The sequence below is a fragment of the Ceratotherium simum genome, chromosome 23 (assembly GCF_057802395.1).
Source record: "Ceratotherium simum simum isolate JZ-2026a chromosome 23, ASM5780239v1, whole genome shotgun sequence".
NCBI classification, from domain to species: Eukaryota; Metazoa; Chordata; class Mammalia; order Perissodactyla; family Rhinocerotidae; genus Ceratotherium; species Ceratotherium simum.
This window is the reverse complement of record NC_141922.1, coordinates 44,927,234-45,215,591: the sequence shown is the minus strand read 5'-3', so window position 1 is coordinate 45,215,591 and position 288,358 is coordinate 44,927,234. Positions and strand designations below refer to the sequence as shown.

The 288,358-nt window shown below is 35.9% G+C and overlaps 1 protein-coding gene, 1 long non-coding RNA gene and 1 pseudogene across 9 annotated transcripts; 2 read left to right on the top strand and 1 right to left on the bottom strand.

Moving 5' to 3' along the window:
* Positions 1–109,988: 109,988 nt before the first annotated feature.
* TRIQK (triple QxxK/R motif containing) lies at positions 109,989–189,215 on the bottom strand. Of its 8 annotated transcripts, none has more exons than XM_087447668.1 (6): positions 189,098–189,215; positions 179,478–179,583; positions 150,104–150,145; positions 142,061–142,142; positions 116,524–116,609; positions 109,989–111,098 (listed from the first exon to the last, which is right to left on the bottom strand). In XM_087447668.1, exons 4-6 carry the CDS (start codon positions 142,119–142,121, stop codon positions 110,985–110,987), a joined length of 261 nt encoding a protein of 86 aa, XP_087303794.1. In that variant the 5' UTR covers positions 142,122–142,142; positions 150,104–150,145; positions 179,478–179,583; positions 189,098–189,215; the 3' UTR covers positions 109,989–110,984. The 8 variants fall into 8 exon arrangements, with proteins under 8 accessions (XP_087303794.1, XP_087303795.1, XP_087303789.1 ...); XM_087447669.1 differs by having other exon boundaries at positions 142,061–142,139; XM_087447663.1 differs by lacking the exon at positions 189,098–189,215 and adding an exon at positions 188,876–189,040.
* Positions 189,216–201,892: 12,677 nt separating this feature from the next.
* LOC147914021 (uncharacterized) lies at positions 201,893–228,895 on the top strand. Its single transcript, XR_015555985.1, has 5 exons — positions 201,893–202,050; positions 205,142–205,314; positions 221,372–221,561; positions 223,514–223,605; positions 227,004–228,895. It is a non-coding gene; the product is annotated as an uncharacterized LOC147914021 (long non-coding RNA).
* LOC147914022 (interferon regulatory factor 5 pseudogene) lies at positions 206,261–207,508 on the top strand (annotated as a pseudogene).
* Positions 228,896–288,358: the final 59,463 nt, after the last annotated feature.

Below are 288,358 nucleotides of genomic sequence, written 5' to 3'. Positions count from 1 at the left end.
CAGTCTCCAATGTGCATTTCTTCTCAATAATTATTTTTACTAATGTTAGAGAGACATTAGAACAAGATGGAAAGGGTCAGAGGATAGGAAGATTTAAAAAAAGGCAAATGGACTATAAAAAAGTAAAATTTAAATAGCAGAGCATATACAAGGCAAACAGAAAGAGGTCATTGCATAGACCAGCATAGAAGCACACACTCTAAATGAATGCTGGCGACCACGAGTCCTTTAAGAATATGCCTAATCTCAGGCTGCGGTAATTTTTCTAGTTCACTGAATTGCTTCAAGGATCAAATATGATAATGGATATGACACTGCGTTGTGCAATGTGGCATGCAACACAAATGTAAGGTGACTTTTTACAAGCATTATTATCATTCCTTATTGCCAGCCATGGCCCAAACACTTTCGTCAACAGAAAAAGGACGAGCAAGATCTCATCATCGGGAAAGTCTGACTCTAAATGGCAGATGCCTGGAAAATGACCACTTTGCACATTTAAGTTCCACCTCATCTCACACCAGAGCTGCCAGGTCAACTGACTTGAGCTTCATAAACCTAAATCAGCACATTTTGGTCCTCAGTTACCACCATCCTCATTTGCATTCAGGTAGGTCTTGCAACTTGGAATCTGTTCAGAGTTTAAACCTCAATGGAAAATCCCCTTGACTGAGATTCACTGGAAGAGGTTAAATATCACCCCACAGCAGCTTCCTGAAATGGTAGGACCAAAGACATAATCAAGATTAGAAGCACTGCCCTCCCTTCTCACTCCAGCACTCTCACTCAGCTCTGTCCCCCAACTACAAAGACCACCCATGAGAGTATGAAGGAAGAAATTAGCAGGATTCTGCTCTGCTCTTTCCTCCATCTTGGTTGTACTCCTTTTGCCTTCCTTGACTTTCCTATGCCTACTCTTTCCAACTCTCTCAGACTCTTCATAAAACAAGGCATGTAATGGCACCAGCTCTGCCAAATTCCGGCAGCAACACAGAATAAAAGCACATGCTCATTAATCAAAACATTATAACATGAACATAGCTCAAGACTTATTTACCAGACCCGTTATCTAAGCATTTCATTGTGTTTAATCCTCAAAACAACCCCATTTGATAGATGAGAAAACTAAGGCTTGGGGAGGTGAAGAGGCTTGTTTAAGATACACAAATATAGCAGTGGCAGAGATGGAATCCAAACCTGGGTATATCTGATATCCATGCTTGAGCTCTTGAACCCAGTGCTAGTGCTGTGCAAACTGGGGAAGACGTGGTACGCTAGGAGGGCAAGAAACCATAGAATTGTCATGGTGCATTATACAAGACTCTTTTACTTGAAGATTGTTTTTGTGAAAAACAATTTATACTAAAACAAACAGGATGTATTATGGAGTAGAAAGCTATGAGGACATGAATTAATTGAGCTGTCTCATTACTTTTCATTGCCTCAATTCTGCCCTCGGATACATGGTCTTCAATAGTAGTTTGAAAAGACTCTTTTTATAGTCCTTATCTCTACCTGGTGACATATAAAGTGGTGGAAGGAAGAAAGAGATAATTCAATCTTGATGTCGCCAAGAGACAAAGTTATTATAGGACCAGTGGTGGATGAAGGCAGAGTAGAGGCAGAAATAACAGGGAAAAGGAAAAAGAATGAAAACGTGATAGAAAGGAGGATGGGTCACCTGCTGAGAATGTTCCCCACTGAATTCTGAATTCCTCTAATTCAAGCGTCAAATGATCACCAAGCCATGTTGAAATGAAGATGCTGGTTTTAAGCACATAAGATGTTTGTGCCAAGCCATTCATTGCAATGGTGACACCCAAGAGTGAGCACAAAAGCAAACACAAGGGGGAGAGAGAGCGAGAGAGCGAGAGAGAGCGAGAGAGCGAGCGTACAGAAGACACCAACAAAGGAATTCTGGAGGTTTTTGTCATTTTAGGCAATTGTGCTTTGAGGTAATGCTGAAAGGAGATAATAAATGGCTATTGGGATGGAGGAGTTTCTGCTTCCAGTTTCCAGCATTCGTAAACAGATATTTTACAGGATTTTTGACTCATGAGTTCAGGACCCACTTCACCTTCCAGGCGTCTGTTTGCAACTGGGGATTTGAGGCTGCCCAGTTAAGTTGAATAACATATGTAATCCAGCCATTTAAATACATCCTTGTGTTTCCTTATAGGTGATAATAACCGCTATACTCTTCTGAGCATCTTTATGTGTGGAGCACTGTTCTAAATGCATTTCATGGATTAAACCATTTTGCCCTTGCCATAGATCTGCTGCACAGTGACTATGCACACACTGCACATACAGGCATGCACTGCTCCAGAGAGAACCTGCTGTGCGGAGCCATGGTTAGCTCACATCCTCCAGCTGCCAGACATCCGGGAATCTACGGCAGCACTCACTCCAAAACCACTTTGTCCCTGGGCTGCTCTTGGCCAGTGACTGAGCACAGTGGGGGTCTAGAGCCAAGACATGTGTGTCCAACATGGGATCTTGTAATGGATAATATTTGCTTAGGGATTCCACATCAACCTGACCAAGTCTTTCTCAGAACTGCACTACAGTGTGAGGCTCTTCCTACACGACTCTTTCTCACATTCTCCTTTCATGGGTGTTAGACCTACACTGTGATCCAGAGGTTCCCTGCTTATTCTTGCTCTCTCTTCTCTTTTTGTTTCATACATGCTTCTCTCACTGTCTCGCATCTGCTTCTCAGAGTACTGGAACTGGCACACTTTGATTAACCATACTCGATGGAAAGCTTCATTAAACACATCTAAGATCACATCAACAGGAAATAATGGGGCTGATATTTCAATCAGGCAGAGTGACTTCAGAGTTGTCTCTCTTAACGATTATCTTGTTCCAGCTTCCAAATTGAAAACTCCTGGAGGAAAGGGTTCTGGCATCCAGGCCACATTCCCTCTCTACTGACATGGAATTATGATGGATTTGGAAGGTACAAAAAGGAGAAATGAAGTTGCTGACAAGATACTGATCCTAGTCACTGTGAGATTAGTGGAGTGGTATTCTCTCTGATGAGCTGCACTCAGCTCTCAGGCCCAGGGAGTCAGAGAGGATGGATTTGTCATTGAGATTTAAGGTGCTAAAGTAAATGTGCCCTGTCTCATGGCTGGTGAAAACTGGAACTTGCTGATCACGCATTTTAGTCAATGCAGGGAATGGCAGAGCTAGAGGAATCTCCGTTGGTTCTTTGCCAAGTTGCTTTCAGGCCCTGAGACATGTTATGGAGAGCAGTAATGTAGAGAGGACACACGGGCTCTGGCAGGAGGCAAACCTGAATTCAGATCTCTGCTCCTTAGTATCCGGGTGACACTATACCATTTAATCTCATGGAGCTTAAATTTTTCCATCTGAACTCTAGAGATAATATAATTATATTTTTAAATTTTTAAAGAGTTGCATGTGATAATGTAAATTTTTGTGATGCATGGTTGTACCTCTACAAATATTAATTTTTCCCAAACATGCTTTTAATTTATCTGTGCGGTTCAGTTTCCCCATGAACTGAGATGATATTCAAGGACTGGGAAAGCCTTGGACTCCTACGGGTCAGAGTTTACCCCTAATTCTCATTATTCGAACTGTGATAGATTAGTTGGTATTCATTTTGTTTTCCATGTCAGTATTTCTGGTGGACGCAGTGACTCCTTATATTATTCACGGAGGAAAATCAATCACTTTTCAACCTTCTGAACGAGCTCAGAGTTAAGCACACGTTTTCTCCACTCGTGCTTCTTCTCTCTTTGGGGCTTCTTTATGGATAGTAGAGTTTCAAAGCCTTCCTTTCCTTGTCTTCAAAAACATAATTTGACTACAAACCTCTCCACACAGTCTTGCGGGTCCGTAGAAGTGCCGTGGGTGCAAGAGAGGGGACAAGCAGATGGTCCTGAGACCACCATCTCATTGGAATTAGAACTTCTCCCCTTTAAAAGATTCTCTTTGAAGAAAGAGCTGATAGAGTGACTTCTGTTATATCACTGCATAATAAACCTTTCCAAAACTTAGTGGTTTAAATCAACAACAATAATTTTATCTTCTCTCACAGTTTCTCTGGGTCAGAAATTTGGGAAGAACCTGCTTGTCTGGTCATTCCTAGCTCAAGGACTCACGCAAGTGTGCTCAGATGGTGGCTGGATCGGAAACAGCTAGGGGCTGGCAGAGCTGCTCTCTTCATTTAGCCACAGAGATTTCCATGTGGTCTCTCCACATGGACCAGTTTGGATCTTCACAGCATGGCAGCCTCAGGGCAGTGGCACTGCTTACATGGAGACTTGTGCACCAGCATTGGGGTTCAGGCTCCCAAGCATCAGAAGTCATGCAGCATCATTTCTACCACATTCTATTGGCTACAAGCAAGTCACAATCCCACTCAGAATCATGGAGAGAGGAATTAGGCTCTACCTCTTTCTAAGAAAGTGTCAAGGTTCTAAAACAGCGTGTGGCATTGTTACGGCTTCTTTGGAAAATATAATCAGTCACAGATAGATAGATACAGATACGGATATGTAGACATACATGTTTGAGTCTATTGAGTGTGTCAATCTATTGAATGTATTACACACATACACACACATTCTCAAAAGTATGGTCTGTGGACCCCTTCCAGTAACAGAATCATCTGAGTGCTGGCTGAAATTGTGTGATGGACGTGCTATTCACCCTCAATGGTAGTTTGCACTTCATTTTCCTTAAGTTGCAATAGATTCTAGTCCCAACCCATCTGCAACAAAGTGTATGACTGTGGTGCAATGGAAATTATTCCCAAGTGACCCAGGACGCTCAAGTTGAGCTGCTTGAATAATGGGATCAAACCCCCTCTTCCAGGGGAATCTAAATGGGATTGTTACTCCTCCTTCTCTCCACGGCAGGGGTTGTACCCGAACTAAGCTTTCCATAGAATTAATGGCTTCTTTGTCTCTACAAAAGGAGCTGTAATTTCCCAAAAGCCTCAGGTTCCCAAGTACTGGTCATCCTTCGTTACCAGATAACCTATAAATAACCAGCACCCACCAACTTGGACTTAACTCCTGTCCGAATAGTATGTGCATCCCTGTCACACTTACTCTCAATCTTAGAAATCCCTGGGGGAAAACGCCCCTGTTCTGGAACATAGACTCACACTACACATAGCTTCATGTCTAGTAATCCTAATTCAGGCCATCCTTTACTTTGATTACTGTGATGTATCCTTTCCCAGGGTCCTTTAGAATGCCCATTTATTTTGGAAGTAGAAAATTATACACATTGAGGTTTATAAATTTTGGCAGTGCTCCTATACAAAAGACATACATAAGAAAACTAAAAATATTCACTTAATGATCCTGGGTATAAAACTGAAAAATATTGGCTTACTTGTTTGTTATCTCATTCACCTCAACAGCTTGAAGTCACATTATGTCTAGATATCTATTTAATAGTGAATTGATTATTCACTGCAAAATTATTGGTCTTTATATTAGAATTCCTGACTCATAGGTGCCTCAAATTTGACATGTTGACGTGTCCAAATGTCAGAAATCACAAACTGGCTGCTCGCAGGAAAAACACAACTCGCAGTCGTGTTTCTGTGGCCTGTAAACTTCTAAAATATTTGAATTAATAGCCAGGATATAAAACTTGAGATAGCTATAAAAATTGGATTTCTAGCTTCTCGTGTAAAACCATCAGAGCTGGCACCACAAGGCCCATGTTGCTTTTTGCCAATAATCAGCTGATGGTGAGGAGCTGTTCCCTTCGCATCTGGCCCTTGGCTAATCTGCTTTACTTATTTTGCATAACCTCCTTGGCCCCTGAGGGCATTAAGTTTGAGACACTTAATAAACTTCATATCTGATATATTCAGCTTATCAAATGATGAATAGTAATGAAGCTTGTATTATAACTGGTACATCTGTTGAAATACAGAGGAGCAATGGAAAACGTCAAGAGAACTACTCAAAGTACAATCACCCAAGAGTAATCATAGAGCTATTTGGTAGTAATTTATCTGTCAACCTCAATACATGCCTAGGATCAGGAAGGGAGATAAAGAGGCATCTGAGCAGCCTAAAGGTATGACATAAAATCCATGCAATAGAACTCATGCCCTCTACTCTTAGATGAGTACCCTAAACCCTCATTCAACACCCATTTACTCTTATTTTAGGACATGCAAGTAGAAACCTTAGACAGAGCAATGAAGAACCTACAAACAGCCCATACTCCTGTCACGCAGAATCTTGTTAACAGTATACTATAGAGTCTCCTGGTCTTTTTAGGCAACTGCATGCAAACTTAAGAAAATAATATTGGTACCATGCTGTATATGTACATGTGTATAAACTACATATCATCTTTTATAACATTTCTTTTTAATTACTGCATCCTTAATTTCCCCGTTTTATTAAATTTTCTTCTACATGTTTTTTAATAACTGTTAAATTCCACTATATAAATGCACCATGATTTATTTGCCCTAGCTTTTTCTAATTTTTATTATTTATTAGAATTATTTAATAAACATCCTTGAATATTAATCTTTCCCTCTATATTCATGATTTCATTTTCATTATTTTCCTCTATATTCATGATTATTATAATGCACAAATATAAACACAGTATAAAGCATTAGAAGTGGAAATTGCTGTGCAAATGATAAGCATATTTTTAAGACTTTGGATACTTATTTTGGAAAGACCTCTTAGTCTGTTTGGGCTGCTTTAACAAACTACCATATACTTAGACGGCTTATAGAAAACAGAAATTTATTTCTCACTGTTCTGGAGGCTGGGAAGTCCAAGATCATGGTACCGGTAGGTTTAGTGTCTGGTGAGAGCCTGCTTCCTTGTTCCTAGATTGCCATCTTCTCACTGTGACCTCACATAGTGGAAAGGGAAAGGGACCTCTCTGGATGTCTTTTATAAAGGCACTAATCCGGGCCGGCCCGGTGGCTTAGTGGTTAAGTGCACGCGCTCCGCTGCTGGCGGCCGGAGTTCGGATCCCGGGTGCGCACCGATGCACTGCTTCTCCGGCCATGCTGAGGCCGCGTCCCACATACAGCAACTAGAAGGATGTGCAGCTATGACATACAACTATCTACTGGGGCTTTGGGGGGAAAAAAAAAAAGGTACTAATCTCATTCGTGAAGGCTTACCATCATGGCCTAATCACCTCTCAATTATCCTACCTCAAAATACGATTACATTGGATTAAGTTTCAACATGTGAATTTTGGATCCCAGCTATTACATAAAAGATTTGTTTCTCAATAGTTAAGCTAATAAATACGTTTCTCTGTTTTAAATCATAAGTTTCAATTGTAAGTTTCAACTGGGGCTAACTTTCAATTGTAAACTTCTATTGGAGAAATCCTCACCATTGTTCAATATGTTATTCACCAGTGATAAAAAATAAATTAGATATTACTACTTATGAAATTTTTCCAACTTCTATCTGCATTATTATGTAGAACAGAAGGTATTTTAGTGATAACGTTAATAAGTATGACTGATCATTTTTTGAGAACCCATATTATGTATCAATTACCCATCGCCACAATAACGCTACATTTTAAATGACCAACTACTTAATAGCAAACAATAATAAATATTTATGAAACTCATGAGCCTGTGGGGCAGAAATTTGGGCTGGGCTTGGCTGTGAACTTTGGTATTGAATGAGCTTGCTCACATGTCTAGCGGTGAGCTGTTCTGTGCAGTCTTAGTTGGACGGGTTGTGGCAACTCGGCTTTTTCCCACGTGTCTCATGCAGTCATGTTCTCAAGGTAGTGGCAGAGGGAAGAGTGTCAGCAGAAGTGCTCAAGTGCTTTTTCTAGATTCTTATTGGACCACATCCCATTGGCCAAACCAAGTCACAAGGCCAAGCCTGAGCCAGAGTAAGGAGACAAAAGAGTTACAGAGCCACTGGTGTGGCTCCAGAGAGGTGTGATAGATTTGGCCATTGATGCAACCAGTCTTCCTCTCTATAGAAAACATTTGTAGATTTTTCTCTTTTTAGAGTGTTATTCCAGGTTCCTGAGCTGGTGTTGCCGTCAACACACTGATTGTTCCAGTACACTTGAGAACCCGTTAAACCCAAGAAAGATGGCAAATCTGATTCCTCTTCATAACTCCACACAGTGGGGACAAACCAAAAAAACTATTGTATTCAAATGGAAAAAACGTTATGGAAGAAGTCTCTATTGGAATGCAGTTGGACAAATCTGATATAGCTGGAGAAAATTTCTCTTGGCCTCGACTGACATGTATTCATTTCAGAACCAAAAATTGAAAAGAGCATCTGGTATTTTATAACGAGTCTTTGTTACAGTTTATTTTTAAGCTTGCATTTTATCATCCAACACAAAGTTAATTTCACACAAACCTAATTCCATGAGAGCATCAGGCTGCATAAATGCTCATTGAGTAACTGAATGCTGGATTTAATCAATTGATATTTGAATTATGTGCTACAACAAATTAATAGTAGAAATTTCTCTGCCATCTAATTCATCCTGACAAAAATAGACTATGTATGCTTTTCCATTTCTCCCAACAACCAGACTAATAATTTTTGTTATGGACAGAAAGAATAGGAAAAAAAAGGATATCAGCTATTCTACTCACAAAAATATGTCTTATCTGGGAAGTCTTACTAATGTAATAAGTTTGAGGAGATTGATAGATGAGGAAACTCAGCAGATGAAAAGTAGAAGGCTTTAGTGGTGGGAGGGGACACATCAAGTCTCCTTCTACAGTTGCCCATTGACGTAGTGAGATAATAATATTTTAGAATTAGGAAACACATGTTAATATACTTTGCTTCATAATTAAAGATATTACTTAAATGATTTTAACATTTATTATGTGACTGAAACAGAATTGATGTATAACAGCAAAGATATTACTTAAATGATTTTAACATTTATTATGTGACTGAAACAGAATTGATGTATAACAGAAAAGAGAAGCTATATGTACACTTTTAAAGTTTAAAATAATAATTGTTATTATTATTATAAAAAGATTTGAAGCATTCATATGTGCTACATCATGGATGAAACTTGAAAACATTATGTTAAATGAAAGAAGCCAGTCACAAAACACCACATGTTGCATGATTCCATTCATAAGAAATGTCCAAAATAGGCAAATCTGCAGAGACAGAAAGATTAGGAGTTGCCTGGGGCTGGGATGAGGGTGGGGAGACAAGGAGCAGGAGTGAGGAATGACTGCTAATGGATACTATGTTTCTTTGGGGAGTTTTTGAAATGTTATAAATTAGATCGTAGTGATGTTTGCACAACACTGAATATACTAAAAGCCATTGAACTGTACACTTTAAGTAGGTGAATTCTAGGGTATGTGAAATACACCTTAACACAGTTATAAAAAAATGCAAAATTGAAAATCTGGCAGTGATGCTTAGAGAAGAGGCAAACATTATGAGGAATATTAGATGCAAAGAGAATATCTATTAATCATTAATGGTTTTAAATCAATTGGAATTATTTTACTAACATGATATGAATAATTTAAAATGAATTATAATATCACTTAGATTTAAGTAAACTGAACTAAGAATCATTTTTATCATTAGTGCAATGAAAATAAGATACATGGAGACATGTGAGAGTTCCCTATTGAGTTTCAAGCAAGCAGTGAGAAAACAGAAAGTAGATCATAGTAATATAATGAAAAGACAGAGGTAAATTCCAGGGAAGGAAATGAAGGAATTTGAAAAGAAGAAAAAGATCAAATAAAATTGAAAAGAGGTCTAAGAGGAAAATAATGAGTTCTCCCTTAGGACTCAAGTTTCTATGAATGATAGCAGTTGATGAGGGCCAAGTGAGATGTTCCCTTCCCAGCTGAATTATCACAGCATAGCTTCTCATTCTCTTTAAATCTTTCTTTCTGAAAGAGCCATCCATGCACACCCATATTTACAAAATATTTGAGAGACACGTATAAATAATATACCTAATCTCCTGATCATATTACCTGTCTATAGATTCACAGAACCCACCTAGCCCAGGAATATTTGAGGAGGGGTAGCTAATTTATCTGTATTTTCAAAGTTATTCATATTTTATTAGTAGATTCAGTTATTCGGATTTTATTTTTTAACTTTTCTTCAAGGTTCTTCTGTGTGTCTTTGAGATTCTCTACAACAAATGAGATGCTTTAAGAGTCAAAGCAGGTGCGCACACACCGATTACAGCAAGCCACACTGCAGGCAGACACACTGATGTCTAACACCAAAAAGCAGTGTTACAGACAGTCGGCTCTCACGGTCGGCTTCAGTTATCCTTAGAACGCCCAAAGATTCTGGAATAAGAATCGATCTATACCACGTATTGCCAGTCACTTTTGTGGAAATCACATGCCCATGTCACACACAACATTCATATCGAATTACTTATTTCTTCTCCGTCAAGCAACAGATTAACCTTGGATTGACTTTTTCGCTTACAAGCTACGCAAAGTTATTATGTGACAGAAAAAACCGAAGTGCATTTGAGAAAAGCAGATAGAGAAGGCCACCCAGTTCAACCAGAGCCAAAGAAACCAAATGACAGTTCATAGTTCGTGTTGTCCCAGGTGAAACTTCACAATTATAGTCATGCTTCAATGTTTTCTGAGCTTCAGGAGGCACTTTAGGCAAGAAAATAAAGTAAGTTACGATTAAGTACTTAAAGTATACTAAACGGGCATTTGGTAACAGTGACAAATCAAACCAATAAGAGTCTGTCCCATCTGAAACATTTTGAGTGCTCTACACCCTAAGGAACTGCTAAGGTTGGTGTGGCTAGTGGTACACCACCCAAGAACCTCATTCTGGAAAGTTCTTGGACACAAAGTGAATCCAATCCTTTGACACCTGCACTGTTACTCCTGTTAGTGCTTCTTCCCATTTCTTCTACTCTTAGGGTCCACTGTGCCCAGAGACGGCTTGATCAGCTTTGGGAAAATTCTTATGTTGCTTCTTTATTTATTACTAGAAGATGGTTTTTTTGTTCACCACCTTACTTCATGTCTCAAATAATAATAAATATGTGTTTATGTTTAATAGTAAGAAAAAATGGCAAACATTTAGATGATGACATACAATAAACAGCAAGAAAAGGCAGACTCAGTAGTGAAGTTATGTAACCATTCAAATTAATCCTTTCTTACTTTATAGACTGTAAGATTCCAACTTGTTGCAATTAGCATATCTTTAATGCATCCAACCACATATATTTATGTTATTGAGATCCTCTTGAGTTAGGCTTTCTGAAATACAAAACTACAGAAATATGCTAGGAATACACCATTTAGGCTCTGGGAAGCATCTATGAAATTTACATTTGCATGGCTTTATTCATATGAAGCATAGAGCTAAACATTCGTTAGAAAATTAAGCATGGTTTTAGAGAGTGGTATTACTGAACTCTGAGAGGGACTGGGAAATAGAAAAATATAGTCATAGGAAATGACAGAGGGAAAAATAAAATCAAAATTTAGATATAGATGAAATATAAAGGAAACATTGGTAGAGTTATTGTAAAAAGAGTGACTAAAAATGTCAAGGCATTTTAGAGATAAATGGAGTTAATGAAGAGCCTTTCAAATAGCATTGGTGTAGAATTTTAGAAATGGATGGGAAAACCTAGAAAAGATAAACAAAAACTGTTCTCACATTGGGTGAGAGATATACACAAAAAGAGAATTTATAAATTGTATCATCTTATCTCAAATTATTTCTAGAAGACATAGGATATAAGCAATAGCTAATTAATTAAGATACATTCTGAAACAAGTGGTCTCCTACTAAGATGCTTTATTGATTAAATGTCTTTTTAGAAGCAAAGGGAAAGTATGAGAGAAACGTGGATATTTTAGATTATTTTAAGGTGGAAAAAGATTTATTGGAAATATAATCCTGGAATTATTTTTTATAGTTATGATACAAGTCACCTACAGAAATAAAATTATATTAAAAATCAAATAACATTTTTGTTATTAAGCATTATAAAATAACATAACATATACTTTTACATATAACATATAATTTTACTTGGATAAAATTTCACCACAATTCCAATTTTTTAAAATGACAATATGACAAGAATCTAGATTTTTTAAATTTAGAAGTAAATCTTGGATCTTAAACCAACTTTAAAAAATTCAGATGGAAAAGCGGCTAACAGCCCAGCCACCTGAGTTATCTGCCAAGAAGCCAGGTGCTTCGTGGGAACTTCTTCCACAGCTTAGCATCTGAGGTTTCTAAGTTGTTGCCAAGGGAGGAAAAGGGAAAAAAATCTACCACAGTGTGTAGCGCTGAGGTTACTGGCCTCTTCAGAACAATAATATGAAAATGTTTTCTTTTCAGCCATGAAACTTACAAAATGGGAATAGAAATCCAAAGGTAACAAAATATTGTATGCTCTGAAATGTCTTTTCTGCATTATTTTTAATTTATGTTAAGACCGTATTAGCTTCAGAGTGTTTATCAATGTCCCCAAGAGAGGATTAGCCGGGAACATTCTTTGAGATAAACTAAAAGAATTGTTTGGTGCTGGCACGGTTAAATTTTTCCGATGTGCAGGTGTTTATAGTATTTGTACAGTTGCCTGATTGGTTTCCAACCAGGTAAATCCACAGAGAATAAGGTTTATCGCTTCAGGATAGAGAGGTGCAGAGGCTATTACAGGGTGTAGTGAAAATCTGCCACTAGCCACTTGCATGCTGTTTTCTAAAGAGTTTCATGTTCTGACTCAGAATATAAGCAAGCCTTCACTTCCTCATTAGATGTTTCTTGCTGATCTTTGCTGAATCCCATTCATCTTACTTTGTTCCAACATCTTTCATAATCAACTCTGCATTCATAACTCTTCATCAATATCACAAAGTAAGAATATATATTGTTACTGAAAAAAGATAAAATATACAAGAAGCTTGTTATTTTTACATATGATTTAGAACAATACTGATAAAAGAGTTCACTCATTCTATTCTATTGACAAAATTTTGTGGAGCATCTGAAGTAACCCAGGCACCATGCTGGGTGCAGAGGTTGTAAGAGTGACTAAAATGGGGGCGGGCCCAGTGGTTAAGTTTGCACACTCTGCTTCAGCAGCCTGGGGTTTGCAGGTTCAGATCCCATGCATGGACCTACACACCACTCATCAAGCCATGCTGTGGCAGCGTCCCATGTACAAAATAGAGGAAGAGTGGCATAGATGTTAGCTCAGGGACAATCTTCCTTACAGAAAAAAAGAAAAAGAGTGATGAAAACAGACATGGTCCCTGCTTTCATGGAGGTTACGGTTCACTGGGGAGACAGAGAATAATTGAGTAGTAGATTGGAAGTTTCAACCATGATACCAATGTAAACTAAATGCTACATTCCACGGGATGTATTAGACCACAAACTGAACTAATAAATGATTTAGCTAAGTCTCCCTCACCGTTAAGCCCTTTAATCCACAGTGGAAGCCACGGAGTTGGAGACTGGGAAAAGATTTGTTGGAAAGGTTCCTTTGAATCAGATTGTGCTATGAGTATCCCAGACAAAAAAACAGGGAGGAGGGTGGTTTGAGTGTTCCTGTCCCTTACCTCAACCCGGCAGACAATGGACTGATGTCTTAACGCAACCCAGGAAACCAAATTGCAGAAACAGTCTGGCCAGCTGCTTGTGTAACAGAGCAAAGAATTGCTACTATATTGGGATGGGCTTGCTCACCCAGAGTTTGTGCTGTAATGAAAACATAAGACTGTTCTGTGCATCAGATGGGCCAGAGGAGAGAAATCTGGCCCGGAGTTGTTCTAAATCCTACCTTAGAGAGCAACAGCAGAGGGTGATAGGACCTCAAAGATGAATTTTAATTTTACGTGGTGTAGACTTACAAAAAAAAGAGAGAGGTGCCAAGGGGTGTGTGGCTAGCAAGAGAAAAATGCACTTCCTATGTCCTAGAAGTACAGAGAATCAGAGTTGGGACAAGGTGATGTGAGTACAGCACTCATTTCAGGCACAAAACTTAAAGGGCTGCCAAAAAATAAAAACTCAGTAATCAAGATAAATATTTGATGCAATATTTCAAAAACATGAGAATTGATGCAAAAGAATCTATGATGAACAAAATGTCAAAAAATTTTTAACAGGACAGGATCCTGCCTCATTTGCCTCAACCTAATCCTGGCCTTGCAGGGAGTGTTCCCAGAGAGGGCTTCTGAAGAATCACAGAAGTGCCCAAGAAAGAGTCAGCTTTAGACATCTGCCAGGCCCAGAAGGAAGGACACTCTTATCGCAGTACTAGCAGGTGAGACTAGACTGCCCCCCTTGTCTTTTACCCTTCCTCCTTTCCCGATACAGCCATCAGCTCCCATTCCTGTTGGGGTCAGAAACTGTAACTAGTAAGTGGAGGAGATGAGCGAGGGTTGTGTGTAAGGAGTGCTAACAATGATACCAAGTTGAGTCTGTGTTTTGTGTCTCAGCATGAACACAGGTCCTTTTATTATTTAACAGAGTTAGGGATGCTGTCAAATTTTTTATCCAGGCAAGGAAAGAACTAGCCAAATGAGCAACTCAAGGGGACAGTGGGAGACAAAGATGCTTTCTGTTTGTTCAGTTTAACAGTTACATGAGAAAGTGAATAAATTTATGACTACAAATCGAGACGTCCTACAGAAAGCAAGTGTAGCTAGGCTAGGTAAGTAACAGCGAGGACTACTTGAGACAGGCTGGCCAGGCGATGTATATCTGAGCATGTGTGAGGAGGTGAGAGAGTACTGGGCATCTCAAGAGTTAGAGACAGAGGAATAGCCTGAGGGAAAGCCCTGCAGCAGCAAAAGGCATGGCTCCTTCCAGATCCCAAAAGCCAGATGACTGGGCTGTACCCATTGGTGGGATCAGAGAGGTGAGAGAGGTAGCAGGGCCAGACCATATGAAGTATGGCAAGGACTTTGGATTTTTTTCCAAGTTCTATGAAGGTCCGTTTAAGGGCTTTGAGGATGGGACTGACATGGTCTGCTCTTAACACTGCTGTCCTAGACAGTGCAATAAGGCAAGAAAAGAAATATAAGACATGAAGAATGGAAAGAAAGAAGTAAACTGACTCTATTCACAGATAATACAGAACATCCTAAGGATTCCTCAACACAACTACTAAGGAGAACTAATAAACGAATTTAGCAATGCCAATAAACAATAAAAAATTATTGTTTTAAAAAATCATCTTTATTTCTACACATTGGCAGAAAGGGCAATTGGAAAACAAAATTTACAAAGCAATTTTACTTACAATAGCAACTAAAACCATAAGATATTTAGAAGTAAAATTAACAAAAGATGTGGAAGACCTCTGCAATAAAAAACATGAGTCTTGGCTGAGAGAAATTAAAAGAGACCTAAATAAATGCAGTTATGCTATGTTCAATGATTGGAAGATTCAATAACACTAACTTATCAATTCTCCCTAAATTGATCCATAGATTCAATGCAATCTCAGTCAAAATCCCAATAGACTTTTTGGGAAGAAATTGACTAACTAAGTATAAAATTTCTATGATAAAGAAAAAACCCTAGAATAGTCACAACCATTTTATAAAAGAACAAACTTGGGGCCGGCCTGGTGGCTTAGCAGTTGGGTGCTAGCACTCCACTACTGGCAGCCGGGGTTCGGATCCCGGGCGCGCACCGATGCACTGCATCTCAGGCCATGCTGAGGCTGCGTCCCACATACAGCAACTGGAAGGATGTGCAGCTATGACATACAACTATCTACTGGGGCTTTGGGGAAAAAAAAAAGGAGGAGGATTGGCAGTGGATGTTAGCTCAGAGACGGTCTTCCTCAGCAAAAAGAGGAGGATTAGCACAGATGTTAGCTCAGGGCTGATCTTCCTCACAAAAAATAAAAATAAAAATAAATAAATAAATAAAAGAACAAACTTGGCAGTGTCACAGTACCTGATTTTCCAGTTAATTTTATAGCTATAGTAATCAAGACAATGTGGTATTGATATAAATATAGACAAATAAATGGAATAGGCCCAAATATATATGGTCAATTAACTTTTGACAAAGGTGCAAGTTAAATTCAATGAGGAAAAGAAAACCATTTCAATAAATGTTACTGGAATAACTGGATAGCCATACCACACACACACAAATGAACGTCAGCCTTTTTATGACACCGTAAACAAAGATTAACTTGAAATGGACCATAGGCTTAAATATAAGAGCTAAAATTGTAAAACTTCTAGAAGAAAACATGAGAATAATTTAGTAATCTTGGATTTACTTGGACGAATGTTTCTTAAAGAAAACACAAAAACTGTTAATATAAAAGAAAAAAAAGGACAAATTGGAGTGCATCAAAATTAAAAATTCAGCTAAAAAAACACCCTGTTAAGAAAATAAATGTCAAGCCATAGACTGAGAGAAAATATTTTCAAATCATAAATCTATAATCTTTACATGTAAGTAAAGAACTTATAAATCAATAACAAAAATACAAATGACCAATAAAAATGGACAAAAAACATTAGCATTAAAACAAGATGTATTCACGGTCAATAAACACATGAAAATGTGCTCAGCATAATTAGTAATGATGGAAATGCAAACCAAAACCAAAATGAGATTCCATTCCCCATTCACTAGAACGGCTAAAATGAAAAATATTGGCAACATCAAATGCTGAGAGGGACGTGGTGGGCCTGCTATTCTTATAGGTCACTGGTAGGGGTACAAATGGAACAGCAACTTTAGAAAAGAGTTTGGCAGTTTCTCGTTAAGTTACATTAAAACCTACTCTATTGACCTAGCAATTATACTTCTATAAGTAAATAAATTTCCCAAGGGAAATAAGAATTTCTACAAATTCTGCAATATATATGCTATATATACTATATAAGTTCTATATAATATACTTCCTATAAAAAAATTAATTTCCCAAGGGAAATGAAAACGTACTTTCACACAAAGAACTGTATACGAATGTTAGTAGCATGAATACTCTTTGTTCCAAAGGAGTGAAAACAATCCAATGTCTACCAACTAACGAAAGAATAAATAAGATGTGTTATATTCACACAATGAAATATTACTCAGGAATTAAAAGAATAAACTTCCTATACACACACTTACACCCGCACACACATATAATAAAGGCTTAATCTGTTGTGGTTTTTGTTCTATTGCTTCTAAACATCTACACAGCTCTCAAAGTTCCAAAATAGCTTACCCATCCACATACTAGAAAAACATTTAAAAATCTTCACCCCCTGGTGGTCTCAGTAGTGAGAACATAAAGCTAGTGTAATAAACTGAATTCTACATTTTCTCTTCTTACATGCTTAAAACAGTAGTTCGAACAAGTTTAATTTTTTAAACACGAGATTAAAGCAAGGAAGAAAGTTATTAAAGCATAATATAACAAATTCTTCTATTTTTGTTATTCTAAGAGAACCTTAATAAGATAAATTTCTTACCTTTAGTGTTATAATAAATGAAAGTTGCATTCATTTGCAACTTTTGTTTAAAGAATCTAAATTAGTGGGAAACATTTGCTTACTTCTGTGAATTAAAAAAACGAAACTAGGATTAATAGAAATTAAAATAAGAGAGAATCAAAGAAAAATTATTTACCAAAACTTATTATTTATTTACAATAGGTTTAAGCCTTTATATTATGTAAATTATATATATCAGTAAAGGGCCTTTGACTTCTCTCCAGGAACCTTGGAACACCTATAAATTCGAACAAATCTTTCAATGTTCTTTTTTTCTGATGAATTCTTTCACTACAAATTAAATAGGTATGGTAAGCAAGAAATATTTTATAACGTTATTATATTTCTTCATTTCAAGAGTGCATGTATGCCTTAATTCATTCTAGACAGCCCCCATAAGTGGGGTGTTACAGCTTTTGTTAACATGTAATTATGTACTATTAAAATAATAATAGCTGTCACTCATTCAGTACCTCCTATACCGGATGCTGTGCTAAATATACTGCCTACATTATCTCAATTAATCCTCACAACAGGACTATGAAATAGGGATAATAATTAATCCCCATTTTACAGATGAGGATTCAGTGGCTCAGAGAGATTAAAAAACATAACCAAAGTCTCACTGTTAGTAAATGCTTGAGCAGGGTCTAAACTAAGTTCTTCACGACTTTAAAGCCTGTGTTTTCAAAGCCCAGAGCACACTGGTGTTTGCTCCTCTTAACTGATGCGCGTTGTTTGTACATAACTAGTGTCATCCAGAGGATGTGAGACCAGATATCCTGGATAACACAAAAAGAAATTGTCCACAGCTTTACCACAGCTCTGCCCAGAGCCCGGAGCTGTCTGGCTGAATGGCACTAAGCAATATAAATACTGAAATTACCTAGACGTAAACATAACCTGTCACTAGGCTTCAGCCACAAATAATTTCTAGTTGCATTTTACCTTAAACTTTGCTCATAAAGACCCCATTACCCAAAATGTCAGAATGATTATGCATTTATTTCTTTCCTCTATAAGAATACTGCTAAAAGAACAGTAAATGTGTTTAAAATGGTATTAACCTACAAGGATAATAAGACGAGAGGAGATGCAACAGAAGGATGCTTTGAAATAGGAATAAAGAAAAATAATGACTTTTTATAAATTACAAAATATGAAAATTGATATGTAAAATTATATTTGAATAAAAATCAAAGAAATATCACAGAACATAGAACAAAAGGACAAAAATATAAAAAATATAAAAGAAAAGGTAATAAAAATTTTCCAACATCTTTCTAATAATACTTCTAGAAAGAGAACAGAGAAAATAAAGGGGAGAGAATTATCACATCTAAAACACAAGAAACAATTTTAAAGATGGGGGACACGAACCCCCAGACTGAAAATGCTCACTGAGTGCCCAATGAAGTGAGTAAAAAAAGATAGACCCCAAAGCACACTCTCTTGAAATTTCAGGATGTGGGGACTAAAAAGAAAAGCTCCCAGAGAAAAGAAAGAAGTTTCCTAAGAGGAACAGGAAACAAAATGGCATCAGATTCTCAACAGCAACAGAGATCCTAGAAGACAATGCAGTCATGTCTTTATTCTACTGGAAAAATTATTTTTAACCTAAAATTCTATATACAATATCACTGAAGTGTGAAAGTAAAATGAAGATATTTGCAAGCATACGAAGTGTATTCTATTAGGTAATCTATTAGTTAGGATAACATCATTTGCTAAAATAAGACATAATACTTATACATATATATATATATATTTTTTATGTATACATATGTATATACTCAAATATAATTGAATATTATTTTTTGTTCTCCTGAAAGACAATAATAGGTATCAGTGTTACCAGGTATGACTCTTCTCTATGCAATCATTCAGAGAACTCACGATAGGGAGGCCCTGCCACCTTCAACAAGTAGCTTCCTAGGTCACCATGGCTGTCTCCCTCCCAGTTACACAGGATGGGGAAGATCTTGGAGCGCCATACATGGAAGACATTCACAAGCAAGTGTGGAAGCGGCACGTGCCACTTCTCATATTCCAATGGTCACAATTTAGTTTCATGCTCAATGTAGTCTAACCACATGCCTAGAAAAGAAGAAGAAGTGGATTTTGGTGAACAGCTAGCAGTCTTTGCCCTACAAAGACTCCAAAATATACTTCCAATGCTCACTCTTTTAGAAAACTACTGGAGGACATGCAAAATGAGTAAACTAAGAAAGAGGAAGCTATGAGATCTAAGACCCAGGAGAGGTAGGATAGCATAGTGAAGACAAATTCCAGAACTAGAGAGCAAACAGGACAGATTGGAGCATGAGAAATAAGTTCTTTAGTCAACCCAATCACTGCAAATTCTGTCTACAAACATAATAAAGGTTAGTTTGTGGTTACCAATTCTCAGGGAATATTTTTTCTCTACTAGGAGAAATTTCAAAACAGGCAACTTTCCTTCTTCACTCTTCAGGTACAGAGAGAAGGGCAGTTTTATTCTGGTTCACCCTTGCTTTGAAAGTGTAACTTCTGTGGTGCTCTCTACGCTGCGCTCTCCTATCATACTGCACACTCTAAGGGGGGCTTGACTCTGTCTCCTGCCCATCCCCCACACTCCCCCCTGAAAAGCTGTGAAAATTAGATTTGGTTTGGCAGCACCTTCAGGATATGGGCTCTGCTTACTACATCAGGCTGCCACTTTAACTGACCTTTTAGTTTGACCTCTGAAAATTCTTTACTTTCTAACCAGATCATTGATGCACTTCCAGAAGCAGAAGAGCCCTTTTCAGCAGAAGAGTCATCTGGGGTCTCTAATACGCCCTTCTTATGAAAATGTAATGTACTGCTCTTTTTTATTTCATCTTTTCAGCATTATTTGGTTATTTGATTATGTGTACATGTATTAATAATTGAAGACTTCATTACTGATTATTTGTTTCCTGCTTCTAATTGTTACTGCCCAAAAAGGGGGTTCATCTGCCTGCGGCAAGACATGCCAATAGTCAAGCAGCAAGGTGGTAGGAGAGAAAGGACATTTTGTTCCAGCTTGCTAGCAAGAGGGAAGATGGCTGACTAATGTCTGAAAAAATCATCTTAAGGGGGCACAAAATCTTACAGCTGTTATATAGGCCCGTGGGTCTATCTCAGGTGTTACACACTGGGAGTTGCCACACCAGATCTTTCAGTTTTCACTGATGTTGGCTATCAGCATAGACTCTCTGTTTGGGAGTCATCACATTCCTAAGGAACCCAAAAGAACAAAGTTATCATCTTATCGCAGCTGGGAGGTACATGCACAAGCAGGGGTTGTAAAATCTACAGAGCAGTTAGATCTCCTGGAGGGTGCAGATCCAGCTGGGTTAGTTAGTCAGAGGTCATTCAAAGTTATAATAGGGTTTCTTTTTTTTTTTTTTTTAATTTTATTTATTTTTTTCCCCCCAAAGCCCCAGTAGATAGTTGTATGTCATAGCTGCACATCCTTCTAGTTGCTGTATGTGGGATGTGGCCTCAGCATGGCCAGAGAAGCGGTGCGTCAGTGCACACCTGGGATCCGAACCCAGGCTGCCAGCAGTGGTGCACGCGCACTTAACCGCTAAGCCACGGGGCCGGCCCTACAATAGGGTTTCTTTTCTACAATATGGCTTCCCTTATGTCAACCTTGTCTTGAGCAGATATCATTATTTCATAAATCTAACTGGAAACTGAGTTTCCCATCCTTGCCAAAAGAAAAAATATTAACATGACTATAATTCATATAATTCAGTCCATAATTCATATTCCCAAGTAAAGCAGGTGAGATTCTTTTAAAATATAATTCATTATAAAGCAAAGACTAATTAACTTTTTCCAAAATAATTTCCTCCCAACTGCAAACCCGCTTCTCACGCAGCCTGCCTCACGGTTCTGTTTGGAGTGGGCAATCGGCCACATAAACTGGATCTCTGGCTGAAACTCATTGGACCTACCTCCATAGCTAAGCCACTGACATCATTTTTTCCTAGAAATTTAAAACTTGGAAAGAGGGACCCTGATAAGGTTAAAGTTGAGTGCTGAGATTGTGAATTCATGAAGGGCAAGGACAGACCTTTATGAATTTATTTTCCTTTTTGTCCACAGAAGAAGTAAGAACACTTCAGTAATGACATAAGAATGCTTCAGCAATGAGAAACCATTTGGTCACAGAGAGATGTACAGCTCCTGATGACTTGTCAAGTCCCTTCCGAGGCCCTGCTGTACTTATTTCACTATTGTGTTTAAGATGGTTAGCTCTCAAGCCTAACAAAATTCTGGCCCCACCAGCAATGTGATCTTGCCAAGCTATTTAAGCTGACTTTGCTCCAGTTTTCTCATGTGTAAAAGAAGGATAATAATAACACCTACCTCATAGGGTTATTGTGAGTGTGGTAGATTGTCCTTTGTTTGTTTGTTTGTTTTCAACTATTTGTTGCCTTCCCAGTAAGAAGATTATATATTCCTGCCCATTGACAAGTTGTTACAGAACCAAGTGGGTTCACCTTCTGGCGAGTTAAATAACACCAGTGGAAGTTGTCTCACGGAGTAAAGTGTATTTGCAGCAAACAGGAGGGCATGAGGAATCATTTCCAAAGTCATGGTGTCCCCGAAGAAAGAGAAGCAGGGTCCCTTTATTTCAGATAGGGAATGAATATTCAAAAGGGAGAGATGGGTACTTGCTTGCGCAGGCTCAGTTGGAAAACATGCTTCCACACATACTGCAGGTTACGATAATGAGGCCTAAGCTCCTGCTAGAGAGATCTCAGCACTAAAAATAAGGCAAAAGTCATGGGCGTAACTCTTGTGGTGAGGCTTGGTCTGGTTCAGGGTGGTTGGTGGTTGCATCTCCTTTACATAACAAAAGGGAAAAAACAATTTGGAAAAACAGTTAAATGCTTCCAAACCTACCCTTGAGTTCCTCCAGACACCTAGTCAGTGACAAAGTGACTGATAGTGCATCACTGCATTGTCACAGTCAGACTTGGTCCCGTGAGTGACTTGCTTTGACCAGTAGAATATGAGCAAGAGGGACAAATGGCACATCTGGGCAGAAGCTTTAAGAAATATTGCATGGTTTAGTCATTGCTTCTTATCCCTCTGCCCCAAACCTGGGTCCTCAAATAAAGAAGACATTTTGGACAACATCATAGAGTGGAACCAATGCTGACCCTCAGTTGACACATGACATAAACAAGAAAAAAATTTTAGTTGTGATAAATCATTAGAATTTAGGAATTGTTTTATAGCACAGAATAATCTAACAAAAGCTAAACTGCACAGAAATTGGTACCTAGAATTAGGAATATGCTATAAACAAACCCTAAACAATGTGACATTACCTTCAGGGCTAGCTAGCAAGGTGAAGGAAATTGTTATTGAAGGCTGGAAAAATGGTGACTCATGTTATGCAGTGTAAACATTTAAAACATTTGTTAAAAATATTGCCTGCTATAATCTGAAAGACAAATAATGTAACAAGAACTTTGACTTTAGACAAAAATGTGGGATATCAGGATGTTGACAGTGTCAATTATATGCTTTTGACAAAATAAAACTAGAAATATGTAAGCTCAAAAAGCATTGACCAGTTTGCAAGTCGAGTTGAAAGAGGATATAGAAAGCTCAGAAATTCCAGAATTTGTGGGGTTACAAAATGGAAATATGTCTCATCAAAGTAGGTAAAAGATAAAATTGAGTAATGTTCTCAAGGACAGAATTTGTTTAAGACAACTCTTAGCAAGAAACAAAATAGTGGGGTAGTGAAGAAACCTTTTGTTAGAGCTTCTGAATCAAGGTGACACCCAGTAAATCCTTTTAAATAAAATAGCTCAAGATAAAGAGTTTAACCAACGTGTGGCTTACTGAAGAAGCCTGTTAAACTCAAGATGTCTGTGACTAAGAAAAGAGAGAGACAAAGAGACAGAGGGAGAGATATCTGGAAAAAATTGTTGTGGCTATTAGCGCATGGAGGTGACTGGAATCAGATAAAAGGCAGACAATATTTTTGAGACAGTTGTACTGCCAAAGAACTGCTTGCTTGAACCCCTCTTTGAATGGGAATATTTATTGTGGTCCATGCCTCACCACTGTATCTTGGGCTTGTGCATTGAATATAACTTTTCTTTTTAGTTCATAGGTTTCTGAATCAAGAGGAGAACTTCTGGATGCAGAGATGGGAGAAAAACATCAGAAAGCAGAAAAGTAAATATTATGAGAAGAGGAAGGACTGAGGATAACTGTATTATTGTTTTCAAATAGTTTCCACTCTCCTCCTAGAAGAATGATACATCCTTATTTGTTGACATTTGATTTACAGCACCACATATGGCGAGAACTCATTTCCCCACTCCATTGACTGCTAGGCTTGGCTGTGGGACTTGCTTTGTTCAATGTCTGTGACCTAGTGGAGGCTTTAGGAGCCATTTCATGGTTTGGATATTTCTCTTTTTCTCTCTGCTTTGAGATTAAAATAAAGGTTACTACGGCAGTTGGGTCCCAAATAAAAAACATTCAGCCAACACGTAATAGGAGTGAAAAGTAAATCTTTGATGTTGTAAGCTACTGAGATTTGGATTTATTTGTTACCATAGCAGAACCTAGCAAAGACTGACTATTATAGAAATTATTTAAGTAGAAGAGTGCTTAGAATAGTTCCTGGCACATAGCAAACACTGTGTTTACTATAGTAATATCTCCCTAGAACTTCTGTACTGTTCCAATAAATTTCTCTTTTTCCTTAGACTACTTTTGTTCTTTGAAAATCAACACTCACTATATATGATCAAAATATTCTGTTAAAAAATACAACTAATTAGCTGGTAACTTTTTATGAGTTACTCTGAGATCCAAATATCATAAACAATTGACTCAATGTAATTACTAGCATATCATCCTACCAGACAACGCAATGTGTGACCTTTCAAACTAGGGCTATTGTTTCTATTGGACAATTTCCAATAAGCAGATAGTTGCCTGAAATGCAATTTCCTAATTTGGTAAGTGGTAACATAAAATCCTCACAAACTGTAGAGCCGTATCTTTGCGTTTTAGTTCTTTTTAATTTTAATAGGGATGGAATGAAACATAAATGAAGAAAATAATATGTGGGCAAGCTGACAAAAAAAGTTCAATTTGAAGTCATAGAAACTCCATTAAAACTACTTATTTGACCATCATGGTACATAAAAATGATTCCATTTATTTATAAAGTTCTGTCAAATTTTCCAAATGAAAACAATACCTTATAAATAAATTGTTCAGATCTTTGAATTTCAAGATTAAATTTAGGCATTTGTTATGAGTTGGATTCTTTTTACCATTGAAATTTCTCAAGTCACACATACACTATGTTATATTGCTTAAAATTCACCATTGTTGAATCCTCAAAATACAAAGTCTTGCATATGAGTTAAATTCCCTTTCCTTGGAAAATGTTAGGAAATTAAACATCCTGTTTTATTGAATATGCCAATTAAATGAATTACATGTTATCTACAAATTATCATTAAAAAAAAAGAATGCAATATAATTCTTAATCTCAATAGTGCTTATATTTTATTCTTTATGAAGTCTCTGTTCCTTTTCTTGACAGCGGGATATCATCAATATTAATCACTATAATCCTGTTATACACACATAGAGTGTACAGAAAATTGGTATGAATCTGTAGTACAAAAACTCTATCACATGTGACAGATATTGCTTTTTAATAAAACAAATCACTGCTGTCACCAATCCATCTTTGAGTCTCTTACGCATCTAATATATGCAAGTTACTGTCTGGGTGTTGTCGGTGAAAGAAATAGAAGACATGATTTTTGCTTTTAAAAAGTTTATAATGTATTTTAAGTGATAGACCAATGAAGCATGAAGAGGTCAGAGGACCACACAATTTCATTCCCGTTTACTCAATTCACAGGAGTAATCAAACGTCTTGAGAAAGCTGTCTCTACTCATAGTCTCCACTCCCCATTCCCCATTCACTTCCAACCCATTGTAGAGTGGCTTCCACCTCCACTACTCCTTCGAAGCTGTTCTAACCCAGTTAGACCACCTTGTTGCTAAATCCAATAGATTCTTCCCAATCCTTATCCTTGCAGTTTTGGCTAATATTGACCATTCGCCCTTCCTTGCAATGCTCCAGAATCCTAGGTCTCAATAACATGTTCTTCGTCTTCTCTTCCTTTCTCTCAATGGCTTCTTTGTGTCCTCATCTTCTGAGTTTCCCATCCCCTGACATGCCTTAATTCTTGGTGCTACTTAGGCTGATTTATGTCTTCTTATCTTCTCATACATTCTCAGCCACCCACGGTTTACATTTCCACTTCTCTACTAATGACTCCCAAATAAACATTTCCAGGCCAAATCTCTTTCTGAATTATAGGCACATCTCTAGCTGGATGTCCCACAGACACCTCAAACTAAACATGTCAGAATAAAGTCCCAACTCTTTAAAATGGCTCATGAGACTGTAGTCTTCTTGCTTCTGACTTTAATTCCCTGAATACGGCACGCTTTCTTTCATCCCAGGGCTTTTGTTAATGCTATTTATCACCTATATAACTTTAGACAAGCTACTTAAAATCTTGATACCCAGATTGTGTGTATAATTGTTCCTGTTTCATGGAATTAATGTGAAAATTAAATGAGTTACTCTTTACAAAGTGTACAAAATAAGTGCCTGAGAGATAAGAAGTACTAGACAAATATCAGCTATTATTTTCATTTGAAAATTATTTGTATTGTGTTCTTGCTGTCCCCATCCACCAACAAATTCACGACAACTTTAATCTAACGCTGAGCATAGAGTTGTATGGCTTGGGAAGACAGCACAATCTAACTGGAAGGTATTGTTAGCTACAGCAGCCCCCTCACAGTGCATGCAGAGCAGGGAGGAGTCAATTTTACAGCCTCTCTCTGTGCCTTCCCTGCCTAGACTCTCCTATTTCCTGAAAGGAGAGACCTGATTGGTCAGAGTCCACAGATGACTGGGCCACATTTACTCTAACAGAGCTCTCAACCATTCCAAGACTAGTCGGGGAGATGTGTTCTGGATGTTCAGCATTCGCTCTCTTAAACTGCCTTCCTCCAACTAAATAGTCAGCGAGGAAGAAGGAGTTTTCACTTAGACCTTAACTATAAGCCATGCATTCCCATGTAGCAGTGGACCAGAATTCTCCTTTTGGGAATCAGGTGCTTGCACAGCAATTCAAGGTCTCTGATTCGTATTCTGCACCTGTTCCTGCATTACACTGAATGACTTGGGAAGCTGACAGGACAGGATTCTAACATTCCCCAGGGCCTTGACCAAAACACTATCATAAAATAGAAAATTGATAATTATATTCCTAACACATGCCAATGTCCACCAGGGACAGATTAGGGATGGCAGACGACCTGGGGCTGGTCCTGTTCTAGATGTAGAGAATACAAAGGTGAGTAGGACAGCTCTGCTTCCAGAGAGTGATCAGTCTAGTAAGGAGATGGATATGTGCAATACACTATAGTAAGTGCCTTAATAGGGATATGTGCATAGATAGAGAGGTAAGAGGGCTCTCCCTGAAGAAGTCAGAAAAAGCTTCAAAAGGGGAAACACTCAGGAGTTCTCCAGTTTCAGAGAAGGGAGCAAACATTCTCAGAAGTATGTGCAAAGTCACAGAAAGGTTAAACAGCAGGTTGGATTTGGGGAAATAGAAGTAATTCCACTTGTCTTTAGGGTAGAAGGAAGTGAGGGGACCGGCCATCCGTGACACTGGAGAAGCAAGTAAGGGCCACATGGATCACAGAGGACCGCATCTGGTTGGACTTGATCCTCTAGTGGATGGGGAAGCCAGCAGAGAGTTTGATGCAGCTCTGTTGATGTTCTAGTACAATCCTTTAGAGGGAATGTGGTCTGAGAAAGAAGTGTACTCTTCCCAGCATGAAATTTGCTTTCAGAGTATGAATTGAACACTGCAAGTGTAAGGCTGAAATTTCCTTAGAGGACAGATAAAGTATTAATTCATGTTGCCATAACCACGAGCAATAACTTAAACACAGAGTACTCCAAACACAATTCTCATTTGATTGCCCCCTAAAAATGAAACAAACCTAACTAGCAAAACAGAGACAATTTCAAACCATTAAAATTAGAAATGAGCTCATGTTTAAGTTCAATTTTATAGTCTTTTTTATGTGGGTTTCAGAAAATCTAGTAGATTCAATAAAATAAAATATCCCAGACACCTGGTATAATTAAAGCAAGTGAACCAAGTGGTAAAAATATCTCTGATCGAGGCTACGTTTGATGTCTAGCCAGAATGACTACAGATTCTGTGACTCTAGAGTCTGAAATAAATATATTGGCTGGAGTGTGGACACAGCAGAAATACAACGACTATTTCTTGTGGGTCAGAAAGTCACCATTCTGTTTTACAAGGTCTAAGAAGGCAGGCAGGTTTTTCACTGGCACCTTAGATAGTTCAAACCTATGTATCTTCCTACACTTATCCTGTGAAATATCCAGAGGAAAACTAGTTCTTAAACATGTGCTGAACATAATCAAACCCAGTGTTGGAGATAACAGGAAAGCTCATGGAAGCCCTCAAATGCTTTCCCATTTCCTTCTCACTCACTAGGGTAAATTGATCTACCATATAAATTGTCTTTTACTTCTTGGCCATGTCTAAAAGAGTTTGCCTGCAGTTTCCCACACTAGTTCCTTTTAAATGATTCTTGATTGCAAAATCTTCATTCCCTGTCACTTAAAATGTCGCCTTTCACTCATGAACCACAGGGGTGTTAAGTTCTAGTAAGGGATACAGTTAGCAGATAAGAATGTTTTGAAAAAGTATTTTTAAAAGATTCTTAAGTTCATTAAGAAACGGTTTTTCCTTCCCAAAGCAGGAGGATGGGTGACAGGAGCTGCGGGGCGGCAGTCACTGTAAGGTGTTTATAACTTACAACGTTTACACGCTGTGATTCTGCCTCAAACGCGCAGCTTCCATAGCAACTACTGTATCGTCTGATCCTACAGCTATTTTTAAGATGCAGATAAATTTCCTAAGGAAATGTATCAGGATCTCAAGGCAAATTTATTCCCTAGATCCAGTCTATTCCCAGTGACACCAGCAAGAGTCCATTTTTGACAGAAAATGTGCTAGAGCAAGGATATTTGTGTGTAAGATAAATTTCCTAAGGAAATGTATCAGGATCTCAAGGCAAATTTATTCCCTAGATCCAGTCTATTCCCAGTGACACCAGCAAGAGTCCATTTTTGACAGAAAATGTGCTAGAGCAAGGATATTTGTGTGTAAGATAAATTTCCTAAGGAAATGTATCAGGATCTCAAGGCAAATTTATTCCCTAGATCCAGTCTATTCCCAGTGACACCAGCAAGAGTCCATTTTTTGACAGAAAATGTGCTAGAGCAAGGATATTTGTGTGTATTCTAAGTTTTATAGGTTATTGAAATTGAAGTTCAAACTTATTTCAAGTAAGCATTTTTACTTTTTCATATTTATTTAACAGCTTAATTGAGATATAATTAACATATAACAAAATGCATATATTTACAGTGTAAAATTTGGTCAGTTTGACGTATGAATACATTGTGAAATCGTCACATCCAGGTAGCGAACATATCCAGCACCCCAAAAGTGTCCTCATGTCCTTTACAATCCCTCACTCTCGCCCCTCTTCAGTCATCCCCCACCATGCCAAGGCAACCACTGGTCTGCTGTCTCTTACCGTCAATTAGTTTACATTTTATAGAAATTTCAGTAAGTGAAATCATACAGTAGGTACTATTTGCTGTCTGAATTCTGTTGCTCACCATAGTTATTTTGAGATTCATCCATGTTTTAGTTTGTTTCCATAGTTCATTCCCTTTTATTGCTGAGTAGTATTCCATGGTGTGCATAGACCACAACTTCTTTATCCATTCACTTGTTGATGGGCATTTGTGCTATTTCTAGTTTGGAAGTATTACAAAATGGTTGTGAACATTCATATACAGCATTTATATGAACATAGGCTTTCATTTCTCTTGGTAATTACCCAGGAATGAAATGTCTGGATGATATGGTAGGCATATGTTACTTTTTAAGAAATTGTTGATTCTTTTTTTAAAGAATTTGTTTTATTTTACATTCTCACTAGTAGTGTATGAGGATTCCAATTGCCATTCTTGTCAACACTTAGTATGATCAGTCTTTTTCATTTTAGCCATTCTAATAGGTATGTACTAGGATGTTAGTTTTGTCTTAATTTACATTTTCCTAGTGACTGATGAGGTTGAGCACATTTTCATGTTTATTTGCCATAAATATGTCTTCTTTGATGAATTATCTGTTTGAATATTGTGCCTATTTTTTAAAAAATGAGTTATTTTCTAATTATTGAATTTTGAGGGTTCTTTATATATTACATACAAGTCCTTTGTCAGGTATATAATTTATAAATATTTTGTGCCAGTTAGTTGCTTGTCCTTTCATTCTTTTAACAGTTTCTTTAAAACAGCAGAAATTTTAATTTCAATGAAATTCAAATTATTGCCTTTTCTTTTATGGATCATGCTTTTGGTGTTGTGTCTAAGAAATCTTTTTCAAACTCAAGGACAAAAACTTTTCTGCTACATTTCTTCTAGAAGTTTTATAGTGTTAGGTCTTACATTTAGATCTGTAATAAATTTTGAGTTAATTTTTGTGTTTAGTGCTATAAATTATTCTCCAAATCCTGTTTTAGTGGAATTTCACAAATTTTATATGCTGTATTTTCATTCATTTTAAAACACTTTAAATTTCTCTTTTGATTTCTTCTTTGTGTTTTGAAGCTCTGATATTAGGTGCATAAATGTTTAGAATTGTTATATTTTTCTGGATGAATCGACTTCTTTTTCATTATGAAATGACCTTTTTTATCTCTTATAATGTTCTTTAGCCTGAAATCTACTTTGTCTAATATTAACACAGCCACTACAGCTTTCTTTTTATTAGTGTTAGTGTGGTATATCTTTTTCAACCTTTAATTTTAATATATTTTTGTCTTTATATTTAAAGTGAGCTTCTTGTAGGCATTATATAGGTAGGTCTTGCTTTCTCATCCTATCTAACGTTCTCCATCTTTTAATTGGGGTGTTTGTACCATTACATTTGTCTTGGTTTTCTATTGCTGCATAATAAATTACCAGAAATTTAGCAGATTTAAACAGCACTCATTCATTATCTCACAGATCTGTAGGTCAGAAGTCCAGGTGAACACAGATAGTTTCTCTGTTTAATCTCACAAGGCCAAAATCAAAGTGTTGGCCATGCTGTGCTTTTATCTGAAGGTTCTATGAAATAATTTGCTTCCAGCTCATTCAGGTTGTTGGCAGAATTCAGTTGCTCATGTTTGTAGGACTGAGGTCCATTTCCTTGCTGGTTGCCAGCCAAGGACTCCTTTCAGCTTCCAGAGGCTGCCCAGAGTCCCCATCATATGACTCCCTCAATCTTCAAGCCATCAACAGCACAATGAATTTTTATTGTGCTTCAAATCTCTCTGACTCCTCTTTCTCCTCCCGACAGAGAAATCTCTCTGCTTTGACAGGACTCAGTGATTACATTAGGCCCACCCAGATAATCTTCCTTTGCCCTATAATTTAACATAATCACTGGCTTGATATGTCTTCATAGTCACAGTCCTGGGGATTAGGAAGGAAAATCTTATGGGGCCAATTTAGGATTTTGCTTTCTGCAACCATTAACTTGATTATTGATACAGTCAGGTTTAAATCTATGATTTTGTCATTTGTTTTCTGCTTGTTCCACTTTTTTTTAATTCTCTTTTTCCTTTTTGAGGCTTCTTCTGGATTCAGTATATTTTTATTATTCTATTTTATCAAATTTTTGGCTTTAATTTTTGTTTTATTATTTTAATGGTTGCTTTAGGGTTTATAATATACATTTTTAATTTATCAGAGTCTGCCTTCAAGTGATATAATTCCACTTCATGTATAGTATAATGATGCTATGATAGCGTACTCTCATTTCTTCTCTCCCAACCACATGTTATTGTTGTCATACATTCTGCTTCTACATATGATATGAGATTGTACTATATGATTACTATTTTTGTTTAAATAGTCAATTATTTTTAATGAGTTGTAAATAATAATAAAATAATATACATATTTACCCACATAGTTAACATTGCCACGACTTTTCATTCCATTGTATAGATCCATATTTTGATCTGGTATCATCTTCCTTCTACCTTTAACATTTCTTATAGTGTGGGTCTGTTGCTAACAAATTCTTCCAGATTTCATAGGTCTAAAAAAGTCTTCATATCACTTCCATTTTTGAAATATATTTTCAGTGGACATAGAATTCTAGTTTTTCTTCTCCCTCAACACTTTAAAGATGTTGCTCCATTGTCTTTCGTTTACATAGTCTCCAACAAAAAAATCTGTTGTTATGCTTCTCTTTCCCCTCTGCATGAAACATGTCTTTTTTCTCTGGCCAATTTTAAGATTTCTTTTCATCACAGGTTTTGAGCAACATGACCATAATGTGCTTTCTTGTGGTTTTCTTCAGGTTTTTTGTGCTTGAGATTCACTGAGCTTCTTAAAACTGTGTGTTCATAGTTTTCATCAAATTTGAAAAATTTTTGGAGATTATTTCTTTGAATGTATCTTCCCCTACACACTTTTGCAGAGACTCTAATCACATGTGTTTTAGCCTGTGTGAAGTTGTCCCAGAGCTCGCATTTTTTCCCTCTATGTGTATAATTTGCATAGTGTCAATTGTTATGTCTTCAAGTTTACTAATCTTTTCTTCTACAATGCCTAATCTGTAATTAATCTTATCCAGTTACTTTTCTATCTCAGAGATTGTAGTTTGATTTGGAAATTTTGTATATATTTATATATTTTTCAGCTATGTCTCTACTTAACCTGTTATATCTTTCCTTTCACTTCCTGAATGTTTGGAATACAAATGTAATAACTTTTCAATAACTTTTCTTATTTGCTAATTCTAACATCTGGGTTAATTCTGGGTTGGTTTTAATTGATTGATTTTTCTCCTCATTATGGGTTGTATTTTCCTGTTTCTTTGCATGCCTGTAATTTTTGATTAGATGCCAGACATCATGAATTTTGCCTTGCTGAGTGCTGATTATGTTTGTATTTCTATCAATATCTTAAGCTTTGTTTCTGGTATGCAGTTAAGCAGCTTGGAAACATTTTTATTTTTGCTTTTAAGATTTGTTAGGTGGGATCAGAGCAGTGTTTAGTTTAGGGCTAATTATTTCCCATTGCTGAAGCATGATCCTTCTGAGTACTCAATGTCCTGTGAATTATTAGTTTTTCCAGTCTGGCTAGTGGAAACAGGCATTATTCCCGGCCCTATTTGAGCTTCCCAGAATTTTCCCTCTAGCCATTTCATTTGGCTCTTCTCCTAGTCTTCGTTAGTTTCTTCACATACATGTGCTGATCAGTACTCTGCTGAATACTCAAGGGGAACCCTACGCAGATTTCAAGAGTTCTCTCTCCTCACTTACATTCTGTCCTAAATATGGTAGCCACTTTGGTCTCACTAAAATCTCAGTTTTATCTCCTCAACTAAGACAGTCTATCAGGTTCACCTAGGCCCCCTCTCCTTGCACCACAGCTGGGAAACTCTCTTAAAACCATATACTGGACAAGCATAGGTCACTTTGTTTGTTTCCTGTCTCTCAGGGTTCACTATGCTTAGAAACCTAATATCCAATACGGTGAAAAATTTTTTTTGTTTGTTTTGTTTTTTTAATTGTTTCAGAAAGGAGGATAATCCCAGTCCCTTACTCTATCTTGTTTCAAAGTGGTCATCCAAATATACCTTTTAAAAGTCTAATAACATTAACTCTTCAAAGTACTAAAAGCATACGTGATCCTAGAGAAATGAATCAACTGAAATAACTAAAGAATATTAATATCATAGAAACTACCTGAGCTATGATGATTATAGTTTGTGCTTGTTCAACTCAAGTTCTAACAACCTTTATAAGTTGTCTTATCTAGAGAGATGAATATCACTCAGCGTTGAGATTGTCCTGGATTTGATATTTACCACAGATGTAAAAACAGTGAATTATAAAATTCTGCTATTCAAGTTTTCAAGGGAAGCCATATCTTGCCAGATTATCCAAAAACTGAATCCATCCAGATAGAAGAGGATTTCTGTAGTTACCACATAGCTCCAAGCTCATAAGCCCATTATACACAGCCTCTGGCGTTCATCAGAATAGTGATAAAATTCTATAGATTTATCCAGTATATAAATGAAGAATTATAAAAACAAAACCTGTCACTTTGCATATACTTGGAGTTATAACACAATTTGTGCACTCTTTCTATTATTTATGAATATTTGGATTTTTTCCAGGTTTTGGCTATTATAAAAGGTGGTGCAGGGGCCGGCCCCTTGGTGTAGCAGTTAAGTTTGCATGCTCTGCTTCAGCAGCCTGGGGTTGACAGGTTCGGATCCTGGGCACAGACCAGTGCACCACTTGTGAAGCCATGCTGTGACAGCATCCAATACAAAGTAAAGGAAAATGGCCACAGGTGCTAGCCAGGGCCAATCTTCCTCAGCAAAAAGAGGAGGATTGATGACAGATGTTAGCTCAGGGCTAATCTTCCTCACAAAAAAAAAAATGGTGCGGTGAACATTTCTGTATATGTTTCCTGGTGTATATGGACACATATTCCTTTAGGGTACATATTTAGGAGTAGAATTCCTGAATCATGTAGTACGTGTATCTTAGATTTATTAGATTATGCCAAAAGCGCTCATACCACTTTATCCTCCATCAGCAGTGAATGAGGATCACTTCTGGTTTATATCTTTACCTACACTTAGTATTTTTCCATTTTCAGATTTGTTTTTAGGAGCCAGAGAAAATGATAAAGGTTATATTCATCCTTTCTTCCATACATTTTCTCATTACATCTACTCTATTCTTACCTTTAGGGTGTTCTGGATACAAAGATGAAGATAATATGACCCTACTTACCCTAGAGGAATCATAGACTAAGGGATACAGAATTAGTGTAAAATATAAAAGATAAGATTCAATTTTGTGCCTAAATAGAGGGTCAAAATGGGATCAATTTATTTGTAGCCATACTATATAACAATAAATAAGATTATTATCAAGAACATTCAATTGGCTAAGGATAACTCTTTAGTTAGCCCAAGGTTTATGGTTTACGATTAGGTAGAATAAATTTACCTGGAATTTTGTGTGTTTGCCTGTGTGTGTGTGTGTGTGTGTGTGTGTCTATAAGTATAAGGAGATAGAGAGACAGAAATTTTTTTAAGTACAGATAGGAAAGTCAATGTCCAACTTGCTGAAAGTTCCCTTCAGAGGATCAATTCTAGAATTTATGATGGGGATTAGAAAACTTTTTTAGTAAAAGTCCACATAGTACATAGTTTAAGCTTTGTGCGCCATAAGGTTTCTGTCTCAACTACTCGACTCTGCCTTTGTAGAGTAAAAGCAGCCACGGACAATATTAAAACAAGTGAAGGTTTTCAGTCAAACTTTATTCACAAGAACAGGCTGTAGACCTGATTTGATCCGAGGGCTGTAGTTTGTGGATGCCTGATCTAAGGTATGAAAACTTAGAGAGTCAAATGATCCGTGGAGAATCTATTAGTATAAATTAGTATTGGTTATTTATACTTAGTGTAAACGAGGCCTTCAAAAGTAGGTTATGATAAAGAAGGTAGAAAGGGCAGAGAACACACAACGAAGACACCTGAGGGCAGAGGAAAATATCATCTCCATCATGACTTTACCTGGGACCAGTACTAGAACATATGATTCAGTGGAATTTCGCATTTCCAAAGGCACAATAAATGACATGTGACAGCAACATGCATTTTAGTAAACAAAAGGACTTTCTGGAAGCAAGAGAAATGTGCTTTCATTTTACTAGTGAAAGAAGATGGTGATAGTTTAATTAGCCCCAAAAGTCAAAAGTGTTCAGTAAAACTTTATCTCTAAAGAAATTACTATGTAGCATTCTTTACATTTACCAGCTGAGAATTTCTTAGCCCTTTCACCTTAGAAAAGGTAAAATACTGTGCCAGATTATTAAATACGAATGCTGCTTAAAGTTAATACTTCAGAAAGCAAATTCTCTCTTTTAGTTTACTGAAACCTACTAGATCTAATAAGTCTTAGTATCCCAGTGAAAGAGACTGTAGAATCTTCTCTCATCTATAATATTACCAGTGAATAATTAGCAAAATAGAAAATCTATTTTATAATATTTAAAATAATAAGAGCTAAAGCTAATTAAAAACCTATTATGTATCTGCCAAGCATTAGTCATAACAACTCTATCAGGCAGAAACTGTAATTACCACCATATTTTATAGATTTAAAAAAAAAAAAGACAGAGAAGTTAAGTAACTTCTCCAAGGGCACACAGCTAGTAAGTATTAGGGCTGAGATTCAAACTAAGGCAGTCTTCTTTCAGTCACCGTCTTTAAACAGTATGCATTCTGCTTCTTATCCTAAGGAGACTATACTATATTTATTACCCCTTTTCCCCCTCTTTGTCAAATAGTATATATTCAGGACCAGTCTGTATGCGGTATTTAAAATTAGTCATTCAATACGTGTACCTTTTCAAAGACCAACACGTAATAGAGGTTTGATGCTTTAAAGGAATACAAAGGGAATTTCTTTCTATGTTTATTTAATTGTTACTAAACATAACATGTTACCAAAGAAAAGACACTTTCTCCTTGTCTAGAACAACTTGGTGATGAACTGAATGTTTGTGTGCCTCCAAAATTCATATGTTGCAATCCTAACCCCCAACGTGATGGTATTAGGAGGTGGAGCTTTAGGGGGTGATTAGGTCATGAGGATGGAGCTCTCAGAAATGAGATTAGCACCCTTGTAAAATAAAGCTCTCTACTCCTTCTGCCATGTGAGGTCACAAGGAAAATATGGCCATCTATGAACAAGGAAGAGAGTTCTCACCAGACATCAAATCTGTTGGCCCTGTGATTTTCGACTTCTAGCCTCCAGAACTGTGAGAAATAAATGTTTGTTTTTTAAGACACCCAGTGTATGGTATTTTTGTTATAGTAACCTGAAAAGACCAAGACAAACTTACTTGTAGATTTTTCCAAACTTTCTCCTCAACCTCTTGACCAATTGGTCATTCCCTCCTCAATGTTTATTAAGCACCTTGTTCCTATTGCTATTATGGCACTGATCACATTGGGTGGCAATGATTTGCCTTTCTATTTGTCTTTTTCTCTGGGCTGTGGACTCCTCAGGGAGAGGAAGCACGTCACACTTACCTTCATGTCTCCAGAATCTTCAAAGGATCTACTTTGGAAGGTACTCTAATCTTTGATGAGTGATTGAATGAACTCATGAATCAATGTTTCCTCCAACCAATGGTTCAAAGATTATTACCCCAAAAGAAGAGATAAGACAATATGCAGCATTTCTAAAAACAAAACAGAATTGTTTTAAAAGATGCTTTCTTAATCAAACGTGTTTCATTTACTGCAGAAATGTGTGAGCACTACAGGAGAGGGTTGCTGTCCAATGAACTACAGGCTCTGCAACTTGGAAGAAGCCATGCTAATCCAGGCTAGCTGACCCCGAGCTGCATATCCTGTTGCTTTGTCTTTTCAGAGAATCTTCCACAGGGACACAGCTATAGCCCACTTACCTCTTCTCAAGTTTTAGTAATATTGTTAAGAAATCTGTTATAAGAAATGGCTGAGAACACTTAGGGGAATCGCTAAATAATTCCACAGTAGTTCTGCTTAAACATCTTAAGTGCTGGGCTGCATAAGACCACTGTTTTTTCATCTTGTTTTGCATGAAACAATGTGAATATCACCACTGTTGTCCTTCCAAATAAAACGTTGAAGAAATTGGGTGTTCAAAGCTTTCATCTTGCTGGATTAAATTATAATAAGTTTAAAATTTAAAAAGTGCTGTTTCAACTTAACACATGGGATAGGCTTTTCAAAACACTACAGTGGAGGGGGAAATTGCAAAGTAATTATTTATTCTTTTGTTTTGTCTTTCATGACATGAAATCCTGTGCTGAATTATTCTACTTAGAGGGTTTACGGGTTTTTTTTGTGATGGCGTATATATTTTTTTTGTTTGTTTTTGTTACAATGCAGGATTATTGCTTTTCAAAGGGTAGTGTCACAAGAGGCATGCTGTAAAAATCCGGAGATGCTGCCAGTAATTAGGCAGCTGGGTGGCCTAGACATCGTCTCCATTACACTGTTGTTTCTCTGCCAGCTCTCCCTGCTCTCTCATGGAAAAAAAATCTTTGTTTTTCTTTACATAGTTCTTATAGGCAGAATGAATAAACCTTTTTTCACTTGCCAAAGTCTTCTGATACAACACCAGCTTCCATATTTATGATTCATGGTTCTTGCTTTGATTCACAATCAGTTGTCAAAAACATGTTGAATGAATGATCACAGCTACAATATTTAATGTGTTAAGGGGGTTCTATTCACAAATCCATGAGCTTCCCACATGTACATATGCTGTCCACATGAATTAATAGTGTGTCCATTTTTAAACCAAAACAGTTCTCAAGTATGCATCACTCTGATAACCAAGATAATACACATCAGTGCTTATAATAAATGAGTGTCAGCCTAAGGGATACAGAAGAGGTTTTGCTTCTCTCCCTCTCTGTGTGTCTGTCTCTCTCTGTCTCTCTCTCATGCACTCCTTTAAGTCCAACATGTGATTATGAGAAACGAGTATAAGCATGCGTGTGTGTGTTGAATTCTCTTATTTGGGTACGTGAAGGAATTTGTAGGACGTGCGATGTGTGATGGTGCTTAGTAGGTATTCCATAACTGTCTATTGAACTGAGTTATAGGTGTTTGGATTTCTTTTTTCAAAATTCTTTGAAGTTGGCTATAGTGGGCTAAATGGTGGCCCCCCAAAAAGATATATCAGCATCCTAATCCTGAGAACCTGTGAATATTACCCAATATGGAAAGAGTGAATATTGCCTTTATGGTAAAGTGTGTAATTAAGTTAAAGATCTTGAGAGGAGGAGCTTATCCTGGATTATCCTCTAGGTCCTAAATGCAATCATGTGTATCCTTGTAAGAGAGAGGCAGAGGGGGTTTTGAGACAAACACACAAAGAGGAAGGAGGCAATGTGACCAGGGAGGCAGTTTGAAGTGACGCAGCCACAAACCAATGAACACCAGGCAACCACCAGAAACTAGAAGAGGCCAGAAGCCAATTCTCCCCTAGAGTCTCTGGGGAGAGTGCAACCCTGCTGACACTTTGATTTCAGACTTCTGGCCTCCAGAACCGTGAAAGAATACATTTTGGCTGTGTTAAGCCACCAAAATTGTGGTAATTAGTTATGGCAGTCACAGGAAACTAAAATGCTGGCTAACCTCATGAATCAGGCAGGAAAAGCCCTGGGAATGCAGAACCTAGAAGTCCAGACCTGTGGGGAAGGCCAGGAAGGCTCCAAGAGTAAGGCAGCCACTGAGGGAAAGCATCTTGGCCCAAGAGGTTGTTCCATACATAGGAATACAGCAATCTGAGTTTGATCCAGGCAAGCATTGATATTTGAGGTAGCCCAAAATAGTAAGGACCCAGCCCCAGTGGCCTGATGATTAAGATTCAGTGCTCTCACAGCCATGCCTTGGGTTTTTTTCTGGTCAGGGAACCACACCACCCATCTGTCGGTTATCATAGTATGGCCGCTGCATGTTGCTGTGATGCTGAAAGCTATGCCACCGGTATTTCAAATACCAGCAGGGTCACTCACGGTGGACAGGTTTCAGTGGGGCTTCTAGACTAGGAACAAGGACTTGGCCACCCACTTCCGAAAAAATTGGTCATGAAAACCCTATGAACAGCAGCAGATCATCGTCTGATATAGTGCTGATAAGAGAGAGGATGGAGTAAAAAAGACCAAGCAGGGTTCCGCTTTGCCGTACACAGGGTCACTAGGAGTGGGAATCAACTCGACAGCACTAACAACAACAAAATAGTGAGGATACTGTAGCAGTAATTCAGATGGAAGTCAGGTGAACAACTACTTTAGTTGTGATTAGTCCATTATAAATATTAATAGGAGAAAACATTGAGAACTCACATTGTGTCAGGTTTTCAACTACCACTGGCCTATCAGTAAGGTTTCATTTTTTCCATTTTACAACATGAGAAAACTGAAACTCAACAGAGATTAAATAAGTTATCCAAGATCACACAGATAATAAGTGGCAAAACTAGGATTCAAACTCAAGTTTGTCCCACTCCAAGTCTAGGTTTTGGACTACTGTGCTATATGCCCCCACTCTGCTTTACCACCCCTGGTCAGGACTGTTGCTATAGGCAGCAGGATCCAGGCCTAATGGAAAGCACGTTGATAGGAACTGGACCGTGCCAAGTCTTCACCTTGTTCTGGACAAACCTCCAGACCAAACAAGGAGGGAGTGCAATGTAATGGAAGAGAAATGAGTGTGGGGCTCAGGGTAAGTCACATTCAGGTTCAGGTTTGACCAGTGGTTGACTGATCTCTGTGCCACTTCCTCATCTTGATAATGTGAGTAATAATATCTACCCCACAGAATCAATCCATGAGACGATATATGTAAGTAAAATGCCTGGTTCAATATCTAGCAAGAAAAATGGCTTCCTGCTACATGGTAGGGCTTGAAGAAAATTGAACAAAACATTAACAGGCATACTATATGGCTAGTATAAATTACAGTAAACGCAGTCCCATGCTCTATTTTTGAAGTTAACATTGAGTTAAATTTAAACCATAGAAAATGATAAGTGGTCTGTGTCTTAGTCCATTTGGGCTGCTGTTAGCAAAAATACCATAAACTGGGCGGCTTATAAACAACAGAGACTTATGTCTCTGTTCTGGAGGCTGGGAAGTCCAAAATTGTGGTGCTGGCAGATTCGGTGTCTGGTGAGAGCTTCCTAGTTCATAGCCATCTTTTTCACTGTGTCCTCACATAGCAGAAGAGGGAAAGGTGATTTCTCCGGTCCCTTTTATAAGGACACTAATCTGATTCATGAGGGCTCTGTCCTCATGACCTAATCACATCCCAAAGGTCCCAGCTCCTAATACCATCACCTTGGGGGTTAGGTTTCAACATGTGAATTTTCTCGGGACACAAACAGTTTAGTTTGATGAAACAGTCACTTGATTAGAAATCCAATTCCCTAAAATCCGTAGATTTCCTGTCTGCACAACTGACTACAATAGATTTGAGAAGCACGTAGGTTTCATCCAAAGAAAGTCATGTTATTTATTACAAATATAGATAATTATCCTAAAGGGCTGATCTGCAGCATCTATCAGGCTACATTTGATGTAATTCTGATTGGCCTTCCTTGTGGAACTTTTGAGACGCAAATTTGGAATCAACCACTTGGGATGCATCAGTCTTTTCGGCAGAGCTTCTTACAAGCACACAGTACTCACATTTCAATGAAATTATTGGATAAATTTTAAAAACATATTAAATATAAAGCATTTTGTGTTTCTTGAATTTATTTCAACTGAAAATTGCATAGTTGATTTGAAATATAGGTTCTTTGAGATTAAAGAAGGAACAGGTTAGTTTTTTTCCTTATTTTTCAAAAAAGGGAGTAAATGGGAGCAATAATGGAACATGTATATATATTGAGATAAAAATAAATAAATAGATCCTTCAAATAGAATTATTTAATGGATCACTCAAAAATTAAAAAAAAAACTTTATAAAATTCTCCATTTGGCTTTACTGCACTGCATTCTCATAAGTTTTAAATGATCACTTAACTTTTTTTAAAAATGTTCTCTTTGGAAGTTCATGAGCTGTGCATGCTTCAGAAGTGAAGATGATACCATCGACCCACCACGAGTAAGACATGTTCTTTGAGTGATTTTTGTTTCAGTATTGACGGTGTTTTCTGATAAATGTGAATTCTCTGTCATGCTTCCTTTACAACCAGCAGCACACATTTACAAATGGCTGCCTTTGGTTCCTGAGGCCATCAGAAGCACAGAGCTAGAACAAAGCAAACTTGCACTCACTCATGTGAGATCAAATCAATGACCTTAACCTCATTAGCACATTTTCCAACCAATAGATAAAGCTACAGTGAACTCCTTCCTCTGGGAGGACTTGTCAAAGCTGACTCTTATATGAAGGCCTCAAAATCCTTTCTAAAGAACAAAATGAGAACAAATAATGATCTAGTTCTTATAATCTGACTTTTAGATCTACACTTCAGTCACTGGCTGATCCAGGTTGGAGAAGGATGGTGATAACCTCATTTTTATATTTGGATGTATCATGGATATCAGATTTTTAGGAGCATGAATGGCTCAACTTTGTAGTGTTTTGTTGGGAAAAGGTAAAATATGTGGCTAGAAGAGAGAGTGTAATAAAAGGGACTCGTATTGTTCATTTGTATACCAGAAGATACATCTATGATTATTTTAAGTGATTACAGGCTCTATCTCATAGCATATAATGAAAATCATAGTTAGCCCATGTAAAGAGTTTTGAAAATAATCCATAAACAAAACCACACCTTGGTAACAAATGAGTTCCATCCCAAGGAACATCATAGACTTGACTGAATTACGACGACTTAGTAGGACCTGCACTGACAGCCTGAAAATATCCCCATTTGTTCTGAAAACATGAGATTCTCAAATGTAACAACAGCTTTTTCAAATTTGTTGTCTATCCCTTTGTCTTTGTACCAGAAGCAAATAATGTTTCTAAGTCCTAATTGGCAGTTCTGCAAAGATTCCGCAGTGCCCCCACACTAATTGCATTACCTGCAGAATTCTCAGTCAGACTCCACTTCCAACCTGTACAGTCAGGAAGTCTGACAGGAAAATGTATTCTCAAAGTTCTCAACAAAAGGGAAATTACTTTACAGTCTGCTATAAACATGTGGAGATAGCTGAAAGTTATTTCATTTTATTCATTAGAGATGGTCTAACTTGGCTAATCTACACTGTTTAAATTATATAGCTGCTTTTCTTAATTTTTGGATAAGTGCTATATTTATGGAACACATGCTAAATATTTGAAATAGTTTGAACCAATATATGTGGCACTACCGCTTGTTTATAATTGAGTTGATTAAATTGCCCCATCCACGTTTTACATGGTTCTTTCTCAAGTAAGTTATTTCAATCAATGTAAAAGTTGCTGAGGCTGAAGGAATTATGCGTTTGACAGCTGATTGTTGGCTCTAAGCAGTTGATCAAAAAGTAGTTTCAAATTGGGAGGGGTCCTTCATAAGACTGGGAAGCTGATGTGCTATAAAACCATAGAGCAGATGGGAAAGAAAGGGTTGAAGCCATTATACACTTCATTTTGTGGTTCTGACAGTTACAACTGTGGCCTACAGAAAGTTAATTTCCTCATGCCTCAGATTTCTTATCTGTCAAATGGGGCTAACACTTGCATCAACCATATGAAAATTTACAATTTTGTCAATCAAAAATGGTCAAATATCAGCAATTTCATATGGTTCACTCTAATAATAACATCCATATCATAGGATTATTAGAAAGATTAAATAAATTAATGTAGATAAAGAACTCAACACACTTACTGGAACATAATAAGTACATGCACAATAAATGTTAATAATTTCTAAAATTTAATTATTACATTTTTAAGGCTGGGTTAATGTGAAGAGAGATGTACAGTATGTATATTGGTAATTTCTTTTTCAAATGCTGCCACTATACCATCTCACTTTTTCCTGGTAGGACCAGGTAAGAAATTACTAAGCAGTAGCCCAGGTTGACGCAGGGCCACCTGTTCCATCAAGCTGGAGTGGGTATCTGATTCAGGAGAGAATAGTCCAGAAACAAAGCCAAGTGCAAGCAGGCAACAAGTGTAGGTGCCAAAGGTGGTGTCTGGGAGCTATTATTTCATTCCAGAATCTGTCACTGAAGCCAAGGTTGGAAAATTCGAATAACACAGCCAAGTGTGGCTAAAATGCCATGTTGTAGTCATGGGTCGTAAAGGGGAGAGTGAGTCAGGAAAGACTCCAAAGCCCCAGGTATAGGACAGAATGGACAGCCTCCAACTGGCGACATCACCGATAAAGTTCCAGCCCTAGGACTAGGGGGTTTTGAGTCACCACACAGCACCCCAAGTCATAAAGGGCTGGCCACTTGGCAAATCTCTTTTGCCTTTTGATCCCCCATCTCCTGGGAGCTGCCTGGATAATTGTTAGCCCTAATGCTGTAATTATGCTTACTCTGTGGAGATGAGAGCACTCTCTCTGTTACCGTATCTATAAGATGTCATCTCCCTAGAGAAAGACAGATGAGGTCAGGATATGACTTTGATAAATTTTCTTGCTGTTCAATTGAAAGACTACAGCACCTTCTACGAAAATTGTTATGAGCTTCACAATATCCTCAAATCTCCAGTTCCTCCACAAATCGTTCATCTAGGATGTTTCAAATCAAATAAGATTATTCACTCTTCATATATATTATCCGGCTTCATCATGAGGTCATTTCAAGCTTTAAGAGATAACTAAAGAAATGTTAAATATCTCTTGACTTAAATTTAATATACTTCAATTGTAATAAACTATGTTAACATGTATCAGTAGCACATACAAATAATAAACAATTTTTCATACTATACTAAATGGATTGACTATTTTAGTTTTATGTATAGTCATATAACTGGGGCAAAATATCCTATTTAATGCTATAAAATAGCTGATACATAAGCTAGCCAATAATATGTAATATTATATTTTAGAACAGGCAAGGATCTGGTGCATCTCTTGGTGGGTATGTTGCTATCACAATGAAGACTTTCCATGTGCCTGTTCTACTTAAGCCCACGTTAGTTCATGTTACTTTATACCAACTATTTGAATGGCTATTATCCAGAATGGTACAATGAAGACAGGTTGAGATAGGCCCAAACCTGACTCTGCCAATTACTATATCAATGACTAGGAAAGCAACTGAATACTACAGGTCTTGGTTTCTTCCCCTATCAATAAAAGTGAAAAAGGTCTATGTTAGGGGGATGTTGTGAGACATGCAAGGGAACTAAAGCAGCTACCACAGTTCAGTATAACAAGGATATACCCAGTAAACCTTAATCTCTTCTCCATATTCCTGGTATCATAAGTCCCATTAAGGTGAATTGGTTTGAACTAAGCAGTGTCAATGTAATTAGAATTAAAATTCCCACAATAACTTTGGTAAGAATAATAATAAATAAATAATAATAAAAAGTACTGTCTGCATAACCTTACATAATTTACTTAATAATAGCATTTAGTCTACATAAAAATATTGTTGTCTTCATCTTACTGTTGAAAAAATATTGAGGCTCAGAGAGTCTGGGGTCCCTGCCTAAGGTCATATAGTCAGTTAACAGCACGATTTGGAGTTAAACCCAAGTGCTCTGACTTAAAATATGGTGATCCTGCAATCTACTCTCTTAAGTGAGGCTTATCTTAATAAAACGCCTCAAAATCTCATATCTGGAGAAATGAGTTGTCTATGAATCATTACTCTACTAGGTGGAAATAAAATGATATTCATTACAAAATATTAATGCATTATAGTACTCTAGAAATTGAGAAATACCTGGGAGATGGAAAGGAGCTCTAGGGCTGACCCCTGCCTTAGTTGGACTGATTCTGCTTCCCAGCACCTATGTTGCTAGGTGCCTTTCCTAAGATAAGCCACGATCATCTACTGGTAAACCTCGCATTGAAAAAGAACATTTTCATTCAATTAATTAACCTCCTAGCCAGACACAGATTCAGTGAAGAAGGGCCTTGTGAGAATCCAGTCAATTTGTCAACTATTAACTTCCTTCTTCTTATGTACAAAAAGGAGAATAGAGCCTGTTCTGTAGCATAAATACTCAAAGTGCCAATTTGATCGGAAATTTTAGACCCTAGATGTTGATGTTGCATTGGTTACTATTATGTTTTAAAGAAGAAGAAAAAAACACATAGTTATGAAACCTTAAAATCACTGATTCCCTGTGTTTTATTTTTTTACCTGATACGCTGGTTTCATCTTTGCTGGTCCTTGACTCCAAATTTTTCAATGTGACGATATATCATGTATCAAATAGAGCAGTGTGGTATTACTGAGATAAAGGTGAGACGAAAAAGATACGAAATGCTTCTCTCCTTTTTCTGCTATCAAGATTATCTGAGAAGTAACAGACCCACTGAAGAGTGGAGGAACACAATATAATTTCTAAATGTTAGGATTTGCTAATTTTCTTGAAACTTCCTAGTTGTATATAAATGGGTATTAATTTCAAAAAAATCTGTCTTTTAGCTATTACCATAGGATAAAATACTTATACACTATTTACATATTGGGCCTTGAAAGACAAAGCATACACATAAATTGTGAGATATCTGTCTCGGCTTGATTTAATAAGGTCAAAATCCTTTTATGTTTCCAAGCATCATTATTCATCAGTGCTTGCTCATATGTAGAATATACAGTCTTTGCAGAAGTCATCGTATCTTTTGGTAACTACAAAGCTTTTTCCAAGGATGCCTCCATCTTCTACTTAACATGTCAAACTACACCAACTGCTACACCTACTGGCAGTGGGGAAATTGCAGGGGTAGCCTCCTGTCTTTCTTGTCAAGCCTACCTCAGTGCTTTGAGGAAATAAACTAGGCTAAAAAAGGTCTGGCCATGCTCTTGTTTGTTTGAACAGAAAAGTAATCTACAGATCACTGTCATCGGTACCTCTGAAGACGTCAGGAGGTAGGTCCTTTCTCTCTGCTGAAGTGCTTTTTCTTTTATTACCAACCCTATAACAAGATTGTTGAAATGATTCAACAATAGTCATGCCACAGCTACACATACTTGTTGAAAGTAAATAATAAAAGCATTTTATCTGAATGGCTGTCATTTTCCTGTTGAGGGATACATCTGGTACCTAAGTACATTTGTATGCATGTCTGCCTTATGTGAACTGCTCTAATTTGCTTATCCTGATAGGTGCCATTGTAGCTTCATTCTGACAATATTAGCAGAGAGGAAGAGGTCAGTCTCTTTCAAACTGTAATTTGCAGTCATTCCAGTCACAGGGATTGCAACAAGATTGAAACCTGGTAAGAAAGGATTTTAAGGAGACTACTGGAAAGTATTCAAGCACCATACCAAAATCTGATGTTTAAGTTCATCTTAAGCAAAACTCACAGAAAGGAAACAAGCTCACTGCATTAAGATTAAAAAGTTAGCAAGAAAGTGTAGGCTACTCAAAGTTAGAGGGTTAAATGCTTTTATATATAACTGATCTTCTAAATTATGTGAGGTCTGGGTCACTTCTAAATAATTAATGTAACATTTATAACTTTATTTTTAGTTTTCTCAAATATCATTTTTTTTATTATTTAAAATCTTAAGCAGCGGGGACTCAAGGATTTTTAATTATGTCATATTTTTCTATTTTATTCCCGACAAGAAACCAAGAATTTTGCAGAGACTTAATTAAATAAAATTTTCATCTTGCTTATATTTCAAGTAAATAGTATTATCTGAAACAACTGCTTAGGTTGACTTGCTAAATGCAGAGAAAGAATGCCATGTGTGTATGGAATCAATTCACCATATTCTACAAATGTTTCCTGAGCACATCCCATGTGTCAGGCATTTTGCCAGGCACTGGACAAAAAGCATTGTCCCTATGGACCTTACTGCCTATCTGGAAAGAGAGACACATAAAACAAGCAATTACAATGAAGTGTGCTAAGTGTTAAATATGAGAGTACCATGTTCTCTGAGATTGGGTGGCTAAAGGCCCGGCAACCAGGACGGCATCATGGAAGAGGTAAAATTTAAACTCCTAACTAAAGGATGAGTGCAGGTTAGCCCAAAGAAATGACGGGGGAAGAGGACATTAGGATAAAGAAACAACACCTATCCAAATCCACTATCCAAAGAGAGTGGAAAACTGACGGAATGAAAAGAAGTTTTTTATAGTAGGAGCATAGAGTACAGGTGAGCAGATGTCAGAGATGAGGCTTAGACTTTGAAAGTTGGAGATTTAGCTATTAGAAATCAGAAGCCACTGACCCTATTGAAGGATTTTAAGCAGGGAGTAACAGGATAAGATGTGAGCATTAGAAAATCATTCTGACTGCAGTTTCGAGAATATTTTAGTGAAGAGTATGACTGGGGGCATGGGGATCACTTAGAAGTCTATTGCAACAGTTCAGCTGAGCACTAACGGTGGCCTGGGCTAGGGAGTTGGTAGTGGGCATGGTTTAGGATATAGGATGGACAAGACTTGGTAAATAAATATAACAAATAATGAAGAAGGAGGAATAAAAATCATGGTTTTTCTGGGCAACTTGATGGATGGTAGTGCTCTTTATTGGGATAGAAAACATTGGGAGACAAAATTGACTGAAATTATGAAATATTAGGAGCATGACAGGAAATAAAAATGATTACTTAGCTTTTTAGCTCTATGTAAGTATGTATTCTATTTAAAAATATGTAAAGATAGATGATTGTTTTTCTTTCAGAAAACCAGACTGCCTAATTTGTTAATCACACTATTTTAAGGAAATAGAGATCTGGAATTATTAGTATGCTTTCTCAAGAATGAAAATATAAAGCCCTGAGCAATTAGATGGCCTTCTCAGAACAACATAATGAATGAAAGGGCTGGTCACAGCACAAGTTGACATTTTTTTTCCTTATATGGATTCAAACTTTCTAACTAAAAATGCCATATAGGCCTAAATTGTGTCTTCAAAATACACCTTCTATTCGTGGCACTGAATACTGAACACCTATGTGCTCAGTACTGCCTGTGGGCCCCACGAAGAAAATCAAAAGCATAAACACATTGCCTCTGACTTAAACTTTCTGATAATTAATTATTAATTCACTTATTTATTAATTAGTGCAATAAATACATGTTTTGAACACTCACTATTGGCCAAGTCTTGGGTTTGACCCCGCCTGGGTTTACAAAATGCAAAAGATGCAGTCCTTGCTCTCAAGGAACTCATTATCTTGAAAATACTTAGAATCTTTATCTGTATTCAGTGCAATGTCAGTGGTTAAAGATAGAGAAGCACAGAGAAGGGTGTCTAAACAAGCCCCGGGAAGGACTCCCAGGGAAGGTGATGCTTTAATGCCTGAACTAAACTCTAAAGATCAGTAGGAATTGCCCAGGAGAAGACTGAGGAAGGAATGTTAAAGGGTAGCAGCACATGGAAAGGGACAGAGATAGGAAATCACCTTATGCATTTGGAGAAGTGCAAGAAGGTAGACAGAAACTCTGAAACGTATTGTTTTTTGTCAAGGAAAAGAGGTTGATCGCATCATGATAGTCATCGGGAGCCATTGAAGCTAAGTGACATGTCTATATTTTCTAAATTGGAATATTTCTAGCAACAATGTGGCACTTTGAGCCAGTCTACAAGTGGGAAGACTAAAGCCATTTCAGGTGGTGGTTGTAAAGGTGGAAAGTTAGGGACAGATTTGAGAAATATGTAGGTGCTTAAATCAGCCTGGTTTGGTGAGTGACTAAACATGGAGGGTGAGGAAAGGGAGAAGTCACGGTCAGAGGCACCTAACATTCATACAATGAATATTCCCTTCTCTCATCATCAGTGTTTCCCAAGTGTCCAATGCTACAAGTGTTGTCATTATACGACTCTCTAGCTCCTCAAATCTAATATATAACAAAGTTTATTGATTTTTTTACTCAAGATATCGCTTAGATAGTCCCCTTTTTGTTTTTCCAACTGCTGCCTTCTGATGGCAAGTTTACTACAACAGTCTTCTTGACTCTCCTGCATATTTCTTGATTGGTGTGTTAATTTCTTTGTCTTCCTTTTGAGGTAAAAGATACTTTATTCTAAGTGTGTAACTAACTGATCCTAGAGAAATTTGAAGAAGAAAGAAAATATTTTCTTGGTAACTGCTCTTCTAAAATCTTGAAGTTAGGAAAAAATATGCCTCTTTGTTATTTAAGTGCATTGAGATGATTTCACAGTGAATTTGGTACTCATGGATCTACCATAAGATTAAGCATATTGCCAAAAAATTTATATGATTACGATGTTCCTTAATTTTCAAATGTACAGTTCCTGATGACATTTCCAACCTGTCCATGGAAAACCATTGAGCACTATAAGACAAATTCTGAGTCCAAAATCTATCAAATATAACCAGAGATTATATCTAAGATTTTCCTTGTTAAAAGGGAAAATGTAGGGGGCTGGCCCGGTGGAGTAGTGGTTAAGTGTGCACACTCCGCTGCTGGCAGCCCGGGTTCGGATCCTCGGCGTGCACCGATGCACCGCTTGTCAGGCCATGCTGTGGTGGTGTCCCATATAAAGTTGAGGAAGATGGCCACAGATGTTAGCCCAGGGCCAGTCTTCCTCAGCAAAAAGAGGAGGATTGGCATGGATGTTAGCTCAGGGCTGATCTTCCTCACAAAAAAAAAAAAAAAAAAGGAAAAATGTAATACTTGACTAAGAAATGAAATAAAATTTTTCTTGTAATTTCAATTATAGTAAAATTTTATTCCTAGAAGCCATGTTCTAAACGTGATTATTACTACTGAAGCTGATAGGAACTGCAGGACCATTGTCATCATTCCAAAGGTAAATTAATTTTTAAGAAAGTGATTTTTAGTTTTTTTTCAATATTTCATTCTAAGTAACAGATAATCACAGGTTGGAAAAAAATTTTGAAGTATACATGTGAATGAATTGTGCTAAATTAGGGACTTATTTCTTCAGTTTCCAATCCCACCCAGAAAGTGAATTTTCTAAGCCTGGGTTTATGAGTCTATGAAATTTATCCAGTCTTATAAACCAAACACTTCACACAAGATAAAGTTGAATAAAGTATAATACACAAATAATTTGAAAGACTAAAAAGATTAAAATGTTATTGTGGGTGTACACACATATAGCATCAAAAATTATGATTCATAAATGAAATAGATAAAACTATGTTGCATACAAATACTGTCGAACTTTGTTTTCCATATAAAGATTTTAAAAGCACATAGAAGTATTTTCCGTCTTACACTACACTATACATAAGCACCCAACACTACACTATACATAAGCACCCATCAGCTGGCCACTTTCAGTGCAGAAAGGAACTGAGCTGACAATACTTAATGGAAAACATAAAGGGTAAATCTTAATGGAAAGAGAACTTCATCTGACCAGGAGTCTTTTATCCATTTCATCCCAGTGGTGCTGTTGTTACTTTGACATTGACATTCACATGAGTTATAAACTGAACAAGAATTTCCATAAAAACAGCTAGCTGGCTTTGTTAAGTAAAACAGGTCCTTTTACCTTCACAGTGTAATAAAGAAGTACAACTGAAGAACAGTGAATGAGAAAGAAGAAACTTGATTTCCAATCTGTATCCTCTTATATTATGTTTATATTTCATGTAACTAGGAGGCTGATCCTATCATTTCATAGATACACTCAGTGGTGCTACAGCATTTAATTTGCTTTACATTTGAAAATTTCTGTTTGTTGGTTTAACATTTTATAAACAATGATGTTTCCGCATATAGCCAGAGGCAACTTGACTTGACTGAGACCTTCTGGTCTGCATCTTTCCTACTAGACAGAAGTGTGCTCCTGTTTTCTCTGGGAAATCCAAAGTCTGAGTTTCAAGAACAGGAGGCAGTAAAGCAACAAACACCTATTGAACACCTAGCCGTGGAGGGAGTTTGTTACTACGTACTAAGAGGGTATCAGAAAGCAATGGAAGAGGTAACCCTTGCTCTTAGGGAAGCTTACTAGATTTTTCACTGAGAGGAATATATCATGGGAATGCACAAATCATTTTGTCCATCAAAAAATTAACTTGAAATACATGGGTAGTGAGATTAGAGAAGGCTTTATTATTTGTGTTCTTCCATTAATCCACTTCATACCAAGCTCATTGTCAAACAATTTGCAAATTTGATTGCAAAGGATGTAAACTCATTTTTTTAAGTATGTGAACATTGATGCTCATCATATATACATGTCATTATACCCTGAAATATAGCATTAGTAAACTGGAAAAGAGAACTAGTTTGAGCCAAGGCTTGTTCATCCTATTTGGAGGTAAAAGCGAGGGAAGAGAATTACCATTTACCGAATGTGAATTTACCATGAGCTAGCTATTGTCCTAGTTTACAAAATACATGGTCCCATTTTATCCTCATCATTCCATGAGATAGGTATTATTCCCATCTTTTTAAATGAGAAAGTTAAGGTTCAGAGAGATTAATTAAATTGTCATTCTCACATACCATCTGGGTTCACTTGACTCTAGTTTTTTCCCGTTATATGTACTGAAAGTAAGCTCTATTTCCATACAAGGAGGAAAAACACATTTATAGTTTATAATACTATTAAGGCATGCAGGAAAAAGATCAGTCAGAATAATGTTAGTTTTGGAATTAATTATAAAGGTAGAAAATAAATTAATGCAAAAGTGAGGTGCATTCTTTATCCCAAAAAGATATCAATTGGTAATTTCAGGTAAAGAATAAATGTTAAAAATTTGCTAAAATCTGTGAATATTCTAAGGCCTGGTGAACTTCTACTCATCCTTCAAAGACCAGCTCCACGGTGACCTCCTCAGGCAGAGTTAATCACTGCTACTGCTCTGCATTTACCTGTGTTTCAGTACATAGCACATTGCGTTATAATTGCTTATTTACCTGTTTCCCTTTTGATATGTTGAGCTTCACGGAGTTTGTTTTTTCCTTTTGCCCCAAGATTTGGGGTTTTAATTAAGTGTGTGCACTGCACAAATTGAAAATTATTGTATACTAATAATCTGGAGCATTAGCATTTTCCAGTCATCAGGAAAACATTCCCAACAAATTTGTACAACTCCCTTTCTCTTTGGTTCGTGGTATATTTTGTCCTAATAAACCCTAGGATTTTTTGGAAGTTTTGAATATATGTCTATTCTTTATTTAATGTCGTGGCTTCTCAACATTTAGCTGACATTTATTCAAGTTTATAATACATTATTGAAATAATTTCTCCAAAATTTAGATAAGTTTACTCTCATATCATTATGCCTATGGGTAACACTGATAGACATTTTTCCTTTGCAGTTCTAAAATAAAATTTATGGTCAACATGAAAAAATACAATGCATTAGAATCTATGTGCTTCCCTCTCCCTTCCATAAAATGGAGGGGGAAAGAGGTCTATTATGAATTCCCTGTATTAGCTACGTTCTTTTTCTTTTTTATTATTATGCAAGTGGTTCAAACATGGGGGAATTGCTTTAAAGAGCAAATATATAGAAAAAAGCCAGCGTGTGGAAAAATAGAAGTCTCAGTCTCCGGCACTATTCTTCAACAAATCCTGTTTTCTTTATTTCCATATTAAACAAAAGAGCTAGTCATATGTAAGTTAATAAAGTGAACACCAGGGAGATGTACCTCCAAATTAGAGCCAGACGGTGAATAACATAGCAGGAATGTACTTAAAGCCCTGTACCAGCTCGTGACAAGGTCTGTTCTCTGTCTTAGCCCTTGGTTTTTGGAAAAGCTTCAGGAGCTATGAGAAAAACTTTCAACCTGACAAGCACTCCAGGGCTGGGAAAGGCTCCTGTTTTAATTCAGCCCAGATGTGATCCTTAATGAAAGCATTATGGCTCTGCAGCTGCAGTGGATGGTATAAGCATTTTTAAAGAAATAAATTATTTAAAAAGATTTTCTTTTTCTCTTTTACAATTATGCTTGACCTGTGTTGGGGTAAAATCTTAAGATACGCTATAAAACAATTTATGGTTTCATGCCTTTTATAGTCTGAATATTGTACTAAACTGCATACAGAGGAGAGAAATGTGAAAACTCAGGATGTATGGATTAAATATGTTTACCATCCCAACATAGAGTGCCTAATCCAATAATTCTCCAAAAGCTAAGTTTCAAGTATGTGTAGTAGGAAAATATTAAGCCAACCAGAATGCTGATTCTCACGATACAAGCTAAATTATTTACATGGATGTTACCCGCTTATTCAAATTTGCATTTTGTTACAATCCCTGACAGGCATACATACATATACATAAATATTATGTTTTTTTTAATTTTAAAAGTCATAAACATAAATGAATGTCATTTTTAAAAGGCAACAATGAAAACAAGATCTCAGATGGAGAAAATACACTTGGATAAGCAGAACGGCACCTTCATATTTCAGAAACATAACATGCTGTAGCACCTAAATGTCAACCTGCCTTCCTCCTGACATGAGAGGGAACCCTCCACTCGAGATGATTTCTGTTTTCATCAGTGAAATAGAAAAAGAGATGGACAATGTTTGGGGAAATGAGAAGTTATGATTATTCAGAAGCATTCTTTGTTTGCCTTGTTTATTGTTTTGGAAATGCTCTAGTTGAGAAGCATCCAGTGGGGCCTCAGGGAAGAGCATTTTACATATTTACTGAAACATTTGCTAACCATATAACATTCCAGCTAAAGACAAACCTCCATTAAGCCCATAAAATAGTTTTTAAGCTGTTGTAGGAAGTTACTTTCCAAGAGTAAAAAGAAAAAAGAAAAAAGAGGGAAGAACCAAATGATTGAAAGGTATTAAATGATTCTGTTTGAGAGCAGGAAATGCAGGTTATTATTTGCTGACGGATTATTCAAAATGAATTTCATCATTCTTGTTACAAATGTGTTTTTTGACACTTTAATTATGAAGGGACTATTCTGAAACACAATATGAGCAGAAGATGCTATGAGTTTAAGTAAAATGCTATTACATCCTCATTTTACAAAATTCACAATCACATTGAAATTAAACAGCATTTCTCTTTTGTAGAAAGGAATGTTTATTGCAAAAATGGAATGCATGTGGATCCAGTGACATTTGAATCATTTTATTTTATACAGTATTTAGAAATAGTGGAAATGGAATGAGGAAAGCTTTGCAATTTAGCGCATATATACAGTATATAGCACACTCTTACGTGCCATAAAAATAGAACCTTTTCTACTGCTATTAGGTGAAAAAAGATACTCATTAAAGACTGGTGAGTAGGTAACAGATGTTGGTACCTGGGTATATCCATACCCAGCTAAGCTCTGTGCACCCAGCTGGTTTTACTTCTTCTATCCTCATGCCCCCAATTCACTAATGAACATCTCAGTTTTTAATTTATTTGGGCACATTTACTCTAGAACAGCCAGCCAATCAGCCCAATGACCATAATTTAAACAAATAATCTACAAATCATTTTTACAAGCTATGCATATTAAGTTGCGATGTGTTGATAAATTTAACAGAAAATATAACGGCATATGAGGGGCCCTCATAAACATGTATTCTGAATAATATAAAATAAACTGATTAAATGTAAATTCTCAGAGAATTCTCAACCTGAGCTAGTGTAGGAAATAGAATCTCTAGAGCTGACAATTCTATTATTTTCAGCCAGTGGCGATAGGCTATAATAAAAATTTGACCCTTAAAGACTGATTTCTCTTGCTTTTAGAAGTTTCCACCTAAATTAGAAGATGGTCATTTCAAATTTTTACCTCCAACACCTGGCAAGGTTTCTGAAATCATTATTTTAAACCCAATTAAAGATTACATGTAAGACTTGAGGGTAAATTCACCTGCAGTGTTTGTCCCCAATATATTTCTATACAGCTTAGAAAACAGGCAAGTCGTGAGAGTACTTCATCTATTATCACAAGTTGTGCTTATTTCACATGTAAACACGTCTGCATTGGAGCAATTCTCAAGACTAGAGCATAACACTACAGAGGTCTGCATGTCAAGAGAAATGCCAATTGAGTGAGTTAATTTTATTCCTAGACAAGTTAGGAAAATGTTTGGCCAGGATTTTACTTTGCTCAAGAGTAAAATGCTATTTTTGCTTCCATTCTAGGAAAGGATCCCAGCTGATAGAAGAAGGAAAAGCAAAAATGAAAAGACCACTCCATCAAGTGAGTTTGGGAACATGACCTCTGGTAATGTCTGGTTTAATTAGGCCTTCTTCTCTAAATATTACACCTCCCAAATGGTAACATGTTTTAAAATTCCCAGTCCTTGAGGGAGAGAAATATTGAGATAATCAACTTCCTGCCACCCTCCTGGAAGCAATTTTATAATAATAATAGTAAAAATAATAAGTTATATAATAGTATATTATTAAATATTGTGAAACACATATAGAAATAATTACCCATTTTACCTAGCCTGCACCTGTAGAGACTTTATGTTTAAGCAATGTATACTACCTTGATTTATAATATCAATCAATAAGTACTTAACAATGCAGGTACTCTGAGTCAATCTCATTTTACAGGTGATCCATTCATTACTTCTCTGTTTTTACCAGTTTTTTAAAAGCCAGCTTTTAATATTTAACACATACATGATCAAATATATACCATCATAAAAATTAGTCTTATATAATCAAACACTCTTAAGAGATGAAATCATAAATTATTTTATTTTAAAAAGAAAAGTTTTCATCTTCGAAGATACAGAAAAATCTCTAGTATTTTTTTTGTTTGTTTTTTAACAAAAGAAAGTATAATTTCAAGCTGCTTTGCCTCTTTAATCCCTTTTGTATGGCTGGAAATTAGTGACGCATATGGTTCTGAAATTCAAATATAATGTAAAAGACTTTCTACATTTCAATCATTTGAATTCATATTTAATGTATTGAAAAATTAACATAAATGGAATATTTCCAAAAATGTACATTTCATACGTGAAAATAGCAGGAAAATTCAGTCTTCTTGGCTTTGTCTTACATTACTAAAGCTGATTCCAGAGAGTTTTGACTATGGCAAGACAACAGTATTTTTATCCATTTCAAAGAGGCATAAGGGCCATCCTGCTCGCTTCTTCATCTTTCCTGTGCCATTTTAATAGAAGATGCCCTCATTTAGCAGCTACACCTCCACTGTGTAATATGCAGGGAAACATAATTAAATTTAATAGAAGCTGCCCCTGTTTTGAAGACACACTTGATTTAAAGCCACTCACAATTTAAAGCTGCAGGGAGACGTAATTAAATTTTATAGAAGCCACAGTTTCTAAATGAAGACACGTGATCTATGTGCACGTGTGAACATACACACACATGCAGTAAAAATGGGATGTTTACAAAGTTATCCTTCGGTAATTATTTACATTATGATTCAAAATATAAGGTATACAATAGTACCTAATTGACTAAATTGATAAATACTAATCAATATACATTTTACTGTTAATGCTATCTATTCTGTATCTGGCTCTATGTATGTATGGCAATGGCATCAATGGAGAAAAACTTTGATAAATCATGTATCTGTTGTTTTTTGCTGCCTGTACACCAAAAAACCCTACTAAAATGAAGTAACGTTATTTCAAATAATCTAAGAATGAAATTTACATGTTTGCATGTGTATATAAAGCACGGGTCATTCAAAGCTGAAAAGCATTATACATTCTCTTATTATACATGTTTATAGGGTGTTTATTAATGCATCTAAAAAAGTCCAGCATGTGGGAGGAATCACAACACAAATCTATCGCAAACCATCTCTTACCTCAAACTTTGATTCAGTCTTTAGGGTTATCTACATATTAATATTAATTTATATGCTCAAATTTGATCAGTTTTAAACTTTCACTAAAAGAGAAAGAGATATAAATTAAGACTCCTAAAATCATTAAGTAAATGTCTTATGGGGGGTGGAGGGAGAACTCCTTTGTAGATTAAATCTTTGAAGAAGACCCTGTGAAAACTCTTCAGGCCGGCTTTGTTCCTTTAATGTCTGTTTAATGCCTTGGAGAAGATATCTTCTGTTTTGACCCCCCTTGAACCTTAGAGACCAGCTCAATAAACCATGGAAAGACCAAAAGTTTCAGAAAGAATGGTCTTTAAAGCAAAAAACTCTCCTCAGGGCTATAACCTCAGTGTGAGAATAAGCCCAAGAGGGAAGCAAAGATCTCCTATCTTTGCCACGATTAATTATCCACTTAGTAATCTACTCCTGCCATAAACGCAATACTTTCCTAACCGGACTCTTCTTTCCCATGCCTCAAGCCATGGATCATCAACCAACCCCCAACCCCCACCACCCGCGAAAAATCCCTCCTTTGTTGTTCAAGATTATTAAACTAGGTAAACTTTGTAACTAGTTTTTAAAGCAAACAATTAGATCTTTGTTTTTACACTGAAGCTCCTTACGGGCCCATATAATGAACTGTGTGAAGTAAGAAGTGTGGGAATTTCTGCATTGGTCTAAATGTATAGCATACTCTTTTTTATTTACTGTTACTCAGCAATCAAAAAATAATACCAATTCTTTATATTACCATGGTTGTATTGGCTTATTTTTTTCCTTCTGACTTAAATTTTTTTTCTTTGCTCCCTATACTTTGTAGAATCACTGTAACTCATATTCCATAATACTACTTACTATATTTCAAGCTACAGAGAGTATTTGGAAAAGAACTGATTAAAAATGAATCACATAAATTAAATTTCAAATATTTTTTTTCTTTGTGGAAAGTAGTCAGTGTAGTAATCAAATTGTCCAGCTGCATTATTAATGACCCTGTGCCAGCATCTACCACTGCGTGCTAGGTGTTTAACGAATGAAGAGATCATAAAAATGTCGAGTTGTTATCTAAGGGTAACGGGATAATGAGTGACATTGATGTTCTTCTTGTATTTTTTATATTCTGAAATTTTCTACAATAAGTATTTATTGGAAGAAAAAATATTTATATTTTATATATTATATTTATTATATAAATGTATTATAGAAATTATATTTATACTACTTGAATATAAATATACTTAATATTTCAAAAGTGAAATAAATAAATGATTGTTAAACTAGTTTCATAAGAAGTCTTTATTTTTTTTGCACTGAAAGCTGTCACCTATCACAGTGTCTGGCTCAATATGTATAGAGGCTACCTAGTTGGTTTTTTCCTGCTGTCTTTTTTTTCCGTGTATAAATTAAGAGAAATCACATCAGCCTAAATACTGGATACTCTTTCACAATAACTTTAAAAAAAACTCATGCATTTCTGTTCTATTTAAATGTAAATTTACAGACCTACTTGTGGTATAAAACTCTCATCTATCCTTTAGTAATTCTATTATTGGTTATTGGGTATCAAAATATTATAGGAGTTCATATCTGGAAATTTCATATCTGGTCAAGTTTTACCAACATTTTATATGCTAAAATGTCTAATTAAGTTAAAGTTCTACTTGAAAGAAAAAAGAGCAGAAAATTGATCTTGATAACAGAATCATAACTCATGACTGATTTAATTCAAGTCTTCTTATTTTTGAACATTAGCCAGAATTGTTTTGTTTTTATTTCTGTTGTTATTTTTGTTTGTTTCCCTTTCATGAGTTGTTCAGTATAGTGTTTAAGGGAAAGGTTTTGTAGTTACACTGTCTTGGCTTTAAGTCCCAGTTCCTTCTCTCATTTGGTAAATTTTGATTGAGTGTCTAATTTGTGCTAAGCATTGTCTGACCATGGAACTCAATTCAGTTTCATTTTCCCATCTGCAAAAGAGAGATAAAATATAATTCACGGGGTTATTGTGAAGATTAAGTCAGATGATCTAAAAAAGGGTTTAGCAGAGCATGTGCCACAAAATAAACATAGATGCTATTACTCTAAAGCATCTGTTTATATGGATATATTTATAAATTGCTACACATAGATTTATGTATATATTTTGTTATTCTTAAGCATACAATAGGACTGTTGATGGGATTTTTACTCAAGCAGCATGTGAAATTCAATTGAATTGGATTTCTCTTCTTCAAAGACAGATTCAAGTCCTTTTCTACATTCTTGAACTAACATCTGTGAATATTGAGTCAAAACATAAGAATATTTATGAATTTGGTGAGGACAGGGAACATGTTTTATTCTTTCTCTATTTCCTTCACTTAGCACAGTACCTGCCACCAAATTGATGCTAAATAAAGTTTTATTGAATTAAAAGCTTAAGTAGCAAAAAACACTGACATTAATTTGAGTCCCTCTTGTTCTGATGACAGGTGAAATGATGTGTCAAATATATGAATTTTCCTGAGAAAGAAATAATCCATATAGTTACACATATGGTAACTGGATCTTATAAGGAAAAGATTTTAAAGAAGACTTCAAATAACTGGGTTAACATGTGTAAAGACAGATTAATGTGAAGAGAGAAACATCAAGGTATACCCTGCTGAAAAATAAATTTTAAGAATGAAGACTCCTGCAAGGATCCAGGAAGAAAAAGTGAGTCACATGTAAAAGAAGAAAAATCATGCAGATTTCCAACTGCTCCATGATATTTAATGTCAGAAAATAATGGAACAACTTCTTTAGAATACTTAAGGGTAAAAGGATGTAACTGAAGAATTTTATACCCAGCCAAGTTGTCATGGGAGATAATCTCAAATAATTAATGGTTCACAAAGTTTACTACTAAAAATATGTTCCTGAAAAAATTACTCAAATATATCATTCACCCAACCAAGAGATGCACTGACATACAGAATTCAAAAATGAGGATGATTAACTTTAGAAGAAAAATTAAGTTTTTAAATATGCTATTATATCTAAATAATTTATAATAAATGTGTTATAAAATGTAAGGCAAAGTCTTTAACAAAAACTCTTGCTAGAGAAGATATAATTTATAATAAAATTCACCAATGATAAGATCAAAATTCCAGATTAAATAAACAAGAGTTGTACATAAGAACTCAAGTTGGTGAACAAAATGCATATAATATGATAATAAATGGATAAATTTGCTATCAGCTTATCCCATATATTTTTGTATTAAATGTTAATATCTTTTATTAGGAGGGCTAGTATAATGTACTATTTGGATGAATATAAATCACAGCAAATAATACATTCCAGATTCATCCTTGAAAGTAGTGTTGCTCCCTAGTGATATCCCAGACTCATCTGAGCAATGAGATAATTTCAAATTATAATACTCTTTTCCTCTCTTGTGTTTTTTGGTTTGTTCTCCATTTTTTTGGTGGGAATATTTCCAAGGCTCTAGTCCTACCCAGATACAGGCTGACTAGCTTCTGCCATGCTCCAACCTCCCACCTCCATTGGAGGGCGTCATTCTTTTCCCATACGTCATATGATGAATGGACTGCTTAGTTCTGCCTGATGGCTTATAATTATGCAGTCTTGGAATCTTTCAGTCTCATCCCTGGGCATCAATGGATGGCAACCATCCCTCCTTCACTCTGTCCAACTTCTCTGTCTATTATGATCTTTCCCTAAGCTTGGCAAAGCTTTAGTGCATTTCACATGGCAGTCCTTTGCTGTAGTCAGATTCACAGCCTTAATGATTATTCCTATTGACCTTGGTTGTGGCTCATATGCTTTGTACAAAAGTCCCTTATGATAATTGTTTAGCATAACATTTCTTTAAGTTTACAAATTCCTACTTTTTTTGTAATCACAATAAACAGTAATATTATTGGCTGTTCTTTTTAAAACAACTATTAAAATTTATCACTATTTTTCCTTGGTGAAGAATAAAGAAATTTTAATAGGAATTTTATAAGAATTTATCTTCATGTAGGTTGATTTGTGAGTGAAGAAATGAGGACATGAAGTCAAATAGAGAAAGATAAAAGTCGGTGAAAAAACAAAGAATGTGATGAAATTTCAGTTTAAAATAGTGTCTGCTTAATAGCTTCTGATATATTATCCTTAAAATTCCCTTTAAAATACTATGAAGATACAAAATTTTTTATAATTAGCACTATTACTCAAAATTAAGAGATGTGGACAGCTTTGAGCCAGAATCAAGAAAATACTTCATCAAATATAAATATGAGGTAGAAGGAATACGGAAAATCTCTTAATACATATCTCATTTTTATCTCATAAAAAAGGTGGAAAACAATTGACAGCCTTTTTAGGATTCTCCTATTTGAGAGAGTGTAGGAAGGATGTCACACTTTCTAACTGTCTGCTTCCTTGGTTCAAAGCTCAGAGCATGTAACAATCTCAAGTCTGATCACTGGTCCCTTTTCTTCACTTTTGCTATTTTTTGTAAGTTATGCATTGTGTTATTCCCTCTTCACTTGATTTTAAGTATCACCCCAGACATGACATTTTCTAGAATATAGCAGGACAGTAATGGGAGTAGACTGATAGGAGCACCTTGCATTCAGAAAGACTTGAACATGGGGGTAGGGAGAGTGTTTTCATCAGAATGACCAAAGGCTCTGAGATGGGAATAGGCATGGTATTTTTTAGGGAGGCTAATGTGGCTGGGGCATAGGGACAACAGAGGAATTGAGGGAGGGGAGGTCAAAGAAGTAGGCAATGTAAGAAGTTTAGATTTTACTCAAATTACCAAACACTGCTCCAAGAGGGTGCAAGCATGGGAATGATGTGAAATTGTTCATGTTTTTGAAAGGTCACTCTGACCACAGGATGCAAGATAGTCTAAAAGGTACCAAAAGTAAAGGTAGGGAGACCAGATGGAAGGCACAATCACAACAAATACCTTGAGTTAACTGTGCTTTTTTTTTTTTTTAAACGTCATATTCTTTTTTTTTTTTAATTTTTATTTATTTTTTTTTCCCCCAAAGCCCCAGTAGATAGTTGTATGTCATAGTTGCACATCCTTCTAGTTGCTGTATGTGGAACACTGCCTCAGCATGGCCAGAGAAGCGGTGCGTCAGTGCACGCCCGGGATCCGAACCCGAGCCGCCAGCAGCGGAGCGCATGCACTTTACCGCTAAGCCACGGGGCCGGCCCCTAACTGTGCTTTCTGAGTGTGTGATATAGCATCCCTAGCAGGAGGGGAGCTGAGCTCTGTCAGGACCCAGAGTGGAGCTGGAGAGGCAGGCAGTATGAGTAGAGTTTAGAGTGTGGTTAAAGAGGTTGGTTTTGGGGGAAAAGCACAGCTAGGGTCTTGATATGGCAACCAACTGGGCCAAAATCTGAGCTGGGTCAAGGTGAACTTACAAAGGAAGAGCTGAAGATCAACAACTAAGAAGAATTTTGCCTGCCAGGGCCTAGATGAACTGTTTTCATGCAATGTATTACTTGGCTTTTGCTGTGTAACAAATCACTTCAAAACTTAATAGGTCAAAACACCAATCCTTTATTCTCATTCATGTGTCTGAAGGTTGGCTGGGGCTAACTGATGAAGGCTGGGCTCAGCCGAGGTTAACTTTATGCTAAAGGTTGTGCTATATATACAGTCTCCCATGGCCCCGTGGGTTAGTTGAGACATATCCTTCATGTGGCTATGACAGAAAAACAGAGGGACAAGCAGCGACACCTGATGCCTTTTAGGGCCTAGACAGACCTGGTACATGTCACTTCTGCCCACATCCCATTGGCCAAAACAAATCACATGGTCAAGCCCAATGCCTTAGTCCATTCCGGGCTGCTATAACAAAAATACCATAAACTGGGTGGCTTATAAACAACGAACATTTATTTCTCTCAGTTCTAGAGGCTAGGAAGTCCAAGATTATGGCACTGCCAGATTTGGTGTCTGATGAGAGCCTGCTTCCATGTTGACAGCTGTCTTCTCACTGTAACCTTAGATGGCAGAAGGTGCAAGGCAGCTTTCTCTGGTCTTTTTTATAAGGATACTAATCCCATTCACGAGGACTCGACCCTCAAGACATAACCACCTCCCAAAGTCCCCACCTCCTAATCCCATCACCTTGCGGGTTAGGATTTCAACATAAGAATTTCGGAGGGGGATAAACATTCAGACTGCAGCACCCAGTATCCGTCGGATGGGGATATTTCACTTCCAAATGAGGAAGTGCAAAGTCACATGGCGAAAGTTGTGGACAGGGCGGCCCTCACGGCCGGTGCTGCTTGTACAGTCACACAGGCCCATGCTGAGCAGAACCCCTTGATTGCTTTCATGCTCTGCTGTTGCTGTCTTGAAATTCTTCACCACGTTTTAACAAGGGACTGCACATTTTTAATTTGTACTAGGTCTTGCAAATAACGTAGCTGGTCCTGGGGTGGACACAGAGAGGAGAGCAGAATCTGGACCAGTGATGAAATCTACCACAAGGAGACATACACTTTCTACAGCATATCTCTTAAGGCACCGCTATGCTCTCGGTTGTAGCTAGAAAGAAGCAAAAATAGAATAATGAGAGTGTGATACTGACTAACGGAAGGAACAACAGACTATTAGAAGAAATGAAAGACAAGTGACATAAAGAAAAATGTGAGGAAACAAAACTGGAAATCTTTCGGAAAGAAGTTTAAAAAGCCAGAGGTGAGCACTGATAGAAAAGAAAGAGAAATCAAGAAAATCCCAGGCAAAGTAAGTTAACCATCAGGTAACTGTGACAAGCTGCAATCCAATTAACTGCAAAGAAAAAAATACTTTTCTTTTTTTTTCTTTTTGGTAAATTTAAAATATTGCTCTCCTGAATTTTATTTGTCTTAGAAATATAGGATAGTATTTTTAGATAAGTGATTAAATCTAACAACGCTTCAAAGGCAATTATAAGATGGCTATGAAACAAAGTTAGCTTTTAATTAGGATAAAAATTACTTCTTATTGATAATTTTGGTTGGCAAGATTTCAAACACTATATTAGGTGATGATCATATGTTTTGTGACAGGATTATGGCCTGCATCATAAACCATTCTGAAATGTATTATAATATTGAAATTATTGGCTACTTACATCATATTCAAATTGCATTCAAATTTCTTATCTGCCTACGAACTAGCATGTCAAGTCTAAATGCTACTAAATCACAGACTCGATCACACATTCACTTGCACAGTCGTTTTGTTCATTCTCAGGAAGTTTATGTGCCTACTATGTGTCAGATACTTTGTTTCGCTGTTTTCATGATGGCTGTTTCCATAAGTATCTTTAAAAAATCCTTCAACAAATAGCTGATGGATAGAAATAGTTACTGTCACTATGACTTCTTTTTTAGTATAGCAAATAAATTCCACTAGATTAAGCATATCAAGAAAAGTCCCTCAAGTCTTAATTCAGAAGGAGGTATAAGAAGGTCAGGGGTATACTAGTTAGGAATGCATACAGTAATAAAGAGATGTGGTCCTTTCCCACAGTATTCTGAAATAACTGGGACTATAGGTGTAAGTCTTTCCAGGAGAAAAAAGTTGAAAAAATAAGGTTGTTGAAGATGGAAATGCAGTTATTAGAAGATAACTACATTTGGGGGATGTTTATAAAGGAAAAGATTGGAGGACATATCTAAAGGGACACACCTTTATAAAAATTATGTTGATAGTCATTGAGGAGTACAAAATAGGAGGATTCAGCAAACAGAGAAGGAGGCTGAACTGACAGGGGAAGTGAAATAAATTTACTTTTCAATCACCTTTGACTAGTACATGCTGAAGAACCACTTTGGGCCCATTTTGGTAGTAAAAATGTAAGCCATTCAGCAATTTATTTCTTTGCCAAGCTCATAAAATATTGTTCACTGTTCTAACATACCCCAATGAATATTCAATAAACACAAGATTGGGCTTAGAGGAAGCTATATATACAGAAAACCCCCTATTTATGCTATCACAATTTTGCATTTTCTCATTTCCTGAGCCATGAAGTTGTCTATGTTGCTAATGTACAGATTTCCTGCCATTTGCTATCATTTCTCAGAAACTGTTAAAACATAATCCCATGTTTGCTGTGAAATTAGCCTTGAAAAGAAAGCTGCTGAAGAGTACATAGCACCTTCTTTAGTAGTACACACCTCCCCAATTCCTACCGCCTTCCTATTAGGGTAGAAAAATATACTTCTCTCATCAGTGAACAAACAGGCATTATTAAACACTTACTCTGTGCTAGGCACTGTGCTGGCTACTGAGATACAAGGATGCTTGAGATGAGAGCCAACCACTCCACCTCAGAAAGGTCTTGAAGGGTAATGAGCAAAGGAGGATTGCTCTGACTTAGCTTGTAAAAGGTTCACTCTCACTGCTATGTGGAGAATAGACTGGGAGGTGCAGGCGAGGGGACCAGGGGAGGGGGCAAGAGGGAGGTCAAAGAATCCAGTCAGTGGCTATTGTGGCAGTCCAGAGTTAGGACAGTGGCTTCTGCTAGAGCATTATTAGTGAAGATTATAAGAAGCAGTCAGATTTGAGATATATCTTAGAAGTGCGATCCATATTGGAAAGGAGTCAAGAATGGTATTATGGTTTTTTGGTTGGTCTGAGGATGAACGTTGATGTCATTACTGAGATGAGGAATATTAAGAGAGGGAAATGTTGAGGAGGAATTAGTAAATCAAGAGGTTAGTATTGGACACATTAAATTTGAGCTGTCTATTAGACGTCCAAGTGGAGATGCTAAGTAGGTAGGGGAGACGTTGGAGCTGGACATTAGCTTTAAATATCCTCAGCACATAGATGGTATTTAAAGCCATGAGATAGGATGAGATCACTAAATTTACATAGAGAAGAGGAGATGTAGTGGCAAGATATCTTGCTCCCCCATGGTAACTTGGCTCTCACCTCCACCCATGAGCTCCATGATCTTGGCAGCTGGTCACTTCCTGGAACTCACAAATGATTCCAGTCCTTTCTTGCATGGATGCTGCCAGCATCATGCTAGTCTCAGAGTGTGGGTTGTGCTGCCCCTCCCTTCACTGGCCTTTTCTGAGCATGAGTACAACCTCCTTCCTTCATTCTCTGAGACAAAGGCACTGGTAACAGGGTGGCTGTGTGTTAAGAGGATTGACAAAAACCAGCACCCCTCATAAGGAAATTATGTTACAGAGAATAAAAACTTAAAATCAGTATCCACTATCATTGCTTCCAAAGTACATGAATTCAGCTGAGTCACCTACACCCTCCTCCCTCCCGAGCTAGGGTAACCAACATTATTCTCTTCTGGCTGCTCCAAACTCCCCCTCCATTCCCAGGCCCCTCTCCTGCCATTCTCAGCCCCCATCACCTGGTGCCTTCTCCACCTCCAAGGAGGCTACCTTTTTGTTTATCACACAATTTAGCTCTGCTTTTTCTTAACGTCCCCCTTCCATACGGACTCCTGACCTGATCTCGGTATAGTCAAAAGTTCTAGTAAAATGTTTTCCCAAACAAAAGAGCGGTCTTATTCCTATAATAAATTCTACTCGTCCCTAGAATGTGAAAATATTGCATTTTTTTAAAAAGTGATATCTTCCATTTTTCTTTTTTCTAATTACATTCATACTACATATGAATTACATATCATAATTATAAGCGGATTCCTAAACTTATTCCTGTTCATGTTTAGGTTTGGTACTTGAAAAAGTTACGCCAATTACCTGTCAAGGATAAGTCAAATTTAGAAAAAATTATTTAAATTTGTGATAAGCCAATTATTGTACACAGCAGAAATGAGCATATAGTATTCTGTCTAATTGATTATTTTATTTTTTAATTTATACTTTCTTCCTATTATTTGTCCCTCCCTCTCACTACAAAAGTAAAATAGAAATGATTGACTGAGCTGTAGAAACAGGAAATTGCTCGGAAGCCAGCAATAGAATTTTGGAAACAGCCGAGCTTGGGCACTTGCAACTCTGTGTCTGGTCCCAGCTCCTCTCCTTCCTGGCTGTGTAGCCCCGAGATGCTCATCCAGCCGACCTTCAGTTCTTCATCTGCAAAACAGTGACCATCACCTGGGAGGGGTGTTCTGAGGACAGAGAAAATATTTGTAAATATCTGCTACATAATAGGCACTAAATCTTGTTTATTACCTGAGATGTTCAGTCTCTGTCTTTTCTTTGGGGCCGCAGAAGATAGTCTAGCCACTGGACTAGTTGGGCAGAGCCACAGACCTTTTGTATAAACTCTGACCCTGGAAAATGCAAGAGAACATTCCCTGGGTTGCCCATCTCACTTGTCAGCTATTATACTTGACTCCCATCTGCCACGTCAAAGTCACAGGGCTCCTGCTCTTGGCAGTGATCCCTGTGCTGTCAGCAGTTGCTGACAGGTGAGACCCACTGGCCCAAGATCAGAAAGCTTGCTTGCATTGCAAAAGGACCCACCTCACCTGTCAGCTGTCATAGTCACTCTTTTTACACTGCTCCACTCCAGGAAGGGTGATATCTTGTTCAAGGGAATAACAGTCTGGAGTTGTGAAGTACAAATGAAGTGATGGCTGTGTGTTTATTAGACTGTGTGTGGTGTTTCCTTGAACTGGTTTGCTTTCAGTGGGTACCTTTAGAAACGGCTTCTTCCATGGCACTTTAGGGTCACACCTGAAGGTTGTGAGACTGACTGCCTGGCTGAAAAAGTAAGGTTTGTGGCTGAAAAGATCCCAGATTCATCAGCAGATTCCACCTGTGAGGTGACAGGCCGGGCTCAGGGCACGGCTGCTGTGGTAACATGGTGGGCTCCACCTGTCAGCTGGGCTCCCAGCCAATCTTTCTGAGTTTAGAGACCTGGCTCTAAACATGAAATACTGAGATGCATACAATCAGTGGTCTGCCCCGAGCATCCAATTGAAAGAGAGCATCTTTGAAAAATAGTAAATAGTGTTAAAGAACCACAATCTGCCCCATCATTACCCTATAAGTGTGGCATTATCTTAATCCTACTGAGCTTGTAGACTGTAAGATCTAAGACAATTGCATCTCTTCTGCTACTGACACACACACAGAGGCATGCCTACATGCACACATGAACATATATGCGTGCATGCACATACACACAAAGTCTTTCTTATTTGGGGTCAAAAAAATCTATCCTCACAGAAAAGATCTTTCAAATACCAACCACCTAAAATTAGAAATGAAATAACGATCAAAAAATATTGGAGTAACATAGTCAGAAAAGCAAAAATGAGAAAAAGAGAAACGATAGTAACAAATTTAAAATACACATATTTTGTTACAACAGTAATCCATGGTCCTCAAATTAAAAAATTAGAGTAGTAGTAGGGGGGCCTGCCCGGTAGCATAGTGGTTAAGTTCGTGCACTCCGCTTCAGTGGCCCGGGGTTCGCAGGTTCGAATCCCCAGCATGAACCTATGCACCGCGTATCAAGCCATGCTGTGGCAGGCATCCCACATATAAAGTAGAGGAAGATGGGCACAGATGTTAGCCCAGGGCCAGTCTTCCTCAGCAAAAAGAGGAGGATTGGCAAGAGATGTTAGCTCAGGGCTAGCTTCCTCACCAAAAAAAGAATTAGAGTAGTATAAAACGGAATATTTCCCCAGCTACTTCCGGAGCTCCCCATGACGTAGCTTTTTAACACTCACACATTTGCTTATTGCTGTCTCCCCTCACTGGGATTTCATCTCAGCCAGAGTCTGCTGTTTGTCTAGCTCACCATGATTCCAGCAGTGTTGAGTCAGTGCCTGGCACAAGTAGTCATTCAATACAATGTGGAATGACTGAATATTCACGCCCCTTCGTTGAAAGTTGGTCCTGCTTTGGCAGTAGATCATCAAGAACCTGAAACACAAAACTCTTTTCAATCAAGAAAAGTAAGTGCCTGTACTTTAGTCTCATTAGTAAATTCCTTCTTGTGTTGACTGCCATCCAGTTCTCATCAAAAAGACAGTTAAGAAAATCCACATTTGAAAAACAGTGTCTAAGGCAGTGTTTTCTAACCTGAATTATGTTATAGACTGGCAAACAAAATTTTCTACAACAGACACAATGATTTAGGGATTAAGGAGAGAAGCAGCCAAGATACCAAGGACAGAGTTAAGAGGAGAAATGACCATTTAATGGCAAGAGTTTTCTTGCCAGAGTTGGGTTTGTGGGTTGGGAAATAGGTTTGAGTCATCTGTTCTTAACCATAAACAGTTAGCCTGAATTCCAGATTAAGTTGAGATGCACCATTGGTAATTCATTACCAGTAAGCAATAACCAGAGTATGTGAACGCATTCCTTTTAATAGAAACTAAAGAAGACTGGAGGTCAATATTGCCATTCTTACTCACACATATTTTTAAATTCTTTCTTGTATGGCAGAGAAAGGCAAGGTGTTTTAGAAATGCACCTACATACACATTTTTCTACAGCAATAAAAATGTGTCACACTTATTGAAGGCATCCATCATGTGCGTTGTGCCAAAAAGTGGTAAAATATTCCTGGTCTAAAAAAATATATACTATTTTATTCTCTGAGCTGTATACCCTTATCAGACTATGACATCAGAAGGAAACAATATGAATGATATAAGTTGCCCTTGGTGAAAATATTTCTACAGGGCATATAAATCTTTGCTTTCATATGGGGTAGTAAAAATGCTGTTATCTTTTAAAATACATGAATTTTAGATTGAGTATTTTTATGATTCCATTTTAGCTCCTTTGTTGGTTTATTAGCTACAACTCCTTGTTTTGTTATTTTAGTGGTTTAGGGTTTATATTATACATCTTTACCTTATCACTACATCTTCAAGTGACACTATAATGCTTCATTTATAGCATAAGAACCTGACAACAGTATGCTTCTATTTCTTTCTTCCTGGTCTTTGTGTTATTTTTGCCATATATTTTAGTTCTACGTGTGTTATAAGCCTCATACTACACAGTTTTTATTTTTGCTTAGTCAATTTTTTTAAAAGAGATTTAAAAAATAAGAAAATAATCTTGTACATGAAATCAATGTAGCCACTATTTCTCATGCTCTTCATACCTTTGTGTAGATCCAGATTTACTTCTGGTACCATTTTCATTTTGCCTGAATGGCTTCCTTTAACATTTCTCACAGTGTGGGTTTCTTGGTGATAAATATGCTCTCCAACACATTTCCTAGGATGCCGCCTGAAGCTTTCCTTCAGGCTTGCACTAATCCTATGGTCCAGAAGTCTCCAAATAATTTTGAATTCTTACCACCACAAAAACAAAATAATTGAAGAATTAAAAGAATTATATGTGTGTATATATAAATTACATGCATTACTGTAGGATTAATACATTAAGAAACCCTCAGAATACTTCTAAATATTTATTATTACCTTTAATGAAATTTTGTATAATACTGGGGTGAGTTTCAAATAACTTTTAGTATCAAGGAAAAAACAGAGGTTTTGCTTCATGGTTTAGATACCTAGATTTTAAATGTCTTGCTAATTATTACTTTATATTATTATTAATATCTCAAGGCAAAGTGAGGTTTATTAATTAAATATAGTGGATGAAATCTATATTAAATATTCTTCATAATATTTTCTAAATTCTAGGTCAACTTCTTTGGGGACCTGATTAGATTATCATTATTTTCCTCTTAAATTTGGCCAACAAAAGCCTGTCCTGGTATGTAAGAAATCTCAGCTTTGCTATTTTCTTGTTGTTCACTTGTGTTTATGTTACTAGATTATCTTCAGTTTTTTTATTTCTTTATAGGAATCTTTATAAGCCATTTACCTTAGATTTTGTGGCAATGTTTATTTACTTAGAACGGGATAATCTGATCTGTAAATTCACTTAATGAGACATATATCAACTTAAGACATTGCAATACCCTGAAAGCAAATGAGAAAGTGAGGGTGAGGCTGCAAACCTCTCAGCATTGTGGAGGAAACCTGCATATTGTATGTGATAAATGACTGTCTGATATACCAACCTAACACAGGTGTCATATTTGAGCCCCACATTAGATGTTAGTAAAGTTTAATATCTTCATTATTTTTAGGACAAAAATATAAATATAACTTGTAGTATTTTCTTTGTACACCCAATGAATCATCTTGCACCACTGCTCTAAATTATACCCTATTTATGTGGTCATTTGGGCAACTTATTCACCTTTCTGCATCTCCACCATCTCTCAGTTAAAATAAAGGTAGTCACTCCTGTTGTAGTTTGGGGTTCCAGTTACATATTCCTTGTCTCCTTCAAGACCTCATGTTAAGGAATAGAAAGGGGAGCTATGGGGAAATCAAAGCCTCAGCCCTATTTAGGGATGACTGTTACTCCCAAAGTATAATGATTCATGGTACAGATGGATGGAGGATGTGACTGAAAACTGAGGTCTCCATGGCTGTCTCCTCCCCTCCCCACCTTCCCTGAGTCTAGACCTCAGCAGCCAGCCATGGGGAAGAGGAGGGTCTACAAAGCAGCCTCAGAGTATGTGTTCTATGTCTGCTACTTGGGGAATCTATTTGCCTCACAGGGTGGGCAGTGACTCTCACTAACTGCTACCCAAGAGGGAAGGCATCAGAGAGCCCAAGAAAGTACAGTGGATTCTGGAATTTGCCCTGGGCCTGTTAATTCTAGGTTAGAGGGAGCTGAGAAAGAGCCCCATCTTTCTCACTCATTTAAACAAGCAGCTCAAGAGAGCCAAGAAGGAATCTCGAGGGGCAGCCGTGTGTCGACATAAGGGATGTGATCGGCTACTCAACCATCTTATTACCTTTTCTTCCTCCCGCGGGGAGAGCAAGCATGGAGTAGAGAGAATAAAGCCAGAAATGTTCCCTTCAAAATTCCCCAAACTAGGAGGAAATTTGAAAGGACCCTTCTGTGGAAATATAAAGATAGAGGATAAGAATTCCTTCCTAAAACACATACTTGGCAGGGCTGGTTAAATGAAGTACACATGGGAAGCTCCTAAACATGACCATACACATAGTAGGTATTCCATAAAATTAGTTTAAAAAGTAAGAATAGTCCTTCAGCTATATTGTCTGAACTCCAATGGGAAGAAGTTGCCAGTAATTACTAATAATGACTAATTTTCCAAGAAGCACTTTAGTCACTTCTTATATATTATTGCAATTATTAAGTAGCTAACAAGGTTTGCCGGCATAGAACAATGCATTGCCTTCAATTGAAAAGAGGCAGTAATTCAATAGAAAAATTTATCGGCAGTGTAGAACCCCTTAAATTGAATTAGATTCTTAAATATAGTACTTATAGTACCCTTGATGTAGGCTTTTTTAAAGCATTAGGGGAATCAAACAAACAAGGTCTATATTTTTGCGTAGGGTGTTTTATGTTCAATGCCGCAATATTTATGTTTGGCACTATTCACTCCATGGGAAAATATAGGCTGTGTGTCTTTTATTCGCTTGATAGTTCAGACTCACTGATACCCAAGGGCTTACTACACCCACAGACTTTGTCACAATACTTATATTCTGAAAAGGGATTTTTACCATTTAAAAGCAAGCCAAGTCTAATTTTGTAATTGTTATATACTGTAAGATGGTATTATTTAGTATGTTGCAGCGAATATGACATAACATAATCTATTTCACACAGTAAAAGAGTTTGCCAGGATCTGTTTCATTTCCACCGATAGCCAATTTAAAGAGTCTTTTTTCTTTTTTTCTGCTTTCTTAGCCAGTGATTAAATTCACTATCAAAGCTATCAAGAGTAAATAACCCAGTTCTCCTACACCTATTTAGAACAAATGGATTCTGGCTGCATCATTTCAATTAACGTTCTGACTATGGACTATTTAAATATTCCTTTTTTTGAAGAATTCTGATAGTTCAAGTCTTAAAATAACAATAGTGAATGTCAACTCAGCAATATTCTTATTGCCAAGGACTACGCAACATACCACCTTTTCTCTCAGAAACAGCAAAAGACAAGCACTTTATCCTGATTTTGGTCAGAAGGATCCAGTATGTTTATTAGTTGGGAAGTTGAAGATGGTAAAGCGAGACCACGGCACGGAGGAGACTACAGCAGTCAAAGATCCACTGACCAAAGGTCAGAGTCCGAGCAAGGAAGCAGGTTGGTGAGTATACAAGGTTTAAGACTTTCTGAAAGGAAGAACATATATTGTAGAGTTGTACTCTCTCCACCAGACTAGCTAGTATTTGCTTACCTAGGGCCTATGCCAGTTAACCATAATATAAAGTAATTTAAAATAAAGATATAATCATCAACAACAATAATAATACCTATCATTTATTGAGTACCTACTATGTGTCAGGTGCTTTACAGATCTACCCAAATGCTTTTACACATGAAGATACCAAAGCTCAGAGGTTAAGTACATAGGATAAGATCACGTAGCTCATAGATCATGCAGCAGGGACTCAAGCCAATTCAAAACCTATACTCTTTTCACTAAACTATTACCATGTAAGAAAAAAGCTACACTCATCAAACGGATCATTTGTGTTTTATTTGTACAGAAAATCTAAACTTTAGATTCTAATCCATTGCCATTTACCAGCACTACTTCTGTAGGGAAGAACTACACTAATTTCAGCTCAATCACCCTGACTCAAAGGCTTGCCTGGGCTTATGGTTATAAATACTTCTGTGATTCAAAAGGGCAACAGGTCTTCATTTTTCCAATCCATCAAGTTGACTGCTTGCTTCAGAATAAAAGACTGCTACATACGGTGTTGCATGTTGATATAAGCCCTTTAAAAAAGATATGGAATTAACATTTATTGTGCCAGGTCTTCTGCAAGAATTTGCTTTCTTGGTCCTAAAAGAATTTTATGGCAGTGTATGTTAGGTCCATTTTAAGGATGAGGAATTAAAAGCTCACAGGGAATAAGCTAGTTGCCAGAGAACAGAGAGAATGCCGGTAGTCTAGCTCTTTCCAACACAGAGTGGTGGTAACACAGAAGAAGAAAGGAGGAGACAGACCTGAAGTCCAGTCGTGGCAGTGCTCCTAACCACAACCACATCAGGCTCTGGACTAGGCATAGGGATACCAAGGAAGTCTAAGTTTCTTGCATTTAATTTGCTTATCGGTAGCAATTTCTTTGATGGCCCAGTTCTGTGGTGTGGCTTTTGAGAGTCATTCTTGAGAGCTTGACCAAGAGTCCATTTCTTCAGCTCTCAGGATGATTTTGTAACACATCTAATCCCCTGTAGAAAATTCATTCCTGCTTAAAAAAGCTGGAGTGGATTGGTTCTCTGTTATTGAATTCTTATTGATACCCATGTGAATACAATGGGTTAATGGAATTTGTGAATCAGCCCACATCATTTACACCTTAGTATTGCTTAACATTTTAGACTTTAGGCATCACAATTCAGGAAAATGTGCACCTCTATTGTTTGTTTACTAGAGTGTCAGAGGGTTTGACTTTAATGCTTTAAACTCAGAAAATCTGTCAAGAGATAAGGTTAAAGAAAAAATAATGCAACAGATTCAGCAGCCTAGGATAAGATGGCAGCTAATAGATTGTCTGCAGCATTCTTTCTTCTTACTTTGCCTCATCTCTTTGTCATATGTGTAGTGAAAAGAGAAAGATCAAGGAAGAGAATGGCCAATATTTTTTAAAAATAGAATAAAAATAAAGGATAAAAAACAACAAGAAGTATCAGACAACAGTTCACAAAGAAAGATCGAATATTGTTTAAAAAATTATCTCTTGATGTTATTTCAAGACCTACAAATGGATTATGAACTGAAGTTTGAAAAACACTGGTCTAAAGAGGCCATGTCCTAAGGAGTTCTAACTCCTCCACCATCTTCCATTAGCAACAAAGTCTAACCACAGTGAGGAGACGTTTCTCTCCCCCAACTCCTGCCTTTCTTTCTTCCATTTTTTTTCCAGAGGAAGTCAAAGTGTGTCCTAGTAGTTGGAGTCTTGCTACTAAGATCAACTCTTCTTTCTAGCTCTGTCCCCAATCACCTACACCATTTAAACTTGGTGACTGTCTTACTCCCAAGACATCAGCAAACCAAATTATTAACCTAAATCATGTCCAAAGTCAACAAAGTAGCAATTCTTTATATAATATCTCTGAAGAATGGCCATTTAACCTCTGCCTGAATAGTTACGTTAATGCTTCTGTTGCCTAATTAATTAAGAGAAGGAATTCAGGTCAGATGTGAAGAATAGTCAGCTATTCTTCCCTAAAAGCAATTAGCCACTTGGTTTCAACATTTATGTTCCTTGAAAACATTATGTTTATTTACTTTGTGTTTCCTCCTCTCCCTCCTCAATTCAGGTGTAAACAAAACGACAAAGTGTTAGCTTTTTCTGGTGCATCCGTTAACACAATATTAGCTTCTAACAGCTGAGGACGGCTGGACCTTCACCTCTACTTTACTTCCTCAAAATAACAGTTGTCAGATGCATAAATACAGACATGTCTATATAAATAAAACCTCAAAAATAAACATATGCAGAGAATCATATGTTCATACTAAAATATCTTAACACAACTCAATCAATTGATGTTTTTAGCCTTTTCAAGTTCAAGTGATAGTCAAAAATTTATTCTGATGCCGGCTGATATGGTCAACCACATGCAACCACAATATAGATGGGAGCCATTGAGTGTTTGGGTACACTAGAAAGAAAGAAAATCATTTCCCTAGATTGGGAGCAAGAGTCACAAACTCAAAAGCCCATAAGGGGGCCGGCCCTGTGGCTTAGCCATTAAGTGCACACGCTCGGCTACTGGTGGCCCGGGTTTGGATCCCGGGCGCCCGCCGACGCACCGCTTCTCCGGCCATGCTGAGGCCGTGTCCCACATACAGCAACTAGAAGGATGTGCAGCTATGACATACAACTATCTACTGGGGCTTTGGGGAGAAAAAGGAGGAGGATTGGCAATAGATGTTAGCTCAGAGCCGGTCTTCCTCAGCAAAAAGAGGAAGATTAGCATGGATGTTAGCTCAGGGCTGATCTTCCTCACAAAAATAAATAAATAAATAAATAAAAATTAAAAAAAAAAAAAGCCTACAAGGGCCAGGCAGATGACAGAAATGAGTGAAGTGGTGAACTGGGGTGTACTGGGGAGCCTGTGCCCTATTGAAAGGAAGTCCCCACTACCCAGCACTAGCAAAAGTTTTCCATCAAAAGATGTAGGCTCAGTTTTATAGGTTTCTCTATTTTTTAAGAGAATCCAGACAACTTTTTTTAAAAAGGAAATCTCTTTATTTGTAAATGTTGGACACTAGCTCAATTTAAAAAACAAAAACAAAAGCAAACTAGTGGCCAAACAAAATTGATCGACAGGCTCATGTGTCTCTAGTTTGGTAAACTTGTTTTAGGAAGATGGGCCATTTTCATCTTCTTTTCTAAATTTAATATCTATATTCATTTATTTATATACTTAGACATCAGTAAGGTATTTCTCTAATGTTTTAAAGTGCTTAAAATAGATTAGATAGGAGACGTCTTGGAGATGAATCGTCAGAGCAATGGCTGCTAGTTAAGGGGGAGGCAGGTTTCCTAGGTTGTAGGGGGAAAGCCAGAAAGAAAGGAAACATTTTCTTGTAGAAATGTTTGTTAAAGACAGCCTCAGGTTTACTCTCCCACAGAAATTTCTGTGATGGATGGAAACGTTCTTTATCTGATCCGTCCAACATGATAGTCACTAGCCACATGTGGCTATCGAGCACTTGAAATGTGGCTAGTACAAGTAAAGAATAGAATTTTAAATTTTATTTAATTTCAATTAATTTAAATTTAAACAGCCACATGTGGTTAGTGGCTCCTATATTGGACAGAACAGCTTTAGATGTATACTTCAGAATAGAACATCTGGTTCAAAAGCTATCGCTCCTCCATGCATCCCTATTAGATAGTATCATGCCTGATCATATATCGATTAGATCAATTTGGAAATTGATTTCCAAGTTGGTAGTCCTGATTTATATGTATAGAATGATTTGGTTTTTATAGTTTATCTTTTTCAACACTTGGATTGTCAGAATTTTAAATTTTGGGTAGTTAGATGAGCAATAATGGTAGCTCTTGATTAGTTTACTCAATTTGCCTGATTATTAGTGAAGTTTATCATCTTATAATATTAAACATTTGAGTTTCTACTTTGAATTGTCTGCTTGTGTACTTTTATCATTTTTCTATTGAGTTATTTGTTTTTCTTTCCCCTTCTCTCTTTCTATCTCTATCTGTTCTTCCCTTCCTTCCTTACTAATTTGTGGAAGTAATTTGTAAATTCTCGATTTTAATCTTTTGCCAGTTATATGAATCATAAATGTCTTCTCCCAGTCTGTGCATTGTATTTTCACTTTGTTTATAGTGCCTTATATGATCAGAAGTTTTAAATTTTTAATCTTATATGATGTATGTAGCACTTATTTTATGGACTGTGCAGTTTGTGCCTTCTTGAAGAAATTCTTTCTGAAAAGTCTATTTTATCTGATATTAGAATAGCTGGACCAACATTACTTTCATTTAGGTTTGCCAGATTTAGTAATTAAAATTACTGGACACACAGTTAAATTTGACTTCCAATAAACAATGTTTTTTTTTTCTTTTTAGTATATGTTTGTCCCATGCAATATTTGGAACATACTTACTAAAACAAAAAATATTCATTGTTTATCCAAAATTAAAATTTAACTGGTCATCCTGTATTTCATCTGGCAACCCTATTTTGTCTAGAAAATATCTGGTATATATATATTTTTCTCTCATTTTTCTTCCAAACTTTCAAGATCCTTATACGTTACGTGTCTCTCATAATTAGCACTTAAATGAGATTTAGTTCCTTATCCAACACAAGGATCTGCCTTTCAAAAGGTAGATTAAGTCCATTTACATTCATTGTGGTTATTTCCTTTTAATATTTACCATGATTTTTACTATGCTTCTTTTTCCTCTTTCTCTGCCTTTTCCTATATTGATTGGGTTTTCTTTACTCCTGCTTTTATACTCCACTAACTTGGGTGATATGACTCTTTCTATTATTTTAGTTGTTGACCTTAATATTTTAAGCAAATGTTTTTACTGAAACTATATTTAATTATTTTAGAGATATGCATGTTCTTTTGTCATATTTGAATGAAATTGTTCTCACTTCTCATTATTTCAATTCTTTCTTCTTGTGTATTTAATGTTTTAAAAGTCATCTTTTTTATAATCACTGTTAGATTGCCCTATTATCTCAAGTTTGGAGGAAATCTAATACTTATTCTATCTTTTGTTCACTTTTATTTCATGCTTCCATGTGTACTGTGTTTCAGAGTATTTAATTATCTCTGTCTTTTTAGAGCTAATATCTTCTAACATCTCAATATTTCTATTTGCAATGATATGTTTATTGATGTTACAAATATGTGTTAAAGTCTACTTTGCTTAAGTAAGAGTTGTGATTGTTGTTACAACATGAATAAGGCAGAATCCCTGTGCTCAAGATATTTATAGACCTTACTGACTGATAAAATAATACACATAAAATGCATCTGTTTATGTGTGTGCTTATACGTGAATATGTGTATGAATGGAGCTTGCTACCTAACATCTATATATATATATATATCTAATGCATATAAAAAATACACACACACACCCATATAAAATTACTGATTCTACTGACCATTGCTATGATGGTGCGTTGGTGTGAAAACTGACCATATGCTGGGTACCAAGGAGGAACACATGTAGCCACTGACCCATAGTCTCTATAATAAAAAATTTGCAGTGCTTCTAAGTATAGCACAGTCCTACATATCATGACAGCAGTGTTTGCAAAGTACTTTCATGTACATTCTCTCATTATTTTCCAAAATTCTTATGGGAGTAGGAAAGATATTATAAACCTCTATTTGTAAAGAAGTAACTGAGACCCTAAAGAGTTTTAAAAGATAGTTCAGAAAGTGTTTTCTTTACTTAAAATAAATTTCTAGGATTCTGTAAACCTCAATTCCAATTTCAGGCAGTATTTGATTTGTTATTACAGAGTATGGCCTTTTTGTTTTACTCTATTCACATTTTACACATATCTTAATCAAATAAATATATTTTAACCAGAGTTCTGTGCTTTTTTCATCACAAAACCTTGCCTGAAAGAATCATGAAGAAAGCCATGTCAAAAATAGGCTACTTTTAGAACACAAACCCAACATGACCACATATACCATGTTTAAATTAAACAACAAAATAGATGTTTATGTTTTTAAAATTACAGTAAAATAGGTATCATTTTCTCAGATACATTTTTTCCAATTATTTTATTGAGATCATAATGATTTATAACATTGTGTAAGTTCCAGTGTACATTATTATTTATCAGTTTCTCTATACACCGCATTGTGCTCACCACCAATAGTCTAGTTTTTTGTGTTTTTTTTTATGAGGAAGATCTGCCCTGACCTAACATCTGCCAATCCTCCCCTTTTTGCTGAGGAAGACTGGCCCTGGGCTAACATCCATGCCTATCTTCCTCTACTTTATATGGGACACCGCCAGAGCATGGCTCAACAAGCGGTGCGTTGGTGTGCGCCCAGGATCCAAACCAGCGGACCCTGGGCCGCCGCAGCGGAGCACGCACACTTAACCGCTTGCGCCACCAGGCCGGCCCATCAATAGTCTAGTTTTTATCTATCACCATACATATGTGCCTCTTTACTCCTTTCGCCCATCCCCCTACCTCCTTCCCCTCTGGTAACCACTAATCTGTTCTCTTTATCCATGTGTTTGTTTCTCTTCCACATATGAGTGAAATCATGTTGTGTTTGTCTTTCTCTGTCTGGCTAATTTCACTTAACATCATACCCTCAAGGACCATGCATGTTGTTGCAAATGGGATGATTTTGTCTTTTTTTATGGCCGAGTAGTATTCTGTTGTATAGATATACTACATCTTCTTTATCCACTCATCAACTGATGGGCACTTGAGTTGCTTCCACGTCTTGGCTGCTGTGAATAATCTCTTTGAATTATTGATTTCAAGTTCTTTGGATAAATACCTAGTAGTGGGATAGCTGGATCATATGGTGTTTCTATTTTTAATTTTTTGAGAAATCTCCATACTGTTTTCCCTAGTGGCTGCACCAGTTTGCATTCCCACCAGCAGTGTATGAGGGTTCCTTTTTCTCCACATCTTCTCCAACATTTGTTATTTTTGTCTTGGTAATTATAGCCATTCTGACAGGTGTAAGGTGATATCTCATTGTAGTTTTGATTTGCATTTCCCTAATAATTAGTGATGTTAAACATCTTTTCATATGCCTGTTGGCCATCTGTATATCTTCTTTGGAAAGATGTCTGTTCATATTCTCTGCCTTTTTTTTTTTCTTTTTTTTGGTGAGGAAGATTGCCCCTGAGCTAACAGCTGTTGCCAATCTTCCTGTTTTTGTTTGAGGAAGATTGTCCCTGAGTTAACATCTATGCCAATCTTCCTCCAGCTTATATGTAGGACACCTCCACAGCATGGATTGATGAGCATGCATAGGTCTGCACCTGGGATCTGAATCCATGAACCCCGGGCCACTGAAGCAGAGCACACAAACTTAACCACTATGCCACGAGGCCAGCCCCCATTTTTTCATTGGGTTGTTTGTTTTTTTGCTGCGGAGTTGTGTAGAATTCTCTATATATTTTGGAAATTAACCCCTTGTTGGACATATGATTTGCAAATATTTTCTCCCAGTTAGTGGGTTGTCTTTTGTTTTGTTCATGGTTTCCTTTGCCTTGCAGGGGCTATTTAGTCTAAATAGTCCAGTCCCATTCATTTATTATTTCTTTTGTTTCCCTTGCCTGAGTAGGCATGGCATTTGAAAAGATGCTCCTAAGACCGATGTCAGAGTGTACTGCCTATATTTTCTTCTAAGAGTTTTATGGTTTCAGGTCTTACATTCAAGTCTTTAATCCATTTTGAGTTAATTTTTGTGTATGGTGTAAAATAATGGTCTACTTTCATTCTTTTGCATGTGGCTGTCCAGTTTTCCCAACACCATTTATCGAAGAGACTTTCCTTTCTCCATTGTATGTTCTTGACTCCTTTGTCAAAGATGAGCTGTCCATAGATGTGTAGTGTTATTTCTGGGCTTTCAGTTCCGTTCCTTTGATCTGTGTGTCTGTTTTTGTGCCAGAACCATGCTGTTTTGATTACTATAGCTTTGTAGGATGTTTTGAAATCAGGGCTTGTGATGCCTCCAGCTTTGTTCTTTTTTCTCAGGATTGTTTTGGCTATTCAAGGTCTTTTGTTGTTCCATCTAAATTTTAGGATTCTTTGTTCTACTTCTGTGAAGTATGTCATTGGGATTCTGATTGGGATTGCATTTAATCTGTAGATTGCTTTAGGTAACATGGACATTTTAACTATGTTTATTCTTCCAATCCATGAGCGTGGAATATCTTTCCATTTCTTTATGCCTTCTTCAATTTCTTTCAATAATGTCTTACAGTTTTCAGTGTATATGTCTTTTACCTCCTTGGTTAAATTTATTCCTAGATATTTTATTCTTTTTGTTGCGATTGTAAATGGAATTGTATTTTTGACTTCTCTTTCTGAAGTTCATTATTAATGTATAGAAATGCACCTGACTTTTGTAAGTTGATTTTGTAGCCTGCAACCTTGCTGTAGTTGTTGATTATTTCTAATAGTTTTCTAGTGGATTCTTTAGAGTTTTCTGTATGTACAATCAAGTCATCTGCAAACAACAAGAGTTTCACTTCTTCCTTTCCAATTTGGATACCTTTTTATTTCCTTTTCTTGCTTAATTGCTCTGGCCAAAACCTCCAGTACTATGTTGAATAGGAGTGGTGAGAGTGGGCACCCTTGTCTTGTTCCTGTTCTCAGAGGGATGGCCTTTAGTTTTTCACCGGTAAGTATGATGTTGATGGTGGGTTTGTCATATATGGCTTTTATTATGTTGAAGTACTTTCCTTCTATACCCATTTTATTGAGAGTTTTTATCATAAATGGATGTTGGATCTTGTCAAATGCTTTCTCTGCATCTATTGAGATGCTCATGTGATTTTTATTCCTCATTTTGTTAATGTAGTGTATCACATTCATTGATTTGTGGATGTTGAACCATCCCTATGTCCCTGGTATAAATCCCACTTGATCATGGTGTCTGATCTTTTTAATGTATTGTTGTATTCAGTTTGCCAATATTTTGTTGAGGATTTTTGCATCTATGTTCATCAGCGATATTGGCCTGTAATTTTCCTTCTTTGTGTTGTCCTTGTCTGGTTTTGGTATCAGGGTTATGTTGGCCTCATAGAATGAGTTAGGAAGTGTTCTGTCGTTTTCAATTTTTGGAATAGTTTGAGAAGGTTAGGTATTAAATCTTCTTTGAATGTTTGGTAAAATTCTCCAGAGAAGCCATCTAGTCCTGGACTTTTGTTTTGGGGGAGATTTTTGATTACTGTTTCAATCACTTTACTTGTGATTTTTCTACTCAGATTCTCTATTTTTTCTTGATTCAGTTTTGGGATGTTGTATGAGGCTAAGAATTTATCTGTTTTTTCTAGGTTATCCAATCTGTTGGCATATAGTTTTTCCTAGTATTCTTATAATCCTTTGTATTTCTGTGGTATCTGTTGTAATTTCTCTTCTTTCATTTCCAATTTTATTTATTTGACCCTTCTCTCTTTCTTTCTTAGTGAGTTTGCCTAAGGGTTTGTCAGTTTTGTTTATCTACTCAAAGAACCAGCTTTTAGTCTCATTGAGCCTTTCTATTGTTTTTTTTTTAGTCTCTATTTCATTTATTTCTGCTCTACTTGTTATTAGTTCCCTGCTTCTGCTGACTTTGGGCTTTGTTTGTTCTTTTTCTAGTTCTCTTAGGTGTAGTTTAAGATTATTTGAGATTTCTCTTGCTTGTTGAGATGGGCCTGTATGGCTATAAATTTCCTTCTTATAACTGCTTTTGCTGCATCCAATAAGAGTTGGTATATTGTATTTTCATTTTCTTTTGTCTCCAGGTATTTTTTTATTTCTCCTTTGAATTCTTCATTGATCGAACTGTTGTTCATTAGCATGTTGCTCAGTCTCCACATATTTGTGACTTTCCCAGCTCTTTTCTTGTAGTTGATTTCTAGTTTCATAGCATTGTGGTCATCAAAGATGCTTGATATGATTTCCATCTTCTTAAATTTATTGAGGCTTGCCTCGTTTCCCAACATATGATCTGTCTTTGAGAATGTTCCATGTGCACTTGAGAAGAATGTGTGTTCTGCTGTTTTTGGATGGAATGTTCTATACATATTTATTAAGTCCATATGATCTAGTGTTTCATTTAATTCCACTATTTCCTTGTTGACTTTCTGCCTGAATGATCTATCCATTGGTGTAAGTGGGGTGTTGAGGTCATCTACTGTTATTGTATTGCTGTTAATTTCTCCCTTTAAGTCTGTTAATAGTTGCTTTATTACTTTAGTTCTCCTGTGTTAGGTTCACATATATTCACAAGTGTTATGTCCTCTTGGTGGAAAGCCCCTTTTATCATTATATGCTGCCCCTCTTTGTCTCTCATTGTCTTTTTTATCTTGAAGTCTGCTTTCTCTGATACAAGTATGGCAACACCTCTCCTTTCCTTGCCATTTTCTTGGAGTATCATCTTCCATCCCTTCACTCTGAGCCTATGTTTGTCTTTAGAGCTGAGATGTGTTTCCTTAAGGCAGCATATTATTGGGTCTTATTTTTTAATCCATCCAGCTACTCTGTGTCTTTTGATTGTAGAATTCAACCCATTTACATTTAGAGTGATTATTGATATATGAGGGCTTAATACTGCCATTTTATCTCTGTTTTCCTGTTGTTCTATATTTCCCTTGTTTCTCTTCTCTTGTATTTCTGACTGCCACTTCAGTTTGGTGGTTTTCTGTGATGGTTTTCTCAGTTTTCTCTTTATTTATGAATTGTGGCTCTGATCAGATTTTTTGTTTAGTCATTACCATGAGATTTGTATAAAAGATCTCATAGGTGAGATGGTCCATTTTCTGATGGCCTCTTATCTCCATTAGGCTAAGCAGGTTCCATCTCTTTCCTCTTCCCCTTCTGAGTTATTGTTGTCACAAATTATTCTGTTTTGTGTTGTGAGTTTGTGACTACATTGAAGTGTTTATAGTTATTTTTGATGCTTTCCTTCCCTTTATCTTTTATTTTATAATTAATTTTTTGCTAACCTGTTCTGATAGATAGCTGCAATTTTCTGATTTTGTCTGTCTATTTATCTCCTTGGTCAAAGCTTTGTAAACCTTTGCCTTTTTGTTTCAGATATGAGGACTTCCTTCATCAATTCTTGTAAGGGAGGGCTAGTGGTGAATAATTTCCTCAGCTTTTGTTTATCTGGGAAAGCTTTTATTTCTCCATTATATCTGAAGGATAGTTTTGCTGGATAGATATTCTTGGCTGAAAGTTTTTGTCTTTCAGTATTTTGAATATATGATTCTATTCTCTCCTAGCCTGTAAGGTTTCTGCTGAGAAATATGCTGAAAGCCTGATAGAAGTTACTTGGTAAATTATTTTCTTCTGCCTCACTGCCCATAATACTTTTTCTTTGTCATTGACTTTTGCCGGTTTTACTATTATATGGAGAAGATTTTTTTGCATTGATGTAATTAGGAGTTCTATTGGCTTCATATACTTGTAGGTCCAGTTCCCTCCCCAGGTTTGGGAAGTTCTCAACTATTATTTCTTTGAACAAGCTCTCTTCTCCTTTCTCCCTTTCTTCTCCCTCTGGAATATCTATAATCTTTTTGTTGCTTTTCCTAATTGAGCCAGATATTTCTTGAAGAATTTCTTCATTTTTTTAAAGTCTTAGTTCTCTCTCCTCCTCCATCTGAAGCATTTCTATATTTCTATCCTCTAGATCACTAATTCTGTCCTCCATAATGTCAGCTCTATTTTTTGAGGATTCTAGATAATTTTTTATCTCATTAATTGTGTTCTTCATATCCAGAATTTCTGTTTGTTTGTTTTTAAGAGTTTCAACCTCTTTCATGAAATATTCCTTCTGCTTGTTAATTTTATTCCTGAGCTCATTGAACTGTCTTTCTAAGTTTTCATGTAACTCATTGAGTTTCTTTATGACAACTGTTTTGAATTCTCTGTCATTTAGATTGTAAATTTCTGTGACTTTAGGATTAGTTTCATTGAGACTTGTCATTTTCCTTCTGCTCTGAAGTGTTACTATGGCTTTTCATGGTTTTTGATGAACTGAGCCTTTGCCAGAACATTGTGGTAATATCAGGTTGCAGATTCCACCTGCCACCACTGAGGGGAAGCAGGAGCTGTGTTTCTCATCCCGCCCTGTCTGCTGGAAGTTATGTGGGTACGGCTTCTCTGTGTTTGTAGAGGCTGGCCACAGCCACTCAGCAGGTCATTCTCCTGTGGGTGGGGCCTCTGTGCCTCTGTGCTTAGTGGTCAGGCTGTGCAGGCACGAGCTGGCACCAGGCTTGCTGGTGGTTTGGGTGAGCCACTGTGCTTGGTGGGTGGGTTACCTTCGTGGGGGATGAGCTGTGGCCCCTTGGTGGGGAGCATTTCCTCTGGCAGGGCTGCCAGGGTGTGGTGGGAACTCCTGCAGGCTGGGCTACCCCTCCGAAGGCAATCGTGTGCATGCCGGGCCGGCCCCACCTCCTCTTACAGTTGCACTGGCCACTGTGCTTGGTAAGCAGGGCTCCTTCACGGGGGCTGAGCTGCAGCCTCTTAGAGGGGAGCGTTCCCACTGGAGGGGCCGCTGCAGCAAAATGGGCACTCTTGTAAGCTGGGATAGCAATCACACGCAGGCTGGGCTGTCCCCACCTCCTCTTAGAGTCACACCAGCCACTGCGTCAGGCTCTGTGATCTGGCTCACCGCTGCTGGGGAGGGACAGGGTGCACTCACCTATCTCCACTGCTTCCGAGGGACCTGGGCCATCCACCTTCAGATGTATAGCTGAGTGGGTCTCTCAGGCATCCTGTTGTGCTGTGTGGATATCCTCCATTGGTAAATGAATGTCCATTTAGTTGTAATTCAGAGGAGGAGAGATAAAGGCAGCAGCTCACTCCCCCATGTTGCTGACATCACCCCCTCAGATACATCTTATAGTAAATAGTTCAATGATTTATGTTGCCATTTTTGTTAAAAACAATTTTATAGGAAAAAATGACTTAATCACACATTATATACACGGTTTTTCCCAGTTAAATTTCATAGCAGAATCCTAACCTCATAGGCTATGCAACCAAAACCTTTAAAAGCTATCTGAATTGCAGATATGGGATAGAAGAAAAAAGCAAACTTCTGGGATTCCTTTTATACATCAAGACCAATGAATAGAGAGTTTTTTCCTTAATCAGAAGAATGATGCAGATGACCTTTAAAAGGATATGGATAAAAAGAAGGAAACCTGTTGAAGACAAGCATAGCCAAGGAAGCTACTTTGATTAATCAAATAATACAATTTATAAGCAAACAAAAGCCATTCTCATAGATAAATTAGATAAATTAGATAAAATTAAAGAAGTGACTTGTCAGGGAGTAGTTTTAAAACTTGTCTCTCACTCATATACCACAGGCTGAAATTCCAGTTGTTGGAGATGCTTCTATAAAGATTCAATACATTTGACCCTGTGTTAAGAGTCAGTCTACTGTTGAAATGAGTATCTGTGTAGGAAAGGCAGGGCTCCATAGCGATTTTCCACTTACTTAACATCGCATTGCAAGGGCAGAGATTGGGGAAATGAAACATGGTAGGAATGGTCTTCTAAGCATCTGTGGGCAGTCAAAGCATGTCCCATTCATTGCAGTGCACTCACTGCCCTAAACACAGCTTAGCACACATAAACCACTTAATAGATATTTACTGAAGAAATGAATGAATGAAAGTTGAGTACCAAAAATTATATTTTCCCACTTCACTCTTTCTCCCAAGGTCAGACCAATCCAAGTGGATATGAAACAGACTTTATAAGATTCTGCCAGTTATTACCTATCTAAGAAAACTAAGATAGTATGCCAAGAAAAGCAGAAGAGAGAAAGACAAAGAGAGATAAAGAGGAAAGAAGAGGAGAAGGCAAAGGAGAAGAAGAGAGAAAAGAGAAGAGAAAGATGGTGGGATTGGAGTTTAAGGTTCCAGTTTTTCACTGGAGACCTAACTATACCCCTGACTGTCCCTCAATTTTGTGAGGAAATAAATAGTTCTTTTTTCCCACTTTAACACGAATTTTTTTTTTTTTGTCACTTTCAACCAAGAGTTCTAACTAATACATGTAAACTGGTAGCCAAAGCCCTACTGCCACTGGACAGAGCTACTAGATAATTCTTGTCTACTCGTCCCTATCTCCATCCAGCTAAAGGGGCTCCACAACCTCCTCTCAGAATCTCCTGGCTGGCTGGTGTCTGCATCATGACTCATTACATGCCTTTGGACACTGAGTTTTGCCTTTAACTGTTAGCTGCTGCTGTCCTATTTACCCCAAACCAGCACCTTTACTCAACTCAGCATCATCATGCCCCAGGCTTTCATGACACCTCAACTATGTTCAAGGAAGTTACGCAAGGTCTTTTTTACTTCTTCCTAATACGCTCCTATACCTTCTAGCAAAGTTTTTGAAGCAAGGCAACATAATGATCACTTCTATGCTTTGAAAAGATAACCCTGCAAGTATATGCAGAATAAATGATGGAGAATGAGCTGTAGCAAGACAAGACTTGAAGGCAAGGAGACAAGAAAGGAGGAGGGTCTGATTAGAGTAAGAAGCAATGAGATGAAAGGGAGTGAAATATACACTAGAGGAACTGAAGAGAGTACATCACCCAACTTACTGAGTTATCAGATGTGAAATTCTAGATTTCTTCATTTGGATAATTATTCAAATGGCAATTGCAAGTAAATAGCACCCTTATTTATTTATTTATTTTTGAATAATCAAAACAGAAAATCCAAGATCTAGTGAGACAAAAATGCTGTTTGGAGAAACTGCAAATGGTGAGAGGTAGAACACAAAGGGAATAGTTTTGGCTAAACTTGTTGTCACAGGGAAAAGTTATCATTGGCCGGGTTGGGGTGGGGAGTCAGGTAGAGAGTGGTGGGAGCTCTGGTGTGGGGGGAGAAGGCTTCCAGGGAACAAAGTTGGAAGTAACTTTTCTTGCACTGAAAAAATTAACAATAAAAAACCCCATGGGGAGAGTTAAATATATTGTCAAGAGAGGGAACTCCTCTCTGGAAAATCACTGGGTCCTCCACCAAGAGGCGAAGTGATGCTGTTGGAGATCCTGGTCCAGAAAGACAGCTGAGAATCTCGGGCTTCAAAGATGAATTTGAAGTCCTGATCTCCATCCCCCTCTCCTTCTGCCTTTGGACTTCCCCCAACACCTTTAATTTATTATACTCTAAGCATTGATATGTAATCTTCATATTCAGGACCAGTTATGTCTAAATTATCTTCAGGATCTAGTATTTAGGACCCATGCCTATTCCATACAGCAGATCAACTGAGTGATTTAAAAGAAGAGAAGAAATTACAAGAAGAAAATGTTTTAATTAATGATTTCCGAGATCTCAAGGGAAGGATATGTCTGATATTAACAAAGGGAGCTGTTCTCTTACAGTAATGCCTTTGGCCAAAATACAAAATGAAGGAAGAGAAGCACACACTTCCTGTTGCACAGCTCAAGATAATATAAGCTTTTTGAGGAGGCCTCCATCACATTCTTTTGGTACTGCCTTCATTTCCCCCATCAACAAGTTTTCAAAACATGTTAGTTTTCAATATTTGGCTATCTTTGAATTTTTAGTAAAAATGAAGAGATGCAGTTGTTTCTCTTTCTCAGTGTACAGCCCAGAGTTTACTCTACTTTGATATGGATTTGTGTGGACAGTAAATACACCAGAGACAAGATGGTAACCCAACATCTATTGGTCCTCTTTTCCATTCCTTTTGTCCTTTCCTGGAGTGAAGAACAGAGACAGCTGCTTTTAGCGCAAATTTGGCAGTTCCCCCAGAAGAGGCTCAATTAGCAAAGGGTGATTTCCTCTGCTGGGCTGCTGCTCCCCAAAGAGCGATGGCAGCATTTCAGCTATTTAGGTCATGACTGATGGAGACTGTCAGGTCCTACCTGTCAGCTGATTGTGTCAATAAGATTGAGCTCTCCTTTGGGGTGTCCAAGACAGTGGGCACAGCACAGATCTCCCCACCCTTTTCCATGAGGAAGAAACATCGCATCTAAATTCCATATCTCCCTTGTTTCATTATCTCACGGTCCTCAGAGATCTGGGAATTCAAGTGTCAGTTTGTCCTGCACACTTAAAGGGGAAAAATAAGCTGATTCTCCTCCCACCAAGAAAAAACATCATATTTTTTCAAAAGATGGGGAAAATAAAAATCTTAGTAACAGAAAAATAAACCTATGTGTAGGCCGTAATCTAGATATAAATCTAAGTCTAACTTTATCTAGTCTACATATTTTTAAATAGGCAAAGTGACTGATCAGGAGGCAGTAAGCATCTGAGACATCCTGAAGAAGCCAAACTGCAACTGTGGCCAGAGGATACACTAACTGGTTTTGCTACTAGAGCTTCACCTTCTTTGTTTCAAAGATCCAAAACCAACTCTGTCATGTAGCCAACTCTGTCAGCGCCCCTGTACCCTGATGGCTTTTTACTGCAAACACCCACATCTCTTTACCCAAAGGCTTTCTCTAACCACAAGGGCATTCTCGTATCATGGACATGGAAGGCTGGAAGGGCTGGGTAATGATGACAGATAGCAGCCGGAAGATTAATGCCCCCACTTTCTCAACCCTCAGGTGGGATAACCCTGAGTAGAGCTCTACGCAGTTTCCCAGAGGTCCCGAGCCAGACTGAGTCCCAGTTCCCCAAAGTGGTAACCTGTACATTAACACCCTGTGGGGGCATCAGTCTCTTTCCTGTCCCATTTCACCACTTCCTACCAGTGTTTCCAGTGGTTACCTCCCAAATAAACTACTTGTGCTCAAATTCTTGTTTCAGAGTCTACTGCAGGGAAAGCCAACTAATGAGAAATAAGAATATTTTTATGTTGCTACTGTTTTTATTGTTTGTTGCTTTTCGTTTCAGAAATTTTCAATGAAATAGATGATCTGTCCATGCCTCTCCCAGTCTACTTGGTAATCTCCATTTAGACCAAAGTTTGTAATGCTTAGAAATACATAGATCAGTGTTTTCAAAGTGCGGCTGAGAAACCTCTAGCATCAGAACCTCTATAGAGCTTATTAAAAAGAGAAATTCTGAGGCTCTTCTAAATCAGTCTTTGAGGAAGGGCCCAGGAAAATGCATTTCAATAAAGTACCTCATGTGACTCTTGCTCCCGTTAAAGCATAGAAGCAATTATTTAGGTGAAGCTCATGAAAGCAGCCTGGGAGGCCTGAGACAGTGCTGCGGGCTCTCCCCACTTGCAGCAGTCAAACACACTGTGAACAGGTGGATTGAGATATTGCCTACTCTGAAAGATCAGAGCTGTTTAGAGTCTGGGCTTTGAAGCCAGAAAGACTTGAATTCAAATCCTGACGTTGCAACTTACCTGTAGTTGGATCTTGAGCAGGTTACTTAAGCACCCTGAGCCTCAATGTCCTCCTGTGTAGAATATGGGTAATATGTAACCACATTAGAGGGTTTGCGGATCATTAAAGGAGATAATGATGCAGGTAAAGTAAAAGCATGGCACCTGGCACAGAGAAAGTCACCTTCTTCATCACCACTGTCATCTGTCCCCAGGAGAGCACTGGGAGTATACCTAATAAAGCATTTCTTGAAAACATTGCACAGTTAAGCCATAGAAGTGTTGGTTCCTCAGTGGGACAATATAACTAGAAGATAATTCTTTGACAAAATTGGGGTGCCATAAAATTTACTATTCAACTGGGCCATTTTTGTCCAGGACAAATGCTAAAACCAATGGAATGACTAGACAACAGCTGAAAACTGGGATCTTCCCAGGCAAATCAGAAGAATATCTGGTCATCTTGCTTATAATCCAAGCTCCGTACTGCAAAGAGCCTGTCTTTGGAATGGAAAATCCCAATATTGCACAGTCTGTCATTTTCTGTTAGTATCTAAAAGATGTGATCCCTATATTCTCCCAATGGTCGAATAAATCAGGGCTAACATTATGCTTTCCAATTTTGCATTAAATAAGTTATTTCACTGTTTAGCAGACTGTATTTGCCAGGAGGAGTTATCTTTTTAGGTTTACGTCCTGTGCATCTCAACATAATGAATAAAATTACAAAAATCGTATGTTAGTAGGTCAAAGTTTAATTTCTGCGGTTGAAGGGTAAGGTATGATGCAGTGGAGAATCATAAATAAGAAGTTAAGATAGATTATTTGGATTCTTATCCTGGCGCCATCACCAGCTGGCTGTGTGCTCACAGGGAAATTGCTAAACTCTGCTGTGCTGCGCAGCTCCATGAGCTGCAAAATGAGAAAAGTGCCACCTGCCCTAAGTGCCTCGGAGACTGACAATAAGATCAAATGTGATATTGGAGTAAATGCTTTGAAAAAGTACGACCAAAGAACACTTATTTTTAGTAAAGGATGGAGCTTCACTTCTTAAACAGAAACCACTCATACCTCCTTCTAAGCCACCAAACAGAATTGAAAGAGGCGATTTGTATAATTATAATAAAGCTCAAAAGATCTGGTCTCATGGGCCTCATCTTCCAGGTCCTCCCATTATTGTGGCAGATGATTAATCATCAGGTTCTTGACTTCTCTCTTTGCTGACTGGCCACCCTAGGGTCATAGCCACTTTTCAAATCTATCTTTGGGCTTTGCAGCTATGCAGGGCAAAAAACCTTCCCTAGTGTTAGGGCATGCCAAAGCAGAACCCGGAACCCCCATTAGCCTAATTGACAGCATGACTTTCCCCTGGGGAGGAGAGTGATAATCTAGCTATTTATCTTGTCTGTAGGTTTATCACCACTGTGTTCAGGCAGAGACGTTTAAATATAAAAATGAGGTAAGGCACATTCTTGCCAGACTATGTGCCATTAAAGCTAGGTTGGGGGTCAGAAGCACGAAAGGGGAGCCTCTGGGACTGTGGTCCTCTCTGTTGCTGCTTAATGTCTCAAGTGGCCTTGGAGTAAAGGGCCGCTCATGAGGGCACTAAAGGACATCTCTTTGTAATTGGGAGCAGGCTGGAGCTGCGTGGCCACTGCTACCTATGGAGCTGCCGCCTGCAAGTGGCTAGACTGCTGCTTTTCTGCAAGGCAGGAGAGGCCCATTAGAAACATGAAGGGGCGGTTTAATTCTGCAACAAGATGTGTACAAATGTATGCCTCCTATCAAAACCCATGCAACAGCTTCCAAAGTTAATTAAAAGCTAATTTTCTAATGAGGTGGCAACACTGGCAACAACATGCTATCAGTATGAGAGCTGCAGCCAGCAGCCGGTGAGGGAACAGGCAGCCTCCCTCTTACAGGATGGAACATCCTACCTGCATCCATTAATTAGCCTCCAGCTGTATTGCTTTAATACTAGACACCAGTATAGACTGTCATAAAAATCATAAATTGCTTTGGCATTGCCAAGATATTGTTGATACTTATTTTACAGCAGGACTTTTTCCAGCCTGTGTAACATCACAGGCAATGAAATCCATTCCTGGAAACACTAAATCCAGAGGGCAGTGCCATGGACACTCTGTTATGTCAAGTGCCGTGGGCATTTTAATCCTTTGGGCAATTGTTAATCGTAAGCCAGACTTGCAATTAGCTTTAATAGAGAGAAAGTGCCTTACATTAACTGCACTGATGTTGGTTTTGCCGCTTGTTTTGATTTCAAACACATAGCCAAGCAGGATGACTCGTGGTCATTATCCTAATGATATGGGTCTCCTGGCCATAGTCAGAATGTGCCAGACACCTGTGGCTGTTCCTTGGCATTCTTCAGAGGGAGTGCTTAATGATGTCATGCAAATAGATGCTGAGAGTCACCAAAAAAATAATAATAATAACATTTCTATACTAACTCCAGGATTCTGGCTATTTAAGGTGTAGCTTGTTTGTTAAATTCTATCAATAAATAATTTGAAGACATACTTAGGGTCTCTAAGATAGTCTAAGAAACTGAATAAAAGTCTATGACATAGTAATTTAATAGTAAGCAGCAGGTGGAAAAATCCACTTTGAATGCACTGCTTCTGCAGGAAGCTTCTTGCTGCCTGCTCAATAGGAGAGTAATTTTTTTTATTATTTGCTCCTCTTGGATAGCACAGAGTTAGGTTTTTTCAGTTAACTGGTCTTTATGTATACTCTTCTCCCTCTTATTCTCAGCCTCTTATTTTCTCTTCCTCATAGTCTCTCTTTTAGCTTCTCTCTTGTTCTCTCATGCATTTCTTATTCTCCTAGTCTCTTGTATCTGTTCATTGTTTCTCTTTCTCTCACTCATGCTCTCTTGTAGTCTTATATTCTAGTGCTCTCCAGAGCTCTCTGAAGCTGGTAATATGGTGTTATGTTTATGTTGTTACCAGTTCATAGAAACTTCAAGAAATGCCCTTCCCATCTCACTGGCCAATACTGAGTCATATGTCTGTACTCAAACCAATCACCAGGAAAAGGAATGAGACTATATGATTGGATTAGATTAATTAGGACCCATTCCCTGGCTTGGGGGCTGGCCTGACCTCTCCTGAAGCAAAGGCTGTGTGAAGAAGTGTGGACACCTGAATAAAACTTGGGTTCTGTTAGGAAGAATAAAGCAGAAGACGGCTGCTGGGTCAGCAACCAACAGTTGCTGTGAGGATCCTCTGCTACAAGAATCATAAGCAATGTGTAGAGCACGGCAGAGAGAGGAGAACAGGATCTGATAACAGCTCTGAGGACTGTTCCCAGAGGAATACGACGACTAAAGCTGAAAGGAAGTCGAGCTCCACGTTCTGTGAGACTCACAGGTGTGAGGGCTGGGAGGAACCAGAGGTAACATGCATTCATCTGTTCTCTAACAACTGTTCGCTGAGCGCCTACCACGAGCCTGGCGCTGCAGATGACTTGTGGTCCTGACAAGTGAGCAAGACAAAGTCCTCACTCATAAAACGTACTCTCTAGTGGAAGAAAGACACGAAGAGCAAGTTAAACACATAAAAAAGTAACTTAGGATTGTGAAGAAACTGAGACTGTGTAAATAGTAGAAAATTCCTGGTTTGGGACAGGCACAGGGAACATTTGCTGTTTGTCAGGGAAGGTATCTCTGAGGAAACGACAACAAAAATAAAGTAATAATGAGAACTGACAATGAACTAAACACCTGCTGCAAGTGACATTCAGCTAAAAGGCAGGTTCTAAAGAATCCTTGACTTGCCTGGTGATGATATCATTTCTGAAACATCATTGTAATAATTGTGATTAAAAAACCATTACACAGGTTTTTTACAAGGACATACCATCTGCTAAGAATTTTGTGTACTCTGTTGATTCATTCAATAAATGCCCATTAAGCACCTACTATGTGCCAGGCACTGCTCTGAACAAGTGCTAAGAAACACAGTTAACAGAACCAACGACATTTCTGCTATTGGGAGCAGACATTCTCATCTAATTCTCAGCCATTATAAAACAAACAGACAAAAATGAAGTAGATTCTAGTCACACTTAGCAGGTGAGAATACTGTAGCTTAGAGATACTAAATAACTTGATGAACATTCTATTTCAAAGCCTTGAATTTTCTTATTATAACACTTCCTTAAATGAACCAATAATACAAAACAGCTGTGGTAGAAAATGCAGGTAGAAATCTTATGAAGGCAGTCTTCAAAATATTCAGAGTAAAGAGAGGTATGAACCTGTGAAGTGAGACTCTAAAATAAATACTGTTTAAATTATTTATATTGATATTTTACTAGCCTTAATAAAATTGTGATAATCCTAAAGAAGACGAAAATGAGAAAGTCTTTAATAATGGTGATTTTAATCAGGATTTTGTCCACAAGGGTCTATGGATGAAAGTCATTGGTTTATATACTCCCAGAACTTATACAAAATTTGAATGTGTAGGTTCATTATTTGGGGGAGGGGTATTCAGAGCTTTCATCAGATTCTCAAAGTTTCTTTATTCAAAACAATCTAGAACCATTACTTTAGAAATTACAAATGCCCCTAAAGGAGTTTTCTAACAGATTTCAATGGAAAAGGGTGTATCAAAGAAGCACACATATCAAAAAAGTAGCAGAGACTTCTAAAGAATGCCATCCGGAAGGCTTAGCTCCTACATTGAGGTGAGTGAAAATTGTCAGGAAAAAAATTAAAATGTTTCACCTACTTATATTCCAATTAAGAGCAGGGAAGGTCCAGGTTTGCCTGTTGCTCAGGTCTGATTGTATTATACTGACAGATGACAAGTCGAGAACAGATCTGATAAGGTCTGATGATTTTTCTGCCTTGGTTGTCAAGGAAAGTGATCTTCCGATAGGGAAAGTAGGACAAATGCTGGTAAGAGGAAATTGAATCCTGAAATCAGTAAGACGACTAAAATTTCTGTCTCAAATTGCATTTGGCTCTTAGCTTTCAAATATCACTTATTTAGAACTTTAAGGAAACTTAATATCAGTTCATCCAGCTTGGATATCCTTAAGGAACCACTAAGATTTGAAACTTTGGAAGACTGGAGGTGGGTAAACTTAATTCTAATGTTCCAAAGCAGGTCAGAGAACTTGATTCCAGTTAAGAGTCTAGAACAGACTATTTAAAATATATTTTGTGAGCACTTAAAATGAAGCCAACATTGTACAATATGAACGTACCTCAGGCTCATTTTCTTTTAAGCTAGTGATTCTCAAATAAAAGATTATAGAAATGCAGTAAACATACTGCATATCATAATGTGTTTAGCAAGTTCCCTATTTAGGAACATTTGTTTTTTTCTAAAGCAAAGTATAATATGACCTTACAGATGTTAAGTAAGAAAACAGGCAAACTAAATGGAGGTGGTATCACCTACTCAAATATATGTCTTACCGAAAGCAAAGAGACTTAGAAGCTAAATAAGCATGGTTAAAAGACTGGCTCTGGAATCAGACATTTTTATTTTGGAAATCTAGATCCATTACTTCTAGATTATGACCTTGAAAAAGTCACTTCACTTTTCTAAGCCCCAGTGTCCTCTACGTAAAATGGGGATAACAACATTATTTGCCTCCCAGGGTTCTGTAAGGATCAAAGAAAATGATACATGTAAAGTGCTTACCAGTGGGCCTAGGCTGGCATAGTGCTCAATAAATGGTAGCTTTTGTTACTATTATTCTCCCTAGCTAATTAAATGCAGTGGTTTTGGTAGCTGTAAGCCGAAGCAATGCTCAAGGAAAAGGGACCAATATAATGGCATAATAAATTTTAAAACTGTTAAAGAAATTATCATATGAGGAATATTAGTAATAAGCATAATAAGCTCTAATCTTCTCATATGTTAATATAATGCTCCATTAAAATGTTATTAATAATCATTAATGTTAATTTTATTTCAGAGTGAGCTCTGCCAAGGTACTCAGAGAACTGTGAAGTCATACATAATAAATGTCTAAAACATTATGAAAACATGTGAAATAATGGTATTGATGTACATATAAATGGTTCGTTGAAAGTAACTGAAGAAAAGATAACCACTATAATTTGCATATTTGTAAATGTGTTTCTATATTTTAGTGTCCGGTTATTCAGAACTGTGAAACAGATATCTACTTCCTGGTGAATCTGTGCTATACCCATCACTCACTGAGATGCTTTGTCAAGCACAGTATTTTCAGCAGAACAGAAATTAGTTTGCTCAATTCCTAATTTGTGAGTGTGCTAGGCAATTCTGGAAGTTGCTAACTAAATGATCTTTTCCTAGTGACTGTTACTTTGTCATTGCAATATTAGGACATTACTAATTACTTATTTTTTATTCAGTCCATTTACTGACTTTCAGCTACTCAAGACCAATGTAGGAAAGGATGAATTAGACATGGAGCCAGCCCACAGGGAGATAATAGGCTACATAAGTAATTCTAATGCTTGATGGACTGTGGTAAGTGCCTTATGAGAAATACAGCTGAAGTGCTCTGAGGAGGAAGGCAAATGGCCATTTCAGTTGAGTACTAAAGCACCAGTACGATGGATCTGTTACTGGGCTGGCGGTGAAAGTAGGGACAGCATGATCAAGGAGCAGAAGAGGAAAACACAGTCAGCATTGGGGAGTTTAATTTGATTCAATTATATTGGACCAAGGGGTTTGTGTTGATTAAAGATCGAGGAATGCTAAGAGGACTGTAGATTGAACCCTGAGAAACAGTGAAATTTAGGGCCAGAGAGAGAAAAGGGAAGCCACAGAGCAGGCTGCAAAGAATCAGAAGTGAAGCAGTAGGATAACGTGGTATGACAGAGCCATGAGAAGAAAGATAGTTTCCAACAGTGTCAAATACCACAGACAAGCAAAGTAAGAACTGAAAAGTGTCCACTGAATTGGATAGTTAGGTGATTATTAGTAATCTCAGCTGGAGTGGCTGTGGTGGAGATGTGAGAACTTGAGTCAAAGTGCAATAGATAAGGAATGAAAAGGAGGTGAAAAGGAGAGTCAGTGAACATAGATGAACCTTAAGGTACATGGCTTTTACAACACTTTGTTATGAAGAGAAGACAGAAAGAGTAGTATTGAGGGCTTGAAAGATGCCCACAGTAAGGAAGGAGAGGACAGGATGCGAGAGAGAGCACAGAGATTCTCAGAGAAGTTGGCAGGATGTGAAAGCCAACAAGCTGGTCCCTTGGCTGGAAGGAAGGGAAGAGGAATCAAGCAGGACAGCTAGGCTTTTAAAGAAAGATGTGTCATTAACAGGAGAAGAAAACAGAGGAGGAAGAGAATTGAGGGAGCAGGTGATGAATTCTTCTTTGGATGATCTCAATCCGAGGTCCCTTTGAGTCTTATTTTGTAGATAACGAGCTCTGAAGTGGAATTTGTGCATCTTAAGACATTCAAGATGTTTGCTGTTCATTCACTGGGCCACACTGCAATTGATGCACGTGTATTGCATGTGGTTAATTTTATAAAAATTATAATCTTTATAATACTTTGTAATGAGGTTGGAGTGACAGTAAAAATCAGAAATACAGAGGGTATCTTGCAGTGTAGTACATAAAAGAGTGGTAAAACTTAAGAGATGTTGCATATATCTTTTACAAGAAGACAAATATTCCAAATTTGCTGACCTTTTTCTTCAGTGAAACACTTTCTTCACTCCGATCATAGGAAGCCATGCTCAGTTGGTTTTCCTCCTACTCTACTACCCACTTTTCTCAGCCTTCTTCCCTGGAGATTCCTCATCTTGCTGATTTCTTAACAATGATGTGCCCAAGGATTTTTCCGAGGATCTGTCTCTATTTTTATTCATTCCCTCGAAGATCTCTTCCAATTTTATGACTTAAAATGTCACCCTATATGACTCCCAAATTTGTATCTCTAGCCTGGACTTCTCCCCCAAAACTCGAGTCTTAGATATTCAACTGCCTATTCAACATCTCCACTTTAATCATCCCACAGATATTTTTTGAATACCTATTGTGTGCTAGGCACTAGCTTCAGCACTTGGAATACATTAGTGACCAGGCAAAAATCTCTGCCCTATAGACCTTTATTCTAGTGGAGGGAAACTGAAAATAGACAATATGCATAATAACTAAGTAAAATATGCAGAATGTTCAAAAGTGATAAGCATTAAGCAGTGAAGAAATAAGACTATGGTAAAGTGGCTTGGGAGTGCTGGGCAGGCCAGGTGGCATCAGGGTGCAATTTTAGATAGGGTAGTCCTCATTAAGAAGGTGACATTTGAGCAAAGATTAGCAAGAGGTGAAAGAGTGAGTCATACAGAAGAACAGTCAGTGCAAGGCCCTCAGGTCGAAGCATGTCTGGTGAAGTCAAGAGTCTGAACTGTCACTGAGGCAGAGAAAGTGGGGCGAATGGGAACACTCATCCTCTGCCTTCCTTACCTTCTTTTTCTCCATAGCACTTCTCATCACCTGACATACTGTATTTATACATTTGTATGTATTTTTTCATTTATTTCATATCTCTGCTTGCCTACTCCTCCAGAATGTGAACTCTGTGTGGGCAGATATTTTATTAGTTTTAGTTCATTGCTATATTTCCAGTTGCTAAAAAGTGCCTTGCATGTAGTAGAAATGCAGTAAATATTTGTTGAGTGAATGAATAAGAAAGAAAGAACATGGCAACATAGTAGGCCTGTATCTGCCTACATTTATGCATCTTTTGATTAAAGACAGCAACAATTTGAGTATTACTGCAGTCACAGGCTATTGAAGCCTGAGAACAAATAAACTGCATATTTTTATGAGTATGAATGTTTAATAAAGTCTAGAAAGCTAAAAGCAAAATAACAAATATATAAATATTATTAGGGGATATTTCTGGATAATATGATTTGGGTTGATTTTTTTATTAGTTTTTTTATTTTTTCTATAACTAAAATGTAATTGTATATTAAAAATGATAAAACTTAAATATATATATGTATGTGTGTATATATACATATATCTCCTAAACCTGTGATATTTGCTGAATTGATTTATCTGAACTTGTCAAACAGACAGAGGAGGCCAATATATATTAAAGCCTCACTTTGGGATCTTATTATAATTTTTGGTTCAGTAGACTGTAATTGTGATATACCTCCACAAGCCACAATTTAATGAACCTGGAGCCTCATTTCTAGGACCAAAGAGATTAGGAAACCTGGAGCTCGATAATGCTGTTTTGTTTCATTAAATGTTCTCGCTGTCTGTGTGGAAACAAATGCGACTTGTCCCTGACAGAGGATAAAAGGCAGCAGACATCATTAGTGTCCATCACGTGACTCCTGACACCTGCTGGAGATGGGGCCTCTGTTTGCTCATGATCAGAAATAAAATCCTTCTACAGACTGATGTGAAATGACTTCTTAACTTCAATGTTCAGATCTAGCCATGAAGCCAAGAATGGCTTGCTATTCCAGCCTTAAAAACCTTCTGAGGTTTTAAATCATTTCAGCTCTGTATTTCAAGATGTTTCAAGGTTCAACCATGTTCACAAAGGAAGAGAGCTCCATGGAATGCTTTATTAGAATTTCAAAAAAGTGCCATCTCTCAAACTGCTCATTACTAGGAACAACCTGATGCCAAGCAATTTATGATTATTAAAACATATAATTTGCATTTAAATTAAATGAATTAATAAATACCAGAGATTACAATAATGTGTTATATTTTCTTATTGTTTGCTGCTTTAATTTTTACACATGCTAAAATAAAGAACAAAATTTATGGGGTTTTCATTTGTTTTTTACAGAGAAGGTATTAAGAAAAATATGAATTGGAGAAATTAGTCTCTATTATTTCCAGTGTTTTCATGAGAATATGTTCTCAGATGGGTGTTTCCCTTAAAATATGGCTTCTTTTTAAGAAATTGGACTATATTTTAATTGTTTTAGAAGTTATTTCTCAATGTTTATCTACGTAAGAAATCTTTTTTAAAAGATATATATAAATAACCCAGATGTTTTGCTTACAACTTCTTATATAAAAAGGTTTTCTTATGTAAATAAATGATAGTCTTAACTAAATAATTAATATTTATTGAGAAACTAGGCGCTGGGGAAGAGAAAGTGGGGCATATGTGTAGGTCTTACATCAGGTCCTATGGTGAAAATCAAAACTACAAGATCTCTCCCCTCAAAGTAAGGAGTCCAATAGAGATACAATGTAAAGACACAAAAATATTTTTAAATGCGAAATATAATAAACCTATAGAAAACAAATTCATGGTAACTTTAAACATTTAACCTAGAAAATGGTCAATTTCAAACTCTATTTTCAAGGAAATTGTGGGACTGGAGATAATGGTGTCCTGCTGAACCTGAATCTCTCCTCAAGTCCTCCTCAAAGATGATAATACCAAAAAAACCTGCAAATAAAACCACAAATTACTCACGCCTTTAGCCTTACTAGGAAGTAGAAAATAGCACAATCAAGTTACCTATAAATAGAGATATAAACACCACACTCCAACAGACCTCCTGAGACTACTATAGCATGTAGGTGCTGAAAGTAGGAAAGGGGAAGCTTAAGAGACACCATTTGTAAGTGGAACACACAGAGAAGGCACAGACTCCAGAAAAAGAAAGTACAACACTATATGGCAAAATCTGGGGTCTGGTATTTGGTAGTTCACAGTACCAGGTATAGGAAAGAGGTTTGAAAATGAGTGGTATTGAAGACGTCAGAAACTTCAAAAAGTATTGCTTACCTGGAGAGAATCATAAAAATAGAAAAAAGATTATGCCCTTGAGGGTGTAGGAGAAATGAGAAAGAAGAAGGGAAGAGGAGAAAATTGAGGATCTTTTAGAAATGAAAGAGAAACAAGGCATGCCAATTTTTTGCCTCTCCCCTACCACTAAGAGCATTCATTAAAGAAACTGGCCTCACTATACTGACAGAAGGGGACACTCCTGGACTAGGGACTCACCCCCAAAATGACTAGGAATAAAAAAAAAAAACAACAAGCCAACTCCACACAAAACTAACGGAAGAAGAAAACAGAAAAGTCAAATCAAAATACTTCAGCTGATAAAATGCTCCCTACCAAAAAAGAGATAGAAATTCCCCCCACAAAACAGAAGAATACTCTAATACAATTTTTAACTGAACTAAAAATCCTCAAACAAGCATTTGAAGATTAGATGTAGATATGCAGATATACATATAGATGTAGATACAGACATCAACTAGAACCACAAAATTTAAAACTAAGACCATAAGTGGAAAAGAAAAAGGGAGTAATGCAATAAGAGTTGATTATCTCAGTAAAGAAACTAAAGAAACAAGTCCATCTCAGTTGTAAAGAATAAATTAAAAGGTACTCAAGGTATAACAGATTCTAGTGAAATTTAATAAGACACTTTGAAGAAAATCAGCAAAACCACCAAGAGGATAAAAATGAGGTAAAGTAACAAGCAAAAGGGCCAAAGAGAAAATAGTTGAAATGGAAGACATGCAAAGAGAGTTTAACATATGTATAATTGAAGTCTCTGAAGGAGGAAAACAAAATATGTGTTATAACTGATATGTAAAACTATAATCAAAGAAAACTTTTCAGAACTAAGGAAAAAAGAACTATTTTTACATATTTAAAGGGCCCTGAAAACTCAAAAATAATAAACTCTGAGCCATTTCCTAGAAAAACAATTAAAATTTAAAGACAAAAACATTCAGGGTATACAGGTAATAAGATCAAATTACTTACAAGGCTGGCATGAAACTTCTCAAGGACAACATTCAAAACAAAGCAACAGTAGAGCAACATTTTAAAGAAATTCAAGGAATGAAACTACAAGTCAAGTATTTTATAACCAGCCAACTGCCCCTCAAGTGTCAAGGCAATAGAAAAACACTTTTAAAGGTTCATGAATCCAGGGAATATTTTACACATGAGCCCTTCCTTGGCTGGATGAATTTCATTCAACTGGGAAATAACCTGGAAAACTTTGGCAAAATAACTGACATTAAGCATTTAATATATTTAATTTTAGAGTTAAATTTAAGAGTTAAATACCTAAAAGGAAGGTAGTGGCATGGGTAGAAGAATAGTGTACACATTTTCTGTGTTACATATGATGTGCTCTGGCAAAGTAAAAAGAAAACAACTAGAAATGGAAGAAGTGAAACATAAAGGAGAAAGTAGAGGAAGATTACTTACTGTTTTATAGGTAATGGATGAGAGTCAAGGATATCATGTCAGATTGACAGTCTACAGAATAAAAGGTGATTTATGAAAAAGTACATTAAGGGCCCTAAAAAAGTATAAATATAAGGGAAATTTCTAAATAAAAATACTGATGTTTAAAAACACCAAAATAATTTTTTTAAAGCAAAGACACACCAAATAAACACAGTATTTTTAACAAAATATATATGGTAACTATAACATAAAGTTACACACAGAATTGATGACAATATATCAGCTACATCAAAAAATGTGAATGAGCTTCACTCATCTATTACAAGAAAAAAATTTCAAATTGGCTCATAAAGCAAATCTTATTTTTTGATGTTATTAATAATGCTGAGGTTAACATACTTTATGCATTTTTGCATACTATAGGCATTGTTATCATAAAATAAATTTCGAAAGTATATATGAAATTTTAGACTTTCAAAGTACACTGCCAAAGTGCCTTCCAGAAAGTGTGTTAGATTACCATTCCCCCCCAGCATATACGAAAGAGACTGTTTCCTCACATCCTTTTTTTTTTTTCTGAAAATTAAAGTTTTTCTTTGTTAATAAAAAATCCCTACAGAGAGTAGCTTGAACATTGCTTGTCTTGTTGTATAACTTATGACAGAGAGCAAGTATCATGCGTATGCATTGACAAAATGTCATACTCTTTCCTAAGTTTGAATCAGCTTCTAATATTTAACCCTTTGTACTTTAAATTTCATGAAATATTTTCAAGGGTTCCTTTCTTTTTTTGACATTATCACTTTATCACTCTCCCTGGGACATCTTTTTTGTCACAATTTTCCTCTTTTACATCAATTAGTTGGCCTTTACTGAGTTCCTCTAGCTGCATATCTAGAGTCTCTGGAGTGTCAGCAGTGTCAACATTCCCCCGTTGGCTATTTCTTCTTTAAATTCCATGTATCTTCTTTTTTTTTTTTTTTTCTCACATCCTTAATTAACACTGAGTACCAGGCTGTGTATTTAGCTTTTAATTTAATGTGTTATAATCCAGTAGTATTCCTTTATGATTTCTGACTCATGAATCAATGCCTAGACATAATTTCCCTACTAAAAGATTCTAAAAATGTCTAGAATTTCTTCTAATACTTTTTATGGTTTCATTTTTTTCATATAGAAATAACAAATTCCATCAGAAATTAATCTTGTTTTAAGTTATGTTATAGGTATCTTTTAATTTCCAAATAGATACCAGTTTTTTCAATACATTTAATAAATAATCTATCTTTCCATCTTGATGACTTACATGATACATCAAATGAATATTTATATTTGGATCTATTTCTGGACACTGCACTTTTTCTATTGGTTTGTCTACTTTTCCTTGACTATGATATTATTTTAATTATTATAACTTTATAATACACTTTAATATCTGGTGAATTAAGGTTTTCTTTTCCATTTTCAGAAGAGAAGAAAATTTATATTTGTACAATATTGAATCATCTCATCCAGGGAGACAATTGGTCTCTTTTTTATTAAAGTTTTATTATGTCCTTGTAAAGTTCTTTTTTCCAATGAAGACTCTTCATATTTCTTGTTGATTTTTTTCTAGACAATTCATAATTTTGATTACAATTGTAAAAGATTTTATATTATTATATTTAGCTAATTATTGTAATTATTGGAAAGATAGATAAAACTATTGATGTTCACATAGTTATTTTCTAAAAGAGCATTTTATATAAATCTTACTCAATATTTTCTTAGTTTTCTAGTCAATCATATACTCTGCAAATATTATTTTTTTTCCACATCTACCACTTATTCCTGTTGTTTTTAGAATCTGATTGCACTGGCTATAGCTTTTGGAAAAATGTAAAATAATGTAAAACCATAAAACTTTCATGTTTTAATGATAATACCACTAATAAAAGCACGATAATGGAATTCTCATTTCAGTAGTGAAAAGAATGATGATTGCAATGGGTTGAATCACATCACACATGTAAAATCTATGACTTTATAATGATAATAAAAGCAACAACAGGAACAGCGATGCCAAATCTTCATTGGTCACCATTAGAGAGTGCTAACCCATTACTCTGAAATTTGAATTTCAAGTATTTATCCTTCTATCCTTATGAGATAATGGACCTAGGAAACAATTATGAATGGATACTAAAGCTTTAGGTAAAATGTTGATGTAAAATCTTGTTTTGGCGGAAATCAGGTTACTAGCACATGAATCCACTGATAAATTTCAGTATTACCATAAGTGAGACAACCAGATATTATGTGTCTCATTAAGTACTATGAAATACTCTTGCCTTAAAAAACATACGAATAATAAAACAAAACTGCCTGGTTCTAATCTAGCCTAAGATGTAACTCCTAGTTTACATAAAATAGGAAAAATAGAGGAATAAAATGAATAACAAAATGAAAAAGGCCAAATCTAGAATGTTGGACATTCAAAGGACAAATAACTTGGTTTCTTCAGCATATCGATGGCATGAACAAAAAAGAGGTTTGATATAGAATAAAAGAAATTTAAGAGACATACAACCAAAGGTAGTATAGATCTTGATTCAAAACCTATTATAAACAGACATCAGTTATAAATAGACAAAACCTATTATAAATTGACAAATAGATAATTAGGGAGATTTGAATATGGACTTCGCATTAAATGATATTAAGAAATAACTATTTAATTTTATTAGCTGTAATAGTAGCTTCTTAGTAATGAAAAAAAACACCTAACAAATAACAAACAAACAAACAAAAACCAAAGTTCCTGTCAGGGATGCATACTGAGATATTTACAGGTAAAATGTAACCACATCTGAGATTTGCTTTAAAATATCTCAAGTTACAAAAAATAGAAAAAATATATAAAAGAGTGGCAAAATATTGTTAATTGTTGAAACTAAATGATGGGTAGATTGAGGTTCATTATACTGTTCTCTCTAGTTTTGCATAATGCATGTGGTGAGTGATTAGATAAAAAAGAAAAGCAGGAAAGAAGTAAGAGATAGTGGAAGAAATAGGTGAGAATCGATGATGCTAAAAGAGTAAAAGAGCAGATATGTAGTAAGGTAACACAGTTAAATAGTAAGTACGTAGTTAAGTTAAATGACTTAAAGTACAAGTGAGATTCATACAAACTGAGAGGGAATGTTAGAGATTGCCTAGAATTTAGATTTGAGGCAGACTGGAGAAAAGAAGAGTAGGAGAAGGGAGCAACAGCACCCAAATGAGATGCCTAGAAGGGCACTCGTTATCTGGATCACAAATGTTTGGGAACTAGTGTAATAAATCATTTTTTTATGTATGGATTATTTTTCTTTGGTATACCAACTTCTCCCACACTATTGTTTTATGTAAAGCATCCTAATGGGGCTAAGATTATGACCTCTTTCTTATGGCCAAGACAGCAAGAGTTATATCTGGCCATTGTTTATTTATAAAAACTTCTTTTAAAAAACTGCTGCAATTTAAGAGACTTTTTACATGTCTTTACTCTCACTTTATAAATATGAAAATGGAAAAAAAAATTCTCTGAATTTAGTTTTATCCTAGGATGTACAGAGGAGGCTCCAATGAAGACCTGCCTTGTCACATTTAATAGAGCAAGAGCAGAAGCAGTTTGTTACAAGCAGATGGACAGTTAAACACTAAAAAGAATGATAAACTAGAACAAAATTAGATATTGAAATCAATTTCTTTTAGGCTTACCATGAAACTTCAGATTTACACAAACAATTGTATTTGAAGAAGTCAGAAAAAAACGCCATACTAAGATGGGTGCCCGAGAAAACAGAACTTTACACATGCTATAGCCTTTATAGTCACCATTTACTTGGTTGGTCCAAATATTTATAGTTCATTGTTATGACTGCCAAAACTGGCAACCACAAGGATTGTTGTCTCAATTAGGACAGTAAACAGATTGTCTCTTTTTTTAATGAAAAAATCTAAAATGTAATACTTCACAGTTTAACATGTTTATTCATCTAAACGAGCTAAAAAATAATGGTGCGACATCTGTTCGAGAGGCATTGGTACCTCAAATTTTGGCTGCCTACCCACCAATTTGGTTGTTGTTTTAAAAAATGAAGAATAGGAGGGGGTACTGTCATCAAAAAATCTTCTGGCATGTAAAGTATCTTATTTTTCTTGAAATAAGGATCTCATGTCTGTTGCTAGGGATAAAAAAATTTAACACAAGGAGGCACAATGCTGAATACGGCAGCAGCTCAATTGTTTTAAATGAATGTACTGACCCACTATGGATATTTCCACATGGTACAGTTCTTTAAGTGACTCCTCTAGTTCCCTCTGTACTTACCCGTATAGTTAAAACCTGCACAAAACAGGAAGAATGCTTCTGTGGGTACTGAATTCATCTGCTACAGTTTTCACTATGGGTGGCACTGATTCTAGATATGGCGTCAATGGAACAAAGTCTAGCAAACATCATTCTATACAGGCTGCACTGGAGCAATTCTAATAAAAGAAGGCAGTGCTGCTAAGGGAGAAGTGGTAGGAATCTCCCTAGAGAAGCCTCAGGTAAGTGTAAAGAAATCTAATTGTTGGTAAGGAGAAAATAAAAACTTATCTCACATAGTCTCTGGCTCAACAAGCTTATTACATGGATGAAATACATTATAAAACTTTATCGATGAAATATATTAAAATTTAAAGTTTAATTTCTAGAAGTTTACTTCTGAAGCTTATCTAAAGCATAATTCACTCTACTGAATTATCACTGACTATATAATTTTAGAATCTGGAAAATGTAGAGCTTTAGTATTCACATAAAGATAAACATTATAATGAAAATTTAGTTTTATTTTTGTTGGGAGTGAAGATGTATACTAAGTTAAATTCAAAAACACTGAGTTTTTTTTTAACAATACTAAGATAAAAATAGAATATTTGATTTCCTAGAGAAGAGCAATGTTTCTGTTCTACAGCAAATTTAATGCTGATTGTCTTGATCTTAAAGAAAACCAGATGAAACATATATACGTCTCAATACAACCAATGACCATAAATGCTAAATGCTAAGAGCTGATCAATATTGTGATTTTTAAGTTTTATTTATTAAATGCAAACAATTTTTGATCATCTACTACATGCAAAAACTGTGCCAGACTCTGAAACGACTAAAAGAGATTAACTTAAATTTTAACATGCATTTATTAAATATGTGCCGATCACTACACTATTGGAATTTCAGAAATAACTAAGAACATATTCTCAGGATCTTGCAATCATTGGTTGGGGTGGGAGTATTTCTTCTGTCTTTACGAAAAATTGAAAAGATAGAAAATCTTCAAGTTTTTTGCTCCTTTAAAACCACAATAAACCCTATACTGGTACTAAGATAGGCTTTTTGTTCATTTGTTTTAAAAGAAATTCTAGATGAGGTTATATTTTTATAAGATCTCCTCTCTAATGAATTTATATATTCTTTATTGTGCATGCAAAATAAGGACCAGCAACCCTTCAAGCTTCATTCACAGTATTTCATAGGCTGTATGAAAGTCTGCATTATTGAAATTTATTCTGCAGAGTATGTTAACAAATAGATTCTAACATTCTGAAAAGTCATTATAATTTTTCTGTTTTTGTCTTCTGGATTACTCTGAGCAGTGACTTATTGGAGGGGAAAAACGCACACCTAAAATTTGCGTCTGGTGCTAGTCTTAGATTTACGCCAAACACCACCCACTATTCAAAAGTACGGCCTCCTGAAAATGCAGGCCAGATATCACCTCTCTGTTTTCAAAGATTCAAACCACACCTCAATCTTGGATTTCTCTACAGAGGATCGGCTGCTCCCCAGTTAATGTGAGTTTGAAAAATTTGCATTTCACGAAAATAGTGTTGTGTAAATATACATTGTCTCACTTTACTGGCTGTTTATTAAAATCAGAGTTTAGCCTTTGGGATTTAACAATTCTCTGGAGCCATCATAAGTCAATCAGTCATAGAAAGGGACTAGGCATAGACTCAGGGTATCAATAAAACTAGGTAATGAAACTTGCCTATAATTATACTATGTCTAGACTAATACTTAATACTATCAGAAACAACATTTTTTTCTCCAAAAGCACACCTCAAGAGCAGAACACAATAGCAAAGTTTTTTTCAGGGTAATGAGTTTTCAAACATTTCCAAGAGTATAATCATCTATTTCAAATACTGTAAATTCTGTTATATCTCACTTGGATACATATCTAATAAATAATTATTACATATCCTCTCATTTAAATTACCACTGAACTTAGATATAATCTTTATTTGATCTGACTGTTGTTAACACCATATGGGAGGGGAAATAACTAAATGAAAATGGTTCACGTAAATGCGATAGGAGTGGGGAAGCAGTATTTCCTGCCATGTGGCACGTCACTCAGGAAAGAAAAAGGCCCATCACATCCAAAATGCCAGCTTGGATACTCCCTTGCCACCCACTTCAAGAACAGACATACCACATGGCATTAAATGCTGCAACCTTTCCTAAAAATGCCACTTGGATTGGTCCACTGTGGCGAGTATATAAGAACTCTTGGTCTGTCTCTTGAGTTTGTGATTTCAAGGGGAAGAATTCAGTAAATAACACTGGCTAAATTTTGCCCTCAGATGTTTGGCATAAATGATCTGTGAGGATATTGGAACTTTTGGCTGTTTTCACACTGATGAAATAAATTATGTTACTTGAAAAAATTCTACAGAACATAATGCTACACAGTCATATTCAACTATTCGCAAAAGTTTCAAGGAATATCTAGGGTATTTATCATTGCTTTCTTCTCTTGGCGAGTATGGAATCAATCTTAACATTTTATTTACTCTTCATAAATACAATGTATGTACCGTAAAACGTTTTGTGCATGTTTCAAACTATTCATTTTCTACATGTTTTTATATAAGGTAGTAGAGCTAACAACTCTGCTGTGGACATATTTTTCCATTTTCTAAGCTTTATGTATTCATGGGTTCTAAAAATATAAAAAAATTCCATTACCAGTAAAAATATTGAATATATTGGTCATTATACTCCCAAAATACAAAATATCTTGAAAAATTATATAAACAGAGAACTACATATGCAAGTAATATGAGATATATTTTTTCTATTATTTATTTTTCACAAAAAAGATCTAATTGATTAACTCTCAAGAGACAAAATGTAATTTTGTAAAACAACTCTGTATTGTTCAGATTTAAGAGACAACCCAAGAAAAATGATTCTGAGTAGATAAGACTTCTGCTATTACTGTTGTGTGAAAAAGATTGCACAATTAAATGACAGATTGTTACATATCTCCCTAACAAGAGGGGCAAACTGATACTGCAAGCAGCCAGCACAACATAATTAAAATAGAATTCCAAGTTTATCTTAATAGAGTAATAAGTTAATTAAAATCAAGATCAACTGAACTTCCTATTTACACCAGTTCAGACAGCCCAAGAGGAAAGGAGCTCTATTTTAGACATATGTGACTCTTTGAGCTTCTGTCATCCAGGTGCCATTTCTGATGGAGCACATGTGCACTGAACAGTTGGCAAAGAAGGAAAAAGATTACTGTAGATGTATGTGCAGATAGTCTCTCTAATGATAGAAAATACGTCTGGAAAGAAAGCAGGGCTTCTTTGTAAAACAAAAAATTTCCCATGACTTTTCGTTCGTTCTTAGGCTTTGTATGTGATTTGGGGATGTTTCTGTAAGTGAGGATATATACTTTTATTCATGACATATATGGAACAAAAATAGATTTAGTAATTTGTAAGTGATGGAGTTATACACATAAATTGGCTAAGACAGCTGAAGAATTTAGGATCTGTTTTCCATTTTATCTAAATGCACCATGAATAGGTTGCCTGTCAAAGTAGAAAGATTTATAAAAGTATCTGGCAGCATACGTTACACTACATTGCTAGGTGAGGTTCTTTTCTTGATACTCTATGCAACTATTTAAAAAGATATTTCTGCAAACTGAAAATACCAGCAGAAAGAATTCAAGATGTTGCTGCTTCAGTTCTTAGGAAAGCATTGGTCCCACGAAGTGCTTTTATAAAATTACTTCCCTTTTCATGCATTGATTGCTGCTCAGCTAATCTTCATCTGGTTCCAGACCAGGGTCAACATCTGTGGACAGTCTGAGATAAAAGCACGCATAAAAAGCCAGTAGGAGGGCCAATATAGCTGCAAGTAAGAGGCCGACTTCCTGAGGAAGAGAGAAAAGAGCAGATTTGAACTTGGTGAAACGAGATTGGTTAATGTTACAGTTTCATCAGATAAAATAACCACAATTCCACAGTCTAGAATGAACAATTTGAAATAATCACATTTTTTTGTTTAACACTTTTTGCCATTAAGAAAAGAAACTTATTTCATACTTGACAATACTCATTATAATGGCAAGTACATCAGTGGGTGAGTCATTTCTATGATTATTTTTATTTAATTTGTTTATGTTTTCCTAATAGTAAATTTTTTTTTTTTTAAAGATTTTATTTATTTTATTTTTTCCCCCCAAAGCCCCAGTGGATAGTTGCGTGTCGTAGCTGCACATCCTTCTAGTTGCTGTATGTGGGACTCGGCCCCAGGATGAACGGAGAAGCGGTGCCTCGATGCGCACCCGGGATCCGAACCCAGGCCGCCAGCATCGCAGCGCGCGCACTTAACCACCAAGCCACAGGGCCGGCCCCTAATAGTAAATTAACATTTATAATTTTAACATTTTCATAGTTTGGATATCAAAATGTTGGGTGCAAGCAATGTAGTTTGTGCCTACACAGTTGATCTGTTCTCTCTTTGAGTTTAACTTTATTTCTTGCTTCAATAAATCTATTATTAGTTATAGCATTTGGACACAGGTTTTTAAAAAAATTATCATTCCTTTTCTAATGGGAAAAAACTATTATAACCAGTTTCTAGATTATGTCTCTGTAAATATCTTTATTAAATATTATTTTGTTGAAACTCTAATTTTTAAATTCTAAGTTCTATAGTTTACAATGTGGCAGAACAAAACTGAATACTCATGAAGCATGATACAGTATAATTTATCACAATTGTGAAAGATGGTCCTGGATATTTCATTTGATGATTTGATGTAGATTATATTTACCAATTATGTGAAATAATAGCCAAAAACTTTACCACATATATAATGGCAAAAGACATATTATCTCTCAAAAAGTCTTTTTCCATATATCCACACCATGAAGGAACTTTCTCAATACTAATATAGCATGTGGCTAAACAGAGAAAAGAGTGTACAGTGCCAGTTCAGGATCCTAAAGAGCCTAATATTCCCTTCTAATTTTCACTCCTGTATCACACCCCTTCCCCGCATTATTTTATGGAGAAGCAATTTATTTGCATTTACATGAATGTATTTTACATTTGATAAGAATGTAAAATCAATAATTTAAATATGTCATCTAATAAACTTTTAAAGCATTAAAATGAATTTGGTTTATAGTCAACATGGAATTTTTACCTGAATGTTGAAATTACCAATGGACACTTTATATAGATTTTTAGCTTCATAATTACATTTATTTATTTTCCAAACTATGAAATTAAATATTAATAAAAACCATTGAGTTGAAAGACTCAGTGTCAACTATTTTTGTAAGATCTGATTTTTTCAATCTAATATATCAAAGTTGGAACACTTTGGCATCTCAAAAGGGCATGGCAGTATCAGACAGGTTTCATTTATTTTCTTATATCCACAGCTGTGCTCCTAGACCCATCTGGTTACACAGCTACTAATTTTAAGAGGATGTAATAAACAAGTGACACACAACTGCAAACTCCATCTGTTCTGTATAGTGGACAACAAAACTGCTCAACAGCAGTCACCATTCACGTCAGCTTATCGCAAGAATAGCTTTTACTCTTGATTGGTGGCCATGAGTCTCATCTCATTGATAATCACCTCTAATTGCTGCTTTTCAACTCCTTCTTGTCCTCTCAAACACCTCTGTATCATCTTCACTGTACATTTTCAGAATATCCAGAGGCATGAGAAAGCGGTTTAAGGGTAGGAAGCAGAGAACATTCATAGAACACAATTTCAGAGGATCCATTAACTCAATTAAGTCTATTCAATATATGGTACAGGGGGTGGGGCTTAAGAAGTATTGGATAGGGAGGTATAGCAAGTCATTTTATTTCAAAATGTCCCTATCCTGTTGAGGAGATGAGCATTGTGAGGACTGCATGTTGGGAGGGTTAAAACAATGGTAAAATTTGAAAATACTGCTTTCAGGATGCTGGTGACACTAACTATAACTTAGAGACCTGTAGGCATTTATGACTTCCCCCATCCCCTGGCTATTTTTAGTTTTACATCAGAAATAACAAAAAAGAAGAAAAATAACATTTCCAGCTGGCTCATCCCAAGGTTTGTTAACAGGATCTGGTTGACACTCGAATATTTTATTTATGTAACAGATAAATTAAATTTTTGATCCTTATTCTTTTATTATGATTATACCTTTCAAATAAAACTTTTAAATAAATGAGTTAATTAACAAATATAGATTACCTTTTTCCTTCTAAATACTGGGAAACATGAGTCCCTTCTAAACACTAGGAAACATGGATATTTGCATTGTTAAAAAATTTTTAGTGATGTTGTAATTCTTGAAAAATAATCCAATTGAACAGCAACCAAATATTAGCTGTGCAAATATTTTTTAGATGGCACTCATTTCATTACAGGGTCATAAATTATGACATTTTGTTTACATTGGTAATACACAGGAAATAAAAATAGCTTCTCAACAGAAATTAATTCTAGATTTTGACACAGTCACATTCATATCTTATTCTGAATCATTACTGTTCCCTCAAAACATTTTCTATTACTAAACATGCATTTACAAAAAAGCACTAGAAGCGTCTGAGGGTAAAAACCCTATTGTATAATTCTTTATTTCTCCAGTCCATGATTTCTCAATCAATACTGTTGGTTTTATATGGTAATGAAATCTGGAAGTGATTTCTTGTATAAATTCCTCTAAGATGATCATATCTTACTCATCTTTCTTTCCACAAGTTCTGCAACATTGTAATAGCTAGGGCAATTTCTAAATAAATAATGAAAGATTAAGATTTATATAATCTATTTACAAGATATATTAAAATTATGCAACGCTTCGAAAACTTCACAATAGTAATATCCATAATATCATCTCCACAGCAAAACTGAGAACATTCTGTAATTTGTAATCGAGTCACATGAGACAGACTTAGTTGAAGCAGGGCTCTTCAGCCCAATGACAAATACCCAAGGCAAGTCTTCTTTATACAACCCAGTAATGGCTAATTCAAAGAAATATTTTCTCAGTCAGTTAACAATTCATAAATGACTTCTATGTGCTAGGTTCAATATTAAGTGTTTTCATTGTATTATTTAACTCTCCTGACAACACTGTGAGGTAAACGGCGTGACATCCCTTTTACAAACATGCCAGCTTAGACCCAGTTGGATCATGGTGCCAGTAAGAAGCAAGAGGGATGCGATTCCAGGCCTCTATTTTGCGTTCAGTGTTGTCATCGCTGTTATTTTTCTATTCCATGCAGCTATTCATATTTTCTGTAGATTTAACTTATTTTAAGAGCCTAACTATGATTCATTCTAAAGAATAGGTAGTAAAGTGATAAAATATTATAATATTATGGTCATTCTGTATCAACTAGCTAAGAGTCAAACGTGTTTGATGTTCATTAGTCCTGAGTTGCTTCTCTGACATTATCAATATGGATAAAATCACTCACTGGGGAAATTAAATAGCACTAAATGGCAATTGCTGAAAGAAACTTCGTTATTTAAAGTCCTATGCTAAAATGACAAGGCAATCAAAGTTTGACAGGGCAAACTAATTAGTATGCCAGATTTGAGACGTAAAACACCTCCATGGTTCTGATTCTAAAAAGTTTCATATCATTTTAATGGGCTCTTCACATAAATTTTCAAGGAAAGTAAACAATGTTTAAAGTTAAGGTTTTTGTTTTCTACAGGTTTACAAATCAAAATGATATGCTAGCTTATTAAAAAGGAGCTATGTTCTGATAGTTAAAAACTCTCCTGTACATACTTTAAATTATAAATGAAATCTAAGAAAAAATTATTTTCTTATAAAAAGATAAATTCTACATTGTTTTTAAAAAGACAGATAATTGCAGTATAAGGTAGACTTATACTGGGAACATAGTCATTTCCTCAAATTAAAACAATGACAAAAATTATAAGAGCAAATGAAAAAGGATGTGTATAAGAAAGTGGTATATATTTATAAACAAATCGCTGCACTGTTTCTCAAATTCTAATTCATTACATTGTGCCAAAGGGGAGTTTGCTATCCCAATATTTTTCTAAAAAAACCTCCAAAAACAAAAACACTGCATTGTGAAAGATAACAGTAGTGTCATATTGCCTTGGTGGAAAATGACAAACAATGCTTTCACTACAAGAGACAATCATCAGGTAACTAATTGCAAAATAAAAAACTAAGCACTGCTTTTAGAAAGGTCATGTCATGGAAATAATTTTAAAGAAGAATAAAATTTCATATGAAGTTAGAAGAAAAGTTCAAAAGATTAATCATCTCTCATTTAAACAAAAAGGCAATTTACTCTTTTTCATTAAAAACTGACACACAGCACTAACTGAGGAGATGGTGTTGTGAAAACATATCGCATCACACGGCAATGCTTGATCAAAATCAGCAATCAGGAGTAAAAAGAAGGCAGTGTTTCGTGATCATAATAGCAAATTCTGGAAGACAACCAAATATATCATCTGGCAGTTCAACAGCTGTTACAGCTTGGTAGTAATACCTTGGCATTTGCTATAAGCTAGAACTTAGAAAAATTGATTTTTCATCTGCCAGATAAAACCCAAAATCTCCTTTTAACATTTTAATATTTAAATAAAATATATGTACTAGTCATTTTGATTTCACACATTTGACAGTAGAGCCGCCAAATTAATTTTTCTATTTATAGTTTAATTCGACTCTAAATACTTGGCAAAGAATTGACATGGGTAATAATGTACGAGTAATTTTGTTGAACTTCATTGTGCTAGCACATTGGATTAATATCTGCTAACATCATTCTCAGTTACATTTATCCCTCTTAAGCATTTAAAACACTGATTTTCTAAAAGAACAAGTTTTGGGATGTCATTAGAATTTCATCATAGAGAGTACTGACAACAATAATAATACACAAAGTAAAATTATATATATTAATGATCTCAGTACATATAATTACAACTAAAATTTAAATAACCATAAAATGAAAGTTACTGAAAATGAGAGAAATTTTTGATTCAAACCACTGAAATGTTTGAACAATATATACAGTAGCTAGAGAAAAAATAAATGCAAATGTAAGTATAACTGGTTATCTTAAGTGACACTGTATTTTATTTTAAGACCCAGTAAAATCTCAGGATAGGAAGGATGTTTCCCATTAAGTAAACTCTATATAAACCTTCATTACTGGCATTTGACTTAGATTTTGAAATGTCATAAAACATTTAGAACTCAACATTTATGCAATCCAGTTTTAGAAAATGAAATGGCATGCACATATCAAATTTTTAAGTTATCAAATACAGGTACCTTTATGCCTATTGCTGTTTTCTTTGCTTCTGCTTTTAATTTGGTTGCTCGTAAAATAGGTTTGGTTTTTTTATAATCCTGTTTACCTAGAAAAAAATAATTTCAGACAATGAGCTATGCTTATATATAATTCAAGTTTAGCAGCCATCTGCAATATCAAAGAATGTTTAAATAGAGTAAAATTGGGACACAAAGTTGCCAAGTAGTTCCCAGTTATGAAACCATAAATTTGTCACCCTAAAGTCAACTTTTCCTCTTCTCTTACTCTTTCATGATGAAGATTTGACAGATAGCTTTGATTTACTGTCAGTGAATATCAAAAAAATAAAAACTTATTTTAGAGAAAACCCTTTCAAAGCATTTGTAAACAAATGGATAAATAAATAAGTATACATAAGATCTCATTAATAGGTAAAGTTAACTTTGTCTTCATAATTGAAGAATAACAGTTCATTATAAATTTATTTTATATGGATACATTAAGTATTCAAATAATCAATTTGAGAAATAGCTTCAAGTTTTCTCTAAATAAGAAGCTAAGGAAGGACCTGTAAATTATTAACTTTTAGTTGCCAAATTCAATAGCAAAATACATATTTAACTTTTGTTTGCTCTTAACAGAGGACAGAATAAATACGGTTAGATAAAAGATGTAGGATAGCTACATTTGGATATTAGTTTCAATCTTCTCTTCCACACTGCACAGCCAAAAATGAACAGAGTTAGTGTCAACAAATTTCCCTTTCTGTGTACCATTTGGTGACCTCACCAATGAGTAACAAAAGAGCTATTATACAGCCCGTAAGAAAATAGATTTAACAACAATAACAACAACAAAAGCATTGACTAAAATGATACACTATTTTGTTAACCAAACTTTTAACTAAGAACTGGGTCAAATATGTCATCCTGACTGGGAGTTAACACATGACCATATAATATCTCTGGCTATTTTACATTCTCCTTATTTTGCCGTGTTGTTTCCATCTTACTCCCTTTCATTTCAAAGATCAGTTCCTTTCCAAAACTTACCCCTAGATTTCTTTTATCTAAATAATACAACTGCTTCTATCTTTAATTTCCACATCTTCCTCACACTAAAATCTGAAAGCAGTTGATCTAGAGTATATCATAAAAATTTAATGTGCAATATATTTCTTAATGTCTGCTAATGATTCAAAAGTAGCTTTAAAGTTCCATATAGATTTCTAGAACTAGAAATGGCAGGGAGAAGGGAGTCAAATGGATGGGAATAATGAAGAAATGCTATATTTGTGTTCATTAGACACATAAAAGCGTTCGTTTGGCTGAAGAGCTATGTATTTTTTTTAAAAGAACGAGTGTACACTATTTCCTTAACCGTTATTGCATACCAGTCATTCTGGAGCATGCAGAAGCTTAATAAACATTATTTGATGATGGGGTTTAATGATTCAGAAATGAGCCAATTGTAAAAGTATAGCAAATGATCTAAATTTAAATTATGGAATGAACAAAATACAAAACATATTACTCTGACCCATTTTAAATTAGTAACATTTAATTTTGCTGAAAAAACCTTGACAAGTGTTCACTCTGATTTCACATCTCAACAAACTATTCATGTCATTATTCCTGCTGAGATATAAACAGTTCAGAACAATGAAAATGGTGACACATCAAATGCCTCTACTCAGGGTTACAAAGCAAGTTTCTAACGATAACCTAAAAAGAAATTTGAAGATTATAGATTTGAGGCCCAAAAGTCATTTCTTGTTTTATCATATATTGTCCTATACTGATCTCTGGGTGCAATGAGGAAAAAATAAACAAATGAAAAAGGATTATCTTAATCCATATGCTTTTTATACACTTATGCAATATTCTGGATAATGTGTGTGTGATAAAACAGATTCAAATATACCTTAAAGAGTCAATGTTCAAGTGAGAATTTATCACTCTACTTCACTTGCCATATAACCACTGGTTAAATAAGGTGTTCTATCTCAACTCCTTTATTCTCTTAGAGAATAATACTTCTAGATTTATATTAAAGTTGATATGAACATTTGAAACTGTGTTTATAATAAATAAATGGTTTTAAAAATTATTGTACACCTGGTACTTCTCCAGCTAGTCCATCTGTCATTAATTTAGCATTCTCTTTGCTGACTATGATATCTAAAAAGTATATATCACAAAACGTGGTTTCAGTCTACTAAGTGAAAACGTTCATAGGGGCATCTGTTAAGTTCTTTATAACTAAAACCAGATCTTTCCATTATACCCCAAGGGGTTTTCAACATTTGAATTTTTTATGGCTTCAAGAAAGATACCTACCCCCACACGATTGTAAAAAATGTAAAATACAGAAGCCCCTGCCTTCTGAGTATTTACACCTAGAAAAAATACATTTATATAAATTAAATTTTATATGTATATGGTTAATTGAACACAATTGAGTCTGATTTTGGTTATATCAATAACGCAATAACCAAAGTAGTCGTTGAGCAATTGCTCCTTACACTTTATATGAGAGAAAACCCGGATAATTCAAGCCTATGAAGCCAATCTGGGGCCTCAGTCATCTAGTTTCTCTATTCTCAAGGACATCATTCATCAAATTTCTGTATTTTCATTTTCTATAACATAGTTTAGATAACAAAAACTTTTTTTCCCCATTTTCACGCTTCCTGATTGACTGGTTTATGCTTTCTCCCTCCAATACAATCCTATCATACTATTTTATTTTAAAATTATCATATAGTGAAATCGACTTTTTTCCTTTTGGTATATAGTTCTATGAATTTTTAATGCTTATGTACAGATTCATGTAACTACTATCATAATCAGGACACAGAAGAGTTCTATCATTCCAGAAACTCCCTGTGCTATACTTTTATACCCACCCCTCCTCCCACCCATAATTCCTGGCAACCACTGATTTATGGTCCATTTCTATAGCTTTGTTTTTTCAATAATGTGGCAATAATATGACAATGGCTTCTTTTATTCAGCATAAGGCCTTTAAGTTTCACCCAAGTTGTATGTGTCAGCAGTTCATTCTTCTCTATTGCTGATTAGTATTCCATTATATGAAGGTACCAGAGTTTGTGTATCCATTCACTCATTGAAGTGCATTTGGGTTATGTCCAATTTTGGCAAGTATGAGAAGAACTACTATAAACACAAGTGTACAGGTTTTTATGTGAATACAAGTTTTCATTTATCTAGGGTAGGATTGCTGAGTCATATGGTAAGTATATATTTAACTTTGTAAGAATCTGTCAAACCATTTTTGCATTCCCACTGGCAGTGAATTAGAGTTCTGGTAGCTTTGCATCATCACTTGCATTGGTATTGTTTAACTAGGTTATCTAATTTTTTAGCATATAATTGTTCATAGTATTCCCCTTTATAATTCCCCTTATAATCCATTTTATATCTGTAAGGTCAATAGTAATGTACTCTGTTTCACTACTAACATTAGTAACTTGAGCGATCTCCTTTTTTCTTAGATAGTCTAACTAAAGGTTTTTCAATTTTGTTGATATTTCTAAGTAACAAACTTTTTGTTTTGTTGATTTTTTCTACTGCTGTTTTCTTCTTTATTTCATTAATTTTCACTCTAATTTTTATTATTTCCTTCCTTCAGTTGGCTTTGGGTTTAGTTTGCTCTTCTTTTTCTAATTTGTTTAGGTGGAAAGTTACATTATTGATTTGAAATCTTTCTTCTTTATTAATATAGTGGTTAACAGGTACAAATTTCCATCTAAGTACTGCTTTAGTAGCATCTCATAAATCAGCAAGAAGAAAAAAGTTCTAGACAAAAACACATGTAGACTTCTATTATAATTACCTATGCATTACCTTTACTTGTGTTAATTTATTTTTTTCATTTGTGGATTTGAATCACTGCCTGGTGTACTTTCATTTCAGCCTGTATGACTTCCTTTAGTATTTCTTATAGGGCAGTCATGCTATTGACAAATTATCTGGTTTTGTTCATCCAAGAATATCTTAATTTCTCACTTTTTAAAAGGATAGTTGTGCTGGATATAGAATTCTTGGTTAATAGTCTTTAGTTTTCAGTACATTATATGTAATGAGTTACTTTTCTCTTGCAGCTTTCAAGATTCACTATTTATGTTTGACTGTCAACAGTTTGACTATGATGTGGCCAGGTGTGGATCTCTTTGAGTTTATCCCACTTGCAATTTGTTGAGGTTCTTGGATATATGAATTACAGTTTTTCATCAAATTTGGGAAGTTTTTGGACATTATTTTTTCACATATTCTTTCTGACCCTTTCTCTCCCTCCTCTCATTCTGGAACTATTATTATAAATAGATTGGTATTCTTGGTGTCCTACGGGTCTCTGTGTCTCTGTTCATTTTTTGTCATTTTTCATTCATTCTTTTTTCTTCATGTTCCTCAGACAGAATAATCGCAATTAACCTCTGCTCATGTTGCCTGATTCTTCTGCCAGTTCAAATCTGCTGTGGAGCCCGTTTAGTGAAATTTTTATATTGCTTATGGTATTTTTAACTCAGAATTTCTATTTTTTTAATATACGTAATTTACATTTCTATAATAATATTCTACATTTGGTAAGACATTGTTCTCATACTTCAATTCTTTAGACATGGTTTTCTTTAGTTTTTGAACATATTTAAGATGGCTGACAAAGTCTTTATCCAGTAAGTCCAAGGTCTGAGCTTCCTTAGAGACAGTTTCTATTCTTTTTCTGTGTATGGACCATACTTTGCTGATGCAGTGTGTGTTTCATACTTTTTGTAGAAAACTGGAGATATTTAATATAATGTGGCAACTCTGCAAATCAGATCTCTCCTAGTATTTGCTGTTGCTGCTGTTTGGTTTTCTTTTGTTAGTATTAGTGTTTGTTTGTTTGGTGACTTTTATGGTCTAATTCTGTAAAGTATGTATTCTTTGTCATATCCAGACACTTAGCTTAGTGTTCATCTAATGACTGGACAGATATTTTCTTAAATGCCTTGAATCAATAAGTCTTCCAGCTTTGCTGAGGGGCTATGCATGTGTGTGTGTGTGTGTGTGTGTGTGTTCACGCGCGCGTGTGTATGTATGTTGGCATACATTTTCCATGCTCTGACAGGAGTTTATAGTTCTGTCTTAGCCTTCACTTCCTGTAAGCTTCCTCAAGGTCAGCAAGAGGTGAGAGATTATAGCTTTTTCAGGTCTTTGCTGGACATGGCATAGCCCTGCATGGGCTCATAGCTTTCTAGATTCGCAGTAATCTATGTTAGAGATTTTTTAAAGACCCTATGGACATCTCATTGACCAGTTTTTTAAGTTTCTAGGTCAGCCTCATGCTAGCCCCAGCTGGTAATGCTGGCTCAGATAGTTGTGATATTAAATGTTCTTCACTGATTGAATTTTTGTCGAATTCCATGAGGAGAGGGCTCTTCACACAGAGTGAGCTCTAAGGTCAAATAAAGACAAGTTCTGAGAATGGAGCTTTTTAGTGAGCTGCCAGACAGGTCAAATAGTGACAGTTCTCTGAGGATGGGGTTTAGGGTAACTCCAAACCCTTTCTGCCTTCTCCAGAGGCTGCAGGATGCTGTTTTTCACAACTACTATAGTTAGAGGGCTGAGGAGAGGAAGATAGGATTAACAAGTTAAAACACAATAAACCCTGATGTTCTAACTGAGCTTTAGCTGTTTTTCTTGAATAAACACTCCTTGACTGTTGTAAAATTTTCTTTCATTTCCAGATTTCTGAAAAAGTTGATTTTGACAGTTTTTTGCCATTGTTATTATTGCTTTTATAGAGAAGCAGACTTGAGGTCCTTACTTTCCATTCAAAAAGTGCTTCTCCTCCATCCTTTTACTTTTAATATTATTATATTTGAATTTCTTATATACAGCCTATATTTAGATTATTTTGTAAAATTTCGACCTGAAAATCCTCTGTCCTTTCATTGGTATGTTTAGACCATTCATATTTAATGAAACTATTAATATATTTTTATTTGTCTACTATTTTATATTGTTTTCTCTTTGTTCCCTTTGATTTGTTCCTGTTTCATTTTTCCTGCCTTTTTTGAATGATTTGAACACTTTTTAGTATTCTATTTAAGTTATATATTGTGATTTTGATATATCTCTTAGAATAACGTTCTCATAGTTGTCCTAGAAATTACAAAATATACGCTTAACTTTTCAGAGTCTAATTCAAATCAATATTTTATTCAATTTCTGATTTTTAAACATATTCTACATTATTTTAAAATTTTTAAGATGCACAATCCAATACATTTCATATTCTAATATAATGGAAACAAGCAGTACTAAATTGCTTTGTAGCACTAGTTTTACTAGTTGTTGTTGATATGTTTTGCCTTTGCTTTGAACTTTATTTGAACTTCTTGGACATGTGTCATGGTTAGGAAAGTTATAACTATACAGTGGACTTTTAATAATTCAGGCCTTTAAATGTCTGAAAACAAAGAATTATACAAATAAGTATACTATTGTAGCACAGATGTATTTTCCTTAAAAATGCCAGGCAAGACATTGGTGTCCGTGTTTGATGCATGTTATTATTATATTTTAATAGTTTTTCAATAAAAAGTAAGAGGCACCTGCATAGTTAGAAGGATTATTATACTTTGGTTACTGAAATTTTATATTTGTGATAAAAACTGCAAGTCGTCCTTAGATAATATCTGCTATTTAGTTCTGGAATAAAATTCCCTACTACTCTTCTCTTGAGTTTTGTGATTGGTTTAATTGAAGAGTCTCCTGAAACTGTTAGATGTATACTATTAAAAAGTTACACTATTTTAAACTATTTATTCGTATTAATAGAATTTTAGAATTTTCTTCATACTGTGAAACCAAAACAAAGTACAGAAACAAGTCAGGTTGATAAACAATGACAATCTCATTCTTAATCCTTAATCTCAATTATTTCCATCAAAATAGTCAAAACATTCTCTTTGATTTTCTCTAAAATAACTACATATTATAATTGAAACTTATGAGCTATATCTATACTAATAAAATTCCACCTTTTTATGTTTAAAATAATGTTGCAAAATTAATATTTTAGTAGAAAATTCCATAACGTGGGAAACTGCTTTTATGGCCTAGTAAGAATACAGATTCTTTTATCCACTATGTATAGTTCTTAATAACTAAAATATATTTAAATGACTGCATTATTAACATTGGCAATCCAAATAGAAAATTTCTCTCAAAATAATGACATTGAGAGTTAATATTTCTTCAAATCAATCTGAGATTCTTAATAAATAGAGAGTGTGTGTTTCTGTCAATGTGAATTACTCATTACAAAACTTTTCCTTTTGCATGTAAAATTCAAGATCATTCTTGGGAAGAAAATGAAAAAGACTTCCTCAAATATGCTAATGATACAGCCAAGTAATGCACTTGGAATAAAAAACATATTTACCTTTAGGTGAATGCCTGAGTTTACATGAACTTATAGAAGGGAAAAAGTACACTTAAGATGTGTGAACTTTTGCTATTTATTCCATTATAGATTTTTGCAATTTTTTTTCAAAATAAATCTGGATTTAATGCTGAAAACTAGGCATTTCAAAATTAAAAAATATTAAAACTTGCATTTTCACATAGGAAATTTATGTCATAAAATTGCTCTCTGAACTAATATCAGCAACTGATTACCAAACTGCTATGAGTATATGCACATAGTTATTGAGTAGAAAGTGAAATCTCTTCTCCATCAGGAAACAAATAAGAAAAATATATATATAACAGTTTACTATTTTTACTTGCATCCAAGCTCATAACTGCACGACCCATTATTTTTATGATTAGCAGATACAGTTGCTAGAATCTCTGAGAAAAGTATTGTAAATAGCATAACATCAGATTATATCACTGATTATGAGTTTTCTTAGTTAACCTTGTAACTAAGCATAATTGTAAATGTTCACTTATGGTCATAAGAATTTTTATATCCTATTTTCTTAAACAACTCTTTCATTCATTCATTATAACTTATTTATTGAGCACTTAACTATGTAATAAACAGTGTTTGGGGTACTGAATATACAGTATTGGGAGCAAAATAGACCTCTGAATCTTTACAAAAGATAGACTATAAGCATAAAAAATTGTCCAATTTGCCTGATGATGAAAAGCACTAAAAAGAAAAATATAGTTGGTAAGGAGCAGAAAATAAAGGGGAGAGATGTATTATTTCAGATAGAGTGGTCAGGGAAGGCCTCCTTGATAATGTCACTTGACATTATCACTTGATGTCATTTGATTAGATCCTTGAATGAAGTGAGGGAGGAAGTCACGTGGATATCTGTGGATGCAATTCCAAATACTGAGAACATCAAAGTGCAAAGACTCAGAAAACTAACTCCTGGAGAGCCAAAACGTCACTGAAGTCTCTCAAGTCAGAAAGACTTGAGAGGTAATAAAATAAAAAAGTTCAGTTCCTGATGGCAGGCTTAGTGGTCCAGAACAGACCCTATATTCACTTGTCAATTTCTGAGTCTGTGGGCCCAAATTATAACCTTGGAAATAGGAAGGATCTTGAGCTTAGTACCCTGATATGTAATGTAAGAGCTATTTTGAAAGTAAGGACAAAGTAGAAATATTACTCTTCTTCCTTACTAAAATGGTAAATCAAAGGGAATGCACATTGCTGGAGAAGTTTCAGAGATTTACCATATCATCAAAAACTAAATATTCGGTCACACTGATTATTTTCACAGACCTATTTATTTCCTCACTGTGGCTAGTTGGTCTTGGAGACCAAGTGAGTACTATTAAATATAAACTTATGGTACAATTTTCTTACTGTACTTACTGTAGCAGAATAGAAAGTCCTTTGTACATGGTCACAACTAGCTAATTAATCTAGCCAATACATTTTTCTAAGCTCTGATCACAGATACTGTGAGACACCGTCTGCCTTGATTGAAAGGGACAGCAGTAAACTTGACAGCCTCGGCTCGAGGACTAGATCAACTCTTCATCTCAGTGCTACAGTCTCATTCCAAGAGCCTTTAACTGCCTCATCATCTCACAATATATCACAATGACAACGATAGGATACAAGCCTTGGAGAAGACATGGAAACTGCCTGAGATGCCTCATTCAGATAGATGCACAAAAGGGAGAAGAAAGAATATTCTCTTAAAATACAGAGACCTGTCACCTAAATCTGATTCATGGAGGTCCACTAATTTAGAGTATGTCAGGATTGTTTCCAAGAAAAAAAGGTCAACTTGCTGTACTTTGCACTCTATCTACCATTAAGAAAGAGACATAGGTACAATTTCTTAAAAAATTGGCATTACTTGATAATGTCACATATCCATACCTATGATCCAACATTCTTCTACTAGGTATATATTATAGAGAAACTCTTGTATATGTGAACCAAAGAACAGACATGTATAAAAATGTTCAAAGAAAGCTCATAATAGCATTCGTAGGAAAAAAAACCTGAGAATGATCCAATTGTCAAAACCAGGAGAACAGACAGAAAAATATCTGTATATACATAAAATGGAATACTATAAAGCATAGAAAATGAATGAACTACATCAATATTCATCAAGAAGAATAAAACTCTAAAACCTGATGTTCAATAGGAGCAAGTTACATAATAATATATATAGCGTGATTTCATTTACATAAAGTTCAAAAACTAAACAATGTATTGTTTGACACATATCTAGGCGGAAAATTTACACAAAGAATTAATAAAAAATCAAGATAGTGGTTCTCTCAGAGGCATAAAGGGTGTTGCAATTGAGAAGGGGCATAAAGAGGCTTCTAAGGTACTGGTATATGTCCAATTTTCACCTGGAGGATGGATACATGGTTGCTCATGTTATTATTGTTTTTTTTAAGTCTACATACATATTTTACATATGTAAAGAACCTGAAAAGCTGATAGTGTTGAGTAGGGCATGGAGACAATAAAAGAATCTGCAGTAGACTGCTGTGAAAGCTACTCTACCCCTTTGGTAGAGTAGCTTATGACATGGCAGAAGTCAATGGGGCTTGAAGTGCTTTTAGTTGACTGAGACATAGAAACAAGTCTTTAGCAGGTCCCAATAAAAAAGAAATGGCAGTCTCTAGGGTTTTGGAACAGTGCCATACATCCTTCAGCAGGTAACAGCTGCTAAGAAACAACTCCTGGATTGTTACCAAGCTCTGATGGAGACTGACTACCTAGTCATGTGACTCAGGGACCATCTGGCCTGAGCTACCAGTCATGAAATGTGGGTTATCTCATTCAGCAAACCATAAAGTTGGGTGTACTATAATAGTTTAAAAAAACATTTGTAGATGGCCTTCATAATATGCTGACACCAGCTGGAAGTAGACTGCTATCCTTGGAGATGGTCCTAAACACAATCTATAAGGAAAATCCTCCCAGTAGCCAAAGTTTGAATAGTGCATTTTGTTGTGCACTTTATCTCATAAGAGAGCTAACCTAAGAAAAGACACAATAATAGTTTTCCTGAATTGGAAGCTGAGCCTATCACTTGGTCAGTTTGGATTCTTCATGCCTATTGGTAAACAAGCAACATGGGGAGTCACAGTATTATCTGGGGTAACTGATGCTGGTGATCAAGGATAAAATGGTTTTTTAATACATAGTGAAGGCCAAAAGGAATATGGAAAGACATGAGGGAATTCCTGGGATAATCCCATGTACTATTATAACCAATGGTAAAATTTAATTAAATTTCTATATAACTTTATAACTAGAAGAATCACCTAGAACCTTCAGGAATGAATATTTGGGTTACCCACTAAAGGCAAAGGGCTCATCAAACTAAGATGCTTACTAGGGACAAGAAGATCTAGAATGAATATTGGAGGAAGGAGCTCATAACTTACAACCTATGACCAGCCAGAGAACTAAGAATGGTAACCTGAACCTTTATTTCTTTGCTTGCTCCTAGAATGTAAAGCCCATTCTCTCTACACAACCAATTTCTCCATAAAATTGGCATTTTCAAAATCTTTAAAATATTTCTTCCTCTTCCTTTAGGCTGGATCACAATAGAAAAAAAAAGAAAGACTAAATATCACTCAAGATACTTGTCTTAGAGAAGAGTAGTCTCAGGCTTGGTTGGGAAATATGAGGGTAGTTGTTAAGGATATTCTTAGATCCCTTCAGGATTATTTTCATGATAAAGGAGAGAAATCCAAGTTAAAATAACATGAAAATATGAGAGAGAGAGAGAGATTGATTAATTGAATATTGATTGATTGCAGGAGATAAGAGAATAATAAGAGTTTCGTTGGGATTGACATGAACTCGAGTCTCTGAAGGACTTTCTCTTTCCACCACCAGTTTCTATTTCTCCTGTCACTCAGTAATCATGGCTATTTCCAGCTCTGGCTCACATTCTCACAAAAATAAGAGCACAATGGAATGGATATTTTTCCTTGGGATCATTTTAATCATTCTTATGTTCAAAAAGATTATCTATCGAGTTTCTTCCAATATAGCAGACTAAGATTCACCTAATAATGCGTGTCTAGTTCCTAACTCAAGTAATTGTAACAAATTATAAACTAGTCTGTCTCTGATTTCTCTTGTTAAATATAGATTGAAAATACTTACTTGAAAACTCATGGTACATAATCAACAGAATTTCCCGCTCTAAGTCTTAAACAGGGATTATGACTATCAACTAAAAGCAAAATCATAAATAAAAAGTAAACACTGATGTAAAGCAATTTTTGAATTATGTCTGGATTTTTTGATTCTAAAGATGATACCACACATAGTCATAATTTTTATTTATATACACTTCGCAGACAAATCTATGTAGTATCTGCTTTTTAAACAGAATACTTCAAAAAGCCATTTGCAGTTATAACTTCTAATCAGTAAATATTATCTGCGTTAAAAGTTCCTTTCTTATTCAATATAATTAAAATATATTTAACTTTAGCACGGGCACTGTTTCTATAAAAAACCACAAGTAAATACAAAAACATATTCAATAAAGATCAAAAATATTTTGGTATCAATATTATCATTTACTGTTCCTCATATTATATTAATTTAGAAAAGGATAAAAGTAATTTATATGTTCTATTTAATTCAGCATAAAAACCTATATCTATGTCATGAATTATTTCACATTTAAAGCAATAGTCAGTTTTAACTGCGCCATAGTTTTACTGAAAGTTTCCTTAGTTTAATAAAAAAAATAGATTACTTGACTGCTTTAGGCTTTTTGCTTTTCAATTTCTTAGCTTCGCCCAGAAACAAGACTGCATCTTTGCCCTTTGTTGATATTGCTGCCTAAGCTCATTATCATGTGAATATCTGGTTTTTGTTTTATAAATCTTCATTTTCCAGAAGCTCACTGTTTTTTTCTTTCTCAACAGTCGACTTTACACTAGTCACACTCATTATCATCATGTGGCAGTACTGTTCTTCCTCTGCCTTTGCTGCTTTAAAAATTAATGCACTGTTATTTTCTGAATACTGCATAAGCTGCTTATGAGTACATTATGCTATCAAGCAAGCACATGCAGAAAAGCTTCCTAAACTGTTATTCTTTCAATGAAAATACAGCTGGTTCTGCTTCAAAGGCACATCTTTTCACCTGCAAATGGACTTGCTCCTACACTTATTCCTCAATTCATTGTCTTTTATTTGTGTCTGGAAATCTTTAATTGCCTTTAATTAGAAAAAAGTAAATTCAGTGCTTTAATCTTGCAAATACATTCAATCATAATTCTGTCTGGGATGAATACCAAGTTCTATTCACTGTCTGATCTCTATAACAAAGATATATAATTTATTGTCCATTTATATAGACCACACCAATTAAGATACAATAGAAAAGCAAAGAGATAAGAGTCAAAATATTTGAAAAGAAAAATTTGCAATCTAAATTTAATTACCTAAATGAATTATTGGAACATGAGTTATTTACAGCATGCCAAAAATACTGACAAATAATAAAATTTGCTAATCAACAGTGAAGACTTTTATATTTCCTTCAACATTTTTAGAATAATTTCTCATCAACTGCTTCAAATCCTTCCTCCTTCCCTCAAAAAAGCAAAACACTGTTTGGAATCTTACTTTTCTCATATTACCAAAATTACATATAAAAGAGCAATACAATTTGGAATATAAAGTAATTTCCCAGCTGCCATATGAACATAATTTTTAGTTACTATATTACAAACTATAAATAACTGTAGAAAACTCATTACAAAGCAAGGGTCAATAGTTTTTCTTATGGAATCCTATAGCAAACTCTAGTAGCTATGTCAGTAAACAAATGGTCTGCATTTTGATAGGTGCAAGATGAATAAAATCACAAATGGTATGGTCACAGGCAAAAAATAATTAAAATGTTAATCAATCAAGTTCATAAAAACAAAATTATTATAAAACCAGAAACAAATAAAAAACACAGCTCCAATGGAAATATGATGCCACATATTTTCTTAAAGACAAAAAGAAGGTATTATCTCTAAAAGTAAAATTTGCAAAAGGTATTTTTCTCAAAATCATTTAGGGATATCTAGGCTAAAGAGAGGAAGCTGGTAAATTAATCCTTAAAAATGAAAATTTCATGCAAACTTTTAAAATTATGTATAAAGGCAAGTAAAACCAATGATAATTTTTCACTGCTTGGACAGAATAGCTTGACATTAATCACACATTGCGAAGGACACACCATCATTTAACATCACATTAAGTACTAAGATACAAGTACTATGCTTTGAGTTGCTACAAAGATAAACCAACAAGTTGCTCATGAGATATAAATTAATTTCCCAGAAAATCATATTAAAAATGCTAACCAAGCAACAAATTACATATGGAGGGAACCATAGTTAAGTAGAAGATATTATAAAGTATATCAATCTTTAGTTTGCACTTAGCCAAAAAAAAAAAAAAAAAAAAAATCAACAAATTTTTCTAAGTAGCTGCTACGTGCAATGTACCCTTGGGGAAACAGAGATAAAATCAAAGGAGAACAACAGAAAGCATTACAGGGAAGATAAAGCACAAACTTCAGAAAAGTTAAATAACAGCATATTTCAGTACGTTTTCAAGTCAGTTAAAGATACTGCTTATCATTTCAAGAGAAATGATAGAACACTTAAGACTAATATAAACAGAGTAGATTAAACAAAGGGTACACAGAATTTTAATTACCTGAGAATTAGGGAGATGGTTTTATTGATTATTTTAACAGATATTTATTAAGTACCTTTTATCATTAGAGATGATTATTAGGGATGTAAAAGTAAAATTAGATAGAGCTTCTGTCTGCAAGAATGTTTAAATCCCAGTAGGTACAAATAAAAAAATAAATATAAATATGCAAAACAAGGTAGAAAGAAAGTGGTATGTGCAACCTGAAGTAAAACATTCAAAGGACTTCCCATCCCGAAAACATGGTACACTGAGCTGAGGTGGACATTTCTCTGATGTAAATATATAGAAACAGTAGGAAAAAACCCATTCTATAAAGCTCTAAATATTAAATATATACATATTTACATACATACACATACATACATACCTTTATGACAATAAAAGGACACAAAGGAAATGTTCAAATGTCAGAAACAAGGAAAAACTCAGAGCAAGACAGCTGGTTCCAGCTAATATCCTGGTAACCCTGGGTGCGGAGGTGGGAGTGGTGTATTAGTGCCTGGTTCAGACGCCAAGAGGATTGCATGTTGGCTTGTAAGGCCCAGGCATGCACAGTGCCACAGTGAGAAAGAAGCTGAAACTGAGATATATGGGTGAAGTTGAGGTCCTCAAAGGACTGACCAAACCACACAAAGAGGACAGAAAAATAATCTGCACTTGTTTGGAGAAATAGCAAGAAATTTTTCTGCTTCCTCTAAGCTCTGGGTGTGGAGGAAAGATGCTTCTCCTGTGAGAAGTACAAACCTTAAGTCTGTTAGACCCAAAACAAGATGTGAGGTCCAAATGACTCTACAGGAATCCTAGGCCAAGAAATAAGCACAGAACAATGGGCCAAAATCTATAATATCCCTACTGTCACTAAGTAAACAGAACACTGCTCTGTAAAAATATTTCACAATTCAGACTGCTGGGACTCGCACAGAGAGAGAAAATAAAAACAAAAACAAACGAACTTCTATTGAAGTTGAACACACACACACAGAACTATAAAGTACAAAGGAATTGAAAAAAGAAAAAAGAAAAAGAAGAAAATAGCACGAGGTAAAATAAGCCTTTACACAAATAGGAAAGTTGGTACCATAAGAAGAAGGAATACTGGAAGGATTTGAGAGACTATATATAACTGGTGTTTAAAATAATTAAAGAGGGGAAAAGGGGGAAAAGAATAAAAAACAATGATTTTTAAATGATCAAATAGACTTTTTACACATGACAAAAAAGGTCATTAAAATTATATATTCATAGGTGCAACTTAGACATAGCAATAAATAAATAAGAAAGAGAGAGAAAAAGAGAAAGAATTTGTGAATTATAATCAAAGGGAATATAGGTCTGAGAAATAATAAACCCAGAAAAGTCAGAGATACAAATACAGAAAAATCATAAAAGTAATTTTAAGAGATAGTGATATTGTAATGTGAGGACTCTATATATAATAGGAATTCCAGAAGGAGAGACTAGACAGAAGGGAGGAAATCACCATTCAAAAGAAAAAATCAGAGATTGAATTTCTTCTAGAACTTAAAAAAGAAAAGAATCCTCAGGATAAAGAAGCACACCAAGTCCCAAGACTTTTTTTTTCTTTTTACTAAATAAAAATAAATATTTGCATTAAATTAGAGCTGAAAAAATCTTAAGATAAAAAGAAAAATCTTAAAAAAGGAAAGAAAAATAATAACTAAAAGAAATGACAATTAAGACTAATGGAAGACTTCTCATCAGAAACACCAGAAACAGAAAATGAATATAACAATATTTTCAAAGTTCTGAGTGGATAGAAATATCAACCTAGAATTGTGTACCCAGTAAATTATAATTCAAGTCTGAGTACAATATAACAATACTGTCTTATAAGGACAGACTGAAAAATTTTGCCACTAATAGATACTTGCATGAAGGCAAAAGGAACAAGAAAACTTCACCAGAAGTCCTAGAGGTAGAGGTTAGTAAAGACAGCAAACACGAAGCTAGATCTAAGCAACTATCAGTAGTTAAAAACTTAAAAATAATAATTGTAATAACTGAGTTTGTGGTGTTAAAAACAAGAGAGATAAAGTAATACACAACAACATGAATAATAGCAAAGAGTCAAAAGTCTTTATATTGTTTAGAATAAATCAAGATGTTGATACGCTTTAGATTTCATTATGTCAAATATACCAGATAAAATTTGAAGGAATCAAAAAAAGAAAAATAATAATATTCTGTTGTATATATATATACCACATCTTTTTATCCACTGATCTGTTGATGGACATTTAGGTTCTATCCACAGCTTGGCTATTGTGAACAATGCTGCAACAAACATGGAGTGAATATATCTCTTTGAAATACTGTTTTCACTTCCTTTGGGTATATACCCAGTAGTGGAATTGCTGGATTGTATGGCAGATCTATTTTTAATTTTTTGAGGAACCTCCATATTGTTTTTTATAGTGGTCTGACCAATATACATTCCCACTAACAGCGTATAAGAGTTCCCTTTTCTCCACATCCTCGCCAGCACCTGCTGTCTCTTGTCTTCTTGATAATAGCCATTCTAACAGGTGGTTAGATCTCACTGTGGTTTTCATTTGTATTTCCCTGATGATTAGTGATGTTGCCCATCTTTTCATGTGCCTGCTGGCCATTTTGATGACCCCTTTGGAAAAATGTCTACTTAGTTCTTCTGCTTATTTTTAATTGGATTGATTTTTGTTCCTGTTGTTATTAAGTTGTATGAGTTCTTTATGTATTTTAGACATTAACCTCTCATCTGATATATGGTTTGCAAAAATTTTTCCCATTATGTTGGTTGTCTTTTCATTTTGTTAATTGTTTCTTTTGCTGTGCAGAAACTTTTGAGTTTGATGTAGTACCATTTGTTGATTTTTGCTTTTGCTGTTTGTGCTTCTGGTGTCATGTCCAAAAAAGCATTGCCAAGACCAATATCAAGGAGTTTCTTCCATGAGAAAGAAGAATATCCTGCCATTTGCGACAACACGGGTGGATCATGAGCACATTACGTTAAGTGAGATAGATCAGATAGAGAAAGAGAACTACTGCATAATATCACCTATATGTGGAATCTAAAAAAGTCAAACTTGAAAAAAACAGAGACTAAAATGGTGGTTACCAGGGGATGGAGGTGGGACATAAAATTGATGTTGCTTAAAAGTACAAACTTGCAACAAGTAGTAAATAAGTCATAGTGATCTAATGCACAGTATAATGAACACAGACACCAATATTGTACAATAATTATGTAATATGATAAGTATCACTATAATGGCAATCACATTACAATATATCAACGTATTAAAGTAATACATTGCATATTTTAAATTTACACAATGTTATATGTCAAAAATGTTCAACTAAGAAAAAGGAAAAGAAAAAGAATAAAGAGAGACAGAGAAACAGAACACAAAACTTTAAAATTTTGAAGAATGAAAAAAAAAAGACGGGCCAAATTTTTCAGGAAAGAAGGTTAGGGTAGAGATTAGCCAGGAAAAATCACCACAAATAAAAAATACAAAGTAAAACTGTGGAAATATATCCAGATTTTTCATTCACAGTAAATGATATAGGATTAAATTTGCTTTCTCACAAAGATTCTTAGGTTATATCAGAAACATAAAACATAATGTTAAAGTCTAGATGAAAGTAAAGGGATAGGAAAACAATATCAGAATACTAAACAAAAGAAAGGTATTTGCCACTATTAATGTAAGACAAAAAGGACTCTAAGAAAAAACATAGCATTTTATAAATAAGGAGGCCTTTATTTAATAGAAAAGGGGGAATTATCAGAAATATATACCAACTTAGAAATGCTATGCAACAAAAACATAGTCTCAAAATATATAAAGCAAAAACTGACAGAATTACAAGAACTGACAGCTTCATAGCCTTAGTAAGACTATTTTAATTCTCCTTTCTCATAAACATTCATATAAACTACAAAAGAGATTTGAACAGCACAATAAACATAAGCAGTATTGCAACCCAATGTCAGAGAATAACTATTTCTTTCAAGCATAGGTAGAACGTTAACAAAATTGACTGCATACTAAGCAATAGAGGAAAGCTTAACATCAAAAACTGACATCATACTGAAAACATTATCCAAACAAAAAAACAATAAGGTAAAAAAAAAAAAGTAGAGAGAGCCAGCCCTGATGGCCTAGTGGTTAAAGTTTGGCAAACTCCACTTTGGCTGCCCAGGTTTGGTTCCTCAGTATGGAACCACACCACTCATTTGTCAGTAGCCATACTATGGCGGTGGCTCACATAAAAGAACTAGAAGGACCTACAACTAGACTACACAACTGTGTACTAGGGCTCTGGGGAGAAAAAAAAAGAGAGCGAGAGAGGGAGGAAGATTGGCAGCAGATGTTAGCTCAGGACGAATCTTTCTCAGCAAAGAAAAAAAAAAGCAATTGTTTAAACAAACATATATATATATTCAAGAAAGGTCTAAATAATGGTGCCAATGATATAATGAAGAAAATCTACCCATTAAATGAATACAGTGGTAAGAAAAAATTTGAAAAACCAACAGCAAAGCATTCAACTCAAATAATTTCAAAAAGAAAGAGAAAAGGTAAAGAATTACAGTTAGGGAAATCATAAAGATAAGAGTAGAATTATGGAAAAGGAATCAATAAAATCTATAGTAACAAAAGCTAATTCTTTAAAATGTCTAAAAAATTAGACAAGTCAGTTAATACTGATGAAGAAAAAAGAGATATAGTAAAATTAAATGACATCAATTAAAAAGAGAAATTACAGTAGATATTTTTTAAACTATTAACAGAATTTTATGTACAACTATTTATGAATACATTTGAAATTTTTCCATTCAACTTTATCATTAAATATAAGGTAGCCAAACTGGCTCAAGAAAATACAGATTAACCACTGAAAAAAAAAAGAAAAAGTAGTTAAAAGTCTACTCACAAAAAAAGCATCAGACAGAGGTTTTGTTAGAGAGTTTTATAAACATTCCAGAAAGTTATATGTCCAAATTTATATAACCTAACATAGAGCATACAAAAAGAAGGACATTTCTCCAATTTATTATAGAAATCTTGTATGACTTTGAAACTAAAACTGAACAGAGATGGTAAGAGAATGGAAAGACAGATGCCAATTTCATTCATGAATGAAGATGTAAAAATCTCAAATAAAAATATCAGCAAACTGAACTCAGCTGTGTATTAAAAAAAATCAAGACAAAGTAGGATTTATATCAGTAATGCAAATATAGTTTAACATTAGAAAATCTATTAATATAATTTGCCAAAACAAATAATGTCCTTCTAATAGATAGAGAAAAAAGCATTCAATAAAATTCAATGTACTTTATTATTTTAAAAAAGAAAAGAAAATATCTTCAGCAAACTAATAGCAAAGAGGAATTTCCCTAGCCCAACAACAAGTATATACCAAAAATCTAGAGCTAACATCATACATAATGGCAAAATGATTGAAGCATTTTATTTAAAGTCAGGAATAGGGTGAGAATATCCACTGTTTCCACTTAAAAAACACAATATAACAAGATATGAAAGATGAAATATAAAGATTAAAAATTAAATGACATTATACCTATTATAAAACCTCTATATAGAAAATCAGAGAAATTAAAATTATAACTAATAAGAAAATGTAGTCAGATTGCTTAATACACGATTGATAATTAAAATTCAGTAGTATGTTTACACAGCAGCAACAACCAATTACAAAATATAATTTTATAGTATCTATTCACAATAATAACAAAAAAGTTAACATATGTATCACTTCTGTTTAACTCAAAAATAATAACTTCATAAAGAAAATAATAAAACTTTAATATACCAAATATATGATCATTTCAAAAGATAAAATTGACATGAATTTCATACATAAAGACATAAATCCAAAGTAATCTATAAATCCAGTGGAATTCCAATTTGATTACCAATTGCCTTTTTCATGACTATATAAAGTTAATTTTAAAGTTCATACGAGAGGGTAGAGGTCCAAAAGTAGTTGAGACAAGTTTTAAAAACACAAAGAGGGGAGAGGATTTGCTTTACCATAAGTAGTATAAAGACTTATTATAGGGCCGGCCCTGTGGCTTGGTGGTTAAGTGCGCGCACTGCGATGCTGGTGGCCCGGGTTCGGATCCCGGGTGCGCATCGAGGCACCACTTCTCCGTTCATCCTGAGGCCGAGTCCCACATACAGCAACTAGAAGGATGTGCAGCTACGACATACAACTATCCACTGGGGCTTTGGGGGGAAAAAATAAAATAAATAAAATCTTTAAAAAAAAAAAAAAAAAAGACTTATTATAAAAATATAGTAATTAAACAGGTAAGGTATTTCCACAACAATAAGCAAGTTGGATAAAGGAATAAAGCAACAGAGGGTTAGTATCAATATTCATGAAGAACTCAAACAATGCAATGAGAGAAAAACAACTTAATAGATTTCATTCAACTTTATCACAGAATATTTTACCCAAATTGGTTCAAGAAAATATAGATCTACTAACAGATGAAAAAAAGAAAGAAAGAGTAGTTAAAAGCCTACTCAAAAAAAAGAAAAATGGGCAGTGATAAATTCACAAAAGAGAGAAATCAAAAGATCAATAAATATATGAGATAATTAACCTCAGCAAACAATAAAATGAACACTAAAATAAGAATGAATACAATTTCATGAGAATGAGATTGGCAAAAATTTTAAGTCTAAAGGTAACAAAAAGATATGGAGAGAAATAGACAAACTTTTACACTGCTTGTAGGACTGTAAAACTGTACAACCACATTGCAGAGCAATTTAGCAACATTTAGAAAAGCTGAAAATACACATATCCTATTATGCAGCAATAGAATTTCTGATATTTACCCAAAAGGAGAGAAAAAGAAACTAGGGTAATATTTTGAGGAAACAATGCCTAAAAATTTTCTAGAACATATTAAAGAAATGAATTTACAACAACAGGAAGTCCAGCAAATCTCAAGAAAGATAAAAGAAGTCAAATCTATACGTAGATTCATCAGTGAAACTGCAGAAATCCAAAGACACAGAAAACCTTAAAAGAAGGTACAAAAGAAGACTGACGATTGTCAAAGAAGTAACATTTAGAGTGACTTCCCAGCAGCAAAAATAAGAGCCAAAACTCAGTGGAATAAAAACAAAACCTGCCAAATGAGAATTCCATAACTAGAGAAAACATATTCCAAAAATAACGGTATGTCAATATCATAAAGGAAAGAAACAGAATTTGCCACAAGCAGGCATACATTCTAGGAACTTCTAACAAATGTCCATTAGGCACAAAGAAAATGATTTCAGATAGAAGGTCTAGGATGTAAAAGAAAATTAGGAGCAAAGGAAGTGGTAAATATACGTATACAACTGTGTATGAATTTTGACTGACTAAACCATAATAATAATGTCTTAGGAGATTTAAAAATATAGAGAGAATTAAGAAATACAAGAATCGTATTTTGGCTTTTGTATTTCTAAATTAGGAGCAGAGGTACCTCAGACTCTCATGACAGCCACAGCGCTATTATACTGTCAACTCCATGAACTTAGATCTTGTGACTTAATTATCTTTGCATCTGTCAGTATCTAACATAGTCTTTGGCCCCAGGGAAGCAGTATAGTGAAGGGATTCTGTGGTCAATTTCTTGGAATCGAGTCCTGGCTCTACCTCTCTTACCAATTGCAGAACCTTGGGAAAATCCTTTAACCCATCTGTGTCAAGTTTTCCCGATCTGTAATAATAGAGATAGTAATAGTTGGGATTACTGTGAGCATAAAATAAGATGCGCCTGGCACAAGATGCCCAATAATTGTTGGCTACTTCTATTACAAAAGAAAATAGAGATTTACAAGCAAATTAGTTGTATTTTTATATGATTTACCTAGCACATGTAAATATTATTTGGCCTGACATATTTAATAACATCCATTTATAAAATATCTTAACTATGTTAAAACAATTGTTTAATTCTCTTTTCGGATTTTGAAATAATTTCTCTCTAGAATAATACATGTAATATCAGCCAATCTCACACCATCTATTTTTAACATAGTATTTCTGGTGAAATGATGAGGCCCTAACCAATTTACTTTCTCTTGTAGTCAGTAATATTTCAGAATATTCAGTTTTTCTTAGTTTATTGCCTTGAAAGTGAAAAGGTATTTCATCTCAGTTCACCACACATTTCAAGATCATACTACAATAATGAAAAATGTTCATCTAATCTGAAGATTCTATATCTACGAGGTGTTTCCACTCACAGTGTCAGCCCACTTCATTCTTACCTGAGCAAAGACTATTGTAACAAAGGCTTTTGAGAAAGCCATTAATCACTGTCATTTAGTACATAATTGAAAAAGCAAAACTTTCAGCAGAAGATAAATATTAAACAGTGATATTAAAATAATCATCATTCAAAAAATGGCACTGGTTTTGCCAATAGTTTCTGACTGACCATATAAAAATTGCATAAATAAGTGAGATCTAGTAAGAAAGGGATATTGCACACATATAATGCCATTATTCTTTATGAAAGTTTATTAGCCATCTAAATTAGCTTACTAATGACTTGAATATTTGCAAAAAATACTACGATACTCAGTTCATTTGTTATTTGTACCTCTTTTTTACCACCAAGACTGAAGTATCTCCCCAAGATAATTCTAGTTGCTTACTCTCTGCTTACATTTTGGACCATATCTGGGCAACACCTGCATGGGGCTCCATGTGAGGAGACAGTGCCAGTGGCAGAAGACCTGTCATCACTAGTGTGGGTTCAGGCTTGTGGTACGCTCTAACTCTGACACAGAAATCAGAAAATCCTTCCTTGAGAAAAGTCTTGAATTAATTAACATCTTAATTAATTTTTATTAATTAACTAACATCTTTTCTATTTCATTTCTTTCTCTGTCTTTGTAAAAACCTTATACGTAACATTTTATAGCATATGTGTGAGAATCTTAAGACTGCGGGGCATTATCCTTACCAAGAGTAAACAAAACTATACCCTCACTATTTTACTTCTAATATAATTTGTTTGATTATGATTACTATATTTGCAAAGTACACACAGGATAACTCATATCCATGCAACATTATTGTTTACAAACTGCTCTAACACGTCTCGTGGGTCTCACAAGACCCTGTGAGACAGGTAGATCTTGTGCCTGCTTATATTTTCAAAAGGAAGTAAAAGAAGAAACAGAACTTTGGGAACATAATGCATATCATGTTTAGTATAAGAAGAGGTCAGAGGCTTCACAATTACATGACTTTCTCTGTCGTGTTCTTCTTTGGCTATAATAAATATGAACAGAACTAAATAAAAGGAAAGATATGCCACATTTATAGAAGACTTTGGGTATTTAATATGTCTATTCTCCAAAACTGATTATTAGATAAAATTCAATGTCAATAAAAATCTTAGCAGGCTTTCTTTTTTTTGTAGGAAAAAACTCATCTGTGGTGATAGAAATCAGAATAGCAGTTGCATACAAGGGGTGAGTAGAGACTGACTGGAAGCAGATATGAGGAACTATCCGAGAAGATAGAAATGTTCTATATTCTGATTGGCATATGTGGTTACATGGGTATATACACTTGTCAAAATTCTAAGAACTGTACATTTAAGAGTTGGATTATGGATTGATCCGCAATATGGTTATTCTTTACTTATGTGGTCAGCACATCCCATTTGATCAGAGACCTCAATATGATAAATCAGTCCTTTTGTTTAAACCATAAATAACACAGCAACCCACACTATTTATTCATAAAGAATCCTGTAAATGAAAGAAGGAAGGATATACAAAAGAAATCAAACATTAACCTTCCCTCAAGAAATTAATCCAGTTAGAAATACTGTTTTTAAATCTGCATTTATCTGACTATCAGTTAGGTGAGTTATCTTTTCATAAGTCTCTTTTGATTTCATTTTTTATTGTAGTAGTTGTTTGTTTTGTTTTCATTTTTGTTTATTTGTCTATTTAGGTTTCCTCTTTTATGAATTCCCTCTTCGTATTATGTGCCCGTTTCACTGCTGGGTTTCTAGACTATTTTATTTATTTATAGTATAACTTTATTTTTATAAATATAAATTAATTGGTTATATGTATTCTAAATATCTTTTTCACTTTGTTGCATATCTTTTCTTTTGCAGAAATATCTTTTCCTTTATGGAGTGCACCTTATGTATCGTGTTTATGAAATAGGAATATACTCTTGGTATCAATTCTAGTTATTTCTTGACTTCTGTTGTAACTTCTTTGTTTATCCTTCAGTTATTTAGAAGAGATTTTTAAAATTAATTAATTATTATTTTTAATTTCCAAAGGAGTGGGAATGGGTAAGAATGGGAAGGAACATGTAAAAAGAGAGAGTGGGGGATGGGGAAGGGGAAGTTACCTTTTTTGCTTCCAACTGATTTCTAATTTACTACATTGTTCAAAGTTGTGGTTGTAGGATACTGATTCTTTAAAATGGAGAGGACTTGGTTTGTGAACTAGTATGTGGATAACATTTTACAAATACTCTATGCATCCTTGAAAAGAATGGGTAGAAAATCTTGCAGCTAGAGCTTAGTCTAAAACACATAAGTTTTCTGTTATTTTCTACGTTGATGAGTAGACTTCTCTGTAGTCCACCATTTTACTAAGGTAACATTTTTTTTTTTTTTTTTTTTTGTGAGGAGATCAGCCCTGTGCTAACATCCGCCAATCCTCCTCTTTTTTTGCCAAGGAAGACGGCCCTGGGCTAACATCTGTGCCCATCCTCCTCCACTTTATATGGGACGCCGCCACAGCATGGCCCGCCAAAGCAGTGCGTCGGTGCGCGCCCGGGATCCGAACCAGCGAACCCCGGGCCGCCGCAGCGAAGCGCGGGCACCCAACCACTTGCGCCACCGGGCCAGCCCCCTAAGGTAACATTTTAATTGAGAATTTTGAAGTTATCAAATTATTGCCATTAAGAGTCAACAGAATTAAAATTTTTTACATTAATAAAAAGAAATGAGTTAACAGATGATAATATTAAGAATACTGATTGTATAAAAGCCTTAAGAATAACAACAAAATTTATTTTTGCTTTTATTAAATTAATAAAAATTTTAAGAGCTTTGAAAAATCAAGTGGACAAACTCATTTCGTCACTGGTAAGCAGCGCTGCACTTATTTTTTGTTCCTTAAAAACTCTATACAGTCCTTCGTTATTCATATTCTGTGTATCATATGTATAAGGGAAAAGTTATTTTCTTAATATCACACATAATTGCTTTTTCCTTTATCTTAACTCACAGGAATGTATCAAAGGGAATTCATTGCTTACCAATTTGCTTTCTGTACTGATCAACAGGAAGTTTTACAGTGGAGGCATCTTTTCTACCCATCTTTGATCTCCAAAATGCCTGCTGCAAAGAAAGAAAATAATTATGATGAAATCCTAAAAACTCAAAAGGACTATCTACAAACTTCAGGAATAATTTACTCCAAAAAATTCATTTTTAAAGCAATGGGTAAAAATGTCTTTGACTTATTCCCATTAGATATCAGTAAAGAACACAAAATTCTTTCAAATAAATTATCAAGGATACAATTGCTGGTAATTAAATTTCTCAATCATTTGTTCTTGGTAACATTCATTTTATCAAGTACTATCAATGCTAAATTAAACCACACTGTTAGAGAGCATTAACTATAAATGTGAAAATCATGAACTATTTATTCAGATGGGTTGGGGCTGAAGGCATGCTCCTGGCAGTATGCTTCTTTCCAATTACCTAATGTGTTACACAAAAACCCTAAAGTTTGGAATTTCAGGTAGTTTGAATTTTGTTTCAAAAAGCAGGACATAAGTAACAAAAGTGCATGAATTTGAATTCCAGTTCTGCCTCTCTTTCTGTAAACAGTATAAACGACTACCATTTACTAATAGTCTCATCCTTACTACATTACATGCACTGTTCGATTTAATCAACAACATATCTTTCAAATCCTATTTTTATTGAATTTATAAAATATTATAGCAGAGACTACAACCTACTCACCAAAATCCATATGCTCCTTTTCTTCCTAGCACACAGATTATATTTCCTAGCCTCAATTCAACATGTAATTGAGTTCTTGTCAATAGAATATGAATGGGAGCGATGTGTGTCACTTACAGACCTGTGTATTAAAAATCTCCCACGTAGAAGCCTGAAGTCTCTTTCCCCTTCCAGTCAACTAGAATGGAAATGACCCCCTGACAAACCCTAAGGGTACATGTGTAGGAACACAGAACCTTGAGCAGCCTGGGGTAGAGGAGGGTACTCTAACTTGTTTACCATGCTAGTACTCTACTGAGAAAGGAAGAAATTCTATTGTGATTGAGTCATCATACACTGGTGGGGTCTATTTATTACAGACTTAAGTGTTCCCCTGAATGGTGCCTGCAAGTTGTTCCTCACTGCCTCTATTAAGGAGCTACAAGATAAAGATTAGATCAGGCCAAGAATTGGCCCGTTCACAAGTAAAAATATAAGAGAATAAAGAGTCATGTAATTTGGGGACTAATAAGGTTGGAAAAGCCAACTTCTTCTAAAAGCCAAATGGCAGGAAATAAAAGTGAAAAAGGCTTTGAAGAACAAAGGCCCATTAAGACTTCTCAGTTAAAAAAAAAAAAAAGAGACAACAGATTAAGGATGTTCCTCTCTCACCTGAGCCTATTGTTTCAGATCACCTGGAGGCAGCCACCATTGGGTAGAAAGATAGAAGCATAGGAGTTCTGAAGTATAGAAAGAAAGCAGACGTGAGAACTATGTCTAGGAAAGAAATTGCAATGTGATTACTGGCACATGGAACTAACTAGAAACGGTAAGAAGGTTACTAAAATCTGAGGGAACTATATTTACAAGAAAACCGGAAACTTTGTCTAAAAATGTCTGTGAATGAAAACCAATCCTTGGGCCTGTAAACTTAAACCAGCAGAATGCAGCCCCCAAAGAAAGCAAACTGTAGATTTGTAATATCCACTTCATATGCGCCCAGGAAGGAGAACCATCCAGAAGGCAGGGCCCTGGAGAACAATGGACAAGAGGGTTTCTCTAAATAGACCATAATTAAGACCTAAGAAAGAAACTTCTACTGTCAGTACATGGGCCTTCTCAGTGACCACCAGCACAGCAGGTTTCATCGTCTCAGTGGACCAATGACTCGTGTGTGTTTCCCATATTTCCTGTTCTTCCCTTTCTAAATGGGAATGATTATTGCAGATATGAAGCAGATATCCTCTGTTTCACCACTTATTAGGGGCTTGGGGAGGCTGGGGAAGAACAGGTAAATTTCACAGTCTATAAAACTCAAGGAACCACATTTCAACCTGAGAGAGAGGACTATGCACTGGCTTGAGATCCTTGACTTTGTGCTGGATTCAATAACTAGGGAATGTTAGGATCTCCTCCCTGGGGCGGCAGGAAAAGGAGGTACATGACTATTTCAGGGCCAGAAAGGTAGAATATAGAAAAAAGTGTTGGCTGCTCACTAAAATACACGTTCTCCTTTCTTTCCTAGACACACTTGACTACATTTTCCAGCATCCTTTGATGCTAGTTGTGGGAACGTAACCGAGATTCAGCCCACAAAATGTGAGTATTTTAATGTTTGCTACTGCTAAAACTAACCTATTAAAACTTTTCATATGCATTCATTCATCTGGCTGAAATGGAGATGACCTCTAGAGTGACACTGAAAATAATGTAATGCAGATGGCAGAGCCTATGACAGCCTGGATCCTGAATGACCACATGGAGGAGAGGTACTCAACCAACTTGTTTTCCTCTTTTACATGGCTGCAAGAACAAGAAATAAACTTGCAGCATTTGAGCCTCTATACATTCTTGCATCTATTTTTTACAGTAGGTAGTATCACCCTAACTAAAACAAATATGTATAGGTGTCTCCATATAAACTGATACTATTATCAAACTGTAATTTTCCTAATGAACATTATAAAGGTTCTCAAATGCCAAATGCATTTGAAATCTGTTCAGACCAAACTGTGTTGTTTATCTACATATATTGTGACACAGGGCAATGCTAATAATGATCCCACCTAATACAGTAAAGGACATCTCCAAATTAATAATTTCTACTTATGTTAAGAAAATTATAAATTCAGCTAAAAATCTATTTTTCTATTCATAATAATCTTCAGACTTAAAATTATAATACTATCTAGGCATGTAAAAAGTAAGACAGAAATTCAAATAAATTAAGTCTTCACCTCTCATAAACCATGCAGTTATTACATCTAAGATCCTTAAAATTTTCTACATCCTTAAAATTTCAGAAAACCAAGACATTGCCTAATCCTATGTTCTCACTTGTTATAATCCAGAACGTTAAAAATAATTCTGTTAATACAAGTACCATAAAAAATGTCAATAGATATATTACAATTATTTGTATAGCAATATCATTTGCATAATGTTTTGCATTTATTAATCGTAAAGAGGAGTCAAGTTATTTTAATCTTGATTGTGTGGGGCTTGAAAAGATATCACTCCATTTTAGGAGAGAAGTTAGTTTAAAGGAATAACACACAAGATATTATTCCCTCTTCAATTTAGTTTTGTTCTTTGCCTTTATGGAATACGCTTAAAATTTTTAAAAGCAAATTACTAAGGCTCTCTATCAAAATGGCCACTCATTATGTGTCCTCCATTTTCTTCCTGGTCATTTAAACCAACATCCCAGCAGAAAGAACACTTTAGAGGTCAGTATTTTATTCATTCATTACCTGTAGTAAATAAAAAATTAAGGGATTCATAGAGAAGATTTTTTCACCAAAGTAAATTGGATTTTACTTATTTTAAAAATGTACTTTAAATAAAATTATACCAAAAAGAGCTAAGCATCTAAATTTTTATAAAGGCCTATACTCTATAAACACACATATTTTATATGTATAATAACCTGTGAATATAAAAACTTCAAAAGAATTTCAACCAAGGAGATATATTAAAATGGAACTGGTTTTAAATTTTTGTTCCCAATTATTTTAGTGATTGTTAATCCTTAATCAAAATTTCAAAAACTTAATTTTTGTCTTTGAAATTATTATATTCTATTCTTTAAGCAAAATAACATTTTACCAAATGTTGAAACAAAAAAATGCCTATAGAACACACACACACATGCAAGCAAATGACTCATATTTTATTAGCTGCAACAAACACAAGAAGGTGAAAAATATTTTACTTTCTTAATAAACACATTGAGGCTATTTTAAACGATCTAAAGAGATACCCATTCATGTGTATGGTGCAAACTGTCAATGCCTCAGACATCCAGAACCTCTAAAATGTCCTGACTTTTCTTTGTTCTTCAAAGCCTTGCAGTAATCATCATTCATTTCTATTGCTTTGATGGTTAGATAGCAAACTGCCCAGAAATCCAGGGAGACATTAGCACGCACAGCCGCAATTTCTAATAAGACAGCTATTTGCATACAAGATCAGCCACAATTTAAAATGTGTTGTGATAGATGTGGAAAGGGAATAACTGATTTATATTAGCATGTACAATACCAAGATTGTTTTCACAGTTTAATTCCTTGGAGATTATGTCTCATCACCTTCTTTTATAAAGAACACTGCATTCCCTGAGGAACTAACTTGCTCTGAGACCCAGCTACACTAAAATATGGATTAATAAGATAATATTTATTATTTATGAATTTTGCTTTAGGAATGATTTCAGATTAAATCATCAGAGAAGTTTTTAACATTCTTGAAACTTGATAACACATATTTAAGGAAGAAAAAAATACTAATTTTATTTAATACCTAAATTGCATATTAAAATAATTCGTAATTTTTTTTATTTAATTAGAACTTTACACTCTTTAGGACTTTTAAGATTAAAGATAGTGTTTTTGTTTTTAGTATGCTTTCTTAACCTGAATTTTGCACAGCAATTTTGCCACACATATTTTTAAGTATAATATGTGACCTTTAAAAACAAAGGTAGTGCTGTATTCAATCACATTCCGACCAAGTTATTTTATTGCTCATTTATACCTTTTTTATGAAATCCAAAAAGAACAAGAAATAAGAAACCTGAAGCTTTCACATATGTCTCTGCTTCCAGAAAAAGCATTCAATCCAGATTGTGACATTTAAATACAGATCAAAACACAGGTTATTAAAAGATTCAACCCATGACCACAGAAAAATAATCATCTCATTTTTTAAGGCTAAAAGATAGACCCTTACTTAAGAAAAGTCTTACTTAAGTATGAAGTTATAAATAGGCAGAAAATATGTTTGGTTATGGCTCGATCAGAATTGAGAGCCAATCATGAAAACAATCTCGTGCTAGATGCTGGGATGAAGAAAGTAGTGAATAGAGAAGACACTTATCCCTGCTCTAATGGTGCATTTATTGTTTCCAGAGTAATGTTTTAAAAATTCAAAGCTGATCATGTAATTAACATACATAAGTCATGCAAATGATGGCCCATTTCCTAGACAAAGCAAAAATCTTTAGTACTAAGAACTATTAATAAACCAAATTTGTCATTTATCTCTACTCATGTTCTAGTAAACTATCAAATTCAGCTTTTCGTTCCATGATTTTGACTAGCTCATTCACATTTTCAGGAATTTACGCACACTTTGCAATTTACTTTAAATGTCTTTTCCATACTCCTCCACTTGTGGAATCTATATTTTAATATTGCAAGCAAGGGTACATGATTCAGATCTCCAGAAATAATTCTCCACACTTAAAGAAATGAAAAAAAAAAGGTAATTTGAAAGACTATCAAAGTGTGACATAGCGTCCAAGTAGACAATGTATACGTTGACATAAATAAAATATTGAGGTAAGTTACTGCAAGGAGGAACAAATTTCTATTGTATAAAACTGTAGGGCTAAACAGTGGTCTTCCTAATGTTTTCCGGGATCAAGGTGACCACCTCTCCTTTACTTTGCCAAATTAATTTCCTGTATAGAAAGAGTATGTAAAAACTTGTATATGTGAAAAGGTAATTTCTAAAATCCTGATCACTTGCCAACATTGATATAACAATTCATAAGAAAAGTAACTACAGGATAGTTATCAGCGTAATCCCAAAAAGTCATGTTCCAAGAAAGGAATCTCAGTCATTGGGACTCACCCTTCAACCACACTATGGAACTAAAATGAATGCAGTATCAATAAATAGTGTTGGAACAACTGTATATCCTTATGGGAGAAAAAAAAAAACTGGACCTCTATCTCACACCACACACAAAAATCAATTGAAGATAGATCATAGACCTAAATAAAAGAGCTAAAACAATAAAACTACTAGGAAAAGAAAAAGAGATTATGTTCACGACCTTGGGGTAGGCAAATATTTCTTAAAGACAACACAGATAGCACAGACAACACAGAAAAGCAAAAAAAGGATGTACTGGATTTCATCAAATTAGAGTTTGCTCATCAAAAGATTCCAGTGGGCAAATAAATAGGTGAGTTATAGACAGGAAGTAAATATTCGTAATACCTGTATCTGATAAAAGAACTTGCATCCAGAATGTATATATGACTACTCAATAACACATAAACCCAATAAAAAAATGGGTAAAAGACTTGAACAGAAACTTCACCAAAGAAGATATACAGATGACATGATATACAGATATACAGATATAGACAGATATACAGAAGCACATGAAAAAGTTCTCAACACTATTAGTAACCAGCAAAATGCAAATTAAAATTAGAATTCAGATATCACTACACACCCACTAGAATGTTTCAAACAAAGATTTCCTATACAAAATACTGGGAGGATGTGGAGCAACTGCAACTCTCATACATTGCTGGTGGGAGTGTGAAATCACACAGCCACTCTGGAAAATCATTTGGCAATTTCTTACAAAGTTAACTACCAGCAATTCCACTCCTAGGTATTTATCTGAGAGATATAAATATATATGATCGCAAAAAAAATCTTTGTACAAAAATGTTCATAGCAGCTTTATTCATAATAGCCAAAAATTGGAAGTAGTCCCAATGTTGATCAACAGAAGAACTGATAAACTGTGGTTTATGCATACCCTGTAATACTACCCAGCAAAAAACTACTGATAATAGGCAACAATGGAGATAATTCTCAAAAATACTAAGGTAAGTGAAAGAAGCAATGACTCCTTTGGACCTAAATCGAATGGGCATTCATCAGTTTTCCATGTCTCTGTAACATCATTTAACAATGGAGATCCCTGCTCCTTCACACATTGAAACACTGACTTCCTATGGGTTAAGGAATAAGTAAGAGATGAGAAAGCAGAGATGGAAAGTCTAAACAAATCTATCACAAAATAAGTAAAACAAAGGAAAGGGACAGAACAGTATATAGAGAGGAACTGAGGTGGAGAGAGTTTTTTGTTATGCTTTGTTTTGTTTTACTTTTGAGGGCTGGTTTGTTTTTGAATAAAGATGGAAATTTGAGTTGGTCTAAATAATAAGTGGAAGGAGCCAGTAGAAAGTGAGGAGGTGAAGATACAGAAAAAAAAGTAAAAAACGATTGAGGTTTCCAAGTAGATAGGAAGGGACAGAATTCAGTGCACATTTGAAGGAATAATCATAGCAAACTCTTTCACTTTAACAGGCAAGAGGAAAAATTGATGGGCAAAAATACACATAATTTTTGGGCTCCTTTGATAGCCCAAAGGAGAGGGAGTTCTATCTGGTAGCTCTACTTTCACTACGAAATAGGAGACAAGATTATCTCCTAAGAGTAAAATGGATGATGGAAAGTTTGGAGATCTGAGAGTGCAGAGGCTGGAATTTATGCTATGGAGAAGTGGAAAGGATTGTCTAGGGAAAGCAGTATTGATAAGGAACACTAAGAGATCAAATGAATTTGGTAACCATGAATCTCTGGTAGCAGTGAATTACATGATTGCAAATAATGTATTTCTTTCTGAGTGCTCAGCTGCTCAGTGCTGGTATAGCGAAAGGGTAGACAGTTGTATTAAGCAAAGTTTAGGTTTCCCCAGACAGGCATGACCGAAGGCCAGTAGGGCACAAAAGTTTAGGATACCATAAAAAGTGAGTGAAGTGAGGTCCCATGGAGTCTAAAGCTAGAGAAGGGAGTAAAGATGCAGGGGGGTTAGAGTTAAGCAGAAAGTAGATCAATTTTTGGACTTAAAGATTTGGATGAAGTCAAATAACTGTTCTTTTATTAGAGAACTAAAGGTTATTAATAGAAAGTGTGAGGTGATTGATACTATTGAAATGGAGCAGGTTATGATCCAGGATGACTCAAGTGATAGGAAAACATGTACAGCAGATAAGTTAAGGAAATGAGAAACCAGGATAATACACACATCATACCTGTGAACAGTGAAGACGCCCAGGATGGTGGCAGGATTCCGGCTAGGGTGGAAAGAAAGACGCTAAGTTAGGAAGACTGAGGAGTGACCTGGAGGTCCACAGATAATAGCAAATAGTGAGGTAGAGGACACTAGAGTCAAATGGAATGAACCACAAAGGAGCTGGGGTTTTTTATTCCATCTGTCCTATCTGTTTTTATATGCACGGGAAAGTAAATGATCTGGAAGTGGCAATAAGGAAATAAAAAGATAACAATCAGACTCTGATCCACAGGTATGTGGTAAGTTAAAAAAAGAAGAGTCTCCACTTAAGAAGGCTTCAGGGAAATGGTGTCTATGAGAAGAATCAGGTTTTAATTAATGTCCAGAGGAAAAGTAAGAGTCAATGAAGTACTTGAGGATAGATGGGGTTCAAGAGGGATATAAAGAAAAATATAGGTAAGGAAGGGAATAACAAGAGATCAGGCCATAAAAAAATAAATAAACCACTGAACAACAGGGGCCTAAGTGTTCAGGGGAAGATAAATGGCCAAATGGGTCACCTCAGACAGTGAATAAAGATACAGGAATGTGTAGTGTCTTGAACTAGCTTATCTCAAAACTGCATTGAGCACTCAGGCCTCTCAGGAGTCAGCTGGGGCTGGTAAAATGGGGAAATCCCAGACCCTCTGGGAAGGGTCAGCTGGCTGGAACTGAGCATCTCACAGGCAAGACTAAGGTTTCAAGGGTCTAGTTAGGCACACAAATTGACCAGGAGCGACTAGAGGCTCTAAGTCAGTACTTGTCAAAATGTGATCCATCCATCACCAGCATCAGAGTTGTCTGGGATGCTCACTAAAATGCAGATTCCTGGGACCCATCACAGTCCCACTGAATCAGAATTTCAAGGGCTAAGGTCTCCAGTTTGGGGGTGTTTTTTGTTTTGTGTTTTTTTTGGAGGGGCCATTAAAGTTTGAGAACTACTACTTTTCTTTAACCAGCTCAGAGGTAATTCTTCTGTGAGCCAGCATTTGAGAAACCCTGTTGGAAGCAGATGTGAGGCCTGAGCAGGGACTGTGTGGTCTTTTAGTCTCTTCTGTGGAGCCTGAATGGGGCAGTATGACTACATTGTGGAAGCTTTTAATGATTGGCTGAAACTTTAGATTTTTTCTGAATTCAACAGGAAACCATAAAAAGGTATCGTGCAGTGAAGTAACCAAATCAGAAACTTTTTAATAAGATTAGAAACTGGGAGGTTTGAAGACGATTAATGAGCTAAAAAAAAAAAAATCTAGCTACATTCCAAAGGCAATCCACTAAGGGAGCAATGCAGCAAGGAAGAAGAAAGGAGGCAACATTTGGTGCTTGACTTTTTAGAATTTGGGAACAGCCTGGATAGGGGACATGAGGTGGAGGAAAAGCTGAAGATAATGGTGCTTTTAAACTTGAGTGATAATTAAAATACAAAGCCGCAGGCTTCATTCTTCAGAGATAGTCAGTAAGGTTGGGGAGGGGCCAAAGAAGCTGCATTCTAAATAAGCACCAACCCCCTGCCAGGGTTTTCAAACTCAGGTGGTTCGTGGACCGTACTCGGCAAAATACTGAATTAGACAGATGGTCATGTCATTAACAGAAACAGTAATCCAGAGGGAGAAGTACGTATGGAATAGGTGGTGAGGGTAGAGGACTATTATAAATCTACATTATAAAATGTTTATAACTGCTATAAGGAAACAATGCACTTGTTTTTCCTGAACCCTAACGGAATTACTTGATCCAAACATAATTGTATCGCAAATTCCCCAGCCCTCACCAAAAAGTACCCACAATTATTTTACTTACTTTTATTTTACTGCCTTTTTAATGCACAGATTGTTGTGGCATCTGGACACACGACATACTTGAAAACAACACATTAAATTTATACTGCCCAGAACAGACAAAAAGCTGTCTTGCATGTACCATCAACAATGCTCATCACTGGGGGAGGGAGGCGCTGCATTAGCTGGGTCTCAAGGAATTACTTTTTAAAATTCTCAACTTTGCATGAATATCAAAGGAACAAGCACTTCACATCTGGGAGAGAGAGAATTTCTGTTGAGTAAGTGACCATTTTCCTAAGCAGAAAAATGATCATTATGACTTACCAGAGTTTAAATTCAGCAAAATGGGAAATGCACCTCAGTTAATTTCTTGTATTATACTTGCAAAAGGAGATAGGTTAGTTAACCTAGAATTGGCCTATGATATAACTTTTAATAGTCAATAAAAAAGTCATTAATGACATAAATTACACTATTTTTTAAATTAAGATTTCTTTTTTTTATGTAAACTGTACTTCAAACAGTTTCTAAAGGTTACAATAATATGGTACATAATAAATAAAACTGCAGACACTGTTTCTACTATTACAAAGTACTGCTACAAGAAGAGACACATATCCAACCGTGTAAAAAGAGCAGAGACATCTACAATTCTAGCATAAAACCAGTAACGCAGGCGAAGAGCTTGAGTCAAGAGGAATAAGAAGCACAAGGGGATGTCTGGCTTCAGGGGTTCTGGGGTGGAAAAAGGGCAGTTTCATATCCACTTTAACCAACATACTTCAGACTGTGTCTCCCGAGGAGACAAAGAGTAATTGAAAAGAGGGTTATAGATGCACAGGTCACAAACCTTGATTTTTCAATACTTATAATTCCTTTAAACTGAGTTGTCTTAAGGAAATTATATATAGAAACCCAAGACTGTTTCAATTATCAAATCAATAATAAAAAAACTTTACTCCATCTAGATGGTTCCAAAAACTTGTGGCTAAAGAATGAGGGAAAACAATAAGCTCTAAATGCAAACATCTCAGATGGCATCTATTCTTATCTCTGTAATTCCTAAGTAAACAGATATATATCTCTTTTATCGTAATTCCTCAATATGAACTCCCTTTTCTTGGTTCTAAAGTAATATTAGTGAATTCTTATAATTCAGAGCTTTCAGTAAGTTTAACTGAGACAAAGGTTTATTAGCAAATAATACATTTTTTATGTTTAGCCCAAATGTTAAATGCATTCGACTGAATCTTCTAAATAATATATCTGTATTCAAAGTAGATGAAATGTTCTGATACACTCTAAATCTATCAAAATCACTATTTATAACCAAGTTGGCTTATTCCAAGTTAAAATTTTTATTTTTATTAATTTAAATGTATTTTACATCGAAGCAAACGTGAGCCAAGTTCTCAAAACACGGTAGTTTTAGGACAACATATTAATATGTTTGAGAAGTCTACTGAAAAGCTTTTCTCTACATGTGCCTTGTCAATCTCTAAGAGAGGACTTGAATATGTCACACTTCCAATGTTACTTGTCCAACTTTTCAAATTTTGCACATTGTCATCCCATGAAACCTTTATTTCATGTAAAATTTGGGGAAATAGAGGGATTACTAGAAAGCTGATTTAGAAGGATTATAAAAGAAGGGAATAAGCATCTGGTTAATGAATAAAAGAACTGGCTAAAAGACATGCTTATGAATCAGCTCTCCAGCTTCAGATATAAAAGTAATATTCTGTCAACAGAGACCTAGAATAGGCTGACCATACAATTTACCATCCAAACCAGGACGCTTTGGAGAATGAAAGGGGGCCCTGTGACACCAGAACAACAAGTGTAAACCAGGACTGTCCTGGGCCAACTGGTATATACTCTTGCCCCAACTATAAAGCATAGAAGGGCAATTCACAACACACTGTAGCTCAACTACTTTGGTCATTCTTAAGTTGCAGTACAAGGAAAGAATGGCAAGCCTTCTTCTGGAATACTTACATTTCAACAAACAGATGATTATTTTAGATAATACTTGCTCAGATAATGAGAATTAAACAAGATCAGGTTGTGCTATGGGACAAACCATCCTTATTTATGAAACCTCTCTGTGACATGTGGCACTACTGAGTACTTGGTCTTGAACTCTAAGCCTTTCGTTTCCAAGCCAGCATTCTCCTGATTCTCCTCTTCCTCCATCTTAATTTCTTCTTGATCGCCTTCATAAGCATTCTTCCTCAGTCTGCCTGTTAAACTCCGATGCTCCCCATAGTTCTCCATTCCACACATGCTCTCCTTGCGTGCCTCATTCCCTCAAATATATCCATGTCTGAGACCTATATCTCTGGCCCTGATTTGTTTAGTCACACATCCAGCATAATTCTAACTGAGCATGATCAAGCAGAATTGCCCTTTTCCCCCTATGACTAGCTTGTTTTTCCTGTTTCTATCTCAATTATTGCTAACTAAACTCACAGGAATATCACAGAAGCAACACTGTGTTCTTCTCACTGCATGTTTTCCTTAACTGGTGGTGTTAACTTTGATCACTTGATTAAGGTGATATCTGCCTGATTTCTCCACTGTGAATTAGTCTTTTCTCCTGTGTAATTAATAAGTATTTGGTGTGAAGGTACTTTGAAACTATGTAAATACCTTGTTCTTCATTACATTTGCAACTACTAGTTTAGCATTTATTGATGTTTCGTGCTGAATTAATTATACTCAGACAGTTGCCAAATGATGATTTTCTAATTTCATCATTCCTTCTACATTTATTAGTTGGTAATCTACTGTATAAAAAAGTTTTCTTCTCCTCATTTATTTATTCATTTTTGTGTTTATAGCAGTATGTATTCATAAAATACTACTTTATTCAATAGGTTAGAATCCATTTATATCATTTGCCTACTTTGATGCTCAAACTGTCCTAAATTTAGCCAGTGAAAGGTTCTTCAAGTGATTTGTGTCCTTTTGACATACTATCATCATTTTTTAAGCACCTCCTTATTTTCTAGCACAATAAAATGTTTGAGTTTTATCTTATACTTTCCCTGCTTCTGCCCTCGAATCTGCCATTTAGCCCAGGAGTCCAGTTCCCTTTCAGTGAGGAATGATATTTAGAAATCAAGGTCTGAGGAGAAGATATGCTCATTGCTAACGGAGTGATACTGTTCCCGAGCTTTCTCAGTGGACAGAGCTCGGAAATATGTATATTGGTATGAACTCAATACTTCCAATTTCCAATCCAATGCCACACAATTCATTGTAATTTTGCCCTTTCCACATTTATATTTGTAACTTTCTTCTCTGACAGTGAGAAACCTGTCAGACACTGTTATCAATGTAAATTTGTCATATTTAATTTTTTTTGTATATGTACTAATAAAAAGTTAATACCTAAAATTTTTTAACTTATGGATCATCTATGAAACAATGGACAAAACAAATAACTATCCTGTGCCGAAAAACAAATAACTAACCTGTGCCGATACAGACCAACTTGAGGATAACAGTAAAACCAAATATTAAATACCCCACAGATGCCTATCACATTATTTTATATCTTACAGATATCTGCTCCACTCTACGACAAGGAAAATGAGACTGCTCTCAAACCAACTAGGCCTATCCCAAAAGCTGGCCAAGGGGTCTGTTTCCCCTAAGCATATGGTTATATGTGGGAGGGGTGGATAACAGAATAAAATCAAGATTCTCTGAAGATTTAGGGGATTCTAACAAGGCAACTAAAAGTGTCATTTCAATGTACAGCCACATGCTATGTATATATAAGTATTCATACATATAAAAAAATAGATTGCATATATCAAATTGCTAACATTCAAGATCTATAGTATGAAATTACGTGTATGCATATTGATTCATCACTTAATCTAAGATTTAAAAACACTGATTCTTGCACTTTTTCCAACTCATTCCAAAAATATACAGATAACTCACTGAACTTCCTTGATCTAGTTTTATGGCAAGCATCACTTATGCTAAGTATTAGTCATTTCAATGTGTATTATCTATTTCAAGTAATTAGTTTCCAAATTCAACAAAAACATCCTGGGAAAAGTCATTTAAGTCCATCTAGAAAAAGCAAAAACTAACCTACATTCGTATTTCTTTCTCTCACAGTCTCTCTCTCTTTGGCTAACTACTTCAGGTATAGTGAACTGAAAAAGAAAGTTCTAGTTTGGCACATGGATAGTTTCCAAGAAACATTCAATGTTTCTCCTTTGACAAAATACAAACATAGTAGGGAAGTGTACCAGACCAGAAGACATAAAACCTTAATGTAGCCATATCTTTTCAGTAAAAGACTAGATGACCTTGACAAAATCATGCTATTTCCTTTCTTACATGATTCCTAAATTTCCTTCAAACTTAAAAACCTAGAATACATGAGCATATGTATCACGTTAAGGATAATTGTTTTCATGCCTAGAAAAACATCCTTGTATATTAGGATAAGCCTGATAATAATACTACATACTTTTCAAACATATCTTTTAAAACCAGTGAAAGATGTTTACTGAGTTAAGCTTAATCTGAGCATATAAGGGGAAATAAACAGCTCAAAGCAACCATCACACTGCCCTTTATGGTTATTTTGTTTCTAGTAGTTTCATAATTCTATCTGACTTACTAAAAAATAGTTTTATTAGTAAATAGATGTCAAAAGTATAAAAACAACTAGTATACATCCAATTTCACAGAAGTTGCATTAAATGCATTCATTAAATTGAAGTCTCATGTGATTATATCATTACCACTTTACTAATATAGGAATTTCTCAGATTGGTAGTTTTCAAACAGACTGTGTTACTAAAACTTATATTTACAAACAATAATACAAATTACACACTTATAAAACCATCAATTCATACTACCAGAGAAATATAATAAAGAGTAAAGGCACACCTTGGAGATACCACAGGTTCACACTGCAATAAACTGAGTCACACAAATTTTTGTTTCCCAGTGCATATAAAAATTATGTTTATACTATACTATAGTCTATTAAGTGTGCAATAGCATTATGTCTGATAAAATAATGTACATACTTAATTAAAAATTACTTTATTGCTAAAAAATGTTAACCATCATCTGAGCCGTCAGTGAGTTATAATCTTTTTGCTGGTAGAGGGTCTTGCCTCAGTCTTGATGGCTGATCAGGGTGGTGGTTACTGAAGGCTGGGGTGGCTGTGGCAATTTCTTAAAACAAGACAACAATGAAGTTTGCTGCATCAATTGACTCTTCTTTTCATGAACAATTTCTCTGTAGCATGTGATGCTTTTTGATAGCATTACCCACAGTAGAACTTCTTTCAAAATTGGAGTCAATCCTCTCAAACCCTGCCGCTGCTTTATCCACTAAGTTTATGTCACATTCTAAATCCTTTGTTGTCATGTCAACAGTCTTCAACAGCATCTTCACCAAGAGTAGATTCCATTTCAAGAAACCATTTTCTTTGCTCATCCACAAGAAGCAACACCTCATCCATTAAAGTTTTATCACGAGATGCAGCAATTCAGTCACATCTTCAGGCTCCCCTTCTAATTCTAGTTCTCTTGCTATTTCTACCAGATCTGCAGCTATTTCTTCCACTGAAGTCTTGAACCCCCTCAGTCATCCATGAGGGTTAAAATAAACTTCTTTCAAACTCCTGTTAATGTTGATGTTTTGACCTCTTCCCATGAATCACAAATGTTCTTAATGGCATCTAGAATGGTAAATCCTTTCCAGGAGGTTTTCAATTGACTTTGCCCAGATCCATCAGAGAAATCACTATCTATGGCACCTATAGCCTTGCAAAGTGTATTTCTTCTATAATAAGACTTGACAGTCAAAATTACTCCTTGATCCATGGGCTGCAGAATGGATGTTATGTTAGCAGGCATGAAAACAACATTAATCTCGTTGTACATCTCCATCAGAGCTCTTGGGTGACTAGGTGCATTGTCAATGAGCAGCAATATTTTGAAAAGAATCTTTTTTCTGAGCAGTAGGTCTCAACATTGGGCTTAAAATAGTCAGTAAACCATGTTGTAAACAGATGTGCTGTCATCCAGGCTTTGTTGTTCCATTTACAGAGCATAGGCAGAGTATATTTAGCATAATTGTTAAGGGCCCTAGGATTTTCAGAATGGTAAATGAGCATTGGCTTCACCTTAAAGTCACCAGCTGCATTAGCCCCTAACAAGAGAGTCAGCCTGTCCTTTGAAGCTTTGAAGCCAGGCATTGACTTCTCCTCTCTGCCTATGAAAGTCCTAGAATGCATTTTCTTCCAATATAAGGCTGTTTTGTCTACACTGAAAAATATGTTCTTTAACTTTTAGTCTCCTTCATTAATTATCTTAGCCAGATCTTCTGGATAACTTGCTGCAGCTTCTACATCAGCACTCTCTGCTTCACCATGCACTTTTATGTTATAGAAACGGCTTCCATCCTTAAAGTTCATGAACAAACCTCTGCTAGCTTCAAATTTTTCTTCTGCAGCTTCCTCACCTCTCTCAGCCTTCATGGAATTGAAGAGAGTTAGCGCCTTGCTCTGGATCAGGCTCTGGCTTAAGGGAATGTTGTGGTTGGTTTGCTCTTCTATCCAGACCACTAAAACTTTCTCCATATCAGCAATAAGTTTCTTTTGCTTTCTTATCATTCATGTGTTCACTGCAGTAACACTTTCAATTTCCTTCAAGAACTTTTCCTTTGCAGTCACAACTTGGTTAACTGTACGGTGCAAGAGACCTGGCTTTTGGCCTACCTCGGCTTTCAACATGCCTTCCTCACTAAGCTTAATCACTTCTAGCTTTTGATCTAGAATGAGAGATGTGCGACTCTTCCTTTCATTTGAACACTTAGAGGCAATAGTAGGGTTATTAATTGGCCTAATTTCAATATTGTTGTGTCTCTGGGAATAGAGAGGCCTAAGGAGAGGGAGAGAGATGGGGGAATGGCAGGTCAGTGGAGTAGTTAGCGCACACACAGCATTTATCAATTAAATTTTCTGTCTTATACGGGGGCAGTTAATGGCTCCCCAAAACAATTACAATAGTAACATCAAAGATCACTGAGCACAGATCACCATAACAAATATAATAATAACGAAAAAGTTTGAAATATTGCGAGAATTACCAAAATGTGACACAGAGACACCAACTGAGCAAATGCTGCTGGAAAAATGGCGCCGACAGACTTGCTTAATGCAAGGTTGTCACAAACCTTCAATTTTTAAAAAATGCAGTATCACTAAAGTGCAATAAAGCAAAGCACAATAAAACAAGGTATGCCTGCATTGAGTTTAAAAAATTGAGAAAACAATGCGGGAAAAGATTAATGGGGAGAAGCACAGGATTACTAACTAATATAACTCTACTATGTAGAAACAAATAAACAAAAGTAGAGAAAAAAAGTAAATATTAAAAAGTATACTTAAATGTTTCTATAACAATGGATTGATAGAGAAAAGATTATCCCAGATATGAACCAAAACACAAATGAGAAAACTATACATTCTACTTTGTACTAGGTTATATCTCCCATCTCCTATTCCCTAATCTCTGCTCTATCAAATGTATAAGGCATTTCAGCTTATAGCTGACCTTTTTAAGAGCATTCAGCTTTACAAAGAAGAAATAATTAAAGAAAAGCTAACAAATGAAAATATAGAAAACACAGATTTGAAATAAAGAGTCAAGAAGCAATAAAAGACTTCAAATTCCATTAATGTTATGGACTACCGACATTAAAACACTTCAACTACAAAATATCTAGGAATTATCAGGGTTCTGGTTGCATGCGTTTTCATTTTGTGAAAATGCACAGTCTACACTCTTGTGTTATGTGCATGTTGCTGTACATATTATACTTCAATGAAAAGTTACAGAAAAATATAGGATTCAGCTCACATAATACTTAGAAGAAAGAAATTAGAATAGACAAAAGATTGAAAAAAAAAGAAAAAGAAAACACTAGAAAAAAAAGAGTAAATTTCCCCAAGTTACAAGGAGTGATAAATAAACTAAGAGCAATAAATAATGAAATAGAAAACAAAGATGCAAAAGAGATGAGATGATCAACAGAGACAAAAGCTGATCTTTTTAAAAGTAACATGGAACAGGGCCAGCCCCGTGGCTTAGCGGTGAAGTGCATGTGCTCTGCTGCTGGCGGCCTGGGTTCGGATCCCGGGCGCGCACTGACGCACCGCTTCTCCGGCCATGCTGAGGCCGCATCCCACAGAGAGCAACTAGAAGGACGTGCAGCTATGACGTACAACTATCTACTGGGGCTTTGGGGGGCAAAAATAAAGAAAGAAAGAAAATTATATAAAAAAAAAAAAGCTTAAAAAAATAACATCGAACAAACTCTTGTCATGACATAAGAAAAAAAGGTACAAATAAACAGTATTAGAAATGAAAAAGGAAACATAGCTAAATATTGAGCAGATATTAATATTACATAACAAGAGGATACTATTGAAAACTCCTTGTCAATAAATTTGAAAATTAAAATAAAATATACATTTCTTAGAAAACAGACTTACCAATACCAGCTCAAGAAGGCAGAGATGGAGTAAAATTGAATATAACTATAATCATTAAAGAAAGTCAATCAGTGTTTAAAATCTACCCTTAAAAAATAAAAGACTCACACAAAACAAAACAGGCAAGACTAGATAGTATTAGAGGTAAGTTCTAGTAACCATTCAAGGAACAGATGATCCTTATAACAAGCTATATCAGATATATATATATACATATAAAAAAGCTATTTTGCAAAATACAAATAGGCACAATACTTCTTAACTCATTTCATTAGGCTAACAAAACCTCGAAACAAAAACAAGGCAAAGACACCATGAGAATGAAAAATCACAGGCCAATCTCACTTATGGAGAAAGATATAAAAATCGTAAACATAATATTAGAAACCAAATCCAGTATGTACAATCATAACAACAAAATTTACCATGATTAAGCTGGGCTAATAACAAAATGCAAGAATAGTTTAACATTATATAATACATTAATGATCTTCTCCATGATAACTGATTAAAGGAGGGAAAACACTGGAAGTTCTCAATAGATACAGGGAAAAAAAAATTACATTAAATACCCATCGATTGTTAAAGAGAGAGAGAGAAAAGAAGGGAGGTAGAGAAGAAGAAAGGGAGAAAGGGCATGAGGAAGGGAGGGAGGAACAGAGAAAGGAAGGGAGGAAATAGGAGTAGAAAAGAACTTTCTTACTCTGTTGATAAGTAGGCAAACAGATAAAGAAAAGATTATCCGTAATAGTGAAAATCATAAAGGAGACAAAGAATATCATTGCACTGAGAAATCTAGGTAATATAGTGAGACAAGGAGAAAGGTCAGAGGGATTGGAAAGGAAAAAAACAAAAGTTATTATTCACAAATAATATGATTGGGAGGGGGGCAAGAAAAGAAACCACAGGCAAATTATTAGAATCTGTACAAAATTCTTTACAAGAGCTCAGCAAGGTTACTATATATAAAGTCTATACATAAAAATAATAATTTACTATAGCAATAAAATCTATAAAATATCTATAAATACCATGAATACCTCTAAAAAGTATACGCAAGACAACTTATGGAACTTTTTTAAGAGAATAGATTATTGCAATAAAATAAGAGCAGTAATTAATGAGTATTTTGGGGAGTGATGCAGCAATATCTGTAAAATTTAAGACATGTATACATCGGAACCATCAATGCCACTGCTAGTTATATGAATCAGAGAAACAATCCTACATGTGCACAAAAACACTAGCAAGAATGTTCACTGCAACATTTTTAATAACAGCAAAAAAAAAAGTTTTGAAAAAAACCAAAACCCTGTATGTACATTCACAATCAATGAACTATATAAAGCAGTTAAAATGTGTGGCCAAAGATATATGTATTAACATATTTACATAACATTTTAAAACATTAAAATCAATAGCTGATATTATTTAGGGAAGAAAATATATATTTATATTTATATACACACATTCATTCATCCTAATGATAAACACCAAAACACCAAATTCTTTAGTTGTTGATGGGAACAAGGAAGGAAGATAATATTGAGATAGCTTGTACAGAAGTATTTAATAGGATTTGTTGACAGCATATAGTTGGGTCTTGCTTTTTTACCCAGTCTGAAAATATCTGTTTTAAACAGAGTGTTAAGATCATTTTATTTAATGGAATTATGATATGTTCGTGTTTATATCCACTATCATGCAATTTATTTTCTATTTGTCCCATCTATTCTTTTCCTTGTTATTTACCTGCCTCTTTGGGATTAATTTGACCTTTTTAGTGTATTCTATTCTATCTTCACTTTTAATTTATTAATTATTCCTCTTTGCTTTGCATGTTTAGCAGTTACTCTAGAATTTATATTATAAATATATAATTTATCACAGTCTATCTTCAAATAATATTCTACTACCTTACATATTATATTAGGCCTTGCAACAGTAAACTTTCATTTCTGTCCCCTATTCTTTGGGCTATTGTCAAACATTTTACTTCTACATATATTATAAGCCATTGCTAATACGTTTTCTTTAAACAATCAAGTATCTTTAAAAATTTTTTAAATGAGAAAAATATCTTTTATCTTTAGTAATACATTTACTATTTCCAGTACTCTTTATTCCTGTATAGACTGATGTTTCATTTTCTTTTTTCCTCAAGAACTTTCTTTAACATTCCATGTAGTGTAAGTCTTTGGGTGACAAATTCAGCTTTTTTTTTAGATATGGAAGTATTTATTTTGTCTTTCATTTTTGAAGAATATTTTTATTGGGTGCAGAATTCTATGGTCACAACTATTTTCTTTCAGTATTTGAAAGATGTCACTCCTTTGTCTTCTGGCTGGCATAGTTTTGATGAACACTTCAAATTTCTCTCTTTCTTTACTTCATATTCCTCCCTTCCTCTGGCTACTTTAGAATATTTTTTTTTAATCACTATTTGCAGCAATTTAATTCTTATGTGCTTTGGTGTCTGTATGTTTGTCTCTTTATTTTTATCCTGGTTAGGGTTCCTTGAGTTCTTAGATCTGTGAGCTGAAAGTTTTCATCATATTTGGAAAATTTTCTGCCATGATTTCTTCAAATATTTTTTTCTGCCTCCTCCTTTCTAGGACTTCAACTACATATATATTAGACCACTTCATACTGTCTCATCAGTCATTGAGGCTCTTTTTTTTTCTTAGCAATTATTTTCTCACTGTCTTTCCTTTTGGATTGATTTTATTACAATACTTTCAAGTTCACTGATCTTGTCTTCTGCAGTGTCTAATCTGCTATTAATATTATCCAGTGAAATTTTTAATTCAGAAACTGTATTTTTCAGCACTAGAAGTTCCTTTCTTTCTAATACCTTCCATTTCTCTCCTATGTTCATATTTTCCTTCAAAAATTGAAAAATATTTATAATAACTGATTAAATTTCTTGCTGTTAGTTACACCAAATCTGTCTTTTGGTAATGACAAATAAGAATAAAGTCTGCCCTTTATTAGTCCATCACGACCAGAAGAGAAAGTCTTCAATTTGCAATTTTATTCCTTAATCTTTGGCGTGAGACATAGATGTTTACAATATTATTTTATTACATTTCATTTGATAATGAAATATTTCATTACAACGTGCTTTTCACATACAATTGATGATGCAAATTTACTTGATTTAATGCAAACTTTGTTTAGTCATTCAATAAATTATAAAATTTAGATAGCCATTATTTTCTTCATAGTTAGAATACTCCAAAAGTCAATTAAAATACAGTCCCAGAGATCAACATTTGAGGTTAGTTTGAAGGAGAAAAATCTGGGCCCAGTAGGTGGCAGTTCAAACAATGGAATTTAGCTAAAAGATATGAAGATACCTAAACCTGAAAATAAGAGTAGTAGTGTTAAAGCCATGGAACTCACCTTAGAGATATAAAAGGAAGGATCTGAATATAATTGGTCAGTACAACAGGTTTATTTATAATGACAGAATCACATAGTCAGAAAAAACCTCAGAGATTAATGTCTATCTGTTCTTAACCTTTATACTTTGGACAGTCCAACAAGCCTTATCTAAGAACCTGGGTTCAACCCTACCCCGATCTTGCTAACAATGACAACAAAATAAATAACAACAACAGGCAACAGAAGTCAAGATGGTGGCGTAGGCAGACTCTGAACTCACCTCCTCCCGCAGACACAGCCAATTTAAAACTACTCACGGAAAAATTACCCCTGAGACAGAACTGAAAACTGGATGAGAGGAACTCCTGCAACAAAGGACAATCCTAATTGAGGTGGAAGAGGCAGAAACTCCCTTCTGGAGAGGAAAAACGCCGCCTTCACAAGCCGCCAGCCTCACGGCCGCCAGGGAGCAGCCCCACAGGTCCGCAGCCCTCCCTGGAGGAGCAGGGCCCTGAGCCGGGAGCGCCCCCGCTGTGGGCATTTTGTAGACCCAGCACAATCGAGCCGAGAGGCATAATATCTGACTTTGCCTGCTACTAAAACATTGGGGAGTACCCCCAGAAAAGCTGGCTCACAAAGACCTTAAAACCGGCTCTTAAAGGGCCCCGTGCACAAACTCACCGGTTTCAGAAAGCAATCTAAAATCACCAGAAAGGAAGGTGCACAGTGCTTTGGTGAAAAGAGACTCACTTGATAGGCCCTGAGTGCATCTCGGTGAGAGGTGAGACCTCTCCAGGGACTGGGACATTGCCGGCGGCCACTGGCGGCCATTGTTGTGGCCTGGTGTGGGCGTGCTGACACAGACGCCATTGGAGTTCTCCCTGAGGCCTGCTAGCCCAGGGTCTGCCCCACCCTCTAGAGCACTGATTTAATCCAGCTCAGCCAGGGCAGGCAGCCCACCCTGGAGACTGGCCCCACCCAACAACAAGCCCTCAGGCAACTTGTGGGCCTGCATAGATTGGTGACTGGATTCTCTGCAGCCTGGCAACTGAGCCGACATCAGTGGGGCAGGACGTGCACAAGGAGCAGGTGGAGAGTGTGGGGCGGTGGTGGAGTGTGTGGGGCTCACACCGTGGAGCGACTGGGTCCACTTGGGGAGGTCGGGGCATGCACACGGGGCAGGACTGTGTTGACTGTGTGTGTGAACCTGTGGGCAGCGGGGCTTGTCAGCTGCAGAAGACTTGTGCTTCTCAAAGACCCACATAGGCGGTTTGCCCCACCTTCCAAAGCCTGAAACAATTGGGTGCTCCCGTGCCTGAGGCCAGCCCCACCCAGCTGCAATCCTCAGAGAGCTGACAAGAGACCTAAAGGCTGGAGGCTTATAGCAACTGTAAGGCCCTGAGCCTAACAACCTGCCACGCTGGGGGCCTACTCACTTAAAAGAAATACTGCAACACAAACGTGGTATTAGAACTTGCAGCCAACTGTGCTGGGGCTTCCCATACCCGATAAAGAGACTGAAGGGCCCACAACAACTGCAAGTAGCTAAGCATTACAACAGCTGGCCAGGAGCATAACTCAGCCTCCCTGGGCACCGCCAGGGACAGCCAACACGCCACAACAGAAGGACACACGTAGCCCACATAGGGGTCACTCCTGGAACATTGAGAACTGAGGGAAGCACACTGAAGGCCTCCTAAGGCATCACTTATATAAGGTCACCTATCCAAGAGCAGGAGACGTAGCTGACCTACCTAATACACAGATACAAGCACAGGGAAAGAGGCAAAATGAGAAGGCAAAGGAATACATTCCAAGTAAGGGAACAGAACAAAACCCCAGAAAAGGAACTAAGTGAAACAGAAATGAGCAACCTACCCAACAAGAGAGTTCAAACAAAGAGTGTTAAGGATGCTCACTGATCTGGGGAGAAAAATAGATGATCTCAGTGAGAATGTCAACAAAGAAATGGAAGATATAAAAAAGAACCAATCAGAAATGAAGAATACAATACTGGAAATGAAAAATTCACTAGAGGGACTCAAAAGCAGAGTAGAGGATACAGAAGAACGGACCTACAAGCTGGACGAAAGACTAGAAGAAATTACCCAAGCTGAACAGGTAAAAGAAAAAAGAATCAAAAAGAGTGAAGACGGTATAAGGGACGTCTGGGACAACATCAAGCGCACTAACATCCGTGTTATAGGTGTCCCAGAAGAAGAGCGAGACAAAGAGGCAGAGAATCTATTTGAAGAAATGATAGATGAAAACTTCCCTAACCTAAGGAAGGAAACAGACATCCAGGTACAGGAAGCACAGCGAGCCCCAAACAAGATAAACCCAAAGAGGCCCACACCAAGACACCTCATAAACAAAATGTCCAGAATTAAAGATAAAGAGAGAATCCTAAAAGCCGTAAGAGAAAGACAAGTTACATACAAAGGAAATCCAATAAGGCTATCAGCTGACTTCTCAGCAGAAACCTTACAGGCTAGAAGAGAGTGGCACGATATATTTAAAGTGCTAAAAGGAAAAAACTTACAGCCAAGAACACTCTACCCGGCAAGGTTATCATTCAAAATGGAAGGAGAGATAAAAAGTTTCCCAGACAAGGAAAAATTAAAGGAGTTTGTCACCAAGAAACCAGTGCTACAAGAAATGTTAAAGGGAATGCTTTAAGGGGAAAAGAGAAGATCACAAATAGGAAAAATTATCTATTTCCACGATAAGAGGGTAATGGATAGAATTACACAAAAAAGAGGTTCGATATGATATCAAAAACATAAAATGAGGGAGGACAGGAGTTAAAGAGTAGAGCTTTCAGACAGAGGTCAAACTAAAGAGACCATCAATTCTGTATAGAGGACTACTAACACACTGAGAAAACAAAAGTTAAAAAATGGCAGTAAGTACACATTTATCAAGAGCTACTTTAAACATCAATGGACTAAATGCTCCAATTAAAAGGCATAGGGTGGCTGACTGGATTAAAAAACAAGACCCATATATATGCTGCATACAAGAGACACACTTCAGACCTAAAGACACTCACAAACTGAAAGTGAAGGGATGGAAAAAGATACTCCACGCAAATGGCAATGAAAAAAAAGCTGGGGTAGCAGTACTCATATCAAACAAAATAGACTTTAAAACAAAAACTGTAAAAAGAGACAAAGAAGGGCATTACATAATGATCAAGGGAACAATCCAACAAGAGGATATAACACTTGTAAATATCTACACACCCAATGTAGGGGCACCTAAATATATAAAGCAATTACTAACAGACATAAAAAGAGAAATAGACAGTAACACAATAATAGTAGGGGACTTTAACACTCCACTTACACCTGTGGATAGATCATCCAAACAGAAGATCAATAAGGAAACATTGGCCTTAAATGACACACTTGAACAGATGGACCTAGTAGATATATACAGAGCATTCCATCCAAAAACCGAAGAATACACAATCTTTTCAAATGCACATGGAACATTCTCCAGGACTGACCACATATTAGGCCACAAAACAAGTCTACATAAATTTAAGAAGATTGAAATAATACCAAGCATCTTTTCTGACCACAATGGTATGAAACTAGAAATCAACTATAGGAAGAAAATCAGAAAAGCCACAAATACGTGGAGATTAAACAAAATGCTACTGAACAACGACTGGGTTAACGAAGAAATCAAAGAAGAAATCAAAAAATACCTGGAAACAAATGAAAATGAAAATACGACATGCCAGAATTTATGGGATACAGCAAAAGCGGTTCTAAAAGGAAAGTTTATAGCAATACAGGCCTATCTCAACAAACAAGAAAAATCTCAAATAAACAATCTAACAATGCACCTAAAGGAACTGGAAAAGAAGAACAAACCAAGCCCAAAATCAGTAGAAGAAGGGAAATAATAAAACTCAGAGCAGAAATAAATGAAATAGAGACAAAAAAAAAATAGAAAAAATTAATAAAACCAAGAGCTGGTTCTTTGAAAAGATAAACAAAATTGACAAACCTTTAGCTAGACTCACCAAGAAAAAAAGAGAGAGGACTCAAATAAGTAAAATCAGAAATGAAAGAGGAGAAATTACAACAGACACCTCAGAAATACAAAAGATTATAAGATAATACTATGAAAAGCTATATGCCAACCAATTCGACAATCTGGAAGAAATGGATAAATTCTTAGAATCATACAACCTTCCAAAACTGGATCAAGAAGAAGTAGAGAATTTGAATAGACCAATCACCAGTAAGGAGATCGAAACAGTAATCAAAAACCTCCCCAAAAATAAAAGTCCAGGACCAGACAGCTTGCCTGGTGAATTCTACCAAAAATTCAAAGAAGACTTAATACCTATCCTTCTCAAACTCTTCCAAAAAATTGAGGAGGGGGGGTAGCTCCCTAACTCATTCTACGAAGCCGACATTACCCTGATACCAAAACCAGACAAGGACAACACAAAAAAAGAAAATTACAGGCCAATATCACTGATGAACATCGATGCAAAAATCCTCAACAAAATACTAGCAAATCGCATACAACAATACCTTAAAAAGATTATACACCACAATCCAGTGGGATTTATTCCAGGTATGCAGGGATGGTTCAACATTCACAAATCAATCAACATGATACACCACATTAATAAAATGAAGAATAAAAATCACATGATCATCTCCATAGATGCAGAGAAAGCATTTCACAAGATACAGCATCCATTTATGATAAAAACTCTGAATAAAATGGGGATAGAAGGAAAGTACCTCAACATAATAAAGACCATATATGAGAAACCCATAGCTAATATCATCCTCAATGGTGAAAAACTGAAAGCTATCCCTCTAAGAACAGGAAGCAGACAAGGATGCCCACTCTCACCACTCCTATTTAACGTAGTACTGGAAGTCCTAGACAGAGCAATCAGGCAAGAAAAAGAAATCAAAGGGATCCAAATTGGAAAGGAAGAAGTGAAACTGTCACTATTTGCAGATGACATGATTTTATATATAGAAAACCCTAAAAAATCCACCAAAAACCTTTTAGAAGTAATAAACGAATATGGTAAAGTTGCAGGATACAAAATCAACATACAAAAATCAGTTGCATTTCTATACACTAACAACGAAGTAGCAGAAAGAGAAATTAAGAATACAATCCCATTTACAATTGCAACAAAAAGAATAAAATACCTAGGAATAAACTTAACCAAAGAGGTGAAAGATCTGTACACCAAAAACTGTAAAACATTGCTGAAAGAAATTGAAGAAGACACAAAGAAATGGAAAGATATTCCGTGCTCTTGGATTGGAAGAATTAACATAGTTAAGATGTCTATACTTCCTAAAGCAATCTGTACATTCAATGCAATCCCTATCAAAGTTCCAACAACATTTTTCACAGAAATAGAACAAAGAATCCTAAAATTTATATGGAACAAGAAAAGACCCCAAATAGCTAAAGGAATCCTGAGAAAAAAGAACAAAGCTGGAGGTATCACACTCCCTGATTTCAAAATATACTACAAAGCTATAGTAACCAAAACAGCATGATACTGGCACAAAAACAGACACACAGATCAATGGAATAGAATCAAAAGCCCAGAAATAAACCCACACATCTATGGACAGCTAATCTTCGACAAAGGAGCCAAGAACATACAATGGAGAAAAGAAAGTCTCTTCAACAAACGGTGTTGGGAAAACTGGACAGCCACATGCAAAAAAATGAAAGTAGACCCTTACCTTACACTATACACAAAAATTAACTCCAAATGGATTAAAGACTTGAATGTAAGACCTGAAACTATGAAACTTCTAGAAGAAAACATAGGCAGTATGCTCTTCGACATCGGTCTTAGCAACATATTTTCAAGCACCATGTCTGACCGAGCAAGAGAAACAATAGAAAAAATAGACAAATAGGACTAAATCAAACTAAAAAGCTTCTGCACAGCAAAGGAAACCATCAACAAAACGAAAAGACAACCTAACAATTGGGAGAAGATATTTGCAAACCATACATCTGATAAGGGCTTAATCTCCAAAATATATAAAGAACTCATGCATCTCAACAACAAAAAAAATAACAATCCAACTAAAAAATGGGCAAAAGACCTGAACAGACATTTCTCCAAAGAAGATATATAGATGGCCAATAGGCACATGAAAACATATTCAACATCGTTAACTATCAGAGAAATGCAAATCAAAACTACAATGAGATATCACCTCACACTCGTCAGAATGGCTATAATTAACAAGACAGGAAACAACAAGTGTTGGAGAGGATGTGGAGAGAAGGGAACTGGCATACACTGCTGTTGGGAGTGCAAACTGGTGCAGCCACTATGGAAAACAGTATGGAGATTCCTCAAAAAATTAAGGATAGAACTACCATCCAGCCATTTCCACTGCTGGGTATTTATCGAAAGAACTTGAGAACACCAATGCATAAAGATACATGCACCCCTGTGTTCATTACAGCGTTATTCACAATAGACAAAACTTGGAAGCAACCTAAGTGCCCATCAAGGGACGAATGGATAAGGAAGATGTGGTATATTATACACAATGGAATACTGCTCAGCCATAAGAAATGATGAAATCCAGCCATTTTTGACACATGGATGGACATTGAGGGTATTATGCAAAGTGAAATAAGTCAGAGGGAGAAAGTCAAATACTGTATGATCTCACTCATTAAGTAGTAGATAATAACAACAGCAAACACATAGAGACAGAGATTGGACTGGTGGTTACCAGAGGGGAAGGGGGAAGGGAGGAGGATGAAAGGGATAATTCGGCACATATGTGTGGTGATGGGTTGTAATTAGTATTTGGGTGGTGAACATGATGTAATCTATGCAGAAATAGAAGTATAACGATGTACACCCGGAATTTATACAATGTTATAAACCAATGTTACTGCAATAAACAAAAAATTAAAAGAAATAATAATAATAAAAAGTTAAGGTGCCAGCCCCGTGGCGCAGAGTTAAGTGCGCGTGCTCTACTACTGGCAGCCTGGGGTTCGGATCCCGAGTGCGCACGGATGCACCACTTGTCCGGCCATGCTGAGGCAGCATTCCACATACAGCAACTAGAAGGATGTGCAACTATGACATACAAATATCTACTGGGGCTTTGGGGAGAAAACGGGAAAAAAAAGGAGGAAGATTGGCAGTAGATGTTAGCTCAGGGCCGGTCTTCCCCAGCAAAAAAAAAAAGGAGGATTGGCATGGATGTTAGCTAAGGGCTGATCCTCCTCACAAAAAAAAGAAAAAAAAAAGTTAAAATGTCATTATACTCTATTAACATATGTCTTAATGGTTTCTATTTTAGAATCAATATATATTCTGCTATAAAATGGCATTAGTACTATGCAAGTTTTCTCTTTCCCACTGGTCAGTTTCAACAGTGTTGATCAAATCTTCCTTCAGATAAGCTAACATTTTACCTGTGAATCAGGTCCTCTAGAAGGATAGTTCCAAAAGAGGGTGATTTTCGTCAGCAGTTTGCTATTTGCCCCCTGAACTAAGAGAATAATGATCATTGATGTTCATAATGAAAGGTCGCAAGAACATACTTTCTGAATTAAAAAATTGAATTATTTTAATATAGTTTATAAACATTTTATTTCACTTTCCTTTATTCGCTGTTACACAGTCATATGTTGTGTGTATGACTAAACACAGCATCTCCTTCAGTCATGTCATATAATAAAAGAATGTACTTTATTTCTGCCCTAGCTCTTTGTATCTGAACTTACATATCATTCAGATATATAAGGTACTGGTTGAAAGAACATCCTTTCACCTTTATTATTTTCAAAGAATTTGTGAAACATATACTTTGGATCTCCTAGCAAAGAAGTAAAAAATGAATATAGATAACCCCAGGTCACATGGTCCTTAAATGCTCACTCATGTAGGTATCCATTGGAAACATGCAGCAAATAACAACAAAACCAGGAATGATGAGGTGCAAGATTTTTATTTGCACAGTTTCATACCTTTTTAAAATTACTTGCTTTGTTATATGGTGAGAGTACAGAGTAATAGAATGCTGGCAGCTTTCACTAAGTGTTTCATGACAATTTGTTTCTTAATTTTGAGAATTCCATTGAAATTTTTACTAAATCCACATTAGACAAACACTCATGCAAGGAAACAATGGCATTTGTGCAATGAACTAATATGCTAGAGTGAAAAGCACTCCTTATAAAAAGATAGAGAGAGGTAATAAACCAACAGAGTTCCCATATTCTTCACTTAACACTTTTAACTGTGAATATCATTAGAAAGAATAAAGAAAGAATAGAAGAAGATGTGGAATAAACTGAACTGATAAAAATCTACTAAAGGTACTCATGTTCTACGTGATTAAAGAGAGAGAGAATAATTATTTTGTGAACTGAAGACTGAAGTTTAAAGGGTTTATTCAGAAAACAGCCAGAAATTCTCTGGAGATAATTAAATTGTTTGCTACCAGTAATGGTTCTTTTCATAAATTTAAGCAATATGCTGGTCTTCATGATGTTCAAGTAAATAGTTTAACTGTGAGTGCTGAGAGAGGCCATAAAAACTTTTAAATAAAAGTTTTGGTTTCAATTGTTAAAAAGGAAAAATATACAAGTCTGGGGGCTGGCCCAGTGGCATAGTGGTTACGTTCTCATGCTCCGCTTCAGCGGCCCAGGGTTCACAGGTTCAGATCCCGGGCGAGGACCTACACACCACACATCAAGCCATGCTGTGGCAGGGGTCCCACATATAAAAAGTAGAGGAGGATGGGCATGGATGCTAGCCCAGGGCCAATCTTCCTCAGCAAAAAGAGGAAGATTGGCAATAGATGTTAGCTCAGGGCTACTCTTCCTCACCAAAAAAAAAAAAGAAAAAAAAATATACAAGTCTGATAATCATAATTTGCATAATATTTCATATTCAGGAAGGTAATCTCTACATAAATAGTGGGGCTTGCTTTAATTTGACAAGCAAGCCATATAAGTTATCTCTATATAAATCAATAATCACACTTATTCAATATAATCAATATACTTATAAAAACACTCTTCTTTATGGAAAATTGTGTGTGTGTGGGTGCATACACAGAACATATATGTACAAAGATTACATGTGTGTCCAGGCCTAGATATTCATTCTCGTGTTATCACGGGCCCAAAGAGATAGCTCCAGGTATTAAGTTTAGAATATAAAATACAATTAATTTTCAATTAAATCATAAAGTTTCTAAAATATGTCCAGAGAAAAACAGTATTTACAATTGAAAATAAAAGCAAAGAACAGAAAAGAAAAAGAAAAAATATATCTTATAGTAAACAATATAACTATAAAAAAGAACTGAAAAAGTGAATTTCCCAGTGAACAAGATGCTCTGGGCAGAAAGAAAATGACTAAAATATCAAAACAGAAAATTTGAAAGTGGTTTGTTTAATAACATAGGCTAACTCTTAACAAAAATCTACTCTACTTCCTAGAATAATTTTATGATATGAAAATGATGAGTAAATTATTTCTCAAGTGTGATGTATATAGGAAATAGATCAGTGAAACAAAAAGTAATATCATCACAGCATACAAGCAGAAAATTCACATATAGAAGCAAAAAAATCACAGTTTACATTGCATTCATGTTTAAAATCAAACACCACTTTTTCACATTCTGAAGATTTCCCCCCCCTAAATATGGAAAGAAAAACAAGCCAGGGCTTTAATATAATATTTTTTTTCAACCTGGAACAGCTGCAAAAAACAAATCTTGCTACAGATAAGCTTGGTTATAAATATCAACATTCCCTTTATATAAGGGAGTCCAGTTTTCATACCATCTGCCTCTTTCTAAAAGGGAAAGAAATATGAAAATCATAAACCAGGACATTCTCTTTCAAATAAGGCATTTAAAAATGAATGTAGTAAAAAGGCTATGAACTTCTCTGAGCCCCTGCCTTTAAACTTGCCCTGTTTAGCTCAGATCAAAAAACGGGATTTCATGAAAGTAAACAACTCTCATTTCATGTATAAACTGCATGAAGCAATTAATAAAGGAAAAAAAGAATGTTGTTTTCCAACTTTTCACATTATTGGCCATAATCACAATCTCTGGACCATATTTCTCCTTAATGCATCATACTCCCTACTGTTTATTTTTTAACTATATGCGTCACTTTTGTTACTTCTACCTTTTTCAAAATTCTTTTAGAGCCTGTTCCAAAGACTTTCACGTTATCTCTTTCAGTACAAAAATCTAGTTACTAAAAGAACTGGATTTTTCTTTTAATACTGATTCTACCCTCTGCAAAAATCTTTCCTATGCCTCTCTCAATACAGTGGTCTTTCTATATTCGAGTTTGGATTTTATCTAAAAACCTTCTTTCTTCTTTTGCCCTTAATTATTTTTCATTCTTTGTTAATGACCTTGTGATTGAACATTTTAATTTTTCAGTCCCACATCATTACTACTTCAATAATGAAGTCCACAAACCGTATCCATTATTTAACTCCTTAAAGCATTCACAGGAAAGAATTAATGCAAGATGGTCTACCAAATAGAGCGGTTCAGAGTGGTATACTAGATACGCCTACATAAAGGAATGTCCAGTACGGTAATACTGAGATCGCTTGAGACAAAGTAGAAGAAACAGAGAAAAGTGGCACCCTCTATTTTAACGATATATGCAAACATTTAGTCTATTCCCTGAATTACAGTGGTAGGACTCTGAAAAGCTACTGAGATAAAGGCACTTAGGGAGCCCAAGCATAATTCACTCTCATTCTCATATTTATTCTCTCCCTTCCTCTTTCTCTCATACACATATAAAGACACACCTGCACATTGCAAACAAAAAGAACAAAACTGAATCTTCCATCCTGAGCATTTGCAGTTATTCTGAGGTGCTAAAACTGTACTTACATGTGTCCTTCATGGGAAAACTATGTCCTAAGCCTTTTTTTTAATACGCTTTCATTCTGTTTTAGCCATGGGCCACCTACGTCTGTAATTATAGCAAACATAGTTCTTCTACAAGTGACATTTCATTACTTTCTTGGAATGCTGCATCTTCGGCGTGTAAGGAGGGAGGAGAGGGAGAGATTACTTTAAAGTAATGGTCAATAATATTGAGTGTCAAATTAATTATTTAAAATAAATAATCATTTTACAGCAATCTATTTCATCCTTTTCCTGAGTTGATGCAGGCACTACAAAATGATATGAACAATTAGATTATCAGTGTTGAAACAGAAAAGTTATTTTACCTTAGACCTATCAACTATTAGTTTGAAAATAATAAAATGCTTTTTTCATATTAAATTTAGTCTACTGTTTATTTTCTGACTTCCCTCCACTAGAATGTGGTACCACAAGAGCAGGGGTCTTTGTTTTGTACACTAAAGAATCCCGAACAATTAGAACAATGTAGCACATAGTAGACACTCCATACATATTTTTGAGTAGATATTTTCCAGAAGACAGTTATGTGAACTTAAAACATTCACATTTTATGCTTAATTATCATGAATAATTAAAAATGCTTTGAGTTTGCAAATATTACTATAAGCTCTCTATCTTTTATAAGAATATGAGCCTGATAAAGGGTGGGTTAACTCTTCCCTACTTTAACTCGTTTCCTTTCTGGTTCTGTCACTTTTTAGTTGTTTACCAAGATATGCTCATTTACCATTTTTAAAATGGGTACAGTAAGAATACGTATCCCATAAGGCCATTATAAGTGTTAAATAGCTAATTCATATAAAGTACTTAACACGGTGCTTCTCACATAGTAAGCGCTCAACGAATGTTATCAGTATCATTACATCATGCTGGTTCAATCAGTTACTCACTGTTGAGGCACCACATAGTCCAAATAGTTTTTTTAGACTAAAAACAACCTGAACTTGACCTCACATTCATTTAAAAAGTCAATGAGCTCTCTTATATTTAAGATTCTTAAAGTATAAGAATGGACTTATACTAAGCCTGTAATAACTTAATTACATATAAATTGTACACTTTCTGCTATTATTTGGTCTCCTAAGCATCTTCTATCATCAGCTAAGTGGCTTCAACAAAAGTATGTTTGGATAACTTTTAAGATGCCAAATTACATATGCTATCTTATTGTCAATAAGTTGGAAACTGGATTAATAGAGTATCACTTACATGCTTACAGTATATGTACGTAATCAGTACTTAAAAATACGTACTTTCTGAAATGGAAGGCTTTTGAACAAAAAAATGTTTAAACACTAATCCTCATTTTTAAAACTGACAACTGAATTGCTAATCTTTGTCAGAAGTCCCAAATTATCCTCCAGTCTAAGAAGAGAATCTTCTCAGGTAACATTTCCACCAATTCTTTGTTATTCTCTCCTCAAGAGTTGTAAGCTCTTGGTGTTATTTCTCCTAAGTCTGTAAGTCACAATTTCTCTTACATATCTACCACGTGCGCTGAGCAGCACAGTATGGTTCCTTCTACTAGAGCAGTAGTCTGACATTAGAGAAACTGGTTCTGTCACTTAAGCCTCAAAACTTTAATTTGCAGTAATAAATTTAGCATCCTAAATATTTAAAATAACCTTGGGTATAACACACAATGGCAAACAAGAAACACAATTTTAGAATATCCTTTAAACTACAGTACATCACAAATAATGTCTTGCAAAAACCTGTAAGAAAAAGATCCTAAGTTTTCTAATCACTTCTCTATTTTCTTTTTGAAAATTAAACTTCACTGTAACATTATACTACTTATTTAAAAGTCTACCATAAAAAATGATTTTATAAAAGCACTGGATAACTGCCTCCCTAGTTTTAGAAAATTTTCCTGTTATGAAATGATGGGGTCTTTATTACCACATTAACCAAAATTTTGGAGCAAGGGCTAGATTATATCTCATGAGCCCCTCTAATAGAAACAGCATACAGAAAATTCTTTTCAAGTGTATATTTTTGAAATATTGCTGAACTCTAAACAATCTAAAGAAAAAAACAACTGAGCTTCCCAAAGCAATTTTTGCAGTAAAAAGTGTCATCTGACTTTTTGCAAGTGCATAACACTACCGAATAATCTCTCTGACCCAAGTCGGCCTTATCTCCCATTTAACTCAGTATCCCTTCCAACTTGCAGGCTTCTCCTGAAGTCCTCTGGCCACCTTCATTTTAGTCTGGGCACATGAGTTTGTTTCCCAAGTCACAAAGAAAATATAGATCATTAGGTAAGAATCGCTCACTCTGCAAGCTCATTCTAACTCACTCTCTCACGCACACCAACACATTTACACACACACAAATCTACACACACATGCTCAGACACGAACACAGCCCATGTCAATACCTCTACTTTGATGGCAGTGTAAGAAGCGTCCTGTCTCCTGCCAAGGCGTCCTCTGTGCCCTGGAGCCCACCCTGTATACACTTTCCCTGCCTTTTTACCTTTCGTTCCCTCCTTTCCATCTCCTCTGTCATTGCCTTCACGGCAATGGTGACTGCGGAGTCACCGGCCTTACTGCATTAGTATTATTATTGATGTTACTGTCTCCAGTCTTCCTCCCTTCAAATCCATCCCCCACACTGCTTCCAGAATAATCTCTCACAAATAAACTTTAATAAAGGAACTCCCCTGAAGTATATAATATCGTCCAATGTTTCCCTATGTCCTCTAGGATAGAGTTCTAACTCCACAGTTTGGTGTAATCTAGACTCTGTTTTGCCTCCAATTTCTTTACCTGTCTTTATCCCACACATACACTGTGCTCCAACTACTTTGAATTACATACAGTCCCCTGAAATTATCATACTACATAATAGCTTACTGCCTTTGCCCATGCTCTTCTTTTCTCTGAAAATGTTTTCAAATACTTCTTTACCTGGATATCTTATACACCTTTAAAACAGTAGAAAGGTATGGCAGTCATTAATTCTACTCACATATCTTCCAATTTTCCTTTCCCTCTCAGTAGAAAGCAATATTGCACTTCACAATCCCCTATTTGAAATTAATCAATTTGCTTTGACCAATGAAACTATAAATGTCAGCGCATAATTAGCCACTCTCTCTTCCCACGGCTGCAGTTATCATGGAGGTACGTCGATGAAGTCTTCGATGTCTTAAGTCACTGATCTTTCCTACCAACCCATTTTGGACAGGTAGTGTGTGTGAGAAACAAACATTTGTTGTGTTCACATTGAGATTTGGGCTTGTTTGTTCCTACAGCATAATCTAGGCTATTCTGACTGATACAGAGGGTTACCTTTTTCAGGAAGCCTTTCATGAACTCAATACAATCTGATCCAAATGCTGCTTCTCAGAGTGATGACAACATTCTATTCATGCTCTTATCATAACACAGCACTGTAGTAAGACGGCCGCTGTAATTATCCATTTCCCTTCAAACTGTACTTCTGAGGGCAGGAACTGTTATTTCATCCCTGTATCCTCGCAACCTAGCAGTGTCTAACTCACGCGAAGTGCTTAAAAAAATGTTTGCTAAATTAACCGTTCATTCATTCATTCATCAAGGGCCAGGCACTACTCTAGTTCCTCGAGATAGAGTAAAATCTGAGCAAACAAAGACTCCTGCCCTTATAGGAGCTAATATTCTTGTGAGGTATAATGACAATAAGCAACACAAATAAGTATAAAGTACATAGTTTATTAGATAGTGATAAATGCTGAGTCGAGAATATAGAGCAGGAATATTTGGGTGGTGACCAGGTAAGACCTTATTTAGAAGGTGACCTTTTAATAAAAACCCAAAGGAAAGTAAGTAAATTGTCCGTGCAGATATCTGGGGGAAGAGCAGTTCAATAGAGACAACAGTGACAAACCCTGAGATGGTAACACACCTGGCATGTTCAAAGAACAACCAGGGAGCCAGTGTGGCTGAGCAAGCGAGTGATTAGAGCGGTAACAAGAGGCCAGGTCTTGCAGAGACACATGGGCTAGTTTGAGAGCTTTAGCTTTTATCTTGAGTGAAATGAGGAGCCATTGACGAATTCTGTGTCGAGTGATGGGTGGAAAAGGACGGTGGAGGATAAGGTCAGACCTATAATAGGGGCCCATATTCTTTTACTTTATGACATATTTCCTCTCTCCACAATACATGTTTACATGTGAAAAATGGATGTACCAATTAACCAAGAAAAATTAAAAATAATATTGAATAACTGACATTTTATGATGATCATAATCTGTTTATTACTCATTATGCAGGGACATTGATTATAACCAATATATGATTACCAAAATATAATAATGTATATATAATATAAATAAAATATAATAATGGTATATCAAACATCAAGAAAAATCAAGTATTTAATATAGCAACAAATTCTACTAGACAATTAATAATACTAAATGATTTAACAAATTAGATACAGATTTTTAGCTCTATGGATCTTGCTTCATTTACTTGAATTTGCCCAAATACCACAAAATAAATACAAGTAAAAAAATTTCCCCATTGTAATTCTGCCTTTCATAAGAAAAAACTACATTCTGAACCCAAGTTCATTGCTAGAAGCAAACAAACCAAAACAAGAAAAGTGAAGTGAAAGAAAACAAACCACGAGTCAAAACACCTTTTGCCAAATGTTAAATCAAATAAACACACCTTGCGTTGTGTCCTTGACGCTGCCAAGTCTGAACTCTGGAGAGCTGCCAACGGGTGAGATGTTTCCAAAGGCAAGATCTTTACCGAGGAAGCTGTGCTCACATTCCTGGAAAATTCAATTCCAGATACCAATAATAATATTCTTTGTTGCTTTTTCTTACTAAAATTCAAAATACAGTATATCGAAATATTAAATGGATGATCTCCAGTTCCCTTATTGTCCACTGTGGCAGCATTTTCTAAAATGTGTTTCTTGGTTTGCTAACTCTATTATATGTTCAATCAAAGTAAGTTCCTGTGGCCAAATATACTTGGAAAACGTTGCATACTATGCCCCTTTTCCACAAGGCACACTTTCATAAAAAGGCTCTGAGAACTCCTTTAATAGAGAAGCCAATTTTAATTTACTTGACCTAACGTGTTCCAACTTTAAGTTAAAGACCCCCTGTCCAGTGTAATGAATACTAACATTATTTTTGCTGATCACACTTTAAGAATGGTTCATTGTATAGCAATTATCTGAAAAGTAGTGAGAGATCCTTTTTAGAGTTGAATATGAATGTAAAGAGGTGGATTTGAATTTATTTTCTGTTATGGCAATGTGTACAGAGTTGACCTACAAGAATAGAATAATTGCATTTATTCAACCATAAACATTTAAGTATATGTTACTTTCTAAACTAAATGCCCACTAAAAAGCACCAAGGAAAACAATAACATAAATGTATAATTTATTCATTTTTGTTCAATGAATATTTACTGAATACCTATCATGTGCCAAGCACTGAACTTATCTCTAGTTTTATGCTGCAATTGCTCTCATATAGATACGAGTATCAAATCTAAATGATTCCAAACGCTATCTAATAATAATAATACCAACTCAAAATTTAACCCCAAGTATTTGAGAACATAGTTTTATTGATTCTAATCATATCATTAAAAATAGATGGCTATTTTTCAATAGTGATAATAATCCAGGTCAAGCATAATATGAAAGCATAGTCTCTTTCTAAAAATGGTGTTGCAAAAGAATAAAGTTGAACTCCTACTTCATACCATATACAAAAATTAACTCAAAATGAATCATAGACCTAGATGCAAAGGCTGAAACTATAAAATACTTAGAAGAAAACACAAGAGTAAAACTTCATGACCTTGGGTTAGGCAATAGTTTCTTAGATACAATACCAAAAGCACAAGCAACAAAATTTAAAAAATAGGTAAACTGGATTTCACCAAAATAAAAAAATTTTGTGTTCCAATTTACATGATCAAGAAAGTGAAAAGCAACCCACACAGAATATTTGCAAATCATATACCCGATACAGGTCTTATACCCAGAATATATGAAGATCTCTTACAACTCAACAGTAAAAATACAGATAATCCAATTTAAAATGTGCAAAGGATTGGAACATGAAATGTCCATAATGGGAAAATCCAAAGAGAGAGAAAACAGATTAGTGGTTGCTTAATGCTGAGGGTAAGGGCAGAAGAGCAGGGGAGTAACTGATAACGGATGCAGGGTTTTCATTATTTTTCTGAGATAATGAAAATATTCTAAAATTAATAGTGGTGATGACTGCACAACTGTAAATATGCTAAAAACCACTGAACTGTAGACTTTAAAGTAATACATTTTATAATTGTGAATTATATCTCAATAAAGCTTTTATTAAAATAAAAGAGTCATAATAATTTAAGTCTACAGTCCTTATCTATAATGTTTGGGCCAAGATGCGTCTTGGAAGTTTTTAGATTATAGAAAAGTAACATGTCCCATCACAATTAACCCCAATTGGGAAAAATTAATAAATAAATCAGAAGATCACAAAAGTTTACTTAAATCTAGAGTATTGATATTAATTTTTACAACATATATCTTCTCATCCAAGCAGTTTTTTACATTTGCAATCAATTTTTAACTAGATTTAACATAATTATTCAGAGCTACCTCTATTTGAGGGCTTTAGGATATACCACCAGTTTTTTAGTTTTTATATATACCATAGCTTTTGTGTTTATACTGTAACATCTTCTAATAAATGCTTGTATGTCTTAGTTCTCCCCCACCCAAAAGCAAACAGAACGTAGTTTAGAATGCCTTATATAGTTAGGAGTGGTTTTCTATTGCCATCACACAAGAAAGACAAACTGAATGGAAATTTTTTTTTAAGAACTCTAAAAATGTTGCTCTATTGTCTTCTGGTATTTAATGCTACAGAAAAGAAGTCTGAGACCAGCCTAATTTTTGTTTCCTGATAGTAATATGCTATTTTTTCTCTCTTTCTAAATACGAAAGTTTTATCATTATAATTTGAAAATTTTTTGACATTGTGTCTTTTTGAGTTGTCATGCCTTACATAAGAAACGTCCTTTCTGCATTCACAGGTCTTTCTTCAGCTCAGAAAAGTTGTATTTCCTGTTAACTCTTTATTACTTTTTTTCAAATGCTCTGTTCTCTTCTTTAGAAACAACCATCTACAGTCTCGTCTCTTCTTCAAACTCTAAATATGCATATAGTGGACTTCATTCTTTTTCCTTCATATATCATCTTCTTTTCATGAATTCAATATTTTAGCTAGGAGAACTTTTCAAGTCTATTCTTCACACTGATTAAATTTTCTACAGTAATATTAATTCTGCTCTTTAATGCCTAAAGTATGAATTTTTAATATGTTATTGTGGTAGGTAGAATAATGCCCCCCCATAAAGATGTGCACATCTTAATTCCCAGAACCTGTGAATATGTAACCTTACATGGTAAAAGTGACTTTGCAGATGTGATTAAAGGAAGAAACTTGAAATGGAGATGATCCTGGATTATCCATGTGGGTCTTTCAAAGTAGATAACTTTTGGGGTCGACCCGGTGGCATAGTGGTTGAGTTCATGTGCTCTGCTTTGGTGGCCCAGGGTTCATGGGTTCAGATCCCAGGCACAGACCTACACCACTCATCAAGCCATGCTGTGGCTGGTGATCCACGTTCAAAGTGGAGGAAGACTGACACAGATGTTAGCTCAGAGGCAATCTTTCTCAAGCAAAAAGAGGAAGACTGGCAACAGATGTTAGCTCAGGGCCAATCTCTCTCACCAAAAAAGTGAATTACTTTTCCTACCTGTGGTCAGAAGGGGATTTGACTACAGAATAATAATCAGAGAGATACAATGTTGCTGGAGGAAAGTCATAAATCAAGGAATGTGGGCAGCCTCCAGAAGCTGCAAAAGGCAAGGAAGCAGATTCTCTCCCAGAGCTTCCAGAAAGAAATGTAGTCCTGCATTGATTCTAACCCAAAGAGACCTATGTCAGACTTCTGAACTATAGAGCTAAAAGATAATGAATTTGTGTTGCTTTAAGTAGTTTGTTACAGCAGGAATAAAAAACCAAAAAATAAAAAATAGTTCTCATATTTTTAGTTTGTCATCTTTTTGTTTTACCTTACTATCTTCCTACTGTCACTTAATCATTGTTCTTTTTATATGGAATATATATAATTTTATATGGCCTTTATATAGACATATATTCTTGCACGTGTTAGATGTCAAAGAATTTCTTCAAATATTCTTCTTTAACTGAAAATTCTTCTTAGATTTTCACAGGTATGGCTCTGAGTCTTCTGATTTCCTTTTGCTTGGTTTTGTGAGATTTTTGGTTCCACTTTACTCATTTCAAATGCTGAATTTATCCAGAACATTTTACCATTGAAAGAGACTGTATAGATCATTTCTACATAGTCCAGTGTTTCCAAATGTGTGTATGTATGGGGAGGTGGGAACTGAGGAGAGAAGAGACAGAGAATGGATCTCTAGGAAACAGGCAAAACAGAATCAGAAACTGGGAGGTCCTTTTTAAAATTATACCTTCCTATCCTGAAAAAAATCTCATTTGCCTCTGCCCAGAGATTCGGTGCTATACTGAATCACTATGAAGAGTGAGAATGTATTACAATACTCAAGCATATTCTTCAGAAAAATGGTAGAAAACCACAAATCTTCAACTCTTTCTATTCACAGATAAGGAACTTAATGCCTGGAAACATTATAAAACCCAACAAATGATAATCCACTGCTAGAGCCAAGTCTAAAACTTTCAGTCTAGTGTACCTTCTACCTGGTAAAGGTTATAAACTGAAATCCACAGTTAGGATTTTGCCATAGGTATCCATATAATTCATTACTCTACACCCTGCAATATTTGAATATTTTTAATATTCTAAGTATATAAAAAACGTTCTTTGGATTAAATCATCTCCTTTTTGTCTCTGCCAAAATTTTAAGTTGTTCAATGTAATTGGTCTGCTACTTTTGCAACTATGTCACTACGTAATACTACTACAGAAGAACTAAGCTACTTTATTCTTGCTGTCATTCCCCATGTTCAGTGGCTTGAAAACTATGAAATTGACAAGGTCCTCTCATTTATGGAACTGTCTCCACCTTCTTATTCAGCAAAACAGTTTGTTAAACCTCTTGAGTACACAGTATTTATCTTTCTATTGTTGTTTAACATTTCAAAAGAGGTAAACTAAGAAATCATCTTTTCTTTTTCATGAAAACATATACCCATGTCACTCTATTATTGTAAAGACACAACATTTCTATCACATAAGAAAGGATTAAGTGTATGTAATAGGTATGAAAAGATGTAGCTCTAGGACTCTATGATCCTTATCTGTTCAGTAAGACATGTCTTGAGGATATCAAACATGATAAAATATGTGTCACTTATTTTACATTAATATCATTTTAGTCCATCTGGGAGAATACCAAAAAAAACTATATTCTTTTTGTTTTGTTTTGTTTTGTTTTTGTTTTTTGTTTTTGTTTTGTGAGGAAGATCAGCCCTGAGCTAACATCCACGCTAATCCTCCTCTTTTTGCTGAGCAAGACCGGCTCTGAGCTAACATCTATTGCCAATCCTCCTTTTTTTCCTCCCCAAAGCCCCAGTAGATAGTTGTATGTCATAGTTGCACATCCTTCTAGTTGCTGTATGTGGGACGCGGCCTCAGCATGGTCGGACAAGTGGTGCGTCAGTGCGCTCCTGGGATCCGAACCCGGGCCGCCAGTAGCAAAGCGTGCGCACTCAACTGCTAAGCCACGGGGCCGGCCCAAAAACTATATTCTAAGCAATATTTTTCATAAGACTTTCATACTTAAGAGCCAAATCCATTGATATCAAAAACATAGATATATATGAACAAAGACTAGGAGAAAATCTGGCCTAGCCTTATGTTTCTACATGGAGGAACTTCCACTGGAGCAGTGGTTATCAGTGGAGATGCTTATGGCATGGGAGTAGGGAAAAGAAATTCTTCATTGAGTTGGTGGACCTCCACATTTAACAATATTTAGCATCCCTAAACTTCACGGTCCCAAAAGCCAGTAACCTCTCCTTTAAAGACACGGTAATAATTTAAAAACACCCGCACATACTTCAAATGGCCCAAAGGTATCACCCAGAATGAAAACCAGAGCACTAGATTAACAGTCCTGGCCTCAGATCCCACTCCTTATTCACAGCTTCCCAAAAGGAGAGTTAATTGATCAGTGGCTGAAATCCATTGGTCCACGTTACTCCAATGGGTAGAGATAACCTATTATAAACATGTAAACACTAAAGGTTTACCTTCTTTTACTTCCTTCTCTGCCCTAGACCATGCAGAGCAGTACTTCTGGGTAAGCGTATCTGTTCTGCAAACGGAAACCTCTCAGCTGGACTAAAGTCTGGGTTCTGAGAAGGAGCGGAGGTGGAAGGGGACAGGAAGTACTAGCACTCACCTTTGGTCTCCCATCTAACACACTATGCCCAGTCAGCTCTTTGGTAACAAAGCTGATATTGGAATCTCCACCTGTCTGTTTAAAGGCTCAAGAGAAAGAAAGAGATATTATTTATTGAGCCCCTAAAAACTTCAATTCCATTAGAATGCTCTCTCTAATCCATTTGCTTTTATTCCAGCTCCTCCACCAGAAATGAGTTGAGTAAAGAAAGGAACAGTCAAATACTAAATAGTTCAAATAAAATTATAAGTGCTAAAGAAACAACAGGTGCTCCTATATACTCTTATGCTTATTATAAAAGCAATATATTTTTCCTTTTTCAATGTTTTCCTTATCTAATGATAATATTTACTACAGATGCCCATTTTTATTGATAAAGCTAGATAAAGGAACTTTAGCAAAGAAAATAACTCTGTTTACAGCCTTTTATTTTATTTATTTATTTATTTAGCTGAGGAAGATTGGCCCTGAGCTAACATCTGTGCCCATCTTCCTCTATTTTGTATGTAGTATGCAGATGAGTGGTGTAGGTGCGCACCCGGGAACCAAACCCAGGCCACCAAAGCAGAAAGCACCAAACTTAACCACTAGGCCACCAGGCTGGCCCCACACAGCCTTTTATTTTAATATAGAAATCAGGAAAAGAGCCACAGTGGAACCAACCACAATATTTTTTAGCCATGGAAAATTAAAATGTTATAAAGATCATTCACTTAAGTTGAAGAAAAAAGTTCTAAGAGTCAGGTAGCGATATTCTAGTGGCATATACCAAATGTAATCAGCTTGTCTTTGTCCAAAATGGACTTTAGTAGAAGTTTATGTATTTAATGCTTATCTCAAAAATACAATTTAACATTTTCCAAAAATATCTGAAAATAATTTCTCTTTTCACCTGCTTAAATATAACAGTATTCTTTAAGAGAATGATCAAAGGGCATCTGGAATGGAATACAGCTTACGTGGTTTGAAAGGCAGCAACAATTTATTGATCATTGGTATTTTTTGTTAGTAAAATGCTAAAAATAATAATAATAATATTAGCTGAAGACCTTGAACTTAGTAAGCTATGGTAAGATACATTGTGGAAAAAAGGAAAAAGACACAACTCTGCTCCCAGCTGTGTAGCTTTGGGTATAAGTTATTCAGTCTCTCTTTAGGGTGAGGAAAAGAGGGAGAGTAATTTTCTTATCCCTCAAGAAGTTGATTGAAAACAGGTGTTCTTAGACAACCAACCAGCTGGGAGAGAATATTTGCAAAACATACATCTGACAAGGGGTTGATCTCCATAATATATAAGAACTCACACAACTGAACAACAAAAAAACAAACAACCCGATCAAAAAATGGGCAGAGGAAATGAACAGACACTTCTCCAAGGAAGATATACAGATGGCCAATAGGCACATGAAAAGATGCTCAACATCACTAATCATCAGGGAAATGCAAATCAAAACAACACTAAGATACCACCTCACGCCCGTTATAATGGCTATAATCACCAAGACAAAAAACAACAAATGTTGGAGAGGATGTGGAGAAACAGGAACCCTCATACACAGCTGGTGGGAATGCACATTGGTGCAGCCTCTATGGAAAACGGTATGGAGATTCCTCAAAGAATTAAAAATAGAGATGCCCTATGATCCAGCCATCCCACTACTGGGAATCTATCCAACGCACCTGAAATCAACAATCCAAAGAGGCTTATGCACCCCTATGTTCATTGCAGCATTATTCACCATAGCCAAGAAGTGGAAGCAACCTAAGTGTCCCTCGACTGACGATTGGATTAAGAAAATGTGGTATATATATACAATGGAATACTACTCAGCCATAAAAAAAGACAAAATCGTCCCATTTGCAACAACATGGATGGGCCTGGAGGGTATTATGTTAAGTGAAATAAGCCAGAAAGAGAAAGACAAACACTGTATGATCTCACTCATATGTGGAATATAAACCAACACATGGACAGAGAAAACTGGACTGTGGTTACCAGGGGCAGTGGGGGTGGGCACAAGGGGTGAAGGGAGTCATATATATGGTGATGGACAAACAAAAATGTACAACCCAAAATTTCACAATGTTAGAAACCATTAAAACATCAATTAAAAAAAAAACAGGTGTTCTTAATCCAGGGTCCACTTATGCTTCAAATTGTGTTTCTTTCTAAGGGGAGAGTCAATAGCTTTCCTTGTCTTCTCAAAGTGGTATACAACACAAAAAAGGTCATTCCTCGTTGGATTAGAAGGTAATGTTTCCCAATCCTTTCAGGTTGCTATGTACATTCTTGAAAAAACCCAGTGAAGTCAAGGGGAAAAAAAGTACCATGCAAGACATTTCAGGTGCTACCTAACCAGAACTAACACAGAATCAATAACAGATAGATGAATGGGTTTCTTCCCCATTTCTAAATAACCAAAAAAAAAGAAGAAATCACTGGACGTTTGAAAATACTTTAAGGTGAATGATCATACTTACATGTGTTTACAAACTCAGATCATATAGAAAAGAAGATACATTTAATGTGTAATCAGTAACACTTTACATCTGTGTAGATCATTAACACTTTCACAATCAATTATTCCTCATTTTTTAGGAACAAAGGGCACATAAGTATCCCCACTTTACAGATGAGAAAACAGTTATGAGGGTCATTGCCCAAGGACAAACATTTCCTAACCCTGCCAGTTTCCTGACTTCTGGACCAAGATTCTTCCCAGTGTTAAGAAGCAGTACAAGCTTCCTTCTTGGGGATTTATACAGTAAACCTAGCAGAAGGAAGTAAAAGCAGACTTTTAGCTCCTTTGTGTTTTCTCTCTGGAATGTTTGTTCTGCTGAATCATTTGGGGCCTGCTGATTATGAGGAAAGACGAGATTTGAAATGGTTATCTGTGGTTACCATCTCATGGTTAATCATTAAAAACGGGCCAATGAAGCCAAAAAAGGGCTTTATAAGCTTAGTATCACCCCTCCACAGTAGGGACTGAAAAGATCATCTATTGGGGCCTGTCCAATAATAAACTGCATCAAGTTCCTGAGAAGCTCATTGTGCTTAAACAAGCAGCAGCGAGAAAAAGAATTCCAAGCAGAAGAAAGCAGATCTCCACACCCCTTTTCCTAGCCATCCACGTGGACACCATCACCTTGTGGGTTCAGGGAGTCCCCAAGCGCCAGGAAAAGACCACCCCCACACACAACAGTAAAGCCACCTGATGCTGCCTGAAGCTCTTCTCTGCAAACGTTTTGGTCTGCAGATACTCGTTCCTTAAGAAGGGGAGGCGGGGAAAAGTGTGGAGAGGAGCAACACGAGAGAGGGAAGCCTGAGCAGGAATTACAGAGCCAGAGAGCTGGACAGTGAAATAAATGGACGCGACCTAACTGACAGCACAAGGGAGCCAATCGCTAGCCGAGCGGAAGGCCTCGGAGGTGGGAGGAGCTAAGGCTTGCAGGGCCCAGCAGGCCGCGCCAGACACGCTGGCAGGGCGGGAACCGCGCGTTCCTTAGCAACCGAGGCGGCCACGCCCACCCACCGCCTGAGCCCTGGCCCGCCATCCCCACCCCCACCGCGAGCGCCCTGCTCCCCGGGAAGACGTCCTTAAGTTATTACGCTACCTACTGGGTTTCCTGGGCTCTGGGTTTCCTGGGCTCCGGGTTCCTCCTCTTCCACAGCCTCCCTCCGCCCAGCCCGCCCAAGTGCCGCTCTCAGGGGCGGACCGACCGCCTCCTAAACGCTTTCGGGGGCTCGCTAAGGAGGTGGGCCCGCTTTCAGTCGCGGATCCCTAGCTTCCCGGGCAGGGCCTCCCCAACACCCCCGCCCTCGCCGGACACACACACACACCTCAGCTCAGCCAAGGCAAGGGCCGACAAACTTCGTGTCCGGCTGGCAATGTTGCTGTCCACGGTCCTATCACTCAGAGGCAGGGGCGGGACGAGCCGGCTGCACACCCCAACTCCCAGAGGGCGGGACGGAAGAGAGGCGGGGCTCGACGTAAAGGGGCGTGGCAAGCCCTCAGCCTGCGCTCCGATTGGTCGGTCTGTCTCCCGCCTCTGCGCGGGTCCTAGACCCAAACGCGCGGGCCCTGCGGCCTGCCTTCGTTTCGAGGCGAGTCCCAGGCTCTAATACCTGACTCACAAAGTGACTGTAGAAATTAAAAATCAGGACTTGTTTTATAAATGTAAACCACAAAAATGCGTCATTTTGATTCTTGAACCCTTCCCATTTAAACACATGCACGTACTCCCCATACACACTCTGGGGCGCATCCGTAGGAGCAAGTATGAACTGTCTCTGAAAACAATATTGTTTGCAGATTCAAACTTTCAACAGGAGATTAATCAATTTAGGAAAGATGATTCCTGAAACATGACCAACAACTAAGGTTTGGAGGTATGTCCAGGTGCCAGTCTTCGCATCTACAAAATGGGCAGGAAATATTAAGATTTTAGTTATTATTTGGAAAGCATTTGACAATTGAATGATTTATACCTTATACTAATGTAATCCTCACAACACCCAATGAGATGTTTTTATCCACAGCCTATGCACAATGAAACTGAGGCTCAGAGAGGTTACATTTATTCAATCATTCAACAAATGAAAAAGTGCCTGCAGTCATTATTTTTATTCTGTGATAAATTGAATTTAAAATTCTTGCAAAAAATTATGCGACTTTCCATTTAATTTTTCTCTTGCTCAAGTATAAGTCACTTTCCACTAGGACAGCCGATCAAAGCTTTAAAAAAAAAAAGCCCTTGAGAAAGGAAATAGCATACAAAAGAACTGAAACAAGTATAGACTAACTAGAAGATTCTCTGAAATCTCTCAGGATATCAGGGCCAGAAATTGAATCCAAAGTGTAATTTTATTTTCTGTCCTCCTAAATCATTTGCTGGTCTCCAGTTTCTGTCCTAGAAATAAAGGTAGAGTTAAATGAGATTATCTTAGTACTCAACCAGATTTGTGTGTGTGTGGCTTTAAAATAGTGAAACCCTTTTTCCTTTTATATTAAACCAATACTCGGAAGTGTTTATCTTGTCAGATACAGTAGTAGTAAGAAAAGAAAAGAACACAATACCTTTGGACAAGTGTTTTGAGATTCAATTAAAATGTCCACCATTCTGTGATAAAATTGTTGGAATAAAAGAAACATTCCAAATACAAATGATTTTATTCTCTTGTCTTGCTGAATTTCCAAATTCTTTTGCAAGCTTGCTAACTATGGATACCTCTGTACAAAAATTTCTTGATTTGCATGACTCATTATGTTTCTTTAATCTTTTAAAAATATTTGGTTTTAGACTAAAAAGAAAGAGCTATGATTGTATATTAATAAGTACATTATATAAATACTGTAAGATTTAAATAAAAGTGGTGAATTATTTATTTGAATCCTTTTTCAATTGCATATTCAAATAAGTACAGCAAATGCATTTGTTTGAATATTCTCACATATGGATTTAAATAAATGTATTGTATGCATGTAAATGTGTAATCACTGAAATAAACACAGCTGTATATTCCCCATATGTATAGCTCCAGATGTTTGAAGCACACATTCAAATTTCTGTAACTCTACACCTTGGTGTCTAGTTAAACATCCAGTAGAAAATATGGTGCTACATACGCATTCTAAAACTATGTCCGCAGTGAGGAAATAAGATTAGAACAGTGAATAATGAGTCTCTGCCACTGAATTTCTTCTCTTGAACATATCCTTATGAGATAGCTTGTCCTGGCAAGTTGTTCTGCAAGCAGTTTACCGATCTATAAAATGGGCACTAGCCATCTTACCCTACATGAATATGACTATTGCAAAGTAGTCTTGCAAGCATCTTTCAAAATAATTAAACTCCAAAAAATAATGTTTCTAGTTAACTTTTAATACTCTCCACTTTTGGAATAGGAGAGTTTCATGTTATCCACGCCTCAATTATTTATTTTTCAACTTACGCTTCTCCTCCAATACTTGGAACATATATAATTTGAAATTTCCCCAAAGTCACAACTGTATATTAGAAGAATTATGACGAACAAACTAATCAAATATGAAATACAGTATACCTTCGGGACATTGAACAAGAAGTAAATGGTTTAATGTAAAATTAAAACATTCAGATGTATGTTATGAATATGCTTATTTCTTTACCATATAATGACAGATATACTATTTATTTAAATTTGTGGTAAGCTGAAATATAAACTAGAATCTAATAATTCTATGCTCTAACACCTTTGGTCCAGATGAATATGCGTACACTTTGAAATTTCCGGGAACCAATTTGAATCATTTGCAGAAATCATGATTCTGTCAAAAAAGTATGTGAAATTCATTGATGTATTAAGTGATACAAGATCAACTTACTTAATCTTGTTCAGCAGTACTTTGCCTTAAATTTTAAAAGCTGAATTATCCCATTTAGCTCTTTTAGTAGCTGGAATTGGTTCTCTAATAGGTCAAATCCACGTACTACTATTTCTATGCAGTTGTCCTAGAACAACATCAAGAGGGTGTTTAGGGTGAATTTTGTTTAAAACATTTAAAGAAATTATTTTTCATGTGAATTCCTTTAAGAAATCCCTGTGATCCTCAAATTCTGTGCTTGAAAGTCTTAGTTTTTGACCTATGGTACTATATTTAAACCACTTAATAAAACCTGAAAAATAAGTATGCTTTTCTTAAAGAAAAACTTCCTTTACAAAACTCAGAAAATTAATAAATCTTAAAAAATATTTTTCATTGATTTGTATAACGTTTGAAATTACAGTTATATAGCACATATATAGAATGAACTCCATGAAAGGAACTGACCTATGTTATTAAATATATATTTCAATGTTTGTTTGCTTTTTGAATAATTGAATGCAAGATTGTCTCTGAAATCTAGAAAAAAATATCTCAAAATATTCTTCAGATGATATCAAAACATACATAGAAGAATTATTTCATGTACATGGAATAAAGATGGGTCACATAATACAAATATTTTGAGGATATAATTTCAAATGTATAGCTGCCGCCTATTTCTCTAACTGGCAAATGACGTGTAGGTAAAAGGTATATCTTGTGGCCAATTGAAAACATTCAGATTTACTTTTTTTTTTCATTTTATTGAAAATTTAGTCCAATATGTCAATGAGTCTAAAACGTTTCTGAAATCAGGATGCAGCTTACAAGTAATTCAATGACAGCATTTTTCACCTTCTTAGGGGTACGTATAACCACAAGGGCCTTTCAGTTGATGGCCTCCTTATCTCCAGGTGGGGACTCAGTGATCCGTGCTGCTTTGCTCTTGTGCCTCTTCCCTCTCAAAACACAGCCTCTACATTCCTCACATCAGAGGACAAGAGCACCTGCAGTATCTCCTAAGAGTTTTCATTGCTGCAAAGCAGAATTGAGGTACAACATCTGGATGTACGCTTGTCACTCATTATTGGTAAGAGTCATCAATATTATATCCATTTAGTATCATGTTGATAAAAGCAATCTTCCTATGTTCCCCTCCCGCTGTGTATTACCACCACCTCCCCGCAGTTTCTCCAGCTCCAGTATTCCAGAGCCTCCTTACCAATGCTTCACTTGTTCTTTTGTTCATAGTCATTCATCACTTTTTAGTGTACTTTATACATAATTTACTTGTTTATTATGTGCATTGTTTATTATCTTTCTCCGCCTCAAGATTGTAAATTGCTTGAGGATAGAGATCCTGTCAATTTTATGAACTGATCTATCCCAATTCCAAGATCAGTGCCTAGCACATAATGGGCACTCAAGAAGTATTTTGTATTAAATTAATTGTTGTGCATAGCTGTGATTGTCTTGTTTAAATTCCTTATAATATTCTAGTGCATGAATATGCCACAATTTATATATCCGGTCTCCTGTTGTAGGGCTTTGGGGCTACTTTCATGTTTGTTCTGTAACAAGCAGTGTGGTTATAAACATTCTTATATGAATTTCCTGCTATAAATTTGCAAGAGTTTCTCTTTGCTTTATAATTAGGAATAGAATAACAGATTTGTAAAGCATGTGCACAATCTAAGTGAAAATATAATACCAAATTGTTTTCCCAAGGTGTTGTACTATTTTGCCCTCCTAAAAGAAGTATTTGTGAGATTCAAATGTATTGATCTTTTCAGAAAACCAAATTTTGGCTTTGTTAACTTTCTCTAATGTTTGTTTTCTATTTCATTGATTTCTGCTCTTATCTTTATTATTTCTTTTTTTCTACTAAATTTTCTTATTTTTCTATTCCTTAAGGTGGGAACTAAGATAATTGTTTAAACTTTTATACTTTAATAATGTAGGCATTTAAAGCTCGAAAATTACTTCTAAGGAGTGCTTTATTGATAGCCCATAAATTTTGAAATGTTGTGTTTTAATTAGCATTCATTTGGAAATATTTGTTGATTTCCCTTTCTGTGAGTTTTTCTCATACCATTGGGTTACTTATTTAGAATTGTGTTGTTCATTTTCCAAGTATTTGGGGGGTTTCTAAATATCTTATTGTTATTGACTTTTAATTTAATTCCATTGTTGTTAGAGAACATACTTGGTAAGATTTCAAACTTTTGAAAATTACTGAGACATTTTATAGCCTAACCTATGGTTTATCTTGATGATTTTTCCCAGTATACTTAAAAAGAATGTACATTTTGCAATTGTTGGATGTAGTGTTCCATAATTCCAGAATTAATAGTATATATTATTAAATTATTGCTAAGATTCATCAATATTTTATCCATTTAATATTACATATTAAGAGTGATCCCCTTATGCTCCTCCTTCACACTACCCCCAATTTTCTCCCCAACTCCAGCATTCCAGAGCTGGAGTTCACAGAGTTTTACATTTCAAACACAATACTTCTCATTTCCCATTCATACACTTCCCAAATGTAAGAACCTGAGAACAGTATAATCCCATTTATCTGCCCACTCCATCTTTTGTGTTATGTTGTCATATATGTTTCTCTTAAATGCATTATAAAACCTCAACCTAAAATGTAATTACTCTTGACCCAAATGGTCAGCTTTTTTAAAGGAAATTAGGAGAATTATTGTTTATACTTACTCATATATTTACCATTTCTGGTATTTCTTGTTCTTTCCTACATTTCCAGTGGTATCAAGTCCCTTCGCATTGCAGAATTAGTACTTTTTTTCTATCCTCTTCAACTTTCTCTCAAGTTTTCTTTCAACATAAAATATGAGATTATAAATGATTTTGTGTTTGTGTACATATGTGTGTATGTTTATTTCAAATAAAAATGGATACAAATAAACACACACATACATACACACAACTTTACCCTTGAACACTTTCTTTGGACTCAACAAAATATGTCTACACATTTCATTTATTTCTTGCAACATTTATCTGAATTTTTGTTTACTACCCCACGTCACCTTAAGAAATAAGGAAATTGGGGCTCAGGGAGATTATATTTTTAACAAGTGCTTTAAAAAGCCATTAAAGATTACTGTGCACTTTTTTTTTAATTAGCATGCATCTTCCCTAGCCTGATACTGTAACATTCAACGTTGATCATTCTCCTTCAATACTGTATAATGCTTCGCTCACTGTTGGGAACCACTTAGGTAGATCTTCAAAACTTATAATGAATAAATAAAAGAATGAATCCAGGATTTATATAGATGATATAGATATAGACATAGATACAGGTACAGGTACAGATATAGATATAGATACACACACACACACACACACACACACATATATGCTGGATCAAAAAATATAGTTAGAGTGCCTGTTTTTTTTAAATTTCTCCCACTCCCCACCCCCGCCTCTGGCAACCAACAACCTGTTCCCTGTATCTATGAGCTTGGTGTGTGTTTTTTTTTAATATTCCACGTATAAGAGAGATTATACGGTATTTGTCTTTCTCTCTCTGACTTCTTTCACTTAGTACAATGCCCTTGATGTCCATTCACGTTGTTGCAAATGGCAAGATTTCATACTTTTTTATGGCTGAAGAATATTCCATTGTATATATAAAACACATTTTCTTTATCCATTCATCTATCAATGGACACTGAGGTTGTTTCCATATCTTGGCTATTTTAAATAATGCTGCAACGAACATTGGAGTGCACATATCTTTTCGAGGTAGTGTTTTCATTTTCGTTGGATAAATACCCAGAAATGGAATTGCTGCATCATATGGTAGTTTTATTTTTAATGTTTTGAGGAACTTCCATACTGTTTTCCATAGTGGCTGCACCAATTTATATTTAGCCAAAGCAATCTTGAGAAAGAAGAGCAAAGCTGGAGGCATCACACTCCCTGATTTCAAACTATGTTACAAAGCTGTATAATTAAAACAGTATGGTATTGGCATAAAAACAGGCAAATAGATCAAAGGACAAGAATAGAGAGCTCAGAAGAAACCCACACATATATGGTCAACTAACTTATGCCAAAAATCCAAGAATATACAATGGGGAAAGGATAGTCTCTTCAATAAGCAGTATTCAGAATTAGTATTTTTTTATAGTCCAGGTGTGTTGGTGATATTTTCTCTCAGCTTTTTTTTTTTTTTTTTTTAATTTTTTGTTTATTGCGGTAACGTTGGTTTATAACATTGTAAAAATTTCAGGTGTACATCATTGTACTTCTATTTCTGCATGGACTACATCATGTTCACCACCAAAATACTAATTACAACCCATCACCACACACATGTACCGAATTATCCCTTTCACCCTCCTCCCTCCCCCCTTCCCCTCTGGTAACCACCAATCCAATCTCTGTCCCTATGTGTTTGTTTATTGTTGTTATTATCTACTACTTAATGAAGGAAATCATACGGTATTTGACCTTCTCCCTCTGACTTATTTCACTTTGCATTATACCCTCAATGTCCATCCATGTTGTCACAAATGGCTGGATTTCGTCGTTTCTTATGGCTGAGTAGTATTCCATTGTGTATATATACCACAGCTTCTTTATCCATTCGTCCCTTGATGGGCACTTAGGTTGCTTCCAAGTCTTGGCTATCGTGAATAAGGCTGCAATGAACACAGGGGTGCATGTACCTTTACAAATTGGTGTTTTCAAGTTCTTTGGATAAATACCCAACAGTGGAATAGCTGGATCATATGGTAGTTCTATCGTTGATTTTTTGAGGAATCTCCATACTGTTTTCCATAGTGGCTGCACCAGTTTGCACTCCCAACAGCAGTGTATGAGAGTTCCCTTCTCTCCACATCCTCTCCAACACATGTTGTTTCCTGTCTTGTTAATTATAGCCATTCTGACGGGCGTGAGGTGATATCTCATTGTAGTTTTGATTTGCATTTCCCTGATAGTTAGTGATTTTGAACATCTTTTCATGTGTCTCTTGGACATCTGTATATCTTCTTTGGAGAAATGTCTGTTCAGGTCTTTTGCCCATTTTTTAATTGGGTTGGTAGTTTTTTTGTTGTTGAGATGCATGAGTTCTTTATATATTTTGGAGATTAAGCCCTTATCAGATGTATGGTTTGCAAATATCTTCAACCAATTGTTAGGTTGTCTTTTCGTTTTGTTGATGGTTTCCTTTGCTGTGCAGAAGCTTTTTAGTTTGATGTAGTCCCATTTGTTTATTTTTTCTATTGTTTCTCTTGCCCGGTCAGATGTGGTGTTTGAAAAGATGTTGCTAAGACCGATGTCGAAGAGCGTACTGCCTATGTTTTCTTCTAGAAGTTTCACAGTTTCAGGTCTTACATTCAAGTCTTTAATCCATTTGGAGTTAATTTTTGTGTATGGTGTAAGGTAAGGGTCTACTTTCATTTTTTTGCATATGGCTATCCAGTTTTCCCAACACCATTTGTTGAAGAGACTTTCTTTTCCCCAATCTATGTTCTTGGCTCCTTTGTCAAAGATTAGCTGTCCATAGATGTGTGGGGTTATTTCGGTGGCTTCGATTCTATTCCATTGATCTGTGTGTCTGTTTTTGTGCCAGTACCATGCTGTTTTGGTTACTATAGCTTTGTAGTATATTTTCAAATCAGGGAGTGTGATACCTCCAGCTTTGTTCTTTTTCTCAGGATTCCTTTAGCTATTCGGGTCTTCTGCTGTTCCATATAAATTTTAGGATTCTTTGTTCTATTTCTGTGAAAAATGTTGTTGGAACTTTGATAGGGATTGCATTGAATCTATAGATGGCTTTAGGAAGTATGGACATCTTAACTATGTTAATTCTTCCAATCCAAGAGCACGGAATATCTTTCCATTTCTTGGTATCTTCTTCAATTTCTTTCAGAAATGTTTTATAGTTTTCGGTGTACAGCTCTTTCACCTCTTTGGTTAAGTTTATTCCTAGGTATTTTATTCTTTTTGTTGCAATTGTAAATGGGATGGTATTCTTAATTTCTCTTTCTGCTACTTCGTTGTTGGTGTACAGAAATGCAACTGATTTTTGTATGTTGATTTTGTATCCTGCAACTTTACCATATTCGTTTATTACTTCTAAAAGTTTTCTGGTGGATTCTTTAGGGTTTTCTATATATAAAATCATGTCATCTGCAAATAGTGACAGTTTCACTTCTTCCTTTCCAATTTGGATCCCTTTTATTTCTTTCTCTTGCCTGATTGCTCTGGCTAGGACTTCCAGTACTATGTTAAATAGGAGTGGTGACAGTGGGCATCCTTGTCTGGTTCCTGTTCTTAGAGGGATAGCTTTCAGTTTTTCACCATTGAGGATGATATTAGCTGTGGGTTTGTCATATATGGTCTTTATTATGTTGAGATACTTTCCTTCTATACCCATTTTATTCAGAGTTTTTATCATAAATGGATGCTGGATCTTGTCAAATGCTTTCTCTGCGTCTATTGAGATGATCATGTGATTTTTGTTCTTCATTTTATTAATGTGGTGTATTACGTTGATTGATTTGCGAATGTTAAACCATCCCTGCATACCTGGAATAAATCCCACTTGATCATGGTGTATAATCTTTTTAACGTATTGTTGTATGCGATTTGCTAGTATTTTGTTGAGGATTTTCGCATCGATGTTCATCAGTGATATTGGCCTGTAATTTTCTTTTTTTGTGTTGTCCTTGTCTGGTTTTGGTATCAGGGTAATGTCAGCTTCGTAGAATGAGTTAGGGAGCTTCCCCCCCTCCTCAATTTTTTTGGAAGAGTTTGAGAAGGATAGGTATTAAGTCTTCTTTGAATGTTTGGTAGAATTCACCAGGGAAGCCATCTGGTCCTGGACTTTTATTTTTGGGGAGGTTTTTGATTACTGTTTTTATCTCCTTACTGGTGATTGGTCTATTCAAATTCTCTACTTCTTCTTGATCCAGTTTTGGAAGGTTGTATGATTCTAAGAATTTATCCATTTCTTCCAGATTGTCGAATTGGTTGGCATATAGTTTTTCATAGTATTCTCTTATAATCTTTTGTATTTCTGAGGTGTCTGTTGTAACCTCTCCTCTTTCATTTCTGATTTTACTTATTTGTGCCTTCTCTTTTTTTCTTGGTGAGTCTAGCTAAAGGTTTGTCAATTTTGTTGATCTTTTCAAAGAACCAGCTCTTGGTTTTATTAATTTTTTCTGTTGTTTTTTTGGTCTCTATTTCATTTATTTCTGCTCTGATTTTTATTATTTCCCTTCTTCTACTGATTTTGGGCTTTGTTTGTTCTTCTTTTTCCAGTTCCTTTAGGTGCATTGTTAGATTGTTTATTTGAGAGTTTTCTTGTTTGTTGAGATAGGCCTGTATCGCTATAAACTTCCCTCTTAGAACCGCTTTTGCTGTATCCCATAAATTCTGGCATGACGTATTTTCATTTTCATTTGTCTCCAGGTATTTTTTGATTTCTTCTTTGATTTCTTCGTTAACCCAGTCGTTGTTCAGTAGCATTTTGTTTAATCTCCATGTATTTGTGGCTTTTCTGATTTTCTTCCTATAGTTGATTTCCAGTTTCATACCGTTGTGGTCAGAAAAGATGCTTGGTATTATTTCAATGTTCTTAAATTTATGGAGACTTGTTTTGTGGCCTAATATGTGATCAATCCTGGAGAATGTTCCATGTGCATTTGAAAAGAACGTGTATTCTTCGGTTTTTGGATGGAATGCTCTGTATATATCTACTAGGTCCATCTGTTCTAGTGTGTCGTTTAAGGCCAATGTTTCCTTATTGATCTTCTGTTTGGATGATCTATCCATTGGTATAAGTGGAGTGTTAAAGTCCCCTACTATTATTGTGTTACTGTCTATTTCTGTTTTTATGTCTGTTAATAATTGCTTTATATATTTAGGTGCACCTACATTGGGTGCGTAGATATTTACAAGTGTTATATCCTCTTGTTGGATTGTTCCCTTGATCATTATGTAATGCCCTTCTTTGTCTCGTTTTACAGTTTTTGTTTTAAAGTCTATTTTGTCTGATATGAGTACTGCTACCCCAGCTTTCTTTTCATTGCCATTTGCGTGGAGTATCTTTTTCCATCCCTTCACTTTCAGTTTGTGAGTGTCTTTAGGTCTGAAGTGTGTCTCTTGTATGCAGCATATATATGGGTCTTGTTTTTTTATCCAGTCAGCCACCCTATGCCTTTTAATTGGAGCATTTGGTCCATTGACGTTTAAAGTAGCTATTGATAAGTATGTACTTACTGCCATTTTTTAACTTCTTTTTTTTTTTCCTCAGTGTTTTAGTAGTCCTTCTCTGTTCCTTTCTCCTTCTATACAGAATTGATGGTCTCTTTAGTTTGACCTCTGTCTGAAAGCTCTACTCTTTACCTCCCCTCCTCCCTCCTTTCATGTTTTTGATATCATATCTAACCTCTTTTTTGTGCATTTGTGTCCATTACGTTCTAATCGTGGAAATAGATAATTTTTCCTATTTGTGGTCTTTTCTTTTCCCCTTAAATCAGTCCCTTTAACATTTCTTGTAACACTGGTTTCTTGGTGACAAACTCCTTTAATTTTTGCTTATCTGGGAAAATTTTGATCTCTCCTTCCATTTTGAACGATAACCTTGCTGGGTAGAGTATTCTTGGCTGTAAGTTTTTTCCTTTTAGCACTTTAAATATATCGTGCCATTCTCTTCTAGCCTGTAAGGTTTCGGCTGAGAAGTCAGCTGATAGCCTTATGGGGTTTCCTTTGTATGTAACTTGACATTCTCTTGTGGCTTTTAGGATTCTCTCTTTATCTTTAATTCTGGACATTTTGATTATGATGTGTCTTGGTGTGGGCCTCTTTGGGTTTATCTTGTTTGGGGCTCTCTGTGCCTCCTGTACCTGGATGTCTGTTTCCTTCCTTAGGTTAGGGAAGTTTTCATCTATTATTTCTTGAAATAGATTCTCTGCCCCCTTGTCTCGCTCTTCTCCTTCCGGGACACCTATAACACGGATGTTAGTGCGCTTGATGTTGTCCCAGAGGTCCCTTAGACTGTCCTCACTCTTTTGAATTCTTTTCTCTTTTACCTGTTCACCTTGGGTAATTTCTTCTAGTCTTTCTTCTAGCTCACAGATCCGTTCTTCTGTATCCTCTACTCTGCTTTTGAGTCCCTCTAATGAATTTTTCATTTCCAGTATTGTATTCTTCATTTCTGATTGGTTCTTTTTTATATCTTCCATTTCTTTGTTGACATTCTCACTGAGTTCATCTATTCTTCTCCCCAGATCAGTGAGCATCCTTAACACTCTTAGTTTGAACTCTCTGTTGGGTAGATTGCTCATTTCTGTTTCACTTAGTTCCTTTTCTGGGGTTTTGTCCTGTTCCCTTACTTGGAATGTATTCTTTTGCCTCCTCATTTTGCCTCTTTCCCTGTGCTTGTGTCTACGTATTAGGTAGGTCAGCTACATCTCCTGCTCTTGGATAGGTGACCTTATGTAAGTGATGCCTTAGGAGGCTTCCAGTATGCTTCCCTCAGTTCTCAATGTTCCAGGGGTGGCCCCTATGTGGGCTACGTGTGTCCTTCTATTGTGGCCTGTTAGCTCTCCCTATAGGCGCCCAGGGAGGCTGAGTTATGCTCCTGGCCAGCTGTTGTAATGCTCAGCTGCTTGTAGTTGTTGTGGGCCCTTCAGTCTCTTTATCAAGTGTGGGGAGCCCCAGCACAGTTGGCTGTAAGTTCTAATACCACATTTGTGTTGCAGTATTTCTTTTAAGTGAGTAGGCCCCCAGTGTGGCAGGTTGTTAGGCTCAGGGCCTTACAATTGCTGTAAACCTCTAGCCTATTAGGTCTCTTGTCAGCTCTCTGAGGATTGCAGCTGGGTGGGGCTGCCCTCAGGCACAGGAGCACCCAATTGTTTCAGGCTTTGGAAGGTGGGGCAAACCTCCTATGTGGGTCTTTGAGAAGCACAAGTCTTCTGCAGCTGACAAGCCCTGTTGCCCACAGGTCCACACACACAGTCAACACAGTCCTGCCCCGTGTGAGTGCCCCGACCTCCCCAAGCGGACCCAGTCTCTCCAAGGCGGGAGCCCCACACACTCCGCCACCACCCCACACTCTCCACCCGCTCCTTGTGCACACCCTGCCCAGCTCAAGTCAGCTCAGTTGCCAGGCTGCAGAGCATCCAGTCACCAATCTATGCAGGCCCACACGTTGCCTGAGGGCTTGTTGTTGGGTGGGGCCAGTCTCTAGGGTGGGCTGCCTGCCCTGGCTGAGCTGGATTAAATCGGTGCTCTAGCGGGTGGAGCAGACCCTGGGCTAGCAGGTCTCAGGGAGAACTCCAATGGCGTCTGTGTCAGCACGCCCACACCAGGCCACAACAATGGCCGCCGCCAATGTCCCAGTCCCCGGAGAGGTCTCACCCCTCACCGAGATGCACTCAGGGCCTATTAGGTGAGTCTCTTGTCACCGAAGCACTGTGCACCTTTCTTTCTGGTGATTTTAGGATGCTTTCTGGAACGGGTGAGTTTGTGCACGGGCCCTTTAAGAGCCAGTTTTAGTTTCTTTGTGAACCGGGTTTTCTGGGGGTGCTCCCCAATGCTTTAGTAGCAGGCAAAGTCAGATATTATGCTGCTGGTCTCAATTGTGCTGGGTCCACAAAATGCCCACAGCGGGGGCGCTCCCCGGCTCAGGGCCCCGCGCCTCCAGGGAGGCTGCGTACCTGTGAGCTGCTCCCGGCAGCCGTGAAGCTGGCGGCTTGTGAAGGCGGCGTTTTTCCTCTCCGGAAGGGAGTCTCTGCCTCTTCTACCCCAGTTAGCATTGTCCGTTGTTGCAGGAGTTCCTCTTATCCAGTTTTCAGTTCTGTCTCAGGGGTAATTTTTCCATGGGTAGTTGTAAATTGGCTGTGTCCACGGGAGGAGGTGAGTTCAGAGTCTGCCTACGCCGCCATCTTCTCTCTCAGCTTTTATTTGTCTGAAAATGTCTATCTCCTTTCTCTTTTTTGAGGTTTATGCAGAATTCTGGGTTGAAAGTCATTTTTCTTTGAGCACTTTAAATACGTCGTTCTATCGTCTTGCTTCCATGTTTCTAAAGTAAGATTAGCCATTATTTGTCTTACTGTTACTGTTTGCAATCTATCTTTTTTCCCCCTCAGACTGCTTTCAAGATGTTATCTTTGATTTTCAGCAGTGTGACAACCATGTGTCTAGGTGTATAGATGTGCTTCTCTTTGTATTTATCTTACTTCCATTTTGCTGAACTTCTTGAATTTGTAAGCCAGTGCTTTATATAAATTAGGAAGATTTGGCCATAATTTTTTCAAAAAACTTTTCTAGCCCATCATAATTCTTTCATCCTGGGATTTCAGTTACATGAATGATAATTGTGTCACCCAGATTACTGAGGCTCTGTTAATTTTCAAGCCTTTAATCTCTGTGCTTCAGAGTGGATACCCACTTCAGCTGTCTTTAATCTGCCCTTAAGCTTACTCAGTAAATTTTTCAACTCGGTTACTGTAGAGTTTCTAGAATTTCCATTTAAATATGTGCTATATTTCTATTTCTCTACTGAGATTCCTTAATTCTTCACTCATTAAGGCCGTATTTCCTTTTAAGTCCTTGAAAATGTTTATAATAGTTATTTTAAACACTTCACCCAGTAATTAAAGCATCTAGGCCTTCTCAAGATCAGCGTCTATTGACTGCTTTTTTGTTGGTGGCGGTCACATTGTCCTGTTTCTTTGCATATTTGGTAAGCTTTTATTGTATACTGGACGTTGTGGGTGATATGCTGTAACTCTATATTATGTTATATTTCTCTGAAAAGTGGTGTTGTTGTTGTTTTTTCTAGCAGCAAGTGTGATGATATCCAATCACTTTGCATTTGTATAGGCTTGGTTTTATACTCTGTTAAGGTGGATGAGTGGAAATTCCAAGATGTTTCCCAAGACCCTATACATTGGCTCTCCTCAAATTCCAAACTCTGTTTCTCGTCCTGTTCTTGTCCAGGCTTGGTTTTAAGCTTTGTTAGTGTAGGTCTAGAGTAAGTCTTACTTTAGGGCATAGTCCTTGAGCCTAAGGTGGCCTTTCTGGTGTCTCAGTTTTATCCCTGAAGTGTTTCTGAGGTTTCTTCACTCTACTTGGGCTGGAATTTCATCTCCCAGCTCTGATAAACCTCTTATTATTTATTATTTATTCCTCTCCCAGTCTCATGGCAACTAGTCTTTTGTAAGCCTTGCGAAGGCTTTTGTTGTATACGCCCAACCTAATCCTTGGCCAGGGACTTGTAGGGAGCCCCCAAACACACTTTTGGGTTCCTCCCTAGGTGCATCTTTCTTCTCTCCAGTATCTTGGCCTGCAGGGTTCAGCTGTTTTGACACCCCAAACTCTGAAATCTGCGTCTACAGACCAGTGGAGCTAATGTGCTTTGCTTATGCTACATCTCCTTTTGCTATGGTCAGAAGATTGGCCCCTGACAGAGAGCTGCAGTGAACATGGGGCTCATGTCAAGTGTTTCCCATTTTTAAGGGGTCACAGTCATGTGCTGACTCTTGCCCAGTGCCTGAAAAATATGGCTTCATATATCTTGTCCAGTTTAGGTAGAAAGGCTAGTCTGGTACTAACGACTCTATCATGGCATGAAGCACAAGTCCACATTGATATTTGAATTTTTATTTTGTATCTTGCAATTCTGCTAAACTTCTCTTTAAATTATCTGCAGTATTTTATTTTCTACAGAATCATGTCATCTGTGAGTAAAGACTATTTTGTTTTTACTTTTCAATATTTAATTTTTTTTCATGCTACAATGTTGAATGGAAGTAATGAAGGTAGGCATTCTTAACTCTTCTGTATTCTCAAAGGGAAACTTGAAACATTTTATGAGTAAGTATGTGTTGGCTGTGAATTTTTTTGTTGATATTCTCTACCAGGTTAAGGAAGTTTCCTTGTGTATTGAGTTTTCAAAGATTTTTTTAAAAATTCATAAGTGGAAAATATTTTCTTCATATTTTGAAATGATCATAATGTTTTTCAACTTTCCTTATTGGTATGATGAATTAGATTAATAATTTTCAATGTTGACGTTAATTTTAGGGGCTCCCCCCCCATCCTACCAGGTGCAGTTGAAAGCCTGGCTGTTGGCCCAGGTGAACAGCTGCCAATACACAGGGCTTCAGTGGGTCACTGGGAGCCAGAAACTTTCTACATCCTTTGGCACCATGCCACATGGCATGACCCCAACCAGAAGGGTGACAACACTGTCGTCTGTACCTGGGCCAAGGAGACAGGGAAGTGAACTGAGAGAGTGGATAAGGCCAATCCCACTAAGTGGAAGGACAACCAGTACTGAGCTCTCAACAAAAATCAAAACTTCTGCGTAATCTACTGAGCTCTGGGATGTATTACTTGGGGCCAGCTTCATGGCATGAGAACCGTGTAGGCACACAGGACCCCATGCTCAGAAGGGCTCCATGTTTGGTTACTGCTCTACTGTTGCCATCATGAAGTTTTTAATAATTTTATCTTTGAACTTGTCTTTTGTAAAGGAAGTTGAATTGGGTAATGGAGCATATGCAGGATCAGAGGAGATATGCACAGAATGCATGTTTGCCACCATTCCTTGGCATCCCACTTGCAGATAGAGTTCAGGATGCCCCATAAGCACAGAATTCTGGTGGATACATGATGTGTGGGAGTTCAGCATGACTCAGAGCACAAGGTAAGTGTTTTATGGAAGTCACTGGCAATATCAATAGAGTATTGTTAGAAGTATACATGTAATTAAGTGAAATAGGAACAGTTTAGTTTTGTGCGGGCTTTCCACTGTTTTAGTGAGAACAAAATATATATGCATTCATGAGCTATGAAATATGTAATTTCAGTGATTCTTCATATCAGTAAATGCTCTTATATATTCATTTAAAACTATAATTGTATACGAAGGTGAATGGTGACATTCATGCTAAGAATTAAATTTTTTTTTTTTTTTAAAGGCATTAACTAGCAAGTATAAAACACCATGATAAGTTGAGGGCGAGACTGTGGAAGAAAGGAAAAAAATGTTATACTTTAGTACCTGTAATGGCATTTTTTTCTTGATTTTTAAACAATGGGCCACACATTCTCATTTTGCCCTGAGCCCCACAAATCTTGTAGCTTACCCTGATACCATTTCAGTCCTATAAGATCTACAAGGTCTGCTTCAATGGCCCCACTTGTGCAGAGTACCAGCTCAGTGAGGATTACACTTTTGGTGCAAGAGGGGAGAAGGGGGAGGAAGAGGAACAGCTGAGGAGGATGGCACCAAGTCTGAGCCTCACAGTACAACCTGTTCTCCTATGGCACTCTGTTCTTCACCCAAAGAGGGGTTCAGATGACCACCCACCATGTGTGAATCTGGGATCCCTTACCTCAAACCATACCACTTTGGGGTATGTACCTTGTGACATTGCTGGCTTTGAGGAACAGCTTCCTCCATATCTGGCCAAACTTGTAGCCTGGGCTACTGGCTGCCAACTTGCCCTCTGCAGACAACCATATCCTGCCTGATCTGATCGTTGGCCCTACATGGTGACTGAAGATCAAGTTCTAATATAGGCTGGAATCACAAGTGGTGATTGTGTATTGGGCTGGCCATTTTGGGGCAGGATGAACTCATTGTAAGAATGAGCAGCAGCAACCCACATGGTTGCCAGCTCTTCTACAGCTAACTGGAGGCCACGCAAGAGCAGGTGGAACTCTCAGGCCAGGAGAGTCTGAAGCAGGAGTACTTCCCTTGACATCCCCAGTGACAAGCAGCACTTCTACATGCACCAGCTGTTGGACACCCTGGACAGTGGGCTCATCATCCACCTGCAGGGCTAAGACCTATAGAGCATCCACCTATGCTAGTGCAAGATGTTTTGGAGTGGCCTTGTGCATAGCCCAAAGATCCTACTTCAAACCAATTCAACAAAAAAGTGAAGATTAAGCTCTTCAGCTTCAAGCATTTTCACAATGAGTTCATCCTGCCCCCAAATGGCCAGACCAATACACAATCACCATTTGTGATCTTCTTCAATTTTAGGGAGCGGTATCTTGACTATAAATCCTGGGAGAAGAAACTCATTACTGGATAGGCAGTGTGTGTGGTCTCCAGCTTGATTGTTGCAGGAGACGTTCTCAGGAGAGGTTCTTAGTTGACTGAGAGTATCTAGCTATAGATCCCAAAGATTGCATCATAAGATAGAAAACTTCAGGGAGCTCCAGCACATCAAGGAGTCTCAGCAGTTGCAGGCTGGCTCCCAGTCCTTCTGGGGCACCTCCTTTGATGCTGGCCACAGGCCTTGACTCATTCATCCACTTGACACATAATAATGATTGAAGATAACAATTAGCTCAGCCTTCCTTAGAAGGCTGTGTAAATAGATGTGGAGGTGCAATGATACCCATGGGCACCTTACCAGTTTGAGCCTTGTGTATTCTTCAGGGCCTTGTCTCCAGGGCCAGGAATTGGATTTTGACCAAAAGGAGAGAGAAGACAGACAGAAGGTGCTGGTTCTTCCTATAGAAGCCAAGGGAGAAGCTGAAAGACAGCTTTGATTTTCAGATTCTATCCTCCTTTGCATCGACCTCTACTGTGCTATTTCTGGCAGGCCTGGCTCTTAGAGACACCCACCCTCCAAGCATGTCCCCCCTCCCCAGTCAGCACCAGGGACCATGAAAGAAACTCCCACAACCAAGGATACCTGGTTGTATAAGACATATTGCCCTAGGTGGCCTGCTCTTATGGCCTCCTCAATTTCTGCTGGTAGGAAATAAATAAGATTATATCATTTCACATGTAGTAAAAGAATCTTGAAACAATATACTTCCATTTCTCTAGCCTTTGTGCTATTGTTGTCATGAATTTTACTTCTACATATGTTATGAATACAACAATACGTTATTATTTTTCTTTTAACAATTCAATTTTTCTTTAGAAAGATTTTTAAAATATGAAAGGTCTTTTATATTCACCCACATATTTATCATTTGTGGTGTTCTTTATTCCTTTGTGTAGATGCATGTTTCCATCTGGTATTATTTTCTTTCTGCTTGAAGGAACTTCCTTGAACATTTCTAATGGTGTATGCCTGCTAGTGATGAATTCTTCACCTTTCATATGCCTCAATAAGTCTTTTTATGCCTTTATTTTTGAAAGATATTGTTGCTGGGTATAGAATTCCAGGTGGGCAGTTTTCATTTCAGTATTTTTTTTTTTCTTTTTTGTGAGGAAGGTCAGCCCTTAGCTAACATCTGATGCCAATCCTCCTCTTTTTTCTGAGGAAGATTGGCCCTGAGCTAACTTCCGTGCCCATCTTCCTCTACTTTATATGGGACGCCGCCACAGCATGGCTTGACAAGCGGTGCGTTGGTGCACGCCTGGGATCTGAATTGGCGAACTCCGGGCCACTGCAGGGGAGTGCACGCACTTAACCACTTGCGCCATCGGGCGGGCCCAAATTCATTTCAGTATTTTAAAGACGTTACCCCACTTTCTTCTGCTTTGCATTATTTCCAGCAAGAAGTCTGCTTTCTGCTATCATCTTACATTTGTTCTTCTGTAAGAAATGAGTCTTTATTCTCTGGCTGCTTCTGAGATTTTCCTTTTATCAGTCACTTTAAGCAATTTGATTATATCTCATGATGTAGTTTTTTTTTTCATGTTTCTTGTGCTGGGGGTTTGTTGAGCTTCTTGGATCTATGGGTTTATAATTTTCATCAAATTTGTAAATTTTCAGTCATTATTGCTTCAAATATTTTCTCTGTGCTCCCACTCTTTTGTCTCCTTTCAAGGACTCTAAAAACCTACATTAGGCTACTTGATCTGTCCATATTTTTCTGTATTTTTACTTCTTTCTATAATTTTGGATAGTTTTTATTGCTCCATTGCTTTATATTTTGAGTTAATTTATATTTTCTGCTGTTAATCCCATCCAGTGTATTATTTATATCAGACATTTTTATCTATATCTAGAAGTCAATTTGATACTTTTTCCAAATCATTCATTGCTTTCCTTAATATATTCATCTTTCCCTCTACCTTCTTGAACATTTGGAGATAATTATAGTAACTATTTTATCATCCTTGTCTACTAATTCCATCATCTGGGTCACTTTCTGGGTCTGTTACTATTGATTGTATTTTTTTTTCATCATATGGGTCATATTTTCCTATTTCTTTGCATGCCTGGCAATTTTTTTTATTGAACGCCAGACATTTTGAACTTTACCTTATTTGATGCTAGATATTTTTGTGTTCCTAAAATATTCTTGAGCTTTGGTCTGGAATGCAGTTGTTACTTAGAAACAATAATCCTTTTCAGACTTGTTTTGAGCTTTGTTAGGCAGCAGCAGAGCAGCCTTTAGTCTATTAATCTTTCCCCACTACTAACCTAACACACTTGTGTTTATTCTAACCAATGTCCTTTGAATTATGATGTATTTCCACTTTGGCTGGTGAGAACACAAACTATTTTTCACCTGTGTTAACCCCATGGCTTGTTCTCTCTGCTTCTTCGAGGTGGTTCTTTTCTCAAATTCAGATTGTTTCCTCACATGCATTCGCTGATCAGTACTCAGTTGAAATTTCAAGAGGTAACTCTGTGTCTATGCAGAGCTCTCACTCTGGAGTGCTCTCCTGTCTGAAATTCATCCCTGTAAACTGTAGCTGCCTTGGCATTGCCAGTTTTCAACTCCATTATCTCAACTAAGGGACACCAGGCTCCACCTGTGTCTCCTCTCCTTGCACTGTGACCCAGATACTTTGTCCAGGCTATAAGCTGGGGCATTCATAGCCCTCACCTCATTTTTTTTCCCTCCCTTGAGGATCATTGTTCTGTGCTGTCTAATGTCCAATATTGGAAAATCATTGTTTGAGATGTTGTCCAATTGTTTAGTTGTTTCAGGTGAAAGTTAGATCTGATCTCTATAGCTAGGAACAGATATTTGCACTGCTCAAATTTATTTGAAAGTTAATTATCAGATTTTTTGGGTGTAGGAGGAAGATGCAATCTTCCAGAGAGGATTTGTATTGCCACTGTAGGCACATTAGGGCAGTAAGAATGTAAACTTAATCCAAGAGTAAGAACCTCAAATTTTGACTGCCAATATACGTAGTCTACCTTGTAGGTACAACCTCTTAGGGATTTTTTTTCTTTCTCTGCTTAGAGGCAGGACATCCATAGCCCTTTGAGGGTAGAGGCATGAGTATATTTATTTTTGCTTCATCCTTACATTGAGGTTCCCAACTCCATGTTTGAGAGTTTCTTATTTGATTTCCCAACTTGAGTGGACTCTGACTCCTAAAGGCTGTGAAAACTACTGAGGTTTCCAGCTTTGACACACACTTTCGGGGCAAAAGCAGTTTCAGTATTCCTGCTACCTGCTGAAATACAGCTGTTTCAATTAACTATCACTGCATAATACAACGGGGTATAAAACACCAATAATTTTATTATGATCAAAAATCCGATGGGTCAAGAATTTGGACAGGACTCAACAGGAAGTGCTTGTCTGTTCCCCAATGTCTGTGGTCTCAGCTGGAAGCCTGAACTGCTGGGGAATGACTCAAATGGCTGGCAGTTGCAATCATCTCTAAGCTCCTCTATACAATGTCTGGTACCTGGGTTAGGATGTTTTGAAAGCTGGATTGCACTTAGCCAGGACTGTTGAAAGGAGGACCTATACATAGCCTCTCAATGTGGCTTGGAATTATCACAGCATGTTAAGGTCACATTGCAGAAGATCTGTGGGATGGAAGAAATTATTATGGCCATCTTTGGAAAATACGATTTGCCACACCTTTCATATTTGTGGTTAAAATATGCTTTCACCTTACTAGCTCATGTTTTCAGCATAAAGAATTTAGCATGAAGAACTCCAGAGGTCAATCTGGATATTTAGGCTCAATAATATCACTAGAATGGAAGTCTCAACTTGCATATATATATTTTGTAATCAATTTTTCAAGTCCCAGAAAAATCTTATTGGCATTTTGGTGGGTATTTCACTGATATTCATTATTAATTTTTAGATGACTTTGTAGTATAGAGTATTCTTGAATTTACATGTTACTAGTCTTTTTTTATATCTCATTAACTAAGCTTTCATAATTTTCTCCATTCAGGTCATGCACTTTTTTTTTTTTTTAGGTTTAAGTTTTGGAATACTCTAGTTTTTATGATTTTGTGAATGATATTTATTACGTGCTGCTATATTTTCTACTTGCTTAGCACTGGTTTGTGGGAAAGATATTGATTTTTGCATATTGATCTTATATCCTGCCATTCAACTTGCTTTAATTTCTTAGCTGTTGCAAAAGTCTGTTTGTTAATTATCTTGAAATTTTGAATCATGTGCAAATAATGATAGACTATCTTGTAATTTGGAATCGTGTATGAATGATGAATGATAGAGTTTTTTTCTTCCTTTTCAATGTAACCCCACTTTATTTTCATTATTCTATTAGCTAGAACCTCCAACATAATTTTGAAGGATAGCAACAATAGAGAGAATTTTCTTCTTGGTATCAACTCTAATTTGAAATATTTCTAATGTTTCACCACTGTTCACTTAAATCTCTGGTATTTTATTATGTTAAGGATGTTCTACTCTAGACCTGTTTTGTTAAATGTTTTTATTATGAATGAATATTTATTTATATGAAATGTTTATCATTACTCATTGAAATGAACAAATAGCATTTTATTGTTATACATTAATAGATATTCTATTATGGGAATGTACTTTATCCTGGAGAAACACTACCTAGTTAGGCCTTTTTTAAAAATACTGCTCAATTTGACTTGCTGATATTTTATATGTTTTTATATCTGCTTTATAAGTGTAATTGGCATACTGTAGTGTTTGTGGTATATGTGTGTGTGTGTGTGTGTGTGTGTGTTTGTATCATTGCTCAGTTTTGGTGACTACTGAGTGTACTAGCTTAATAAAATGAGTTAGGTAGCTTTATCTTATTTTCCTTGCCATGGGAATCTTTGCAGAAGATGGGAAATTATTTATTTTGTAAAGTCTTGCCAGAACTTACTATCCAGGTAAAAATTATCTAGGCTTGCTACTGCTTCAATTTCTTCTAGGGTTAAAGGTTTAATTCAACCTACTTTCTCTTGAACACACTTGGAAATTTACATTTTTCTAGAAGCATATACATTTTATGTAGGTTTAAAAATTTGGTGCATAAAATTGTACATTTTCTTACAATATTTTAAACTTTATTCAGTAACTTTGTCAGTTTGGGTTCCCAGTGTGTTTCTCCCCTTTTCTTCAAGACTATACTTTCAGGTTTCTTTTATATTTATCTCTCCAAAAATCTTGCCTTTGATTTCTGTTGATCAACTTTTTTATTTTATTTTTTATTTTGTTAATATATGTTTTAATTTTATTTCTTCTTTCTATTTTTTTCTAAGTTTATGTTACTTTTTGTTCTATATTTTTATTTATTTTTAGTCTTTATGGTTTTCTAATAATGCATTTGGGTCCATAAATCTTTCTTTGAGTCCTATCATGGACACAGAGTATATATTTTGATAACTAATGTTTTTTATCTGTTAAAAATAGTTTATAATTAAGGTTTATTTTCCCCTTAGCAAAGAATTCTTTAGAAGGATTTTATATAATTGATAGATTTACAGATTTGGAGAGCACACAGAGGAGAGCTATTTTTTGTTGTTAATTTCTTGTTTTCTTGCAACACCTTCAGTGAATATAGCCTCTATGATATTGGTTTTTGGTAACATTTTTAGATTTATTTTGTGGTTTAGTACATGGTCAATTGTTTTTTTCTTTTGGTGTGCCATTTGTGTTTAAATCCTCCATTGAATACAAAGTTCCATAAAATTCTGTATATATCTACTAGATCAAGTTTAATTGTGTTATACAAATATTTTGTATCCTTACTTATTTTTATAGCCCCAATTCAACAAATCAAATGTTTGTAGCGGTAGATATTAAAGTTTCTGACTGTGAATATAGATTTGTTAAAATTTTTGTATATTTATCAGTTTCGCTTTATATATTTTATAACTATGTTGATTGGTACATTAAGAATCTCTAATTGCTCTATACTGGTAAAATTCCTTAATTATATTTAATTAATATGCAATATACCTTCCCTCCATTTAATGCTGCTTACTTTGAATTCTATTTGGTCTAATATTGACATTGTTATTTATTTTTTTCTTAACAAGTTTCTGGCTTATCTATTTTCATTTTTTTTTACTCCAACATTTCTCTGTCATTTTTTTTCAGATGAGCTTTCTTACTTCCATTGAATGCAGTCTGCTTTGGGTCTTTTAAAATTTCTCATAGTTTCTGGATCAAAAAGGAATACCTCTCTTGTTTTCCAGTGCAATCATGGATATTTTAAAAATATTTTTACTATGAACTCCAAGAAATTGAAGCAGAAGGATAGATCTTGCAGCATTTGCCTAATTGCCATTTTGATCCTACTGTGTTGTAGAATTTTTAAGCTCTGTAGCTTATCATGACATCTATAGGGCATTATTTTTCCTTATGAAAATAATAACTTTCATTTTATATTACAGAACATACAGTAAAGCCCCATTTTCTAGATATGCAGAAATAAGTAAATAAGGTTTTCTATTTTTGTAAGAATCTTAGAAAAATAAATAAATGGAGACAAAATAAAAATATTTCAAAGTAGCAATAGGTAGTAAAAAGGCATTATTAATTTTGGAAATTTGGCTTCTCTTTCGTAAACTGTTATTTGAAATCTGCTAAATTAGCAGTTGTATCATTTGCAGTATTACCTTACCTGGATATTTTTCTAAGGAAAACATAATTTTGAGGTTCAGTTAGACTTAAAATAGAAAAACTAGACAGGTGGCCCCCTATTAACTATAGCAGTATATTCCCTGAATTTCAATGGAAATCAAAATTTTATATATAATATAATTGTTATGGAATATTAAACCATAACTGTACTCTGCAAACCCAGTAAAGTGTTTTGTCAGTCAGCTAAATGCATGGATACTGGGCAAAAAAAATTCCTTCAGCAACCTGACACTCACTGAATTAACCATATATTGTTCAGTGGTGGGAAATGGCCAGGATGAGGGAGAGATCACGATCAATTGCTTTCTAGGCAATTTTATCATGCTGGAACATCCACCAGGATTAATGCAAAATTGTGAGAAAAAAAATTTTTGTATTTCTAAATGATTGAGTAGATTAAAGATATGTTGATCTTTTAAGTGTTCCTGTAGAATCAGATGCCCCAAACATCAATGGGAGCTATTATATTCTTTTTCTCCTACAGCCAACTGTCTTCCTTTATGCTTCCTGAAGGGGGTCACATTATAGGTCCAGAAGTAGGATGAAGTTGTGATGTGATATTGAGGCTCTTCTTCCTCCTTCTAGGTTGAGGGTGGTAGTGCCTAAAGGAAGTATTAAGAGAAAGGTGGACCCCACTACAATCCATTTTGAAGAGCTTTTGGGTCTCTCAGAATTGAGTTTAAATGCTAAGTCTATCCAATCTATACATGACAGATTGGGTAAGTTATTTAATGTCTCTGTAGAGTTCACATCCATAAAATTAGGATAATAATATCCAGTTCACGGTTCAGCTGTAAAAATTATATAAGATAATGTTTGAAAAGTTAAAAACACAGTGAGGCCCATGGTATGAATGATACGGTTTTAAAATTTAAATTTACTCTAAAAGACTTTTATTTACTCTAGAAGTGCTGGACTAAAGAGAAGAGCAGAGTTGCTGTCTGTATACTGGGACGCTACTAGTCTCATCAGACAGTTCTTTTGGAAGTAATGCCACTGCAGACACAAAGTAAAGGCAGACAGGAGATGAGAGAACTTAATTTCAGCTCAAGTCAAGACAAAATATTTTGCAATTGTTTATATGCGCAGAGTACATTAACTGCTATAAGAAACAAGTGCCAGATTTCAGTGGTTTAACACAGTAAAGGTTTATTTCTTGCTGACTTTACAGCTGACACAGGAAGGCAGTGAGTCTTCTGCTCCATAAAGTCCTTCAGGGAATGAGGCTTCTTTCATCTAGAGGGTCCACTATTCCTAGGGTTTGAAAGATCTCATGTGGATCTATTGCATCTGGCAAGCAGGAGAAAGAGAGTAAGAATAGAGAATCACATAGGTGTATTTTTAGGGACTGGGCATAGAAGCAGTATGTATATTTCAAATTTTTTATATTGCATTAGCCAGAACTGAGTCACATGGTCCCACCTAAGAGGAGAAGGGAGGCTTGGAGTTGTAATCTGAGTGTTCAGGGTTGAAAAAATAGAATTTGATAAACAAATAGCATTGTTTCTGCCACAGATGTCATTTCGTCAGATACCAGAATGAAGGCAGGGAGACCACTGAGTTTTTCTTTTTAGTTTCCTCATCTAAGTTTTTTCATGCTCCTTTCTTGTGATACTCAAAATAAATATCCAATTTTTGCTTGAACTGAAGAATAAACACAAGAATAATTTATGATTTACTAACCAGTTCAGCTCAGATCTTAGTTCAGTGCTGGATTCTTATGCCTAGCTCTTTGTAAAGTTCAAGTCACTAGACCTTGCCAAGTTGCTGTTACCTGAAAAATGTCTATCTAAATCACAGAAATGGAAAGTTAAATTGAGATAATACATGAAAATGTGTTATACATTAGGAGGCACGAGGCATTATTCTTACTAATGAAAAGATGGCTGAAAAATTACTATAATAATGATGTGGCATTCCATGACCACTCTGCCCTGTCTTCATCAAGTCCATTAGCATCCTTGTGCAAATCCTGCTGTTTAAATGTCAGAGGTATATTTGAATTTCACATGTATTATACAACTGGAATCTATGTTTAGTTGACACTTCCTTATACTGACAGGATTCAAATAAGCTATTATATAAAAAATAATAAAGTCATCACAGGGAACAAGATCTTACCATTACATATGAGCCAAGGATTTGGAAGACAAAGATTCAGATAACTAACAGGAGAAAGTAGTTTTTAAAAGTCAAGTTGGGCAGGGGTCTGAAAAGTGGAGAATTCAGGTGATGATCAACATTATATTAGATATGAGAATAAAAAAGAAACCTAAGTATAGGGTCTTAAGCTAATTCTTCATCAAAAAATTGAAAAGAAGAACTTAATTCTTTAGCTCCCCTTTTACTCTGTTACAGACATTAGCCTACCTTTCAAAACATATTTCCTTTGTAACAAATCATTGCTTATTTAACATTCACAACCCTGTCCTTAATCATATAAATGGATACTTAAGATCAAATAGTTTTTCATGCAAATTAGAAGATGTGCCAGTTCCGTGAAGGCCCAAGTTATAATTTTTAGGTAGGCTGAAAAATGATTATTTCTTTTCTTTCTCCTCTTACCTTCCATTTTGCCTTTTCTTCTCTTTTTCCTACATTTTATTCATTATTTTTCCACAAGTTTTCTTGACTATGTATATATTTTATGTATTTATCCCACAAAATCTGGAAACCACAAAAAGGATATTTAACTATTATGTATAATGCAGCACTTGTTACCTCTAACTGAGCTCAATTGCATGTTAGAATAAATTAGTTCTTCTGCCAATTATCATGACAAATTTCTCCCAACCTGTCATATGTCCAAAGGTTAATAAATTCATTGTCTTAATTTTTTTCCTAGACTCAAGTCAGATACTACTATATATTTGTTTCATTTTAGTTTTCTTTTTCAAAGTCAACTGACACTGTGATTGATTTTGAATGACCATTACTGTTCTCCAAACTTGTATGAGACCATTTCTTGAACACATAGCTTTTTTTGCTTAAATGTGAGTTGAAGAGTGTGTATGTGTCTGTGTGTGTCAAAGAGAGGGAATGTCTGTACAGTAAATACTCATTGCAAATTTTGCTGGTGACCATGAAATCTCCATTCTTCATGACCACTCCATACTTCTAGACTCCACGCCCTATTTCTTCTTCCACTTCTCTTTTAGATTTCCTAACAATTCCCATCATACACTAGGTGGTAGGTGAAATCAATGAACCTGTCTACTCTGGGTACAAAAAACTGGGGGACAGCGTAATTTGGAGACATTAGAGGAGATTTGGCTTCACTATCTTTTCGGTTGTCATTTGCTGTGGGAAGCCAAAAGCTAACATTTAATCTCATGTATTTACTGTTTGTCCACGTCTCACATGCCCTAAAGTCCTCCCAGTTTCCCCAGATCTCGCTGTCACAAAAAAATCAGACAAACTTGACCAGAAACATGTTTGTTAACTGAGGAAGATGTTTGCAAAATGAGGTTTTTGTTGTTGTTCTTAAGGAACCATATTACATATTCCATGCCCAGGCTCTGGCCAATAAGAGGCCACATAACATCACTGTTAGCATAATCCAGGTTCATACCCTTCCTATTTACAGGCTAAGAACCTTGATTTGTCAGTTTACCAAAATTAATAACAATCCAATATTCTTTACAATGACTAATAATTTACAATACATAATTTGATTGGTAGGAGTACCGGATGCTTTTCTTTATTTAACTAGCACATTTTCTCCCTATGGCTGAGTTATGTGGGAAGTCAAATTACTGGAAAATTATTTGTGGCCTTCAATCTAAAAACTAGTGCAAGTTGAATGATTTGAATGTGCAACAGCACTAGACTGGGAATCAAATATATGTTTATGTATACTATATATTATATACTACAACTTACCAGAGAAACCTTTTTTGCAAGTTCTTGAAAGGCACCGTACTATTTTCCCAAGTATCAACTACAATAATTATCTTGCTTCATATAGTTTTGTAGTTCTATCAGATATGTGCTGTGTCTGAAATTTACATTAAAACCTTTTAATTTAAAGATTTTTCTTCTATAGACAAAATACAACTACTTGGGAAAATAGTAGAAGCCACATAGTGAAATTAGCAACTGTATTTATAGAAATAAACAGGAATAGTTTGTGGAAATAAGCAGAAATCTTTCCCAACGAATCATTAACTATGAAAAATCACAACCTAATTTAACATGAGAATTTTACTCAGACTTAATTAGAATACGCTTTTCTAACTCATTCTCTGAGAGTCCCACAACTCCTTAAGTAATTCCGGAACTACAGAACATGTGAGGACTAGAAGTTTTTCCTGTTACTCAATTGAAATAGTCTCTCAGGGCTTCCTCTCCCACCTAGTTCTACTTTCCTATTTTATGCACGGCAGAGGGAAAGAGTAGGAATAAAATTTGTTTGTTGTCATTTTTCAAACTATTTATGAATCACTTTTAGGAGATAAGTGGAATAGTACCCTACTATCTCCTTTTCCATTCTCTCCTGGTAGATGACCATTCTTTCCACACTGAATTGCAGTGGACACTTTGTCATAAATCAGGTAATGGTATTTGTATGAGTATTCACGCTACAGAAGCCCAAAATTTTATTCTCTAGTCATTCTTTGCCAAATGTAGAAATTGGAGGCTGGGTGTGGACATGCAGACTTACATATCCACGAAGGGAAATAACTGGGTGGCATTCAAGAATTATAGTTAGGATGTTGTCCTCCAATGATTTGAAATTAAAGGAAATGAAATTACACTTGAAAGTCAAATTACAAATCAGGATATGACAAATGACACCCAAGTAGCAGACCTATTTCCCCAGATATATGCCTATCAGAAGAGAATGAACTGGTCTGCTAAAAGGTTATTTTTCTCATTGCAAGTTTGAAATGTGAATTGTCTTTCAGAACTTTCCATTTGTTGTAATTTAAGATAATATGGATCAACCTTCCTGAGTCTAATCAAATCTGGAACACTAAAAAGAGTGATTTTTTTTGGGGGGGGGGGGATGGCAGGAGTATGAAATACCACAAATTCAAAAAGGTAATATCATCACATAGGCCTCTTGAAGCATCTGGCTTACTTGGGTAACATTCTACCAGAAAGTTCACTCCTACCTCTACTTTGTAGTACAATGACTGATGTTTCCAAGGGATGGCTCTGTAAATATAAAATTATAAACAGATATCATAAACTTTTTAGATTCTCCGAAGAATTTATTCAGTTCCTCAAAACCTAGTGAAAAGAAGAATTAGTTATCCTCCAGAGAATGAGAACTCTTTAAAGAATTAATATATAGGCTTCTATGTGTGTTAGGTGTTTGGGCTTCTCCTACATAATTAGCACAAACGTAGAATGAATGGGTACTATTATTGTCTTTGGATACCAGCAGTCTAAAGAAGCAGCTTAGGTTATTGGTAAGCTATTACCAGAAGTAATTGCTTGGCATAGTTAATAATAATCAAAATTATAGCAGGTAAATGTATGATTCATCAAAATAAATGAAAATCATACTTTTCTAAAAACAATGATTAGAAAATTGTCTATACTAATTTTAATGCAAAGACCTTCACAATATGTTCATATTCTAGGATCCTATGTATCTATTAAAATCTTGTTTTTGAAGAATATTTAAAAATATGGGGATAACTTAAGTGAAAAATCAAGCTACTAAACAGTATATTCACTATGATCTAAATATTGATACAGATAGATAAATACAGACACACACAGATACAGATGTAGGTATGGTATGTGGTTCTCAATATTATCTTTGGATGACACGCTTGTGGTAATTTTTATTTTTACCTTATATTTATTTCTATTTTCTATCATTATTATATCCCAAAAGGTGAATTCATATTCTTTTTGTTGTCACAAAAAGAAGAAGAGAAGGAAAAAAGTATGTGTGTTTGTATTTGTACATGAGTGTTTAAATTCCATGCCACCTTTTCTAGCATTTAAATCAAAAAGGGCACTAGATTGATTGGGTACATTTATTTTTTACTTTCATACTAGAAAACATAAAGTGAATTTTATTTTCAAGTGTTATAATTTGTTCAGTGATTTAACTCATGTAAAATTATTCTATTTCAGCTTGTCTCTCTTCTGCTTAGTCCCCAACATTTGCTTGGGTAACATTTACACTTAATAAATGGGTCACTTCAAACACAGTCTGTTACCAGAGGCTTCCCACGATCCCCAGTTCGGCCCATGTATCAGTTCTCTGCGTTCTCATTACACCAAAAGATACTACTCTCTGAACACTTCGCAAATTTTATTGACCATAAGTTTCTCAAAATAGGGCTTATGTCTTATTCAACTTTTCATACCTTGGAATATTATATGATGAAAACACATTGAAGTGAATATTATAAAATATCTACCCTTTTCCCCATTTTGTAACTTTAGTTCCATTTCAACCAAAATACAGCAGTGATTTATTCACTTTTGGCAGTGGACATACAGAAAATATTCGAAATTTTATTTGGAAAAGTAATGAACAAAAAGAGCTAAGAAAATTAGTGCGTTATAGATGCAAAAATATATGGACAAATCAATGAAAGAGAACAGACAATTTATTCATAAAGAAACTTTTTAGCCATGAGGATTTAATTTGTGATAATGATAATATTAGATATCAGGAGTGGAAGGATTAGTCTATAAAATATGTTTCTATTTTACACTAATCAATTAGAGCTCTAATTCATACCAAAAATAAAAATAAATTCCAAGTGTATCAAAAGTTAAGCTAAAACGTAAAAGAAATTTTGACTATCTAGAATAAAATATGGCAGAATATCTGGATAATCAGAACCATCTAAGCATAAAAGTAAGTGAAGAACCCATCAAGGAATATATAGATGCATTTGACTACATAAAAGTATTTTAAAAAAAATCTCTTGTTAAAAAAAATCAGAGAGTTAAAGGCAAAAATCAAATAATGGGAAGATTGCCACAAGTATTAGACTTTAATAAAAAATTTGTAATAACTAATTTTTAAAAAATACTGATACCTCAAAAACTAATGTTATAAAAGGGAAATTCATAAAAACATAAACTAAAAAATAGAATATTGGTATAACAATATTCAATATTGATCAGAATGTGGTAAGATTGAAACATAACACTGGAATCACCAAAGAAACCATATATTATGCTCTTTACATTGCTTACTAAAACAGTGAAATGAAGAAATACATTTCATAAAGATTTTCTCAAGTGTTGGGAACTTCTTATTTTGTCAATTAATAAGAAAATTAAATTAACCAGAACATCTGTTTCTCTAAGAATTCCAGTCAATTCTGGTGCTAATATTGATGCTATTTTTGCTGTGATGTACCTGTTTTATTTCCTGTGATTTCTCTTTGTGCTTTCTCTGTATATTTTTGGTCAAATTTGCCAAAGATCTGATTATATCAATAGGTTTTTAAATTAAAGAAAAACACAAAAATAAATTTTTACTTGTTACACCAAGTAGGATGTGTTGATATCAAGTGACAAAAACTGACTTTGATTAACTTAAGTCAGAAAAAATTAAATTTATTGCTGGGTCATAGAGTTGAGAAACAGGAATTAGAGGTGCTCCAGGGGTCTCAGGAGCAAGGGCCCATGAAAAATTTTTTAGTTAGTATTAAGAGAGTGACTCAACTCCAGTTGTGTCCACCATTGTGGAGATTTAAATTCCTCCCGGATTTAAATTCTTGGAAGAAAGAATCCAACTCTTACCAAATAGTTCATTAGTTCTAGTAATTTTGTGATTTTTAATTTGAGTTCTTAGGTTTTCTTGATGTACGCAATTATCAGAACAAGGAAGTGATTTTGTCTTTTCTAACCCGATTTTCTTATCTTATTGCATTACTTACCTCAAAGGTAAAAGGGAATAAATTACTTAATTCTTAATTTGTTTAATTTTTCTGCTTACATAATTCTTATACCAGGCACTGTTCAAGGCTCAGAGGATATAACAGAGAACAAAACAGACAAAAACTCTATTCTCATGGAGTTTACATTCTGGAGGTCGATATGACACACACAATAAACCAGAAAAATAAGCAAAATATACAGGATGTTATACAGTTAAGTGCTGAAGATAAAAATAAAACATTGGGATCATGGACAATGTTGCAGGTGAGCTGAAAATAATGATAAGAGGAAGAATCCCTGTCTTGTTCCTAATTTTAGAATATAGAGTCTCACTGTTTAGAATGAGTGTTATTTGTTGCTGTTAAATCATCCTTTTTTATATTTAATTAGTTTCTTTCAATTTCAGTTTTTAAAAATTAAGGATGGCAGCTAAATTTGATCAAATTTTTTAAGCAGTTATTTATATATTCATAAGGATTTCCTTCTTTAATTTATTGATAAGGTTAATTATATTTATGGATATAAACTCATCCCAGCCTTTCCAGTCTTTCGTATTTGTAATAATGTATGGCTATTTTTAATATGCTAGATTCAATCTGCTAATATTACACAGAGTTTTACAGCTTTATTCACAGGTAAAACTGGTCTACAATTTTCTATTTTGTCTTATCATAATCAAATTTAAGAATTATTTCAATAAGGAATTTTCCACCTTTTTTCTATGACCTGGATAATTTAAATAGCATTGGGATTATATCTTCTTCGGTACAAGAATAACTAACATTTATATGAAGCTTAATATATTACAGACTGTTCTAAGCACTTTATGTATATTAACAGTTAATCAGTACAACTCTATGAGGCAGACATTATTATCCACATTTTGCAGATGAGAAAACTTAAGCACAGAGAGGTTATGCAGCATATGTAAGTTCATTTGTGCATGATGCTTTTTTTAATGGTTGATATTAAATATACTTTCCAATTTATTTTATGATCATTGATCTACTCATGCTTTCTACCTCTTCAGTTGGTTTTATTAACCTAAATTTTGTTAGAAAAACATCCATTTCCTCCAATTTTTCAAATTTATTGCCAAAAGTTGCAATTTTTTCTTTTATAAATCTTTTACTGTTCACGTATCTCTGATTAGGTTTCTAATCTTATTTAAATCATATTTATTTTTTGTCCCATAATTTTATCTACAATTAGACTCATTAGGGGATTTCATTATTTTATTGCTTTTTCCAAATAACTTGCTATTTTTTTAAATTTTATTAATCTCAGCCTATATTTTTCTAATTCCATTTTCCCACAATTTTTTTGTTTTTATTTTCTTAATTTACAAAGAATGTTGTTTTTTTTATTTTTATCCTCTTTTTATTAATATTAAAGAGTTTTTAGTGCAATAAGGTTTTTTTCCATCCTGTCACTTTCAAACTGTTTGTGTCTTCGGATGTCAAGTGAGTCTCCTGTAGACATGGCTGCTCTCCTTTTGTTGATATATCACGGTATCTATTTGCTCACTCTTTTGTTTTCACCTTTTTTTAATTCCTTTGTTTCAATTGTGTTTCATAAAAAGCAATCACAAAATAGGTTCTTTCTCTCAGGCTGACAAGTGCTATCTTTAAGAGACAGAATTCATCCCATTCATATTTAGAGGAACAACTGATACATTTACTTTTACTCTTTCCAATTTAATTTATGTTTACTATTTGTTTTACTTTGTTGCTTCTTCTTTTTCCTCTTTCTTGTTTTTGCCTAGATCATTTTTATTCCCTTCTTTTCCTTTGTTAATTTAGAAGTCCTAATAGTTCTTCCTGTCTTTCTTATTCTCGACACTCAATCAAAATACATTTTTCTTGTATTACATCAAACGATATACTATATCTCTGTCTTTATACTACAGCACTCTATATTTACTCACTGCCCCACTCCTCCAACCCCTGTCACAACAAATCCCTTAGAATGCTGCTAATTTTTGCTGTTCCCACCACCAAAATCCTTAGTTGGACAAATTAGAACTTTAATTCTAGAGTTATATTTTCCATTGTAAGTTCCTTCTCCTACTATCTTAATATATGTTATTCCAATGTTTCTTTGTTTCTAGTATTGTGGATAAGAAGTCCAATGTCAGTCGAATATTTCTTCCTTTGTTTTCAACTCATTTGTTCTGATTGGGAGTTTCTACATTTTTCTCTTTCATTGCAATTCAGGAATTTTATCAGGATAGGCGTATTTTTTTCCATTTACTCTGCCTGGTATTTGGTGAGTCCTTTCAATCTTCAGGATAAAACCATTGTTAAAGGTAAGAAATTTTTTCTGTGTTACTTCTTTCCATTTTCTCCTTTTACTTTAGGTTTGATCACCTGGGTTTATCCTATGAGTCTTTTATCTTTTCCCTTATTGTTTCTGTATTTTTAAAATTTTTATTCTGTTTTGAAGTAGTGTTCCCCTTAATCTTCCATATCATTGATTCAATTCTCAATAGTGACTATCTTGCCTCAGTTCATCTGCTAATATATTTTTTTTAATTTTAAAATCATTTACATTTGTTCCAGGAAGTCATTTATATGTCACAATTTATTCTACTTAAAAGGACTTATTACTCTTTTGGTCGAAGTTGGGGAACACTGTTATGTGTACATCTTGCAATTCTGGTTCATGGGAGCTTTCTATTCTAAAGGTTCTTCTTGGCTCCTTTGAGAGTACCAATATATTCCTTCACCTCCTCATGTGTTCATTCAACCCTAACGGCTAGGTCAGGTTTCCTGGATGATTCACTTGATGGGAAATCTATGAGTAATAGAAGGTACACACATTGGCTTCCTGTGAGCCAGTGATGTGTAACCTATCAACTGTCAGGTCTCTGTAGAGGCACTAGGTCTCTGTTGAGGCACTCTGACCTATGTTCTCTCCAATTAAAAGTCTTAATGCTTTCCCAGTCTTGAGCATCAGAATTATCTTAGTCCTTCTGTGTGGCTTCCCTAGCAGTTCTTCTGGGTCCTGGGAGATCCTAAATTCCAACACTCCTTCTCCCTACCACCAGGATAACATATTCTGCATGTTTTCTTCTCCAAATATTTTGGCAAAGCTCTCGAACAGGTACGCGTTGTTCCAGCTCTGTCAAGCTACCTGCCCAGTTTCCTGCCTTTCAGAGGAGATGTGGCCAATAGGAAATTGGGAATGTGGGTGTCCTGGGCTTGAGTTCAAAATGCCATTTTCCCAGAATCTCCATGAGTGAGTGTATAACAATGTAAATCAGATGATGTCACTTCCCCGATTAAAATTCTTCAGTGACTTTCCATTGCACTTGAAATTAAATCTGAACTCCTTTCCATGGTCTACAAGACTTGCATGCTCCAGGTGCCGTCTACTTCCCCACCTTCAGCATGTACCACACTAGACCTGGTCCTGGTCCTTCTGTTTGTTTTCGATTCTCCCAAAATTCTTTAAAATTTCTGGTCCATTGATTGTATCCTTTATTATTTTCCAATGTTCTCATGGCATTTTTATTTTACATTTTTTATTTCAATAAAGTCGGGAAGGTAAATTCATGTGTTTAGCCTACTGCCTTGAATCAGAAATCAAGAGACACTTGTAGGCAAAATTGTGTGTGGTGTGTCTATAGCTGCTATAATAGTAATCTGTAAGGAACAGTGTTGGGCATTAAAGAGCAAGTAGCTACTTGTATATGGGGTGAATGGTTGATTAAAAAATGGTCCACGAAGGAGGTGACACGAACTCACAGACTGTTACTACATTGACATCAAGAATTGTGATTAGTTCTTCTCTGAATCATCTCAGTACTGGTTATTTATTAGTATGAGATTGTAGTTACATATTAAATAATAAAATAAGTGGTTTCCTGACCCCTTCTAAATTCTGGGAAGTTTCTACTTTTTTTATTACTAAAGTCACAAGGTTTGTACCTCTAATAGACTACTCTATTTTTTTAGGAAGCTTAATAATGAGCCTTTTTGAATTTGTGTAGATAGACCTAGAATTATGACTGGAATGGATATTGAGAGCTACATTAATCTTCAAAATAAATTAAAAGAAATCCTTAACTAGCAAGAGAAAGTATTGGTGGAAGAAATGGAGAAATGGGAGAATCACCTCAGTAGAGGTGGGGGGCAAATGATCAGTATGGATACAGAATGAGGTCTATGAAGATTGGTGTCCACTGGGAAGTTCTTTGTGCTGAGGATGATTAGATAATTTTAAGATGACCAACAGTCAAGTATACATTGTTTCTCTTTCAGTGCTATGGTGTAATTCCTCCATTTCCTACAAACCTTCAGTAAAATATATTACAAATAGCACATTTAGCTAGTAATACATTAAAGAATGATTGAGCTGAGAGGAACTGAGACAGGAAGTCCACAGGAAGGGAGGCATTGGCACCGGAAACAATAAACAAGCTGCTCTAGGAATTCAGATAGTGCAAAGGAACAGAGAAATAGGTTCTCTGGGAAACTCTCAAAAATATTATGGATCTTGCTGGAATTTCCACAGTACATGTGATAGAATTTTGGGATATATTATTTGCATATTAAGAGAAAGGGCAGCTCCAACTCTATCAAGTTCAGAAGGCTAGAGGAGTCTGTATATCTAGGTTCCAAATTTGTTATTTATTTATTTTTGTGTGTGACGAAGATTGTCCGTGAGCTAACATCTGTACCAATCTTCCTCTATTTGTATGTGGGTTCCCACCACAGCACGGCTTTATGAGTGGTGCAGGTCTGCGCCCGGGATCCAAACCCACGCACCCCGGGGCCGCCAAAGCAGAGCGCGCAAGCTTCACCACCATGCCACCAGGCCAGCCCCCAAATTTGTTTAAGTGAACTGTGTTATGTCATCTTAAATGCAGCTCAATGTCTGTCCTTATATGTATTGAGACGATGTTTGTGATTTACTCTTAGATTTTGAAATATTGAAGACTATTTCCTTGATGTTGTAAGTGCTAGTAAGCAGATGAAAGGACACTGTGGAAAAGGCACTGGTACCTTAGCACCCACATATAGTAGACTTTGATATATATTTGTTGAATGGATCAATCAATCACTTAATCAATCAATGCATGAATGAGTGAGAGAATGAATGAGTAAAGAAAAGAATGAATGAAGAGTTGAGGAACTGGGTTTAGTTCTGACCTTTGGCCCTCAGCTTTCTTATCTATAAATGTAGAGAATTTGGATTTGATCTCTGAGCATCTGTCTAGCTCTGATAAACCGAGAAAGAGTATGAAAAGATTTCCAACAGTAAGACAATACTTACAAATATAAAATAAAGTGAAGTCTAGAAATGTTATAATACTCATTAATCCAGAGAAATTAATTACAGTATTAATTTTCTAAACATTTAAATAAATCATATATATATGCATATATCTGTAATTATTGTGAGAAAGAAGAGCAATTATCAATACAAATAAAAAAATATAAATGCTCAGTCAGCCCCAAGGCTAAAACTTTTTCTGCTAAAACTTCAATAAACAGTAACTTTAATTTACTCATATTTTAAATTGTATAGAGCCCCTAACACAGTGCTTAGCCCTTAATGATCCCTCAGTAAATGTTTTAGGATAAATGAATGATTAATGATTATATTATGTAATCAAGTATTAAATATTTAGCCTACTTAATACTGATATATTTTAATTCTCTTTCCATATTCATTTTAATTCTTTCTATTAATTTCCAGTGTTATAATAAAAACATAGAGAGAAAGAGAAATGGATGTGAACTTCAGTGTGAAGATTTATATTCTGTTTAAGAAGACAATTTGGTGGAGAAGACTTTTCGATAATAGAGCAGTTTACTGAAAGATTAGGAAATTTCTAAGGGATTAATGTTAGCACTGTAAAAAGGCAGAAAATTAAATTACATCAATACTTTTTAAATTTCTGTACTTTATATCTCATCAAAGACTCTGTCAAGAAACTTGAGAACTACCATGATAAAAACAAAACTCCTCCATTTTGTGAAAAGGACGAGTATTTTATGTATAACATAAGGTGATTTGTAGGTAAGTATATAATTACAATAGTATTTGGGGAAAAAATTTATTATTGATATTTCAAATTTGAAGAAAGTAGTAGTTTCATTAGTTATTACTATTTTCAAAAGAAAGTTATAGAGGCCCTACTCTGTTACTATTTTAGGCCTGAGGCTGCAAAAATGAAATGACAATTTTAAGATATTCATACTTCAGTGGTCAAGTCAGACAAGTAAATCAACATTTTCAAGACATCCTAATGTGTTTTAATAGGTGAAGAACAAGGGGCACTGGGAGCAGTGAAGAGAGAACATCTCAGAGTTTAGGGAAAGATTTACAAAAATGTCTCTAGAGACCATTAGAAAATCTCTCAGGGAATATGTCTTTGGCAGAGGGGTGTGGACTAGCAGGACTATGAGATTCAAAGTCATCAAGGCCTGAGAGAGTATGGTTCATCCAAGTACAAATGAATATTGTATTCAGTGCCTACTATGTTCCAGGCATCCAAGGTGCTGGATATTGTCAACTTAAAAGCAAATTTACCTGTTATTTTATCTCAAAATGAGTTTATTCAGGAATAGCCAAAAGAATTGCAATTCAGGATGTGAATGCTATTGCAAATCATAAGCAAATCCAGAAAAGAAAGGAGGTGAGCTGCTTTTAGAGAGAAAAAGGCAGAGTAGGGAGAGGCTGTTCTACACTAAAGTCCATCCAGGGAAAGTAACAGTTCATGGCAGCAACGGCTTCTCTTTGGCTGAGCTGCAGCGTTTCTCACTGGTGGGGCTGTTGCCAGATGGGGAGAGAAATCTTCCTTCAGTAGTAAGGTAGTTTTACTTCCTGTTGAAGATGCAAGTGTGGGCCTCTTCCTGGTTGATGTAATTGACAATGTATGATAGGGCGTGAGAGCTCCCCCTACAGGCCTTCCTGACTCCAATTTAGGTAAGGTTTCTTTTACTAATTTCCACAATATACAGTGAAGAACAAGCTAGACATTGTCTCCAACTTCAGGGAGCTACAAGCTAGTTTGGTGACACTTAATAAAGTGTATTTGTGTGTGAAACAGAGAGAACAGATATGAGCCAGATCATATTCTTCTAGGACATCTGAAATGTTGAATAAACAAATATAATTGCCTTGACAGCATTTAGTAGTACTTCCCTCCAGTGTTCAAGAGTGGTTCTAGAGTCAAATTTGAAATATTTCCAAGATGTGGCAAACCCAGACAATATCAAATATAATTTTTGAACTGTTCCAAAGAATATCACCACCTTAAGCATAGTTGAGGCCAAATTTCCCAGCAATAAATTCAAACCAAATGCCATATATGGCATAAATCTTCTATTGCGTCCAAATTCTGCCTTTTCCTTTATCAACCATGTCAGAGTTACTATCATAGGTTCCACAATCTTTGCCTACAATTGAAAATCATTTATCTTTCTGTTCTTCACTCGAGTCAAAACAAATGTGTTTTGCAGTAAGTGTGAAGCTACTGAAATAATCATTAGTTTTGAATTATTTGTCTTCTTCTGGTAACTCGATATATATAATAAAAGTTACTTGTTAAATTTGACTTTTGTCCTTGGTACAATCTAGTTGAATTGAGCAATGTTTAGCTTTTAAAATTTCATGTGATTTGTTTTTCTTTTAAATTAGTAATCTCATAGTGAATTTTTCATTCTAGATACTGATAATTTTTTTCGTTATTTATCTATCTTGCATACATGTCTCTTCTAGCACCACATTTTGGAAATTGTTTTTACTAAACCTAAAAATGCTTCATTGTTTGTTGTAAACATTGTGCTGTTAGTGTCAGGAAGCATTGTTGTACATGGCTGTATTTAAACAAGTTTATCAAATTGTTCTTTTAAGACCACCATGCCCATGTTCTACAGTGTTGTTTACTTGTCTTTGTTGAACAGTAGCTATTGCTGCTTATCAAACCTTTGTTATAGTTCTAGTAATGACTGGTTTTTTTGTGTGCAAATCACCCGAGTATTTTTTTAAAAAATTGAAACCCTAAGAATTTCATTCTATTGGCCAAAGACAGACTTGACTATTAGATTTGAAACTTAGATGTTAAAAAATACTTAGTCTCTGAACATACATATATAAATAAACTCTTTACTCTAGTTTCTTTCTCGATGTTAAAAGAATTTGGTAGACATTTGTCCAATGGGATATTGTAATCACTAGCTGGAAGTGGAGCATATTTTGCTAGAACAGTCTGTGAAGTCAGAGGGTCCCGACGGCCATGGTCCAGGATCCTCACCAGTGTAAGCCGTCAGGCTCCAGACAGCTCATTTTTCTCCCACAGTTTGCTGACCTCATTAGTGTAATTTTCCTCATCGTCTCATGGGCATACCAGAATTGGAGTTGTTGCTTCAGAGTTGTGAACTTGATATAAGTGATTTTGTATTCTTGTTGTTAATGAACATTTAAATCTTCTTTTAATAAAGAATATGAGTTTGCAGAGATTTTATTTGGTCATTTCAAGTTGTAGATTTGACGAAAATAATTGTTTCTCCTTTTCATTGTTTTGAGCAGTAACTAAATCTCCATTGAGTAAGAACTGTATAATGCCTTATATGTGAATTTGATGTGTCACATGTGACAAAAATCTGCTTACCTTCATTGTTTTCAATTTTTAAAGACTTAGTCAAATCTCCTCTTTATAGATTTTCTGTTTATTTTTTTCGTATTTTTTCTGTCTCAGCTTAATTTTTATACTTTCGATTTCTATCATGTTCTCCACTTGTACTCATTGTCAATGATCTATACAATATTAAAGAACTTTTTAAAAATGTGTTGTATTCAAAGTATAAAAATTTAAATCAAAATAGTGAAAGGTAGCTAAAGCAAAAATTATTTTAATATATTTTCAAAATGATATTTTTCTTTTAAAATATTCAAAATCATTAAAATTAAAAAGTACAAATTATAATTAATACATATCAATTTTTAAATTAAAACAATTGAAATAAAGCTGAATTTAAAATGTCTTTTTGAAAATGTAACTAAATCTCATTAAATATTTAAATATTTTTAGAAGAAGAAAACCTTTGCAATTATAATTTTAATACCATTTAGTTGCCCATGTAAGTATCAGTGTCACATTCCACGGAACCACATAAATACTGATTTGAAAGTAATATAAATAGTTTAATGTTGAAAAATGTTTCTCAACCACCATGTACAGCTATTGCAAATACTGTACTAGTTCATGAAAAAGTTTAGAAACACAAATTGGAACATGAAGAGAGAAAAAAATGGGTGCTTAGACTCTTAGAAAATAATATTTTGTTATGTAAACATCTACTGCATTTATAATATTTGAAAAGAAGAATTTGCCAATTAATTTACCTTTTCTCTTACCTAAATGCTTTTGCCACTCAAATTCCCCTTGCACTTTGAAGCATGTCAGCTATGATATAACCCAAAATATATCTTAGCAGTCTGTCACCAGCCTCTGAACAGTGTTCCTTACAAGAATGGATGTTTCTTCTTACTGGTCACTTTAAGCCAATGCCAAGTGCAGGATTCTGAGTATCATAAACGCCCATGTGGTCTTTAATAAACTGTGGGTGTGTGTATGTGCATGTTTCTGGTGACCCCTCTAAATACAGGGGTCCCTCTTGCCTAGATCTAATGGCAGTATTGCCTAATCTAAAGCAGGGAAAGTGAATGTAAACCTGCTTACAACCAAATTTACTGTTTTAACTGTGAAACTCACAATTAAAAAAATAATATCTTCACTAGGAAAGACGCAAATGAGAAAAACTGATGCTGGTTGTGGGTAACATTTAAAGCAGCAACTTGAAGATAAGCTTTAGGTTAAAAATGGTTTATTTCTTTTTGAGAAATAAAAAGACTAATGAAAATGGAACAACATCAGCATTTTCAGGGTCCCCTCCATGGTCAGAGGGGTGGTCGAAGGGGTGAGAAAGCAGAGATCCTAGCGTGTAGGTCTGGTGGGGAGGCGAGAAGAGAAGGAAGAAGAGGAACACCATCAATTAAGCATTTACTGTGTGCCACAGACTGGGCTATACTTTACAAACATTAGATCACTGAACCATTACCATAAAACCGTGAGGTGGGAATTAACCCTATTTTATAGATGAAGCAACTGAGAACCAGAGAGGTTAGGAAACTTGACCCAAGTAACACAGCTTCTAATTGGCAAGAATGAGATTCAAATTTAGTCTAAACCTAAAGCCCATTCTCTTACCCACTATCCTTCTACTTGAAACTACAAATATATCAGAACCAAATATATGCATATACTGAAAGCAGAGGAGAGAAGGGGATGATGGAGAGTGGGGGGAGAAGAAGAAATATTCACAAGCTGGAGAAAAGTATTTAGAAAGCGTATGAAGCAGATATCTAGCACAGGACTATGAAGGCAAGAAATTTTTTAAAAAGCAGGAAGAATGAGATAGGAATTAGAAACGGGCGGGAGGAAATGTTGGCTAATTTTGGACTGTTGAAATTGGATGGATCAAACCTATTCCTATAAATCTTCAGCTAAGAATTTTGTTAAAAGGGCGAATATTTTTCTTTTTGCATTAAAAATGATTACCATTCTGTCTTTTCTTTGTACCAGAAAACATCCTAAGTTCAGCCAACGGCACAGATTGAAATATCTTTGTTGGAGATCAGGTAAAACACAGAGTGTCCGTGATTTGGTCCATGTGCCAAACTCGCATGAATGTGTAAACTGGAAGGAGGAGGGGTGCTTGCAGATGGACACAGTGGTTTTCGGAGAGCGAACTCTTTGTTGAGGTTGTGAATATCCGGTGCACCATTTGGTCACCTTCAGAAATGGTTAAGGAATACTGAACTGGACCAACTATTGATAAATTTTCCTGGTCTTTAATTTGAGCTTTTTTATTCTTTAATTTTAAACCAAAATTCAGATATATTCCCAAGCTTCCCATTAATTGTACATTGATACCAGAGCAGACAATAAAGCAGCAGTAATCTGCCATCTCCTAACAAGGTGAGGGACCTATTTAAATCTTGAACTCCAGCAGCACTTCGTCAGTAGGTTTGGTTTCTTTACTGAACCCTCTCAATCAGAGGATAGAAAATATTCCTAAATGATGTAGCGCAGCAGTTCTCAGTGTAGTACCAGGACCAGCAGCATCAGCATCACTTGAAAATTTATCAGAAAAGCAAATTTTCAGGTCTCGCCCTAGACCTATTGCACCAGAAACAATGGAGATTGGGGCTCAGAAGTCTGCATTTTCACAAGCCCTTGAGAGGATTCCGCTGTAGGCTAATTTGAAAAACACTCAGGTAATGGATGTTCATGTGTGTGTATGTGTGTCTACCTGTGTGTGCGTGAGGGGAACCTGAAGGGAGTGTCTGAAGGGACGTCATACACGAGAGGAATCACCCAAAGTGGCTTTGCTAAATCTCTTCAGAATTGTCCCAGGTACACTAAGAGAGCACATCTAAGCCTTGTACATGGCAAGAACTTTTGCTCACTCAGTGGCGGTCAGAGGGGAAGACAATGTGCAGTCTCCTCACTATCCCGTCTTCAGAGCAGAATTAAAGAGCATACATGCTTATGCAATAAGGCTTTATTTAGTAACACTTCAACCATTTGGCTTGACTCTCATCCAACTTAAAAAATGATTATCGTATCCGTTTATGTGTCTCTCTTCCCTACTAGATGGTGAGTTTCTTGTGGTGAGGGACCATATCTTACTGGCCTTTGCACTGCCTTTGCCAGTGACAGAGCCTGGAACACAGTATGTGGCCAATAAATGTTCATGAAAGGAAGAAGAACAGTAGGCAGGGAGACTGGGAGAGAGGGAGAGAAAGAGGAATCAACTTGAATGAGATAGAGAAGTTAAAATAGGGTTTTTGGACAAGCAAATGCAACAAAGATTTTACTCTGGTACATGAACTTGATTTTCAAAAATTGTGTGGTCCATGATATAGAAGCATCTCTCAAATTACTCAACATATAATAAAACTACAGCATATAAATATGCTGTTAAGCAGATGCTGTCAGTGTTTGTAGGTGACAATTTTTACATATCCTTTTCTAACATTATTCATGCCATTTTCCTATGTGTTTTCCCCCACAAAACCATCCATTTTTCTTAAATAATAATAATTGCTAGCAGCCCAACTCTAATAAACAACCCTACAATAATAAGTCAGTATGTGCCCATAAGAAGAAAGAGAAAGGATTTCTTCAGAAAACAGATGTCAGCTTCAAGCTTCCAAGGATTTATTATAAACAGAAATGAGTAAAGAACATGAAAAATACTTTGGCAGTGCTATTTGAATACAGAGCTAATGAAAGGCTATATTCACCATCAAATGTGTGCTAACAGCCGAATTGCCAGAAAATCTACTGTTTCAGGAGTGGTCTATGCCAAAACACAGACTACAATTATACATAAAAAATGGTTAAACAAAATGTGAAACAGCAGGATTAACTTTCTACTGGGAAATCTGTTTCAGCATAATTGCATTCTGTTGTGACAAATAGGAAATATATGCAAATAATGAATTAAAAATCAATTTTGGATTAATAAATAATATTGCAGAAAAAAAGAAATTCTAAGAGTAAAATTTGTAAATTAGCCATTATTGTGAACCACTTCTTTTTTTAAACATTCATTTCAATAAACACTAACAATGTAGACTAATGATATATATGTAAGCCCATTATAACTAACTCTGAAAATGATTTTATCATTTTTCATTCCAGTCATTTTGCTATATGAACAAAGACTAGGAAAAAGTTTTAACATTTTCATTGGTAAAGTCAATCTTTTTAAAGACACAAGCCTGCCTAGTAAATTTTTTAAATAAAATAACCGTTTATGTTTTGCAGTTTTGTGGATCTTACTGTTTGATTTTTGTTTGCTTGCTTGTAATTGTCGTTGCTGTTTTGAGCACCAACCAAGTGATACCATAAGAAGTAACTTTATAAATTTTAATCCCATATATTTCAAATCTCAAATAGACTATGCAGACAATACACTGTTTAGAAGACCCTATTGTAATACACAGTAGTGTGGGATGAGGAGATGCTACATTTATTTTAAGAGAGAAAAAAAAAAATCTGTATTTCATTTGTTACACTGCTAACTTCACTTTAGGTAATTGCATTCAGCTTTATTATTGCCCAGAGCAATAACTGATTGTTAGTTATTGAAGTCTGAAATGATTTTCTCATTTCCCAGGGGAATCTAGAGATTTACATGGTGCACAGCAGTAACTAATAGATATAATCTGGTCATAATGTAGCCATATAATGTGTTATTTACTTGTGGAGAGCATAGACGTTCAACATTTTAACATTTCCTCAAGAAGGGTGGGATATTTCACTCAAGATATATAAACATTAATCGTATACTGTTCTACCAAAAGCTGACCACAAATAATGTTCTATCAGAATTTATGAAATTTTACATATGTGTGCAGTAATATTTAAGAAGTTTTTCCTTTTGTGATATTTTAAAATTTATTTTTCATTTAGAGACTTTTCAAAAAGTACTTTATATTATTTTAAAATTCCCTTCCCAAATTCCAGCATATCTCTAAAATTCCAGCTAAATGATGACATTTAACATATAATTAAAGAGAATACTGCAAAATAAATTTAGTTTATGGTTATTCTGTGAATATGTTTTTGTTTTGTTTTGTTTTGTTTTAATTTATTTTTCCCTATTATAAATTTTTAGTTTTATAGTTTTACTAAACTCTCACTCAGAAAGTTAAATAAGGGTAAGTTTTCTCTGCTTCTTTATTACACTAATTTGAGAGGGATAGCTTGAACAGAGACCTTAGAACCCAAACCAGGGATGGCATATACATAACCCAGGACAGCGGAGAAACATGCAAGTTTTTACCAAAACCCTCACTTTCATTGTGCAGAAGGCTATCTTTCTTTATAGAATATGAGGGCATTGGTATGCTTTCATTCTTTGCAAAATGTACATGTAATGCAAATTTATTGCATATGATTCTTGAGTAAATAAAATTCCAATGGCAGCATAGTGTGATAAGGGCAAATGTTTTATTAAAGGAGGTTTTCCTTTTCCTTTTTTTTTTTCTATCCAACTGATGTAAATGTTTTATGAAGGTTTCAGAGTATTCCTCCTGGAAACATTATGGGGCCTTTACTTCTCACAAAGCAGGAGAGATTTTTGCATCTTGCTCCCATTAACCCTAATGAGTGTTACTCACAAAACACCTTGTGCATCAGAAACAAAGACATCTTTCCCAAGTAAAAAATAATGAAATGAAGCAAAACTTCCCAGGGCTATGCATAGAGATTTATATTCCTCAGAATTGAACTTAATATGTATAATGTATGCTAAAAACATACCAATTCTTTTACTAATTCTGGAAATCCTTGCTGAAAACTAGTGATCTTGAATGCTTCTTAGCAAAGATTTACTAGCAAAGAGCTTCAGACTCATATTACTCAGACTATAAAATATAGTATAAAGTATCATCATAAATAATTTAAACTAGAGTACAGTCATCACAATAAATGAACAAAGTACATTTTGCAAAGCAATGCCCCTTATTTAAAACAAAATGCTGCCTACTCGCTAATTCAAAAAAGACAAATTTCTCGCTTTTCCGGATGTCCTCTGGTACTGTATCACTGAGAGATTTTAAATCAGTGGGCATTTTTTTATTCTAATCAGAAATTATTCAGTGCAATGTGTAAAAAAGAGAATCTGAGATGCACATTTGCTTTCAATGCCAACTAGTTTTCTAAGCTAGACTTGGAGAAACAGACCCAATAACAACCAAGCAAAGTATTTTTACTTTTAATTTTGCTGAGCTCTACTGCAGAGAGGTACAAAGAGTACCTCACAAATATTTCACTTTTGTGTAGAATTCACTCCAGTTTACAAAACACTTGCAAATTCAGGTCTTATTTTTGATATGTGGTTCCTTACTACAGTCTGAGAAAGGCAAGGCATGATGGGAATTACAACAGGCTTCCTGAAAAAAGAGCTGTCTGAGCGGAGTCCTAACTGTTGGAGCTCCCGGCGGGGGGCCTCGGGGTTGGGGTGGGGGACGAGCTGAGCAGAGGCAGGTACTCCGGGCGGAAGCAGCAGCAGGTGCAGAGCCCAGAGTGAGTACCCTGTGCGTCAGGAGAGCTGAAGTGCAGGTAGAGCAAAGACATAAGGGAGCAAAGGAAGTGCCATCACAGAGGGAAGGGGACAAATTTGTTATATTCATATGATGTCATATTATGCAACAATTATAGACACACTACACAGATTAGTATGGATAGAATTTAATAACAAAATTCAGTGAAAAAAACGGACTACAGAATAATACATATCATGTGGAACATTTATGTAGAGTTTAAAAATACATAAACTAATACTGAATTTTTTACGGTTATACACAAATGTAGTAAAAAAAAGAAAAGAACCATAGACCAGAAGAATATGCACCAATGTTAGGAAGCTATTGCTCTGGGAGGAAGAGGAATACGTTTCTGGGTGTTTGAGATGTCCCAGTAATTGACTCTCTCCTTTACTTACCTTAGGAATAAGTAACAAAGAAACAAACAAAAAATTTGGCAACTGGAAAGCAAAATATTGCCTCTATTTTAATCAAGTCTAGGTTGAGGGATGTGGTATAGGAATGCAGCAAAATAGCCTTCTTAATATTGAAAGTAGACTTGAACAAAGTTACCCACAATGTCACTGATACAGTCTATTCCTATAGAGTCAGAACTTCTCCCTGTAAAATTAATGTTGTGTCGTTGGAGAGCAATACCATGATTCTACTGCCTGAAAAGGAGGAGCCGAATGCCCGCACCCAGTTCCTTCCCACAGACTCACCAACAAGATAATGGGCCCCTCCTCAGCAGAGAGGCAAGAGGCTGGAGAGGCCAGTGTGGCTGTGCTAATGAGTTACCTCCACATCGAAGGAAACAGCAGGAGTGGGCAGTAAGCTTTTCTCCTCTAAAAGGCTTAAAAATAACTCACAAAGAGTGCAAGCTTCTCACTAGCAGCTATTGGGGTCTGTCTTGCTCACTGATGTATCCTAAACGCCAAGAACAGTGGCTGACTCACAGTAGGTGCTCACAAGATATTTTTTGAATAAAGGAAGATCTTATTTCTTTAAAAAAATGATCTGAAGAAAACATCACTGAAAGTTAACACTCATTTATTTTTGACGAAGGATACGTGGGTATTATGATACTTCATTTTTCCATAAATTTGGAATACTTCCATACAAAAAGTATGAGACTGGCCATAATCTTAGCAGTAAAGGTAGGCTAGGAACAGATCTCGAAGACACTTGAGTGCCTTGGGGGTGGGTTAGGTTCTAAGAATAGCTGACAAAAATGTATTGAAGCCACACTGCATCTGAACTCAATGAGCCTGAGGTCCGTTTCCTGGGTTAAAGATCATTGGGACAGAAATGAGGAGAAAGAGAAAGAAATCTGGTGAAGGAAAAATTTTGGCACAAACTATGGTGCTATTTTTGTATCCTTCCAGCTCTGTTTCTTGGCGTGTGCTTATGGAAAAATCCCTCGTCATGGAAACCATGAGTGGAAAAAGATGTCGCCCCTCCGAGCATCTGATTTCGGATAGGTGTTGGAACAAAAATACTGTCCAAGGTTTAATTTGTGTGTGATTTAGTTTTGCTAGAGAGTCTCTTCTAATAGTCAGTATTCCAGCAGTGGTAGGAGAAATATTCTGGCCACTAAAGAGTTCTTGTCTTGTCCCAAAGGCAAGAAAGGCAGCTTTTAATAGTAAAATGAGTTACGTAAAATGTACAGCTTTGATAGTTTCTTTTATGCTTGCCTTCCAAGTAAGTTTAAGGGTGCTTGAATCAAGGCTCACCGGCATTGTAGTTAAGCAGCCGGTTTTCAGAGAGTCTCAACACTACATAGAGACCCCCCCTACACACACACACACACCCACACACACACACACACACACTTATGTGTACAGCCTTGCTCACTCCTGCTTTCTTCAATTGCTATACCTCAAAATGGACCCAGCATGAGTTAACCAGAGTTAGTGTTCCTTCAGCAAGATAGAGAACACAGAATCCCATAGTACTAAGACCAGGTGGGACAGAGGCACTGACATGTACAAAAGATGATTTTTTCACAATTAAAATTAGTGGACCCTTGGGTACTAACAAAAACGGAGGGAAAGTACTTTGGATAGTGTATGTGTGTATGTGTCTAGAATATGAAAACTAGGAAGAGTTTTAATATTGGAGACCAACCCAATTTTCCTAAAAATCGGTCCTCAGGATCAACTTCCCTAAGTGTTTCCTGCCTCTTTTTTTTTAAGCTTCTTTTCTTCTTCCTGAACTTTTGATCAGCTAGATATTTAAAAATTGAAAGAAAAATTTATTTCTTCAGCGGGATCACACAGGGAAGCAGAATTTTCCTCCAAAGTCAGGATAATCTATTCCTTGAAACATTTCTCTCCAGGAGCTAGTACGGCACAGTGGTGATGGAGAGAATGAACTTTGGACAAGGGTGCCTGTCACAAAACCCTGGCCCCAACTCACCCAGCTGTGAGTTGATCTTGAGCACATAATTAAACCACTCTACGACTTAGTTTCCTCATCTGTAAATAGGGCTAATTAATGTTTGCTAACTCACCGGACTTGGATATTAAATGTTATGTATCAAAATAACTTAGCAGAATATGTAACACACAATAAGCAGTCAATAAATGTTAGCAAATGGGTTATTGACATTTTAAATTGTTCATAATAATTTACATGACTTTGCACATTTACAGCATGTCTATTTAAGTGACAGGTATGTAACACTAAAACACATAGGAAACAATGAAAGCACTGAATAACTAACACTCTGATTCGAGTGCGTGCTTCTTGACCTGCTCTTTTACTTAATTCAGTGAGGCAACTAATTGTTTTATTCTGTGTTGATAAAGCTTCATCTGGTAAATCTCTAGAGCTTTCAGTCCTATTTTCATTTCGTCCACTTTATATAATGCCAGATATTGATACTATTTTAGAAAAAATTTATTCTATGCAAAAGATAATTTACTTGCTTTGGTTTCAATTTTGTCTACATGCTGCTCGTGTTTCCTGAGAAAATTGAAGCCCTTTTGAGAAAAATCCACCGTTTTATTGCATAGGGTGCTCGTGTCAGCATACAACAAAGAAGCTGTGTCACACGCTGGAATTGTTAGGAGAAGTATTAGTAATTTAATAAATGTCTGCAGGGACGACTCCGGGCAGCGGCTTAGTCATGGGTGGTCGTGTTCCCTAACCCCTGACCCTGCCATCTTGGCTACAGTGAGTTCATTGGGGTGGGCGCCTAACTCCAGGGCATCCAGAGGCTTCTGAGACGGCATGACATGAGTCTTACCTCACAATGACACTGACAACCGAACTAATTGGATCTTCCTCCGCGTGGGATTGGATTGGGAGAACCGTAGAGAGGTACCTTGTTGGTGGTGGAAGCAAAAGTGAAAACATACCAAAGGAAGCCCAGGCAGGTAGAAACTGGGATGCTGACTGAGGACGGATGGGGCCCAGGCAGCTGAGGAAGCAATGAGGTAACTTGATAGCTGCATTGGCTCTCAAAGGCTGCATTCCAGTTGCCACAAGGCCTGGCTGTTCAGTGTTTCTTATTCTTGCTTAAAACAGCTATTTTCTTGCTTTCCTTAAGGATTGGCTAAGATTCCTGTTTTCCTTATTTTTATAGAATTCCTTGTCTCAGGTGACCTGAATGAATCTCTGTTCCTTGCAAATAGAAGTGCCTATATAAGAACCAAAATAACACACAAAAAAATGATTAACTTTGGGACTTAAAATATGTACCACATTAATGCAGATTATTAGTGTACCTATGTTCAATAATGAAAAAGTTACATTTACAGCGTTTTAATACTGAGCAATCTTTTACATTCCATAGTGAGATTTTTTGTTCGCTTTCCATGCCTAATCTATGGAGGGATCTCTGAGTATATTTCCATAAACAGTCCATTTATAAGCACTTATATGGATAGAATGCATTACACCTTTTATACTAATTTCATACAGCAATATTACAATTATTATTATAGCCTTATTTTAAAATAACATTCTTATTTACATTGTTCATATTATAGAAGTTTAAGGATATGGAATTTCTAAAAAATCCATTGTGCTTTAACATATATTAGAAAAGTGATTAGTCTTCTCAGCTATTACAAAATATATATTTGACAGATTACGTTAGGCAGTCACAGTTTGAGTTTTTGTTCATTTACTTAAAATTATTCTCTAGATATTATTCTATTTGAATAGCTGATGTTTTTGTTTTCCTATAAAGCATGTATGTAAACATTTTATTTTTAAATAACAATTTTTAAATAGCCAAAAAAACCCACTATAATTCTAAGTTGTCCTCCCAAGTAGTCTCATAAGCATTCTGCGAATTTCTATCTATTCAATTAACTTATTCGCTTGCTTGTCAGTGTCCCTCACTAGCTTATGAACTTCTAAAGGAGAACTGTGTCTGCTGTACCTTCTATCCCCGTCATCAGAAACATAGTAGGCATTCAATAAATATTTGTTAAATTATACAAGTAAAAAATAAAGCATATAAAATCACGTTTTGCAGGACTGTAATTTACTTACATGCTTATGGCAGAAACCAAATGCTTCCATTGACTATCTACTTAAGTCACTACTGGACTTACAAGGCCATGATGCTCCAAAGATGATGAAAGCAGATGGGATATTTCCCTGCTTTACCCCAGAAAGGGGAAGGACAGTGATCAAAAGTTGTCATCAGAAGTACAAATTAAAAAGGTGTTAAAACATCATTTGAAACCCAACATTGTATGCACTTCCCGTGGCTCTTAAATAATTTAATTATTGATGATAATTTTGAAATTAGAGATCTTTGATACTCAAGTATTGAAAGCATAGCGAAACCTGTCTTGCATGCCCTTTCTTTGCGCATTTAAATATGGAGCACTATACTCATTCTACTTTATCCTGCTGGAGGTGGAAGGGGAGACGGAGGTGGAAGCCTGCCACTGAATTTGAATTATGTAGGGAACATAGCCGTGTTGTACTCTCTTGTCAATGTCTCCTTCCAGCTGGTGCTGACATAATTAGACACATCAAGCACAGAAGAAGACATTTTAAATTCAAAGCACCGTTCCAAGTCCTGTGAGTAGCTATGAAAGGTGCCTGAAGTAATCAATAACACATGGTAAGGTGTGCAGTTCCCGTGGGTTATCCACCCACCTTGGGTCTATTATAAGACACGAAGAAGTAGAAAAGCCAAAATTGTTAACTTCTTAAGGAGTGGCCTTGTTTAAAGAGTTTGACTTATTAGATACATTTTCTTTTTAAAAAAATAGTTAGAATTGAATCTTTCCTCACAGCATAAAGCAGATAAATACAAACTCCCTGAGACCAGAAACTTCAGCCTCCTTTGTTCTCTACTATACCCGCAGCATCTAACATGGTATGTGTCTACTAGTAAGTTGTCAGGAAGTATTTGTCTGCCAGAATGAATGTGTAAATGGAGAGCCTTGGTCTTACTTATCCTTATCAGTAAAGTGGGAATATACTGTACATTATTGGGTTGTTATGTGGATTAGAAATAAATTAGATAAAGCACCTAAGCATCTGTAGTAACAACTGATGTTCCATAAAGTGGGAGTCATATATAATTATAATATATAATTGAAATTTTAGTGGAGTATATTACACATTTTGGCTTTTACAAATATAACTCAGGCTTCTGTCTCTCACTGTCTTGCCTGACTCTCATTGCCTCTTCCCTGCCCCAGTCCTCCTACATTCTTTTCCAGACCTCTATTTTTTATATATTTGTTTTGCACAGCAGTTTAGTTATCCTTTCTAAATTTGTCTTCAAAGCTCATGACTTGAGAGTCTCAGATGCCACTCTAAAAGACTTATCAAAGTATTTTCCTAAGCAAAGACAGTTATCTCCCCCCCAAAATTTTGATGCCAGCTTAGATTAATTTTTCACCCTTTCAGATATGTACTTTCCAGTCATTCATAGAAAGTTCTGTCACAGTGGAAAAAAGACACCATATGGAACAATGTCCATGAATACCTTTCTACAGCATGTGGGGGTATAAATTTAGTTTGTGATCCCAAAGATTGCAATAATCTAAATGGTGGTTTTCAAATTGCAAGGTGGAATTCCAGGAGTCTCTGAGGAAGAGAGGTTGAATGGTTGAGTCTCCGGGCCCTTAAATACTAATACTTTTATTTGCTCAGTAGATAAGTATTTGTTAGGAAAAAAATACATACTTAAAAAAATGTTGGAAAATCACTGGACTAAATAAGCTGGAAGAATAATCAGAAAAATGTTGCTCAATAAAAATTCTACGGCATAAAGCACTAGCAGAACATAAGGCAATGTTCAGTAAGAATAAACTTATATCCATTTACAGTATTCTTCCAGATGATAAATCTAAGGCATAATCTGGGTCATAGACTGGGCGGGCAAGTGTACCTGGTTTTGCAACATGCCATCTATGCATATCACCCATCCATAACTGGAAACCAAGCAACAGAGTCAAAGCTTGTGACGTAACATAAAATGGTATTCCTCTTTGCCCGATAGCTATCAACACTGGTCTATAACACTACAAATTGCTTCTCCTGAAAAAGCATCTCACACTAGTAAAAATGGGAAACAAAAGTGTAAGGTGAAAGGTAGATTTATTTTATTCAACGTGTTTGGAGAGAGAGCAATAATTATGTTTGTAAACTTCCAAAAGCAGTTAGTGCTCTTTCAAACAAAATAAGTGCCCGATTTCCTACCACACATGTTAAAGAGCTTGCAAGGATTACCGAGCAAATTTTCTCTGGTTGGGTCCTCTGAGAAGTAGAGGCCAAGGTAAAATTTGATGTACAGGAAATTTACTGAGGGAAACCTGTGAAGAATAAGGGGAGGAAGCAGGACTAGGAAGAGAGAGTCTGCGGACCACAAAGCTCGTCTAACACCTGTGAAAGGAGGGGTGGAAGGAAGGAGGCCTGGGCAGAAAGAGTCTCAGACTGCATCACGGTCCTAAGACATTTTCGCCAGGCCAATGGAGTCCTCAAGTCAAAGATGCTCTCCAGAGAACTCCTGTTTCCTGTGAATGCCTGTACATTTCCCCAGCTGGGAGCAGCCTGGGGGAAGCACGGCCTTGGGCAAGCACTGGTAATGGATCTATAAGGGCAGCAGCTGGGGGCTGTCAGTCAACTGTTCCCCACAGCAGGAGATCTGAGCAGTGCATTTCCATGGTGGCCACATTTTCCAAATAGGAAAACTCTTTGTTCATGAAGAACTGTTGAAAATTTTAACCTAGCGAACAATAAATTCACCCATGCCTTTTAATTGATCTGAAAAACACTTCACCTTTATCTTTGCTTCACAGCATAATCTCTCCCTATAAGTAATTTGTCCAAAACAGGGAGTCTTCCAACGAAGGACTCCTGACTACATGGAGAATTATGTCGTTTATAGTGTGTAAACTTTGTTGTTCTAGTAATATAGTTATTCATTTAACAGGCATGGAGTAATGAAGTAAGTGCCTACTGAATGCCAGGCAAAGCAGGTATCATTTCTTTCCAATCTTTAAAGTATTATTATGCACAGAATAATAACTGAACTTCACAAATAAATTTCAGAATACAGAGTCTAGGAGATGCAGCACCTATAAAATAGAAGGTGCTCAACAAGTATTTGGTGACTGAATGCGTGAACTGGCAACATTCTGTGCAATGAAATTCACAGTCCCCTTGAGAACACATATTACACTACGGTATTTTCAGATAGTTCATGCTCTTCTCCAGTACAATAAACCTAAACATCTCTACCCTGGAATCTTTATTCAAAATAATACATTTTAAATAAATAAAAAGTTGAGAACTAAAAAAAATTATGAATAGTGTTACAGTCATGTTACATTTCCAAAAATTTTCTGCTTTGGGAAGATATGTTTGGTTGCATTTTTATATCTGATTTTTTAAGGCTGTGTTTTCTATAGTTTAATCTTTGAGAATAATATAAAACCCAGAATACAAACCACACACTTAATGATGAGATTTCCTTGAAACCAAAAATGAAATTTTTTTAAAGCACAGGGCATTTTAGCCTGACTTAAAAAACCTTCTGATTTTTCTGTTTCCTGCTAACTATATGACTTTATATACTCTGTTTTCAATAAGATCATATTCTATTAAGTTTAACAAGAAAAATTAATAAAACAAAACCATAACTTTAGAAACAGATGGTACTATGTCCTTTTCTCCAGTCATGACATATAATACAAAGGCGTTTTATAACAGTAACCCAAGCAAGAAACTATAGTGATATTGTGGTTAAAAAAAAAAAATCTTGTTTCTTTCAGTTCTATAGACGTTTAAGAGACTGAGAGAGTGTCTGTTATCACAATGGAAAAAAGTCAGAAGTACTAAAATCGACCTCTACATTTACTCACAATTTCCTGAAATCTTATAAATCACCCTATGGTCCTGTAGTACCTTTTTTCATATCCCTCTTGAAAGACCACTGAGGAATTAACTATAGAGTTTTAAAAGTTGAAGGTGTGTTTCAGCTCTGCAGGATTTGTGCAAACCATCAGATGCTACCCAGGCTTGGGAGACAGACATTTATTATGTATTTGTCGTCTGGCCTATTTTAGGTCTTGCTGTATAGCTTTATACTTTTAAATAATAGAAAATCATTACAAGTAATGATTATAGGAGGTCTTAATTTAATTGACCAATTTGTGAATTAAGTCTAAAGGGTTTTTAATTGTTATTTTGTAAGCTCTTAGAGTTTCCAGTTACCCCTGTCAATTCCTAAGAAATAACAAAACACATTTTGTAGTTAAAGTGAGAATATTTCCCTGTCGAAAATTGCCTGTTTTTATTATTGTAAGAATTGGTCCACTGAACTTAGCTCAGCCTCCAAGGTCTCAGCGAGAATGCTATGATTAATGAGGTAGCCATTAATGTCAGTAGATTGAACAACCAAAATCTGATTATATTAAAGTGCTTCCCAAACATTAGGGTCACATTAACAGTTTATTGAAACAAGCTGATAAAATTTAAAATGGTCATCTAATTCCCTTGGGTTCCTAATTGTTGCATGATAAATCACTCTGTAGAGAAATCTATTACAATGTTCCAAATGAGAAAATGTAATTTACTGTACCATTACTAGGGGGTTTGAAGCACTTCAGTTCTTTAATGGGAGTATTTTGCTAGAACGAGAAAAAAAGTTTAGATTTTTTAAGAGTCTGGTCTTGAATAGAATCTCTTAATGATAAATCTTCCAACTATGAATTGGGAAAGAAAAATGATGCATTTTATGAGCCTGCATTATGTAAAAACAAATTACATTCAAGTTCCTTATGTGTCGATCACTGAAAGTTCAGTATGAACAAGGCTTTACTGATGCTTGTCTACTCTTTAGGAGGAAATCACTGCAGAAATCAACAGTGCCCTGTAAACTAGTGGAAATACTTCTTCACTGGGGAAGTCTGGTTAAGTTCCCTCCACAGACTAATGTCTCTGCTTTGAAAGATAATTTTCGGGGGTCCAAGCAGAACAAGCGAAATCTTTGCCTATTCAGGCTTCTGATCATATGTCAATCCCTGAATGCAGTATTTCCACGAATGGCCCCGCAGTTGCGTATATTGTTAAGTAGTTGAGACTATGTCGTCATTTATTCCTGGAAAAACCACTGGGCAAGAGAGGGGAGGAGGAGGTGATCATTTCTGGGAATGGCCTGAAAAGGTGGTGACCCCCACTGTTGTGATATGACTGATAACATAGTTAAAGGAAAGGCATATAACCATGTGCAAATAATGGGAAATTGTTAATCTATGCAGTGTTTATGGTGACACTCTCAATTACTAGAATTATTAATCAAGTTTAAAAACACTGTTTCCTGGAAGCTTTCTTTGGCCTTCTCTTCTCCCCAGCTCTGAGTGGTTTTGGGGCCTGCCTCTCCACGTTCTAAATTGATAAATAAAGCTTTAACAGAGCACTCACTAAATTGTATTGTAATAATTTATTTAACCTACTAGCTCTTCAAGGACAGTGATTATACTTTGAAACAACTGTTTAATCCCAGATCCTTTCATAAAGTCTATGTACAGTAAATGTTCAAGAAATACTTATTGAATGAATAATGAATGGGTGACTGAATGGATGAATGAATGAGTGAAAAAAATGAGTGGACCTCCAAACAGCCAATTTGCTATTTTATTTCCCTGGCACTCCATGACTATTTTATTTCATTTATTTTTTTTGTGAGGAAGATTGGCCCTGAGCTAACATCTGCCAATCCTCCTCTTTTTGCTCAGGAAGACTGGCCCTGGACTAACATCCGTGCCCATCTTCCTCTACTTTATATGGGACGCCGCCACAGCATGACCTGCCAAGCGGTGCGTGGGGTGCGCGCCCGGGATCCGAACTGGCAAACCCCAGGCCGCAGCAGCGGAGCCCGCGCACTTAACCGCTTGCCGCCACTGGACCGGCCCCTCCATGACAATTTTATGCCTTTAATTTATGATCAGGTTGTCTTTAAAAATTCCTTCTATCCCTTGTTTTCAATCATATTTTTCATATTACCGGAAATGATTGCTTTGTAATCCTTTCTCTTTCATTTGCCCACATATCCCACCAGGAAGGAGACGGTGTGATGAGTAATGCCTGGTGTTAGTACATCCGGTATATTCTAGGAACTAAGACCAGAGTGGTTCAAGGGTAAACTGTGTGTTTGTGTGGCTGGGTAGGAGGCATAGAGATAGCTGTCAGGTGCCTGAACTAATGGTTACACTTGTAGCTTAGATCAGCCTGTGACGAGCCCTTGAGAAAGCAAGGTTATTGGAAAGGTTGGTTGAGCCACTTGGAAAATTGTGACAACCGATTCTCAAATTACTGCTCGTATTTTAAATGTTCCTGGGAAAGTTCAGATACGCTCATTACATTTTTCTCACTGAATTCATAGTTGGAAAACTCTTTAACGAGTTTTGCAAGAGTGTTCAGGGGCTTCTTGGTAATCCTCTCCAGATCTGTGTCTTGACTTGAGGAAAGAATAGCAGGGAAAACAGAGTGGGTAGAGCAGGACTGACTTCTGCACCCCAGAGACTCCAAGAACCACCTTAGGTAAGAATGGGTGCATCACACAGATGCCTTAAATCAAATATCAGACCCTTTCTTTTTCTGTAGAAAATTTTTATAAGAATAAAATGTATCTGTATTGAATCTCAAAAATTAAATGTTTCTGTGTTGCAAGGCTTACAGAATTGGTAATTCAACTAGCAGGAGACTCTGCAGAATTTCAAAAAGCTGCCTCATTTTCTTTTTAATTCAGAGAAAAATATTCTTTGATATAGTGTGAATATTTAAAACATCATATTTTTATTCAGATGCTAGAACTTGCCCCTCATATTTTAGACCTAAAACTAACATAACACTAACCTATTTTGATTACATCATTAAAAAATGTGGAGCATTCATTTTTTGATAACTATATGGCTTGCTCCCTCATTTTCTTCAAGTCTTTATTCAAATTTCTTCTTATACAAAAGCCTTTCTTTTTACCAAAATACCAAAAATAGCACTTCTCCATCACCATGTGCCCTTCTCCTTTTTTAAACATTGCTCTCAGAATACTAGACATACTCACATATTAAATGTTTGTTTTTTCGTGTTATTATCTACTTTCTCCCACTTAAAATAAGCTCCATAAAAATAGGAAGTTTATATTTTTATTCATACGTAAAATCTCAGTGCCTATCACAGTGTCTGGCACGTCATAGGTGCTCAGTAAATATTTATTGAATAAAAAAAGTGCAGGGAGCAGATTGTTAGTTACAAAGGCGTCTTCTATTTTCAGAAGAGCAAGTAATTTATTAGGGTTGGAGTGCATGTGGGAGCGTGATCAGGTTTGCATTTTAGAAAGCTCACTTTGGCATCATGCACAGGATAGTTCATCTTTACATCAGTTTTAATGAGCAACATTTTTTGACAAATTTGAATTATATCACTTCCGGTAGGATTTCAATAAGCATTGACTTAAAATGGATGTTCACTGAGCATCAGAAAGAAAAATAGGAAACAAGAGTCCTAGGTCATCCACAAATTGAATTTCTTTTTCTTAAGTAACTAGACATCAGCTTGGCTGGGTGGCATTTCAAGTCCCCTTGGTTCATGAATATCATTTTCCTCCTCTTTTCATCTTTAAAGACCTCAAAACTTTGGGGAAAAGGTTTATATTCACTATAGGAGTTAGGGAAATGTGGTTAATATTATGCATGCTCAAAAAGACAAGATAGAGCCAGGATTCAGTTGCTCTCTAGATCTGTGGTTCTCATCTCCATCGTAACCCAAAAGCATATGTCATGATTCTGAAGGCAGGTAGGAAAGCAGACAGTCAAATTCAGAATAATGTTACCTCTGTGATCCCAACAACCATTCATGGGGGGTACCAATCTCAGTGAAATGCTTCTTTTTGAATCTTAACTAATTTGATTAAATAAATAAATAAATAAATAAATAAATAAATAAATAAATAAATATTGTGGATTTTAAATTCATGTTTTCCTTGATATTAAGCATTTTTTGATAATAAGCATTTTTTCCATAGATGTAATCATAATTTGGGTTTCCTCTCCTGTGAATTGCATATTCATATCATTTGTCTATATTTTTTTTCTATTGGATTCTAATTAATTTGTAGAAGTTCTTTATACATTCTAGATACTAATCCCTGGAGGATTATATGGATTACAAATATCTTCTCATTTCCTTTTTACTTTTTTTCTAGTGTCTTTTGATGTATAAAAGTTTTTGCTCTAATGTAGTTAAATTAATCAATATTTCCTATGGTTTGTGTTTTTTAAGTCTTATTTTAGGAATCTTCCCTGCTCTAAGGTCACAAAGAATTTTTTCCTACATTCCTTAACCATCTTACCTCAAATTGCAACCGTATCCCCTCTTCTGCAGGCACTCTTTACCCTTCTACCTCAATTGGCTTTACTTTTCTCCAAAGCACTTATAATTTTCTATATAATATAATTTTCTATACTATATAATTTACTTGTTTATGTTTTTGTTGTCTGTCTAACCACACTAAATACGTGCTTCATGAGAGCAGGGATTTTTATATGTTATATTTAATGATGTATCCCTAATACCTAGAAGAGTGCTTGGTACAAGTAGATGTTTAATAAATATTGCTAATTAATAAATGAGTAGTTCTTCTAAGAGTTTTAAAGCTTTGCCTTTTACATTTAGATCTTTAAATGCCTTGGAATTATTTTTTGTGTGTATGGCACAGAGTTCTATTTTCATATTCATTCCAAATGGATAGCAAATTATCCCAGCACCATTTATTCAATTGCCCAACAACACTAGCATCTTCCCTATATATGTATCTGTTTTCATATATTATATTATATACACTACAACATAAGCTCCATTAAAGCAAAGACTCTTTTTTTGTCTGCTTTATCCTCAGTGCTTAGAACAGTGCTGATCAAAATGGAATATTATACAGAAATAAGGACAAATGATCTACAACTGCATGCAACAACATGAATGAACTTCACAAACATAATATTGAATAAAAGAAGTCAAACACTAAAGAGTACTTACCATATGATTCCATTTATAAGAAGCATAATACGGGCAAAACTAATATATCCTCTTAGACATCAGAATAGTGGTCACCCTTGGGAAAGAATAGTGACCAAAAGAGACCAAGAGGGAGGTTTCTGGGTTGCTGATAATGTTTTGATTCTTTATCTGGTTGCTGATTAATTCAATAAAAAATTTCAAAGATTTAATAAATATTTGTTGTGAGCTTCTTATTTCATTCCATGCTTTGTCCCTATATGTCTACATCAATACCAGGCTGCATTAATTACTAAACTTGAAAATGAGTCTCTATACCCAAGAGAATGAGTTTTCCATCTTGTTATAATTTGTCAAATTTATATTAACTACAGTAATAAAGCATTTATCCTGCCTTTTCTATTTAAACTATACACTGGATAATTAAATAGTAGATGAAGAAATGTTGCTTTTTATAGAAGCATTCTAGCTAATAATGTAGAAGAATTATTATGATAGCATTAGAGTATCACTATTTTGCATTCTCTTCTGTATTAATGGATCTAGCCATTGGTCACCACTGGCTGCTAACATTTCAAAGAGAGAGGAATTATGTGCTTGCAAATGAAAGAACACCACCTGGGAAGTAGTCTTGCCCCCAAAAAGAAATAAAGTAAAATTTTACCAGAATATTATCAAATCTGCATGTACAAATAGCAATTTACAGGAAACACAGAGGGCAGAGGAAAATGATAAACTACATCAGGGGTGCAATCAGCAAAGTCCAGACTGTAAGCAACTCTACAGGACAAACAGCCTGGTTTCTTTAACAAATAAATTGCAAGAAAGAAAAGCAGTGGATGAGGGGGAAATACACAGACTGTCCACCGGTTGCAACGCATGGGCCTAATTTGAATTCTGAGTCAAAAAATGAACTGCAAAATAATTATTACTTTTATGAAACAATTGGAAATTTGAACAGTAAGTGGGTATTTGACAATATTAAAGTATTTACGTCTCGTGATGTAATGGTGGTTAGTGATGTTAAAAAAGAAGAGTGAGCTCTTATCTTTTAGACATACAAAATGTTGTTGAATGAATAAAAAAAATTGCATTAACTAATCTCGGTACTATAATTTTAGAATAGGCTTATAAAGTTATATACATGCACACAAACCTGTGTGGATTTTACTGGAATTGTATTAAATTTAAAGACTAATTTGGGAAAAACTGATATTTTTACAATATTTGCTTTTCCTATCTCATCTATTTTATAGACCGAACCTCTCTCTACTTATTCTCCTTTACTCAAATATTTTTTCTAATGCATCCTCTCAGATTAATTTTAGAATAATTTTGCCAACTTCCTCAGAAATGATTTGAGATTTGACTGATTTCGTTCTATCTGTATATCAATTTGGGAAGAGTTGAGAAGTTATAAACATTGTCTTTCATTCAAAACATGAAGCATATATCAAGCTATTCAATTGTTTTTTTGCTTTTTTGCTGAGGAAGATTCACCCTGATCTAACATCTGTTGCCAATCTTCCTCATTTTTTGCTCGAGGAAGATTCGCCCCAAGCTCATGTCTGTGCCAGTCTGCCTCTACGTTATACGTGGGTTGCCACCACAGTGTGGCCAACAAGTGGTATAGGTCCGCTCCCAGGATCCGGGAACCCGGGCTGCCAAAGCGGAATGCGTGGAACTTAACCACTATGCCTCCTCGGGGCCGGCCCCGCTGTTCAACTGTTTGTAATAGAAGTCCTGAATATCTTTTATTTGCATTATTCCTATGCAATGCATATTTATTACTGTTGCTATGAAGAATGACAGTATAGTGTAGTGCTTTAGTGTATGGGCTCTGAAGTTGGACTGCCTGGCTCCATAAATTACTAGCTGTGTGCTTTGTGGAAAATGGCTTAACTTCTCTATTCTTCAGTTTCCTTGCATGTAGAATGAGAATAGGAATAATAATTATTATTTCTGCTTCATAAAGCTTTGTTTTTTATTGTTGTGAGGATTAAGAGAGATAATACTCTTACTGCAACTGACACATAGAAAGAGGTCGAGAATATTAGTTATTAAATATTAGGTTATTTACTATGTTCAGTATTGTCCTTTCATTTGTATTGTTTCAGTGTATTTATCAAGAATGAGTGTGTTGAATTTTACAAAATGACTTTTCAGCATTTATTGAAATTATCACTCAAATTATTGATGCTATGTATGTATGAATAGATGACACTGTAATTGGCTGTTTTTGAAAGTTGGAAGAATACACTGCAGTGTTTCCATCTTCAATAGCTCCTGTTAAATTTAGGCGTTCCACTTCTTCAGTAAATTTCGATATTCCATTTTGTTGACACTGCAATGAGGGAGGTCAGAGTGAAAGAGGGAGGAAGTCTGTTGGCAGTAGGGTTGCTGGGTAAAAACACAGGACACTCAATTAAATTTGAATTTCACATACACAATGAATATTCTTTCAGTATAAATATATCCCAAATATTGCATGGGATTTTCTTATACTTAAAAAATTTATTTTTTATCTGAAAATTAAATTTAAGTCTGTGTCCTGATTTGTATTTGCTAAATCTAGTTAGGAAGCTATTGCAGTTGATGACAGTAGAGATGGAAAGGAATGAAAGGCTTTGAAAAATAGTGATTCTGGTATTGCCTCTTTGGACCTTCAGTCACTAAGTCCTCCTAAACACAGAACACCCCTCACACCTGACTCTTCCCTAAAGAGAAAAGAGTTAGAGTCTTTTGTTTGTTTTAGTCTCAGTACTAAAACGTTATATCCCCAAGGCAGAGGCAGTTACTTCATCCTCGTCTCTCCTGGATTTTAGGTTACCATAGAGGCTTGCATTGAGAGTAACCATTATAGAAACCAAAGTGCCTGTCAGTAGTTAGAAGAAACAGTGCCAACAGTAGCATCAAAAACCACAAGAGCCTCTTGTAGGTTGCATTTCATACATCTATGTACAGTTCTCACATTTTAAATTTTACATAACGCGTTTGTCTTATTAAAAATGGAAACAAAGAGACAGTACTTCCATCCATTAATCTCCCCAGGTGCTTTATCCTCTTCTCTTTGTTTCCCAGCTGGTTTTGTATTTCTTATTTGTTTTTTTGCTTTCTAGTCCTTGCGTCTTTATCTGTTCTTTGAAACAAAATCAACAGTAAAAAGAAAAAGCTATTACCAATGAAAGCATGGCTATGGTTGCTGATTTAAGTAGCACTTCATCTGAATTGGAGCTGCTCTCTTAAATTAAGAAGATTGCTGTTTTATCGGAGGGTCTTATATATCTCTTCTCCAAGTGATGACAGGTCACAAGCTTGAATTCCAGTCAACCATATAAAGCTATACTCGACCTTGTCTGGCCAATGAGCCATTACTTGGACTAAAATAATTTCCCATTCTATCCATTTATCCAAGTCAAGCAAGAGGTAGCAACTCAGTGGATGAGAATCACATCTATTTAAAGCAAGAGCTGGTCCCTGTGTATAAAAACTTTCCCTAGGCATCTTGAAAAAGCATTCTGGCACTGTCAGATCCAGGTTTGAATTCCAACTCTTCCATTCACTTGTTTTGTGACCACAAGTAGTTTATTTGACATCCCTGAACTTTGGTTTCCTTCCATAATGCTGAGCTTACAGGTGTATTGTTGTTAAGTTTGTGTAAGGCAATGCCAACTTATGTCATTTTTATGTTAAACTACTTGTGAGAATGTAAAATAGTATAATCATTTTGAGAAACATTTTGGAAGTTTATTTAAGGTTAAATATACACCTACCATATTACCTGGCTAGTCCATTCCTAAGTATTTATCCAAGAGAAATAAAAGCAAATGTTCATACTAAGACGTGTACACTTGTTCACAAGAGCTTTATTGGTAAAAGACAAAACATGGAAACAACTCAAATGTCAATTAATAGGCAAACTGATGAACAATTTGTGCTATATTCATACAATGTACTACTACTAAGCAATGAAATAGAATTAAATAATGATACATGCAACAACATGATGAAAATGGATTATCTTGAGATGATGAATCTCAAGATAATTATGCTGGGTAGAAGAATCCAGAATCATACTGTATGATTCCATTTATATAAAATTCTAGGAAATGCAAATTAATGTATAGTAACAGAAAGCAGATCAGTGCTTTCCTGGGGAGGGGAGTGAAGGGAGAAAAGGCTTACAGAGGGCGCACAAGTGAACTTTTGAGGCTGATGGAATTGTATGTTACCTTGATTGTGGAGATGGTTTCGCAGGTGTACTATGTCAGAATCATCAAAATACATACTTCAGATATGTGAGACTTAGTGTACCTCAATAAAGTTGAAATAAACAGCATATAAAGCGGTATCATTATTATTAATAAACTCAGGTTTAACATCCAAAACCAAAGATGCTCTTTGATATTTCTGTGAAGAATCGGGATGGTGATTCCTGCACACATTGTGCTTAGGAATTTCCTTGATTCTGTGCTATTTCTCTCCAAAAATAAATTCACTATTATCAATTTCTGTTTGGGGGCATTCAAAATATTTCTACTTCATTATCATTATAATTCTTTATAAGAATTAAAACTCATGTTATATATACAAATATAGATGTTCCAGTTTAATATCTCAAAATTATCATCATACTTATGCCCCAAATTTCTTTATGTTTTCCTTTTTATATCATGAAAGGATTGTATTATGCTTCTTTAGAGCCGAATGTGTTCAGTCCTTCACCTGATTCTTGGATATCCAGAAATCTTTACCATAAATCACTGTTATTCCCATCTCTAATTCACTTTTTCTAGTTTACTCAACACCCTTGACCTCTCTTTACACATAATTTCATCTGCCAAATGACTCCTAACCTCTGTTCCTTCACTTCTAACAACACCATGAAGACCATGATTCCTTCTCCTTGCCCCATAAATCCTGAGTAGAATGGCTTGATATCCCCTTTTACCATTTTCAGCATCACAAATCACCCAGAAGCAGAGACAGAGAATGTGTGATGGGCCATTGGTCATGAATAACAACATCGTTCTCTTAATGAAGTTCTCTTATGAGATGCTAAGAGTAAGTTATTAGGAGACAGGAAAAAATTAAGGGAAGAAAAAATGAAGAAAGGAAATTGAGAGAAGATAAGAAAAGAGGAATGCAACCAAATTTTATCAACTTCATGTAGGTACCAAATAAGCCCAGTGCATGAGTTGCTTTGTGAAATCAATATCTTTCAATAGAACTATGATCCTGTTTACACTTTCTGCATTCCAATGCTCATTCAATCCGTACATAGCAGTAAGAGCAATCTTCCACAAATACGTCACATCACGTACCTCTTCAGCTTAAAGTCTTTCAAAGGCTTCCCATTGCTTCCCACTCATGGTGACTACGAAGGTCTACGTGCTCCCACATATTCTTGTGCTGCTGACCTTTCCAGACTTACTTTGCACTGACTCTCCTCATCTCTTTCACTTTGTTCTAAGAAACTTCACTTTCCTTAGAATGTGTCATGCTTTCCCCCTCCACCTCACAGCCTTCACTTATAGTGCTCCCCCACCTCTCCAACTCCCCATCTTGCCAACTCCAGAACATTCTTCAGGCACGTCTTAGTCTGACAGTCAGAAGACAGTTTGAGGCCACTGGGTAAACCAGTCTAAACTATACACTCCTGTTATACACTCTTGTGAAAATTGTAAATTGTACTTTTCCTTTCTGGCACTGACCAAATTTTTTTGTATCATATTTATTTATTTGTTCAATGTCTTTCTTTCACCAGATCCATTACGTCAAGGACTGATAAATAATTTCTGTTAGTTTGAATCTTTGTTTTGTTTTGTTTTTACTCTCCATTTTTACCCATAGCTCTAAGTACAGTGGTGACTGGCACATAGTAGGTATTCAACAGATATTTGTTTAATGAATTTTAATGAATAAATGAATGAATGGATAGAGGAAAAGTGATTCTGTGAAATAGATTCTTATCCTCTATTACCCATGAGAAAATTGAGGCTCAGAGAGTTTAAATTGCCAAGTTAATACATGCTCCATTATTCATAGGAGAGATAAAGAAAAAGATCCGGGTACAATGAAGGAAAACTCCTTTGAAGGGAATAAGAATCCATATCATAAATATAAGCTTCAGTTTATTTTTAGTTGCATTGAAAATATATTTAGTTACATTTTCCATTTTCCATCAGAGTTTCTGATTAGATCCAACATTGCTCCCTCAAAACTAATTATCTCAGAACCTCAGCTCAGTAATCCCCTGTAGCATATGCTTGTGTGCCCTGGGCCATCTGCTAAGCCTCCCTGTGACTTCAGCTGCAGCTGCAGTGGACAGTTCTGTACACACTGCCCGTCTCCTCTCTCAGATTCTCTCCTCAAGACTTTTCCCAAAGCCCAGGATCTCACCCAGCCCCAGTGCAAGCACAGTCTGGAAGGGAGGCAGAGTTAATATTGCTGGGCAGCCATCAACCCATATGTGATGGAGTGAGTGGATAAGTGCCCCCTTTGGTAGGGACAATTTGCAGGTGCTTTGCATACTGGCCTTAGAAAGTTCCCAGAGGTTCTGACCCCTGTCCACGGTGGTGACCACCTCAAGAACCAATCAATTCATTATTGAATTTCCCTCCTTCCCTGTCTCATTCCTTTTTCTCATTCATTCTTGCTTCTTAAATTCACTTCTCAAATAAATTACGTGCACCTGAGTCTTTATTTTAGGCTCTGCTTCTGGGGAAACCGAAATTAAGACATTTTCATTTATTTATTTAAGTATTTAGTATAGGCATATCTGGGCACTGGAGTGCAAATTAAATGGTATGCCTTTGCCCTTGAAAAATTCTCTGTTTAGTGAGGTACAAAGAAATATAAACATGATAAATTAGAATACAATATCAGCTTTGTGATAGATGAATGCACAAAGTTGGGAAATAAAATATGGAGCTGTTATTTTGGTGGGAGAATCAGGGAACAATTGAACAGATAATGAAGATTTCAGGAGTCTTGCAGGATCAAGAGAAGTTTACCAACAAGTTAAGGGGGTAGAAAAAAAGGCATTAGGGATTGACAGTTTCAAAAGCACACACTGAATCACAGAAAACCATGCCACATGTTGGCGATAGTGAAACATTTACAGCGTCTGTCACCTAGGCACCAGGGCTGTACTAGGTAGTCTGGAGGTGATCACCAGAGGAGAGATGTTGTGGGAGCCAAGTGACATAAACACCAGGATAAGGGCTTTAAGGGATAAAACCGCCCGTTTTATCCTGTAACAATGTGTAAGCATCAGCAGTTTTTAAGCAGGAGAGTTACATTATCAGATCTGAGTTTTTGGAAGATAATCCTGTCAGCCAGGAAGAGAGGGAATGAACTGGAATTGGGGAAAACTGGAGGTGGGGAGAGATTATGAAGGTGGCGTCAGTAGGAATGGAGAAGAAAGAGGAGTCAAGAGACATATTTTACCAAAACTGAGTTCTGAATGTCTCAGGCATTCCAAATGTAACTCAGGCCGTTGGTTTTTAAATAGCTGCCCCCATATCTCTAGAATTCTCTATTTTTTGCTCCTGTGTTCATAACCTATTCAGACTAATCAGATCCGATAGGTTAAACATGGGACACTATTGTCTTAAATTGATTCTTTGAGCCCGCATTTGAGATGCAGATTTATGTGTAGGAAGTTGATTGGGGCGTGCTTCTGAGGCGGACACTGGCAGTGCAGTGAGGGAGGTTGGGCTGGGCAGAGGGAAGATTTGAACTGTGATGCACTCACAACAAAGACCTCCACCAATCCCACAAGCGGAGCTCAACTCTAGAGCTGAGATGGCCTCAGAGTTGTCTGGCTCTGCAGCAAGGGGACAGGGCCTTTACACCCTCCCCCACAGACTGGTCATTGGATGTGAGCTCTTCCTCGGCAGGAGCAGTGACCTCGGACAGAGAGGCTATCTTCTCTTCAGGGCAATCCCCAGAAAGGGCTTCAGCGGAGACCCGTCAGCTGCCAACACTCCTGACACCAGGAGGAATGAGTGTCTCAGTCCTGACGGGGGATCTGGTGGTACACCACGGTGTCCACTACAATTCTTATTTTAGACCCTGTCCTATTTATGATGTTGAGGTCCTGGGAGGTTTCAGTGAGGTCAGCTTTAACGTAGGGCACCCCAACTTTGGTAACACCAGAGTGTAATCAACATTTTAAAGCAGAGAGACAGAATCAAGTCCTCCTTTATGAGATTGTTTTGTTGTTGTTTTTCTTTAGAAGATGAATTCAAAATACTGTATAACCCTTACTGGATTGCATGATTTACTTATTTTTGTTTGGTTTTGTCAGAAACCAGGTGGTTTTGTCAAAAACAACTTATGAAAAACTTCTAAAATTTTCTGAGCAGCGGCATTAAGGAGCCTCCTTGACAGAAATTTTCCCTTGTTTTAAGTTATTGCTGATGCAGACTGTCAAATAGTGACTAACTCTGGTACTGAGAAGACAAGTTTTAAAATTAGTCGCTATGTCAAACTGAAATTTCACGTAGGTAGTCACAGTCAGCAGTTGCCGTAATATAAATAAATAACCAGAATTGGGTGTTTTCTCCCACTCTGGTGACTGAAAATGGTATTTTAAGCCAATATTCTACAATGTAGCAATAGCATTAAACTCCCCCCCGTCACCCCCCGCAAAAAATCCACAGAGAATTGCTCCAAAGGAGCTCCAGAGCAGCATTTGATCCATTATGTTTTCAAAGCATTCTGTTCTGGTTTACTAATTTTCAAAGAATTTCCACTTAAAATTTTAAGGCATGCCATTGTCCTGTGACACACCTCTCCAGAGACGCTCTTCCTCGCGCTCTTTTAAAAGGCTTTCTTTTGGAGCATTTTCACACTCTGATTCAAGGTGTCAATAAATTTCTACTAGTAATCTGGTATGAAAAAGAAAAGCATATTTGAGACTTGGTTTTCCTAAATATTTATTTCCAATACTACATTTTCACAGTAGTTTTAATCTGAATGTCATCCTTAAAATAAATCATGATGTGTACTTCATGTGATCTTTTCAGAATGCAATAAAACAGATTGTTTTTAATGGCTGTTCCAGCAATGAAAAATATCTGTGTTAGGTGGAAACAACAAATTGATGCTTTTTCAATTCCTTTTAATGGCACGAGGATCTTTGCAACCTGCTGTGAAAAATATTCTCTTAATGATAGGCCTGTGGCACAACTTAAGGAGTCATCAGGAAATAAATGCGCCGCTGTCTGGCTGGCAGCTTGGTGTCCCTTAATTGAAGTGTTATAAGATTCTGTGTGGAAGACAGCCTCCAGGGTTTCGTAGCTAAATGGCACGGACACCTCTGACGAGACACGCAGATGAGGATGTGTCAATACAATCTTCACCAATTTGCTGTAATAGCAGGGACTGATTAATTTTATAACCACGGGTGCTTCTATTAGCTAACCTAAGGAATGATTTAGACTTTATTAAGCGACTTATTTCTATCTTTTTTCAAGAGAAACTACTGCAACATAGTTTATCTCTGAGTGCTACACTGTGGCACATTTTCTAATAAGGATTCTAAATTTATCATTAAAGAAAGGATCATGAGCTTGCCTTGGCTTCTTGGAGGCTTAGTGGCAGCAACTTTTGGGGACTCCTAGTGTCTCAAGTGCACTTCAGCAATCTTGGAATTTCTCAAAACTAAAGTAACTTCATATTCAAAGCAATTGAGTCAGCAGCTCTTAAATACATTTTTAATGTGCAAAAAATTGAAGTAACTGAATCAAGAGTATGTGGCTGTATATTTTCATCTTTTTCTTGATATAAATTGCTTTAATATTTTATCATAATTGCCCTTGGACATCTAACATCATTCGGTTACACATAATCAACTAATGCTTTATATTTTAGGGCTTTGTTCAATAAAAAATTAATTATCATTCATGGGTGGGCAATGTATTTGGAGATTGAGCTACATGGTTTTATGCATAAAACAGGCTCCAGTTTATATATTGAAACCAAAATTGCTGTAACGTTCACAGTGTAATAAAAATCAGATACAAAGAGTCATTTAAAACTTCTGAAATGTGAGCTCAGGGACACACCTTTGTATTTTTTTTTAATCTATAAAAAGAAATGAACCTGCATTTACTATAAGTTGAATTTCCAGTAAATTTATTTAAAAAAAAAAATACTGGGAACCCATTAAAAGCCATTTTATTCCACAAGCAGCCTACCCAACGAGACCATTATTAGTACTTAATACTATTATCGAGCTTGGTTGTAAAATGCCTATCGTAAGAGATGTGATATTCAATAAATAACAATCCACATCGTTCTCTTAGGGCTCAGGATGTTTGTAAACAGCCTTTGGAGGGAAGAACAGACACATTTCTGTCCCACTCCAATGTTCTCCTCTTCCAGGCTTATGTTCAGCTACAGAGACTAATGACAGCGAATTTGAAGAGAACTGCATTCTCAAATTTTATCCAATTTCTTTACAATAAGCAGAAAGATTCACTTGCAGCCAAAATATCCCAAACATCCTGGGTCTATTTTAGAATGGAAAATTTCATAGTTATGATGTGTCTCATTCATCCCTTCAAAAATATTCTGAGGTCTTAATTTGATCATGGAGTTTTAAATGGCCATGTTATAAAGTCAGATGAAGAGATGACATCTACTCTCTAACAGTATAGGAGAGAGAAAAATCATGTAACTGAGGAAATCAGAGAATAATTCAATAAATTATAAATGTAATATATTTCCAAGTAGTATTCACAGTCTATTCTCAAAATGCTCTGAATCTCAGCCCTGGTTTAATGGAAGTGTGCTGTATCATGAATTGAGGGGTTGGGTTCAAGTTCTAGCCTTGCTACTAAGTAGCTATGTAATCTTTAGCAAGTTTCCTAACCTATTAGAGGCACATTTTGTCTACTGGTAAAATCAGGATTTGGCATTAGATTATCTTTGAGCTTGCATTTCACTCTACCATTTCATTTGTAATAAATCAGGACTAGGTTATGATAAGCACTTTGATATTATGTATAATTATGTTTAGTAAAAACCACACTTGTAGTTCCAGTGATAGCGGAGAATTTGATCCCCTTCAGAAGAGCACAAATTTTAGGGTATTTCTTGGCCATGGTACAAAGATTATCAAAGCTAAGCAAAAATAGTACTAGATATGTAATCAGTTCTCCTATTTACATTTTAGATGGAGAGTGGTAGTGAGCAAAGTCCATGTAATTGCTAAAGCCAAAGAGTGGGTACTCATTGGAGGCCCTACAAAAAAACACACCAGTAAATTAGCAATGGTGACACAGGTGACAAGCAAGTAGTGACCACTTACAAGAATTTGGGCATTTCTGATCATTTTCTTACTAAATTTTTTTGAAATTCATCTTAGAATTCCAACCACGTATAATGCTAAATATGTATCATCTATTTTGAACATGAGGAATGCATCAAAGTGTTTAAAGGGCTGAACAAAATACAATTAGAAATGTTTGTTAGATGTTTAGAGTGTTTGTTTACTTAATCAAAGCTTTCAAATTTGTGGGAAGAATAAAAATGAAGTTTGTTTGAGGATTCCAGGAAACCACGGAATGGAGATTTAAGAAAAATAGATGAAATGTAATCAGTGATATTCAAACACCTTTGATGGTATACACTGCTGAAAATAAGTGCTGGCATATATCCAATATATGGATGTTTATTTATAAATTACACACACGCACTTCTGAGCTAGTATACTATGACCATTATAATACATATGTTAAAATGAATTTTTAAAGGATGAAGTCAAAATAAATCTGAACAGTGTTACTACATTTTCTTTCTGTACCTTAATGAATTATCTTGCACGCTCTCCTGGAATGCAACTCACTCCATTTTGCAAGTCTCTAAAATATTCTACTGGAATGAAATGAAAGTTCATGAAAATGAAAACCAAAAGAAAATGTTGAAGAAAGAAAAGAACATTTGGAAATGAAGAGAAACGATAATCACAAAGAGGATAATGAAAGCATGAAGAGTTACTGCTCTGAATACCTAGTAAACTTTAATCAATGTGGAAAAGACTAACATAGGAAATAATGTGAGCATCACAAGGCAAGATGTTGGGTATAACGCTTAAACATAAGGAGTACACTCTCACCGTAGAAAGGTTTTTATTGACCCCTACACAGTCTAAGACAGCTTCCCTATTGGGAAATCTGATTTTTAGAGTGTGCAAGTGAAGCCAACAAATTACGGAGAAGGCATCCTCCAGAGCCAGCCTGGGGCTTCCCACCCACGGGAGCCAAGAGTACACTTCTACCACTAATCGTTTATGGACGACCATGTACTGTCCTCTCAGGGCTGTGCTTGTTGGCCTCTGTACCTGGGAATGAGGTTGTTAATTCTGCTTACACAGAAATATATGAATAAATACATAAAACATGTTAAAATTTTAATAATAACTTCTAGGTCTACTAAAACACATTTGTTTTGGCAGGTATAGCTAAAGATCATCAAAGTCTTTATGCAAGGATTCTCAGCAGCCTTTGTTGGTAGAAGGAAATGTCTCTTCAACCTTGGATGGATAATTCACAATGTGGCCACTGGGCTTAATACAGAGCTTGGATCCATGAGTGTTGGACTGAATGAAATGTTAAGATAAGCAAGGGTTGATTTGAATTAGACATTCTCTATGATTTTCTGGGTTATATTAGAAACAATCATATTTGTACCATAGAGATAGTTATCTATTATGAGTGCTTAGTCAAGCCCTATCTAAGTGTGAGACTAGATGATGCAAAACTTAGCTTCCATGTGTTCTCTGAATACACAGGCATCCACAGGGGGAATAAAGTCATGGACACATGGCTGCACTCGTACAATTTCGTAACAGAAAAACCCGTGGTGAATGGGGAAGGGCTGTGGGTACATAAATGAGACCATTCTTTACAATTCAGTTTTTAGCATATATTCACGGGTTTTACTCTTATTTTTCATCTAAAAAAAGTCAACTGAGTGTTCTATCTTTTCACGCATTCATTTCATATTTCCTTGTAATATAAAAGCATGATCCGTAGCAGCGATTCTCAAATTCTTTTGGTCTCAAGAATCATTTACATTCTTAAAGAATTATTGTGGACAACAATGAGATTTTTCCTATGTGGATAGACTCATTGATAATTATTGCTGAATTCTTGAAATATTTACTTATTAATTTATTTCAAAAGAACAATAATAAGTCCAGCACATGTTAAAATGACATTTTCCTAAACAGGCAAACCAAAAAAAAAGATTTCTGAAGCATGGCCTTTTTAACATTATTTTCATTTTCTTTAATGTCTGACAATAGAAGATAACTGGATTCTTAACATCTGTGTCTGCAATCCATCTGCTGTGCCATGTTAGTTAGTGGAAGCATATGAAGAACACTGTGCCTCATACGGATTTTAGAAAAGGAAGAAATATTTTAGTAGTCCTTTCAGATAATTGTGGATATTCTTCTTTGGTACTATACTGAAATTCACGAAATGGTAATTTGTTAAAGGTTAATTGTAATGTGAAATATGAAACCATATCAATGGATTCAATGGCTATTTTGTACCTTTTATTTCAAAACTCTTTGGTGTCTCTAGTACTTTGAACGACCCTTTTGCTTTTCTTTTTTTTGTAGGGAAGGATTCACCCTGAGCTAACATCTGTGGCTAATATTCCTCTCTTTTGTTTTTCTCCCCAAAGTCCCAGTGCATGGTTGTATATCCTAGCTGTAAGTCCTTCTAGTTCTTCTATGTGAGCTGCCACCACAGCATGGCAACTGACAGACGGGTGGTGTGGTTCTGCGACCAGGAAAGGAATCTGGGCCCCTGAAGCAGTAAGTGCCGAACTTTAACCACTAGACCATCAGGGCCAGCTCAGAATGACCCCTTTTTGTTTTTTTTAACCCATAGCTGATTTTATAAGAACCTGCATTGCTAATTTGAAAAATATTGGTTCTCTATCTTTCAAATATTAACATGTTTTATTTTAAAATGTCATTACATATCATACAGCCTTTAGAAAACTCCACTGTAGCCTCACGAGAGAATGAATGAAAAAGGTAATTAATATCTTCTTATTATTGTGAACAGAGTTTTGACCTTGTAGACTCCCTCACAAGAGTGCCTGGACCACACTTTGAGAACCATTGATTTATAGGTACCTTCTGAAGTCTTCATGAAATTGCTGGAAGTATCAATCCACACCCTACACCATGGGAGGGGGAAGCAGTCCATTTCCCAAGAAGCAGGTTGGGAATCTACTTGACTGCCCACAGAGGCCATATATCTGCCCTGGGCTCTCAGACAGAGAAGGCACTGCCTACAGAATGTTTGTAGTCCTTAAATAAAGGCTTTGAATATTTCCATATCAAAAGTTCATTGTAAATATGTAAAAAATGGCTTTTTCTTGATTTTCTTAAATAAAGATCCAGGAGATTAAGTTTCAATTTCTCTGAATGTGACTATGGGAAGTTTAAAAGTGTATAAAGGATTAAATTACTTACATATTAAGATGACAGTACTGAAACTGGTTTTAGTAAGTAAATATGGTGAACTGAAAAATTAGAGTTATCTGCTAATATTTTAATGTAATTTAGCACTGATGCACAATTCACTGCATATGAGTGAAGTTTTGGGAAGTTCTGGGGAGTCCTCCAGCAGTGCTGGGGGGAGGAATGTCCTCCCTTCTGTTGGGTCATCTCATGATTATAATTCTGTCATGTAATTTCGTTACCTCCATCAGCAATAGTAAACTTTTTTTGAAAGAGTAATAAGGCCTGTAAGAACAGGTCATTTATAAGATTACTGCATTTCTTGGCTATACTTTGGGGAAAATGAACAAAGGTACAAGTGAATAAAGAATGAATGAATGAATGAAGAAAACTGCTCTTTCTGATGTACTTTGCATGACTGGAACATTGTTTCCTGATTAATTTCAACCTTTGTAATAAGTCAATATGAAGCCTAAATAGGAAATAAAAACCTCATATTAAGGTTTTGGAAAAAATACAACAAAATGTCTATATTGAAATAAATGAACCTTCTTTTATGGTTTTTGAGACTGACAAGTGACCAAAACCTATTACATGTATTACACGGTGCAATAAAAATAACCGCTCTGGCTGCGTCAGAAAGTCTTTGCAGCTGCAAGGATACTTCTTGGAATAAAGTTTGTGTTTACACAGGTGTGGCCATATTTAACAAAAAAAATTTTATGCACTACGCAAACAGCTGTCTGCCTGTTTTCTTTGGCAGAGCTCTTTCCAACTGAAACAATTTGTATCAAGCACATTGCTCTGTGATACCTATTTAAACAATACAGAAAAATGCCTGTACAAGGAAGAGGTATCTCATAATGTGTCTTTTAGGTAAACTATTAAAGCAGGACCCGCTTGATTGGAGCCTGCTAAGAAAACTACACCCTTAGTGAAATATTTACCATCTAATATTATGTGCGTAAGCTGCTGGAGAAGCATTAAGTTTGCAGGGAGCAACTATCAGGGGCTTTATCTAACTCTAGTAATTTGAAAGGAATAATGACTGGCAGAGGGATTCAAAAAACTGAACATTGTTCCTTAACAATTTAGTATTCTACTCCAATTTTAGTCCCATTGTATAGATTATTTTCCAAAATATCTAATTGTAAAATATTATTTTTATTATTTTACAATTTTTTTACTGTTAAGAATTATTATTTTATTATTTTTGCTATCATTTTATTTTATTTTTTTATTATTATTTTACTATTAAAATTATTTAAGAATGTTGTGTTTGAAAAGTCATATATATTTATAAAATTATACTTAGGCATATTTCTTTTGATTTATTTTCTAAAAAGATCCACATAATTTATACATTGTGCAATTTACTCTTATTGAAATCAGAAATTCTTTATAGATAGTGTGGAGGAAAGAACTGCTTTATCTCCCATTCCAATGTTTATGTTATATTTTATCCATTCATTCAACAGCTATAACTATGTTCCAGGCACTCACTGTTCTAGGCACTGAGAATTCAGTTGTTAACAAAACAGACAAAAGCTTTTACCTTGAAGAACAAATATATGTGAGAAGAATGTTAGAAGTTACTGCTGTGAACCTTGTGAAAATTAGTAAAACTGACTCACAAACGTGAATGATATAAAGAAGAAATAATGGGGATGGAGTGGCAGTGACGAAAGGAAAGTTTGATCCAAACTCCTTAATTTAAAAAGTTTGCACATGGTAGATCAGTTTATTCCTCATCACTAATTTTCCCTTATTAACTTGAAAGGGTTCTAGGAATTGAAATTTTAATTTTTCCTAAACTAAAGCAATCATAAGAATAATCTCCATAGTTAAACTAGTTATGGGAAGAGTTTCTAAATAAATAGCATTCAGATCAGTATATTTGACCTCTTCTGAGACTTCCAACTGGGGGCCAGGTTGGAATGGAATGGCTTCTCCTATGACTGGGGGTTCTTTCCAGTGTAGGCACCACAAGTACAGTCAAACATCTCAAATACGTGAGACAGTAGTGGTCCTCAGTTCTCTGTGGTACAAGTAGAGATTATAGCATGCCGAAGTGCTCTGTGGTGTAGAATATATTTCCATAAATGTTTCAATGTTTAACAGTACAAGAATATGTATTATTAAGTGTATTATAATAATAAGTATTAAAACAATACCTTATTTAAACCTCTAAAAAATTTTTTCAGCTGTTCAGAACATAAGTCTTGATTTAAGTACCTTAGTACATTAGATGGAAATTTCTGTTTATTTATTTTTGCATTGTAGTTTAAGCTCTACACAAACCTAATCGATACTTTAGTTGAAAGGTATATGTATTCTTGGGCACATTCAGAGTGTTTCTGTGTTATCGGAGTGGTGATAACCAATCCTAAACCAAAATAAGTTCTCTTCAGTGTGGTGGAGAACAAGCAAACTGGCAGAAAGTCCCTCATTTCGTGCCATCCCCTAAACTCCTGAGAGGAATCAATTCAAAGGGCTTTGCTGCTAGCTGACCAGCGTAAAGTCAGGTAATCCAGAACACTCACTCCACCCTACAAAAGATCCAAGACATAGGTGCTCGCTGTGTCCTGAGGCTAACATGAGAATTCAGGTAGGATTTTTTTAAAAATCACAATTATAAATCACCATATTACCATCAACAACACACACACACATTAACACATAACTGATTTGTCTAGGTCTCTAGAACCTGAATGCAAGGGAAGCTGCTTGAATATCTTTCCAAAGACTTTCAAGTTACACAACAAGAAAAACAAAGCTAAAATCCTACAGAGGTTCCCCTCATCCCCCTTTTCTGGAATGACTCCTCTGTGATGTACAACTCCACTCAGGAACCGTCCACAAAGTTAGCTCGAGGGAAACTGCTGTGATCTTTGGACTGGGTCTTACTGTTTTTTTAGAAATTTTATTATTTTCCCCATAATGAGTATGTCTCTGATTTGCAAAGAAAATGAGTGAGGTTTCAGTGTAGAAGCAAATACCAGTCAAGAAAATCCTCCTTGTAACTCTCCTTTATTCTTCCTTCGACTTCTTTTCCTTTTCCTTCTTACTTTTTTATTGTTCTTCCTGATAATAAAATGCTCTTTGTAAAAAGTATTAAAAACTACAAAAATGTATAAAGATGATAATTAAAATCCCCAAGAATCCTATAATCCAGGGATGAATACGTCTGAATTTTGGTGGCTTTCTCCCTGTATTTTCATGGTGATTTTCTTGCATCACCAGTATTACTTAAGTAGCCTTGTTGGGCCAAAGGGAACGAGCTTGTCTGGGATTCTAAGAGAAACCACCTGTATTTTTCAGACGGAGACATGACACACTTCTATCAGGTATAAAAGTGTCCATCTCACTGCAAACTCGCCAGAAGTGTGTACTTTTTAATCTTTTTCTGTATTTGAAGTTATTTTAACTTGTATATCTTGATTATCAGTAAGTTAGTTTTTGTGACATATTTAGTTCAGTAGTTATATGTTACATTGAAGATTTCTCTCATTGATCTGTGTTCTTTAAGTTTTAATGCAAACTCATCATTTTCATAATGGTGGCAAATATTTCCCATTTCTCTTTTTGCCTTTTAGTTTTATTAATTTGCTTAGTGGATAGAAGTTTTCATGTTTATTTAGTCTAATAAGGTTGATCTTTTCATTTGTGGGCTTTTTATTTGCTTTTCTTCTTGTAAAGACGTTATGCATTCAAAGATCAAAAAATATTCACTTGCCTTTTTTAGGTTTTCTTTTACAGTTTTCTATTTGTCAAATGTAATTGCTTAATTCATCTGGAATTCATTTCTGGCCATGAGTTGAGGATTTGCCACTTCTCTATCTCTTTACTCTGATTTATTTTTCCTCAGAGTTCTTATCACTGGCTGCTATTATATTATTCATCTTCTCTTATTGCCACCAGAATGTTTGAGAATCTTTTCTATTTAGTCCACTGCTATATCCATAGTGACTGAAACAGCACTTAGTCACATACTTGATCCTGGATAAATATTTGTTGAATGGATGAATGTTGTATTAAATAATTATTTTGTAAAAATAGCTTGTTTTCCCAAAATTTCCTACTGAAAACAAAATTTCATCATGTATGGTTATCATAGTTGAACTGGATCAAGCTTTCCAGAGTAATTTTTCATTAGTATGACTCAAATCATCAGAACTGACAATAATCCCATTTTGTAGATGAGGTGACCAGGTCAGGAAATGAGGGCCACCAGTCACACTTGAACTCAGAATTAACATTAAAACAGGTCCTAGTTTTATCTGATAACTTCAATCATTTATAGAGGAGACAAAAGAATATCAGAAAGCAAATGATCTTGTGAAAAAAATATGGAAATGTTTATCTTTACTTTTCACCTTAAATTTCTACTGAGAGTAGCAAATTTTATATGCCAAGTGTTGCCCCTATTAAAGCCTTTGAAAACAACACTCTTAAAATACGGTTTTAGTGCCTCATAAAAGAATTTTCAAATTTTGTGTAAAAATAACTTAATTATACCAATTAAAACTTAATTATATGATTAAAGCTTAATTATACCAATTTTATTCATAACTGTACATAAACTCAACAAATTTGTGGATTTGTTTCCCTCCTTGGGAGAATGAAAAATTACATATATTTCAGTCATTCAAAGTATCAAAGTAGTTTGTTTAAACTATTCTCTTTTTTAATATGATATACAAAACATTACTAAGCCTTGAAAAGATGGGGTAAAATAAATATTTCTCCATCAGATTGCTAATGGAATCCATCCATTATTAGTTAATGCAAAATTAATACATTTTTGCAAGTATTATTAGGCACTTCGTATTAAAATGAACAGAAGTCACACTATCCAGAAGAGAATCAAGCATAAACTTTGGGTTTCTAAATCTTTCAAAATTATTCTTCCTAAAACCAAACTCATTTTCACCAAATGTTAAGTAAAGTTGTGGTCCTGTGGGAAGAATGCGTGGTGATGAACTAATTGTATAGAATTACTTTAAACAGCAAGTTAAAGACAAATAAAAGCCCTCTGTATTTCCTTAATCATTTTTAACAAGTTTTATTTAATGTTGTAAAATTTATTTTCCTGGAGACCAAAATATATATTCTTGTTAAAAGACAAACTAACATTGTTTCACTCTGTGATATAAACTAGTAGTTTTTTCTGAGTAATGCATTTATATCTGTCACCCAAGTCACTGCACATTGCTTCAGGACATTCGTTCCTTAGAATATTAGGTTATGTATTTTATATCCCCACTGCCATCCCCTTTCTTTTCTTATTTGAAAATACATATATATCCTGAGAAGAAAACGAAAAGCATCACTTTCACTGAAATAAACTTCTTAATTTTATTTTTCCTTTGGATAAGCTATAATGCAGAAGATTTTGCTTGTTTGTTTGTTGAGGCACACAGAAAAAACACTGAGTGCAGAGTAGAAATATCCAGAAAGTTCTAGCTAAGGTTTTGCTCCTATTACTACCACTACTACCAATACCTATATTTCCAGAACATTTGTCAAATGCCAGTCACTGTGGTAAAAGTTTCTTTTAAATTCCTTTACCAAATCCTTTCAGAAACCCATTTTACAAATAGGAAACTGAAGTTCCAAGAAGTTGACTGACTTTTCTAGAGTCACTTGCCTGGCAAACAGTAAGTAGGGATTAGAATTCAGGTCTTTCTGCTATAGACTCTTTTTTCGTGTGTGAGGAAGATCAGCCCTGAGCTAACATCCATGCTAATCCTCCTCTTTTTGCTGAGGAAGGCCGGCTCTGAGCTAACGTCTATTGCCAATCCTCCTCCTTTTTTTTCCCCCAAAGCCCCAGTAGATAGTTGTATGTCATAGTTGCGCATCCTTCTAGTTGCTGTATGTGGGACGCGGCCTCAGCATGGCCGGACAAGCAGTGCGTCAGTGCACGCCGGGGATCCGAACCTGGGCCACCAGTAGCGGAGCGCACGCACTTAACCTCTAAGCCACGGGGCCAGCCCCTCTACTATAGACTCTTAACATGACACTAGCGGTGTTATCCTCTCTGAACCTCAGTATCTCATCTATAAAGGAGAGGGTTGGTTTCGGTTTAGGTCTAGATTTTGTTAAGTCCCCATATTCCTTTTCTGAAGGAACAACAAGGTGAGATCAAAGCTTAGTATTCTGGCTGAAGGAGGAGTGGGAGTCCGAAAGTCCTACCTGCCGCTCGCAGCTCACCCTTCCCTCTGAAGGCCCATGAGCCAACTCTCTTGAACCCCTAGGACTCCACGGAACACCGCTGGAAAACATTGGATACTTGGGCTACCTTTAAAGTATTTTCTGGCTCTACAAGTTACTGGTTAAGTGAAGAAACTCATACATTTTTTATGAGAGCTGGCAACAGGTTAACTCAAAGGAGCAGCAGTCTGCTTGGCCACTCTACCTCCCTTAGCTTTCCTCTGTTGGGGGGAGACAATGTTTTAATGCATTTACACACATATGAAGAGACTAAGCCATTATTTTAAGTAGCAACTTCCTATTCTTTCTTGGAACAGAAGAAACATAAATACCAAATCTGAATCTTAAAAAGGAAAGGATCTAGTGGATATAAACATCAACTTTTGATCAGTGGCAAATAATTTGTACCTCTTATTTCTTTTATTGCTTCACTTAGATTCATGTTTGCGAGTAGCATCACTTTTCAAGAATATAAGAGATTAAACCTGAGTGGATGAAATCCCTTAATTTATTTACAATTTACCCTGCTCCTGCCATTGACTTAGGCAACATCACAACCGTCACAGTCCTGAGTTTTAGTTCTCTGTTTCTTAGCCTCCTGGATAGAAAAACAAGGCAAAGAACAAGCTGCTTCTGAAAAAAGCTGCAGAAACGTGGTCCGAGGGGACATGAAAAATTCAATTCCGTAAACATGTGCTGAGTACCTATCACGTGCAAATGACTGTGCTAGGAGCTTGATAGAGACCGGAGACGTAAAGACTGGGTCTCTCTTCTCAGAGGCTTCTCAATCTTGTGGGAAATACAGACATGCTACAACAGCCAAATTAAATATAAATAAATAATCCAAGGGCATGCCAAAAATTACAGGTGTGAGGTTGAGAGAGCCATCAGCTCTGAACGGCAGAATCCTGGATGGAATCTGATGCGGACCTGAAGGGGAAGAGCGAGTGCGAAGGGCACCTGGAGGTTGGTGTTTATTAGGCCTTTTGATCTGAGTGAGTTCGGCCATAGTCTTGGTTGTCACTGCAGTACAGTGAAATCTTGCTTCTCATGCGCCTCTCAAACGCATCAAGAGGTCACTTAGTACTGAAGGGAGAAGTGAGTAGCAATGATACGGGAGTAGCAACAAGACAAGTGTGTCTCAGAATCTTTGTTTCCTCCCTTTTCCTTACGTATCAGTTATCAAATCATTCCTATGAATGTTGTCCCTTTAGGTGGCTCAAATCTGCCCCCTCTTCCTCCACCCAGACCACTTCCAACTTTATGTCCACATCCTTTCCCATTTGAACTACTATAATCGCATCCTAGATGTTCTCACCCCTTCTAGGTCTTGCAGCTTGTTTCCTAATATATTCCCCCCGGGGAAGAGCCACTTAAGGGCATTTTCAAAAGTGAAAATCTGATTATGTCATCTCCAGATTAACTTTTCAATGGCTTGTAACTGCCGTCAGGAAAAGCCCGGACTCTGGATGGCGCAGATTGTCTGCTCTCTCACCCCGTCCCCACGCAGCTTTCTAAACTGATCTCTTGCAATTCTTCTGCTTATGCTAACTGCTGAAATTGTACGGAACCGCTGGCGTGTCTCAACGGTTCATGCTCTTTCTGGACTCTCTTCCTTTGAAGCAAACCCCTTCCTGGAGCCTGTGCTCTTCCAGTCCTCTCCTTCACTGGTAAGCTCATTCGTCTCTTGGGTCCCTGTTTAGGTGTTGCTTATTCCTAGGTGCCTTCTCTGACCTTCATGTCTAGATTACATTCCCTTCCTATGGACTCCCACAGACCCGATAACTGTCTTATTGCAGCCCATATAGCTCTGCATTATATTTGCTTGTTTATTTACCTTTATCAGACTAAGATTGTGTTTTGTGAAGGAAGGCAGGAAGGCAGGAAGGCAGGAAGGCAGGAAGGCAGGAAGAAAGGAAGGAAAGAAGTTAGGGCAGTAGAAATGAGACCCACTCCTCGTTGTCCAGAAGACAATGTGGGAATAATATGGTAGCAGTAGATCCTGGATGAATGCACATCTGATAAAAAACACTCTTCTGCAGAGAATTATATTTCTTTGGAAATTAGTCGAAAGGTCAGCCTTCTCTACATTCAAGGATAGAGAGTGGAATGAGTATGGATATACCTCTATTTATGGTATTAAAATTTTGCTTTAAATTTCTTCTCTAGAGCTTATTTTTCAAGAGTAATGTATGTTTACCAGCCTTTCTAGAGGGATAACTGGATGAATATTTCTGGCTTCTGTATATTGCACAAGTTGGAAAAAAAACTTTGTTTCTGCTGTGTGTTGACATTAGATGGAGTTGATAGAGAAAATGGGGTACTTACACTTAAGAAAGAAAGAAACTTGAAACCTAGACCTCTCCTCAATGAGGCTCAAATCCCTAATTGGGCTATGTAGTGTTTTGTCCAAAATGATTATATTTTAGGAAGATTTTGAGAAATATTCTCCCTGTGATCTTTATTCACTGAGTACGACTGAATTTAGTGGAGTTTGTGGTCATCCATCAAGCAGATAGTATTTTTTTTAAGTATCTTTCCTTTAAAATATTTGAGGCATCATCTTGGCTCTCTTTTCATAGTATTTGCCTAAATTCTGTGACTCTTTTATTGGTATCTTTATCATCTAGGATTCTAGTTCTGCATTGAGCAGAGGTTTGTGCTAGCTCTTGGCAGGTTTTATTGTAATTTTTCTTTAACTACTCAGTGGATACAGCTTGACTAGAATCTCAGTAACCTCTCACTGTCTCGATCAGCAATGCTTTTCATCAAGAATAAGGACATTAAAGGAAAAAAAAGACAAAAAAATAAAACGAAACATGTGTTTTAAGAGATTTGAATAAGATATTTTAGTAAGTCAATTTCATGTCACCATCTTGAAAATTTACAGCAGTCAGCAATGTAAACATGTAGTTGACAAACGCCAGCAGCTTGCAGTCTGCAAAGTTCATCTCCCCATTCAGCGAGGCAGATGTTTCATTTAATACTCTTCATACTATAGATTAGGATTATTTTTTTCTTTTCCTCTTTTTTTCCGAAAGGAGAGGGGGAAAAATTCCCTGACATGCTACTAATATCATCTCACACTGTGGGCCAGATGGCGAAAACTGCAAAGGCTGCAGCTCAGTTTATGTACTATATTGTGGGGGGAAAGGAATTTTGTTTCAGAATGAGTTTCAGCTTGATCGTTTCTTACTCTAATCTAAACACGACTCAATGAGTAAAGTAGTACCAGCCGAACTTCAAAAAGTTCATGAGAGTAAGTGCTTTAAAATACAAGGCATCTGGACGAGGCACCTTACAGCATCCCGACCCACCACATCTAGAAGAAACAGGGTAAGACTTAGGGTCTGCTTGAGTGCAGGACCCTTTACAAAGACGTTTGGCCAAATAAAACCTTACATATTATATTTCTGTCACTTTTTTAATGAAGATTTTTGGAATGCTTTTCCCTCTGCTTTTAACATTGCATCATTTGCATTTAGGATTATGACTAGATTTAGAGTTATTTCCATTTATCTGCATCTTGTGGTTAAATTAATTTTAGAGAATAAAAAACTAGCTGTTAAGCTCTTAGTCATTAGACATTGGTATTTGAAGGGACCGGCCCCACATTCTCATGTGAGTATGAGGCAACAGAGCCTAGGAGGGATAAAAGTCTTGGCAATATGTGCCTTTTCTGGCAGATTGGAAATAAATGATGTTCTGAAACAAATCCTTATCCTGTATCTGTGGTCTGTTATGCCCCTGAAATTCCACAGCTTTCCATCTGATTTTTAAATGGATCCCTGACCCCAATAAGCGCTTGAGAATAAATAAGAGTCTATCTGCGCTGTTGCTCTGAGTATTAATTATGCACATCCTACAGCTTTCCATGTATATTTTTATCACCTATAGAGTAGGAAACAAACAAGGACATGTCAAAGAGACCACTATAATTTTCGTGATTGAAGGTCTGCTTCAATCGGGGTGGGAGAATGTTTCCATGCTTACAATGGGCCAAATCTTTCTGCTGGGAATGAGCTTATCTACTGGGCCATGGCTTTGAAGGCCTTTATGCACGCGTGTCAGAGGCACATCCATCCAGGTGCAATAGGATCAGCTTCCTGATAGGGCAGGCTCATGTTCTGCCTTGATCACCATATGCCCTAAACTACCAATGTCTTTTTTGTTTTCTTTTGTTTTATTGCTCTCATATCTTTTATGATCTAGGTAACCTTAACTAACATGCTGTCAGCCTTCCCCAGTTTTTCTCCCTCCCCATCCCAGTTACAGAAAATTTTGTCTTCTGCTAATCAACATCTCAGGTCACCCTTTTCTCTAAGGAGAATTTTGGACTTGCTGGACTGATTCTCAGGCATTTGGGTTTTTTTTTTTCAACTTTCAAGTATATAATACAGTATTATTAACTATAATCACCATGCTGTACCTTGGCTTCTCAGGCATTTTGTGGTGCTGAATCATGAGAATGGGGAAAGAGATACAAAAACAGAGAGAAAAGAGAATAGGGGTAAGGATTCTAGATTGCTGGGTCTGGTTCCAACTTTCCTCTATTGAGAAAGATCTGGATCATTGGAAAGAAGAAAGGAAATTTTAAAGAATTCTCCGGGGCTGAGTTGCCGTACACACGAAAGAGCTAGGGTGGGGAGAGAGAGCACCACTGCAAGGTGTGTGAGAGAAATCGACAAGACACTACCAGGTGAGACCAAGGAACAGCTGCAAGATGTAGGAGAATTGAGGAGAAGAGAACGTAGTTTTGAGAAATGTTCCTATGATTTGAAATGTATTATATATAATGATTTTAAGCAGATGTAAATAAAGATTGGAATAATTTTTTTAAGTTTCCTCTGGTTCCTGGATTCTGAATGCAGCTCAGTGCAGGTACAAGGGCACATGGATCCCATACCTAATGAGGGCTCCACTTGTTCTTTTCCTCTTTGGCTTTATTATCAGCAGTGTGCATTAAAGAGACATAATATATTGTTGTTGTTAGCGCTGTTGAGTTGATTTTGACTCCTCAAGACCTGTGTACAGCAGAGCGAAACCCTGCCTGGTCTTTTTGCGCCCTCCTCTCCCCTTCCGGCGCTGTATCAGACAATGCTTTGCTGCTGTGCACAGGGTTTTCACGGGCAAAGTTTTTGGAACAGGTGGCCAGCTTCTTCTTCCTAGTCTGTCTAGTCTGGAAGCTCTGCTGAAACCTGTCCACCGTGGGTGACCCCGGTGGTATTTGAAATACCGGTGGGATAGCTTTCAGCATCACAGCAGCACGCAGCCGCCACAGTATGACAACCAACAGACAGCAGGTGAGGTTCCCTGCCCAGGAAACGAACCTGGACCGCAGTGTTGAGAGCACCGAATCTTAACCACTCGACCACCAGGGCTGGCTGAGATAATGTATAGGCATCTTAAAAACAGTGAAAGCCTGGTACAAATTCAAAGTGTTCTTACCAGCATCACTGTCAATTTTTGAGTGAGGCCTATATTCTTTTGAAATAATTGTTCACTTTAAATTCATCTCTTTTTACTGATAAGCATACATGCAAGCATTATAGCAATTTTATCAGTGGTTAGGAGAGAAAGTTCCTTTCAAATCTGCTAGAAGTTTTTTGAAAATGTCTCTATTTTCCAATACTTCACACGCTCAGTCTGGTTACACAAGGTCAGAAGCACAGGGATCATTTAGGTCAGCAGTTTTCAAAGGCTAGTACATGATAAAACTTTTACTGACTCAACGTTAAAAAGTAAAAAGTAAGGACAATGTAGCAGATTTATCAAAAATCTAAGTGCATTTAATTTAAAGGATCATATTGCTATAGTTTTTATATTAAAATATTTTTTCTATGAAATGACAATATTAGTAAATGATAATATTATTAGAGCAAAATATATCTTGCCCACCCTCTTTTAAGTGGCTCACAATCTTTGAAACTTTTTCTGATGTATGAACCCAGAAAGAAGCCTAGGAACCACTGCTTCAGGGCTCTGAGGCAGCAACGTCCTAAACGCACCCTATAGACACAAAGGAGCCTAACTTTGTTGTAGTGCAACTTCTAGTCATTAGCAAAGTTCTATTCAACAAATTGAATTAACAGAGATGCACAAAGATGAAGAAAATATTTTTAGTAGAAAGGTGGTGCATTTCCTAAATAAGTGAAGCCACTATTGTTGGGCATAGGAGAATACTGAAAATTAGTAAAGAGTTTTTATATAGCTTATTAATTAGACTGTAAGGCCATTGAAGGCATCTTATTTGACTGAATATTTAGAATACAGTTCAGTACTTGGAGAAGTGCAGTTGTTCAATGAATTCTTTTTTAATGAAATAATGAGCAAACGAAAATACTTAACCTAGAGAACATACTGGAGGTGGGTATATAGAAAAAGATGCGACTTGCACATTTCACTAGTAAGGTGCTTTTTAGTAAAAAAAAATTTTAAACATAGAGGAAAACGCAAACAGTAATTTAACAATCATCCGTGTACTTACAACCAAGAATTGCAAATACTAATATTTTGTCTTATTTCCTTGAGAACTGTTTTTCTTTAAGGAATAAACATTAAAATAATGTTGAAATTTCTTAATCCTCACCAAACATATTATCTCCTTCTTCCTGAGAACTATTGTTCCAAAATTAGGATGTATCACTCCAGGTATGCATCATTCTAAGCTATTTTTGAAAATATGCATCCACAAATAACATATAGCACTATTTTGCATGGTTTAAAAAGTTAACTAAATTCTATTTCTATTGTAGTTATCCTTCTGCAATGTATTTTTATACATATCATTTTGAAATCTATTAATGTCGAAATATGTAAATCTTGTTAATTTATTTTAACTTCTATAGAATATTTGATAGTATGCATATTCTGAATTATATTATGCATTGCCAAATTACTCTCTGAAATGTTTCTCAAATTAAATTCCAAACAATGATATATCTGAGCTTGTATTTCCCCACATTTCATCATCATTTATTGTGGTTAAACTTTAAAATTTTTGCAAATCTAATGAGTATGACTTTTTTTTCTTTGTTGTTTTAAGTTGTTTTAAAAGGTGGATAGATTTTGACAGCATAACTCTGTGCTATTCTTGCTCATTTTTCTCAACTACATAACAGAAAAATGTCTCCAAAATTATGTGGATCAAAACAGTTGTCACATCTCTCAGTTATTTAGTTTACTTGATTTTAACAACTTACAGATACACACTAAATAATAACTTCAGGGTTGTTTTACACTATCTTGATACTATTCTCCATTGAAATTATTAGTTCTCCCAACTAAGAATGGGAGAACTTCATTATGTGGAAACTATAGACCCCAAACAACTAAAATTGACTGTTTGCTGTATGATTGTAAGACAAGCTTCTAACATCTCTTTATATTACTTAATTCAGAGATAATGGACCAGATTACTAAAAGCGATAATGGGTTGTTTTCAGATTTTAATAGACTAATCTTAATGATGATTACTAAATTTCTATATTTGTAGAAGAAAACAATTCTTAAATACCAAATTGTACTATTATTAACATATACTTCAGTTTTCTACCAATGTAAAAATCTGGTAATTATCACTAGAACCATTCTCTGACATTAAGTACTATCGATAAATAAGGACTAAGAATGCCATTTATTTCTTAACATTCTAAAGGCAAATATATCTATCTATTATCCTTTTCAATAACCTGACACAATGACAATGGAATAGAGGGCTGTCACAGCACAATAGTACCTGGCTGAGAAATTAATACTGAGGTGAAGCCGAGGCATTTATGAAAAATGTGTCGAAGGGAAGGAGAAATGGTTATTTTTCCAAAGGGAGAGACATTGATCCTGTGATAATGCTCTGTTAAAATGACTTTATTTCTGTTATACCAATTGACTGATTTTGACATAATTATTTTTAAAAATAGAATTTGATGTGCTATGGTCCAATTCCTTTCTTAGGGATTATTTACCAACCTGTGCTTCCCTTTAGCACTTTGACATGCATCTTCAACGCCTTGAATGGAATAAGAACACAGCACCTCTACACATCTGTTACTCTTCCTCCCGTCCCAGCATCTGCACTCGACTCTCCCTTTAGGCATGCTGCTGAGTTACGGTGAGGAGAGCTAGGATGACTGTGCTTTCCGTTAAGGACACCGGCCTGTGTATTTCCTTAACTCTTAGACGCCTAGCTCAGTTTCCCTTAAATGAGGTCGTGGAAAGGACCAGGAGTTCCACAGCACCATTCACGGTTGTCTCTCTAGAGCCTAGAGAGAGCGTGATACACTTCAGCCTCACTCGTACCCCTGTTGTGTGTTACAGCTGAAAACGTAGCATCTAAACACAAAAAGTTAGGACAGCCTCCTCTTGGCCAGCACAAAATTTGTCTTTTCTACAAATTAATAGTCAGCAGTTTCCACACTTGGAAGATTATAGATGTCTACAAGTATTTTTATATAAAGGGCTGCCAGATTAATAGAATTTAAAAATAAAAAAATAATGTGGACGTTATAAAGGATGGTAATTTAGGAAACCATATTGAAGGTAGGACAGGTGTTTGAGTTATCTTCGTATTCCCATAGAGTTAAGGACTCGTATATGTATATTTTCAATAAAGTGTCATTAAATGAATTACTAAAAGAATCGTGTTCACAAAAATATGAAAATTCTATTATTTTATATGAGATTTGAGCAAGCTGCCTAGAATCCTGATCACATGAGACTTTCCTTCCAACAGAGACATGATGCTAAGTAAGAAGAAAGAAACATTTCTTCAGTTTGGGAATCTAGCCTAGGAATATCCTGGAGTAAGACAGAAATATGTCAATAGGTCTGGTCTGTACTTGGATAATCCTTGGAAATACTCTCACGGAAGTCTAAATTTAAAATGGCCTTTGTAGATAACAGAAATTCCAACTCTACATAAGAACTTCATTTTTATGTTATAAAAGGCAATTTTCTGAAACATATGAGATAGTTCCTCATTGGTTCATTCTCCCTACATTTTCATTTGTTAAAAGAATACTTGCTGACTTTATTGATGAGGTAAAAAATAGAGTTCATTTTTAAACAATATAGCAAAACTAACATTGTCCCAATAAATCTTGACCTAAGTTTTATGTTTTATGCTTTACACACATACACCCACACACACAAGCAAACAACACCCAATAGTATTGCTAGTATTCCCATTTTAGTCTTTGGTTGCTTTCATATAAGTAACATTTTAGCACAAACCATCCAAAAGAGAGAGACAGTCACTTGGTCTTATGAAAACATAATAAAAGTACATGAAGTATAATTTACAGTAAGACATTTATTGTATAATAGCCTACCAGCCTTTCTATAATATGTACCCAGTGGGTACTCAATAAATATTAATTGATGATAATGATCGTTTGAAAAAGCCATTGAACTTGCTTCAAGAAATGAAACTATAATGCATATCTAGTATGTGAATTGTGTTTCCCCTGAAGGAGAAACTGGTAAACAGAGGCAATGCTCGTTGCTTACAGGTGATCACTAGTTTTCTGTGGCTCAAAAGGTGGTTTTCTTCCTTTGCACCATGGTGTTTTATATCTTGAGTCTCACACACTGCCCACCTCCTGTGTAAAATTTACACAAGCATTGAAAGATTGTGGAATACCCAAGGAAATCATTTTTCAGTCGATTGAGTTCTTAATGGAAAAAGCTCTCTGAACGCTATCTTACAAATTAGAAGATCCCCTGCTTTCTAAATAGTTCAATTGAAACCAGCTTTGTATTTATCCTTCGGGTCATTCAGGCTGAAATGTTGTTAAGTCTTAAGTCCAAAAGTCAGACTTTTAAAGGTAAAATGTCAAGTCCTTTTAGGCTTCAACTGACCTTTTAAACCAGATTAGGGATTTGAAGCATTACACATGGATTTCTACATTTTGTATTCCCATATTTAACAAATGATCAAATATAACTCCCAAGAATACTATTTTTACAAGCTTGACATTTCGAGTCTGAGAGGTGGCTGTCTGACTCTTTTTACATAAATTTACTAGTGGGACATTCAGGGAATGCTTTGGTTTTTCCCACCTCCATTTCTTTGATGAAATTTTGTGTGTTTGTACGGTATGGTGGACGATAACCAATGCCTTACAATAGTCACTAAAAGATGCAAAATGATCAATTTTTTGTATCTCTTTAACTCAAGATCTAATGCAGTGATAGCAGACACTTAATACATTCTTTGTACTGATGATGATGGTGATAATACCAATACATGTCCCACATTATAAGTTTCTTGAGGCTTGAAGCAACAATTTTCCAATGTTGCTTTTCCATATTGGTGTCAACTTTGGCTGAACCTTAGATTCATATGGTGAAGATGACTTTTATAAAGCAGTGTGACCAGAGCAGTGTTTAAAAGCAGAAAATGAGTGGCAACAAGGGTGAAGAGACTGAATTACTCACGAATGACATCATTCATTATAAAGGGGAATTAAATATATAAAAGGCCCAATGGAGGCATGCAGATCCTGAGTGTTTGTGGATCAATTTCCATGGCTATAGCCAGACTTCCATTCTGGTGGTGACTTTGAGGCCAATTCATCTGACTTTCATTTAGTGAGGCTTTGAAGGGCTTTGGTTGCATGTTGACGTCCTGTCTGGCTTGAGTCTCTAGGTCCTAATGTCCTCAGGATTTTTACTGGGAATACCAAAGCACACCTCAAGAATCATTTTGAAATGGGTCATTCATAGTCTGTTAAATGGAAAAAATTCAGACGTTAGAGTTTAAAGAGAGCACATTTGACCTGTATCTTGAATAATAAATATGAATTCCAGAGAAACATGGAGAAAAGCTCCTTTAATGTTGAGGGCATGGAGTAAACAAAGATGCTTAGAAGTAAAGTAGAAGACAAATTCAAGGAATGAGGAATTTTCCATTTGTGGTGATGTCACACAATGAAATTAACAAACTGGAAGCTACAGAAAAGAGTTTTGTTTTATCTCGTTGGACAATCTTGAACAAGTTTGAATTACTCTCTACACATGTTACAATATCTTTGGAAAGGATCAAAGAGGTAACCTAGTCTAACACCATGATTTCGTCTATAAAAAATCAGGCCAAAAAATAATAATAATAAAGGAATGAAAGAAATGTTGAGAATACTAGTTGGTGACAGAACTACAGGCAAAACATAGATGTCCTGAGTCTTTCCACTGTAATAACCAATCTCAGGAACCTGAGGTTGGCTATTAAATGCCACCTATTTCTATGTCAGGCCAAAGAAACATGCTAAAAATAAGTGCATGTCTGTCAGAGAATAATTTTTGAACAGTCATTTAAAATGAGTTTTATAATTGGAAAATATCACAAAATCCTAATTTCTGATAATAACAAAATGGCAGTGGCAACTCAACTCACATAACTTAAAGAAGTGATTTCAGGTCAATTATTACCACACATTTTGGAAGCAATTCTCTTGCAGCATTACTGGTCTCTCCACGGGGAATGCAGCCACTTCCTTTCCTAGCTGATGTTCTTCTGCATGAACAATAATTTGCTCATTTGAATTGCACTAAAACATTATTATCAAACTCAGAAGAAAAAAAAATATATATTGACCAGTTATGCTTCCTTCCTTTTCAATTTATTTACTACTGTTTATTGTTGTTGTCGTCATTATTGGTTTTGCCATATTCTTTCTTAACTCTTGAAAAAATGTAGACATTTCATAAAAACATCACAGTTCCAAGACAAAATATGTTATAGAATACACACAGACAGGAAGCATGGTTTGTTGTTGATGATCTGTTTTTAATGGATGTTCAAATCCAAAAGATGGTTTAGGCAGCATTCATTTGCCTTCCATGGAACATGAAAATGGAAATTATAGGTTAAACCCAAATAATAACTTTCTGATAGTTGGAGATGAACAAAATGTCTGAGGGAGTTTGGAGATTTCTCTGTTAATCAATTGCGCACTCAACTCTCCAGGATGAATTTCTATGCAATCTTGTCTGATAGAAGATAAGAGCTTGATATCTTGAGTCCCTCTCAGAATGGAATTAGAATAATAGATGTTTCAATATTGTCATGAACTCCTACTGCCTTCATTTTCTTTGGCCAGTACTAAAAGACTTTATAGATGAAAGAAGAGAGATGTCAAGATCACTATCAAGAATGAATACTGCAATATTATTTTCAAATAATCCATGCAAAAGATAAAGAATTTCAGGATCATATAAAAATAACATCGAAGGTCTCTTGTGTGGAAAAATTAGTTAATAATTATCGGTATAAAATTTCCTGCACTGAATTAAGATACATGGTGTATAACTAATGGTGTGGAAATGAATTAACTCTTCCTAGCTCACCACTTGCGTTTAGTATAGTAGTCACCAGCTAAATAACCAAGCCTCTTATAGACAGAGGAACACAATATGGGAAGAACAGCCATGAAATACAATCTACGCTCTTTTGGGGCAAGTGTGTCCTTTCTCAGTGAACTAGTAAACGGAGCCTTACTTTTTATTTTAAATCAAATTAAGCAGTACAATATAGGAGCTACGCACTGTGCTGAGACCTGGGACATAAAGACACATAAGTTACATTCCCTGTTCTTAAGAAACTCAAATTTATCAGGGGCTACTAACAACTAGAATTAAATGTGATATTAGAAGAATAGTAGCTATCAGCTCAGAATTTGGAGTTGGAAAGAAGTGGTTTTAAATTGTGGCTCTTCTATTTACTACACCAATGGCCATGGGCAAGTGACTTAATATCCCTGAAACCCGGTGACCTCAGTTCTGTCACAGTTAATGTATATTGAGCCCTTTGCCATGTATCAAGCACTCTTCTAAGGCTCTTCTGTGTATTGATGATTCGATCCTCACAATAACCTTTTTATCATCCTGATTTTGTGGAGTAGGGACCAGAGGCATCTGAAGGCATCTCACATCATCCCATATGTGAGAGCTAAGAACTGGTAGAATTAGCATTTGAGTAAAAGCAGCTTACCTATCAGCAATAGTACCTGAGCCTAGGTGAGAATAAAAGGAGAAGATAGAACTCTAATATGCTTAGCACAGAGCTTGGCACAAAGTAAACACTGTAAATTTTACCTGTATTTGCCAATATTATCACTGTTGTTGCTCTTATTGATGTTACCACAATTACTAATACTGCAATCTATTTGTATATAGAAAAAGGTATTGGGGGCTAGGTTACCTATTAATATACTGTTGACATCAGTGTATTCAGCATACACTGAATAAATTTTTCTTATTAAATAGAATGATGTTAATTTCTAGTAATTATAGCAAATACAAACTAATGTTTTAAAGGTTGATTTTCTTTTTTAAAAATTTCTTTTCCTTCAACCCCACTGCATCTTCCATTTAGAGGGATTTTTATTCAATTAGCACTTTCATAAAAAATAAAATAAAATAAGTGGTTCAGAAGAGACAAAGAGGGAATTGTAAAATGACCAAGATATAGCAAAAATTGGATATACACTCAGCAAACCCAGAAATGTGAAAGGGTTTTCTGAAATTTTCCAGCCTTCAGAAGAACTGAGCATAAATGGAAGATATCCATGCTGCATAAAAATATCACCAAAGTATCCAGTCAACTCAGTGAAGGAGGAAGAATAATTGCCTCCCCAAATCCAGCATTAGTAATTTTGTGTCATTTAGATTGAAAAAATTGCATATTTCACTTTATATTTAATTTCTTAGTTTGGTGAAACTTATTTAGAAATAGAAAGAAAACAATATTGTCTATTTCAATTTATAACCATAACTTGAGTGTGGTCAAGATGCTCAATCTTTCTGTAAAGCAATTTTTCAATCCATAAAATATAGTAATTCTCTCTCTCAAATATAGAAGTAGTATAAATTTTAATTAAGTAATATTAGATAAAATACTACCAGATCCATGGAGGAAAGATGTTTCAGAGAGCCGATAATTATTTTTTTATCATTATATCTGTCCTAGAAGACCTAAGAGGGTTGATTTCTTCCTGTTAATAATTCCCATTCTTCCCAAATAATTGTCGGTTCAAATACGCCGGCACCACAGGGAACGAGGCAGCCCGCTGGGAACAGTGCTCGGCTCTCACATCTCTTCTTCTTTAGTCTTTAAGTTTCAGTCTACGCATTCCCTGCTGTTTGAGTCTGTGGTGTAGCAATAAGAATTAAAGATTTTCATTTTCTCTCTCTCTTTTTAATTAACATCCTATTGCACTTATCATCTTGAGTAGTTCTTTTAGAAAACAGAGGAATTGCAATTAAATCACATATTTATGAAATTTGTAGGAACAGAGATGACAATGTTGGCAGGAATTTCAAAGTTCCAGCTATTTAAATGTGGGACCCTGTGCAGATGGGAGCAAAGGGCAGGGCTGTGTGGTCCAGGGGTGTTGGTTTGAGTGGTTCCTGGTGGTGAGTGGCCTCAGGGTCACAATGTCCTCTGTGCTGGCTTGGGAGCCAGATTCTGAGTTTAGCTCTCTTCTTGTCGGTGAGATTTCCCTGAAAATGTAGATATTACTTCATTGAATGGATTTTTAAATTCATATTTGTTTTTGAGATGTTCATAAGTTTAAGAAATTTGCAGGCCAAAAGGGATAACCAAAAAGTAGAGGTTTTAGACAATGCTATACATCAGACTGATCTGAATTTAAGACTTCAAAAAAATGGTTGCATTCATTTTTTTTCTGATAAACTTTAAAGACAGATAAATTCCTGCTATCTATATTGAATTTCACATTCAGTGTTTCTTATGCTCAAAAAATCTCTCTCCCTCCTCTTTCACATCCACTTCCCGTCCTCCATACCCACTCCCATGCCCCACTCCATCCGACTGTTGTTAAATACATACCCTGGATCCTAATCTGTCTCCATTACTGCTATGGAGAAGAGAAAACACACTTTTCCTCCAATCCCAGTGTACCACTGTTAAAAATGCCCTGCAAGTCTACAGTTAAATTCTGGTACCGCCAAAACAGTTTGCAATTTGCAGCCCTCATGCAACAGGACATACATTAAAATAAAGAAAAAATTTCCTTGGGAAGAAATTATTGTGACAAGAACAAAGTTCTAATAGGCCAAGAAAAGAACTTCAGTAACTTAGGAAGTTTGAATCTCTACTAGCAAGTTTATTGATAATTACACAAATGAATTATGCATTCAGAGAATCCTAGATACTGGAAATGTCATCACAGAGATTTAAGGCTGTGATCTGATGAGCCAAGTCTTTGCCCTACCCAATTTTCTATTATAGTGTTGTCTTCTTGAAAGTTTGCAAGAATTGAATGCATATGCTTCACCAAAGAATACAGGACATCTCCCGTAACGGGCCATATGCAGCAGCATCATGGCTGCACGCCCTGGTTCTATTTTTATACCCTTCAACATTTGTTTTCTGATCTCATGTGAAACCTGAACGTTTTCCTCTGCTTTATTTTTCATGTGGCTATACTCTTCCTCACTTGGATTTCTCTGTACTACTTTGATGCATAGAGGGGGAGAATGCTGATCAAAAGATGGCAATAATCCTTCAGATAGCCAGGAACTGAGGCAAGACTACAAGGACTGCAATCAGGAAATTGTTACAAGAGGAGAGTCTTCTGCCAAAGCTACTGTGACTTCCCTTGGTTGGAAGGATGTCTCCTCATCTATGGCAATAATGCTAGTGCATTTTCTAATCCAAAGTGTATTATCATCTTAGACCAACTCTACCTTCCATGAAGTAATAACCATCCTTGAGGTACTAGTTCTCTCTGCTATCAGAATAATTTAGTGGAAATATCTGAGAAAGTTTCTAAATATATCTGATTTCACCCCTTACCAGAAACTATTCAAAGCAATCATGTTCATAATTATGACTCATGGTTTATAATATAAATTAGTGAGATAATTTGACGTATATATATGATTTTATATATATACAAAATAACCTTATGCATAAAATTTAAAAAAATTTTTAAAGGCAAAACAATGAGCTCTATATCGCCAAGAGAATAACTTGAGTGTATCTTATATGCATTGAATAAACACATTCTTTTAATCAAATTTTACACTAATAAAAATAAATCATTTAAGTAACTCTTAGGGTTGCAGGTTATAATTACTACTTGCTTCAGAAATCTGACCTTTTCCTTTTTAAATCTCAGTTAACTACACATGTTTCCTGAGACATGGAAAGGAGTCGTTTCCTCAGTGCTTCTCCTTTTAATACTGGCATAATGAAGTTGGCCAAGGAATTGATATATAGTCACAGATGTTTGAAACTTAAAACAAAACCAAAAACAGTTGGAAGAGAGAATTTGCAGAATGGGATCCTGTAGCTGTTGATATGGCACAGTAGTTCTACTAACAATACTTGCACCAGAAAAATGCGAATATTAATCAAAAAGGGGGATTTATTCATAACACCCAAATTTCTAAATTTGACTCTAAAAATCTGCCTTGGCTGTGTCACTTAGGATAAACTTTGATTTGGGCGAAGTGGCTGAAAATGATCTTGTCATATGAATTAGGTAACAAACGTCCTTCTACACTTTCCACAATCTAGACTCGGGCTAACATATTTCAATCACTCACAAAAGAGCAAGACATAACATAAAAAATAGAAACTGTGGAAATAAGGCACACATTACGAAATAACACGCATAACTTGTAGCAATAGTGGCAGTAACGTTCAAAGAACTGTGACACCGCTGGGAAGATGGGCTGTGAGAAGACGACGCGGTCAGCACAGCAGCTGCTTGCCTGCGGATGGGGGAGGGGAAAACGGCAACCCCATGAGGCAGGCGCTCTAACCTGCAGATCACGCGTCCCTAGAGCCTGGGATAGTGATGCTTAATAACTACCTACTAATTAATGTATGAAATAGTCACATCAAATCCAGGCAACCTTATGTAAGATATTAAGTTAGGGGAAGCTGGATAACGAATATACAGAAACTCGATGTATTATCTTTGTAATTCTTCTGTAAATCTAAAACCTTTTCAAAATTCAAAGTTGTGTTTTCAGTTTTGCTATGTCTGTGGGGTAGGACAGTGAGGGGAGGACTACCTGCCCCTTGCCTGAGGCCTGTGTGGTCGTGGCAGCACCTGTTCAGGGAAATCCCAGAAGCAGCCAAAGGAACAATAAGAAGTGAAGGTAAGAAGCAATGGCCGATGAACTGGATGTGTTCTCCGAGGATCTTCAGAAAATGAGAGGAAAACTCTAATTTTTGCAATTAAATAAGATGGTGGATTAAATTACTTTTATTATTTATTAATATATTTGGATATTAATGTAAAGATGGCTCTGAATGGTTGAAAAATCAGAGGTACTCAAATTACATCATAATTGGTAGTTTCAGCTCTATTCACAGTGTAGAATGTGGCTTATGGTTTTACTCAGTATAAAGAGAGCCAGCTTTAATTAAGAAAGAAAGATAAAAAGAAAAAAGGAAAGCAGAGAGAGAGGGAGAGATAGAGGGGAAGAGAGGATGGATGAAAGGAAAGGAAGAAAGATGAAGGGAAAGAGGGAAAGGGCGAGAGAACGAGAGTAGACAGAAGTTCCATGGAATTCTCCCCAATAAATGATATACTTGGTCCTTCGATCTGGGCCTAGGGGATAATGAAAATTGTCAACCTAGAAGGTCTTGAAGTATAGGCCATTAATATAAGGACTTTATATTTAAATTTGGCTCCAAAAATAATGTCCTAAAAACAGTGATTTTAAAATCATTGAAAAATGTGTGACATGACAAATGTGG

Excerpts from the sequence above, each read along its gene's own strand:
- TRIQK (XM_087447668.1), bottom strand. The coding sequence starts at position 142,121 with ATGGGTAGAAAAGATGCCTCCACTGTAAAACTTCCTGTTGATCAGTAC. Across the intron at positions 116,610-142,060 it reads TCAGTACAGAAAGCAAATTG|GTAAACAGGATTATAAAAAA; the intron begins GTAAGCAATGAA and ends ATTTTTTTCTAG. Across the intron at positions 111,099-116,523 it reads AAACAGCAATAGGCATAAAG|GAAGTCGGCCTCTTACTTGC; the intron begins GTACCTGTATTT and ends TCTCTTCCTCAG.